The following is a 288,358-nucleotide window of genomic DNA, read 5'->3' on the forward strand; positions in this document are numbered from 1 at the left end:
TCCTGTTTCTCCTTGCATCACACCAGGCAAGACTTCCCCCGGATATATGCGTTCAATGTACCCTTTCCAGCCATCCGTTCTCTTCTCTGCATGTAACAGTGGAACCAGCGTTGCACTCTTAATTTCATCCCTCTTATTTTTAGTTTCACCAAAGGTTGTTTTGACTTTTCTATATGTTGAGTCACTCCTTCAGTCAGTAATTTCTTTTTAGACTTCTTCATATTTTTGATGCACCCATTTAGCCTTACCTTCCGTGGACTTTCTATTTATTTCGCTCGTAATTGACTTGTATTTCCGTAACTCTGAATTTCCCTGGACATGTTTGTTGTTCCTCCTTTGTTGGTCACCTTATTATCTCTGATACGCCCACCAACATACAACCAAAAAAACTGACAAATGCAGCAGGGAATGCAGCTAGACATATCTGATAACTTTTCCTTTTGAGAGTCGAGCAACAGGCAAGTAACCACGGCATGCGGCTAACGAAACATGGCCTGTGTACAGCTTTGTCACAACGTAATGGTCCAAATGGGCCCTGCAGACATCCGAAAGCAGTTATAGTTGGACGTTATTTTTACCTATCGGTTTACCACGTTTTTTGTGGAGGGAGTGTGTGCTGTCCAGCTGACATATATATCATCACAGTGACTGAGTACGATTCTGTATTGCGAAAAATAGAATTATGATCGAACACCGAATGTTATTGATGGTCTCAGGGTTCTCAGCAGAACCGTAAATACGTGATGAAGTAATGCTTCATTCAGTCTGCAGTTATAGTCGCACTGACTATGAGACAAAATTTGGACGAAGAAATTAACTGAAGATTTACGCTGAGGTAAAACTGAATGCAGTTGTCAACTTCGTTTGTAACTGGCCAAACTATTTCGATCCCACTAGACGACAGGCTACGGTGTAGTTGGACTAATAGAGCTCGTTAAAGTCGATAACGTTAATTACACGGAAGGCAAGAGAAAGGACTCGCAAGGTGTGGTGTTACGGGACGCGAATGCGCTAACTGTAAATTCTCAGCCTGTGTGCCAGCCCTTGTGGATCCGGCCACCGCACACCCGTTAGTGTCATGAGATGAGGCGCCCGCCCCAGTAGCTGAGTGGTCAGCGTGACGGATTGCCGTCCTCCGGGCCCGGGTTCGATTCCCGGCTGGGTCGGAGATTTTCTCCGCTCAGGGACTGGGTGTTGTGTTGTGTTCATCATCATTTCATCCCCATCCGGCGTGCAGGTCGCCCAATGTGGCGCCGAATGTAATGAGACCTGCGCCAAAGCGGCCGGACCTGCCCTGCGAGGGGCCTCCCGGCCAATGACGCCAAACGCTCATCATCATCATCATCATGAGATGAGGCGTCATCGGCCTCTTTCGTCAACTTCCGCCAAGCTACACAACGATTATTCGCACTCTCTCTCTCTCTCTCTCTCGTTCACTGCAGCCGCGCGCACGCCACTCGCATGGGCTGTGGTGCAACAACTCCCTGAATACAGGAAATTCAGTTGCCCCTACCGACGTCGTTTAATGCAACCCGCAACGTTATAACTGACGTTCAAACACTACGCGCGAGAGTTTCACAGTCCCTCTCTCACTAAGCGCAAACTACTAGCTCTACAGTAAAACCCGAAAGCATATTTTTTGTAGGAAATTTTATGTAGTAAAATTTTGTACCGGGATATGTTTTCGCTAGAGGCGTAGTTTTTTCGGGTTATTAAAGAAAAACGTACAAAAGTGACCTTCAAACGAGCCCCACTCCCACATTTAGCCCCCATCGATCAAGATTTCTGGTCTGTTGTCCATAGCACTCCCTCCTACCACTGCACAAAAATTTGCGACTGCACGATTTAGTTCTCACATTCGACGATTTTTGGTCTTCAATGACTGTCTTTATTACGCTACCGACTTTTTCCGGCACTTACAAATCGTAAAATTGACGTTTGTGTAAAATTTACCTAACAATATTGTAGATTTCAATAGAATAAAATAAACAATTCCACTGTTGAATTCCTCAGTCCCCCTGACTACCCAAAACTACTGCGATTGTAAGTGTTAAGTTTGGATCGAATTGTCAACGTAAATAATTTCAGCGTAACGTTTACAAAAATCGTTTTCCTTTCATTACCGCCATGGGTACGTACAAATTAATAATATTAATGAAATAGCTGACTGTGCTGGTGATCCAATAGCCCAATGCGTAGAGATCAAGAAAGGTCAAATGTCGGGAATAGTTCGTGTATCGGAAATGTTGGTACAGTGGTGGGAGGGTGTATCGCGAACAACATACTAGGAATCCTGACTGGTGAGCGATGTGTGTGGCCGTGAAGTTGCGCTTGAGAATCACCTTTCTATGCTTTTCTTCAATAACGCGAAAACCGTGTCCTCCCGCGAAATCCTGTCCTAGCACTAAACTTAATTACATTAATTTTCATACAAAAATACCCTACTCAGTTATTCTGTAGGAATTTGTGCATAGCGAGTCAGACAATATGGATATTTCACTAGTGGTTTTTCGCTGCCAGATACATTGCGAGACGCTTAAAACGACGTGGGTAGGGGCAGCCCTGTATATTTACCCTGTATATTCCACCACTTTCCGTGCTGTTATCCTCTCTAGAGTCACAGTGAATTTATCACTGTGAATTTATCATCTTAAAAAATGGCCTGTCATTCTGTCCGTTCACCTTACAAATTGTTTTCCACATATTCCTCGCCGGTTCTGCGTCATAATTTATTATCTTACTCGCTCAGAAACGCTGCATTGAAAGGTATTTATTTATAGCTGAGTCTGAGAATCTGTATGCTTGGTATTTATTTTTCACGTACGGTGCTTTTTTTGTATACAACGTCTGAAGAACATTGAAGCGCCAAAGAAACTGGTATAGGCATGCGTATTCTAATTCGGATATATGTAAACAGGCAGAATACGGCACTGCGGTCGGTAACGCCTATACAAGAGTGCGTCTGGCGCAGTTGTTAGATCGGTTAAAGCTACTACAATCGTAGGTATTCACGATTTAAATGTTGTTATATTTGGCGCATGAGCGATGGGCCACAGCATCTCCGAGATAGCGATGAAGTGGGGATTTTCGCGTACGACAGTTTCACGAGTGTACTGTGAACATCAGGAATCCAGTAAAACATCTAATCTCCGACATTGCTACGACCCGACGAAAATCGTACAAGAACGGGAACAACGACGGCTGAAGACAATCATTCAACGTGACAAAAGTCCAACAGTTCCGCAAATTGCTGTAGATTTCAATGCTGGGCCATCAACAAGTGTCAGTGTGCGAACCGTTCAACTAAACATCATCGATATGGACTTTTGGAGCCGAACGTCCACTCGTGTACCCTTGATAACTGTACGACACAAAGCTTTACGCCTCGCCTGGTCCCGTCAACACCGACATTGGACTGTTGATGACTGGAAACAGGTTGCCTGGTCGGACGAGTCTCGATTCAAACTGTATCCAGCGGATGGACCCGCGCGGGTATGGAGACAACCTCATGAATCCATCGACCCTATGGTGTCAGCAGGGGAATGTTCAAGCTGGTGGAGGCTCTAAAGTGGTGTGAGGCGTGTGCAGTGGGTGTGATATGGGACCCCTGATACGTTTAGATACGACTCTGACAGGTGACACGTACGTAAGCATTCTGTTTGAATACCTGCATCGATTCATGTCCATGTGCATTCCGACAGACTTAGGCAATTCCAGCAGAACAACGCGACACGCCTCACGTCCACAATTGCTACAGAGTGACTCCAGGAATACTCTTCTTAGTTTAAACACTTCCGCTGGCCACCAAACGCACCAGAAATGAACATTATTGAACATGTCAGGGATGCCTTGCCATGTGCTGTTCAGAAGAGATCTTCACTCCCTCGTATTCTTACGGATTTATGGACAGTCCTGCAGGATTCATCGTCAATTCCATCTCCACTTCAGACATTAGTTGAGTCCATGCCACGTCGTGTTGCGGCCCCCGTGCTCTCGGAGGCCCTCCACGATATTATGCAGGTGTACCAGTCTCTTTGCAAGTAGGCTGTTTATGTTTTCTTATTGGCAACGTTACGTAGCGCTCTGTATGAAAATCACTGGCTGTGCTGTGTGCAGTCTGTGGCCAGTTTGCAATGTTGTCAGCCATTGTAGTGTTGGGCAGCTGGATGTGAACAGCACGTAGCGTTGCGCAGTTGGAGGTGAGCCGCCAGCAGTGGTGGATGTGGGGAGAGAGATGGCGGAGTTTTGAAATTTGTCATGAACTGCTATATGTATTATGACTATTAAGGTAAATACATTGTTTGTTCTCTATTAAAATCTTTCATTTGCTAACTATGCCTATCAGTAGTTAGTGCCATCCGTAGTTTGAATCTTTTATTTAGCTGGCAGTAGTGGCGCTCGCTGTATTGCAGTAGTTCGAGTAACCAAGATTTTTGTGAGGTAAGCGATTTGTGAAACGTATAGGTTAATGTTAGTCAGGGCCATTTTTTTGTAGGGATTTTTGAAAGTCAGATTGCGTTGTGCTAAAAAATATTGTGTGTCAGTTTAAGCTCAGTCCTGTATAAATGTTCAAAGGGGACGTTTCATCTTTGGCTCTTCAGTGTAGTTTGCTTCACTGACACAGAAGATAGGCGTATGGAGCTGGCCGTGGAAAAAGCAATTGACATTGACGACAACGGTTGCAACACGCATCGTTTTTTGTGCGAATAGCACACACGTTGAAAGCTGAAATGGAAATTGTTGAGAATAAACAGGATTAGGGGCACAAAATTTCTCTATCCTGAGCAACTTCCCGTTAAATTTTCCGCTTGTTCAAAAATGGTTCAAATGGCTCTGAGCACTATGGGACTTAACATCTAAGGTCACCAGTCCCCTAGAACTTAGAACTGCTTAAACCTACCTAACCTAAAGACATCACACACATCCATGCCCAAGGCAGGATTCGAACCTGCGACCGTAGCGGTCGCGCGGTTCCAGACTGAAGCGCCTAGAACCGTTCGCCCACCAGGGGCCGGCTTTCGGCTTGTGTGTAGTTGCGTAGGAGAGAATTGACTCCGAGCCTCTGTGAGGTAAGGGATCTGAGGAGCGACGTAATGCACGATGCTCTCGGACAGAGTTACGTCGCATCTTCCAGAAGGTGTGTGCGAAGAGCGAGCTCAAGCCTGATGTTCTCGAGCCACAGCAAGTCTCGCCTTACGTTCCCCCTTGGACTCGTGAGCCCACATAGTTCTGAGTCTCAGCCGTTGCGGTATATTCAGGCAGACTCGGTCTTTTTCTAGGAACATTTATTCGTAAACAAAAAGAACGGCCTTGCCGCATTGGTAACACCGGTTCCCGTCAGATCACCGAAGTTAAGCACTGTCGGGCTGGGCTAGCACTTGGATGGGTGACCATCAGGTCTGCCGAGCGCTGTTGGCAAGCGGGACGCACTCAGACATTGTGAGGCAAACTTAGGAGCTACTTGATTCAATAGTAGCGGCTCCGATTCGGAAACTGACATACGGCCTGGAGAGCGGTGTGCTGACCACACGCCCCTTCATATCCGCATCCAGCGATGCTTGTGGACTGAGGATGACACGGCGGCCGGTCGGTACCGTTGGGTCTTCATGGCCCCTTCGGGCGGAGTTTAGTAAACAAAACGAAATCAAAATGTTATAAACAGGCACCAAAATCACAAACCAGACTTAATTAATTCGGTTTTCATAGCAAAGAATATAAATAAAACCTGTCGAAAGAAGCAAATTAATTTCGTTAAGTATTTAATTCACAAACCGAAATCAGTATATCCATACAACCTAATCAAGTACATTCGCTGCTAGTCTGTTTTCGTAAAGATGAGATTGTGGCACTTAATTCTGCTTGTGTAAACTTACGAAAATACATCTCTGTCACTGGGTTAAAAGAAATGACAGCGTCTTCTATCGGTTATTTGGCGTCTGTTATGGTTAAACATCCGAACTACTAACCTCAGCAGACGATTGTAAATAAAACTTTAAATTAATATATCTTTTTTTACCGTGTACTGATTTGCATGAAATAAGGCAAACATGTTGTCCTAAACAATGCTCAAGGTACCTGTGAAAATCCCACGAAAATTCGTCTAGTAGTTTCGAGGATTAAGGGTTAGCGTGTTCACACAGACAGACAAAAATGATGGTTTTTACATATTTGTTATTACTATAAGTCAGTCCATAACCAGAATCCTTCTGTAAACCGGAGCGTGTTTCTCCTTTTGCGATTATGCTGCAGGCAATTTATTCACTTCCGTACACAATTGTGCTCAAAACGCAGAATCTCAGACATTTTTGTCTGAAGTAACGACATGTGTTTGATACTAGTAGATGGCTTTTAACATGGAATTCGTTTTGGCCTGTCACAGTCTCTTTTTATTTCTCCCTTGCTTTATATCTCCCTGGTCCATCACGCTGTACAAGTGTAGCTCTAATGAGCCTATATAAATATTTTTTATTATTTTCTCTTAGTCGTCAATTTAGTAGTACATGCCAGTACACTCTAATAATACAAGCATCTGAGATAAATGTTTCAATGTACAAGTGGCAACCTAATCAAAGTGAGACAGATGAAAATTAAAGTAAGTAAACTGTTTACTGTTAAGTAATCGTCATAAATGTCAATTAATTTACACCCTTGTGGGACTAGGCGGTCAGTGTCTTCACGGAAAAATGTTTCTGGTTGCCTGTGGAAACATGCCACGAACCTCTTCATCCGAAGCGAATCGACGAATCTTGAGAGCTCCACAAATATGGAAATCAGGTGGGGAGAGATTGTGACTGTATGGAGGATGCGTAAGAGCATCCCAGCGAAAATTCTGCCGCGTATCGAAACAATCTGGCAACAAGACACCCGTCCGCATGTTACCAAGATTGTTTCTACTACGCTGTCCAGGTTTCGCTGGCAGTCAGTCACTTACACGTTCACCATACAGTCCCGATATCTTCCCACGGGATTTCCGTACTTTCGGGGCTCTGAAGGAACACATTCGTGGTCGTCGATTAGATTCCGACGAAGAGGTGCACGCCTCGGAACAAGTATAGTACCGCAGGCAATTGCTAACATTTTCTCATGAAAGTGTTTTAAGGGAGTTGGGACGTCAAACGGGCCGACTTGATGCAGCAGAGCCACCACAGGACATTTTAATTTCCACTGTCTATACTTTTGCCAATAAATTCATAGAACTTTGGCAGCAGGACTAGGAACGATTCAGGATTCACACTCCTAGCAATGGAAGTTCAAAATGCTAACGAAATAATTTTTTATACATGTGAAATTTCATCATTTTTTTCACTTACTATTGGCTGCAAATGGTTCACTATTTACGTGACCATTATGGCACTCCAAACCCAGTTCTCCATACCAGTAATATCGTACTACTTTTCTGCGAAGTAACAGACATATTTTTGTGACAATATTCACATTTGGTTTTATTAATGTATAGGTACTCCGATCTATCGGTATATTACAGTGATATGGTTCTTATGTGTATTCATTTCTGTGAAACTGTCATAGTCTTTGACTTACTTGTTACCGTTTTGGCGCGCATGCGCACAGGGCAGTCTTTGTTTCACTTTGCAGAAGTTAAATTGTTGTTTCGCTTTGTAAAAGAATAGTCAAGTCTTGTGTTTGGTTAAAGTGGAAATTAAATATATGAAGATTGATACAAAACTGTTTTCTTCACGATGTGACAATTAAGAAGAAGTATATGTGAATTTACAAGAAGTTTAATAAATATGTGGATCGTGAACACCAAGTCAAAAATTATTTCTGCCATACCATTGTTCTGATCTGGGATTGTTTGATCATTAAGAAATTCCTGAAAAACGCATTTGTTAGGTCTTCAAATATAGCTAAAATGCAGATCTGGACCTTCTAGCAGCCAGAGTGGAATCACCCTAGAATCAACAAGATGAGCCATAACAACTTCGACGAAATCTACGTGGGAATCCATTCAAGATCAGTGCCGAAATTAATGACTTTTCTTACAGTGACTTCAATATTTCCGTTCTGACGATAGCATCCACAGTGAATAACTTTGTTGTTGCCCGATAAAGCGAACATATGCTGCGTGAGCAACATTATTAATCTGATTTCTGGCCTACTTTGCAAGTGGTGGTATTGTTAGAAAGTGAATGAAAACCTAGAATTTATTTAATTTATGAAAAAGTGAATGAGCTGCTACGTTTTAAACTTCATGTTTAGAAAAAAACTTAAATTTTATAGTTTATTATCTCATTTTTTACCAGAATTTGGAAAATTCTAGAGCTTCATACACCTGTAACTATGGATTGTATGCTGTGCAAAATTAATCGAAGAATCTCTCTTACTTATCAAGAAAAGTGTACCTATAGCAACAAATACAGCCAATAGTAAATGAAAAAATGATGCAATTTCACATGTAAAACAATTTATTTTGTGAAGTTTTTGAACTTCCACTGCTATGAGTGTGAATCCTAAATCCTTACTGGTTATACAGATAGCGTTTTCAGAATTTATTTGTAAAATTTTAGACAGTGGAAATTAAAATGTCCTGTGGTGCCTCTCCTTCTCGAAGTCGGCCCGTTTGACATCCTAGTCTCCTTAAGTCATGTCTTACAGTGGGTTAAATGTGTTAACAGACATGCAGCTTACTTTTGGAATAATAAACAGTTTAATTACTTTATTTCCAGATGACTCGTTTTTATGTGACTGCATCTTGTAACGGCACATATCTTTCCCACGAAAGATCCTATTTTGAACTATCGAGACTAAACAGTCGAGTGGTGGGGTAGTGGGGTAGTCTCGAGTAAGAACCACTGACTGCCGACGTGACGACGCAGCTGTTGTGTGTGGTTGTCGGGTGTGAAGATACAGATACAACATTTAAATCAATACTTGAACCTAACAATATAAAATGAAAAAAGACAGTGATTAATATTGAGTAATTGTAACTGTATGCTACGGTCTTAGGCGAGGATGAACTATGCTTGTTTTCGCGAATACAATGGTCAAATTTCGGATTTTGTAGGTGCTATGGAGTGGAGCAAATGGTTCAAATGGTTCAAATGGCTCTGAACACTATGGGTCTTAACATCTGTGGTCATCAGTCCCCTAGAACTTAGAACTACTTAAACCTAACTAACCTAAGGACACCACACACGTCCACGCCCGAGGCAGGATTCGAACCTGCGACCGTAGCGGTCGTGCGGTTCCAGACTGAAGCGCCTGGAACCGCTCGGCCACATCGGCCGGCAAGCAAATGGTTCAAATGGTTCAAATGGCTCTAAGCACTATGGGACTTAACATTTGTGGTCATCAGTCCCCTAGAACTTAGAACTACCTAAACCTAACTAACCTAAGGACAGCACACATATCCATGCCCGAGGCAAGATACGAACCTGCGACCATAGCAATCGCGTGGTTCCAGACTGAGCGGGTGGAGCAATGTATGGCCGAATATACTTCGTAAATACGTCAGTGTCGCATATTCCTAACTGTGCACGCCCTCGAATTACAACTGCATGAACCAGTCTCAAGAAAACTGCTGTGACTGGACGGAAGTTTTATCATTCCTTGTAGAAGATATATATAGCATAACGGGTCTACAAACATTACATTCAAAGCAGAATGGTTGAGTACTAGCATAGCACGTCGTCGTCGTCTCCCTATCAGCTTTTAACTTGGCATCCCTTTTCCTTTGGGCGCTTTCGCGCCTGCCAGTATTCGCACTGTATTCAAATCTTCTACTTGGGCACCTCTCTCAGCTTGACACACCAAGCGGTACCTTCGTTCGCTTGGGCCTTAATCAGTCCCGCATACGATAGGTTGGAATTGCGAAAGAAATGTGGTATCTGTTTTCCCCCTAATGCTGTTCCGATCGTAATATTTCAGTTCGTCAAACTATGACAAAATCGTCATTGCAACGGTACCAATATATGAATGTAGTTTTTGCTCCTCATCCCTGCCTATAATTTTTGTCTTACTTACCAAAGTAATAGTTAAACATGTTCCCACTAAGTGGTGCATCTGCAATGATCCGCTGATTGTGACCTCTCACGTCGGAAGTAAGTAATTATCTGAAGTGCCAACCGCTATTGTACGGCGCGCACGCGAACCTATAACAAATGTGCTTTGTTCAGATTTATTGAGACCCGCATCCCGCGCAGTAGCCGAATTTGACAGCTGGGTGCGCACGTGTTTGGTGCTGGTTTGTTTACAAACATGGGCGACTTTCACGGGTTGTGAGTGTCGGTGCATGTCGAATAACTGAGAGCATTTCTGGGTGCCTGAGTCCTTATACATATAGCAACCGTGAGACTGCACACCTTTGGCAATTTTATTTAATAACAGTGAATGACATTATTCAATATTCTTGATCTAGCTTTCTCCATGTCTGAGTAAGAGTACAGGGCGTGTATATGAGTACACCCTTACTTTTTAGTTGCACAGTAAATTCAATTTCTTTTATCCACCTCTTTACTCCATCCGTGAAACAACTCACTGTTAAATAACGCACTTAAGTTCATTCAGTGTAACCGAACGAGATTAGGTTACCACTTGATTACACGGTGATTTGCACTATTTAAATTTAATTGTATCGTCCTAGTTGTGATATAATGCGTTAGTTTGTTTCGAAGATAGCGGGTTTCCTCAATTTCTTCGTGTATGTTGTCCCCAAGTTATATGTTAACTTTACGGTTACTCTCATTTCCAATACTTCTCATTACTTTCATATTTGTTTTGTTTACTCTGAGGCCACATTCTGTACGCGTTACTATGTTCACTCCGTTGTACAATTTCTGTAATTCTTCAACACTATCACTGAGGTTAGCAATGTAATCAGCCAATTTTATGATTTACGTTCTTTCACGCTGAGATGTAAGCCCATCCCGAATTTTTCTTTTACTTCCGTTATTGCCTCTTCAATGCACAAGTTCAAAAGGGAGAAAAACCGCATCCATGTTTCACACGTTTATTTATTTCGAAACCCAGTCTACCACCACCAATTGTAGCTCTAGTTTACGTTTCAGTAAAGAAAACATACTTGTGCCATTAAAAAAATAAGACACGTAACTTTGTGTTGAAACTGACGTTTATTTACATTTATGCATGGTAAATTCCTGCGCATTATGTGAGCCTCTGATAGATGAATCCCTGGCTTATAGCATGCTTCACATTTCGTTTCATGGAGAAAATAAATGAAGTGTCAAAGTGAGGTGCGATACCCTACATGAATACAGGTTGATTTTTCGCAACCGTGTACAAACTCTAGAGATTAAACTATGAGAAGATACGGAACACAAAAGGGCTAATGTGCTGAAAAGCATGGTTTCCATAGGAGAGATCATTTATTCAGTCATAGACTGTTACAGCGATTGCGGACTGATTCGTGCTGTACCAAGCAGCCGTAGTTATAGTATGCATGGTTTCCTCCTAGAGAACCTATGTCTGGTACTGCCACGGTAGTCGCCTCCCACGGTTGTTGTTGTTGTTGTGGTCTTCAGTCCTGAGACTGGTTTGATGCAGCTCTCCATGCTACTCTATCCTGTGCAAGCTTCTTCATCTCCCAGTACCTACTGCAACCTACATCTTTCTGAATCTGCTTAGTGTATTCATCTCTTGGTCTCCCCCTACGATTTTTACCCTCCACGCTGCCCTCCAATACTAAACTGATGATTCCTTGATGCCTCAGAACATGTCCTACCAACCGATCCCTTCTTCTGGTCAAGTTGTGCCACAAACTTCTCTTCTCCCCAATCCTATTCAATACTTCCTCATTAGTTATGTGATCTACCCATCTAATCTTCAGCATTCCTCTGTAGCACCACATTTCGTAACCTTCTATTCTCTTCTTGTCCAAACTATTTATCGTCCATGTTTCACTTCCATACATGGCTACACTCCATACAAATACTTTCAGAAATGACTTCCTGACACTTAAATCTATATTCGATGTTAACAAATTTCTCTTCTTCAGAAACACTTTCCTTGCCATTGGCAGTCTACATTTTGTATCCTCTCTACTTCGACCATCATCAGTTATTTTGCTCCCCAAATAGCAAAACTCCTTTACTACTTTATGTGTCTCATTTCCTAATCTAATACCCTCAACATCACCCGACTTAATTCGACTAAATTCCATTATCCTCGTTTTGCTTTTGTTGATGTTCATCTTATATCCTCCCTTCAAGACACTATCCATTCCGTTCAACTGCTCTTCCAAGTCCTTTGCTGTCTCTGACAGAATTACAATGTCATCGGCGAACCTCAACGTTTTTATTTCTTCTCCATGGATTTTAATACCTACTCCGAATTTTTCTTTTGTTTCCTTTAGTGCTTGCTCAATATACAGATTGAATAGCATCGGGGAGAGGCTACAACCCTGTCTTACTCCCTTCCCAACCACTGCTTCTCTTTCATGCCCCTCGATTCTGATAACTGCCATCTGGTTTCTATACAAATTGTAAATAGCCTTTCGCGCCCTGTATTTTACCCCTGCCACCTTCAGAATTTGAAAGAGAGTATTCCAGTCAACATTGTCAAAAGCTTTCTCCAAGTCTACAAATGCTAGGAACGTAGGTTTGCCTTTCCTTAATCTTTCTTCTAAGATAAGTCGTAAGGTCAGTATTGCCTCAAGTGTTCCAGTATTTCTACGGAATCCAAACTGATCTTCCCCGACGTCGGCTTCTACTAATTTTTCCATTCGTCTGTAAAGAATTCGTGTTAGTATTTTGCAGCTGTGGCTTATTAAACTGATTGTTCGGTAATTTTCGCATCTGTCCACACCTGCTTTCTTTGGGATTGGAATTATTATATTCTTCTTGAAGTCTGAGGGTATTTCGCCTGTTTCATACATCTTGCTCACCAGGTGGTAGAGTTTTGTCAGGACTGGCTCTCCCAAGGCCGTCAGTAGTTCCAATGGAATGTTGTCTACTCCCGGGGCCTTGTTTCGACTCAGGTCTTTCAGTGCTCTGTCAAACTCTTCACGCAGTATCGTATCTCCCATTTCATCTTCGTTTACATCCTCTTCCATTTCCATAATATTGTCCTCAAGTGCATCGCCCTTGTATAGACCCACTATATACTCCTTCCACCTTTCTGCTTTCCCTTCTTTGCTTAGAACTGGGTTTCCATCTGAGCTCTTGATGTTCATACAAGTGGTTCTCTTATTTCCAAAGGTCTCTTTAATTTTCCTGTAGTCAGTATCTATCTTACCCCTAGTGAGATAAGCCTCCACATCCTTACATTTGTCCTCTAGCCATGCCTGCTTAGCCATTTTGCACTTCCTGTCGATCTCATTTTTGAGACGTTTCTATTCCTTTTTGCCTGCTTCACTTACTGCACGGTGTTAGTCATATTTTCCTCCAAGTGTGAAGTCCGAACATTTCAGGTAGGTTCTTCGCGATTTTTCTGCTTCCTGAAACGACCCTGTCTCAGACAAACGGCGAAATTCTGTTGCAAACATTGAATGCCGCGGTTGTTGTCAGCAACGGTAAGTGTCCTGGTACAACGTTGCTGCCCGCCGCCCGTTGCCTTTTGCCTTTCCGTAAGTAAACACCACGTCCTCAAGCTCTGAATTCGAGTGTGGAACCACTGTGTACAACGCTGTATGACATCCACTACAAGGTGAGAGAGCAAGAGAAGTAAATGGGACACAACATTACTAATTACTATGCCAGGAGAGGATTCTAGAACATGGCGTATGATGTACAACACCACCGTCTTCGAGGAAACCACGCGTAGTGTTACCGTAGCTGCATGGTACAACGCGTATTAGACATCAGTCTCTGTAACAAAATACGATTGAATAAATGGTGTCTACCACGGAAACCATGCATTCCGGACGTAAGTCCATTAGACCTTTTTTGTTCCGTACCCTCTCATCGATCAATCCCTAGAGTCTGTACACGGTGGAAAAAAATCACCATGTACACCACTGGTCATTAAAATTCTTACACCAAGAAGATATGCAGGTGATAAACGGGTATTCGTTGGAAAAATATATTATACCAGTAGTGATATGTGATTACAGTTTCACGCAATTTGGATACCAAAAAAAAAAATGGTTCAAATGGCTGTGAGGACTATGGGACTTAACTGCTGAGGTCATCAGTCCCCTAGAACTTAGAACTACTTAAACCTAACTAACCTATGGACATCACACACATCCATGCCCCAGGCAGGATTCGAACCTGCGACCGTAGCGGTCGCGCGGTTCCAGACTGTAGCGCCTAGAACCGCTCGGCCACACAGGCCGGCCTTGGATACATAGATCCTGAGAAATCAGTACCCAGAACAACGACCTCTGGCCGTAATAACGGCTTTGATACGCCTGGGCATTGAGTCAAACAGAGCTTGGATGGCGTGTACAGGTACAGCTGCCCATACAGCTTCAACACAATGTCACAGTTCATCAAGAGTCACTGGCGCATTGTGACGAGCCAGTTGCTCGGCCACCAATAACGAGTCGTTTTCAATTGGTGAGAGATCTGGAGAATGTGTTGGCCGGCGCAGCTGTCGAACATTTTCTGTTTCCAGAAAGACCCGTACAGGATCCGCAACATGCGATCGTGCATTATCCTGCTGAAATGTAGGGTTTCGCAGGGATCGAATGAAGGGTAGGGCCACGGGTCGTAACACATCTGAAATGTAAAGCCCGGTGTTCAAAGTGCCGTCAATGCGAACAAGAGGTGACCGAGACGTGTAACCAATGGCACCCCATACTATCACGCCATGTGATACGCCAGTATGGCGATGACGAATACATGCCTGCAATGTGCGTTCACCGCGATGTCGCCAAACATGCGACCATCATGATGATGTAAACAGAACCTGGATTCATCCGAAAAAATGACGTTTTGCCATCCGTGCACCCATGTTCGTCGTTGAATACACCATCGCAGGCGCTCCTGTCTGTGATGCAGCGTCAAGGGTAACCGCAGCCACGGTCTCGGAGCTGATAGTCCATGCTGCTGCAAACGTCGTCGAACTCTGAGTGCAGATGGTTGTTGTCTTGCAAACATGCCCATCTGTTGACTCAGGGATCGAGACGTGGCTGCACGATCCGTTACAGCCATGCGGATAAGATGCCTGTCATCTCGACTTCTAGTGATACGAGGCCGTTGGGTTCCAGCACGGCGTTCCGTATTACCCTCCTGAACCCACAGATTCCATATTCTGGTGACAGTCATTGGATCTCGACCAACTCGAGCAGCAATGTCGCGATACGATAAACCGCAATGGCGATAGGCTGCAATCCCACCTTTATCATAGTAGGGAACGTGATGGTATTCATTTCTACTCCTTACACGAGGCATCAGACCACCGTTTCGGCCGGCCGCTGTGGTCTCGCGGTTGTAGGCGCTCCGTCTGGAACCGCGCGACTGCTACGGTCGCAGGTTCGAATCCTGCCTCGGGCATGGATGTGTGTGATGTCCTTAGGTTAGTTAGGTTTAAGTAGTTCTAAGTTCTAGGGGACTGATGACCACAGATGTTAAGTCCCATAGTGCTCAGAGCCATTTGAACCATTTTGTTTAACAATGTTTTAGCAGGCAACGGCGGTCAGCTCTGTTTGTGTATGAGAAATCGGTTGGAAACTTTCCTCATGTCAGCACATTGTAGGTGTCGCCACGGGCGCCAACCTTCTGTGACTGCTCTGAAAAGCTAATCATTTGCATATAAGAGCATCTTCTTCCTGTCGGTTAAATTTCGCGTCTGTAACAGGTCATCTTCGTGGTTGAGCAATTTTAATGGCGAGTAGTGTATATTAGGTGCAGAAGTTAGATCGGATACCCTTTATAATTACCATTGGCAACTAAAATTCGTAATTTTACGGGTGCCCTTTTGAGCCTATTTCACATCACTATTAATTACGAACTTTAGGGTTTGATTCATGCAAGGAGATCAGATAACAGAACCTGAATCGCCCTTTTGTCATACGCAGTTTCAACACTTCAACGCAGGGGCAACCACTGGTGCCTCATAGTACAACATTTTAAGTTCTTCTTCTTGTCCGCAGCTCGTGGTCGTGCGGTAGCGTTCTCGCTTCCCACGCCCGGGTTCCCGGATTCGATTCCCGGCGGGGTCAGGGATTTTCTCTGCCTCGTGATGACTGGGTGTTGTGTGATGTCCTTAGGTTAGTTAGGTTTAAGTAGTTCTAAATTCTAGGGGACTGATGACCATAGATGTTAAGTCCCATAGTGGTTAGAAGCATTTTAAGTTCTTCATTAAGACAATGTTCCGCCACTGCAGATTTTTCTGGTTGAAATAAACACGTGTGCCGATGAAGCTCCAGGCAACGATCCTGGACCGTACGAATCGTTTGTCCAATATCGGCTTTGACGCACTGACAGGTAATCTTGTAGACCCCTGGCTTCCTCAAACCTGAATCATCCTTCACTGTGCCCAGCAGACCTCTGGTCTTATCTGGCGAACGTAATACACTTTTAATATCAATGATGAAGATGATGGTGACAGACGCTCTGTCTGCACACGACGCTTTGAGTGATGCTACCAAATGCCACGGCGGCAGTGAGGTGCGCGTACACTAGAGATGGGCAAAACTGTTCATTTCAGAGATTGGATCAGAACTGTTCACTCCCTGAAATGAATTAGCTCTTTTTCATGACTCACCACTCATTTACAATAGAAAATAAATGGAAGGCACATTGCCCTTTAAACTTGGTTTATTCCAGTACTATACCTGTATTTTGATCTTATTTGATCCTATTTTGAAGTAACACAGATAATGAGTAAGAATTTTGTATTGTTTATTGAAATTTCCACGATATGACAAAGGTTTTGATTATTGATTTATTTTGCACTATCGTGGTTTTTTGGGTGACTGGAAAATGTTGTAACTTGATATTTACATTAACAATATATCTGGCTATAATGTATTAAAATTTCATTAACCTCATACAAATACATCGCAAGCCATATATTTTTAAAGTGAACGTTTCCTTTCGAAGACGCCTAAAATCGCAAAATCCGTACCAGAATAAGAAAAAAAATATAAATTTGACTGTAAAACGAAAGTGCTGCATATAGCCTTACGCAGAATAAAACAAGGAAAATATTGGTGTATCACATTTTGCGATACGTTTATCGGTTCGCTCGTAATTAAAGCGTAAACTCGAGTGTCCATAATAAAAATCCTATAGTAAGAGGAGTCATCAGGAACCTAATCTAATCAGTTTAAACAAATAAAAATAAAATAAAAACAATTGATGTATACATAACATAATAATGTAATATACATAGCGGTATTACTACGAAGAACAATATCCAGTGGGGACGAACTCCGATGCAGAGGCGCTGAGTCGAGCAGGTAGAGCCGCGAGCTGTATTACTGCGTGAGCTGAGACCGCGGAGACCAGAGTGACACCTGAGTCGCTTTGCTCGACGCTCTGGCTAGAGTCGAGAACGGTGGGGTGAGCGTCGAGCGGGCGAGTTCCGAGGGTGGGGGGGAGCGGTGAACTCACCCGCTCCGAGACAAATTGTCCGTTCCCTTGTGAGCAGGTTTTTGCAAGTAGTTTCTATGTTATCCGCTAGGTGGCTCTCTGTCCTGTTGCTCGCATCAACTGCCCAGAGGGCAGGACGTGCGACTGAAACGATCGCCGACAGAGTGCGATGCGAAGTTAAGCTGCGCCAGACACTGCACAGTGCACACGGCAGACGACGCACAGAGACGGCACGGCATATATGAAACACAAAATCCGATGGGGCACTGCACAATGCAGGCAGCCAAGGTAGAAGCAGGGCAGAGGCAGGCGCTGGCTGTGTTGTGTGGCGTGCACTGTGCTCTGACCAGCAGAGGCGCTGCTGATATGCTCTGTCTCTCTCTCTCTCTCTCTCTCTCTCTCTCTCTGCCGTGGGAAATGTTTGGAGCTACCGTTCTTTTTTTCTGAATCACTGATTGTTCACTCCTTTGAAAGATTGAACTCTATGAATTAGTTCAAGAGCGGATCCCCCATCTCTAGCGTACACACCACACACGGCAGGAAGCGACTAGCACCTACCTGCGGCACGGAGCAGGCGAAGGCGATGAGCCAGGCGAACACCAGCATGACCTTCCCCCGGCGGCGCGCGTCGTTCACCTTGAGCGGGTGCAGCACGGCGAAGTATCGGTCCAGCGAGACGCAGACGAGCACGTTGCTGGACAGGTACAGGCCGAAGGCGCGCAGCAGCAGGAACACCTTGCACGCCGCGTCGCCCGCCACCCACTGCGTCGTGAGGCGCCAGCCCACCTGCACACACGCGGGGCAACGCACTCCTGCCGTTAGCTGCCCACGCTCCACAGCCAAATGTCGTCTGCTTGATGACCCACAGCCTGTGAGAGTTTGAACAACATCACGACCGCAAGGCACTGGAGTCCGCAGAAATTTTTCCACGAGGGAGGAAAATTCTAAACGTGTCCTTTTTTATACTACTGATTCACTGAGTTAGGAAAAAGTCATACCGCCTCCCCAAGAACTAAATTTTACGAAGACTACATAAAACGTATTGCAATTCAAAAGATTTCTTGTTATCTGCTTAGCGCTTACAATGTGGATCACATTGTTACCTAAAAGTAAATATATATTTACTAATGTGTTTAATGGAAAAACTGGTAGAAGCCGACATCGGGGAAGATCAGTTTGGATTCCGTAGAAATACTGGAACACGTGAGGCAATACTGACCTTACGACTTATCTTAGAAGAAAGATTAAGGAAAGGCAAACCTACGTTTCTAACATTTGTAGACTTAGAGAAAGCTTTTGACAATGTTGACCGGAACACTCTCTTTCAAATACTGTAGGTGGCAGGGGTAAAATACAGGGAGCGGAAGGGTATTTACAAATTGTACAGAAATCAGATGGCTGTTATAAGACTCGAGGAGCATGAAGGGGAAGCTGTGGTTGGGAAGGGAGTGAGACACGGTTGTAGCCTCTCCCCAATGTTATTCAATCTGTATATTGAACAAGCAGTAAAGGAAACAAAAGAAAAATTCGGAGTAGTTATTAAAATCCATGGAGAAGAAATAAAAACCTTGAGGTTCGTGCATGACATTGTAATTCTGTCAGAGACAGCAAAAGACTTGGAACAGCAGTTGAACGGAATGGATAGCGTCTTGAAAGGAGGATATAAGATGAACATCAACAAGAGCAAAACGAGGATAATGGAATGTAGTCGAATTAAGTCGGGTGATGCTGAGGGAATTAGATTAGGAAATGAGACAAAGTAGTAAAGGAGTTTTGCTATTTGGGGAGCAAAACAACTGATGATGGTCGAAGTAGAGAAAATATAAAATGTAGACTGGCAATGGCAAGGAAAGCGTTTCTGAAGAAGAGAAATTTGTTAACATCGAGTATAGATTTAAGTGTCAGGAAGTCGTTTCTGAAAGTATATGTATGGAGTGAAGCCATGTACGGAAGTGAAACATGGACGATAAATAGTTTGGACAGGAAGAGAATACAAGCTTTCGAAATGTGGTGCTACAGAAGAATGCTGAAGATTAGATGGGTAGGTCACATAACTAATGAGGAGGCATTGAATAGAATTGGGGAGAACAGGAGTTTGTGGCACAACTTGACGAGAAGAAGAGACCGGTTGGTAGGACATGTTCTGAGTCATCAAGGGATCACAAATTTAGCATTGGAGGGCAGCGTGGAGGGTAAAAATCGTAGAGGGAGACCAAGAGATGAATACACTAAGGAGATTCAGAAGGATGTAGGTTCCAGTAGGTACTGGGAGATGAAGAAACTTGCACAGGATAGGGTAGCATGGAGAGCTGCATCAAACCAGTCTCAGGACTGAAGACCACAACAACAACAAACAATGTGTTTAATGTCTTGTCAGTATCACTGCACTGTCTTTTCCCAACTCCAGTGGATGGCTGCTTTAACACCGGTTACATTTGTATTGAGACCCATCTTGGACATGTTCTGTAGACCATTTTGAGGTTTGCCGGAGTGCACCTGTTGGCTAAACCAGGCAGCTAAAAAAAATTCTGACAACTTTGTTTTCACACTCTCTCCAATTCTGCTCCATTAACTGCAATACCAACTAGACATAATGGACAAGTATTAAAAAAGTGGAACACACAAATTAATCATGACAGCTACAGCTCAAGAAATAGTAAATCTGAGTTAGTCTGTAGGTAAGGGTCTCCACATCTACATAATTCTTAAAGAGCTAACGTCCAATATATTTACCACCACAACTTTTTATACATTTTACAACAGCAATTGATTTCGTCCACATTTGAGACCTATGTACTATTCACATATGAGGCCTATTTACTGGACGTCTGTGGTTTTTAGTTCCAGGTTTCTTGCTGCCCTCTGTCGCTGGAGTGGTGTATTGCATCGGAGAACAGTGAAAATGGCAAACCCATTGCGAAGTGCTCCTGTGAAATCGTATTTACTTAATTATTTAAGCAAGATACACACTTTCCAGTGCTCAAAAAATGTTGGGAAAGATGTATCTGTAAATATTATGTTTATGGTAACTTTTGACTTCTTATTTCGCATCCTCAACTACGTTCCAGAGCCGATGTCCAGTTTACAGGATTTTTTTTTTATCTTGGAACCAAAAAAAAATTAATTTTGTTACAACATGCAATAAATGGGATACATAATGCAAATAAAATTCAGGACTGAAGGGCTTAATGGATAGAAGGAAACATTAGGGTAGGAATATGCAGAAAAATTTTCTCTTTGTACCAAAATTTACGACCACACATGAGGCAAACAGCAGTTTTCGATGCGCTGACAGGCTTCTAGTAATTTGAGATTTCTTATAAATGCTTTTACTATGATCGCTGCAAAACTGTTCAGCTGTCAGTGAAATTTACCATGTCCAAGTAACATGATACATAAAAAAGGTCAAAGAATTTTAGCTAATAGTGAGCTGTTGATTGTCTACTGAGATAGTATCCAGTATGCCTGACATGAAAGGTAATCGAAGAACGAAGTTAAATATCCTCAGTTATTTCCAAGAGTTTAATAACTAAATAAAATCAACAACATTTTTCAGTCGCATTCCCATACATTCCGTAAAGACTGTACAGATCTACATCTACATCTACATCTACATGATTACTCTGCAATTCACATTTAAGTGCTTGGCAGAGGGTTCATCGAACCACAATCATACTATCTCTCTACCATTCCACTCCCGAACAGCGCGCGGGAAAAACGAACACCTAAACCTTTCTGTTCGAGCTCTGATTTCTCTTATTTTATTTTGATGATCATTCCTACCTATGTAGGTTGGGCTGAACAAAATATTTTCGCATTCGGAAGAGAAAGTTGGTGACTGAAATTTCGTAAATAGACCTCGCCGCGACGAATAACGTCTTTGTTTTAATGACTTCCATCCCAACTCGCGTATCATACCTGCCACACTCTCTCCCCTATTACGTGATAATACAAAACGAGCTGCCCTTTTTTGCACCCTTTCGATGTCCTCCGTCAATCCCACCTGGTAAGGATCCCACACCGCGCAGCAATATTCTAACAGTGGAGGAAGGAGTGTAGTGTAAGCTGTCTCTTTAGTGGACTTGTTGCATCTTCTAAGTATCCTGCCAATGAAACGCAACCTTTGGCTCGCCTTCCCAACAATATTATCTATGTGGTCTTTCAAACTGAAGTTGTTCGTAATTTTTACACCCAGGTACTTAGTCGAATTGGCAGCCTTGAGAATTGTACTATTTATCGAGTAATCGAATTCCAACGGATTTCTTTTGGAACTCATGTGGATCACCTCACACTTTTCGTTATTTAGCGTCAACTGCCACCTGCCACACCATACAGCAATCTTTTCTCAATCCCTTTGCAACTGATACTGGTCTTCGGATGACCTTACTAGACGGTAAATTACAGCATCATCTGCGAACAACCTAAGAGAACTGCTCAGATTGTCACCCAGGTCATTTATATAGATCAGGAACAGCAGAGGTCCCAGGACGCTTCCCTGGGGAACACCTGATATCACTTCAGTTTTACACGATGATTTGCCGTCTATTACTACGAACTGCGACCTTCCTGACAGGAAATCACGATTCCAGTCGCACAACTGAGACGATACCCCATAGGCACGCAGCTTGATTAGAAGTCGCTTGTGAGGAACGGTGTCAAAAAACTGATGAACCGAATCGTGCTATGATGACCTGCTTAAGAGCTTGTTTGTCTGTTTTTGGAACGAAATACATCACTTATTCAGCATATCAGGGATCCTACAGTTTGTTGGTAGGTTTGTGGAGGTATGTGGAATCAGATGTCTGCGTACAGGTAATGTAATTCGCTTAAATAACGGGCCGCTGATTTGCGTACGCGGCGATGGCTTCCGATAGGAGCCACATGGGTTCCACAGGTTTTACATCAGGCGAATTTGATCACCGAGACATCAACGCGAGTTCGCTATAATAATTCTTAACCCACGGTACCACGTTTCTGGCTCCGAGACTGCTGAAAGATGACATAGCCGTCGGGGAAGACATAAGCATGAGGGATGCAAGTCGTTCGCAGGCAGCTGTCAGCGTGTCTTTGATTACTACTACAGGACGTATGCAACCGCAGGAGAATGTCTCACATAATTTAATACTACTTCCACCAAGCTGCGTCAGTGGCGCGCTGCGTGTTTAGAGCCGCCGTTGACCTCGACACGTTCGTGGAGATGACCACCGACCTAGTGTAACAAAAAATGTATTTCATTCGACGAGCCAACACGTTTCCACTGATCGACGGTCGAATCCTGCTGGTCTCATGCTCACTGCAATCGTGACTGACATGTGAACAAGCAGGGATGACCTGCTGCGGAGATCCATGTTCAACAATGTGCGATGGACGGCGTGCTCCGAAACAGTTCTATGTGCGTACCAGCACTGTGCTCTTTCTGCACAGATGCATCAGATCACCATCCACCCTACTTTACAGTGCAGACAGGCCTCCGAACCTCACGCTGTGTGAAGAATCGTGGACGTCCAACCATTCAGCTCCTAGTGGCAGCTTCACTGCCCTTCTACCTCTTTCTGTAGATGCTCACAACAGCATCACTTGAACATTCCGCCAGCTTCTCCGTCTTAAAGATACTCGTTCACAGGCTCTGCGCAGTAACAATCAACTTGTCGAACTCGCTTACCCCAATGGATTTTTCCCATTTGCTTCCCTGGGGTGATCCCGCGTCCATGTCTGCTCCGCTTGTATTCTTTGTTACCCGCTATGTGCCTGCAACGGCACAAGACGGCATCCAGCGTCACTGTGGACAGTGGTCATACTGTTTTGGATCATCTGTGTAAATGGGAAGGCAAACAGCATGCACAGGCGCGTGCAAGTATTCATTTTTTTGGCGTTCCATACCTGCAACGGAGGGGACGAAAGCTTCGTATTCACTACAATAAAAAGTTTCTCTGCCACGTGCAGTTTAATAATTCATAGATAATATATAAACCTTTATATATCTAGTATCACTCCTCAGCTGCATTCTAACTGCTCTATAACACGCTGTCAGTTGTTTTTGAATTAACTTAATTACTGCTTTCGGCAAACCGCAAATTCTGATTAGGTGTAACTGATATAAAAAAGGACTGAGAATAGGATTTAATTAAACTGCCAGCAACATACATACGAAATCCGCCACCGTGGCCGTATTGAGACCAACTAGAAAAGTGCCACACACACAGCCACGAACACACTACTGTTTTGACTTTTATCCCACACACGCTTACTACTGTGGTCCCCAAGAAAGGGAGTGTCTGGAACCAGCAGTATATATCACTAGATGGTTCCCGAACATGGAGACAGAGATGTCAAAACAAATCTTCTCGCACGTTCTGCTACTATATGTACAATTTATGTTCAAAGGTATGCGGACACTCATTACTGGTCATTAGAATGGTGTGTATGCCCCCTATTCGCGTATATGATGGCCTGATATCTGCTGGGAACACTTTCAGTGAAGTATCTGAACGAGGAACGGCAGCCCGTTCTTCCTGAAAAGCCCAACCCAGAGAAGGTAGGGAGTGAAGTCAGGAGCGAATTCAACGTTCTGACTTGTTTAAAAAGTGTTCCCTTAGCTTCACGTCTGGACTCGGGGTAGTCCAGTACATTTCAAGAAAGTTGTCTCACTGATTCTGCTTTTACGAGTGCACTGTTATACAGGTTTCTTAACCGCAATATGTGTACCGTATTCTAACCATGAAAACCAATCCCATATCGCAAAGCCTCCACCAGCGTAATTCGGTGTTGGCACTACACACGATGGCGGTTTCATTTTTCGATGCATTCGCTAAATCGAAATTACACCAACGCATTCTCACAGGCTACAGAATGACCCACATCACTCGTCTCCAACCATCCACTGTAAAGTGGCGTGCTCTTTACACTACCTCAAGCGTCACTCGACCACTGTACTCCATACCTTTTTAAATCCGTACGCACAGTAACTGCGCCTACCGTACTGCTCGTAGCCCCTTGCACTTCACGAGTGTTTACTTCTGCCGATTTAATGCAATTATCTAGAACTCCTCCCCCTCCCCCGCAATGCTCCATGGTACCTGTCCGTCAATATACGAGGTATGTCTGGTTTGGTTTAGCTGTGATCGTCCCTTTTCGTTTCCACTGCACAATCAAATCACCAACAGTCGACACGGGGCAGATGTGATGTCACTCAGGTGATATGAAATGACAAATGGTTCAAATGGCTGTGAGCACTATGGGACTTAACTGCTGAGGTCATCAGTCCCCTAGACTTAGAACTACTTAAACCTAACTAACCTAAGGACATCACACACATCCATGCCCGAGGCAGGATTCGAACCTACGACCGCAGCAGCAGCGCGGTTCCGGACTAAAGCGCCTAGAACCGCTCGGCCACAGCTGCCGGCTGTCTGAAGTAGCACTGGACGGAACAGACACGAGTAATCCTGCAGGGCTGTCCATTAATCCGTAAGAGTACGAGAGGGTGAAGATCTCTTCTGAACAGCAACCTGCAAAGCATCCCAGATATGTTGAATAAAGTTCACGTCTGGGGAGTTTGGTGGCCAGTGGAAGTACTTAAATTGGGAAGAGTGTTCCTGGAGCCCCTCTGTAGATATTCTTGAGGCGTGGGGTTTCGCATTGACCTGCTGGAATTGTCCAAGTCCGTCGGAATCCACAATGGAAATGAACGGATGCATGTGATCAGACAGGATTCTTACGAATGTGGCATCTGTCGTACCTAGACGTATCAGGGGTCCCATAGCACTCTAACTGCACACACCCCATCCCATTACAGTGCCTCTACCAGCATGATCAGTTCCCTGCTGACATACAGGGTCCATGCACTCATGAGGTTGCCTCCACACCCGTACACGTCCATCCGCTCGATATTCTGAAACAAGAGTCGTCCGACCAGGCAACATGTTTCCAGTCATCAACAGTCCAGTGTCGGTGTTGACGGCCTAGGGAAGGCGTAAATCTTCGTAACCTGTAGTCATCAAGGGTACATTAATGGGGCTTAGGCTCCGAAAGCCCATATCGATGATGTTTCGTTGAACGGTTTGCACGCTGACATTTGCTCATGGACCAACACTGAAATCTGCTGCAATTTGCGGAAGGGTTGCACTCCTGTCTCGTTGAACGATTATCTTCAGTGGTCGCTAGTGCCGTTCTTGCAGGACCTTTTCCCGGTCGCAGCGATGTCGGAGATTTGATGTTTATTCCTGATATTTACAGTTCACTCGTGAAATGATCGTACGGAAAAATCCCCCCTTTATCGCTACCTCGGAGATGCTGTGTCCCATCGCTCGTGCGCCGACTGTAACACCACATCCAAACTCACTGGAATCTTGATATCCTGCCGTTGTAGCGGCTGTAACCGATCTAACAACTTTGCCAGACACTTGCTGTCTTATACGAGCTTTGCCGATCGCAACACCGTTTTCTGCCTGTTCACATATCTCTGTATTTGAATTCACATGCCTATACCAGTTTCTTTGGCGCTTCAGTGTAACTGTCTTTAATAATTCTGAGGAACGTATGTAATATTCTATCGGTTTTCGGTGCGCAGGACTTGAAGATTCGGTTGATTTAAGAGCGAATATGTACCATTCTGATGGTGCGAAAGCGTTGTCTGCAGTTGTGATTCATTGTCTGTGAAAATTAAGCTTGTGTTAGAATCCTGACGGGCGATGTACACTGAGGCGATAAAAGGGATGGAATAGCGATATGCACATACGCAGATGACGGTAATATCCCGTACACGAAGTATGAAACGGCAGTGGGTTGGCGGAGCTGTTGTTTCTACTCATATGGATCACGTGACGAGGTTTCCGACGTCTTTATGATCTCACGACGGGAGTTAACAGACACTGAATGCGGAATGGAAGTTGGGGCTAGACGCATAGGACATCCTATTTCAGACATCTGTGTTACACACTGTCAAGAATATGCCGAGAATGCCAAATTTGAGGCATTAGCTCTCACCACAGAAACACAGTGCCCAACAGTCCTCACTTAACGACCAAGGGCAGCGGAGTTGGTGCAGAGTTGTCAGTGCTAACAGACAAGTAACAATGCGTGACGTAACTGCATAAATCAACGTGAAACTAACGGCACTATACCGCAGCCGGACGCGGTAGCCGAGCGGTTCTAGGCGATTCAGTCCGGAACCGCGCGACTGCTACGGTCGATGTTTCGAATCCTGTCTCGGGCATGGATGTGTGTGATGTCCTTAGGTTAGTTAGGTTTAAGTAGTTCTAAGTTCTAGGGGACTGATGACCTCCGATGTTAAGTCCCATAGTGCTCAGGGCCATTTGAACAACAATACCGCCTGCAGCGCCTCGTGACCATATCGGTTGGGCCCTAGACGACTGGAAAACCGCGACCTGGTCACATGAGTCCCGTTTTCAGTTGGCAAGTCCTGATGATGGGTTTTCCATATTGCGCAAACTTCTAGAAGCCATGGACTGAGATTGTTAACACTCACTGTGCAAGATGGCAGTGGCTCCATAATGGTGCGATTTGTGTTTGCATAGAATGGATTTGGCGCTTTGGTCTAACTGAACCGATCAAAGGTGGAAATGGATATGTTCGGCTACTTGGAGACTATTTGCAGCCATGCATGTACTTCCAAAGATCTCATGTTATCAGACCACAATTGTTTGAGACCGGCCTGGAGAACATTCTGGAAAACTCGAGAGGAATGATGTGGCCACTCAGACTGGAAGACATCAGTTCCATGGGACATAACTGAGATGGCAGTTAGTGCGCGAAACCCTGCACCGCAACACTTCTGCAGTTGTGGACGGTTATACAGGCAGCGTGGCTCAGTACTGCTGTAGGAGTCTTCCAACGAACAGTCGATTTGCTGCACTATGGCGGGCAAATGAGGTCCGACACGATATTTCGTCACCTCAGTGCACGCTGTTAAGACTCACTCTGAAACGTCCCCTTTGAACATTTTATACAAGACTATGCTTAAACTGACACACAATATTTTTTAGCGCAACGCAGTCTGACTTTCAGAAATCCCTACAAAGGAATGGCCCTGACTAACATTAACCTATGCCTTTCACAAATCACTTACCTCACAAAATCTCCGTTACTCAAGCTACACCAATACAGCGAGCGCCACTACTGTCAGCTAAATAACAGATTCAAACTACAGAAGGCACTAACTACTAGTAGGCATAGTTAGCAAATGAAAGATTTTAATAGAGAACAAACAATGTATTTACCTTAATAGTCATCAAAAGTCATAATATATACAGCAGTTCATGACATCCATTTTTACAAATTTCAAAACTCCGCCATTTCTCTCCCCACATCCACCACTGCTGGCAGCTCACCTCCAACTGCGCAACCCTACACGCTGTTCACATCCAGCTGCCAAACACTACAATGTCAGACAACAATGCATAGTTATTACAGTTAATGCAACAAATGGGACAAAGGTTACAAAAGTTAGACACAACGCTTGAACAAAATGTTCAAAGGGGACGTTTCATATGGCGACCCTGCCAGGATACCTCACTGTAATCTTCTGATTTTTTCTTGTAGTTTGTGTCATTAGTGTAGATTTTGTTTATTGCTATTGCGTAATTGTAGAGAGAATCTCCTTTGTAGTTGCAGTCTTTCATTGTTGTACAGTAAAACAGTTGTGGCATGCATGTAGATTTGCACCAAGTATTTCGCAGCTGCACTTGCAATTAACTAGATATTATTTTCAGTGCTATGTTAATGTGTTCCCCTATTTTTGCTCTTCAAATTGTGTTCTTCTGTGTTGTCGTGTGAAATATTGTGCCAATAATGGCGTGTGAAAAACGTAATACTAGGCTCCAAAGTAAACTGAGAAATGACAGTGAAGACGAAAACAGTGTGTTAGCGCCACCGAGTAATGAATTAACTAATGTTCAGAGTAGTAATTTGGTAATTGTACATAGGGAAATGGAGCGGGCTGCAAACAATGGTGTAGACAGTGAAACAATTAGTGAACAGGGAAGCATTATCGATCGATTGGTCGGCAACAGCTTGCCTCAGGAATCCGAAATGACAGGACACAATCTTGCAAAAACTGTAGATTCAAATTTTGCGTCCTCACCCTTTTCTCAAATAAGTCAAGACACATTTTCTGCTTTTCAAACTGCGTATATTGCCGGTTCAAATGCACTGCCGAATAGCACTGAGGAACATGTTTCAGACACCAGTGCATTGTTATTACAGTTAATGCAACAAATGGGACAAAGGTTACAAAAGTTAGACACAATCCTTGAACAAAATGTTCAAAGGGGACGTTTCAACTCATGTTGTCTATCCGTGGTGTCACCGTCTCTCAACCAGTTTCTGCAGAGGCCCACGACAGCAGCACGCGAGCAGCCGACTAGCTTCGCGCTTTCGTGTCGCTCGTTGCCAGGTGCTGAGCCATATCATTCCTCTCGACTTGTCCAGAATGTTCTCCAGGCCGGTCGCGAACAATTGCGGTCTGATAACATGTGATCTTTGGAAGTATATGCATGGCTGCAAATAGTCTCCAAGTAGCCGAACATATCCATTTCCACCAATGATCGGTTCACCTAGACCAAAGCGCCAAATCCATTCTATGCAAACACAAATCGCACCATTATGGAGCCACTGCCATCTTGCACAGTGAGAGTTAACAATCTCAGTCCATGGCTTCTAGAAGTTTGCGCAACACGCAAAACCCATCATCAGGACTTGCCAACTGAAATCGGGACTCATCTGACGGGGTCGCGGTTTTCCAGTCGTCTAGGGCCCAACCGATATGGTCATGAGGCGCTGCAGGCGGTATTGTGGTTCAAATGACTCTTAGCGCTGTGGGACTTAACATGTGTGGTCATCAGTCCCCTAGAACTTGGAACTACTTAAACCTAACTAACCTAAGCACATCACACACACCCATGCCCGAGACGTTTGTCGACGTCACTATGTCAGTGGACTTCCCCATCTGCGGTCCGTATCGTCGCTTTAATGATTCCCCATTCGTCTCTGCTCCGGTTATGCAGTTTCCGAGACCCACGAGAAACACGTGGCGTGGCGCGTACGTCAGAGCACGTGACACTGCACGTCTCATGAGTGCCGGCAGTGTCGGGGTGCGACTAACACTTTGAGACGTGTTTCGTAATCCTTGACTGCGTGTTTAAATGAATACAAATGCTCGAAGGCACACGATAAAATTAAGACTGTTGGTGGCTACCTTTTAAATTAAATATCGATACCCCTGGGCCTTTTCACGGAGCCGAGCGTTTGCGTGTGGTGTACGACAAGTCCACTAGTGTGACGTCAAAAGTCCGTTGCAGAGATCGTATATCTCGTTGGTTCCGGTGCTTTCCTTGTTACGTCACTTGTTCGTAACGCCAACTGGTTTCACTCAGTCTAGCGGTGGCCAGTGGTTGTTACCTTTTCGGTTCATTAGTGTAAGTACCCTAACATCCTCCAGTACGAGTACGAAATTTTATATCTATTGATACAAGTTAGACCCTCGAAGACGCGCACGTGAGGACTCTCAATGAAAGAAAAGCGTGCATTCTTAACACTTCTGCATGTGACTGATTGCATCCAATGTCCAACGTCCAAGAACAAAAGCTGTGATTAGACAATTTGTCCGATATATCTAGACATATGCAAGCAGGCTACATAATAAACACGAAAGAAGATGGTGGGGCGAGCCAAGCACAATAACTGGTCCATCCGCATTCAGTGTCCAAACGACGTTCTCTTTTTGAATTTGGTACCGTAGAATTCGGAGTAGGTACTAAAATCCAAGGAGAAGAAATAAAAACTTTTACGTTTGCCGATGATATTGTAATTCTGTCAGAGACAGCAAAGGACTTGGCACAGCAGTTGAACGGAATGGAGAGTGTCTTGAAAGGAGGATATAAGATGAACATAAACAAAAGCAAAACGAGGATAATGGAATGTAGTCGAATTAAGTCGGGTGATGTTGAAGGAATTGGATTAGGAAATGAGACACTTAAAGTAGCAAAGGAGTTTTGCTATTTGGGGAGCAAAATAACTGATGATGGTCGAAGTAGAGAGGATATAAAATGTTGACTGGCAATGGCAAAGAAAGCGTTTCTGAAGAAGAGAAATTTGTTAACATGGAGTATAGATTTAACGTGTCAGGAAGTCGTTTCTGAAAGTATTTGTGTGGAGTGTAGCCATGTATGGTACTGATACATGGACGATAAATGGTTTGGACAGGAAGAGAATAGAAGCTTTCGAAATGTGGTGCTACAGAAGAATGCTGAAGATTAGATGGGTAGATCACATAACTAATGAGGGGGTATCGAATAGAATTGGGGAGAAGAGGAGTCTGTGGCACAACTTGACGAGAAGAAGAGACCGGTTGGTAGGACATGTTCTGAGGCATCAAGGGATCACAAATTTAGCATTTGAGGGCAGCGTGGAGGGTAAAAATCGTAGAGGGAGACCAAGAGATGAATACACTAAGCAGATTCAGAAGGATGTAGGTTGCAGTAAGTAGTGGGAGATTAAGAAACTTGCACAGGGTAGAGTAGCATGGAGAGCTGCATCAAACCAGTCTCAGGACTGAAGACCACAACAACAACAACCGTAGAATTCCTCGATCGGAAGACTTATTACACTGAAACCATTAAGGCACTGTTGTTCCAAATCAGCACAGAGGTTCTGAGTTCTCTATACGGGAACTGAGACTGTAGTGTCGCGCGGAGTGCCCGCGCGGTTCGAGGCACCATGTCACGGACTGCACGGCCCCTCCCACCGGAGGTTCGAGTCCTCCCTCGGACAACGAGTGTGTGTTGTCCTTAGCGTTAAGTTAGTTTAAGTAGTATATTAGTCTAGGGACCTATGACCTAAGCAGTTTGGTCCCTTAGGATGTCACACACACTCGAACAACATTCGAGATTGTAGTTTTCTCGTATCTAAGTGCAAGTATGTTAGATCAAGGTACGTTGACACATTACTTTTATACAGGGCATTCGGGAATTTCCGCTACAAACTTCTAGGACTTGCCGAGGGGAGTAAGTACATTATATTCTGAAAAGGAACCTACGCCCGGAAAAGTACCGTTTCCGTTCTACTACGGTTTCAATTATAGACGTTTAGCTTTTCCATTTGTGCTTGAGGAATTGATTTAATCGTGGCGCAGTAAATTATTAGGTAACAATTCGAAAGCAAACAAAACGAAACATCCATTCATAACTTAAGAAGGTTTATTTGTATTAACAGTTAACCACTACATGCTTACACTATTCTTAAACAAAAAAGAACCCAGCATTCTGTACTTACAGAAGAGACTGATGCTTTAAAACAGCGGCTCTACGTGGCTACCACCAACATTGTTGCAGATATTATGCCTACCAAGCAAGTTCTGGTACACACATTCCATTCCACCTGGTGGGTCTGCAGTTTCTGGTGCAGCGCCCAAAGCTCGTGCCACGAGATCTTCCTCTGTCGCTACACGAGTCTCGTAAATTAAACTTTGCACACGACCCCACAAGAAGTAGTCCGCAGTAGCTGAACACTAAGATCGCGGCTGCCACTCTCTTGGGCCATCCCAGCCTGTCCAGTTTTCATGGTATTGTCTGTTGAGATGTCCCCGAAACGGACGTGACAAGTGAGGTGGTTCGCCAGCATGCTGAAGCCACATTTCTTGACGGACATTCAGTGTCACAGCTTCCTAGTACTGGTTCAGTACGTTTGTAGGACCAGTTAGGTCGAGTGGAAGCAGGTATGGCCCAATCACATTACCGTCCAGACTACCTGCCCACACGTTAGTACGTTCAGTGACATCAGGTGAACGTCTGACGTAGTATACGCCACCCTGTCTATCCCACTGTGTACCAGTACAAGCAACTCTGACACTTTTCTCTGTCCTTTACCGGACGTGGACGCGTTAAACATCAGAACTGAAACCGTCGTAGAGCGGACACTTTAGGTTTCCGGACGTGGGTTCCTATTCTAAATATTGTGCACTCACGCCCCTCTAGGAGTCCTACAAGTTTGTAACGGGCATTTCCGAACACCGTTCACGCTTCTATTGTCTTTGTGACCACTCTGGAGCATTCATTTCTTCCTGTTCTGGTTATTTTAACAGTTTCTACTATATGAATATGCTTACCACGAGAAATAATCAAACAATGATAATCATTTCATTGCAGATAGTGCGTCGGCGTATTTTCATTGTGTTACGTTAATCTTATAATGGCATGTGAATCCAGGATTTAAATTGAATTTTATTTCATTTGCTAATGCCACGTGAATAAATTAATCAATTTATATACAATTACTCGTGCGGTTCTAAGCGCTTCAGTTTGTAACCACGTGACCGCTACGGTCGCAGGTTCGAATCCTGCCTCGGGCATGGATGTGTGTCATGTCCTTAGGTTAGTTAGGTTTAAGTAGTTCTAAGTTCTAGGGGACTGATGACCTTACTGATACTGACAAGAGGGAAATTGAGTTAATAATCAAATCACTAAAGACCAAGAACTCTCATGGATATGACGGGGTATCTAGCAGAATACTGAAGTATTGTTCCATGTATGTTAGCCCAGTACTTACCCATATCTGTAACTTTTCCTTTAGGAGTGGTCGGTTTCCTGACCGATTAAAGTACTCGGTAGTGAAGCCACTTTATAAAAAGGGAGACAGGGATAATGTTGGTAATTATAGACCTATTTCTATGCCATCGGTGTTTGCTAAAGTTATCGACAGGGTTGTATATACAAGGTTACTGCAGCATTTCAATTCACATAATTTGCTGTCAAATGTGCAGTTCGGTTTTAGAAATGGCTTAACAACTGAAAATGCTATAGTCTCTTTTCTCTGTGAGGTTTTGGACGGATTAAATAAAAAGTTGCGAACGTTAGGTGTTTTCTTTGATTTAACGAAGGCTTTTGACTGTGTTGACCACAAAATATTACTGCAGAAGTTGGAACATTATGGAGTAAGGGGAGTAGCTTACAATTGGTTCGCCTCTTACTTTAAGAACAGAAAGCAGAAGGTAATTCTCCGCAATATTGAGAGTGGTAATGATGTTCAGTCCCAATGGGGCACTGTTAAATGGGGCGTTCCCCAAGGATCGGTGCTGGGGCCACTTCTGTTTCTTATTTATATAAATGATATGTTTTCTAGTATTACAGGTGATTCAAAAATATTTCTGTTTGCTGATGACACCAGCTTGGTAGTGAAGGATCTTGTGTGTAATATTGAAACATTATCAAATAATGTAGTTCATGAAATAAGTTCGTGGCTTGTGGAAAATAATTTGATGCTAAATCACAGTAAGACTCAGTTTTTACAGTTTCTAACTCACAATTCAACAAGAACTGATATTTTAATCAGACAGAATGGGCATGTTATAAGTGAGACGGAACAGTTCAAGTTCCTAGGCGTACGGATAGATAGTAAGCTGTTGTGGAAAGCCCATTTTCAGGATCTTGTTCAGAAACTAAATGCCGCTTTATTTACCATTAGAACAGTATCTGAAATAAGTGACACTTCAACACGAAAAGTAGTCTACTTCGCAGATTTTCATTGGCTTATGTCATATGGTATTATTTTTTGGGGTAATTCTTCTGATTCAAAAAGGGTATTTTTGGCTCAAAAACGGGCTGTTCGAGCTATGTGTGGTGTAAGTTCGAGAACCTCTTGTCGACCCCTACTCAATAGTCTGGGAATTCTGACATTGCCCTCACCGTATATATTTTCTTTAATGTCGTTTGCTGTTAGCAATATTAGCTTATTCCCAAGAGTTAGCAGCTTTACTCAGTTAATACTAGGCAGAAATCAAATCTGCATGCGGAATGCACTTCCTTGACTCTTGTGCAGAAAGGAGTGCAGTATTCTGCTGCATCTATTTTCAATAAGCTACCACAAGAACTCAAAAATCTTAGCAGTAGCCCAAACTCTTTTAAGTCTAAACTGAAGAGTTTCCTCATGGATCACTCCTATTCTGTCGAGGAGCTCCTGGAAGAGCTAAAAAATTAAGCAAATTCCAGTGTTACATTCTTGATTTCTTTATTTAAACTAATGACGTGTCGCCTGAATATGTTTCTTATATTTCATTTTATGTGTTTCTACAATCGTGTTATAATTTCATGTATTGACTCGTTCCATGACCAATGTAGACTTCTCCTTAATTTGGTCCCACGGAACAATAAGTAAATAAATAAAAAAAAGGTTCGCAGGAGAGCTTCTGTAAGGTTTGGAAGGTAGGAGACGAGGTACTGGCAGAAGTAAAGCTGTGAGTACCGGGCGTGAGTCGTGCATCGGTAGCTCAGATGGTAGAGCACTTGCCCGCGAAAGGCAAAGGTCCCGAGTTAGAGTCTCGGTCGGGCACAAAGTTTTAATCTGCCAGCTGCAGAGAGAAAATCTCATTCTGGAAAAAAAAAAACAGTTAAGTGCCATAGTGCTCAGAGCCATTTGAACCATTTTATACAATTACCGATTTGACTGCATCCAATGAAAAATGAACAATTTTGCGATTACATTCAGCGCCAGCACAGTATTATGCATACATGTGTCAGTGGTTGGCGAATTTCACTTATCTTACTACTGTATTATCATTTACGCCTACACAGACCAGTATTCGCGTCAATTTCAGGTGTTGAAGACTATAGCGTCCCTTTTACTCCACGCTGCCACGAACAATAAGGACGAACGTACTGGTTCAAATGGTTCAAATGGCTCTGAGCACTATGGGACTTAACATCTATGGTCATCAGTCCCCTAGAACTTAGAACTACTTAAACCTAACTAACCTAAGGACAGCACACAACACCCAGCCATCACGAGGCAGAGAAAATCCCTGACCCCGCCGGGAATCGAACCCGGGAAGCCGTGTGTGGGAAACGAGAACGCTACCGCACGACCACGAGATGCGGGCTTGAACGTACTGGTGTAATATACCAGACAATATCAGTCAGTTTTTTAAAAAAAAGTGGAACACGTAAAATATTTCCATTCTTGTCGACACTATCGATAGGTTTGTCTATTTATTCGTGCATTTATGGCACTTGTTAGGAGTCGTCACTTTTCGCCCTCTCTTAAACCTAACCAGACTTTCTCTCACAGAGTTAATCTATACATACACTCCCGGAAATGGAAAAAAGAACACATTGACACCGGTGTGTCAGACCCACCATACTTGCTCCGGACACTGCGAGAGGGCTGTACAAGCAATGATCACACGCACGGCACAGCGGACACACCAGGAACCGCGGTGTTGGCCGTCGAATGGCGCTAGCTGCGCAGCATTTGTGCACCGCCGCCGTCAGTGTCAGCCAGTTTGCCGTGGCATACGGAGCTCCATCGCAGTCTTTAACACTGGTAGCATGCCGCGACAGCGTGGACGTGAACCGTATGTGCAGTTGACGGACTTTGAGCGAGGGCGTATAGTGGGCATGCGGGAGGCCGGGTGGACGTACCGCCGAATTGCTCAACACGTGGGGTGTGAGGTCTCCACAGTACATCGATGTTGTCGCCAGTGGTCGGCGGAAGGTGCACGTGCCCGTCGACCTGGGACCGGACCGCAGCGACGCACGGATGCACGCCAAGACCGTAGGATCCTACGCAGTGCCGTAGGGGACCGCACCGCCACTTCCCAGCAAATTAGGGACACTGTTGCTCCTGGGGTATCGGCGAGGACAATTCGCAACCGTCTCCATGAAGCTGGGCTACGGTCCCGCACACCGTTAGGCCGTCTTCCGCTCACGCCCCAACATCGTGCAGCCCGCCTCCAGTGGTGTCGCGACAGGCGTGAATGGAGGGACGAATGGAGACGTGTCGTCTTCAGCGATGAGAGTCGCTTCTGCCTCGGTGCCAATGATGGTCGTATGCGTGTTTGGCGCCGTGCAGGTGAGCGCCACAATCAGGACTGCATACGACCGAGGCACACAGGGCCAACACCCGGCATCATGGTGTGGGGAGCGATCTCCTACACTGGCCGTACACCACTGGTGATCGTCGAGGGGTCACTGAATAGTGCACGGTACATCCAAACCGTCATCGAACCCATCGTTCTACCATTCCTAGACCGGCAAGGGAACTTGCTGTTCCAACAGGACAATGCACGTCCGCATGTATCCCGTGCCACCCAACGTGCTCTAGAAGGTGTAAGTCAACTACCCTGGCCAGCAAGATCTCCGGATCTGTCCCCCATTGAGCATGTTTGGGACTGGATGAAGCGTCGTCTCACGCGGTCTGCACGTCCAGCACGAACGCTGGTCCAACTGAGGCGCCAGGTGGAAATGGCATGGCAAGCCGTTCCACAGGACTACATCCAGCATCTCTACGATCGTCTTCATGGGAGAATAGCAGCCTGCATTGCTGCGAAAGGTGGATATACACTGTACTAGTGCCGACATTGTGCATGCTCTGTTGCCTGTGTCTATGTGCCTGTGGTTCTGTCAGTGTGATCATGTGATGTATCTGACCCCAGGAATGTGTCAATAAAGTTTCCCCTTCCTGGGACAATGAATTCACGGTGTTCTTATTTCAATTTCCAGGAGTGTATTACAAAAGTGGAAGTAGACGGATCAGCCAGAACATTACGACCTACTACCTAATAGCCGATATCTCCACCTTTGGCACAGATAACAGCGGTGGCGCGTCGTGGCATGGAAGCAATGTGGCCTTGGTAGGCCGCCGGAGGGAGCAGGCGCCACATTTCCACACGCAAGTCAGATGATTCCCGTTAATTACGGGGAGGGGGCGATGAGCTCTGACGCCATGTTCAGTCACGTCCCAGATGCGTTCGATCGGGTTCAGATCTGGCGAGTTCGACGGCCAGCACACCAACTGCAGAAGGAGAGTAGCGTTTAACGTCTCGTCGACAACGGGGTCACTAGAGAAGCAGCACTTGCTCCGACTACGGAAGGATGGGGAAGGAAATCGGCCGTGTCTTTTCAGAGGAACTTTTGCGGCATTTGCCTGAAGGATTTAGGGAAATCACGGAAAACCTAAATCAAGATGGCCCGAGACGGGTCTGAACCGCTGTCCTCCCGAATGTGAGTCAAGTGTGCTAACCAATGCGCCACCTGGCTCGGTGCACATCAACCGGAACTCGCCACTGCGATCCTGGAACCACTCCATCACACTCCTCGATTTGTGACATGGCGCATTATTTCGCATTTTTCGAATCCAATTGATAAACACCGTCATTAGAGCAATTAACATTCCTAATTATGATATAACTTCAACGATCGGGGACGCTGTAATGTACACAATAATAAAAGATATAGTAATGAATATTTATAATGATATTTCAGTCTAATTAGCATCCCACGTTATGTCCTCGTCGAAAGTCACTAATGACATCTAACAGTGAAAGGCAGAAAAAGAGGAGGAATCAGATTTGAAAACGAAGGGCTGTATTCTAGATCTACACACATAGACTGAACCTTTCGTACGGGTAAGTTTTCCGATAGCTATCGCACAACTATAACTATAGTATTTCAAAGTAATTTTAGAATAACAAAGCAGCTTCCAACGTCTATTAGGCAATTTTCCGTTTACTTGCGTCCATTGACCTGTAGTATTTTATAAAAGAGTACATTTAACATGTAGACTACTGCAAATGCATTTATAGTCTTCTGAAAGAGTAGGAGATTGTACACGATATCAATTTAATTCATGACTAATTATTTGATGACATTCAAAATTTTATAACTTAAATCATTTAGATACTCAGACGGTCTACGAACTTCACTATGGACTATTACAGCTCTTAAAAAAGAAAATTGAAACTCATCTTCATTCAAAGATCAGTACTTCAAACTTTTTAAGATAAATCTCGTAGAGAAAAGCAATATGAAAAAAATTTAACGACCAAGTAAATTTTATTTTTATTTTGTTCAAACAACCTGCTTTAAAATGAGTTTTAATAGACTTTATTTGCAAAAGTTTCCTAAAGCCAACATGGCATAAGTACTTCTTTATTTAATAACAACCAGTTTCATCAGACTTTACTGTCATCTTCAGCTCCTCTGAAATTTATGTTATATAATGTATTCATTTCCAGTTGAACCTCACACCAATTTGCCATATAGATAATACGTAGCATGTGCTGTACGTGTTTGTCATTTTGTCAGCATGAGAAAATTCAGTAACCTTATTGCTTGATTTTTTTGCATAAACACTTCATATTAATGAAATTACTCACAGTATTTCCATTACTTACTTGCCTTAAAACTCCAGCTGGCAAAAACAAAAATTTCATTTTCAGTATTTCATGCAGTAATTGACATAATTTACAAATTTTAATACTGTCATAATCTAGTCATTCACAGGTATAATCTTACAGGCGCTGCAAGCCATGGGCTGTGCGGCTGGTCGCTGCGGAGGTTCTAGTACTCCCTCAGGCATGGATGTGTGTGTCTGTCCTTAGGATAATTTAGGTTAAGTAGTGTGTAAGCTTATGGACTGATGACCTTAGCAGTTAAGTCCCATAAGATTTCACACACATTTGAACATTTTTTTTGTAATCTTACATTAAAGGTTCAACACAGTAAGTCAGATATTAGAGTTAGAAACTTTGTGTAAGTCAAGGCAGCACAACTGACAGTGCACAATTTACCCAGATTATGTTCGCCTAGTATTTGAGAATGAGAGCGCTTGGCGACTTTCTACGATGTTCACACATAATTTCGCCCGTTTTCGAAACTTTTCTCCCTGATAACCCACATAAAATACAAAGGGAAACGTTTGCGCTGTTTCGCGGTCAGTTGGTGTGGAACTCACTGCGCACAGATATTTAGAAAATTCAAGTGTTGATGAATTGTGGTGTGAGCAGTGCCCACGCTAATATCCAGTAACAGATGGATCTCGTCCCCGGTGAGTCTGCGGTTGTCCAACACTATAGAGCATTCTGTTCCTCAACCATTTCCGGTGTGATGACTCGATGAGCTTGTCCAGGACAAACATTGTCTTCCAGTGACTCGCGTCTCTCAAGGAATCTTTTGCGCCATTTCACAATACTTGGACGACACAGACTGTACTCACCGTGATGATGTTTGGATTGTGGGGCGCTGAACTGTACGGGCATCAGCGCCCGTACAAAGTCCCAATTATTTTGCGTTTTTTTTTTGCGTTTTGCGGAAGGAAAGTTGTTTGGGGAAGGAGACCAGACAGTGAGGTCATCGGTCTCATGGGATTGGGGAAGGAAGTCGGCCGTGCCCTTTCAGAGGAACCATCCCGGCATTTGCCTGGAGTGATTTAGGGAAATCGCGGAAAACCTAAAACAGGATGGCCGAACGCGTGATTGAACCGTCGTCCTCCCGAATGCGAGTCCAATGTCTAACCACTGCGCCACCTCATTTGGTCCCAATTGTTTCATAGTCCAATTTTTATTAAGTCCAATCTAGTCACTGTCACGAACGATGATGACAACACAAACACCCAATCCGCGGGCAGAGAAAATCCTCAACCCGGCCTGGAATCGAACCCTGGACCCCGTGATCCAGAGGCAGCAACGCTAGCCACTAGACCACGAGCTACGGACAGACTGTACTCACCATACATAGCCTTCATCCATCGATACATTTCACGGCCTCCAACTCCCTCCGCCGCCAAAAATGTAATCACTCCTCGTCGTTCCTGTTTACTCGCCTGCGTGTTCGGTAGTGGACGATAACTTTTGTGACCACCTTCTCTTCGGCGTGAAACCGCACTGGCGCTATGCAACATCAAATGTCACTCCCTCTACTCATAGATGGCGCCACCACACCCGCAGTTACGTGGTGCCACCTTACGTGTAAGGCAAAGGTAAACACACTGACCAGGTTTCATTTGAATGAACCTCATGCATATTCAGTGCTGACGCAGTAAAACTCCAGCATCAGGTGTGCCGTTTTAACTTATCACTTCTTCACCTACAAAATTTATTCGCAACAAGTTTGACAGACAGCATCCACATATACAACTGAATATGGGTTGCTACATATAATCTGCCCTATCCTCTGCTACGCCCACCCTGCCTGGATCTCCGCCCCTCCTACCTTTTACAAATCCCTTCAAATCCTCGAACACCACGCTCTTCGCCTCGTCTATCGTATCCGTCTCCCCTCCCCCATGCGGATCCTGTACGACCTTATCCCGTTCCCCCAGCTCCTCCTTTTCCTCGAACGGATATGGATCCTCTACACCTCCCGTAAACTCGATCCTCCTCACCCGCTGGTCTCTCACATCCTCTCCCACCCCCGTCCACTGCCACGCCTGTATTTCCACATCCCACCTGCTCCCCATCTCTCCCCTCTCCTTACCCTCGCCCAAGGTGGCTTCCGCCAGCTCCCTGATGATGCCCTCCTCCCCTCCATCTACCACTCCTACCGACTTTGATACTCCCCTCCCACATCCTGTGGTTTTTTACCTTAGGGCACGCTCTCTCCCCTCCCTCCCTCCCCCTTCCTCCCCCCTCCGCCCCCGGAATTCCCCTACTCCCATACCTTTATTCCTCCCACCATCCCCCCTGCCATTGGCATCCCTGCTCTCCCCTCTGCCCCACCTCACCCTTCTTCCCATCCTGGAAGGTCCGCGGGCTCGCACACGTTCAGTGGACATTCGCGCGCCGGAGATCATCGCCATCAGTGTCTCGTGTGTGTGCCGTCGTGTTTGTGACTCTGTTTTTCGCCGTTACGCTCCTTCGTTCACGTGTGTCGTCTAAATCATCAGTGTTTGTCCACAGTGCCGACAGTTTTCTTGTTTTTCGTCGCGTGTGAACGGCTTCATGTTTTTCTTTATTATTGTATCTACTGTTTTTTTAACCACCATTATGGTACTTTTCTGTCTTCATTGGTTTTCTCTTTTATTGTACTGCTTGTGGCTGAAGATCGGAGTAACATTTTTCCGCTGCCAGCCCACCTTGTATGAGGTGCAAAATAACAATAAAGAAAAAAAAAGATTGCTACATAAGTTCGTAGTGTTTTTACTGAAGTTCAAAAACACAAAAGATACGCACAACAGAGACTTCAGACATCAATAATATATCGTCATTCTCTGTTTACAACAATTTGCCAACGCGGGCGTAACTTTTCGATACCGCGACTGTAGAAATCACGTGGTTTCGAGGCGAAGAACTCGGCTAGCCATGATCGGAGCGCAATTTCATCCGGGAAGGGAGTTCCTTGAAGGCTGGTCGACAGAGACTATATAAGGTGAAAATCTGAGGGCGCAAGATCAAGTGAACGAGATGCGTGCGGAGTGACATTCCACCCCAACCCCTGCATAGCTTTTCTTTGTGTCTAACAGGATGCGGGCTGACATAATACCGGATCAGCTTCACTTCAAGCAGTCTTACGGGTTGTCGTTCTTGGGCTGTGTGTGCAAGACGCCTCAGGTGCTGCCAATAAATGTCATCAGTGATGGTTAGACATCGAGGAATCTACAGTACCAACACTGTCACTGTTCCACCAGATGCATAACATTATTTTCTGTGAATGTACGTAAGCCTTTGTTCGGCAAGCTGACGCTCTGTTTAGGCTCTCAGTCATTCCTTTCTTTTCTTTATGTTAGCACAAGGGCAGCATTTCTCGTCACCAGTAACAGTGCAGGGTAGGAATGGTCGGTGTTGTACACGAGGCAATTCATGACGAGCACTCAGAGATGCCCATATGGCCACCCACTGATTTTTGTAGTTTTGGCTTAGAGCATGTGGTACCCACACACCAGATGTTTGAAACATCCCCATTACATGCAAATGTTGGACTACGGTTGAATGAACACAGTTCATCACATTTGTCGGTAGTCGAGTACAATGACTTGGATCATCGTGGACTAATGCGTTTAAGCGATCTCCATCAAACCCAAATAGTCTTTCAGAACGTGGAGACCCATTAATGTCAAAACGATCCTCCTTAAAACGAGAAAACCATTTTCTCTTACCTTGCTCTGTCCAATGGCATTATCCCCATACACTGCACAAATGTTTCTGGCTGCCTCAGCTACTGTCATCCTTCTACTGAACTCAAACTTCTCTTACCTTGCTCTGCCCAATGGCATTATCCCCATACACTGAACAAATGTTTCTGGCTGCCTCAGCTACTGTCATCCTTCTACTGAACTCAAACAGAAGAATATATCAGAAATGTTGAGACTTCTCCACTTGGCACTCAATTTTCTAGCACCCACAGTCCACTCACTGTCAAAATGTTAACTCAAATAGCAACAGCGAACTACAAATTAAAAAATGGCAGTCGATAAATAAGTCCATAGCAATCGGAATACCAACATGCAAAACCATAACGCTAAGAACTTATGCACCGATCTAATACCTACGACATTACATCATCCTAAAAGTTCAGGCGATGTAACGTAAACATTGGAATGCAAGAAAAACTACGTCTTCTTGAAACAGACTAAGTTAATATACTCATCCAGTGTGTGATAGTGAGAAAACTTAGCTACTTCTAATAAATTTTAAACATAATCTCACCTCCTTTCCGAACCACTTTCCATTACATGTGTAAAATAATCAGACGTTTGGTGCTATTTTATACAATGAAGTTGGATTCTTCGAAGAATTGTGGGTGAAGGAATTACTTGTTTCCCGCTAAGACGTGAAAAGCCGTCACGAGGCCTTGCTATGCCATGACGATTCAGTATCCTACCTGGGCATTTGATCCGAGGGCGCCACAGGGATATGAGAGGTAAATTCTGAAAGTCACTTCATTTGTCCACGGAGAACTTCATCCGACATAGCTCATACAAAACAACTACGTCTACGTCGGCAATTAATACACGGCTCCTCGTACAGCAGTACCAAGACAAAGCCGGTTTTCATTTTACATTTGTTTTGCTACGGGACCCTTTGTGGCAACAGCAAACTTTACTTCCGCGCAAGTGGTGCTCTGTGTAGGTCTGAACAAAGGGTATGTTAACACAGAAATCTGACAATTCGATTAAAATCTGAATAGAGTCTCAGAGAACTAATGCACGTCGGAACAGATATGCGATCAATAATCCAGCGAGAAAATTTTTAGTGGTACTTCGTGTGATGTATTGTGATTCACTGCGAAACTTTGTCGGACAAGTGAAAAAATAATGTAACGTTCGTTTCCTATAATATTAGATAAATTACTTTGGAAACTTCACTAACAATGTCGCCATGGAATAGTCATTCATTTGGCGTGGAAGATGGGAAGGAGGAATACAACATTTCTCGAGGAACTTTCACAGCTCGATGTCTGCTCTTAAGCTAAAATTCTTCTAATATAATATACGAGGGCAGTTCAATAAGTAATGCAACACATTTTTTTTCTGAAACAGGGGTTGTTTTATTCAGCATTGAAATACACCAGGTTATTCCCCAATCTTTTAGCTACACAACACTATTTTTCAACGTAATCTCCATTCAATGCTACGGCCTTACGCCAACTTGAAATGAGGGCTTGTATGCCTGCACGGTACCATTCCACTGGTCGATGTCGGAGCCAACGTCGTACTGCATCAATAACTTCTTCATCATCCGCGTAGTGCCTCCCACGGATTGCGTCCTTCATTGGGCCAAACATATGGAAATCCGACGGTGCGAGATCGGGGCTGTAGGGTGCATGAGGAAGAACAGTCCACTGAAGTTTTGTGAGCTCGTCTCGGGTGCGAAGACTTGTGTGAGGTCTTGCGTTGTCATGAAGAAGGAGAAGTTTGTTCAGATTTTTGTGCCTACGAACACGCTGAAGTCGTTTCTTCAATTTCTGAAGAGTAGCACAATACACTTCAGAGTTGATCGTTTGACCATGGGGAAGGACATCGAACAGAATAACCCCTTCAGCGTCCCAGAAGACTGTAACCGTGACTTTACCGGCTGAGGGTATGGCTTTAAACTTTTTCTTGGTAGGGGAGTGGGTGTGGCGCCACTCCATTGATTGCCGTTTTGTTTCAGGTTCGAAGTGATGAACCCATGTTTCATCGCCTGAAACAATCTTTGACAAGAAATTGTCACCCTCAGCCACATGACGAGCAAGCAATTCCGCACAGATGGTTCTCCTTTGCTCTTTATGGTGTTCGGTTAGACAACGAGGGACCCAGCGGGAACAAACCTTTGAATATCCCAACTGGTGAACAATTGTGACAGCACTACCAACAGAGATGTCAAGTTGAGCACTGAGTTGTTTGATGGTGATCCGTCGATCATCTCGAACGAGTGTGTTCGCACGCTCCGCCATTGCAGGAATCACAGCTGTGCACGGCCGGCCCGCACGCGGGAGATCACACAGTCTTGCTTGACCTTGCGGCGATGATGACACACGCTTTGCCCAACGACTCACCGTGCTTTTGTCCACTGCCAGATCACCGTAGACATTCTGCAAGCGCCTATGAATATCTGAGACGCCCTGGTTTTCCGCCAAAAGAAACTCGATCACTGCCTGTTGTTTGCAACGCACATCCGTTACAGACGCCATTTTAACAGCTCCGTACAGCGCTGCCACCTGTCGGAAGTCAATGAAACTATACGAGACGAAGCGGGAATATTTGAAAATATTCCACAAGAAATTTCAGGTTTTTTCAACCAAAATTGGTCGAGAAAAAAAAAGTGTTGCATTACTTATTGAACTGCCCTCGTATAACGTCACCAATCGTTATAAACTGTTTATAATGTTCTAGCTGTTAGAGACATGGAATGGGAAGTCAAGCATAATGTGTCTGCTATTGGATTTTTACGCTTTTTGATCGTTTGTGTGTTAGTATTTAAATATTTATTTGCGCTACGGATTTTTTGTATCTGTTCATAAGATGTAATCTTCGTGCAATCAAGTGTTAGTGACAGAACCCGCCACATGCAAACTTTAATATCTTGATACCTGAAATTCCCGAGTCCTTATCTTGAAATTGCGTCCTACGACACGTGCATAAAACCTTCCCCGTGTTACTTTCAAGATAATGGTGAGCTTAGCGTGAGTGCGTCAATCATTTCTTGACACTGATTTGTAGGTAAATGATTAAATGAAATAACAGACCTACCATTATTCCTTTTCAGTTCAATTACAGGTTACAGTTTGCTTTAGCCGTCAACTATTATCATATAACATTACCATTCATTGCACAACGTTATTTCACCACGTCTGACACACTGTTAAAATAAAACTTGCTTTATAATTGTCTTATTCGGAAGTCGCACTGGTCTTAGAAATCTGTCTAAATATTAATATCATCCGCTGTCTCACATGCTATGCTTTTCAGGGAATTGCACCACAAGGTATCATATGATTTGCCAACGGGTACAACATTATTCCTACAGGTGCTTTCTCTTATTAAACTTATAAATAAAAATGCGAATGAGTTCAGTCGTATATTTAGTTTTACTTATTAGTCAGATAATTAATATTTGAGGTTACATAAAAGATTTCCGGAGATACGATCTCCTTACAAATATTTTTTTACCAAATAATTGTTTTGATTTATCTCTTTTATCTGGTGAGACCGCATCCTACTGGTTTACCTTGTGTCTTATGGTGTCACCTACCTGCTATCTTCCAATGAGCGTTTTCCTCCCACTAAAACTAAATATGATATATGTGTTTTGAGCTTCTGTTCCAATGCCATTGTCTTAAGAATTCTTCAGATCCACTGTCTGTAATGTTATGTATTGTTATGGTATAGTAGAGATATTGTCCAGAAAGCAAGAAAACGTTCGACCTTTTCTTCGGTTCGCTTGCAATAAGCGGCTGATCTGTAATTATAGTAGTACAACGATTGTGCATTCGTCGCATTTCAGGCAATTGATTAGTGCTAAAATCGTGGACCTCCCCCATGGTTAACGAGGTATTTTAAACAGTAACTGCAAGGTGCTTCGAGTAATTTTCCGCTCTCTCTCTGTTGGTAAATTCCTTTCTTATGTACCCTTTTTCAACAACTCTATTTGAATTCAATCTAATTTATTCCTCTGTCGCTGCTAGGGTGAACCATTTCATACAAGAGCTGCTGTTTCAGTAATGCCTCCTACTTCTTTACAAGAAAGTTAAATAGATGGAGCAACATCATGTTTAATTTATAGTGGCACAAAACCACTCATTGGAAAACAACAGGTAGATGCCACCGAAGGACGCAATATTAACGAGTAGCGTGTGGGGTTACCAGGAATATGTAATTAATCAAATACATAGGGCAGCAGCTACAACATTCACGATTATTCTTCCACAGCCTTTTTCCATCTTGAAAAAAGATGCATGTATTCATGTGCGATAAAACCCATGGCCCTCCTTCATCAGCTACTGGAGCAGGGATTTTTTCAGAGTCTCCGCATCTTCGAAGAGATAACTTTGATGAGGGTCTTTGAGTGGGCAGAACAGGTGGACGTCTGATGGTGCAAAGTCAGGGCTGTATGGTGGGTGGGCTAAGACTTCACAGTCTAGCTCAGCAGTTTCGCCAGCGGCGATGTGGCTGGAGTGTGGTCTTGCACTGTGGAGCAAACGTCGAATATACGCTGTAACATCTGTTGAGCTAGTTACTGAAGATATGCTTTCAACTTCTTGAAGGTTTTCACGTATTGGGTAGAGTTCACCGTGCACCCTGTCTCCAAAAAATCAACCAGAACCGCACCCCCTGGATTCCGAAAGACTGTCAGCGCAAAATTTCCAGCAGAACACAATGTCATTAATTTTTTCCATGTCGGCGATGTTGTGTAATGCCATTACATCGATTGCCTGTTGGACTCAGGCTCAAAAACACGAAGCCAAGCCTCGTCTGCACGCACAATTTTCGCCTAAAACGATTCCCCCTTCGCAATGAAGCAACAAACTGGATGCCATTCATTCCCTTGTTACTTTATTTTGTTCGGTTAACATTCTCGGTACCTAGCGTACACAAATTTGTTCGCCCGTTCTTTAGAGCTCCTCTAACAAAACACTACAATTACTAACCGAAGACAGGCAGGAAACGTGGCGTTTTCACCTTTCCACAAAGGATAAGTTTGGCTGCCAAATGTCAGCAGATTTGTTATGAGGTACAAAATTTTACTGTTTGGCTTCTTATTTTCGAGCTGTGACAGTTCTGAAAATCTCAAGTGCGCCGATTTTGCTTGTAGTGAGTAATCTTACTTAGTGAATTAAACAACAAGCATGTTGTTAGTATTATCTCACTGATATGGCCGTAACGATGGCCACGCTGGTATCACGAAAGCCGACTACTTCCGTTCCTAATTAAGACTCATCGATACCTCCACTAAAATACCTGCCAGTAACATACCAAGTGTATTAATGATACAAAAGGAAAGAACATTACACAGTGCTTGAACATACAGTCAGTCCCAGAAGAAAGTGTACGCCGTTATCTGTATGCAGTAAGAGACACTATCCTAAACATATGTTAACATGAAAAAACGTGTTATTACTAATTGCACAATTAGCTAATAGTTAATCCAATCGTCGCCATTACCGATTATAGCTTGGCATCTAAGCCCCCTCTACATTAAATCATCCACGTTTCCTACCTCTAAATATCGTTCGACTCACTTTGTAACGAATGTCTTTGACTTTCTAGAAATTTCAGCAGCAGTTCCGTAGGAAAGCATTGGTAAGTTTGGTGTGATTTACAAGGACCATTGCAGCGTGACGGTTCAGATATTTTACACTCATTTTACACTGCAAACGACAAAACAAAGCTTTCACCTCTCACATTGTTTATCTAAACGGTGTACAAAAGCGCGTTGATTACAGATGGCGTACACTTTCTTGTGGAACTGACCGTAAATGTGCAATTATTCTCACTTAAAGAAACTCAGTACATGCTTCTCAGCAGACCGTGGGTAGTAGGTGGAAAGATAAAGAAGTAAGTGACAACAGAAGAACGTTGGAGAAAAGACGGATATTCCTTCACAAAAATGAAGTTATTCCTCCAGACTTTAAGCATTGCGACTTCATGTTTATATATATATATATGAGTCTCTTCTTCATTACAGATCGATAACACACTTCACAGTCATATTATACATGCTCTTAAAAATAATTTTACTTAAATAAGAAAGAAAATAAAAAAACTGCCAAGCCAACAAATGGAACAGAGACTTGAGTAGAATCTAACAAAACCAAAGGCAATAAATAGTAGATCTGGAGATATAATTTGGCCACTTGTTTCAGAGGGTAACAAGTCCTCACATGTGATCTGTATCACTCGTTTTGTTTGGCATCGTTATATGGAAAAGCTAGTCAAACATAGATAGACCTAGGAAAGAGACTGCTGCATATTGGCCTAAATAAATTTATATTACTTTTGTCGGGAGATTGATGTTCTATCATAGAAACTATGGAGGCAGGACGGATATTACTTTTATCAGACGACTGTGAAGGAGTGATGTACTTGCAAAGAAATTCTGGCACATCTATAGCTACATGAGTACTTTGCTATTCACAATGAAGTGCGTGGCAGAGAGTTCAATGAACATAGTCTTATAGAGTTGGTTGCTAAGGTAGAAACATTAGTGCCTTATATTCCATCAACTATGAGATCTTTAGAAACGGTGCGTAAAATGTTCAAATGTGTGTGAATTCCTAAGGGACCAAACTGCTGTGGTCATCGGTCCCTAGACTTACACACTACTTAAATTAGCTTATACTAAGGACAATACACACACCCATGCCCGAGAGAAGACTCGAACTTCCGGCGGGAGGAGGCGCGCAATTCGTGACTCCGCGCGGCTAAATGGTGCCTAAAGTAAGGTATCGGATGAACAGAAAAAAAACAGAACAAGTGCGACTAGTATCCGCGCTCTGAATGTTCTGTACAAATGTAATTGCTTATATACACAGAAGCACCAAAGAAACTGGTACAGGCATTCAAATACAAGGTTATGTAAACCAGGAGAATACGGCACTGCGGTCAGCAACGCCTATACAAGACAAGAAATGTCTGCCGCAGATGTTATACCAGTTGCTGCTGCTACAATGGAAAGTTATCAAGATTTAAGTGAGTCTGAATGTGTTTTTCGGCGCACGACTGGTGGCACACGGCATCTCCGACGTAGCGGTGAAGTGTGGATTTTCCCGTATGACCATTTCACGAGTGTACCGTGAATATCAGGAATCCGGTAAAACGTCAAATCTCTGACATCTCTACGGCCGAAAAAAGATCCTGCGAGTACAAGACCAACGACAACCGAAGAGAATTGTTTAACGAGACAGAAGTGCAACCCTTCCGCTAACTGCTGCAGACTTCAATGCTGGGCCATGAACAAGTGTCAGCGTGCGAATCATTCGACGAAACATCATCCGTGTGGGCGTTCGGAGCAGCAGATGACTGCACGACACAAAACTTCACGCCTCGCCTGTGCCCGTCGCACGGGCATTGGACGGTTTATGACTGGAAACATGTTGCCTTGTCGGACGAGTACCATTTCAAATTTTATCGCGCGGCTGGACGTGTACTAGTATGGAGACAATCTCTCGAATCCATGAACGCTGCATGTCAGCAGGAGACTGTTCAAGCTGGTGGAGGCTCTATAATGGTGTGCGGCGTTTGCAGTTGGACTGATATCGGACCCACAATACGTCTAGATACGATTCTGACAGGTGACACGTACGTAAGCATCCTGTCTGATCACCTGCACCCATTTATGTCTATTGTGCATTCCGATGGACACCGGCAATTCTAGCAGGACAATGTGACACCCCACACTTCCAGAATTGCTACAGAGTGGCTCCAGGAACACTCTCCTGAGTTTAAACACTTCCCTCGGCCACCAAACTCCACAGACATGAACATTATTGAGCATATATGCGATGCCTTGCAACGTGCTGTTCAGGAGGGAACTCCTCCCCCAGGTAGTCAGGCTTTATGGACAGCCATGTAGGATTCATGGTGTCAGTTCCCTCCTCCAGCACTGCTTCAGACATTAGTCGAGTCTACGCCACGTCGTGTTGCGGCACTCCTGCGTGCTCGCGGGGACCCTACACGATATCAGGCGGGTCTACCAGTTTCTTTGACTCTTCAGTGTAGATAAGAGTAATAATTTCATGTGGCTCAATGGCATTGCGCAGGTCTTTCTATAGGACGCCACTTCGTCAACCTGCTTGTCCCTAAGCTACCCCAGTCCTCCAACTGGGGAAAGGGGATGTGAAGTTAAATAAGGAATCCGAACCACGTGTTGTTTCTGGCGACTCCTCACATCGTTGAGAGGTGACGGCTTGGTTCAAATGAAGAATCCGTGGCGCAACCGATATTACATCCCTCGGTTCTCCAAGCCTGCTTTACTGCTAGACCAGCAGGCCTTGTACGTATGTAAATACATCATGTATATGAATTGATGAGCAAGTTTGCGGGTATCGAAGTATGTTACACAATGGCCGAATCTGTTGACTGCATTGACTTAGAAGCTCAGGTCTTTTACACCCGCAAGGGATGGCAGAACTTGGTACCGTGTAACGCCGGAAATACATATCCTCCTATTTCCATCTATTGTACTATTATTTTTTTCCTTGCTTTTTTACCTCAAGATATGACATTTCTGTCTCTTTGTATATTGTAATTGTTTTACTGTTTGTATATATAGATTTATACATTTATGTCGATGTATAATTGGTTTGTTTCGTAAATATTATTTGTATTTTTACGCTGGGTCTTGCCTAGGGAAAACTGCTATCGAACGATTACATCGATAGGTCGTGTGAAGAATCAAAGTGTGTAGGATCTTTGGTAGTGTTAACTCTGCCGCGTGGAGCGAGAGCAGAGGGAGTCTGGCTGGAGTAGCGAGTGGAGCAGGTGTGTTGTGTGAAGCTCCCGCGAGTTGCCGCGCTTTCGGGGTTTGGCAGCATGTAATTGCGCTCGACTTGCGATGATAGTTTCCGACATGGTGTCGCGGACGGGAAGCATTAGCTGGCGCACATCAAGAGCCCGTTTCGTCTGGTCACCGTGTCGAGAAGAAGGCGCGCCAACATCCAGCTTCTGCAACAGCGACGGCCGACAATGAGTGACTGTCGCCACCTCCTCGATCGACGGCTTCAAACCTTCAATAAACCAACAAGGAAGACTGGACGCACGTAAAGTTTTAGAACTGTATGGCAGACCTCAGCATTTCAAACTGTTCAAATCACAAAATTACAGCAACTATCATGAACCTTTGTTTCTCATTGTCCCAATTGCATTACCAAGCAGCGTCCCTTCCTTTTCCGGAATGAACCCGAGTGTCATTGAAATTCAAACGCCAGCATTAAAGTAATATTCTATTTCACTGATTTAATTTCAAATTTCAATTAAGGTATTCATAGCTTGCTACAATATTTAGATTACACTAGCACAAATTAAGAGTGCGAGTTTTGTTACCGTATTTTAGCTTACCTGTGACTGCAGCTCAGCTTGGTACGTACTAAATTTTACTATTGTTAATTGTTCAGAATCATTTAATTCAAGTTCAAAGTTAAATCTCTTATTTCTAAATTGCGTAGATTCAAGTAGCTTTTGAAATGAGTGTTGAGGTAGTCCAAGACTAACCGTGTTTTACTGAATTTCGATGTGCTTCGGAAAGAAAGCTCACTATTAACTTCAGTCACTAAATTAACTTTCGATTTTCCTGTTTTATTAATTCTTTTGCTAAATTAAGTCAGAGTGTAGCGAAATTTATTACTTCTGACAAACTTTCAGTTTTCACACTAGACGTGTCAACCTTCAGTTGCCACACTTCTAGTGCTAATTATATGTGTAATAACCTTTCTTTTTGAGTTACTATAGTAATTGTCCTTAGGACTGGCGACCGTAATTTCCCCCAAATCTCAAATATCTAATTACCGCTAGTTAATTGTTAACGTAACGACTGCACATTTACTTTCTTTATTAACTTTACCCCTTTTCAAAATTAATTTCCACCTGTTTCATTAGCATTTTTCTTTTCATTTAGATGTAACCCTTTCCTCCCTCTTTACCGACAGATTAACTTCGGTGACGATTGCTTTTCCAAAATTCCCATTAGGTACACGCGGTTTCATTTTTCACGGTCATTAAGGTCGATAAGTGAGGGGGAGGTTACAACCTGCCATAAATTACAACTTGATACCTTCACCCGTTCTTGAGAAAAAGAGGCTCTTAAAGTTCTGTTTTACCGATTGAGGTACAGAACCCAAAAAATCGGCCGTGTCCTTTCCTGAAGACCGGAGTTTTCTTGAAGCAATTAATCGAGAAGCCAAAAAATTTAAAACTGGACTGGACGGCCAAAAGAGGGTCTGAACCGCCACCAGGTTTGATCGTAATCAGGTAACAGTTGGACGACCGTCACGAGGAATTTCAAGACATGACAATTGAATACGCGAAGTCACCGGCTTTATTTAACAGTCCAAATGAAAATCCAGTATTTTAATGAAACACACCCCAAATACATGTAATCAATAAAACCCGGAAAACAGTAGTTGTGGGGTATATGAATTTCTGTTCCTTGCAGCTGGTTTTCCGAATTCCGTATCTCTGTGCTACTGCGGTTGCCATTAAGTACTGCGCATACAACTGTATTAAGCGATTAATTAAAATGTACATCACATAACAGTGTAGTCGTGACTGATAGATTGACTAATTACAGATCACAGCGTACCGCCGCATAATGTCGAGAGCAGGAAGCGCTATCTGATTCTGCGATGAGCATCTACCGGGGACCGTTGATGGGGACGGTTCACTGACGTCATACTTTGAGAGGACACGGAGTTGCTTTCTCGAGTGCACGAACAACCAGCCACTTGTTGTCGAAGCTTCACGTCAGTCCGCAGTTATGTCTCTCAAACTCTAGAGCTGCTAATGCATTACGTGTTGTTTGCCGAACGTCATAACTGAAATCCCTCTGTCTGTGTGCATTAGCGGCTCCGAGCGTCTCTGCCGAACTTCAGTAACTGCCCCATTCATCTCGAACGATCTGTGTCCATAGAGTAGCGCCACTCTCCAAACTTCCAGAGGTCTCTTTGCACCGAGTTACTGTAACGTGTAAAACTTGAATAATGGAATCGAAAAGTGCTGATGCAATTTCATTAGGAAATGAGGCATTGAAGGCAGTAAACGGACTATTTTATGAAACAAAATAATTGATCATAGAACAATAAAGAGGATATAAACAGCAAATTCGAAAACCAAAAAAATAGTTTCGTAAAATGACAGGTAATGTAACTCCTAATGTAAATTTGAGTGGTAGAAGTCATTTCTGAAGGTATTTGTCTGGAGTGAAACTGGGATGATATCCAGTACAAAAGAGCATGAGTTTTCAAAATGTAGTTCTACAGGAGAATTGTGAAAATTAGCTGGGAACTAAGAAAGAGGTTTTAATGTAGGGGTGTGGGATCGAAATCAGGATAAAAGAAAATGACGACACGACGTGACTAGAATAGGGATGAGATAATAGCACACGTCCTGCGGCATCAGGCACTGGTCACTTTAGGTATGGAGGGAAATATATGGGAGCAAAGTAATCTATGGGCTGGACTGTAATAAGCAGGTTCAAGTTGATACATGTTTCAATATTTATCAACAGATGAAGAGGCTTGCACAAAGTACATTTGCGTAGCGAAGTGCATTACCCTACAACAACAACAACAAGAATAGCAATAACAAATAAATGACTAAAATGATAATTACTGTGCGGTTCACCACAAGAAAATGGTATACGTTTCAGTATTTACGAAGAGATGAAGCTGCTTGCACAAAGTAAATTTGCGTAGAGGTATGCAGCAACCTGGAACAACAGCAACACAATCAAGTTCAAATGGCTCTGAGCACTATGGGACTTAACATCTGTGGTAATCAGTCCCCTAGAACTGAGAACTACTTAAACCTAACTATCCTAAGGACATCACACACATCCATGCCCGAAGCAGGATTCGAACCTGCGACCGTAGCAGTCGCGTGGTTTCGGTCTGAGCGCCTAGAACCGCTAGACCACCACGGACGGCCACAATCAAGTGGCTATGCAGATAATTATTGTGTCGTCCACCAGAAGATTTCATTGTGTGTGAATGGACGAAGCTCATAGGGGAGTGGGAGTAGCTCGCCGCCTGCTGCACTCTGTTTGTGTACACACAGCCCAGGTAGGAACGGTTTCTGACTCACCACATGACTGCTGACAACGGCCAGCAAGTCGTTCGTCCACTGTACGCGTAGGCGAGGCCTGCGGATTTTGCAGAATCTAGACACAAAGGAATTACAGACACTGGCTGCGAGCAGGCATTGGCTGAAATCAATGGGGAAGTTGAAAGTTTGTGGCGCCCTGGTATTGAAACCCTATTACTATGCAAATGCACTGAGCGCTGTGTCATCCGGGCACATTTGTCATCGCAGCTGCACAGATTACCCTAACACGCCCTCCATTAGACGCAATTTCTCAGTTTATCCCCACACAACTAATGTAGTGCCCTTTGTCCATTATCCTCATTACTCGCAGCATTTCGCCGATCACCTTAAGAGTTGGAGTCTGGTGTGCATCCTCACTGAAGAGATCACTGGCCTCCTCGCCTTAGTTATATTTCCGAAAGAACAGACAGCACACGTGCAGAGTGATTCAAAAATAACTGTACACACTTCGTGGGTGTAATACATGCATCAAAATAAGTGTAAAATGTCAAATAAGGTTTCGTTTGATGCTGCTTTCCGAGATATTCAGTATGGCAGTGATCACAAGTACAACACTAAACATTACTAAACTCCGCCCGTACAGGGCATGAAGACCCGACAGTACCGACCGACCGCCGTGTCATCCTCAGACCACAGGCGTCACTGGATGCGGATGTGGAGAGGCATGTGGTCAGTACATAGCTCTTCTAGCTGTATATAAGTTTAGGAGACTGGAGGCTCTACTTCTCAACCAAGCAGCTCCTCAGTTCGCCTCACGAGGGCTGAGTGCACTCCGCTTGTCAACAGCGCTCGGCAGACCGAATGGTCACCCGTCCAAGTGCTAGCCGAGCCCGAAAGCGCTTAACTTCGGTGATCTGACGGGAACCGGTGTTGCCGTTGGCACAAGTGCAACACTAAATTAATTCTTTTCAGAATGCAACGGCACGGATGGACCCGAAATTGGAGACACTTATGTACTGTACATTTTTGCAAATGGTTCAAATGGCTCTGAGCACTATGGGACTCAACATCTTAGGTCATAAGTCCCCTAGAACTTAGAACTACTTAAACCTAACTAACCTAAGGACATCACACACACCCATCCCCGAGGCAGGATTCGAACCTGCGACCGTAGCAGTCCCGCGGTTCCGGACTGCAGCGTCAGAACCGCTAGACCACCGCGGCCGGCTACATTTTTGCACAACGTGTTCAAAATGACGTCCATGTAGACGAAGACAGTGATATGCCCGACGTCTTACCGGTCTAGGAATTTTGCAGTCTCAGTTCAAAATGGTTCAAATGGCTCTGAGCACTATGGGACTTAACATCTTTGATCATCAGTCCCCTAGAACTTAGAACTACTTAAACCTAACTAACCTAAGGACATCACACAACACCCAGTCATCACGAGCCAGAGAAAATCCCTGACCCCGCCGGCAATCGAACCCGGGCGTGAGAAGCGAGAACGCTACCGCACGACCACGAGCTGCGGACACTCTCAGTTCATCTCATTCTGCACCGCTATTTCCAATTCGCCGCTGTAGTTGTGCTACATTCTCAATTGCAGCATCCATGAGCTCCATGAGACGGCGCCAAAGGTGAAAGCCCAGGGGGGTAAGGATCAGGCGTGCCAAGCAAACTGCTCCCGTTCGACCTGTCCACTTCCTGGGATAAACATCACGGAGGTACTCTCTCTTGCCTCCCAGCCTGAAATGTGTAGGGGCACCGTCTCATTTTCCAAAAACTATCGGTACACTCTGCCTGTCGCACTCTGTGGAATAACATGATGTCCGAGTAACTACTTGTCCACTATACTACACGGAACGTTTACAGGAAAACGATGTTTATATTGTCTTGCTGCAGTTGCGACAGGATTCTCATACACCCACACGTGCATGTTATGAGCGTCCACTACGCCTGTACGAGTAAAGATGCTCTCATCCGTAAACAGCACCCGATAAACAAACAGTGATTCGGTAGCATAGCGCTCGGCTAACCACTATCAGAAATTCTGACGTCCAGCGTCGTCTACAGGCGACACCTCCTGTACCTTCTGCAGGTGAAAAGGTGGAATTACTGTCTCCCTAGCAGGCGCCATAGAATTGATTGAGGAACTCCTATAGCGCCACTTACTTATACGGTGGGTAGTTAACCATCGGATCTTTGTCTGCCATTTCCAGGATCTTCTAAACACCTATGGTGTAACGCCTACGACAAATTACATTATGTATCATAACTCGAAAATAAATCAATTTCAGACAAAACTTTATTTCACTTTTTAGTCTTATTTTGATGCATACTTAATACCCACGAAATGTGTACTTACTGTACATTTGCAGAATCCGTTACTGTATACTTGCAGAATCCGTGAGCCGTCGCTAAAATCCGCTCGTTGTGTGGCCAGCTAATCTGCGGCGATCCGAGTCACCGAAGAACGGCCGATTGCACCGTATAGCTCCCCGGTGGTGACTTGACGTCCTTAAGGGGCTCCGGAAAGGCTCAAAATCATGAAAAGTTCAATTTTTACTTTCTTGCGTTTACTGAATCTGCAGACTATTACCTTTTAATAGATATATAATTTATTCAATTTCGAAGACTACAACTATTTTTAAAATTTTTTTGAAATGTGTTGTACATGGGCGTGACCCACTGTGGCGCTGTTAAACTGCTGTCAAATGGTGTTATTATTAACGTCCGTGTTCATCAGGTACATTTTAGTGATGTGAGATAAAGTATGTGTTGTGGCTAACCTGTGATGGTTCAATATATATCGCTGGTGTGATTGTCGATTGTTTCATGTTTATTTACTCTGTCGTTATCTCGAAAATATTCGTAATTAATTCTGTTTCTTGAGTCTCTGTTTTGTTGAAGTATAATAATGAGTAAAAGTAAAGTTATTAGAAATCCTCTGAAGGCTTTTAAGAAAAGGAGAAATGTTGGAAAGCCAAAGGTATGTGTTATTACTGTAAACAATAAAGACGATAACTAAGAAAGTATCGCCCATATGTAACGACGCAGAATGCCTTCGGGCTGCAGACAGGGCTGTAAAGAGTCTAGAAATACAAGCAAGAGTAAACAGGAGGAGGAACAAGAGGAAGCTTGAGGAGGAGTTTGCAGAGGATGAAGATAATCCATCCTATGGACATGGAATGCACTAAAAAGTTAATCCAATCTTTGTCGCTCGATTCCCAAAACTTTTATTTTCTTATACTAATTACATGTTTTCTAAGGATCTTCCAAACATATTTGTTTCAAACTTTCAGTAAATGTTACACAGCACCTTCTGCATAATTTAACACAGCCTTTTTCCAAAAAACTGTATATTTTTGAATATATAAATAAAAAATTACAAAAAAATGTTGTGAATTTTCATTACAATTGAAAAAAAATCATCTTTAATAACTGAACTAAAATTTTGTAAAATCCCTGTGTTAAGTTGTAGCCCATATTCCAATAAATAATCTGTAAAAAGTTCAACTTCCTACCTCAAATACTTTGTGAGGAAAGATGTAATTTATAAGCGTTATTTTAACATTGCAAGTATAGGGCGTTCCGGAGCCCCTTAAGTCGAATACTTGTCGCCTCCTATGCGTGTGAAAACTATGTCTTTACGATAGTGAAGACCCACACTAAACAGTGTCGACCACGGAGAGCCGAACTCTAGCGTAATCCCCAATATCCTACGGCGCATACGTAACGTGATCCCACGTCGAAAGCCTGTTAACTCGCGACGTGCTGTCATGTTCACAAGATACGTACAGGGTATGGACGAAAATCTAGTAGCACCGCGAGGAATGGATTCTTGGACATAAAGGCAGATGATAGCTAAGCCAGCAGACTGCGCTATTGTGTTTGACCACGAATGGCACCCTTGCAGTGTCCTCTATACCTTGCAAGTGACAGTCGAGATCAGAACAATGTTCTTTGTAGCTGTGAGTGTATTACGTAGGAGATAACTGAATTCGGACGTAGTGCTCGTATGGTGGTAACCGTGGTAGCCGATGTACGTGGTCCTACAGGAGGCACCATACTGAAGATTTATACGGGCATACAAGGAATGCATCATCCACACAATTCCGAAGACGGCAAGAGCTGACAAGTGCGAGAATTATCGCACAATCAGCTTAACAGCTCATGCATCGAAGCTGCTTACAAGAATAATACACAGAAGAATGGAAAAGAAAATTGAGAATGCGCTAGGTGACGATCAGTTTGGCTGTAGGAAAAGTAAAGGGACGAGAGAGGCAATTCTGACGTTACGGCTAATAATGGAAGCAAGGCTAAAGAAAAATCAAGACACTTTCATAGGATTTGGCGACCTGGAAAAAGCGTTCGACAATATAAAATGGTGCAAGCTGTTCGAGATTCTGAAAAAAGTAGGGGTAAGCTATAGGGAGAGACGGGTCATATACAATATGTACAACAACCAAGAGGGAATAATAAGAGTGGACGATCAAGAACGAAGTGCTCGTATTAAGAAGCGTGTAAGACAAGGCTGTAGCCTTTCGCCCCTACTCTTCAATCTGTACATCGAGGAAGCAATGGTGGAAATAAAAGAAAGGTTCAGGAGTGGAATTAAAATACAAGGTGAAAGGATATCAATGATACGATTCGCTGATGACATTGCTATCCTGAGTGAAAGTGAAGAAGAGTTAAATGATCTGCTCAACGGAATGAACAGTCTAATGGTTTGAGAGTAAATCGGAGAAAGACGAAGGTAATGAGAAGTAATAGAAATGAGAACAGCGAGAAACTTAACATCAAGATTGACGGTCACGAAGTCAAGTTAAGGAATTCTGCTACCTAGGCAGTAAAATAACCAATGACGGACGGAGCAAGGAGGACATCAAAAGCAGACTCGCTATGGCAAAAAAGGCATTTCTGGCCAAGAGAAGTCTACTAATATCAAATACCGGCCTTAATTCTGAGGAAGACATTTCTGAGGATGTACGTCTGGAGTACAGCATTGTATGGTAGTGAAACATGGACTGTGGGAAAACCGGAACAGAAGAGAATCGAAGCATTTGAGATGTGGTGCTATAGACGAATGTTGAAAATTAGGTGGACTGATAAGGTAAGGAATGAGGAGGTTCTACGCAGAATCGGAGAGGAAAGGAATATGTGGAAAACACTGATAAGGAGAAGAGACAGGATGATAGGACATCTGCTAAGACATGAGGGAATGACTTCCATGGTGCTAGAGGGAGCTGTAGAGGGCAAAAACTGTAGAGGAAGACAGAGATTGGAATACGTCAAGCAAATAATTGAAGACGTAGGTTGCAAGTGCTACTCTGAGATGAAGAGGTTAGCACAGGAAAGGAATTCGTGGCGGGCCGCATCAAACCAGTCAGTAGACTGAAGAAAAAAAAAACAAGGAATGCGGGAAAACATCATCCATTGAGTGAGAACGCAAACCAAAGTCTGTGTCGAGTGATCGTGACGCATATGCCATTAACAGGAGAACTTATCCGCGAACCCATAGAACCGCCACTACGAGGCAACGGCAGAAAATCATTTGGTCGGATGAGTCTCATTCCTCACTGTTTCCAATTTGTGACCGAACTTACACCCCAGAAGCGAAACACTGTGCAGCAGCCATAACGTGGTGTTCCATGGGCTCCATGATTATGCTGGAAGTTGACATAACTGCTTTGACCATTTTGGCTGACCGAGCGAGGTAGCGCAGTCGTTAGCACACTGGACTCGCATTCGAAGAGAACGACGGTTCAATCCCACGTCGGGCCATCCTGATTTAGGTTTTCCGTGATTTCCCTAAATCGCTGCAGGCAAATGCTTGGCTGGTTCTTTTCAAAGGGCACGGCCCACTTCCTCCCCCATCCTCTCCCAATCTGATGAGACCGATGACATCGCTGCCTGGTCTCCTCCCACAAAACAGCCCAACCCCTTTTCTCTGATCAGGCCCATCCCGTCTTGCAATGTTTGTTCCCCACCGGTGATGCCATGTTCCAAGACGACAAGACCTCTGTTCACGCAACTTGCATCAGGACTGGTTTTTGAGCACGAGTACGAATGGCCTCCACAGCCGCAAGAACCCAATATTATTCATCCTATGTGGTCAGCTTTGAAGAGAATGGTGCGTGGTCGCTATTCACCTCTATCGTCTTCTATCTGAACGCTACTATTTTGGAGAAAGAAGGATGTAAGATACCCTCGAAAACCTACTAGACCTGTATTTATCCATTCCGAGACGAATGGAAGCTGTTTTGAATTCCAAAACTTTTCCTACACCTTATCAAGCGTGGCAAAGTGTTATGTTTTTGGTGTTTCCATATTTTCGCCCAACCCCTGGTCTGTTACATAGTTGTCAGGTATTGTGATCATACTCCCGTCTTACCCTTCATAAAGCCGAAATATTCGAGTGACATACACGGGACATCTTCTAAGAGGAAAACCTGCTCCGCGAAATTTGGCCTTCCAGTTTAAAATGCAATTACTTTGTTCCAAATCTCTTTTAGAGCATACTACTCACGTACTCAGTTGACACCAAATTTGAGGAACATACGCAACATACCGTTATCTGTCCACAAGTTTGTTTCTATTTTTGACGGAGAAATTGTAAATTTTATGTACAAGTAAGTGTACGTGATGAAATACCCGAGTGATTCTATAACGACTACTCAAAGATCTTGATCACCTGCTACCAGTAGTTTATCATATGTCGCTTGACCAACGATGGAACCTAATGATTCGAAACGATCACAGATCGTAACAGTTTTCATGACAGATCGAAAAACAGATAGATATAATTTTCGGCCTACGCAGCACATTCTATCTTCGTACATTATGACTTTCCAGGAGAATGAAATGAATCTCCTCGGCTTTCTCTGTTCCTTCATCACACTCTAAGCAATGTAGGCAATAGCGTTCAGTTTTCTTTCCGGAAGCCACTCAAAACCATTTTGCATTTAAATTTGTGAACAGATAAGACCCTACCTACTATATGAACAGACTTGTGACTGAATTCAAGAAACTTTCAGAGGCGTGGAAGAATAATTTCAATGCATTAATTTCTGCTATAATTTATTGACTGTAATCTCTGTTAACGTGTGAACACATTTGCGTAACTAGTGTTGCATTTTTGACGAAGAAGAATGCCTCTGTCACCAAACTACCATGAATACTCAGCGACGATAAAGCATAAATACATATTCATTCCGTGAAAAACGTTATAAAGTTAAATAGCAATTCCGTCACAAGCTACTAACGTGGAGTTCTCCATTAACCGCAAGAGTGTAGGAAAAATGGCTGCGAACTAAAATATCGTAGAAAACGAATAGCAGAGTTACAATGCATTTAAATCGAGCAGTTCACACACGGGTTTATAGACTAGAACAAATTTGCAGAGACGACTATGTGACGAAACCGGCTTCTCTTTTATATGAAACAAAAAGAAATAACGTACTATTTACTCCACGGAGCATGCAAGAATGGACCGGAGTACGAGCAACATTTTCACACTACATTTCAAAGTATGCAATACACACAAGAAGTCGTAATCAGGAATAGATTGCAATACGGACTAGCTTCATGCCATGTCAGATCGTCCTGAAGTTTTGACATGTGGTAACGCGCAATTATTTCCACTTGATAATGGCCCCAATGCCGAAATTGTAATATTGGGTTTTACAAATAAATAATTTTACTGTCAAAAGGCGAACAAGGCGTCATTTTCATAATTGTACGTGACTGTGAACAGCAACTACGAGAAGTTAGTTTTTGATTGAGATTTCTAAAATACATTAGTTTGCACGGTCTGAAAAGCCTTTCAGTTTCCAAGCCCCCACTATACTGCTAGACTGCTAGGCTCGCCCGTAAAGTACAAATAAAAAATATTGCCATTTTTCAGTCGTGTATTTCGAATTAAAAATACGGATTTTCGTGCAGCATTCTGTTGTACTCGTATTCACAGTTCACAGAACGGCCATTTGGAGCGCTGGTATCGTTCTGTTTCGGTATCGCAACTCGGCCCTTGCGCTTCTGATACGGGTCTGCGACGGATAGCTTTACTGATGAAGAGGTGGACGATTTGCAACGCGGCTGGCTCCTCTGAATGCAGTGGCAGAGGGGTACAGCGACGCTGTTCTCAGTTAATCCGGCGCCGACGGCAACCACACCACAGTACGTTAGCGTCTGAGAGTGGTTGCATTACTCTATCCCTCTGCATGACAATGAGATCCGTCGCGACATTTGTCCTTCCTACCAGCTTTATCTCTTCCCCACCTATGCCACTCCACATTTGGGCCTCTCTCGCATTACCCTCTCCATCCATCCCCATCATTTTCCTCCTGCAACCACCGCTCTAACCACACCACACACTACACGTCACCCTCGGTCTTTCCCACCGACTGTGTTTCCCACTATCCACCTAAGCTGTTACTTCTCGTCTCCATAGTTTTCCTATCTAACTGTCCCCTACCTTTCTACCCACACCCCTCAACCCTTTCGAGCATACTCTCTGCTCCGTCATTACTCCTCAACCTAGTGCAGTTCTCTCGGACTGTAAGTGAATTTGCAGTGCTTCAGTGTTTTATCAGAAGTGTTTCACCTTCCTGCAATGTGTTTTTAAAATGTATTTATTTTCGTTTTTAATTGTGCATCTTTGCTTTTTAATTTAAAATAGAAATCAGCCACAAATTTTGTTTGTATTTCTCGTTAAAAATGTTTTAAATCGCTTAGCTGAAATGCGGAGAACTGTACCTCTGACAGTCGACCCAGCACCCATATGTCACGATGGGGATGAAATAACAATAAAGAGAAAAAAAGAAGTTCCATTACTCTGGTTTGTGCGTTACTGCATACTAAAGGCTTCTTCACAGTTGTGAGGGCGTTTTCACAGAAACGAGAGAGATTGCGGTAAAGAAATGAATAAATCGTAACTGCGTTATTATTCTGCAACCAAAAGGAGACAGTGGGTCCCTTACACCAAAATACTCGCACCGTTTTCCTAAACCAACTCTGGTTGTACACTACCTTGCACAAGGGACAACCGCAACTATAAGTAGAAAATATGAATAAATAACCGCTTGGCTGCTATTGTAAATAATTCAATTAACGACTTGTTTCGTTGCATAGATGCCACATCGTCAGATTAGATACGTTAAATTACAAAAGGCGTGAGCTATAATTGTAGTCCAACTATAATTACAATCAGTTGTGAGAAATAGAGCAAATTACTTACAAGTTAAGTCCTGACATTAAAACTGAAGCGTGGACGGGACAGGACACTCCTTGTCGATGAATAAATGGCGCAGTTAGCGAAATGTCAGGTAAGCAGAATGTGGGGTCCACGGTTCCTCAAGCGTGCCTGAAAAGACTTTAAAAAATAGAAGAACTGTCAAGAAATATTCACCCAACGTAACGCGATACAAGACCAGTAAGTGTCTGGAACACCCAGTCAAAAATTTAAAAAACACCTTCCATGAATACAGAAAGGACGACAAGAGGACGCACATATCCGTATAACCATTAGATTTAGGGTCACAATTCATCCGGAGAGGTAAAAAATTAATTAAAAAATGTGAGAAATATCGACAATAACCTTCTGATGGAGTAATATGTGTGAAAATGACACACCATAGATAGTAATATTTCAGGCACACTTCAGGAACTGTGGACCCGTACTTTCTGCTTACTTGGCGATTCAGTAATTGCGTCATTCACGGACAAGAAATGTTCCGTCTCGTTCATGTTGCAAAATGTCATGATGTAACATGTAAGTAATTTGCTATATTTCTAACAATTGATTGTATTTATAATTTCACCACAACTGCAGCGAACGTTTTTTTCCTTAACACATCTAACCTGATGACGTCGTTTCTTGGCTGCGAAACCCAAGTGGCTATTATTCAAGATGTTTCTGAACTTTGGCCAGTGCATTCTGGTTCACTATCTATAGCAACATAAAATAAAATCAAAATGTCATTTAAAACTATGTGTAACCAACGGCGTGGGCGTACCAAGGCAACAAGATGCGTGTATTAAATGTAAAGACAGTCAGTTCTGTTACAGCAGAACATCGAAAGTTTGTATCAATAGGAAATGCCACGTAGCGAGATACATTTGGTTGCGTATGATAAATACAATGTCCAGGAGATATAGCTCAATAAGAAAGTTATTGGAACGTAACAGGGCAACACTAACCGATAAGGTAGTTACGAACTATAAGGAACATACTGTCAAATATTCAGACAAATACGATCATCAAATGTTGAGAAAGCAAAAACAAATAAATGACAGAACTATCGAACGTTCATATACCTTATAACTGTACAGTTTTATCAAAACGTACAAAAGAATCGAGATAATGATTGGACAGTTTGTGTACTAGCATCAGAGAGGCTGTATTAAAAAATCAAAGCCTCAGATCTCATTAAAACTGCGATTCGTAAGCAGATGAAGAATCAAGCATTTGAAGTTACCCTTAGATATATACGTCTGTAATTAAAATTCGATTATATGAAATACAGAGACAGATGAGTAATCTGATTGACGTCTACAGACGTCAAATGGAAGTAATAATAGCGAAAATTCGAAATCAAAAATCGATTCCGATTATGGAAGTAAGCAGAGACTGCAGCTGTTTTGTTGCCCGTACGACGAAGGTGTAACGAAGAAAGTGAAACAGTGTTTCACATCACGAGCAACAATTATTAATGTATAAGTTGCCCATAAAATGGCAGTTGTGCCCTACAGTAAGGAACAAATAGAACTGTTGTCTGTATTACACCGAGTCCTACCACAGAATTTAGATCAAATGTAAACAAAGTGGAGACGCAAGTTGTAAAACTAGGGTCTCGGTTGACATTGAAACTTGAGGAGATGCAGTATGAAAGAGAAAGAATTGAGCTGTCTGTGAAGGAGTTTCAGTGAAGAACATGCTGCCGAGATAGGTGGCCTGTGGTTACGCGAAGGACTTTCATTTGAGTTTCGTGCTGTTCAAGCCTCGCCATCAAGATTAAGGTTTTCTGTAAGTTTTCAATCAACGTGAATACCGTATAGAACATGGATGATTTCCTTGCTCATCATACTCAGATACTACTTCTACACTGTTTCTGACTCTGTCCCATTCTGTACGGAACGTAGAACATTAATCTTTCCTTCTTATTTGAAAATTGGTAAAGCAACGGAAAGACAAAGCACATTTCCACAGTCGAAGAAAGATTTCTTTCACCTCAATGCCTTACTGGCGTCACACATTGGCGCGGATTCGATAAACAACATCGCGTATTGTTCTGACGTTGTAGCCTCTCTATAATGTTATTCAAGTTATGCACTGATCAAGCAGTACAAGAAGCCAAGAAAACATTTGGAAAAGGGAACAAAGTTCAGGGACAAAAAAGAGAAACTTTGAGATTAACCGATGACATTGCAACCCCCTCAGATACGGCAAAGGACTTGGAAGAACGGTTGAATGGAATCGATAGAGTCTTCGAATGTAATTGTAAGGTGAACAAGAAATATAAAACAAGAGCAAAGGAATGTAGTCGAATTTAATCATTCGATACTGATAGCAGAAAATTGGGAAATGAGACACTAAGTCGGCCGCGGTGGTCTAGCGGTTCTAGGCGCTCAGTCCGGAACCGCGCGACTGCTACGGTCGCAGGTTCGAATCCTGCCTCGGGCATGGATGTGTGTGATGTGCCTAGGTTAGTTAGGTTTAAGTAGTTCTAAGTTTTAGGGGACTGATGACCACACATGTTAAGTCCCATAGTGCTCAGAGCCATTTGAACCATTTTTGACACTAAAATCAGTTGATGGGGGTTCCTATTTGGTAAGGAAAATAAGTGGTGGTAGCCGAAAACGAGCGGATATAGAAAGTAGTTCGCCAAGAGTGAGATAACCATTTATAAATTTTATGAGTTAGGAAGTATTACCTGAATGAAATATATCATTTTACGCCAGTGAAACGTGGACGAGACAAGAACAGAAAATAAACTTTTAAAATCTGTTATTACAGAAGAATGCTGAGGATTAGATCGGTATCTGGACTAACTAGTGAGGAGGTAATTGACTAAACAAGGGAGAAAAGAAATTTATGGAACACCTTGACTGAAAAGGGGATCGGTTTGTAGAACACACTGTGAGAATTCAAAGCACTCTCAATTTGGTATCGAAACGAAGTTACCCGAATAGGACGGAAATCGGTAGATGTTATGTACATGTGCACACAAACAAATGATTACTGTTTCACAAAAATTGGATGATTTACTCAAAAAAAAAGAGCTTCAAAACGTGTGCAATAATGCGTTGGTACAACTCCGGCCCTGACACGAGAGGCTTTTCGCCTTGGCATTGGCTGAGTTCCCGGATGTCATCTGGAAGGATATCACGACAAATTTTGTGCCATTTGACGCGTTAGAACGTCAAACTCCCGAGCTGGTTAGAGGTCCGCACCTGTATTGTTGAAACGTTCTCAACTTGGGAGAGATCCGCCGACGTTACTGGCCAAGGTAGCGTTTAACAAGCAGGGAGACAAGCAGTAGAAACTCTCGCCATGTGCGGGCGGGTATTATCTTGCTGGTATGTAAGCCGAGGACGGCTTGCCGTGAAGGGCAACGAAACCGTTCTTAGAGTACTGTCGTCGTACCGGTGTGCTGTATGGGTGCCGTGGGCGACACCCAGAGGGGTCCAGACCAGCACTCCTGACTGTCTGACCGCATGTCGGGTGAATCAGGTTGGTAGCCCACCGCTGTCCAGGACGTTTCCGAACACGTGTTCGATCTGGAATCACACTGACTGTAGTACCACTGTCCTCACTTATGAGTTCCGCTTCGAAATGTGGTCCGCTGGCCAGCGAAGATGCGTCTGAAGAGGTCCGAAATAGCGAAGGGAGATCAACCTGATTGTCGTCCGTCATAACGCCCGATAACTATGCGCCGTGTATTGGGCTTTTCCCGCTGAAAAGAGAATATCAAGAGAATAGTTATCTCGTTTTAAGGCTGACTCTGCTGCTGTCACCCCTCCACTGAACTCAGTGTTCCGATTTCTCCACTTGGCACTCCACTATATAGCGCCCATAGCTCCAGCCACTATCTCCAAATGACAAAAGCACAATACGTAAACTCAGATAGCGACAGTGAACTACAAATAAAAAGAGACAATCGATAAATAAACTCACAGCTACCGGAATACCAACATCCAAAAGAAACACGCTACGAAATTATGCACCAACTATATAGCTACTAAAAATGATTATTTATTTTATCATACACGTTTCCTTTTATTCAACTCATAGATCATCAGTTAATTAGAATCAGATACATACACATAATTTTGATTTGCATTCTCAGCTACAAGGAATTCGTTGAAAGAGTTAATGAAGTGCGGTTTTTACTTGTTGCATTTTCATCTGATTTCTGCCTACATCTGGTAGCGTCGCCTGCATGCACATTTTTCAGGTATTCCAGTGCCAAACGAAGGGATGCGATTACGCTAAAAATATATTTCTAGTAGAGTAGTTACCAAGACGGATTTGAAGTACGTTAAGCAACTCGATAACACTGTCGTCAAACGTTTGCCCGTTTTGTAACTCAGAATATACATCAGTCTGCTACGCCTCACAGACACGACATATAGAGTAGATCACCGTTTATACTCGACAGCCTCCGTTGGCTAAGCGTTATTAAACGAGAACGAGAAGCGGATTTTCCACATCGATTATAAAGGAATATCGGCAGCTGTTCAAAACCGTGTTAGTGGAATATTTCAAAAAGGAAATACTGAACGGAAGTAATGGTGTGCGATAGTATGGTATTCTGTACCTTATAAAGTTATAATAGGCAACACGGTGGAGCAATAATAGCCTCTACGGACGACGTGTATGGAACAGATAATCATTATATACTTGTGAGCGAGACAAGAAGCAGATATGAAAATTAGTGAAAGGGAGGTCAGGTTGTATGACCTAGCAGCCGTGTCTGGAACTTCTCAACAGAGGCGACAGTGCAAATGGCACCGCAGCATGGAAAATGCTAAACAAGGTTAGCGATTACGATAAAGAAAAAAAGTCTCGGAAGCCCGAGGCCGTTCGTTGTCTTACCAGTTTTGATGAAATGTGACATACACACGGTGAAGGACACAGCAACGCAAAGTTTAAAATTTTTAGAACTGAAAACAGTTTCGATTGTAACAAGAAAGCTTTTTTATTTTAAGATAGCTTTCTAGAAAAAAAAAGAAATATGCGAAGTTTCACTTTCTCTCTGCCCGATTTCTTTCCATTTCTCTCCCCAAACACAGGCGATGTCGGTTTATTTTCTTTTCGTGTCTGGAGATTCCGAGCTTTATTTTCGTGCACTCTTTGTGTCTTTGATTCTTCCCATATTTGGCATGTTGTTTCTTTTTATTTATATACTAAGATGGTATCTGTTCTTTCGGACATGTCCGAAAGAACAGATACCATCTTAGTATATACATAGTGCAGGCTCACCGGCCACTTGATCATCTTCTTCTTCTGTGCGAATGCACAGTGTCCGAACTCCTACGGGAATCGGCAACGCTCCGCGAGTAATGAGTATAATGGGCGGGGGCACTACGAATGTAGTGCGGGACAATACGTTGGGAATGTGGGTTTCGCGGGAGGCGTGCCAGAAATAAATCTTATCCTCTGTGTCCTCGGTGGCTCAGATGGATAGAGCGTCTGCCACGTAAGCAGGAGATACCGGTTTCGAGTCCCCGTCGGAGCACACATTTTCATCTGTCCCCGTTGACGTATGTCAACGCCTGTAAGCAGCTAAGGGTGTTCATTTCATTGTAATTTCTTTTTATTTTATGTGATTTCAGTTCCCCACGAAAGGAACTGGCCAACCAGCGTATAAAACCGCTCTTCAGCCAAAGGTTATAGAACCTGAAAAGAATTTGAAATAAATCAGAACAGATGATATTAAATACTTTTTTAAAAGTAAACACGTCGGTGGATAATATTTATGCTGTTATAAAAAGTTTTAGATATTTTTATACTTCAGCTAATAGGACCGGTCCAATCACACTAATGTGACAGTGCCCAATGTTCATCAACATGGAATAACCACTCGTAGATGTCACGTGGCAGCAGTAGCAGTGGAGGGCATATAAAACTTGTTAGGGTGACGCGGAAAAATATTGCGGTAATTGTCGTAATCCGGAAACGGAGTGATTTATATGACGTCAAAAATGGAAAATTCCCTAACGCGGGTGTAGGTTGTTGGAGGGTTGGATGATGACGAGGAGAATAAACGCTCAGAAAAAAATGGTTCAAATGGCTCTGAGCACTACGGGACGTAACATCTGAGGTCATCAGTCCCCTAGAACTTAGAACTACTTAAACCTAACTAACCTAAGGACATCACACACATCCATGCCCGAGGCAGGATTTTTCTCAACGAGCAGGTGCAGTTGCGCGGAAGAAATCATTTCAATGGTATAAAGCCACTGCTTGACGAGATCTAACACTTTGATGTACCAACTACTTCTTGCAGATTCCGAGATAGCTTTTCATTCTACTTTTTACGGCTCATACACGTACGTTAAAAAAAAAAACTTTTTTCGTTTTTATAACGTATCCATTATAGCAAGCAGTAATGTCATTTAATGGATTATTTCACATATGTCTTCTTTATGCATTTATTTTGGAATGTTTGTACTACAGCCAGTCATTCATTAGTTGTATTTTATATCATGCAGTATTCCGCTATTGTAATTACTTCATGTACACCGTTCAGGCGTTCATTTATTTCCCTCTCAGCAGTTACGAGAGATGTTTACAAAATAGCTTGTTTTACCAATTAGCCATTAGATGGCGGTATTGCCTTGAAGTTGCCGTGGCGCACAAGTCACATGATGTTTCAGTTTTGTGTTGACTGTAGCGGAGGACACATGGCAGCTCCTAGTGGCTTGCACCTCTGTTGCATTTTATTTTAATTCTGACTATCTGACGCTGTCAAGTACGACCGCAGCTTTCGTATTTTTTGGTACGTTATGCTGCAACATTTAGTTTTAATTTCGTCCGAAGAAGGTTTCCCTTGTGACACGGAAACTTTGGTTATAAATCAATTGTGTTCGCTCGGTCACACCGGCCGGCAAAAGCTCAGAAAGTGCAAAGTTTATCCTGAGTGTTACGATCAGAGTGATCTTTGGGCCAAGAGCGGAAGCAGTTCCTAAACGGCCAAGTTCGTGAACTGTTCACCTGCTGCCCTGGTTGAGGTGCATAGTAGAGGGCAAAAAGGGCGCTATCCAAAACCGGGGCCGGGGCAAGCCATGAATGACAGGGGTAAACGAAGTCTGGGGGGATGTGTACCGGCAAATAGAAGTGCAGGTGTTCAGCAACAATGTACCATCACCGATCGTTCAGAAAACGTCGGTGCCTAAGGTCGTCGGCAGCAAGCGCTCAATCAAGCACTGACTGTTGTTCATCAGCGACCAAGGCTGGAATTTGCATGCCATTACCGCAACTTGACCTCGACTGAGAGGCGACTTGCGGTATTTTCAGAAAACTGACAGGGATGCTCAACCTGGCCACGGGACTGAAGTCGTCATGGCTCCACTTCCCCGTCGGTACCTCCCTGCGCTTCACAGCCTATCTCAGTCCTCTGCGCTGCAAAAGTTAGCTACTCAGGCTTTTGACAGGTGGTCATTTTAATGTGAGTGGGCAGTCTATAGCGGTAACGTCATGCATGAAAATAATTTTAGGCATGATGGAGGTCGAATGACGAGTACGATTTTGAGGCTGTGTGGAACTACAGGTGGCGTCTAAAACTCACTGAAGCTGAGGAAGGGGGTAGGGAGGAAATTGCGAGTATAGTTTGAGGTGGGCCGTTGTGACTGATGTTGCAAAGAGGAGTACAACTCGCCTCGAATTTCATCGTCGCGGACTGGCAGTTGGTTGAAATTCCGGCAGAAGAGCACGGAGAAGGCGCGCAGCAACGTGTTGAGTGGGTTGCACACTGGGTGCCGGGACTGGATTTTACGATTATTGGACTGGATCAGAATCTACATCTACATCTACATGACTACTGTGCAATTCACATGTAAGTGCTTGGCGGAGGGTTCATCAAACCACAATCATACTATCTCTCTACCATTCCACTCCCGAAGAGCGCGCGGGAAAAACGAACACCTAAACCTTTCTGTTCGAGTTCTGATTTCTATTATTTTATTTTGATGATCTTTCCTATCTATGTAGGTTGGGCTCAACAAAATATTTTCGCATTCGGAAGAGAAAGTTGGTGACTGAAATTTCGTAAATAGATCTCGCCGCGACGAAGAACGTCTTTGCTTTAATGACGTCCATCCCAACTCGCGTATCGTATCTGCCACACTCTCTCCCCTATTACGTGATAATACAAAACTAGCTGCCCTTTTTGCACCCTTTCGATGTCCTCCGTCAATCCCACCTGGTAAGGATCCCACACAGCGCAGCAATATTTTAACAGAGGACGAACGAGTGTAGTGTAAGCTGTCTCTTTAGAGGACTTACTTCTTCTAAGTGTCCTGCCAATGAAACGCAACCTTTGACTCCCCTTCCCCACAATATTATCTATGTGGTCTTTCCAACGGCAGTTGTTCGTAATTTTTACATCCAGGTACTTAGTTGAATTGACAGCCTTGAGAACTGTACTATTTATCGAGTAATCGATTTGCAACGGATTTCTTTTGGAACCCATGTGGATCACCTCACACTTTTCGTTACTGTACGAAGACAAGTAGGTGTGGGAAGTAGATCATTTTGTATAGGGCGTATTGTTATTTGGGGAGAGGAGGAGGGCTGGCAGCAGTATAATATTCCGCTCTTCAGGCAAAGGTCGTTACAACATAAGTAAGAGAGATGACAACGGGAAATTAGAGAAGCGAAGTTAAAAAGTTCTTAAAATCGACGAGAAAATGTTTTCTAACGTTATTTAAGCAAAAATATAAAGCTGACTTTCCTCGTTTCAAAATTAAAATCCCAAAAGACTAATAAGTAAAGACAAAATTAAAGGTAAATAGATGTTTCAAGCGTTGAAAAATGACGTCGACGTTCATTATAAAGGAGTACCGCACTTTAATTAAAAAGGTGATCTGCATGCACAAGATAAAAAAAGTTGGGAAAATTTGACCTCTAAGACGCAAGAATATGGGTAGAAATATAATGATCCGTTGGACAGGAACCAAACGAGACGAAGGTAGGCGTTGGAGTGGGTGTGAAGATAAAAGGTAGGAGGGGTCTCAGGATGGGCAGGGCCGTGGATCGATAGGGGATGTGTCGGGGGGAGAGTGGAGGTAGAAGGGAGCCCTGACATGGAGTGCTACAGGAGGGGAATTACAGGTTGTATAACGGATAAATATTGGCGGAGCGTGTTTATAGATGTAGTGTCGGGCTAGGATATGTAATGTGTGTAGGTACTGGGAAAGTAGAATGTGTATTTGAAGACGCTCCGGAATACAAGTATTGATGGCTCAAATGGCTCTGAGCACTATGGGCCTTAACTTCTGAGGTCATCAGTCAGGTATTGTTGATCGCAAGGGACACAATGTGGTGATTAGAATCTAGTGAGGGAAGATAAAAGGATGCGGAGAGCAAGACGGAGTGGATGCCGTGTCGCGCCGCTTCCTACTTTTTCTCTCTATTGTTGTTTGCCGGCCGCTGTGGCCTCGCCCTACAGGGGCGGGTGTGGGGGTGGCGGTCAGCGGTACATTCAAGCCGTAGTTCGGCCATGAGACAGATGAACAAATAGTGAAAAAGAAAAACACAAACGCAGTGGAGTTATTTATAAATCAATTCGAAAATGATGAAGGATATATTTTTGGAAGTTCTTATACAATATACAAGAGACGTGATTTTCTTCGCATTTTCTCAAAAATATTAATAATAGATAGAAAACTAAAAACATTAAGAGTACATTCTAAAAATATTTATAATTTATATTATGTACAGGAACCAAGATGGAACAAAAGGCTGAAAGACAACAACGAAGCACTCGCAAAAGGGTGTAAGACAGGGATGAAATCTTTCGCCTCACTGTTCCATCTATACATCAAAGAAGCAACGACGGAAATAAAAAGGAGGAGCACGGGTGGGATTGAAATTCAAAGTGAAAAGATATCAATTTAAGATTCGCTGATGAGATTGCTGTCCTCAGCGAATGTGAAGAATTTCTGTATTGCAGGATCCGTTGAATGAAATGAATAGTCTAATAAGCACAAAATTTGAACTGAGAGTAAATAGAAGAAAGACGAAAATTATCAGAAGCACCAAAAATGAGAACAGCTAGAAACATAACATCAGAATTGTGGACCACGAAGTCGAAGGAGATAAGGAATACTGCTACCTAGGCAGCAAAATAATCCATTATGGACGTAGCAAGGACAACAAGAAAAGCAGACTATCACCGGCAAAAAGGGCATTTCTGACCAGGAGAAATCTACTAGTGTCAAACATAGGCTTAATTTGAGGAAGACATTCTTGAGAATGTACGTTTGGAGCGCAGCACTGTATGGTAGTGACACATGTGCTATTGGAACACCGGAACAAGAGAGAACCGAAGCATTTGAGATGTGGTGCTACAGAAGAATGTTGGAAATTAGGTAGACTGATAGAGTAAGGAATGAGGAGGTACTCCACGGAATTGACGAGGAATAGAATACATAAGAAACACTGACAACATGAAGGAACGGTGTGATAGGACATGTGTTACGACACCAGGGAATAACTTCCATAGTATTAGATAGAGCTGTAGAGGGTGAAAACTTTAGAGGAAGTTAGAGACTGGGATACCGCCCCTCCCACCCCATCAAATGACTGAGGATGTAGGTTGGAGTTGGTACTCTGAGATGAAAATTTCGGCACGGGATAGGAATTCGTGGTGGGCCGCATTAAACCAGTCAGTAGTCTGATGATTCAGAAGAGGAGGAGATTAGTGTTTAACGTCGCGTCGACAACGAGGTCATTAGAGACGGAGCGCAAGCTCGGGCGAGGGAAGGAAATTGGCCGTACCCTTTCAAAGGAACCATCCCGGCATTTGCCTGAAGCGATTTAGGGAAACCACGGAAAACCTAAATCAGGATGGCCGGAGACGGGATTGAACCGTCGTCCTCCCGAATGCGAGTCCAGTGTGCTAACCACTGCGCCACCTCGCTCGGTGATTCAGAAGAAAATGGGTTCATGGTCTTCGAATGGAAGAAGGTTGAAATTTGTTTGGGAGAACACATGTAGGATTTGTAAGTATAAGGCTGCTGAGATATTCTGGTAGAAGCGTGAAAGTGAACTTGAATTGGAAAGTAGAGGGGAAAATGTACATTTGTTGGAGACTAGTTTTCCACTGGTGTAGATTGTCCCTCAGTGCTCGCAATGCGTGACGAGAGCCGGGAATTTGATAGTTTGCTAAAGAATACGTGTGGTGGAGGATAATCAGATGCGGAAAGTGAGGTGGATTGCATGGTGTTTAAAGATCTGGAGGGATGTACAAAACTTAGGTGGGACGGATATCCTTGCACCATTTGCACAGCAAAGCGTGGGTGGGTTTTGTAGGTGTTGTAAACTATGGAGGGGTGTAATCCCCAAGTTGGGCCAAGTAGTAATTTTAGTCTATTGTGGACTTCCTCTTGGATGGTTAGTAGGTGAGCTTCCCACGATAGTAGATACTTGGTCCAATATATTTTTGTGTATAACTTAATTGTATGGGACGTTCGTAAACGATAATGTACAGTGGTGGACAAAACGAGCGAGAACCCTCGCCTTTTCGTTATGGAGATCCGCGCACTACACAGCATAACAGGCAAGGCGACGAAGTGTTACCAACATACTACGCACAAGCGTGAAATTGGAAAACTATCCGAACTTTGTCAGACTGTTTTCAATCATGTGTAAGACTAGATTAATTCTGATTAAAGTGTTATACACAACACATAAATATAAGACATAATTAAAGAAGAAACGCTAATTAGTATGAACTGTACAAATAAAAATTAATTTCAGTTTACTGAGATAACATAACTGTTTTAGTAAGACAAAGTACCCCAGATCGTTACGAATTAGCAAAATATTGTGGGCATTCGGCCGCGAAACGGTCTGTGTCAACGTTCAGACCAGTCACACTGGATTACCGTTGCTGACCTACCATGACAGTGTGGAAATTTAGCAATGCGTGAAGATTCGTAACGATATTCAGCTAAAAATCATTCAGTGTCACACTTAAGTCAATTCAATTATTGAATGTAGCGGGAATTGTAGGCAGTAACAAGTATGAAATTCTACAAGAGTTTCATATTGACATCCGGAGGGCGCTGGTACAGAATAAAGGTAGCAATAAAACGTATTGGGGGCGCGAGAATTTCTTAAAATTGCTTTACTGATAGTCTATCTGCCTCCATCGAGTTTAGAACCGAAAACAAATCAGATCATTTAGCGTGTAAGGATTCAATTTAAGCGGTCGCTCAGCTGCTAAAAGGTATCTACACTACAGCAACTGCGCATTGAAAACTTTGACCGTCGTTTTCTCAGAAGCGGTCGAGTGTCTGCAGATTATCCGAGACACGTGTTCGCTTATTTTTGCCCCCTGTTTTACTGAGCGAAGCTTCAGCAACATCGGGGTATGACACTTGGCGGGTCCCCTCGTAAGTGGCGTGCGTTGCGATTCAGTAGACAGAATGCGTCCACTTTCCTCAACTACTCATTGACACGTTTGGGAACTTTCGTTCTAGTAGTGGCAGTTTGCATTATGAGGGCTGGTTTTCCTGATAACGATCAACTAATGGACTTTGCTCCTAATTTCCGTAACTGTCTAGTAGACCTACTGCAACGACTTGAACCGGAAATATTTGTTTATTGGGATAGTCTGCTTCTTAGTTGCCATATTTAGCTATAATATTTTACTTTGTTTCAAAACGGCAAGTTTTGATGACCACTGCAACTTGGTGACATTAATAACAATTTAATACTTTGAAACAGTTACGTGTGGTGTACGAGGAGTGTACTCTATTGAATGAGGAAAACATTAAACACAAAAGCTGCGTCCAGTAACAATAATTAACTTTCGGTTACAGGACAAAACACAAGTCGAAATACTGTCCATCTCAGTACCCAGTAAAGCTGAAACTGGAACAATCTCCAACATACTTTTGTGGGGTAGGCAAACGAAAGACTGCGTTTATTCGCCGCACGCTAAGAATACGCAACAGGTTTAGTAAAAACGCTGCCTACACTACGTTTGTCCGTCCACTGCTACGTTATTCAAGCGCGGTACGGGATCCTTGACACACGTTATTGACGATGCACGCCGAAAACGTCCTAGGAATGGTAGCACGATTTGCAATGTCACGAAATCGGGGAGAGAGAGTCCCAGATTTGACAAGCGAGTTGGGGTGACATTCATGAAAACAAAAGCGTCTTTCGCTGCCGCGAGATCTTTGCACGAAATTTAAATCACCAACATGTTTCTGCATGCCAGAACATTATTTCCTCGGGAACTTACACAGGAAGAAATGATCATAGTAATAATGTAATTCAGGGCTCGTAAGAAAAGATCTAAGCGGTCCTTTTTACCGCACGCAGTTACAGAGTGGGACGGTAGAGAAATAGTCCGAAGGTAGTTCGATGAACCATCTGCCAGGCACGTAAGTCTGGATTGCAAAGAAATCCTGTAGATGTAGCCATGTAGATGTAACAACGAAATTATGTTGTAATATGCTACATGTGAGTTACATTTGATTTCCACATCGAAGTTGTTTGTTGTTTATTTTTTTTTTTTGTTGATTATTTTCAGCCATATACAACACCTAGGTGCGTTAAATTGATACTGAAGTAAAGTGTCATGCATGGACCAATAACAATAAGTTAATTACTACTTGTTGTGGCACTGCATTATCTGCCAGTGTCTTTAGGAGTGGATACCGCATACGACGTTCCTAGGGTATTCGTAAGTGGATATTGCAGACAACTTCGAACAAAATTTGAATGTAGCTTCGTAAATGTTCTGTAATCAAACGAACTGAGTTGCTGGAGAATACAGTTTATCCTCACTAGACAGTATATATTATCATTATGCATGAGGTGAAAAGGGTTTCGCCGGGTGCGGTGGCCGAGCGGTTCTAGGCGCTTCAGTCACGAACCTCGTGGCTGCTTCAGTCGCAGGTTGGAATCCTACCTCGGGCATGGATGTGTGTGATGTCTTTAGGTTAGTTACGTTTAAGTAGTTCTGATCTAGGGGACTGATGACCCAAGCAGTTTGGTCGCATAGTTCTTAGAGCCATTTTTTGACCTTTCGCGTAAATTTTCTTTACATAAACGGCCGTATCTTTAGATTGCGTTGAAACAGAAGCTCACTTCTGTACACCACCAAGGGACCGTATACTGCAGGAAGTGCGAAACATTTTCGCTTATTATGCCAACCCGAACTCGAGGTAAACGGGTTTTAAGGGTTGGGTAGACAGATAGGCGGCCAAGAAAGTGAGAACTAGTAGGGTTCCATTTTTACCGATTTAGGTGACGAAATCCTAGCAACGAAAATAGCTACGACAGTTACTGAAGATGAGGGCCGCATAAGTAATTCCCCCGACTCTTCGTTCAAATGTTCTAGCTACAGTAGATAAATCAGCACATTAATCGTAGCTACGCTTTCGATCCAAATCACGTTTACAGGAATGCAAATAAAATCCATTTGCCTATACACGTGGTAATTCAGATCCCAGTATTAATGCCACCGCGTTTTAGAAGTACGATCATTCCCATTGCTAGCTAGCTAAAGAAACACTTCGGCTATCGAGCGTTTTCTGGTTGTGGCGAGTCTAATGCAGAATTCGAAACATTATAGAATACGTTTGACAGATATGTCGCCGTTTATTTCCTAGGGTGGTGCAGAATTATCCTACTAAATTTACTCGCTAATAGCAGTATTTTGTTATTTCGATAAACCTTCCGAATGATTGTCACATAAGCGGTGACATAAAGTCAGAAAATTCATGTTTTTGAGTCCAGGAAGCTCTATACAACAGAAACTGCAGATCATTTTGCCATTTTCATTGCGAAATTGCCGGCTTAATCATGTCTGGGGTAATAATAGAGGGATGTTTGCCTGGGTTGTCTGCTAGCGTAGTGAAAGATGTTTGCTACTGCAAGGGCGGTCTGGTTTCGGTTTTAATCTCGATGGAGGCAGATAGACTATCAGTAAAGGAATTTTAAGAAATTCCCGCGCCCCCAATACGTTTTATTGCCACCTTTATTCTGTACTGGCGCCCTGTGGACGTGAATATGAAATTCTTGTAGAATTTCATACTTGTTACTGCCTACTTTTTCCGCTTCAGTCAATAATTGAATTGACTTAACTGTGACACTGAATGATTTTTAGCTGAATTTCGTTATGAATCCACACGCATTGCTAAATTTCCACACTTTCATGGTAGGTCAGTAACGGTAATCCAGTATGACTGGTCTGAACGTTGACACAGACCGTTTGGCGGCAGAATGCGCATAATATTTTAATAATTCGTAACGATCTGGATTACTTTGTCTTACTAAAACAGTTATGTTATCTCGATAAGCTGAAATTAATTTGTACAGTTCATACTAATTAGCGTTTCTTCTTTCATTTATATCTTATATGTACGTATTGTGTTTAACACATTAATCGGCATTAATATATTCTTACACATGACTGAAAACAGTCTGACAAAGTTCGGATAGTTTTTCACTTTCACGCCCATGTGTAGTATGTTGGTAGCACTTTGTCGCCTTGCCTGTTATGCTGTGTAGCAGAGTTTAAAGCTGCGCGGATCAGCATAACGAAAAGGCGAGGGGTCTCGCTCGATTTGTCTACGACTGTACATATCGTGGAGATGAAAGTGGAGATTTTGCGTCCTAAAATAATTGCCAGTTTTTGTTGTGGTTGGTGTTGTGAAGACATTGGTCACACCACGAGGTAAACAGACCGAGGTGGATTGGAAGAGAACATTGGGATTTCTGGAGTGTAGGGTACAGGGCGAGGAAAGCTGTATCATCGGCATACTGAAGGAAGTGTGCTGGCGGAGGTGGTTTGGGCACATCGGTAGTGGATAGGAGATAAAGGAGAGGGGAGAGGACGGAGCCTTGGGGCGCTTCTGCAGTGAAATGGACGGTACGGGGATTTGTATAGTTAACAGTGGTGAAGAATGGGTGATTAGATAGGAAGGCTGCAGTAAGGCGGAAATAGTTAATTGAAAGTAAGTATGTTAGGAGTCTGAAATGGGGACTAGAATGCAGTACAATTTCATAGGGCTTTTGTAGGTCTAGGGAGCTGTTGAGCTGGTCGTATGGGAGATGGGTGAGGTGCAGAAACTGGTCGTCAGAGGAGAAGTCAGGACGAAAGTTCGTTAATGGGAAAGAGATGCTGATGGATGTGTCGTAAGAGGACGAAGACCTTGCCAACAGATTGGGCGATAGGAGGAGGTATCAGTAGGAGGTTTGTGCCTTTGAGGATAAGTAAGATTCACAGGCTTTGCTCAGTTGAGGAAGTAACCTGTGGAAAGTCTACTGGTGTAAAGGGCTGCCACGGTGACTACAAAGGAGAGAGGCACTCTTTGAGGTGTCGATAGAAGATGCATTCGTGACTGGGGGAAGTGTTAGGTGTTTTGGGTGTTTTTATCAGGTGCTGTGATCAGCGTGTTCAGTTCGGTTTGTGGTATGTTCTCCAAGTACTGGAAGGTAGGAGCCAGAGTTGGGACACCAAAAGGAACAGGGAGTAATCAAAGTGAGAAGCATCAGGAACGGAGAAGACGTCAGAGAAGTAGGATGCAAAGTGGTCAGCTTTGTTGACGTTGTGAGGTAAGGAGTAACTGTTGTGGAGGAGAGGGTAGTGAGGTATGGAGATAGGGACAACGAGCCAGTACTTGGAAGGGTTAACGAGAAGTGTTGAGTTTGCTGTATGTCTGGAGCCTATTCCGCCTTTTTTTTTTTCAATAACAAATTCCTGATTTGTCTTTGTATTAGCCAGTGGCGTGTGAATGTATCCCATTTACGAGTCTGGAAGAAAGAGCGTTACATGCTACGAGATTCGCAGAGTAGTAGTAGGGATTTTGGGGGTAGGGTGGGGTGGTGAGGCTATGTTGTCTTTGTAGGAATATATAGCGTCTGACAAGGTCTGCTGAAGGAGGTATGTGGCATGAGGGAAATCGTTAGGTTGCTGGAAGGTCAGGCGGTGACTTCCGACGTGGGTCTGCGTGGGTTCCCGATAGGTATTCCAGCTGGCGGACGAGTAGTCTTGGATGGATACTGGGATGAAGTTCAGGGGAATGAGGCTATATGTAGGAGATGGCGCATTGCTATCAAAACAGTTCATAGTGTACTACACAGGTCGTAAAAACATCTATGAGAGCTGACATTTTAAAACTGTAGCTAGTTTTTTTTACAATAGTCCTATTTATGTTGTTCGAACTTAATTTTTATGACTTTACGAACGTAATCTGTATTCGCATGGGAAGAGTTCTACTATCCGTGTCAATTCTTCTAAACTGCTCAATCGTCAACAGTGTCTGCGACACCTAGCAGTGAAATTTCTTCACATGTTTGCGCCGAGGCTATGGCCCAACACTAGGGCTCAATTGAGACTGCGTGTCGTATTCTGCTAACGGCGCCTGTCTTTGCTACAAGTTTTTTGCGTTAAGTATTAGTTTAGGAAGTCAAATGGTTCAAATGACTCTGAGCACTATGGGACTTAACACCTGAGCTCATCAATCCCCTAGAACTTAGAAACAGTTAAATCTAACTAACCTAAGGACATCACACACATCAATGCCCGAAGCAGGATACGAACCTGGGACCGTAGCGGTCGCGCGGTTCCAGACTGAAGCGCCTAGAACCGCTCGGTCACATCGGTCGGCCCTAGGAAGACAGTAAGACAGCTGTCAGCTACTTCTTGTGTCATCTACGTGAATTCTGCGTCCAGTACCGTTGTAAGCTACCGTAATGTTCCCACTGAAAAATTTGCATATTCGTTTTGTCTTTTCTAGACATATCTGACAATAATTATGTAGACTGAAATCGGTCAGAGAATGAAAGAAATATGTTTTTCCCTCAAAGGCTCTTTCAAATTGTACAAAATTTTGCAGTGATTTTGAAACATTAACACGTTTCTTGGTGATACGATTTCGTTTAATCAAGTTGTACACGTTGACGCCAGAGTAAGGCAGGGGTAATTTTCGAACTGCGGCCACGAGCAATTTGTCTGTTTAATAATTCGCAGATAACTAATTAAAATTTTTAACTCATTAAAATATATTTTAATATATTAATTATCCTAAACAAATTTTAAAAAAGTTTATTCATTAGTCAATGAATGATAATTAATTGAATAAATTTAAAACTGTGTCAACACTATATGGTAATAGCAATTCCACACGAGGGTGGGAGCATGCCTGATTTGAATCAATCCAGAGTATAGCGTGGCTATAATGAAGTTTGGCTGGTGCTATAAAGCGACCACTGGCACGCGCCGCTATACGCATACATGCCGACTGCCGCTTTTATGGTGATTTCCGCACACTGTTAGCGAGATGTCCAGCTGCTTCCAGTTTGTCGTGTCTTTGAAACAGAAGCGGAGACATATTGTTGTTGCTGTTTTCATTCCAAAGACTGGTCGGATGTAGTTCCTCACGCTGGCCTTCGTATCTGCATAACTACTGAAACCTACGTCCACTTCAGTCTCCTTACTGAGTCCGAGCCTTGGTCTCCCTAGACAACTTTTACCAACCAGACTGCCCTACATTACCGAAGCGGTCATTCCTTAACGTCTCAGGACGTGACCCATCAACTGAAGTAAATTGCGCAAATATAGTATAAAACAAAAAAATATTGGATGATTTATTCCAGAGAAAAAGCTTCGCAAACTGAGCAAGACAACAACGCGATGGTCCACCTCCGGCCCTTGTGGAAGTAGCTACTTCCCTTGGCACTGACAAAGTTTTCGAGTGTTCTCCTGAGGGATATCGTCCAAAATCCTGTTCAGTTGGTGTGTTATATCGTCAAAATCCAGAGCTGGTTGGGTAGGGTTTGGCAAGCGCGAAGATAAGCAGTAGAGACTGTCGCTGTGGGCGGGTGGGCATTGTCTTGCTGAAATGTAAGCCCACGAAGGGCGACGAAACAGGGCGTAGAATATCATCTTCGTACCGCTGTGCTGCAAGGGTGCCGTGGTTGGCAACCAAATGGGTCCTGCTATGAAATCAGGATCAGACTGCAAGGATAGTGGCCCCTCCTTCAGCGAGGTCCGGAGAGGCACGTGGGGGTAGGGGTTTGTTACTTATTCGCAGCTCCAATGTTAGGCGGGTGATGGAGCCCCTCAGGAACATAGCGGCTAGGGTGGAGAAGTCCAGCGTTCACTCGGTGTGCTTGCCGGGGGGCCTTGTCCGGGATGTGGAAGAGGCTCTTCCGGCGGCTATCGAGCTTGCGGGGTGCAGCCAGCTGCAGATTGTTGCACATGTCGGCACCAACGATGCCTGTCGTCGGGGTTCCGAGGAAATCCTCGGGTCCTTTCGACGGCTGGCTAAATTGGTGAAGGCGGCCTCCATCACTCGAAGAGTGGAAGCCGAGCTGACGATCTGCAGCATCGTACCCAGGGTGGACTGGGGTCCTCTGGTTTGGAGTCCAGTGGAGAGAGTAAACCAGAGGCTACGTCGACTCTGTGAAGAAAATGGTTGTAGATTCCTCGACCTACGCTGTGGGGTGGAAGGTTGTAGGACGCCCCTCAATAGGGCAGGGGTGCACTACACACAGGAAGCAGCTACATGGGTAGCACAGTACTTGTGGCGTGCACATGTTTTTTTTTTTTTTAGATTAGGTTCCTCCCCATGGGAAACAATCCGCTCGCCTGAAAAATTACTAGTTCATAAAACTGATGTGTGTATGCCAACTGTAAAAATTGTTAGTTCGCCTAAATAGGTCATTCCAAAGGATCTAAATATGCTGAATCTCATGTTAGTAAATTGTCGAAGTGTCTGTAGCAAGATCCTCGAGTTACTCTCGTAAATAAACAGTAGCAATGCCAATTTTGTATTAGGTACCGAAAGCTGGTTGAAACCAGACGTAAAAAGGAGTGACATTTTAAACTCTGATTGGACAATGTTTAGGAAGGATAGGACTGATGCTAAGGGATATGGTGTGTTCATTGCAGTTAAAAGCTGTTTACACGCAGTTGAGATCGATACTGGGTCGGACTGTGAAATAGTCTGGATAAAGCTGTCAGACAAGGTTCAAATGGCTCTGAGCACTATGGGACTCAACATCTGAGGTCATCAGTCCTCTAGAACTTAGAACTACTTAAACCTAACTAACCTAAGGCAGGATTCGAACCTGCGACCGTAACAGTAGCGTAGTTCCGGACTGAAACGCCTAGAACCGCTCGGCCACCGCGGCCGGCAATCAGACAAGGATTGACCATTGTATTAGGAAGTTTTTACAGACTACCAGCATCCCCAACAAACGTCGCAGAACGTTTCCGGTAAAGTCTTCAGTACCTAGCATGTAAATATCCAAATTATCCATTAGTTATAGGTGGAGACTTTAATCTAGCATCCATTGACTGGGAAAATTACACGTTTATCACAGGGGGCAGAAGCAAAGATTCGTGTGAAGCCATTCTAGGAGCGCTCTCTAGATACAACCTTGAGAAATTGGTTAGAAAACCAACTAGAGATAGGAACATGTTAGATACCTTGGCGACAAACAGACCTGGTCTTTTTGAGGAAGTTAATATAGATGAAGGTATTAGTGACCATAACCTCGTTGTGGTTTCTATATCAGTGGAAGTTCCAAAAAAACCAAAGAAACAACGTAAAGTTTTCTTGTTTGGGAAAGCAAATAAAAGTGTCATTAACGAATATCTTCATAGTCAGCTCCAAGCATTCACCACAGGACACAAAGATATTGAGCATTTTTGGTCGGAATTTAAAGGTATTGTCCACCATGTGCTAGAGAAGTATGTGCTTAGCAAAAGTATAGGGGAGGGAAAGGATCAACCTTCGTAAAACAAATATATTAGGAAGTTGCTGTGAAAACAGAGAATTTTGCACAGTCGTTTTAAACGTAGTCACTGCCTCACTGCCCCGCTGACAAACAGAAATTATGCGAAATGAAAGCAGCTGTCAGAAGGACAATCAGAGATTCTTTTAACGAATTTGAAAGCAATATTTTTATCTACATATTCTAAAAATTACCCCAAAAAATTTTGGTCGTACGTAAAAGCTATGAACCCTACTAATAATTCAATGCCTTGTCTTGCTGACAGTACGGGTAATGTAACTGATGATGATAAACAGAAGGCCGAAATTCGAAACCTAGCTTTCAAAAACTCGTTTACGATAGAGGACTGCAGCACCATTCCCCCTTTCAGTTATAGAACAAACGTAAGGATGGCTGACATAGTGTTTAGTGCATTTGGGATTGTAAAACAGTTAAGATCCTTAGGCGCCAGGAAGGCATCTGGCCGAGACGGTATCCCCGTAAGATTTAATGTTGACTATGCTACAAACATAGCACCATTCTTATCAGTCATCTATCAGAGATCATTGGAACGGCGGAAAGTTCCACGGGACTGGAAGAAGGCCCAGGTCATAGCAACCTATAAGAAGGGTAGAAAATCGGATGCACACAATTACTGGCCAATTTCACCGACATAGATTTTTGTAGAATCATGGAACATATTTAGTCTTCAGGCATAATGACCTTTCTGGACTCTGAGAAGCTCATCTGCAGAAACCAGCACGGTTTTAGGAAACAGCGGTCGTGCGAGACACAGCTGGCCCTCGCCCTCTTTGCGCATGATATACAACACGCTGTAGATACCGGCTCCCAGGTTGATGCCATATTTTTCGACTTTCGAAAGGCGTTCGACTCAGTTCCGCACAGTCGCTTGCTACAAAAAGTGCGGGCTTACGGTCTTTCCGATGACATATGCGGTTGGATAGAAAGTTTTCTAACAGACAGGGAGCAGTATGTCGTCCTGAACGGCCGACTTCAACAGAAACAAGTGTAATTTCAGGTGTGCCCCAGGGCAGCGTAATAGGTCCTCTGCTTTTTCCGATTTACATAAACGATCTGGTTGATGGTATTGACATCGGCCTTAGACTGTTTGCCGATGATGCTGTAGTTGTAAACAAATCAATGATGATTTGCAGAAAATAAATGCTTGGTGTAATGACTGGCAGTTATCTCTCAATATTAGTAAGTGTAACCTACTGCGTATAACAAGGCGAAAATCCCCATTAATGTACGAATACAAAATAAATGCCCAGTCTTTGGAAGCGGTAACGTCCGTCAAGTATCTGGGTGTGACTGTTCGAAATGATCTCAAATGGAATGATCAGATTACAAAATGGTTCAAATGGCTCTGAGCACTATGCGACTTAGCTTCTGAGGTCATCAGTCGCCTAGAACTTAGAACTAATTATACCTAACTAACCTAAGGGCATCACACACATCCATGCCCGAGGCAGGATTCGAACCTGCGACCGGAGCGGTCGCTCGGCTCCAGACTGTAGCGCCTAGAACCGCACGGCCACTCCGGCCGGCATCAGATTACGCAAGTAACGGGTAAGGCGAACTCTAGATTGCGGTTTATTGGTAGAATCCTGAAGCGATGCAGTCCTTCACCAAAGGAAATAGCTTACAATACGGTAGTTCGTCCAGTCTCGGAGTATTGTTCGTCTGTATGGGACCCTTATCAGTTGGGCCTGATTCAAGAGATTGAGAAGGTCCAAAGAAGAGCGGCAAGATTCGTGACTAGTACATTTAGCCATCGCGAGAGCGTTACAAATCTCATAGAAAGTTTGAAGTGGAACACACTTGCAGAGAGACGGGGCGCTGAACACAAGGGGCTGGTCACTAAATTCCGAAATCCCATCTTCACCGAGAATGTAGAGCATATATTATTACCACCAACTTTCAAATCGCGCAATGATTACGATTCAAAGATAAGGGAAATAAGAGCTCGCACTGAGGCTGTAACAACACTAACGTTATCCTACTGTATATGTAATAAATTTTTCCCCTGAATTTCATTAAATTAGCATAATCGACGTTCTGATTTCATTTCTTTTTTGTTTCATGCCATTATGTTGAAGAAGCTATAAACAATTTTCGATGTAAATTTTAATATTTATGTCAAATTTCAAGCAATGTTGTAATCGAAGGGAAGTGTACCTAATGTTGAAACTATTGTAAGATGTGAAAGTTGTATTTGTACGCCTGGTCCATACGTAGGCAATGTATTAGAATATGTGGAATGTAAAACCTTTGGTGAATACCCTGTCTGTAGGGGAGTGGTAAAAGGTGGAGGCAGGTGAGCGCGGGAAAATGCACACGGGCATGGTACGGAACAACGGGCTCAGCAGTAGTAGTCGGAGTTGGGCATCGATCTGAGAAACACGTGCTGGATCAAGGAGGCTCTCCTGGAAAAAGTGGTTTCGCTGAGCCTCGGATGCGCTGTTTCCGACGTCTATACAGCATGACAATATTCCATAGGCACTAAATGGAAAAGCATTGCGACGCCACATCGATACGAACAGGTTGAAACTTTCAGTACTGTATTTGTGTGGACCAGTGTCACTTTTGCTACATACTGTTCAATAATAACTTAAATTTTACCAGAACTGTCCTATCAATTAATGATCCTCACAACTAACCTAGACAGGGTCCTTTCCATATGTTGTGCAATCCGAGTATCCCAAGATGAAGATTTAAAGTTTATGTTAATAATAATTACCTGCAGACCTATCTATGTTAGAATGATGTTTAAAGAACTTTGTTGTTAATGAAATACTGGACGAATAATATAGGTCTGACCAAGTTGGAAGATAATATTGAAATTGGTTTAGTAATGAAGTTTATTTAAATTGAGACAAAAATAATGGTAGTTAAATGAGCAGGAAATAAGACAAAAAGAGTGGTAAATCATATATTGGAAATCTAGAATGCTTAAGGCTCTCAATTATCAAACTTTCACTACATTGATCATAACAGTTTCAGGGTCCCCCCCCCCCCTTCACCTTTCTTTCTTTTCTATTCATTTGAATCCTGAAGTGTGCTGAACTGCTTTGACCAGCAAAGTTAAAGTCAATATAAAACCTAAATTTATCAGTTTTTTACCCTTCTTAAAATTGACATTGTATGTGTGTTTCAAAAGTACTGTTTCTAGGGTAACCTATGCCCGATTTCAGTCGGATCAATAGACAAAACGCAGTTTGTAGTAATCATTATAGCGTAATGTTGTGTATTTATAGCTTGTCCAAATTAGTACAGAAAGTGAAAATATTAGTTCAGTAGATTTTTCTGGTTCAAAATTTACCATATAATGCAGTATTACTACGTGTTGTTATGCTTGCACGTACATCCACTTGTACAGGGAAAGAACTCAGTTAATGCCTAATTAGGCTGGCGACCGTATTATTAATAATTGGTAGCATCTGTTGTGTATGTTTCTTGCCCGTCCTAACGTGTAGTTGCACTTTAGACTTGCTTGACGTATCATTGTTGTTACTGAGTGGGTGTAAGTCTGATTTTGCCTCCATTCAGGTACACGCGGTCAACATATTTACTAAAATCCTTTCTTATAAGGTGAAGCCCGTCAACTTACCATAGTACAGGCTTTAAAGAGTTAACGTACGCCCGAGCGTAGACGTTACAAGGCGTTCAGGCAGTCTTTTTTCCCTCGCGCCATCCGCGAGTGGAACAGAGGTGGAAAATATGACTTTGGCGCGAATTGTGCCCTCCGCCACACACCGCTTGGTGGCTAGCGGAGTAATGTAGATGTAGATGAAATGAAATGGAGCCCCACACCATAACTCTTGGTTGTCGGGCCGCATGGAGAGCGATAGTCAAGTTGTTATCCCAGCGCTGTCCAGGGCGTCTCCAGACACGTGATCGACCTGGAATCTTACTGACCGGAGTAGAATTGTTTTCAATGATCAGTTCCGCTTCTAACTGTGCCGCGCTAACCAGCGAAGATGTCCCTGGAGATGTCCCGGATAGGGGTGGGATACGAACGTAATTGTCGTCTGCCATAGGCCCGACAAACAGGAGTGATTGTGTCGGGTGTCACCTCTTTGCGCCGTCTATTGAAATAACGCCATTTGACATCGCACGGCACGTTTTAAGTAGAATCGTCTTGGCATCAGTGACTATCCGCATTCAGGAATATTTTCGGCGTTTGATGAAGATCGCTTAAACGCATTAACCCACAATGATGGACTTCAACGTACTCAAGAACTGGCAAATGTGATGAACTGTGGTCATTCCACCATCGTACGACATTTGCACGTAATGAGGAAGTTTCAAAAGTCGGATGTATGTTTACCGCATGCTCTAACCGAGAATGACGAAGACCAGCGGGTGCCCATATGCACATCTCTGCTTTCTCGTCATCACTTGGCTTTTGAACAACACCGGCCGTTTCTACTGTGTATCGTTACTCGTGACGACAAATGATGCCTTTACGCTAACATAAGGAAATGAAAGGAATGGTTGAGCCAAAACAAAGCATCAGTTCCCGTACAAAGAACTGCGTGCAAGCTCAAAAGGTAATGTTATCCATCTGATGGAGCAGCGACAGTTTGGTGTACCACGAACTGCCTCCCCGAGGTGTTGACCACAACTGAAACGTCTTGCAGACGGGCTCCAAGAGCAATGACCAGGAATACTGCGTGCAGAGATGCTGCTCCACGATAACGCAGGCCTGCATTCCGCTAGACACAAAAAACAGTACTCAGGAGTTGGGTTTTGAAGTCATTCCGCACCCACCTTATTCACCTTATCTTGCGCCCTTTCATTTTCACCTTTTCCACTTTGTCGAATAGCCTTCAAGAAACTTTCTTTCAAGATGAAAATGCTCTCCGAAGATGGCTCGAAAAGTTCTTCGCCTTAAAACTAAGTGATTTCTACAGTCGTGGAATGGGAAAGTTAACGTAGGGTTCCACAACAGTTGTAAATAGAGAAGGAGAATATGTTACTGATGACTCAAGTAACTGGTATACATTTATTAAACTTATGAAAATACGCTACGAACTTAGGCTCTAAGCCAACGTTTCAAATATTTTATATAATTGTACAGGGACGATGGACACCAGGTCCACACAAATAACAAGCTAATACGCCCGTCCTCTTTAAAATTACGATATGTTGTCATTACCGCTACCCGTAGCTATCTCATTCACCTATGCATATAAAATCCTCAGTCCGATGAAACACTACATGGCGCAAAAAAATTCGTTCAGTATTACATGGGCAGATGTTTGGTGTCCTTATCATATGGCTATTCATTATATGTGCGTCCGACAAGTGTCTACGTACACACGTCAAAAAAAAAAGCTTTGCATCACCTCACTTCCGAGAGTTCCGGAACCCGCACAGAAAACTGGAACGGAGATCAACATAAACATCATTTCAACCCTTTCTATTGCTCATGAAAACCACACATTGCATGTTGTACCGCCATACAGCGAGACGTTCAGAGATGCTGGTCCACACTGCTTTACCCACCGGTACCTCTAGTACCCAATAGCACGTACTCACGCATTGATGCATGCCTTACTCGTCGTGGCATACTATCCACAAGTTCATCAAGGCATTATGTGGCTAGTTAGTTGCCTACCTCTTCTATACAGTATTTTCACAAACCTACCGAAATTGTAGAGTCTGTGTACAAGATGTAAATATACGTTTTGTCTCAGTCGCTTCCACTTAACCACGGAAACAGTGGCTTACGGTTAATAAAATGGAATGTATTAGCCTTTTTCAAATATTCTTTTGAAAGTGAAACATAGTTCTAACAGGACAATAAACTTTTTTCCAGTGCACTACACGTATTATCAGTTTCTAATTAGTTATTCGCTTAAGCAAAAGCTTTTCAGATGCAACGATGTCATATTTTATTTAAAATTTGCTTTGTTAGCTGTCAGATCACGGATTTTAAAGGGCAAATGAACAAATATTTTTGCAACAGTACTGTTTATTTTACTCGTTACTCGAGTTTCTGCAACCTACGCATTCTTCGTAAGTGATGAGCTACTTCCAAAAATATACCACAAGAAATCAGTGAGCATACGTCAAGTATGTTGGTACATTATTTTGTTACTTTACCAAACTAGCAATTCTGGCGAGAGGAGAAGTTGCTGTTCTTAGCTCTTTTAGCTCAATAACACAATACTGCGGTGTAGAGATCAAAGAATCTGCAGAAACTCCAAGTAAATTTCATGACAGTGAATACGAAAAGTCCCAATGGCCGCAATTACCACCCCTCTCCCCGCCCACCCACCCGGGCCCATTAGTTATTTGACATATCGTTCTTCGGAGAGGCACAAAGAAATAGAGAGTCCACCGCTCGTGGTCTCGCGATAGCGTTCTCGCTTCCCGAGCACAGGGTCCCGGGTTCGATTCCCGGCGGGGTCAGGGATTTTCACCTGCCTCGAGATGACTGGGTGTTTGTGTTGTCCTCATCATTTCATCATCATCCAGGAAAGTGGCGAAATTGGACTGAGCAATGATTGGGTAATTGTACGGGCGCTGATAACCACGCCGTTGAGCGCCCCACAAACCAAACATCATCATCATCATCATCATCGAAATAGAGAATAGTAACTAAATTTGAGTATATGCCATCTAAAAACATACAATTTCGATCCTGATGAGGACTCCTTCTTAGCCACCAGTCGTCACATATTAACGTGAGAAATTATGTTACAGCCAGTGCTGCAAATATATAATATACCAACTACAGTTTCAGCTTAATCCCCATACTGAAGGTGAGTATCCTACATGCTTTTTTAAAAAGAAACAATTCCGACGTTTTCTGCCCTTATACACGGAGGGTTTACTCAATATTATTCATATCTAACCGAAGTAAGTGTCTTGTACAACATTCCCTACACGAATAACTCGCAGTGAACATGGAACGAGGCTGCCTACGTGAGAATTTTAGAAAGAACAATAATCATCATCATCATCATTTAAGACTGATTATGCCTTTCAGCGTTCAGTCTGGAGCATAGCCCCCTTATAAAATTCCTCCATGATCCCCTATTCAGTGCTAACATTGGTGCCTCTTCTGATGTTAAACCTATTACTTCTAAATCATTCTTAACCGAATCCAGGTACCTTCTCCTTGGTCTGCCCAGACTCCTCCTACCCTCTACTGCTGAACCCACGAGTCTCTTGGGTAACCTTGCTTCTCTCATGCGTGTTCGCCCTGACTGCTACATTTATAGAGTTCATTCCCAGTTTTTCTTTGATTTCCTCATTGTGGACACCCTACTGCCATTGTTCCCATCTACTAGTACCTGCAATCATCCTAGCTACTTTTATATCCGTAACCTCAACCTTGTTGATAAGGTAACCTGAATCCATCCAGCTTTCGCACCAATACAACAAAGTTGGACGAAAGATTGAACGGTGCACAGATAACTTGGACTTGGTACTGACTTCCTTCTTGCAGAAGAGAGTGGATCGGAGCTGAGCGCTCACTGCATTAGCTTTGCTACACCTCGCTTCCAGTTCTTTCACTATGTTGTCAGCATGTGAGAATATGCATCCTAAGTACTTGAAACCGTCCACCTGTTCTAACTTTGTTCCTCCTATTTGGCACTCAATCCGTTTATATTTCTTTCCCACTGACATTACTTTCGTTTTGGAGATGCTAATCTTCATACCACAGTCCTTACATTTCTGATCTAGCTCTGAAATATTACTTTGCAAACTTTCAATCGAATCTGCCATCACAACTAAGTCATCTGCATATGCAAGACTGCTTATTTTGTGTTCACGTATCTTAATCTCACCCAGCCAGTCTATTGTTTTCAACATATGATCCATAAATAATATGAACAACAGCGGAGACTGCAGCCTTGTTTTACCCCTGAAACTACTCTGAACCATGAACTCAATTTACCGTCAACTCTAACTGCTGCCTGACTATCCATGTAAAGCCCTTTAATTGCTTGCAAAAGTTTACCTCCTATTCCATAATCTCGTAGAACAGACAATAACTTCCTCCTAGGAACCCGGTCATATGCCTTTTCTAGATCTATAAAGCATAGACACAATTCCCTGTTCCACTCGTAACACTTCTCCATTATTTGCCGTAAGCTAAAGATCTGGTCCTGACAACCTCTAAGAGGCCTAAACCCACACTGATTTTCATCCAATTGGTCCTCAACTAATACTCGCACTTTCCTTTCAACGATACCTGAGAAGATTTTACCCACAACGCTGATTAAAGAGATACCTCTGTAGTTGTTACGATCTTTTCTGTTTCAATGTTTAAAGATTGGTGTGATTACTGATTTTGTCCAGTCTGATGGAACCTGTCCCGATCCCCAGGCCATTTCAATTATCCTGTGTAGCCATTTAAGACCTGACATTCCACTGTATTTGATGAGTTCCGACTTAATTTCATCCACCCCAGCTGCTTTATTGCAGTGTAATCTATCGACCATTTTCTCCACTTCCTCAAATGTGATCCTATTTCCATCATCATTCCTATCCCATTCTACCTCGAAATCTAAAACATTATTGATCGTATTTTCGCCTACATTGAGCAACTCTTTAGAATATTCCCTTCATCTGCCCAAGGCATCCACAGGATTCACCAGCAGTTTTCCAGACCTGTCCAAAATACTTGTCATTTCCTACTTACCTCCCTTTCGAAGATTGCTAATTACACTCCAGAATGGTTTTCCAGCAGCTTGACCCATAGTCTCCAACCTGTTTCCAAAGTCTTCAAGATTTCTTCTTGGATGCTGCAAGAATAATAACCGTAACAGCGAAATCTTTGTCATCTGTATTTACCGAATATAGCGCGAAATGTCACTGTTTTCTCTCACAATTTTGCGAAATGTGCCTACGTATTTACATTCGGAACTCTGGTGGGCGTTAATCTGCGTCATCGAATTGTTCGTTCCTTAAACCAGTGCTTTCTCTTCCCACCGTAAAACATCTTTTGCGGACAACGACGACTCGTTTTAGCTGCCGTTAAAATTTAGGGATATGCGTTGGTAATCAAGGATTACATAGGTTTTACTAAAACATGTTGTTGTTTTCTACAGTCCTGAGACTGGTTTGATGCAGCTCTCCATGCTACTCTATTTTGTGCAAGCTTCTTCATCTCCAAGTTCTTACTGCAACCTACATCCTTCTGAATCTGCTTAGTGTATAAATCTCTTGGTCTCCCTCTACGAATTTTACCCTCCACGCTGCCCTCCAATGCTAAATTTGTGATCCCTTGACGCCTCAGAACATGTCCTACCAACCGGTCCCTTCTTCTTGTCAAGTTGTGCCACAAACTCCTCTTCTCCCCAATTCTATTCAGTACCTCCTCATTAGTTATGTGATCTACCCATCTAATCTTCAGCATTCTTCTGTAGCACCACATTTCGAAAGCTTCTATTCTCTTCTTGTCCAAACTATTTATCGTCCATGTTTCACTTCCATACATGGCTACATTCCATGCAAATACTTTCAGACACGACTTCCTGACACTTAATTCTATACTCGATGTTAACAAATTTCTCTTCTTCAGAAACGCTTTCCTTGCCATTGCCAGTCTACATTTTATATCCTCTCTACTTCGACCATCATCAGTTATTTTGCTCCCCAAATAGCAAAACTCCTTTACTACTTTAAGTGTTTCATTTCCTAATCTAATTCGTTCAGCATCACCCGACTTAATTCGACTACATTCCATTATCCTCGTTTTGCTTTTGTTGATGTTTATCTTATACCCTCCTTTCGAGACACTGTCCATTCCCTTCAACTGTTCTTCCAGGTCCTTTGCTGTCTCTGACAGAATTACAATGTCATCGGCGAACCTCAACGTTTTTATTTCTTCTCCATGGACTTTAATACCTACTCAGAATTTTTCTTTTGATTCCTTTACTACTTGCTCAATATACAGATTGAATAACATCGGGGAAAGGCTACAACCCTGTCTCACTCCCTTCCCAACCACTGCTTCCCTTTCATGTCCCTCGACTCTTATAACTGCCATCTGCTTTCTGTTCAAATTGTAAATAGCCTTTCGCTCCCTGTATTTTATCCCTGCCACCTTTAGAATTTGGAAGAGAGTATTCCAGTCAGCATTGTCAAAAGCTTTCTCTAAGTCTACAAAGGCTAGAAACGTAGGTTTGCCTTTCCTTAATCTAGCTTCTAAGATAAGTCGTAGGGTCAGTATTGCCTCACGTGTTCCAGCATTTCTACGGAATCCAAACTGATCTTCCCCGATGTCCGCTTCCACCAGTTTTTCCACTCGTCTGTAAAGAATTCGCGTTAGTATTTTGCAGCTGTAACTTATTAAACTGATAGTTCAGTAATTTTCACGTCTGTCAACACCTGCTCTCTTTCGGATTGTAATTATTATATTCTTCTTGATGTCTAAGGGTATTTCGCCTGTCTCATACATCTTGCTCACCAGATGGTAGAGTTTTGTCAGGACTGGCTCTCCCATGGCCATCAGTAGTTCTAATGGAATGTTGTCTACTCCCGGGGTCTTGTTTCGACTCAGGTCTTTCAGTGCTCTGTCAAACTCCTCACGCAGTATCGTATCTCCCATTTCATCTTCATCTATATCCTCTTCCATTTCCATAATATTGTCCTCAAGTACATCGCCCTTGTATAGACCCTCTACATACTCCTTCCACCTTTCTGCTTTCCCTTCTTTGCTCAGAACTGTGTTTCCATCTGAGCTCTTGATATTCATACAAGCGGCTCTCTTTCCTCCAAATGTCTCTTTAATTTTCCTGTAGGCAGTATCTATCTTACTCCTAGTGAGATAAGCCTCTACATCCTTACATTTGTCCTCTAGCCATCCCTGCTTAGCCATCTTGCACTTCCTGTCAATCTCATTTTTGAGACGTTTGTATTCCTTTTTGCCTGCTTGATTTACTGCGTTTTTATATTTTCTCCTTTCATCAATCAAATGCAATATTCCTTCTGTTACCCAAGGATTTCTACTAGCCCTCGCCTTTTTACCTATTTGATCATCTGCTGCTTCACTACTTCATCCCTCAGAGCTACCCATTACTCTTCTACTATATTTCTTTCCCCCATTCTCGTCAATTGTTCCCTTATGCTCTCCCTGAAACTCTGTACAACCTCTGGTTTAGTCAGCTTATCCAGGTCCCATCTCCTTAAATTCCCACCTTTTTGCAGTTTCTTCAGTTTTAATCTACAGTTCATAACCAAATAGATTGTGGTCAGTGTCCACATCTGCCCCTGGAAATGTCTTACAATTTAAAACCTGGTTCCTAAATCTCTGTCTTGCCATTATATAATATATCTGATACCTTCTAGTATCTCCAGGATTCTCCCATGTATACAATCTTATTTTATGATTCTTGAACCAAGTGTTAGCTATGATTAAGTTCTGCTCTGTGCAAAATTCTACCAGATGGCTTCCTCTTTCATTTCTCTCCCCCAATCCATATTCACCCACTATGTTTCCGTCTCTCCCTTTTCCTACTCTCGAATTCCAGTCACCCATGGCTATTAAATTTTCGTCTCCCTTCACTATCTGAATAATTTCTTTTATCTCATCATACATTTCATCAATTTCTTCATCATCTGCAGAGATAATTGGCATATAAACTTGTACTACTGTAGTAGGCATGGGCTTCCTGTCTATCTTGGGCACAATAATGCGTTCACTATGCTGTTGGTAGTAGCTTACAGGCACTCCTATTTTTTATTCATTATTAAACCTACTCCTGCATTACCAATATTTGATTTTGTATTTATAATCCTGTATTCACCTGACCAAAAGTCTTGTTCCTCCTGCCACCGAACTTCACTAATTTCCACTATATCTAACTTCAACCTACCCATTTCCCTTTTTAAATTTTCTAACCTACGTGCCCCATTAAAGGATCTGACATTCCACGCTCCGATCCGCAGAACGCCAGTTTTCTCTCTCCTGATAACGACGTCCTCTTGAGTAGTCCCCGCCCGGAGATCCGAATGGGGGACTATTTTACCTTCGGAATATTTTACCTAAGAGGACGCCATTATCATTTAACCATACAGTAAAGCTTCATACCCTCGGGAAAAATTACGGCTGTAGTTTCCCCTTGCTTTCAGCCGTTCGCAGTACCACAACAGCAAGGCCGTTTCGGTTAGTGTTGCAGGGCCAGATCAGTCAATCATCCAGACTGTTGCCCCTGCAACTACTGAAAAGGCTGCTGCCCCACTTCAGGAACCACACGTTTGTCTGGCCTCTCAACAGATACCCCTCCGTTGCGGTTGCACCTACGGTACGGTCATCTGTATCGCTGAGGCACGCAAGCCTCCCCACCAACGGCAAGGTCCATGGTTCATGGGGGAAATCATAGCTAAATCTTTTTCTGTGACAGCTAGCCTCAAAGTGTAATAGAAGACAAGTAATACACTCATGCTCATAAATTAAGGATAACGCTGGTACATGTTGAAACAACGCTCTGGTGCGCGGGTTGCGGGTTTAAATCACCTCGGGGTATGACCATGCGGTGCATTTGGCCTGTGGTCGTCGCACGGTGGCGCTGGCAGCAGTCCACATACGCAGAGGTGTGTTGGTGCATGTCAGAGCACGGTGTAGTGAGTAAGTGTGCAGACGTTTTCAGACGTGCTAATGGTGACTGTGTTGAAAATGGCTCAAAGAGCACTTATAGATGATGTTATGAGGGGTGGAATACTAGGGAGACTGGAGGCTGGTCAAACACAGCAGGTCGTAGCACGGGTCCTCTGTGCGCCACAAAGTGTGATCTCAACATTATGGCAATGATTCCAGCAGACAGGAAACGTGACCAAGCGCTACTGTACGGGACGTCCACAGTGTAAAACACCACAAGAATACCGATATCTCACCATCAGTGCCCGCAGACGGCCACGGAGTATTGCAGGTAGCCTTGCTTGGGACCTTACTGCAGCCACTGGAACAGTTGTCTCCAGACACACAGGTTACAGACGACTGAACGTACATGGATTATTCGCCCGGAGACCTGGAAGGTGCATTCCACTGACCCCTGGTTACAGGAGAGCCCGTAAAGCCTGCCGTCATGAACATAGTATATGGTCACTGGAACAGTGGTCCCAGGTTATGTTCACGGACGAGTCCAGATTTAGTCTGAATACTGATTCTAGCCGGGTTTTCATCTGGCGCGAACCAGGAACCAGATACCAACCCCTTAATGTCCTTGAAAGGGACCTGTATGGAGGTCGTCGTTTGATGGTGTGGGGTGGGATCATGATTGGTGCACGTACACCCCTGCATGTCTTTGACAGAGGAACTGTAACATGTCAGGTGTATCGGGACGTCATTTTGCACCAATATGTCGGCTTTTTCAGGGGTGCAGTGAGTCCCGCCTTACTCCTGATGGACGATAACGCAAGGCCAGCACCGAGTTGCCATCGTGGAGGAGTACCTTGAAAGAAAAGATATCAGGCGAATGGAGTAGCCTGCCTGTTCTCCAGACCTAAACCCCATCGAGCACGTCTGGGATGCTCTCGGTTGACGTATCGCTGCACGTCTTCAAACCCCTACGACTCTCCAGGAGCTCCGACAGGCACTGGTGCCAGAATTGGAGGCTATACACCAGCAGCTGCTCGACCACCTGATCCAGAGTATGCCACCCAGTTGTTCGGCCTGTGTACGTGTGCATGGTGATCACACCCCCATATTGATGTAGGGGTACATGCGCAGGATACAGTGCCGTTTTGTAGCACATGTGTTTGTTCCCTACGTGCCTATGCCTTGTGTAGTGCCACGTTGTGTGGCTCCACATTCTGCAATTATCATTAATTTATGAGCAGGAGTGTGATTACATTTCTGATGCGATTTAAGTACTTCCTGCAGATTGCTTATAACGAATGAAAATAAATATAACCCGAAAACATTCACTCTTGACGGATGCATGGGTCTCAGGGCAAGAGTTGTAAACTTCATAAATAAAAATAAAAAGGCCGAAAAAAACGTTTGTTTCTTGCAGGCGTTGTAACCTTTACAGGTTCCACATACTGCCGTTGGATGCTGCCAGTTGCAGAGCGCAGGCAGTCGTATCTTAGTACACATAGGATGTAGTCGTTCCTAGAAGGATGATTTAAATAAAGCAGTTCAATCGATGAGAAGTAAAAAGCATCAGTCACCACTTGGAGCAGAAAGCAGGTGACTCGAATGATTTTAGACGCTATTCACAAGCACAGTTTGTGAGAAAACGATTATTACGACCCGCATTCACCCACTGCCACCCACCGCAACCAAACTCCCTTCGATCAGCAGAATACCAAGGGCTGTCTGCTACCACAACCACGAGTCTGTGGCAGTGGGCGGTCACGGAGAAAAGTGTGTCTTCTCCTACACACATTTACCTTTTATATATATTTATGCCGATACCGATTTTCACCAGATACACTCTGGCCATTAAAATTGCTACACCACGAAGATGACGTGCTACAGACGCGAAATTTAACCTACAGGAAGAAGATGCTGTGATATGCAAATTATTAGCTTTTCAGAGCATTCACACAAGGTTGGCGCCGGTGGCGACACCTACAACGTGCTGACGTTAGGAAGGTTTCCAACTGATTTCTCATACACAAACAGCAGCTCACCGGTGTTCCCTGGTGAAACGTTGTTGTGATGCCTCGTGTAAGGAGGAGAAATGCGTACCATCACGTTTCCGACTTTGATAAAGGTCGGATTGTAGCCTATCGCGATTGCGGTTTATCGTATCGCGACATTGCTGCTCGCGTTGGTCGAGATCCAATGACTGTTAGCAGAATATGGAATCGGTGGGTTCAGGAGAGTTATACGGAACGCCGTGCTCGATCCCAGCGGCCTCGTATCACTAGCAGTGGAGATGACAGGCATCTTATCCGCATGACTGTAAAGATCGTTCAGCCACGTCTCGATCCCTGAGTCAACAGACGGAGACGTTTGCAAGACAACAACCATCTGCACGAACAGTTCTACGACGTTTGCAGCAGCACGGACTATCAGCTCGGAGACCGTGGCTGCGGTTACCCTTGAAGCTGTATCACAGACAGGAGCGCCTGCGATGGTGTACTCAACGACGAACCTGAATGCACGAATGGCAACACGTCATTTTTTCGGATGAATCCAGGTTCTGTTTACAGCATCATGATGGTTGCATCCATGTTTAGTGACATCGCGGTGAACGCACATTGGAAGCGTGTATTCGTCATCGCCATACTGGCGTATCACCCGGCGTGATGGTATGGGGTGCCATTGCTTACACGTCTCGGTCACCTCTTGTTCGCATTGACGGTACTATCAATAGTGGACGTTACATTTCAGATGTGTTACGACCCGTGGCTCTACCCATCATTCGATCCCTGCGAAACCCTACATTTCAGCAGGATAATTCACGACCGCATGTTGCAGGTCCTGTACGGGCCTTCCTGGCTACAGAAAATGCTCGACTGCTGCCATAGCCAGCACATTCTCCAGATCTCTCACCAACTGAAAACGTCTGGTCAGTGGCGGCCGAGCAACTGGCTCGTCACAATACGCCAGTCACTACTCTTGATGAACTGTGGTATCGTGTTGAAGCTGCATTGGCAGCTGTACCTGTACACGCCATCGAAGCTCTGTTTGACTCAATGCCCAGGCGTATCAAGGCCGTTATTACGGCCACAGGTGGTTGTTCTGGGTACTGATTTATCAGGATCTATGCATCCAAATTGTGTGAAAATGTATCACATGTCAGTTCTAGTATAAAATATTTGTCCAATGAATACCCGTTTATCATCTGCATTTCTTCTTGGTGTAGCAATTTTAATGGCCAATAGTGTATTTAAAGTTGTCTTGATATCGTTATTTTTCCTTTTTTTAAATTCAGAATGTGTTACTTTAATTGTTCATGTTACCTCTCTCTTTAGAAGGTATCTACAGCTGTCTGCTACAGTTCTAGTCTTTCCTTAGCATCGTATAACGTTTATCTTAATCTTACGAGAACGTCGGCAAAGCGGAATAACATATTGCTTCTTTCGACCTTCACTGGTTTGTGTAATTAGTAACTTCCTGTATTTTCCTTTCTAAGTAGAAGATTAATTTTATCATGCCCGCAATTGAGAAAGGAAATAAGATGCATATTTTCACGTCCAGACCATGTTTTGTGAAATGTGGTCCAGCATTGTATGGCAATCTTTTATGTTGGACATTCAGTGCGAATTCTCTTGTGGGTCTAACATTATTACAACCGACGGCTTAAATTATGGAAGAACGACACGTTGTCTAGAGCCTTTTTTAGAATTCAGCTGCCCTGTCTCGGAACTTCGTCACACACGGAACAGCTTCGCACAGTTGCAGGATTCAATTAGCAACCCGCTCGTACTAATATGTAATTCCTGGAATATGAAATTACTCGCAGACGTTCTTTGTCAGGGTCTCCCAAGGCGGAATCCCTCTTATCGCAGGGTGAGCTCGTTTCAAAGCCCCGACTTCAGACTGCATTTTTACATAACAAGAACAGTGTTCCAAGTTACCCGCTGCATAGTGTTTAAAGTATACTGTACACAAGCAGTAATGTATTGCTTGTCTTATTGAGTGCAGACAGAACTATATTCTCTTCTCTGTTCACAACTATAATCAATGAATTTTATATATCAGAAAATTATTACGTTATTTAAGGAGTAATGCATTCAAGCAGTAATGAACTATATCATATTTCAACTATCAAGTTACAAACATAAGTGTATTTCTCATGTGAAGCTAAAAGCCATGTATTCCATGTATGAAGTGCTCAGTCAGCATTTAATCTGTATAATCTGTGAAAACATAAAGCATAAACCATTTCAGATGAGAATAGATCGAGGTTGTACCGAGACCTTCTGATCTGAAATATGTAGAAATAGGCCATTATTAACCACCATGCTACTTAGACTGTATTACTCATCCAAATACAGCATATCACTTCCCTCTATATGCTACAAATTATTCTTAACCACGTTCATTGTGTTATATGTTTTTTTTTTATTTTTCTTTGACATTTGCATTATATAAATTATATTCTCGCCAACTAGGTAGTAACAAATTATATGGAACCACTTTAACGATTGTTAAGCATTCAATCCGCTGTAACCTGAGAGAAGTCTTTATATATTATGTTCTTTACGTTATTTAAAAAAGCATTAACAATAAGACTATAACAATGAGAAGTCTTTGCTATTAGATTCAGAAGCATCCGACCCACCGTGCATTTCAAGGTAGTGGGCTACTGTGTACTGTTAATGAAATAAATAAATATAATATCCGCTCGGAGGGCTTTGTCAAAGATTTAATGAGAACACGGCTGTACACTTGCTGAAGTACAATACAGAGAAATGACTTAAGATTATTCAATACTACAGATCTCTTACTAAACCCACTAAGTTTAACAGTGGCTGTGCAAATACCTGTCGATGAAGAAACATTCTCACCACAAAAGGGGATTTCTCGGAAATGTACTAAATATTGGAGTGAAAAAGTTCTTTTTCATTCGTCGCTCTTTTCATAAATAAAATATCGACTGTGAACACTGTTGCTGATTGTATGAGAAATAACGCCCTTCTTCACAGTAGCCTAAACCTTCGGGTAACAATGGTGGTTCTACTGTAACGTAACCAAACACTACTGGCTATTTCATAAAATTGCATTAAATTATCCGTCTTTTTCTTTAGTATCCGACAGTGATTCAGATTGCCGATATGGAAGACACGTCAGAGATACTCGCATTACTTATCTGGCCGCAGCCGTGCGAAGCTCTGCCGCTTACGCCAGCACGTCACGTAAAGTCGACCTGTGACAAGAGTGTGCCGGTAAATATGACGCCCGTCTGTTGCCAGCCAGGAAATGTAATCGCATTTGCGAAGATAAATCATCATAGTCTGTATATTGAAATGAAAACAGTAAAAATTAGTGCTGAATCGCGGCTCTAACCCAAATATCCCTCTTTATGTGAGCGGCTGCCTTGGTTGCATTTTCTCGGGGCGGATGTCTCATGACACCCGTTCAACTTCATCTGTAACAATAACAGCGCTATACTATTGTATATATAATAAATTTTTTCTTCTGAATTTCGATAAATTAGTATAATCGATGTTCTGATTTCATTTCTTTTTTGTTTCATGCCATTATGTTAAAGAAACTGTAGTTACTTGGAGACGAAAAAGCTTGCATAAGATAGAGTAGCATGGAGAGCTGCATCAGACCAGTCTCAGGACTGAAGATCACAACAACAACAGTTTCAATGTGAAAAAAAATAACGAACTTCACTTTCGGATCGTTCCTCGTATTTACGTCATCTGCTTTCTTCGTGTGATTCAAGTTTCCGTAATTGGTTTATCTTTCAATAATTAACCTGAACCTAATGTGTATTGGATATCATAACCCAGTGTTATTCGTAGTGACGTAATAGTATTGTGGGAGACACGCCTCATCCACTAATTCTGAGAATCCTGGCACGACAGCAGTGCTTAAGTTTCGTTTCGACACGTTCTTTGAAAATCATTCTGAAGCAAATGACGTATTACAGTCCAAGTACAAGGTAGGAATATCTGAATACAGGTAACTTGTTTCACTGAAATTGTAATTTTCTGATATTCCATCCAGTCAGCCTCCTATCAAATGAATATCGGGCATCTTTGCCAAGGGGTAAAAGGCGGTCGGGACTATTACTCCACCGCCCACCCCCTTCTTGTACCGCGGTGAAGAAAGACTGCATTCTGCTCGCTGTCAGGCCAAAATCCCGGTCAAGGTCTCGTGCCTTGTACTTTACTAGTTAGGGTCCCTGATTAACTTTCTGATTCACCGAAACGCGCTAGAACTGGCATTCAGGTGCCATTCGAAATTCAGGGACTGTTCATTTGCTTGATAAGACACTTTGTAATCTTAGCGTACGGCCTGCTTGACACCATAATAATGAGTTGAAAGTCACCACAATGAAAAAAGAATGTCGCATCAGTGTGAGGTGGACAGTTGTGGACAGTTCCGAGGGTTGCTCAGTCAGATAGGGTAGTTACTAGCAGAATGACGAGAGCAGTATTTTGAAATGTTCGCTTCTAAAATGTTGTACTGCAATTTGCAAGGAACCTTTTGAGCGTGAAGTCGCAAAAGATCAATGGAGATTAAGGCATTCAACGCCCCACATATTGTCCACCACGCTAGAATAACAGTGGCTGCTAATGCCAACACAGAGCGGGGCTGAAGGTATGCAATGGTGAGCACAGCATGAGTCTACGGAGCGTAGTTGAACTGCTCGGTCGACGAGTAACTTGCAACAGTGCTACAGTGCTAGTGGTGTTGATACAAAGCAGAGCAATTACACAATAAACAAAGCAAACATTGCGTTATATCTACAACAACAGTTGGCGAAGTTCACCTTCGTCGGAAAGGCATCCAAGGAACTAAGCGGAGTGAGAAAGAAGTTGCAAATGAAATATTGGCGTTTCTGCAAGATGAGAGAGGAGAATGTGTGGTGTTGTAGCCGCTCTAATACGCGGACAATGTACATGAGGAGTACAACGATGACGATACGTGCTTAAAAAGTGAAAGTGATGCTGAAACAGGTGTCAAGGCATGTAGTTCAACATCCTTGTCGGACAGAGAGCCACAAATCCTGCGAAACGCAGTTATGGGCAATCGTTGTCCAAGCAGGGTGTACTAAACATAATTACATACATGGAAGATGACCCGCAGCATAATAAAAGAACAATTATGAACAGATGTCGAATAAGTACGCAGCAATAAGAATGTGTAGTGCATAAGAAAACTAACCATATTGAACTGAGGACAAGGCATACTTTTTGCAGAAACTGGTGTTTGCTCGTTTCAACGATGTTCTAAACAATTGACAGGAAGTGGACGATACTGATCTGTTACGCTATGCACACGAAATTGAGCGAGACATGGATTACAGTGATTTCAAGGGAAGCAGTGGATGGTTGCGTAACTCCAAACAGTGCTACAGAATGGAAAGCCGTAAGGTAACGAAATTTTAAACAAAGCATCAATTTGACGATGCACAGCAAACTGCGGAATCGGCCCGAAAATTTGGAGATGAGATAAACAAACTTATCCCATCGTTCAGGAAGGAATTTGTTTTCAACTGCCACCAGTCGGGATTTGATGAGGAAATGCATATGAGAGGAACCCTGGACATTAGACATAACAGAGGAGTTGCATCAAAATCAACTAACATCAGTGTCTTAGCGCATTTTTATACAATTATTCTGACTCTTAACGTGAATTGTAAATCGCTTGGAAAGTTATTTATTTTGCCGCGAGAAGTTTGAGGTGCTTGTTCCCTACGATTTTTACTCTTATGCATGATCTTGCACGGGCAGTAGGGAATATTTACGTCACAGCAAGGAAGAGTGGGAAAATGGGCATAAGAGAACTACAGCTATGGTACGAGCACCACTTTTGGCCAACAGCTGATCAAAATAACTTGATTTTGCTTGGTTCCTGGAAATTCAGCATCTGGATGTTTGTTTTTTCCGTGTCTACAAAACACATTATAGAACTATCTAAAGCCAGCCTGAGTGCCGTGCGGTTCTAGGCGCTACAGTCTGGAGCCGCGAGACCTCTACGATCGCAGGTTCGAATCCTGCCTCGGGCATGGATGTGTGTGATGTCCCTAAGTCAGGTTTAAGTAGTGCTAAGTTCTAGGGGACTGATGACCTCAGATGGTAAGGTCCATAGTGCTCAGAGCCATTTGAACCTGAACTATCTACAGCTACCCCTTAAAGAATATGAAGTTTCACCATAAGCTCCACGACAGACTGTTTCGCATTCGGTTGCATGCCATCACATTCCAACAGTTCTCATCACCCCGTTACACCAATATGATACTGTACATATGCTTTAAGAGCAGATAACCTAGATCAGGGCTTAACAACTCGCCGGTTTTGAGCGCGAGTAGTCGCGTCTGCTCAGGCACGTGCTCGCGAGCAGGTGCAAGGTCGCGGAATAGGAAGGGAGGGGAGGGAGAGGAAATGCGCGCGCACGTTTGAATGTGATCTCGCGTTCTTAGCAGATTTAACTAGCCATCTGAATGCTTTGAACATTTTACTACAAGGTAAAGATCTGCTAATTACTCATTTCATAGATCGAATACGAGCTTTTAAAATGAAATTGACACTTTGGGTGAGTCAGCTGGAAACAGGAAACCTAGCTCATTTTCCTAAATTATCATCCATGCAAGATGTTCACAAAGACTGTGAACGTTATTCACACAGTTTAGTTGATCAGCGCTTTCAAGATCTGACAGCACTAGACAGTGATTTTGATCTGTTCTCTCCATATTCAGCGAATATTTAAGAGATTCGTCCTGAGCTGCAGCAAGAAATTATTGACCTGCAGTGTGACAGAGAATACAGAGACAAATTTCAGAACAAGAAAAACATTTTAGAATTCTACAGACACTTCCCTCAGGATAGATTTCCTCGTTTGCACAAACTGGCGGCTACAATAATATCAATGTTCGGTTCCACGTATGTTTGTGAACAACTGTTCTCTGCAATGAAATGTAACAAGACGAGCCTGAGAAACGCATTGTCTGATCGAAATTTAAACTGCACGCTGCGCCTAAAATGCACAAGAACAATTACTCCGAACATAGACGCAATTGTAAAGGGCAAAAAGTACAAGATAACCGAGAATCCCACACTTCAGTGACACCTTTTATTGTGTAACAGTTCACAAATTAATGTGAATGTAGAGGCATACACTAAGCTAATAAAATTATGTGGCATGTGTACATTCTCCTTTATTTGTTTCATTTGCCGCAGTAATAATTCGTGAGTGATATCCCTGCAGGTGGCCGCGGATTTACATTGACTGGCGGCAACTGTTGTGTGCCCCACGTGACTTTCCCCACTCTCCGCTCTGGTCCGGTAGTGGGGGTAGCGTGCTCGCGCTGCTCCGTGCTCGCGCCTTGCTGCTCACAGCTTGCTCCGCGAGCACGTATGTTGTGAAGCCCTGACGTAGATGAACGTGCCGCACGGTTTGGAACTCCCAAGGAGTTCGCTTTTGATCTTGATGGTGTGAACCATTATGATCATTGTGGCGCGCCATTTTTCATTCGCTGTTCACGGAGTAAGGTCATGGTTTGGTTTGAAAGTTTCTTGAATGTCGATGATGTCCATTTTGTGAAAGGTAACACTTACGTCACGGAGAAGGTTGATCTCTGCATCTCCTGGGCACCCATTTTCTGTCGGCCTCCTGATGCACATGGTGAGTCATTAGCAGCTAATATTTTTCCTGTCATAATTGTTGACACAACACTTTCAGAGGAGCCTTACTGAAGACTGAACTTGCGACGTCGCACACAACGGCTTCCTTGTGAAACGACGCCATAATTAAATAGTGGATGCTTTTTTGTTTTGTACTGCATGAAAATAGACGACCATCACGCAAACAGTGTCACTATACATGACGTCACTACAGCCTACGACTGGAGAGCGTTATCGTAGAAACGAGCACGTGCTGCGCCCTGGCTTACACTTCGGGTGGACTACTACCTTCTTAGATATCATAGCACCTTTTGGCATCCTTTAAGATCATAGTTTATGTCAACACAAGCCAAACCACTTCAGAACTGATTGTACGCCGAAATTGATTGTAAAATCGCGACGAAAATAGTACGCTTAACGTCATCTAGCGAAAGCCTTATTACTCTGTAAACACTATGCGACTGTGGTGGCAACCAAAACGGCAAAAAAAAGTACTTTGAACCAATTTGTTGATGTTATCAAGTAGCTCAGTCACTGTTTTATTTATGCAAAGAAATTGTAATTTTTCTCTTATTCCTGTACTTACCTCTGTCAGTGAGTGGTTAAAACAAACTGGTAAGTGAAATACTATAATTCCAAAGATCCAGAGTTGCATCTTCCTTAAATCTTAGTATTTTTATCTGTCGTTTATGAGTACTTTCCCCTCTGAAATTTTTGTCAACCTGAAAAGCGAGAAGTAACCTCATGGTTCAGAGTCAACGTTGAATACTAGGTCTCTGTATGACTTACTGGGTAAGTTAATGCGAAGGCATGCAAAGACGTACCATAGCCACGCCTAGTGAAGCACTGTGGGCTTCAAACTAACCTTCGGTCGATTACAGCTTTACACCTTTCTCTCCTTGACTAATATTGTTTCCAAATAGTACCAAATTAGCACCCTCTTATTACACTTTTATTTCTAGAAAAAAAATGTAGCCTCCATTATCAATAACGTAATCTTACACTTGCACAGGAAGGAGAAAAGTATGCCAGCAGAAATGTATTTAACCATCTCCCTCGTAAATTAAAGATGCTGGTGTATAATGAACGTTTGAAAAACAAAATGAAATCATTTCTACCAGCCAACTATTTCTGTCCCATACATAACATGTATTAGTTGTGTTTTATTTACCAAATTTTTCTGTAGATTGAGATCAAATAATCAATCCAGTCAGTAATGCCAATGGACAGCATGTGGACATGCTGAAAAACCAGTCTTACTTGTGAACCTACTGACACGCTACACACCATTGCGAGTTGCCACAAATATGATCAGAACATGGACAAACTACACTGAACTGACAATATCTTCCCGGTCGCTGTGCTAGTCAAGAAAGTAAGCGCCTGGTTTAGCTGTACCACTCCACTACACAAAACCGTCACGTTTCTGGTCCACAGGAAACAAACATGTACACTGTTCAGGCTATGAGGGAAGCTGGGCTCACGAACAGGGAATTGTTTTTGAGGATCATGTCACTCACATCAACAAAAGACGTTAGTCACCATCTCAAATACCAACGAATACAAGTGAAGTCGGCAAATGAAGCTGTCTGACACTAGGTTTACAGTAATCTATTAAACACGTGACACCTCATTGCCCCAGACTAACTTCCACGACATCATCTCATTGACTGCACATCAGAATATGGAGCTCATCATGAATCAGTAAAGCGATTAACCAATGCTGGGCACGTACGTTAGGTAGATTAATGCTTCTGGAGGACAGTAAAATAAGATGAAAAAATGTAGCCTTTCTCCTAGTCATTGCACATATTATGATGCCTAGCGTACACGTACAATAATAGAACTTAACATCGCAGCTTCTTAATTAATATACAGTGCGTTAACGAAAACTTCGTGGAACATCAGAAATTACTATTAGTCTGTTTACAACACAGAATCTACACGTACGTCACAGAAGCAATTACAATGAGGCCTGGAAATGCCGTATGTAGTGCTGTTCTGAACAAGTGACGACGAGAACATTACAACAATGGACAATGGAAGTCGCACGCCCTCATTTATCAAAAAAAATTTAGTTTACTGTCAGTCCTGCCTTTGTACAAACGGTCAAACGTAAACATTGAATAATACAGAAAAAAACCACCAAACTGTTCAGTAAAGATGATGTTGCCATTTTTAAGAAACGGTGGAAGCAGCTGTGAGTTACCGAACATTACGCTCTCATTTAAGTATATAGCCGAAAGAGTCAGCTTTTAGGAATTGTGAAACGAATCCTGTCGTCCAGGACTGGATGCCACATAGGGCGCAGATTCACAACGAGGTTGTGAAACTCACAGGCGTCTATTGTCTATTCAAGCCCAAGCGCTGTAGCGTGGGAGTGAGACAGACGACAACCAAATCATAAGGAAACCCAGTAGAAGGCTTTTGTGGCCAAGGAGAAAAAATGGTTCAAATGGCTCTGAGCACTATGGGACTTAACATCTGAGGTCATCAGTCCCCTAGACTTAGAACTACTTAAATCTAACTAACCTAAGGACATCACACACATCCATGCCCGAGGCAGGATTCGAACATGCGACCGTAGCGGTCGCGCGGTTCCAGACTGAAGCGCCTAGAACCGCTCGGCCACTTCGGCCGGCGCCAAGGAGACATAACAGTGTTAAATAAGGCAGACCTAAGATCGGCCATAAAGGGAAAAATTTGTGAAAAGTATTTAATTATGTAGCAATTCAGGGAATCAACCCACAGTAATTTTAATCTGTCATCCACCGTAAAGTTTCGTGGTGATCGCAATAGAACTTGAATATTGATCGTATCTATAATAGTTTAGGATTTAATGTTAAAGTGAAATTAACACGTTTTGTAGCAAAGACTTGAATGCTAAACTCTGACCGCTTCATTTAGAAGCGCATCACTAAAATGACAAATGTTGTAAATATCAACTCTGTAACTTTATTTGTTTAAAAGATATAGTAAACTTAAACTACCAGTATTTACAGTTAAGCATCAGATCATCGTTTCCTCCACACAAAACACGTTGAACGATGACAGCATGTCACCTTATTGAATCATTAAGTAATAGAATATTAGTTGTAAAATTTAGTGCATAATAGTTACTTTTGTTCTTTATTTATTTATCAGAAAGCACATTGGTGCAAGGCTACTGGCCGTGAAATTCAAAGTTAAGAAGGAAATTGTACTGGTCTTATGTAAAATAATTTAACGTTTAGTATGTTCAAATGTGTGTCAAATCTTATGGGACTTCACTGCTAAGGTCATCAGTCCCTAAGTTTACACTCTACTTAACCTAAATTATCCTAAGGACAAACACACACACCCATGCCCGAGGGAGGATTCGAACCTCCGACGGGACCAGCCGCACAGTACACGACTGCAGCGCCTGAGACCGCTCGGTTAATCCCGCGCGGCGTTTACTATGTAATGGATATTATTGTTACTTTATTTAGAACGTGAAAGTAGTCAAGCTTTGATTATTTAAATGTGTTAAAGTGTAAAGTAATGGAGAATAAGCTGTAGCCAATCAGATGGACGGCTTCAGGAAAGGGAACTGCGCTAGGCAGTTGAGCGAAGATGTTCGGCGAGCGGGAAACGCGGCGGGGGATGGGCAGAGGACAGTTCTGGTCGAGACACGAAAGGGGACTGTTCGCATAGAGACGCGAAAACGACACTTCGGCTGGAGACACCAAAGGGTACAGCTCAGATGCACACACGAAAGCGGACAGTCGGTCTTCAGGTAGTTAGGAAGTGAAACGACTTAGAAAATTTCGCGTTGTGTGGTACCGCGGGACTTAGTCTCTCACAGGTGAGCAGCTCTAACTTTTCGCGATGAGATTGTGAATGATCGAACTGTGTCAAATGGATATGCGCTCGAGCGTAACAGTAATTCTAAATACGACCACTTTCGCTATTCGTTTGCTTTCTGAATAAACATTATTCTAGCCAAATTGCAACTGTGTGGCCTGCACCATTTATGGGCCGTAAATTTAGTTCTCGATACTACTAATACTGTTAGTATATGTAATGTTAAATTTGTATTTGGCAAACTTGCCTTCAGCCAGACAGTTTAACCAAAGGGACACAAGTGTCCAATTTAGGACCGTGTAATGCGACACGTGCGGTTCAACCCCTAGACGAGTTTGAGCCAAGACATTTGGACGAATAGAAACCGCATGTGAGCCCGAACATCTTTGGGATGTTAGCTCGCACAGCAGAGAAGTCTTGTATACAGACGAGACATATAATTCGTTACTTCAATCTTGAATATGAAACTAACAATGACTTTAAACTAGACGCCAGTATGCATCAACGTACAACAGCACAGTGGATTACAAGGGTGCGAAGAATATTATGGTAAAAAAAACCTCAGTCTCTCCAAACGACCCACTCTTATACGTTGTAGTACAGTTTAACCTGTTCATCTAACCTCTTACTCCTTGGGTTTATGTGTGAGAGCCCGGCTGTAAACATGGTCCTTCAGTTACTGGTACCGTGAAGACATTAGAAGGAAAATATAAGAGAAAACTAATAAAAGATCTTCATTGAAAATTATGTTGTTAACAACAAAAACCTTCTACTGGTAGGTTCGCGAGGAGGTCATGCATATTTAACAATGTATGCGGTGACACTTAGCAATGGGGATGGCGAAGTAACGTGTACTGTGAAGATAATTCCACACAGCTCTACTCCTCTTGCTCAAGGGTGTAGTGTATCTTTTTATCGTCAGCCCAAAAATCTGATTAAAAGGTTATAAAACGGCCCTGATTTGCTACAACAGCGATAATTAACGTCAATGTAAAATGCAATTAAAACACGTTCTATCGGTGCGGCATCAATTTAGTGCTCCTGCCCACACCATAATGATTCAGTATGCTTGCTATGCAACAGAACTGACAGGGGAAAGACCTTCATTTAAAAAATGTGAATGAGGTATGTTTTCCACTGAAGCGTATTTCGAAAAAATATTCTTACTCAAAAAAATCATTTCTAAAATGTGCAAGGTGGTGAACAATATTGATGTTTCATGGGTTTCTTTGACGATTACCACCCAAAAAAATGTAATGCATCTCCCTGTAGGAAACTGAAAGCAGGTAATTCGTTGCTAGAATTTTCAGAAATATTATTTTCATTAATAACTTCACCCAGTTATGAAAATAAACTGTTTAACTATATTCATTATTCAAATTAATCGTAACTATCTGAAAACTGTAAATTAATTTTACGTATGTAAATCTACCTGTTAAAATGTATTTAAATTTTATAACTGATAGTTCAGTGATGTGGGGAATGAAATACAATGTGGGATTCTGCCGACTCGTGTAATACAATGTCCCTAGGAAGCAGTTTTCTCGGATAGACAAATAACATACGAGGTGCATTCAAGTTCTAAGGCCTCCGATTTTTTTTCTAATTAACTACTCACCCGAAATCGATGAAACTGGCGTTACTTCTCGACGTAATCGCCCTGCAGACGTACACATTTTTCACAACGCTGACGCCATGATTCCATGGCAGCGGCGAAGGCTTCTTTAGGAATCTGTTTTGACCACTGGAAAATCGCTGAGGCAATAGCAGCACGGCTGGTGAATGTCCGGCCACGGAGAGTGTCTTTCATTGTTGGAAAAAGCCAAAAGTCACTAGGAGCCATGTCAGGTGAGTAGGGAGCATGAGGAATCACTTCAAAGTTGTCATCACGAAAAAACTGTTGCGTAACGTTAGCTCGATGTGCGGGTGCGTTGTCTTGGTGAAACAGCACACGCGCAGCCCTTCCCGGACGTTTTTGTTGCAGTGCAGGAAGCAATTTGTTCTTCAAAACATTTTCGTAGGATGCACCTGTTACCGTAGTGCCCTCTGGAACGCAATGGGTAAGAATTACGCCCTCGCTGTCCCAGAACATGGACACCATCATTTTTTCAGCACTGGCGGTTACCCGAAATTTTTTTGGTGGCGGTGAATCTGTGTGCTTCCATTGAGCTGACTGGCGCTTTGTTTCTGGATTGAAAAATGGCGTCCACGTCTCATCCATTGTCACAACCGACGAAAAGAAAGTCCCATTCCTGCTGTCGTTGCGCGTCAACATTGCTTGGCAACATGCCACACGGGCAGCCATGTTGTCGTCCGTCAGCATTCGTGGCACCCACCTGGATGACACTTTTCGCATTTTCAGGTCGTCATGCAGGATTGTGTGCACAGAACCCGCAGAAATGCCAACTCTGGAGGCAATCTGTTCAACAGTCATTCGGCGATCGCCCAAAACAATTCTCTCCACTTTCTCGATCATGTCGTCAGACCGGCTTGTGCATGCCCGAGGTTGTTTCGGTTTGTTGTCACACGATGTCCTGCCTTCATCAAACTGTCGCACCCACGAACGCACTTTCGACACATCCATAACTCCATCACCACATGTCTCCTTCAACTGTCGATGAATTTCAATTGGTTTCACACCACGCAAGTTCAGAAAACGAATGATTGCACGCTATTCAAGTAAGGAAAACGTCGCCATTTTAAGTATTTAAAACAGTTCTCATTCTCGCCGCTGGCGGTAAAATTCCATCTGCCGTACGATGCTGCCATCTCTGGGACGTATTGACAAAGAACGCGGCCTCATTTTAAAACAATGCGCATGTTTCTATCTCTTTCCAGTCCGGAGAAAAAAAATCAGAGGCCTTAGAACTTGAATGCACCTCGTACAAGCAAATATTATTAATGGATTTTATTAAAATAAACTGAACTGACAATACTTAACTTTGAAGCAATTGGCGACATGCACGTAATCAATGTCCTTTGATATACAATTTCCACGCAAGCAACTGACATGGATCACAAGTCTCAGCTAAACAGTTAGGATGACCGCTCGTCTTCTATCGCGGCTCTTCTAGTGCCCAAGGCTGCCAGGGGCGGCGCTTGTATTCCCTTTGGATAGAGGCCGCTCCTGCCGTGCTGAGGTCCTAGTCAGCGTACTATTGGCTGACGTCGTTTCACAGCCTTCTCTGCGGTTACGTTCCATGCCGACGTCCAGGCGCTTGATGTTACGCCGGAACATACAATGAAATTAAAAAAAAAAATGGATAACTGCGGGAACCGAACCCAAGCCACCGAATTAGGACCCCCAACGCTCATCAACTGTGCCACGCCCCTAACAACACAAGCGTTCTTCAAACATTGTTCACAAAATAATCAAAACAACAATCCAGGTGGTTTTCTGTTTTCCTACGGCCCACTCAGACGAAGTATTTTAGGACCTTCAAAAGGGCATACACTTGCTTCTACACACAGAGTTTGAGCCAAATCGCGGAAATCCCCTTGTTAACAGCTACACGAAAAATTAAATATAAATGTCGCCCTCCCTGAAAATGTTGTAGTAGCGACATGTACAATCGAGCAAGCATCGAGGAATTGATAAACCACTGTTATTTTGGTGTACTACCGTAAATGTTAAAGTCAACAGATAGAAATGATTACTCATCCTTTTCACGATCGTCATCTTATAAAACCCCCCACGTTAGTAAAAGAAAATAGTTAACACTCTCCGAACATCATGTCCTGACACTGCCAACGACCTTTAGTGTTCCTGCACACTGGAGGAGTCCAACACCAAGTGAGACGTCGCTGTCATCTCATGCCATATCTCTTGCAATGCTGTTCTGCATCAGTTTACAGGGGGAGAACCAATGGAGCATGCATGTAGCACGGCATGCAGCCTCACATGCGTTGAATAGCACTGAACTGCGTTGAATCTTAAGTTAATTCAACACAATGGGAATCTGTATTCAATAAGATAAAGTAGTTCAGTGATTTTTCATCTTTTACGTGTCATCGTTCTTTGGAAATGTGGAACAGTGAAAGCTGCGCTCACAACCACTAGTCAGAAATAACGGTACTGCAAGTACCAGTCTTGTACTTCACATTCAGACCGTTGGAGAGGGGATGAGGGTAGCCGAGAGCGCTAACGCGCTGCTTCCTGGACTCGGGTGGGCGCGCCGGCACCGGATCGAAGCCGGCCGGCGGAGTAGCGACGAGGGCCGGTGTGCCGGCCAGCCTGCATGTGGTTTTTAGGCGGTTTTCCGCATCCCGCTAGGTGAATACCGGGCTGGTCCCCACGTTCCGCCTCAGTAACACGCGTCGCAGGCAATTGAAACAAGTCCGCACTATTTCACGATTTACACTAGACGCAGACAGTTGGGGTACACTAACTCCGTCCCAGGGGGTTACAGTGTGGCGGCAGGAAGGGCATCCGGCCATCCCTAACACTAACCTTGTCAAATCCATTGTAACCACGCCGACCCTGCGATCGCTGCGGGACTATAGCGTAAGCCAAAGAAAGAAACCGTTGAAGAGGCGATGAGCCATGAACCGTTCACAAGTCTCTCTCACATTTGAGTGTTAAACAGCTCAAAGCTTTACTTCGAATTAGGAATGGGCGATATTTAACGCTACGTTTAAGTTAACCCCGTTACAGGGTAGTACCAGTTAACAACGTAATGCATCTCATGCTCGAGGTTATCAAAGTTTTTATAATGTAAGCTTCATCATAAGATTTACGACGTTTTTTGATAGCAATGAGAAAACCATTCCGTTCTTCTTACAATGGTTTTCTTCTTGCTCTTAATTTTTCAGTAATTTTAATCAGATCAGTACCATTCAGGCCGTGTTTCCATATTAGACAACCTCAGAGTTCCGCCACGGAACATAAAAAATGGTTCAAATGGCTCTGAGCGCTATGGGACTTAACTGCTGAGGTCATCAGTCCCCTAGAACTTAGAACTACTTAAACCTAACTAACCTAAGGACATCACACACATCCATGCCCGAGACAGGATTCGAACCTGCGACCGTAGCGGTCGCGCGGTTTCAGACTGAAGCTCCTAGAACCACTCGGACAGCCCGGCCAGCCCACGGAACATAGTTCTTGACTGAGAGTAACATTATCCATGCGTTTGTGAAATAGTTATTAGTTGTGAGATTGCAACCAGAAATCACTTCATGTTCACAGATCCTCAGAACAGCAATACTTAATGCAACCCTTTGGATCATACTAAGGACAGATACGCATCGAAAACAAATTAAGTCAGTTTTGATGTGGCTATTGATGGTTGTTTGAGGGAAGAGATTGCACATGCTGCTTCGTGCGAACTGCGGAAGGTCAGCATTGTGCACAGGCAAAGCAGGAAAGTGGCGGAAGGGCAGAAGACGGGCTGTGGTCGATCTCCGAGACTATCGATGTGTCGCTCTCACTGAACGGAAGGTCCTATGTTCTACAAACCCCAAAAGCACAGTCGATTGTGAGATAATCTAATGAATCTAGCACGTCACCGAGAGCACGTTTCGCAACACTGGTAAATCCTTCTGTTTCGGCACTGTGTTCCAACAGCCACTACTTTGCGAATGATAAGTTCTATAAAAAGTGATTATTGATGGTATCTTAAATTTGTCCTTGTAGTTACAAGAAAAATAGTATTTTTGTCATAAAACGAGTTTCGTTTTGTTGAAATAAGACATCGTCAGTGATCTGTAATGAAACGTGTCAGCAACGTGGCTTGCTTTCTACATCGAAGAAGAGCTTGCTACAAAACGTGTTGCCTGCCGTGCAAGTAAAACAACAGCAATGAAAAACATAAAAAACCACATAAACCACAGCAAGTAATCATAAGATATAAATAAGCTGCTTTTGGTGACATTAACCTGGGCCGCGCGGGATTAGCCGAGCGGTCGAAGGCGCTGCAGTCATGGACTGTGCGGCTGGTCCCGGCGGTTGTTCGAGTCCTCCCTCGGGCATGGGTGTGTGTGTTTGTCCTTAGGATAATTTAGGTTAAGTAGTGTGTAAGCTTAGGGCTGATGACCTTAGCATTTAAGTCCCATAAGATTTCACAAACATTTGAACATTTGAACATTAACCTGGGCATTCATCAGCATACCAGAGCTGATGGAAAGCTTTACAACATTTCTCTACTCATATCCAAGCGAATTCTAGAAGATTTGCGTGTAAATAGCCTGTTATTTGCTGACCATGTTGCATTTGTAGCGTATATTCGAGACGATCTGCAAGAGCTTGTTGACAAATTCTCTGCCGCCTGCAAACTCTTCTCCATAACTATAAACGTAAAGAAGTCGGTTGTCATGGCGCAAGGATACACAGACCCGCCTGTCATTTAACTGGACGGCTCCTTGTTCAAGGTAGTCGGTAAATTTCGTTGTCTTGGATCAATAATGACAGAAGATGTCTCCCTGAATGACGAGATAAATGCACGAATAGGAAAGGCTGACAGCACGTCCGGACAGTTCCGCACGCGAACATGGGACGATAAACAGCTTACATTTTCGACAAAAGTACTTGTGTATCAATCATGTGGGCTGACTACTCACCTGTGTGTAGCTGAGACTTCGACGTCGTATGCCAAACAGGAACGAAAGCTCAACGCCTTTCACCTGCTGTGCTTACGGAGCATCTGGGGAATATCATGGAAGCGTCGTGTGACAGATGATATGTTTCTAAAAACTGCAAAACGATTATCACTGTCACGCTCAAGCAGTGCGGTGGTTGGGACATCTACATCGTATGGACCAGTCCCGTCTGCGCCGCTGCACATTACTCAGTGGAATAGCAGGAACGAAGAGACCTCGCGGAAGACCTCCACTACGCTTTAGGCATTGCGTCAAGCGAGATACGTGCGCATTTAATATTGACAGTGACAAATGGGAGTAACTCGCTGGCGATCGCAGCAAATGGAGGAAACTGACTCCAGATGGAAATAAGATGTACGACCAAGCATGGCTCAACAGCTTATCTGCAAAACGATCGCGCAGACATGAACTTATGACTAACCGTCCTTGTCGGGCGACTCATGTTTGCCTCGCTTGTGGGCTCAAAGTCGGCTCTCGCATCGGACTACTCAGCCACCACCGAAATTGTCTCCTGGCTGCCACTTTGATCTTCCGATAGGAAGCACCAGACCATTATATATAAGAGAGGGAGAGAGAGAGAGAGATACGAGGGTGAGTCAAATGAAAACCTTAAATTTGTAATAACAAATCGAAATTTCGCGCCGTCGTCCTGTAAGTTGGTAAGCGTGCTACAAACAGAGTGCAGAATGCCCTGTAGGTGGCAGCATAGTGCAGCTGCACGCATACCGTCGCAGTATCAGTATACAGATGGCCGCCCCACTTGCAACTTGCAATATGGAAGAACAGTGTAGTGAAGGTGTTGTAACGCCGGAAATGCATATCCTTCTATTTCCATCTATTGTACTATAGATTTTTCCTTATTTTGTTACCTGAAGATATGACATTTCTGTGTCTCTATATATTGTAATTGTTTTATTATTTGTATATATATATATATATATATATATATATATATATATATATATATATATATATATATATATATGCATTTATGTCGATGTATACTTGGTTTGTTTTGTAAATACTCTTTGTATTTTTACGCTGGGTCTTGCCTAGGGAAAACTATGCTATCGAACGAATACATCGATAGGACGTGTGGAGAACCAAAATGTTTAGGATCTTTGGCAGTGTGAACTCGGCCGCGTGGAGCGCGGGCAGAGCAGAGTCTGGCTGGAGAAGGGCAGTGGAGCAGGTGTGTTGTGTAAAGCTCCCGCGAGTTGCCGCGCTTCCGGGGTTTAGCAGCATGTAATTGCGCTCGACTTGCTATGTTAGTTTGTGACGGTGTCGCGGACGGGAAGCGTTAGCTGGCACACATCAAGAGCCCGTTTCGGCTGGAGACCGCGTCGGGAAGAAGGCGCGCCAACATCCGGCTTCTGCAACGGCGACGGCCGACAATGAGTGACTGTCGCCACCTCCTCGATCGACGACTTCAAACCTTCAATTAACCAACAAGGAAGGCTGGTAGCACGTAAAGGTTTAGAACTGTATGGCAGACCTCAGCTTTTCAAACTGTTAAATTTTTCTCACTAAATTACAGCAACGTAGCATGAACATTTGTTGCACATTGTCCCAATAGCATTACCAAGCAGGGTCCCTTCCTTTTCCGGAATGAACCCGAGTGTCGTTGAAATTCAAACGCCAGCATCATTATATTTCACCACTTTAATTTCAAATTTCGATTAAGGTATTCATAGCTGGCTACAATATTTAGATTACACTAGCACAAATTAAGAGTGCAAGTTTTGTTACCGTATTTTAGCTTACCTGTGACAGCAGCTCAGCTTGGAACATACTAAATTTTACTATTGTTAATTGTTCAGAATCATTTAATTCAAGTACAAAGTTAAATCTCTTATTTCTAAATTCCGTAGATTCAAGTAGCTTTTCAAATGATTGTTGAGGTAACCCAAGACTAACCTTATTTTACTGAATTTCGATGTACTTCAGAAATAAAGCTCACTATTAATTTCAGTCACTAAATTAGCTTTGAGTTTTCCGGTTTTATTAATTCTTTTGCTAAATTAAGTCAGAGTGTAGCGAAATTTATTACTTCTGACAAACTTTCAGTTTTCACACTACACGTGTCAACCTTCATTTGCCACGCTTCTAGTGCTAATTATATGTGTAATAACCTTTCTTTTTCAGTTACTACAGTAATTACACCCGGGTTCCCGGGTTAGATTCTCGGCGGGGTCAGGGATTTTCTCTGCCTCGTGATGACTGGGCGTTGTGTGATGTCCTTAGGTTAGTTAGGTTTAAGTAGTTCTAAGTTCTAGGGGACTGATGACCATAGATGTTAAGTCCTATAGTGCTCAGAGCCATTTGAACTACAGTAATTGTCGATAGGACTGGCGACCGTAATTTCCCCCAAATCTCAAATATCTAATTACCGCTAGTTAATTGTTAACGTAACGGCCGCACATTTACTTTCTTTATTAACTTTACCCCTTTAAAAAATTAATTTCCACCAGTTTCATTTGCATTTTACCTTTCATTTAGATGTAACCCTTTCCTCCCTCTTTACCGACAGAGTAACTTCGGTGACGATTGCTTTTCCCAAATTTGCATTAGGTACACGCGGTTTAATTTTTTCACTGTCATGAAGGTCGATAAGTGAGGGGAGGTTACAGTGTTAAAGATTGAAATTCATCGACGAATGAAGGTTCAGTACGGTGATGCATGTTTGTCACAGCAGCAAGTCTACGAATGGAGCTGGAAGTTCGCAAATGGTGTGACGTCAGTGGAAGATGCTCCTGGTCCAGGTCAGGCACAACGAGTTGAAACTCCACAGAACATTGCAGCAGTGGTAGCCATAGTGAAGGAAAACCGCCGAGTGACGCTGAATGACAATGCAGTATGTTTACAGATTAGTCATGGGTCAGTACACCACATTGTGCATGATGTGCTCCAGTTTCACGAAGTGTCTGCAAGATGGGTGCCACGGCAGCTGACTCCTGAAATGAGAGAACGACGTGTTGATGCTTGTGAAGGACTTCTACGGGGCTTTGAACGACAAGGTGATGGCTTCCTTGCAAGAATCGTTACTGGGGACGAAACCTGGGTTCACTTCCATTTTGAGTGTCTTCCTCATGCACCATACTATCCAGACCTTGCCCCAAGTGATTTCCATACGTTTGGACCATTTAAAGACGCAATGGGGTGAAAGAAGTTCCGTTCTGATGAAGAGGTACGCCACGCGGTGCATGAGTGGTTGCGCGGACTACCAAAAGAATTTTTTTCTAAAGGAATTTATGCACGTTGTAAGAGCTGGAGGACTTGAATTGATCGTGGTACAGCTGTGAACCAGTTCTGCACAATAAATAATAATTTAAAAAATATTTAAGGGTTTCATTTGACTCGCCCTCGTATATATATACTCTTGTTTCTTCTTCAGTTTGTGAATACTGTCTAAGGCACTCGAATTTATATGTGTACAAGCAGAGAAGAGAGTTTTTTCAGTTTAATAGAAATAAAATAAATACTGAGTCACTACGCTGTAACTTTAGGGTAAAGTATCTGAAGAAATAAATGTGTTTTGCTCAAGGCAGATCCTGTCGAAAAACAGATCTATCTTTTTAACTTGGGTTTTCTCTATCAGTTTTTAATTATCTGATTCAGGTTTCCACGTTTAGTTCTTTTCAGAAATTATCCGTTACGATACTAATATTTATCGCACGTCAGAACCACCTTTTACTGACAATGACATAACAGGTATGTGTTGGGGGCGGTTATGAACTGATCCATGGAAACTTCACACATAGTGTTCAGTTTATATCAGACATCTTTACAGCGATTTTCGTTTTCGTATGCTTTTAGTCGTTCTGTCCCCATGTCAGCCAGGTTCCCGAATACTATTTTCATTCAATGAATCTTGTTTAAAATTGGCAGGCACTATATACACTACTGGCCATTAACGGCACTTTGAACAGTGGACGTTACATTTCAGATGTGTTACGACCCGTGGCGCTACCCTTCATTCGATCGCTGCGAAACTCTAAATTTCAGCAGGATAATGCACGACTGCATGTTGCAGGTCCTGTACGGGCCTTTCTGGATACAGAAAATGCTCGACTGCTGCCCTGGCCAGCTCATTCTCTAGATCTCTCAACAATTGAAAACGTCTGGTCAACGGTGGCCGAGCAACTGGCTCGTCACAATACGCCAGTCATTGCTCTTGATGAACTGTGGTATCGTGTTGAAGCTGCATGGGCAACTGTACCTGTACACGCCATACAAGCTCTGTTTGACTCAATGCCCAGGCGTATCTAGGCCGTTATTGCGGTCAGAGTTGGTTGTTCTGGGTACTGATTTCTCAGGATCTATGCAGCCAAATTGTTTGAAAATGTAATCACATGTCAGTTCTAGTATAATATATTTGTCCAGTGAATACCCGTTTATCATGTGCATTTCTTCTTGGTGTGGCAATTGTAATGGCCAGTAGTGTAATTTCAGTTTCAGTTTCAACAAAGCTGCAACATGTAATGGCTATCTGCTAGCACCAGGTTTACTAAGAGTCATTAATCATGAAATCCGAAAAGTATTTTATTATCGCCCCAGCCTCTGCCATCCCCCTCCTGCTAAGATCTAAGGTATGCTCTTGGATGACGGCATTACAAAGACGTCACAAGCTGCGCCAGCTGGAGGGGAGGCAGAGTTTTTCAGTGAGTGGAGTCCGCACAGGATACAGTGACAACTGCCCAGTGACCAGTTTTAGTCCAAACTGCTGGCCGAGTTCATTCGTGTGCTTGGAACCTTCAAGCTGGTCGGCGATGAAAGGACCGAGGCACAAGCTCTGCAGTCTTTCTCAAACGATTTTTCAGAAACTATTAGCTATAAAATATTCATTTTTGCTTGTACCTTTTTATGTGAGTTTCATGATGATGTGCCCATCATTTCGTTAATGGTCATAGTTATTGTGATATTTACTTGGAAGTAAGACATTGCGCGAAATTAGGAGAAGTTTGCAATGAAAAATAGAGACCACTATGATTTTGCGGTTGGTGTATATTACATAGTACGTTGGTGTGTATGAAATTTAGCTAACATATTGAAATTTTCCTTAGACTTGAGTGGAGGTCTCTATCTCTTACCAATATCGAAAAAATTGATCCTATGTAGCACACTCATTTGCGATCGCGCAGCGCCAGTGATAAACCCAGAGTGAAAAATACACAGCACTCCTCATATCGAAATAAGAGATTGTAAAGTGACAGGCCGGCCGCTGTGGCCGAGCGGTTCTGGGCGCTTCAGTCCGGCACTGCGCGACTGCTGCTGTCGCAGGTTCGAATCCTGCCTCGGGCACGGATGTGTGTGATGTCCTTAGGTTAGTTATGTTTAAGTAGTTCTAGGTTCTACGGGACTGATGACCTCAGATGTTAAGTCCCATAGTGCTCAGAACCATTTGAAAATGACAGTATGCAAAGACGAGTGTATTTTGTCACGTGGTTATTACACAAAACTTCATTATCCACCGTGTTATTTCACTAGCTTCAGGCTTTTCCGATGTAAGGATGTAATTTTTAAGGGCCATCATAGCTGGTGAAACGAGAAATACTGTGGGCTACGGAACAATGTAAGTGAAGAAATTACCCGATTATTTTGTGACAAGGATGTGCTTTTTCATAAGATACTTACCTTGTAAGTAGACTGTTTAGGTTCTTGTATTGGTAACGCCACGCAGCGCTCTGTATGAAAATTACTGGCTGTTCTGTATGCAGTCTGTGGCTGGTTGGCATTGTTGGAATATTCGTTATTGTAGTGTTGGGCAGTTGGCTGTTAACAGCGCGTAGCTTTGCGGAGTTGGAGGTGAGCCGCCAGCAGTGGTGGATGTGGGGAGAGAGATGGAGTTTTGAGAGCGGATGATCTGGACGTGTGTCCATCAGAGACATTAAATTTGTGAGACTGAGTGTCATGAATATATATATATATATGACCTTTGAACTCTATTAAGGTAAATACATTGTTTGTTTTTTATCAAAATCTTTCATTTGCTAACTATGCCTATCAGTAGTTAGTGACTTCAGTAGAATCTTTTATTTAGCTGGCAGTATTGGCGCTCGCTGTATTGCAGTAGTTCAAGTAATGAAGATTTTTGTGAGGTAAGTGATTCATGAAAGGTATAGGTTATTGTTAGTCAGGGCCATTCTTTTGTAGGGATTATTCGAAGTCAGATTGCGTTGCGCTAAAAATATTGTGTGTTAGTTTAGTGATGATCAGAGTAAGTAAAGAGAGAAATGTCTGAGTACGTTCAGTTTTGCTCAGCTGTTTGAAAATCAAATAATGTAAGAGGTTTATCAGCACAGTAATTTATTAATTTTTCTAAGGGGACGTTTCAGCCTTACTTTTCCGCCGCTCCTCACTTAATAAACTTAACGAACCACTGTTTGAAACTTGTCTCACAATCGTGTGTGCACAATATGTTAGTGAGGTGAGAATGTGTAAATTTGCTGTGTTTTGGCAAAAGAAGCAAATTTTAACACAGAAAACAAGAAAGATGTGTAGGTTTTATCCAAATGCGCCACTCGTGACACTTCTCTGAAAGTTACAAATGATTAACAAGCGAGGCCAAAACAAATCGCTCCTATTTCGGCGAAATTCTTTTCAGATGCTAACCAAAGCAGAGGTGACAGACACGCAAGTGTGGGCGTGGTGGGGCCCCGCTTAATACGTACAAAAAATGTGTGCATAAGCTTCAATTTGGAACGGCACCTCCCCTGCAGCGCTGTGTATTTCCCCCTCCCGCTCTCCTCCCCCCCTCCTCCCCCCGCGTGCCCTGACGTGGTACTAGTTGAATTGTCGGTGAGCTTCAGATGACACTGTGTATTTTCGTTTCTGAGTAACGTACGGGCTACAACACTGATGGTGGCCATATACAAGAACAAGAAATAATTGTTTTTATTTTGTAATGGAAGCTTTATGCATGTGGAGTTTACGTCCGCAAACATAAAAGAATGTGTGTAATTATTACTGCTAATTTGTACTCAACAGAACATTCTTCATCATGGTCAAAGGTAAATTATTGACAAGTGCGAAAGTTGTCTATGAATAATAATAGTTAACAAACAGTATGTAATGTTTTTGTTTATCCTTCAGTCCTCAGTATAATCTTAAACAGAAGTCTTGGAACGATAACTATGTACAAAACAAAGACCACAAGACAAGTATACCAACTGGAGCTGTAAATTTTAAAAACTAGAGTGCGGACAGGATGAAATTAGAATATATTTGATGCACCTTAAGAAGGGAACCAGTGGAACACAACGTAAGCTCTGTTGTCTGTCGTAAGGAGCATGAAATATTATCTGTGTCAATTTTATTTTGCCCATGTAAGTGGGGATCCAATTCTACGTAAAGAACTATATATTTTTTGTATTGTTTTCATTATGTGCTGTGTTCGATACTAATTGTAATTTAATATATCTGGTGAACAACACGACTGACTATCGCGCGACTTCAGATTTCTCACTTAATGTTATGTCTAAAGATTCTGTGTGTGTGTATTAATAGTATCTTTGTTTCTAAGGTTTGGTTGCCTGTACATTCGTGTCTCTTATGTACGTTTGTCACTTCTTTCTTGGTGTAGGGCCAAGAAGCCGAAAACCCGTTCAAAATAAACAAGCGTTAGCAGAACAAAAATGCTGTTAATTGCTTTCTATATCTTAAACCTGAAACTGTTTTCTCATGAAGTGTCAGAAGCCTCCGCAAACAGACAGGGAGAGGTCAACGGCATGAGCACCGGCGACCTTCTGCGCACTGAACCACGGAGGAACGTCGGTTCACTGACCCTCAGTGGCCAAAGTGCCAAATAAGGGGCGTTGTGCACACCAATTTACAGCCGTTTAATCGGCCTGACGTGAGAGGTATTGTTGACTAAGTGTCCAAGTAATTTCGTCCTTTGAACTTTACACGAGGCATAGTGTGCACGGGCAAGTGAATTTCGGCCCGCTCGTTCCACACACGGCTCCCACGCCGGGCGGCTCTCCGCCGCCCCCGGCCTTCCGCCCCCGCGCTGCGGCTTAGCCTCATCCGATTACGTTGTGCCGGCGGCAGGCAGCCTCCGGCGAGGCGGCGGCCGGCCGTGGCCACCCTGCAGTGGGCATCCTGCAGGCCAAACACGGCGACCGGGCACGCCCCCCCCCCCCCCGCCCCCCACGTGCCGAGCCTCTTAATTACGCGTCCGCTACGTCGCCGCTGGACCGGGCAGCCGCGGCCGCACTGAAGGTGCCATACCGGACACAGCGAGAGCGGCCCACAACAAACGCAGAAGGCGGTGACAGACAAAGTAATGAAGTCGCTCGTAAGAACTACGCGCGGCGACAAGTCCGGTGGCTACAGTTCAGCTCTACCAAACTCGGCAGCTTTAGTACAGTACATAAATAGCGTAGTAAATAATAGGGCTGTCCGTAATATTGGTATCACTGGTAGCGAAACAAACATAAACGAATGTGTGAGAAAGAAACAGGAATCCGACTACTTTTCTGTGTTCTTTTGATTGCTGTCTCTTGAAAGGTCTCTCTTGGATTCCTTTCATGTTAATTTCTTAAATCTGTTGTCATTTACGGCATACATTCCACTTCTAAATTTACTGTGGTGTTTCTGACTATCTGGGAGGAGACTGAGCAGTGGAAGGTGTTTCTTTTACACATAATTAAGAACGATCTGTCACACTACTACGCTTTAAAACACAGCTTATATGTAATACGTGTCACACAGTCTCATACGGAACGTACATCCGCCTTCTTTTATATACTGTATATGATAAGATACTGTCATCCCCCTTCCCTTCTGTGTGAAAGGATGAATGAACAAATGTATTTCTAGTTGCATGCTTGATTACCAGCCTGTGTGCTAGAGAACAGTAGGACCAACGTCGGAACAGGTAGCTATGCTTTCTAAAGCAAAGAGGTTTCTATTCTTGGTATGGTCCTGTCCGTCCCTTGTCATGTTGGTATAGGAAGCTGCCCCTCTGGTCACTTCCGTTTGTATCTGTTAGGCACCCTCAGAAGGGGCCCAGGCCAGTCTGTCCGTGCAGAGCGTCTGAAGTGGTAAGATCTCCGGCTAAGCGCGACTCTGCCAAGTCCTTAGCACAATGGATTTCCTAAGTTCAGCCTAACTGAAAATTTAATCACCTTAGTTTCAGGTTTAGATCTAAAATATCTTATGTTATCTTAAACTGCAACGCAGTTCATTGAGAGTCTGAAGTTCAGAATATCTTCCAGTAGTTGCTTCGTCACTACTTTGTGAACAAATTGGAACCACGTGTTGATGATCCGTAACTGTAACTAAGATCATCAATCTTAAATGCGAATATGCGTGAGATTATAATGTCTCGTCTTGACAATATTTTTCACTATACCAACATTTCTTAATGTTCAACCCACGTGGGGTGTACTTTGTGAGACCAGTACCACATGCTTATACACTCCTGGAAATTGAAATAACAACACCGTGAATTCATTGTCCCAGGAAGGGGAAACTTTATTGACACATTCCTGGGGTCAGATACATCACATGATCACACTGACAGAACCACAGGCACATAGACACAGGCAACAGAGCATGCACAATGTCGGCACTAGTACAGTGTATATCCACCTTTCGCAGCAATGCAGGCTGCTATTCTCCCATGGAGACGATCGTAGAGATGCTGGATGTGGTCCTGTGGAACGGCTTGCCATGCCATTTCCACCTGGCGCCTCAGTTGGACCAGCGTTCGTGCTGGACGTGCAGACCGCGTGAGACGACGCTTCATCCAGTCCCAAACATGCTCAATGGGGGACAGATCCGGAGATCTTGCTGGCCAGGGTAGTTGACTTATACCTTCTAAAGCACGTTGAGTGGCACGGGATACATGCGGACGTGCATTGTCCTGTTGGAACAGCAAGTTCCCTTGCCGGTCTAGGAATGGTAGAACGATGGGTTCGATGACGGTTTGGATGTACCGTGCACTATTCAGTGTCCCCTCGACGATCACCAGTGGTGTACGGCCAGTGTAGGAGATCGCTCCCCACACCATGATGCCGGCTGTTGGCCCTGTGTGTCTCGGTCGTATGCAGTCCTGATTGTGGCGCTCACCTGCACGGCGCCAAACACGCATACGACTATCATTGGCACCAAGGCAGAAGCGACTCTCATCGCTGAAGACGACACGTCTCCATTCGTCCCTCCATTCACGCCTGTCGCGACACCACTGGAGGCAGGCTGCACGATGTTGGGGCGTGAGCGGAAGACGGCCTAACGGTGTGCGGGACCGTAGCCCAGCTTCATGGAGACGGTTGCGAATGGTCCTCGCCGATACCCCAGGAGCAACAGTGTCCCTAATTCGCTGGGAAGTGTCGGTGCGGTCCCCTACGGCACTGCGTAGGATCCTACGGTCTTGGCGTGCATCCGTGCGTCGCTGCGGTCCGGTCCCAGGTCGACGGGCATGTGCACCTTCCGCCGACCACTGGCGACAACATCGATGTACTGTGGAGACCTCACGCCCCACGTGTTGAGCAATTCGGCGGTACGTCCACCCGGCCTCCCGCATGCCCACTATACGCCCTCGCTCAAAGTCCGTCAAATGCACATGCGGTTCACGTCCACGCTGTCGCGGCATGCTACCAGTGTTAAAGACTGCGATGGAGCTCCGTATGCCACGGCAAACTGGCTGACACTGACGGCGGCGGTGCACAAATGCTGCGCAGCTAGCGCCATTCGACGGCCAACACCGCGGTTCCTGGTGTGTCCGCTGTGCCGTGCGTGTGATCATTGCTTGTACAGCCCTCTCGCAGTGTCCGGAGCAAGTATGGTGGGTCTGACACACCGGTGTCAATGTGTTCTTTTTTCCATTTCCAGGAGTGTATGTTAGTGAGGTGAGAATGTGTAAATTTGCTTTGGCAAAAGAAGCAAATTTTAACACAGAAAACAAGAAAGATGTGTAGGTTTTATCCAAATGCGCCACTCGTGACGCTTCTCTGAAAGTTACAAATGATTAACAATCGAGGCCGAAAATAAATCGCTGCTATTTCGGCGAAATTCTTTTTAGATACTAACCAAAGCAGAGGTGACAGACTCGCAAGTGTGGGCGTGGTGGGGCCCCGCTTAATACATACAAAAAATGTGTGCATAAGCTTCAATTTGGAACGGCACCTCCCGTCCAGCGCTGTGTATTTCCCCTTGCAGTGACCGCCCGTAGCCCCCAGCACTACCGCCCCCCCCCCCCCCCCCCCCACTACGTGCCCTGCCGTGGCACTGGTTGAATTGTCGGTGAGCTTCAGATGACACTGTGTATTTTCGTTTCTGAGTAACGTACGGGCTACAACACTGATGGTGGCCATATTCAAGAACAAGAAGTAATTGTTTTTACTTTGTGATGGAAGTTTTATGCAAGTGGAGTTTACGTCCGCAAACATAAAAGAATGTGTGTAATTATTACTGCTATTTTGTACTCAACAGAACATTCTTAATCATGGTCAAAGCTAAAAGTTTTGTCTTATTATTGACAAGTGCGAATGTTGTCTATGAATAATAATAGTTAACAAACAGTATGTAATGTTTTTGTCTATCCTTCAGTCCTCAATATAATCTTAAATAGAAGTATTGGAACTTCTAACAACCCTACCACAACAAAGGTCAAAATTTAATAATGATTATGGTGTTGCTCACGCTGCTAAATACTGCATTTTCGGGCAACAACAAAGTTATTAAGTGGCAGGTGTCATTAGAGCACAGTTAATAAAGTAATTTCATGTAATAATGAATAAACTAGGCACTCATCTTTTCGCGTTTCCCACGATGGTCTCATTGTATAATCATGGCTCAATCGTCGAAAATCTAGGTGTTGATGATTCCAAGCTCCGATGCAAACGGGCCTAGGTTTTATTCTGCGATATTCAAAAGTTTTATAGATGTGTTTCACAAAGCATTCTTGAAGATTAAACCTTTGAAAGTTAGCACAATGGTGATGTAAAAAAATAATCAGCACTCCGAATTTAAGTTACACTTCCTTTTTATTGCTCTTGTTGCAATATCGTGTAACACACAAAACATCACTTCACAATACAAAACATACTTGAAAACATCTTCCTCACTGTTAAAGTTCACATTTTATAAGCTGACTACAATATGCGTCTTTCCAACACGACGTACAAGACTTGACTTTTTCATGGTCCGACCCTCTAACAACTAATCGCTTACGCGCCCAAAAATCAAAAGTTACAAGTACATCGAAGATCACAGTGACAAAAGAAAGAATACACACAAGAATAATGTCATTGCAATATAAACACACCGATGAATCAAAGTACTTCTACATTAATGAAATCAAATCTAAATGTTGTCTCAGAAATATGTCAACTACTTTACAGAAACACAGTAGAATATTACTGGTTTGACCCATCAGGTTAATAGTATGAAGGCAGTAAGAAGCTTGAGGTTTTTCTTTTTTAAATTGCATTTCGATGTAATTTATTTTAATTATCAAAATTATTGTGGAGTTACACTCTTTGTGTAAACCAAGTTGACCACGTGAAGCATGTGGTGTAATCATCAAAGTAAGCCCTCAGCTATTCTTTTCGAGAATATTTCATAGACAATTAGTATGAATTTAGTATACCAGAGTGTGGTAATTTCATGACGGACAGGATTCCGCTACTTTGGATGAAAATTGAATCGGTTGGTTGTGGTTAATTTCCTCTTGCATATGTTTCAACATTCTTCGTGTGTTATTTTATGAATGCAGTGTTGTATGCAGTCTCCCAATCTTGGCCCCATATTTGATGTGTTCCGTAAGAATACAAACGCACATTTTCACAATCCTAAATAAGGCACCAGTTTGGTTATAAATCAAGTGTAATATGCTGAAATTTTAACCGAACAATGATCAATGTTAAAATGTCCAAATAAAAACTGATTTATTTCTTTTTATTTAAATTCTATACTCTGCAGGGGCCCAAACAGCTGCAACATACATCGCGTTTCTACAGAATGATCTGCCAACGTTGCTCGAAAATGTCCCACTGGAAACGCGTCGACGTATGTGGTATCAGCATGATGGTGCACCTGCACATTCCGCAATTAACACTAGGCTGACCCTTGACAGGATGTTCGACGGGCGTTTCATAGGACGAGGAGGACGCATAATTTGGCCAGCCCGTTCTCCTGATCTTACACCTGTGGACTTCTTTCTGTGGGGTACTTTAATGGAGAATGTGTACCGTGATGTGCCTACAGCCCCAAAGGATATGAAACAACGTATTGTGGCAGCCTGCGGCGACATTACACCAAATGTACTGCGGCGTGTACGACATTCATTACGCTAGAGATTGAAATTATGTGCAGCAAATGGTGGCCACCACATTGAACATCTATTGGCCTGAGATGTCGGGACACACTCTATTCCACTCCGTAATTGAAAACGGAAACCACGTGTGTACGTGTACCTCACCCCTCATGGTAATGTAAATGTGCGTCAGTGAAAAAGACCAATAAAAAGATGTTAGCATGTGGACGTAATGTGCTGTTCCAGTCTCTTCTGTACCTAAGATCCATCACCGCTTCCTTTGGATCCCTACGTAATTCAGTGCTCTCCGATACACACGATCGAACAGCGGAGGAGTGGTACTGAAGCGTCAACTTTAGGTTACAATATCTCCGGATGTAATTAACATTTTACATTGCAACAAACGGCACTGATTACGTATTTGTTTATACGTTCAGATGTGCTAACAAAACTAACGGGGTTCCATTTAAAAAAACGTAAGGTTGTGTTAAAAAACATACTTCCGTGCATTTTTGTATGGTTTGTATTAACCAATTACACTAGCCCCTCTCCTCACGTTCGGTCTGTGGAATCGATTCGTCAGTATTTGATGTGGTTTACGAAATATATCCAGCGGTAATGTTAGGTGACTCACCCTGTATATCACCGGTTGTCGTAAGATGACTATTAAAAGATTATAATTAATTTAATCTGGTTGGCAATTTGGTAAACTAGACTGGATACCTGGCGAAACGGTTGCTCAGTAATGCAAGGATAACGTCCCCAGATAGCTCACAGCTTTTAACCCGCTTTTATTATCTTGAATATCAGCACCGCTTTCAGAATAACTTAATGCATCAACTTTACAGTGTGTTTTGCTTATAAATTGAACCGCTTTCCGTACATTGATAGCACACTGATTAAAAAAATTCAATTGAATTTCGTTCGCAATAAAAATTAGCCGCAATTTTCATGCTGTGAGACGAATCTGCCATTTGGACGCACGTTAGTACTACTTTTCATTTCTTGAACACACTTTTTGTTACATCCAAAATCACCTTGTCGCGAATGATAGAAAATAGAGTTAAAAATAAAATAAAATGTAGGCTTGAAAAATCTTGTTACGAGCGAGACAGACGTGACCTGACGTAGCTTATGTGTAGTGTTCACTCTGCTAACAAGAGCGGACTATGCGGCTTCACGAAGCTCAAGAGCCGTCGCAAGACGCAACCCTCGGACAGCGGCGTACGGCCTGTTCGTCACGCAGGCCTCACTGCTGCCGCGTGACACACACGCAATGTTCAGAGGTACTGGAAACTTGTAGAACAAGTGGTGCCGGCTGCACTGCCGCTATAAAAAGGCTAGCCGCCGTATTGTTGGGAGAGTGATGGCAGTGATGGAGCAGCAGGTCGGTCGGTCAGATATGGTTTAGCTGGAATTGTGATGCTGTGAGATAACAGTGCAGTGCAGTGCAGTAACTACGAGGAGACTTGGAGTTATTTCCATGTAGTCAACACTTAGTGCGGCGCCCCCACCTCTTCTATATTGGTGTAACGCCGGAAATGCATATCCTCCTATTTCCATCTATTCTAATTAAATTTTTTTCCTTATTTTGTTACCTGAAGATATGACGTTTCTGTGTAATTGCTTTACTATTTGTATATATATATATGCATATATGTCGATGTATAATTTGGTTTGTTGTGTAAAGATTATATGTATTTTTACGCTGGGTCTGGCCTAGGGAAAACCATGCTATCGAGCGAATACATCGATAGATGGTGTGGAGAACAGAAGTGTTTAGCATCTTTGGTAGTGTTAACTCTGTCGTGTGGAGCGCGGGCAGAGGGAGAGTCTGGCTGGGGTGGTGCAGTGGAGCAGGTGTGTTGTGTTACACTCCCGCGAGTTGCCGCGCTTTCGGGGTTGGGCAGCATGTAATTGCGCTCGACTTGCTATGATAGTTTCTGACACGGTGTCGCGGACGGGAAGCATTAGCTGGCGCACATCAAGAACCCGTTTCGCCTGGAGACCGTGTCGAGAAGAAGGCGCGCCAACATCCAGCTTCTGCAACAGCGACGGCCGACAATGAGTGACTGTCGCCACCTCCTCGATCGACGGCTTCAAACCTTCAATCAACCAACAAGGAAGACTGGAAGCACGTAAAGTTTTAGAACTGTATGGCAGACCTCAGCTTTTCAAACTGTTAAATTTTTCTCACTAAATTACAGGAACGTAGCATGAACCTTTGTTGCTCATTGTCCCAATTGCATTACCAAGCAGGGTCCCTTCCTTTTCCGGAATGAACCCGAGTGTCGTTGAAATTCAAACGCCAGCATTAAAGCAATATTATTCTATTTCACTGCTTTAATTTCAAAGTTCAGTTAAGGTATTCATAGCTGGCTACAATATTTAGATTACACAAGCACAAATTAAGAGTGCGAGTTTTGTTACCGTATTTTAGCTTACCTGTGACTGCAGCTCAGCTTGGTACGTACTAAATTTTACTATTGTTAATTGTTCAGAATCATTTAATTCAAGTTCAAAGTTAAATCTCTTATTTCTAAATTGCGTAGATTCAAGTAGCTTTTGAAATGATTGTTGAGGTAGTCCAAGACTAACCGTATTTTACTCAATTTCGATGTGCTTCAGAAAGAAAGCTCACTATTAACTTCAGCCACTAAATTAATTTTCGATTTTCCGGTTTTATTAATTCTTTTGCTAAATTAAGTCAGAGTGTAGCGAAATTTATTACTTCTGACAAACTTTCAGTTTTCACAGTGCACGTGTCAGCCTTCAGTTGCCACGCTTCTAGTGCTAATTATATGTGCAATAACCTTTCTTTTTCAGTTACTACAGCAATTGTCCTTAGGACTGGCGACCGTAACTTCCCCCAAATTTCAAATATCTAATTAGCGTCAATTAATTGTTAACGTGACGACCGCACATTTACTTTCTTTATTAACTTTACCCCTTTTCAAAATAATTTCCACCAGTTTCATTTCCATTTTTCCTTTCATTTAGATGTAACCCTTTCCTCCCTCTTTACCGACAGATTAACTTCGGTGACGATTGCTTTTCGCAAATTTCCATTAGGTACACGCGGTTTAATTTTTTCACTGTCATTAAGGTCGATAAGTGAAGGGAAGGTTACATTGGGACTTAAACTCGGGGAACTATGAGAAGTTACACTACTAAGAAATCTATACAGACTTATTTATAGAACGGATGTGCCAGGGTGCTTCCAGTGTGTATATCCTCATGCACTGATTCATGATTGCATCCAGTGTACCCTGAGATCCCAGCCGAGTTCCGTGTTCTAACTCACCCTACAGCCCTCTTTTCAAGGTGCACAGCAGGCAGCCCGCGACCACGAGACCTCCTGTCAAGTACGTTCTTTGTCGCGCAATCTTGCAGTTCTTCTACTCCTCCTCAGGACTCGTTAGTGGGACACTACAACCTTACGCATTTCGGCATTCCATCATTTTCAAAGGCAACCATATAAAACTGTTCACTACATACATTTTATCTGACCGTCATTAGACCATCGTGTAATTTCTGAGCTTTTATATAACCAAAACAATTACTTTTGATGCAAGTGCAGTTTACATCCGCAAACGTAAAAGAATCTGCGTAATTAGTATTGTTGTTTTGTACCCAACAGAACATTCTTCATCATGATCAAACGCGAATGTTTTCTCTTAATATTGAAAAGTCTAAACGTTGTCTCTGAATAACAGTAAGAAGCTTTATGTAAGCTCCACGAAGTATTCGACCGATGTTTGATATGTATTTTCTTTGAGGTTCTCCCTTTATTTTAGGAAATTGCGTTTTCTAGCCATATATATTCCTTTGAATACAACATCCCTCTTTTGCACGTTACAAATCAACAATTTTCGAATAATACAAGAACTACAAACTGACAATGTGAATTTTGCTACAGATAGTGTTTATTTGTACGTAACAAAAAGGAGGATAACTATATAGAACAAAAATGTCCCTTACGCTACGTGCCGGCCAGTGTGGCCGAGCTGTTCTAGGCGCTTCAATCTGGAACCGCACGACGGCTACTGTCGCAGATTCGAATCCTGCCTCGGGCATGGATGTGTGTGATGTCCTTAGGTTAGTTAGGTTTAAGTAGTTCTAAGTTCTAGGCGACTGATGACCTCAGAGGTTAAGTCCCTTAGTGCTCAGAGTCATTTGAATCATTGAACCATTTGAACCTTAAGTCTGTACCCTCTCTCAGTTGATAAATGTTCACCACTGCCGTTTTCTAGGGTAGTGACATTTCTAAGTGGTGCAGACACAGGCAACATGCTTTACATGTTCAGAAATGTAAATTTTTACAGTTCACGAACGAGAAGTTGTTGTATCCTAAACTGAGACGACAAAAAAAAACTGGTATACACATGTGTATTAAAATACAGAGATGCGTAAGCAAGCAGAATACTGCACTGCAGTCGGCAACGCCTATGTAAGACAACAAATGTCTGGTCCAGTTGTTAGATCGGTCACTGCTGCTACAATGGCAGGTTATCAAGATTTAGGTAAGTTTGGTTCAAATGGTTCAAATGGCTCTGAGCACTATGGGACTTAACATCCTAGGTCATCAGTCCCCTACAACTTAGAACTACTTAAACCTAACTAACCTAAGGACATCACACAACACCCAGCCATCACGAGGCAGGGAAAATCCCTGACCCCGCCGGGAATCGAACCCGGGAACCCGGGCGTTGGAAGCGAGAACGCTACCGCACGACCACGAGATGTGGGCAGGTAAGTTTGAACGTGGTGTTACAGTCGGCGCACGAGGGCTGGGACACAGTATCTCCGAGTTAGCCCGGAAAAGATCCTGTAAGAACGGGACCAATGAAGACAGAAGAGAATTGTTCAACGTGACAGAAGTGCAACCCTCTCGCAAATTGCTGCAATTTTCAATGCTGAGCCATCAGCAATCGACAGCGTGCAGGCCATTCAACGAAAGATCATCGATGTGGGCTTTCGGAGGCGAAGACCCACTCGTCTACCCATAACGACTGCACGACACGCAGCCTTACGCATCGCCTTGGGCCGTCGACACGGTCACTAGAATGCTGATGACTGGAAACATGTTGATTGGTCGAACAAGTCCCGTTTCAAATTGCATCGTGCGGATAGACGTGTACGGCTATGGACTCATCCTCATGAACCCATGGACCCTGCATGTCAGCAGGGGGACTGTTCACGCTGGTACAGGCTCTGTAATGGTCTGGGGCGTGTGCAGTTGGAGTGAAATGGGACAACCGATACTATGACACCTGACAAGTACGTAAGCATCCTGTCTGATCACCTGCATCCATTCATGTCCACTGTGCGTACCGACGGACTTAGGAAATTCCAGCAGGAGAATGCGACACCCCACACGTCCAGAATTGGTACAGAGTGGCTCGAGACCCACTCTTCTCAGTTTATACCATTGCGCTGGTCAGCAATCTTCCCATATATCAACATTATTGAGCATATATGGAATGCGTTGCAACGTGCTGTTCAGAAGAGATCTCAACCCCATCGTATTCTTACGGATTTATGGACAGCCATGTAGGATTCATTGCGTCAATTCCAGCACTAGTTCAGACACTAGTTCAGTCCCTGCGACGTCGTGTTGCGGCACTTCTGAGTGGTCGCCGGGGCCCCACACGATATTAGGCAGGTGTACCAGTTTCTTTGGCTCTTCAGTGTATGACTATACTATCAGTGGGTCACTGTTGGAATAAGCAAACTCATGCAAAAACCTGGGTGTAACACTTTGTAGGGATATGAAGTGGAATGACTACATATTCAGTTGTGGGTAAAGCAGGTGGTAGACTTCGGTTTATTGGTAGAACACTTATGAAGTACAATCAATTTACAAAGGAGATTCCTTACAAATCCTCGTATGACCTGTTCTAGAATATCGCTGAAGTGTGTGGGACTTGCACAGCACAGGAGTGACAGGGGATGTTGAACGTGTACAGAGATGGGCAGCACACATGGTCACAGATTTATTTCATCCGTGGGAGAGTTTCACGGAGATACTGAAGAAACTGGACTGGAAGACTTGAAGGCAGATGTAAACTATCCCAAGAAAGTCTATTAACAAAGTTACAAAAAAATGGCTCTGAGCACTATGGGACTGAACAGCTATGGTCATCAGTCCCCTAGAACTGAGAACTGCTTAAACCTAACTAACCTAAGGACACATCACAAAACACCCAGTCATCACGAGGCAGAGAAAATCCCTGGCCCCGCCGTAACAAAGTTACAAGAATGGGCTTTAAATGATTACTCTAGGAATATAGTACAAACCCCTTCGTATCGGTCAAATAGGGATCGTGAGGAGAAAATTAGAATAATTACTGCACTCACAGAGGCAGTCATCAAACTGTGATTCTTCCCACGGTCCATACGTGAGTGGAAGAGGAGGAAACTCCAGTAAGTTTTACAATGGAACGTAACATCTGCCATGCGCCTCACGGTGGGTTGCAGAGTACAGAGTTAGATACAGAACAGAGTGATCGCATATGAAAAGAAGACAATCGAAATGAAGTACCGCCCGTTAGGTCTGCAACACACCTGATGTGCAGGTAACGAGGTTGCGATCTTAACTGACAAAAGCTGTTAGGAAAACTACGGTAGTCTGCGCTGACTCACGGTCTAGGTAGTCTACAGCAGTTCCACAACTCGGCCACGACAGCAGTTATTGCGCTGTTATTAGAAGAGGAGGAGGATGTTTTATTTTTAAATAACAAGCAAAAACTAAAGCTCGCAATACATGTACATAAAAGGACAACAGTAAAAGGAAGTTACACAGCGTTGATTAAAATACATTTGTTAACGTAATTAGGAGTTATTGCCGTTTAAATAAAAGACAATTTGATTTCGTGCCCACTTTTATGAAAGAGGCCACAGCAGAACAAAAATTACTTTTGACACTCAGGTGAGAGTACGTAATTTCATACGTTATTACAGTGTGCCGCAATTCCACGTCCTGGTGAATTGTGTTACTTTCTAATACCGAACACTCTGCCAGAGGTGTGAAGGTTGAAGGACTGTTGATACCAGCTGACGACAGATTTTGTTCCCCTCTGTCAACTTCGTACAACATCGTTGATATGACGGAGAAATAAGTCAATGACGTCATCAGTTTTGTTTCCATATATGTTTTTAATATCTTTTGCTTGCTTTCGGCCGTTTCTTCGCACATTTTCAATCTCATATCATCATTACTACCAACCATACTGCGTTTTCTTTTCTGTAATAGTACTCAAAGATCATCGTTTGATTCAAATGTTTCACCAATATTTCCTGTTCGCCAGAGAGCCGGTTGGCCTCTGAAATAAAAAACTGAGTGGAAGGATCAACCACCGAACTTCAACAGGATGTATTCCGACGTCCGCAACGACCGAACACAACGATGATCAATGAACAAAAAAAAGGGGGGGTAGCGTCTTTGATTCATAATCAAAACGTCTTCGGTCCCGGGTTCGATCCCCGCCACTGCCCAAATTTTGATAAATAATCAGCATTGGCGGCCGAAGACTTCCGGCATAAGAAGTCAGCCTCATTCTGCCAACGGCCTTGTCAAAGAGGGCGGAGGAGCGGATAGAGGTTCAGGGCACTCTCCTGTCCTAGGGGTGGGAAGGCGGAAGAATCAGCAATGATCAACGACATGAGGATGCAAAAGGCAATGGAAACCACTGCATTAAAGACGCGTAACATGTATCCACAGGACATGTGGCCTGTAATTGAAGAAGTGTCATGATTATCTCTCCATTGGCAAAAGATTCCGGAATAGTCCCCCATTCGGATCTCCGGGAGGGGACTGCCAAGGGGGTGGTTACCATGAGAAAAAGACTGAATAATCTACGAAAGAATAACGTTCTACGAGTCGGGGCGTGGAATGTCAGAAGCTTGAACGTGGTAGGGAAACTAGAAAATCTGAAAAGGGAAATGCAAAGGCTCAATCTAGATATAGTAGGGGCCACTGAAGTGAAGTGGAAGGAAGACAAGGATTTCCGGTCAGATGAGTATCGGGTAATATCAACAGCAGCAGAAAATGGTATAACAGGTGTAGGATTCGTTATGAATAGGAAGGTAGGGCAGAGGGTGTGTTACTGTGAACAGTTCAGTGACCGGGTTGTTCTAATCAGAATCGACAGCAGACCAACACCGACAACGATAGTTCAGGTATACATGCCGACGTCGCAAGCTGAAGGTGAACAGATAGCGAAAGTGTATGAGGATATTGAAAGGGTAATGCAGTATGTAAAGGGGGACGAAAATCTAATAGTCATGGGCGACTGGAATGCAGTTGTAGGGGAAGGAGTATAAGAAAAGGTTACAGGAGAATATGGGCTTGGGACAAGGAATGAAAGAGCAGAAAGACTCATTGAGTTCTGTAACAATTTTCAGCTAGTAATAGCGAATACCCTGTTCAAGAATCACAAGAGGAGGAGGTATACTTGGAAAAGGCCGGGAGATACGGGAAGATTTCAATTAGATTACATCATGGTTAGACAGAGATTCCGAAATCAGATAGTGGATTGTAAGGCGTACGCAGGAGCAGATATAGACTCAGATCACAATATAGTAGTGATGAAGAGTAGGCTGAAGTTCAAGACATTAGTCAGGAAGAATCAATACGCAAAGAAATGGGATACGGAAGTACTAAGAAATGACGAGATACGTTTGAAGTTCTCTAACGCTATAGATACAGCAATAAGGAATAGCGCAGTAGGCAGTACAGTTGAAGAGGAATGGACATCTCGAAAAAGGGCCATCACAGAAGTTGGGAAAGAAAATATAGGTACAAAGAAGGTAGCTGCGAAGAAACCCTGGGTAACAGAAGAAATACTTCAGTTGATTGATGAAAGGAGGAAGTACAAACATGTTCCGGGAAAATCAGGAATACAGAAATACAAGTCGCTGAGGAATGAAATAAATAGGAAGTGCAGGGAAGCTAAGACGAAATGGCTGCAGGAAAAATGTGAAGACATCGAAAAAGATATGATTGTCGGAAGGACAGACTCAGCATACAGGAAACTCAAAACAACCTTTGGTGACATTAAAAGCAACAGTGGTAACATTAAGAGTGCAACGGGAATTCCACTGTTAAATGCAGAGGAGAGAGCAGATAGATGGAAAGAATACACTGAAAGCCTCTATGAGGGTGAAGATTTGTCTGATGTGATAGAAGAAGAAACAGGAGTCGATTTAGAAGAGATAGGGGATCCAGTATTAGAATCGGAATTTAAAAGAGCTTTGGAGGGCTTACGGTCAAATAAGGCAGAAGGGATAGATAACATTCCATCAGAATTTCTAAAGTATTTGGGGGAAGTGGCAACAAATCGACTATTCATGTTGGTGTGTAGAATATATGAGTCTGGCGATATACCATCTGACTTTCGGAAAAGCATCATCCACACAATTCCGAAGAAGGCAAGAGCTGACAAGTGCGAGAATTATCGCACAATCAGTTTAACAGCTCATGCATCGAAGCTGCTTACAAGAATAATATACAGAAGAATGGAAAAGAAAATTGAGAATGCGCTAGGTGACAATCAGTTTGGCTTTAGGAAAAGTAAAGGGACGAGAGAGGCAATTCTGACGTTACGGCTAAAAATGGAAGCAAGGCTAAAGAAATATCAAGACGCTTTCATAGGATTTGTCGACCTGGAAAAAGCGTTCGACAATATAAAATGGTGCAAGATGTTCGAGATTCTGAAAAAAAGTAGGGGTAAGCTATAGGGAGAGACGGGTCATATACAATATGTACAACAACCAAGAGGGAATAATAAGAGTGGACGATCAAGAGCGAAGTGCTCGTATTAAGAAGGGTGTAAGACAAGGCTGTAGCCTTTCGCCCATACTCTTCAATCTGTACATCGAGGAAGCAATGATGGAAATAAAAGAAAGGTTCAGGAGTGGAATTAAAATAGAAGGTGAAAGGATATCAATGATACGATTCGCTGATGACATTGCTATCCTGAGTGAAAGTGAAGAAGAATTAAATGATCTGCTGAACGAAATGAACAGTCTAATGAGTACACAGTATGGTCTGAGAGTAAATCGGAGAAAGACGAAGGTAATGAGAAGTAGTAGAAATGAGAACAGCGAGAAACTTAACATCAGGATTGATGGTCACGAAGTCAATGAAGTTAAGGAATTCTGCTACCTAGGCAGTAAAATAACCAATGACGGATTGAGCAAGGAAGACATCAAAAGCAGACACGCTAGGGCAAAAAAGGCCTTTCTGACCAAGAGAAGTCTACTAATATCAAATACTGGCCTTAATTTGAGGAAGAAAATTATGAGGATGTACGTCTGGAGTACACCATTGTATGGTAGTGAAACATGGACTGTGGGAAAACCGGAACAGAAGAGAATCGAAGCATTTGAGATGTGGTGCTACAGACGAATGTTGAAAATTAGGTGGACTGATAAGGTAAGGAATGAGGAGGTTCTACGCAGAATCGGAGAGGAAAGGAATATGTGGAAAACACTGATAAGGAGAAGGGACAGGATGATAGGACATCTGCTAAGACATGAGGGAATGACTTCCATGGTACTAGAGGGAGCTGTAGAGGGCAAAAAGTATAGAGGAAGACAGAGATTGGAATACGTCAAGCAAATAATTTAGGACATAGGTTGCAAGTCCTACTCTGAGATGAAGAGGTTAGCACAGGAAAGGAATTCGTGGCGGGCCGCATCAAACCAGTCAGTAGACTGATGACAAAAAAAAAAAAATTGTTTGACCTCTGGCAACTCTCCTTTAACAACTTTAACTTCTTACAGTCATCGTACTTAAATGGAATCTGTATTAGTTACACGTCTCCATTTGTTTCGGATTCTTGGCTACAGGCCAAAGCTACCGGTCTTTCTCATTTGCATATAGAGTATCAGCATCTTAGATATCATGAATGGTGCAACATATACCAAAGATTTTAACAGTAAAAGACTATGTAACAGATGCCATCTCCAACTGAATCAGATTTTAGACGTATTGAACCATAACTATCGCATAAATGTAACACACCTAATTGAGTTGGCTGTATAATGTTTGCATAAGAGCACGGCCGCATAAGAACACCAGAGAAGAATGAATCACTGCTCCTTTTTTTTTTTTTTTAGTAAGACAGATTTCTTTTAAAAGTTACGGTCGCCTTTTGTGATTGCACATTGAAAATAGTTCAAATGGCTCTGAGCACTATGGGACTTAACATCTGAGGTCATCAGTCCCCTAGAACGTAGAACTACTTAAACCTAACTAACCTAAGGACATCAGACACATCCATGCCCGAGGCAGGATTCGAACCTGCGACTGTAGCGGTCGCGCGGTTCCAGACTGAAGTGTGTAGAACCGCTTGGCCACTGAAACCTGCCATTGAAAATTCATTGGCGTTGATATCGGCGCTTACGCAAAATAATCTGACAACGGGATATTTCAGAAATCGGATAGGGGGAAGAAAATGGCAGAAAAGAAGTTTAATACCCCCGCATCCTGGTCTGTTGATTCGACCGGTTGTGCTGCCATTCATGAACTGCATTCAACGGGGTGTCTGCCAACACGATAACTCTCGCCTACATACCGCTGTTCGCCGACCGTTGTGGCCGAGCGGTTCTAGGCGCTTCAGTCTGGAACCGCGTGACCGCTACGGTCGCAGGTTCGAATCCTGCCTCGGGCATGGATGTGCGTGATGTCCTTAGGTTAGTTAGGTTTAAGTGCTTCTGAGTTCTAGGGTACTGATGACCACAGATGTTAAGTGCCATAGTGCTCAGAGCCATTTTTGAACCATACCGTTGTTCGATTGTCGACATGTGGCCTTGGCCTGTTTGATCAATCTGTGTCCAATCGATCTCATACTAGGACATGACTGGACGAAAAATCCAGCGTCATAACTACCACATTGACGTTACTGGTATTGACCGATCAAGATCCCCGAACTCCATTCCACAAAATGACATCCGGCATCTGTACAACACAAAGCATGAACGTTTGCGTCCTTGCATTCAACATTCTAGAGGTTACACCGATTATTGACGTACCAGCATATCACATTTGTAATGGCTTACATTAGCCTGTGATCACAAAAATTTGTTACCTAAACAACAGTATTCCAGAAATTTCATTACTGTACATTATTATTTTTGGGTTTTCCCTCTTTTTTCATCAGTGTACTAAGCGTTTGACGTTTTGGGCTCAAAATGGCTCTGAGCACAATGCGACTTAACATCTATTGTCATCAGTCCCCTAGAACTTAGAAGTACTTAAACCTAACTAACCTAAGGACATAAAACAACACCCAGTCCTCACGAGGCAGAGAAAATCCCTGACCCCGCCGGGAATCGAACCCGGGAAGCCGGGCGCGGGAAGCGAGAACGCTACCGCACGACCACGAGCTGCGGACAACGTTTTGGGGCATTTGTTAACAATAATGGATTTGAATTTAGAGACGAAGTTTTAGATTTCTTCTGGCGCTGTGGCGTAGCAAGAGCCTGGTGTTACCAATGGATTGTGAATAATGCTTCATATAAGACATACATCATCTGTCTTTTTAACAAACTCTTAGGATAATTGCCATAAACAATGCACTCATGAATCTATTCGTTAGTAAATAACTGCTTTAATACACCTCCTTATTTTATTTCATTCCTCGGCTACAGCTTTCCAGTCGTTATCTTTCACTTAAACATTTCTGTATTCTTCATGCCCAGCGTCAGAAATTACAGATCATTTTGCCACACTGATCCCGAACTCTTCTTCATCGGTGTGAAAAACTCATTTCCGCAGATGTGTTGGGTACGTTTGTCCAGTGGAAGCAGTTTCCGGCAGCTACGCAGTTGGGCGCCAGTTGCACCCCTGGTTCCTGAGCGGCTGTGCGGTCCGTCGCCGAAGCAGGTGTTTACGTCGGCAGAAGGCGCCGACGCCGCGTCCCGCGTGCCTCACATTGTAAACACTGGATTCCAGTGCTGCCGCCTGCGGCCGCGTTCGAAACCGCACCTTGAGCGTTCAGCTACCCGACGATACTGCGTCAGCAAAAGCGAGCATTTCTCCACCTGCACTGTTATTAACACACGAGCGCGCGAGCCGGTCTTCATTACACGAGCGGGCGCGCTGCGTACTTTGTACACGTGTACGGGGTGTTCAAAAAGTCTCTCCGCAGTGCCGTGCGTGCTGTGTGCCGCAGTGAATATACCGTACCGAAAAGAAACTCAGTGAAATATAAGTTATTCATTTACTGAATATTCATTTTTACTTACAAATTTTCCAATTAAATGTTGAAAGTGTCCCCCCTGTTGTAGAATACACAATTCAATTCGTCTAATCATGTTTCCAAAGACAAGCTGTAACATTTCTTCTGTAACAGAAGCAGTGAAAGTGGATACTACAGTTTTTAATTCATCGATGGATTTTGACGGTTTTTATAGACAGTTGCTTTCGCTGCACCCCAGAAGAAAAAGTCAGGTGGTGTTAGGTCAGGTGATCGTGGAGACAAAAATTGCTGTGAAATTATGCGATCACCAAAAAGATCAGCAAACAGTGACATTGAAACGCGAGCTATATGCGCGGTTGCACCATCTTGTTGAAAATAACCTTTCAGTATTTCATTTGACGCAAGTTCTCCTATGGATGTCGTTGTCCGTTTATTGTTTCGTTGAAAAATATGGGACCCACAATCAGACGTCTAGAAATTGGAATCCAAACTCCTGTTTTCACAGAATGAAGTGGCTCCTCGTGGATACACAATGGATTTGCAGTACTCCACGTACGAGAATTTTGCGAGTTCATGCACGGGGTAAATGAAACCAACAGTGACAAACGTTTTATTTTGTTGAACGAAATTTTTGAACCATTGACAATAATGCACTCTCTCGCCATGATCAGTATTTTTCAGTTCTTGCGTGACTGTCACTTTGTATGGGAAAAGTACTAATTTTTTGAAACTTCCTGGCAGATTAAAACTGTGTGCCCGACCGAGACTCGAACTCGGGACCTTTGCCTTTCGCGGGCAAGTGCTCTACCATCTGAGCTACCGAAGCACGACTCACGCCCGGTCTCACAGCTTTACTTCTGCCAGTATCTCGTCTCCTACCTTCCAAACTTTACAGAAGCTCTCCTGCGAATCTTGCAGTACTAGCACTCCTGAAAGAAAGGATATTGCGGAGACATGGCTTAGCCACAGCCTGGGGGATGTTTCCAGAATGAGATTTTCACTCTGCAGCGGAGTGTGCGCTGATATGAAACTTCCTGGCAGGTTAAAACTGTGTGCCCGACCGAGACTCGAACTCGGGACCTTTGCCTTTCGCGGGCAAGTGCTCTACCATCTGAGCTACCGAAGCACGACTCACGCCCGGTCTCACAGCTTTACTTCTGCCAGTATCTCGTCTCCTACCTTCCAAACTTTACAGAAGCTCTCCTGCGAACCTTGCAGAACTAGCACTCCTGAAAGAAAGGATATTGCGGAGACATGGCTGAGCCACAGCCTGGGGGATGTTTCCAGAATGAGATTTTCACTCTGCAGCGGAGTGTGCGCTGATATGAAACTTCCTGGCAGATTAAAACTGTGTGCCCGACCGGTCGGGCACACAGTTTTAATCTGCCAGGAAGTTTCATATTAGCGCACACTCCGCTGCAGAGTGAAAATCTCATTCTACTAATTTTTTCATTATAGCTGTCTGGGCCGCTCCGATACTAATATCGATTTCCTGGGCGAGTTTTCTTACTGACTTGTTCGGACTCATGGACATTTTATCGGAAATATCGAGTAGTTTATCCTAAGACAAAACACTATGACGACCACTGCTCGGTATCTGTCACTGAACCCGTACTTCGAAATTTGTTAAGCAAATCTCGCACAGTATCGCGACGTGGGAGTGTTATCTCCGGGAAAACTGAATTAAATGTTTGACGAACTGAAACTGTGTATTTACCGCCAGCTTCGAACACTCGTTCGACTAAAAACACACGTTCTTCAATTGTTAACATTTTAACAGTGACAAAAACGAAACAAACGAACAAAGGAATTAATCTTAAACGTTCACCTCAACACGTAACCACACACACCAACGATACAACTGACTCTGGATGAGATAAACGAAACAGTGGAATGTTGGGAGAGTCCACTTGAAGGGAAGAAACCCAGGCAGGCCAACAGTCATACGGCACTGCGGACAGACTTCTTGCATGCTGTCTTTATGTTACCATGGTAAGGGTGTAGGTACAAAATCATAGTTTAATCTTATTTTCATTAAGCAACGATAAAATAAACTTTCACGATATTCCTGAAGCACCGTTTATTTAAACAATAATGAAACGAACATTCATTACATCACTCTGTTGCCATGTACAGTTGATACCCTACTGTAATGAGCCACATGAGTCAGTAAACAGCACAGCTGCATCAGATGCCAACCAACCGCTTATGCGTTTAGTCATTACCACGTAGACAAATGTCTATTTCTGGGATTGTGCTGCTAGCTCGTAATGTGGGTCATTTTTTTGCATGGTCGTAATTTTTTTTTCTCACCCAGCTCGCAGTTTATTTTATATTACTGCTGTTCACTGGGACGTATGATAACGCATTTTACCACTGTGTTAGCTGACGCAATAAGGAAGGAATAGGTATAAGGCGGCAATTGTAAAACAACATTGGAACGACGTAGAAGAATTTTGTTTGTGTTTGGCACAGATTATACTTAGACTCACTTGCTCGATGTCTAAATTAATTTATACGCAGTTGCGTTTTCGGTTTATCGTGCCATTCTCAAGAGACAGGTATAACAACACAAATTATTAATAAAACCTGGAGAAGTACGAATAGGACCTGGACACTCGGGGTTTCGTACATACTTCATTATGTACACTCCTGGAAATGGAAAAAAGAACACATTGACACCGGTGTGTCAGACCCACCCTACTTGCTCCGGACACAGCGAGAGGGCTGTACAAGCAATGATCACACGCACGGCGCAGCAGACACACCAGGAACCGCGGTGTTGGCCGTCGAATGGCGCTAGCTGCGCAGCATTTGTGCACCGCCGCCGTCAGTGTCAGCCAGTTTGTCGTGGCATACGGAGCTCCATCGCAGTCTTTAACACTGGTAGCATGCCGCGACAGCGTGGACGTGAACCGTATGTGCAGTTGACGGACTTTGAGCGAGGGCGTATAGTGGGCATGCGGGAGGCCGGGTGGACGTACCGCCGAATTGCTCAACACGTGGGGCGTGAGGTCTCCATAGTACATCGATGTTGTCGCCAGTGGTCGGCGGAAGGTGCACGTGCCCGTCCACCTGGGACCGGACCGCAGCGACGCCCGGATGCACGCCAAGACCGTAGGATCCTACGCAGTGCCGTAGGGGACCGCACCGCCACTTCCCAGCAAATTAGGGACACTGTTGCTCCTGGGGTATCGGCGAGGACCATTCGCAACCGTCTCCATGAAGCTGGGCTACGGTCCCGCACACCGTTAGGCCGTCTTCCGCTCACGCCCCAACATCGTGCAGCCCGACTCCAGTGGTGTCGCGACAGGCGTTAATGGAGGGACGAATGGAGACGTGTCGTCTTCAGCGATGAGAGTCGCTTCTGCCTTGGTGCCAATGATGGTCGTATGCGTGTTTGGCGCCGTGCAGGTGAGCGCCACAATCAGGACTGCATACGACCGAGGCACACAGGGCCAACACCCGGCATCATGGTGTTGGGAGCGATCTCCTACACTGGCCGTACACCACTGGTGATCGTCGAGGGGACACTGAATAGTGCACGGTACATCCAAACCGTCATCGAACCCATCGTTCTACCATTCCTAGACCGGCAAGGGAACTTGCTGTTCCAACAGGACAATGCACGTCCGCATGTATCCCGTGCCACCCAACGTGCTCTAGAAGGTGTAAGTCAACTACCCTGGCCAGCAAGATCTCCGGATCTGTCCCCCATTGAGCATGTTTGGGACTGGATGAAGCGTCGTCTCACGCGGTCTGCACGTCCAGCACGAACGCTGGTCCAACTGAGGCGCCATGTGGAAATGGCATGGCAAGCCGTTCCACAGGACTACATCCAGCATCTCTACGATCGTCTCCATGGGAGAATAGCAGCCTGCATTGCTGCGAAAGGTGGATATACACTGTACTAGTGCCGACATTGTGCATGCTCTGTTGCCTGTGTCTATGTGCCTGTGGTTCTGTCAGTGTGATCATGTGATGTATCTGACCCCAGGAATGTGTCAATAAAGTTTCCCCTTCCTGGGACAATGAATTCACGGTGTTCTTATTTCAATTTCCAGGAGTGTATGTATAGCACGGTACATCCACCCTGGCAGTCGAGAATCTCAACATTTTTCCTTGTTATCGATATCGATACTGACAAGATGCAGGTGCCGGAATTCCAAGACGGTATCAAAGTCTCCAGACTGGCCCGGACTCACAAAACAAGAAGAAGCGACCAGGGGAATTCATTAGGGAAAATATAATAAAATACATTTTATTTATTTACTGAACCATGACTGTAGCTTACATTTTATGTTTGCATGCAGTTGTGTTCGTCTCTTATGCTATCGATGGATTACGAATGCAAAGTATGTTCAAATGACAAAAGATATTTTTTATGTGATATTATTACAATTTAACACCGTTAAGAATTTTTACTTTACTTGTAGTGTGGAACATGATTCTAGATCAACGGGAAATATAAGTTCTGATGAGAGAGTTTGCAAGTATGAAAATATGACACCTAAATGACCGAATCTTTTGACTGCATTGACACAGAACTTTAAATTTTTTACACCGCCAAGGGACGATACACTTTATTATGAAATATAAATTTGAAGTTGATACATCAACCTATTTCTGGCAAGAATAGCTTTGAAAAGACAGACAGACAGACACGCGGATAACAATTAACCAACAAAACATTTTTTCGTGTAAAATAATTACAAATTAACAATTATCGGTTTTTTCATTTACTTGTACTACAAAATCTTGATTATGTTAAATTCCATGTTTCTATGTCAACGTGCAGTGAGTGATTTTTCGAATATCAGACTGCGTGTCAAAATTGGTTCAAAATTGTTCAAATGGCTCTGAGCACTATGCGACTCAACTTCTGAGGTCATCAGTCCCCTAGAACTTAGGACTACTTAAACCTAACTAACCTAAGGACATCATATACATCCATACCCGAGGTAGGATTCGAACCAGCGACCGTAGCGGTCGCGCGGTTCCAGACTGTAGCGCCTAGAACCGCTCGGTCACCCCGGCCGGCTTGTGTGTCATAAATGGCCATATCTTTTGAGTGCACTGAAGTTTACAATTTTTACACCGCCCAGGGATCATACACCTGAGTATGCGATGTAAATGTGAACTTAAGTCGTCAAACTTTTCCAAAGATTTTAATACACGGTTGGTTGGTTGTCTCGGGGTAAGTGGACCAAACAGCGATGTCATCGGTCCCCATCGGATTGAGGAAAGATGGGAAGGAATTCGGGTGTGCCCTTTCAAAGGAACCATCCCTGTAAATGGTTGAAGTAATTTAGCAAAATCGCTGAAAACCTAAGTCATGTTGGCTGGCCGTGGGTTTGAACCGTCGTTCTCCTGAATGCGAGTCCAGTATACTAACCACTGCGCCATCTCGCTTGGGTTACCAGACGGACAAACAAACAGACAGACGGATAAAAAATGCTTTTTCCTATCATAAGTACAAGTCATGGTTGCGAAATACTAGCACGAATGGAAAAACTGGTAGAAGCCTACCTCGAGGATTGGATTCCATAGAAATGTTGGAACATGTGAGGCGATGCAGACCCTACGAGTTATCTTAGAAGATAGGTTACGGAAAGGCAAACCTACGTCCCTAGCAACTGTAGACTTAGAAAAAGCTTTCGGCAATGTTGACTGGAATATTCTCTTTCAAATTCTGAAGGTGGCCGGTGTAAAGTCAGGGAGTGAAAGGCTACTTACAATTTGTACAGAAAGCTGATGGCAGTTATAAAAGTCGAGGGGCATGAAAGGGAAGCAGTGTATGAGAATGGAGCGAGAAAGGTATTATTCAATCTATATTTTCAGCATGCAGTAAAGAAAACAAAAGAAAGATTTGGAGTAGGAATTAAAATCCTTGGAGAAGAAATAAAAACTTTAAGGTTTGCCGATGACACTGTAATTCTGTCAGAGACAGCAAAGGACCAGGAAGAGCAGTTGAGCGGAATGGGCAGTGTCATGAAAGGAGGATATAAGATGAACATCAACATGGGACATTCCATTTCTGAAATCGTTACGTAATTCAGCATTCCGAGATCCACAGAGTCAAGAACGTGGCGGGAATATCGCATTTCAAGCATTAACTCTCACCACGGACCACTTAATGACCAAGAACAGCGGAGTTCGCGTGGAGCTGTCAGCGGTAACAGAAGACAAGCAGCACTGCGTGAAATAACTGCAGAAATCAATGTATCTGTTAGGACAGTGCGGCGTAATTTGGGGTTAATGAATGGGCTATGGCAGCAGAAGACCGACGCGAGAGCCTTTTCTAAAAGCACATCCCCTGCAGCGGCTCTCCTGCTCTCGTGACCATATCGGATGGCTCCTGGATGGCGTACAAACCGTGGCCTGGTCAGACGACTCCACATTTGAGTTGGTAAGAGCTGACGCCAGGGTTCGAGGGTCGCGCAGACCCAACGAACAAGGCATTGTTCAAGCTGGTGGTTGCTCCATAATGCTGTGGGCTGTGTTTACATGGAATGGACTGGGTCGTCTAGTCCAACTGAATCAATCATTGACTGGAAATGGTTCTTTTCGGCCACTCCCACACCTTTTGTAACCATTCATTGACTTCATGTTCCCAAACAACGATGGTGGGCCACAATTCATCGCGATTGGCTTGAAGAACATACTGGACAGTTAGAGCGAATGGTTTCGCCACCCAGACTGCCCGATATGAGTCCTACCGAACATTTATGGGACATAAACGACAGCTCAGTTCGTGTATAAAATCTTGAGCCGGCAACAGTTTCGCATTTGTGGACGGCTGTAGAGGCAGCATGGCTCAACTTGTTGCGTCCATATCACGTCGATTTGCTGCACTACGATGAGGAAAAGGAGGTCCGACACGATATTACGAGGATTCCCACGACGTTTGTCACGTCAGTGTAGGACCACATTTATGCCTCGTGTAATCTTAGCAACAGTGCTTGACATGTTCAGACTCTCACCTTCCCCTCAATATACACGCAACAGAGTAATGGCCGTGCTGGTATTGTGACATTAGCCGCTTCTTCCCTACCCCCTCGCCAACCACTACCCCTTAGCATTGATTTATGTATGGGCGTTAATATATCTTTCTTAATAATAATTCTTTACGATGTTATATGATTAGATATTGAGTTTTCGATGCATGGCATGATTGTGTACTACATGTGTATATATATGGTATTCCAAAAAACACTGACAATGCTTAGTATGGGAAGCTGTACTGAGGGGTTTTCAAGAGGAAGCCGTATCCAGCATCATACGGCTTGGGCGCTGAAGAGCGTCGAAGTCTGAGATGTATTGATTGGCGACTCGATGTTGTCTTGTGCACTACGACCAGATAACAGGTATACTTGAAAAAAGAGACAGCATTGGTCGTATAATGCTGTCTCTTTTTTCAAGTCTGAGATGTGTGTGCATTCCACATTGTGTTAACAAACCCAGAATGTAGCACATAGCGCTGTCTACTCTAGAAACTTGATTCGAACTGCGTACCTCCTACGTCAATGCAGATCCCACATCGGGCCATTCTGATTTAGATTTTCCGTGATTTCCCTAAATCTCTCCAGGCAAATGTCGGGATGGTTCCTTTGAAAGAGCACGACCGACTTCCTTCCCCGTCCTTCCCTAATCCGATGAGACCGTTGACCTCGCTGTTCGGTCTCTTCCCCCAAACAGTCCAATCCAATCCCACATCGGGATTGCTGAACCTCGTGCTTATTAGGCAATACGTGGGGTTGCCTTTGAGGTATCTCAATCGCTCCGTGGACTCGAGCAATAAGGTCCTCCGCTGGTTGTACATGTGTGTCATATACCATATTATTTCTACCATCCCACACGAACCGTCGAGAGCTGTTCGATCTGACGACTGTGACGGACATGGAACTGGTCCGTCTCTACCAATACATCGATTGGAGTATGCGACGTTCACATGATTCCAACACATCCACATCAAAGTGTACTGGAGCGCCATCGTGCTGCAGCCACATGTCCATCCAACACTTTAGTGTCGCTACATCCATTACGGTAGGCATTTGTAATAAATGTGAAGTAGATAGGTCCTGATACTCTATTCGGCACTAGATACAGCTCAATGATATTGTCACCTATTACCCCAGTCCAGAAGTTAATACCGACCCAGAGTTGGTGATTCTGTACCACCTGCGCATGAGGATTTTCGTCTACCCAAACATGTACGTTGTGCTAGTTTAATACGCCCTCTTTGGTAAACATGCATTCATCCGTGAACAGCACCAGGCTCGGGAACGGTGGCTGGAATACTTATTATTGCAAATACCACTACGCGAACTGTATCTGTCGTTGGCAGTCCTTGGCTCCTAATACCTGGAGCTGGTGTTCACGGACAACACGCCACACGGCACTTTCACCCGTGTGCAGCGTCTGTGCCATCTCCAGAGTGCGCGTGGCTGGGTCTTCTCCGAACATCGTCAGCACGTTCCCCTCCAACCGCAGTGTTTGAGGCGAGCTTGGAAGACGCGCGTCACGTTTCGGCACCTACCAGAGGACGAACAGTCGACTACGGATAGTGTTCACAAGTACCAAGCACAAAGTGCTTCTACTATACTGTACAATGCACACACCTCGGGCAGAAAATGCCTACATGCAACATTCAGGCTACTCAGAGGCATCTCTCGATGGTCGCGAACATGGAACCGTGTGGTGAACGGCTGTTTGGAACACGTTTTCACAAATAACATTACAGGAGCTCTCCAAGTGTATATACAGCCTAGTCCATTGATAGTGATAGTAAGCATCAAAGGAAAAAACTACAAAGAACGGAACTCGTCTAGCTTGAAGGGGGAAACCAGATGGCGCTATGGTTGGCCCGCTAGATGGTGCTGCCTTAGGTCAAATGGATACCAACTGCGTTCTTTTTAAATAGGAACACCCATTTTTATTACATATTCGTGTAGTACGTAAAGAAATATGAATGTTCTAGCTGGACCACTTTTCTCGCTTTGTGATAGATGGCGCTGTAATAGTCACAAACGTATAAGTAAGTGGTATCACGTAACATTCCACCAGTGCGAACGGTATTTGCTTCATGATACACTACCCGTAATAAAATGGACCGTTTACCAATTGCTGAAAAGGTCGGTATCATGTTTATGTATGGCTATTGTGATCAAAATGCCCAACGGGCGTGTGCTATGTATGCTGCTCAGTATCCTGAACGACATCATCCAAGTGTCCGGACCGTTCGCCGGATAGTTACGTTATTTAAGGAAACAGGAAGTGTTCAGCCGCATGGGAAACGTTAAGCACGACTTGCAACAAATGATGATGCCCAAGTAGCTGTTTTAGCTGCTGTCGCGGCTAATCCGCACATCAGTAGCAGGCAAATTGCGCGGCAGTCGGGAATCTCAAAAACGTCGGTGTTCACGATGCCACATCAACATCGATTGCACCCGTACCATATTTCTATGTACCAGGAATTGCATGGCGACGAGTTTGAACGTCGTGTACAGTTCTGCCACTGGGCACAAGAGAAATTACGGGGCGATGACAGATTTTTTGCACGCGTTCTATTTAGCGAGGAAGCGTCATTCACCAACAGCGGTAACGTAAACCGGCATAATATGCACAACTGGGCAACGGAAAATCGACGTCGGCTGCGACAAGTGGAACATCAGCGACGTTGGCAGGTTAATGTATGGTACGGCATTATGGGAGCAAGGACAATTCGCCCCCATTTTATCGATGGCAATCTAAATGGTGCAATGTATGCTGATTTCCTACGTAATGTCCAACCGATGTTACTACAAGATGTTTCACTGCATGACAGAATGGCGATGTACTTCCAACATGATGGGTGTCCGGCACATAGCTCGCGTGCGATTGAAACGGTATTGAATAGCATATTTCATGACAGGTGGATTGGTCGTCGAAGCACCATACCATAGCCCGCACGTTCACCGCATCTGACGTCCGCGGATTTTTTTCTGTGGTGGAAGTTGAAGGATATTTGCTATCGTGATCCACCGACAATGCCTGACGACATGCGTCAGCGCGTTGTCAATGCATGTGTGAACATTACGGAAGGCGAACTACTCGCTGTTGAGAGGAATGTCGTTACACGTATTGCCAAATGCATTGAGGTTGACGGACATCATTTTGAGCATTTATTGCATTAATGTGGTATTTACAGGTAATCACGCTGTAACAGCAAGCGTTCTCAGAAATGATAAGTTCACAAAGGTACATGAAAACCTACCTGTTACCAACTGTTCGTCTAAAATTGTGAGCCATATGTTTGTCACTATTACAGCGCCATCTATCACAAAGCGAAAAAAGTGGTCCAACCGAAATATTCACATTTGTTTACGTACTACAAGAATATGTAATAAGAAAATGGGTGTTCCTATTTAAGAAAACGCAGTTGATATACGTTTGACCTATGGCAGCGCCATCTAGCGGGCCAACCATAGCGCCATCTGGTTTCCCCCTACAAGCTAGACAAGTTTCGTTCTTTGTAGTTTTTTCGTTTGACGCTTATTTCCTGAGATATTTGGCCCGGTCACGATCAATGGACCACCCTGTATATAAATATGCCGAAGAGCCAAAGAAACTGGCACACCTGCGTAACATCGTGTAGGGTCCCAGTGAGCCCGCAGAAGTGCCGCAACACGACGTGGCGTGGACTCGACTCATGTCTGAAGTAGTGCTGGAGGGAAGTGACACCATGAATTCTGCAGGGTTGTACATAAATCCGTAAGAGTACATGAGGAGGTTCGGTTATTTTCTGAAAAGCACGTTGCAAGATATGCTCAATAATTTTCATGTCTGGGGAGTCTTGTGGCCAGCGGAAGTGTTTAAATTCAGAAGAGTGTGCCTGGAGCCCCCTGTAGCAGTTCTGGACGTGTGGCGTGTCGCATTGTCCTGCTAGAATTGTCCTAGTCCGTCGGAATGAACAATAGAGATGAATGGATGCAGGTGATCAGTCAGGATGCTTATGTACGTGTCATCTGTCATAGTCGTATCTAGGCGCATTAGGAATCCCATATCTCTCCAACTGCACATGCCCCCATGCGCCACACCATTGCAGCGCCTCCACCAGCCTGAACAGTTCACTGCTGTCATGCAAGATCCACGCATTCATGACGTTGTCTCAATACCCCATACCTGTATGCGTCCATCGGCTCGACAAAGTTTGAAACGAGATTCGTCCGACCGGGCAATATGTTTCTAGGCATCAACAGTCCAATGGTGTTGACGGGCCCAGATGAGATGTAAAACTTTGTATCGTTGAGTCATCCAGGGTACACTTGTGGCTCTTCGGCTCTGAAAGCCCAAATCAATTATGTTTCGTTGAATGGTTCGCACGCTGACACTAGTTGATGTCCCAGCAATGAAAACAGCAGCAATTTGCGAAAAGGGTTGCACTTCTGTCACGTTGAACGATTCTCTTCAGTCGTCGTTAGTCCCGTTCTTGCAGGATCTTTTTCCGGCGATGTCGGAGATTTGATGTTTTACCGAATTCCTGATATTCACGGCACACTCACTCATGAAATTGTCGTACGGGAAAATCCCCACTTCGTCGCTACCTCGGTGATGCTGTGTCCCACCGCTCTGCGCCGACTATAACACCACGATCAAAACTCACTTAAATCTTGATAACCTGGCATTTTGTAGCCGGAGTAACCGATGTAATAACTGCGCCAGACACTTCTTCTCTTATATATACACTGCCGACCGCAGCGCCATATTCTGTCTGTTTACATCTCTCTGTATTTGAATACGCATTGTTTCTGTGTCTCTTCAGTGTGTGTGTGTGTAATGCTGCAAACTGGAGGGGAATATCGAACAACCAATGAAGAGCTACTGTCGAATTGCGGAGAAAAGACCTTTATGGCATAACCTGACTTAAAAAAAGATGGTTTGACTGGAAAATACCGAAGATACCTAGCAATAGACAGGTTGGTCCTGGATCTAAGTTTGGGGACAAAAATTGTGAAAGAAGGCCAAGACTTGAGTAAAGTAATCAGATACAGTGAATTGGAACAGTAACGAGAAACGAAGAAAATGGCACAGGGCAGAATAGCACTGACAGCTTCACGAAAACAGTTTTCACCTGACAGCTTTGTTGTTCTACAGATTTTTTTTATTTTTTTTTTATTTGGCCTTTGAGTGTGTACCCAATTTAGCCATCGGCAACACATAGTGACAACGTACACATAATTGAATAAACAAATACAGAAAGGCATATTTACAAGAATAAAAAGCTTAATTGTTACAGTTTTGTACATAATGTTTTAAAAATTGAATTGAATTGGAAAATAATTAAAAGTGTCTTGGCTTACAATTCACACCAATTCTGAAATACCTTCATCAGCAAGACATATTTATAATTTATGGTTCAAATGGTTCTGAGCACTATGTGACTTAACTTCTGAGGTCATCAGTCGCCTAGAACGCAGAACTAATTAAACCTAACTAACCTAAGAACATCACACACATCCATGCCCGAGGCAGGATTCGAACCTGCGACTGTAGCGGTCACGCGGTTCCAGACTGAAGCGCCTTTAACCGCACGGCCACACCGGCCGGCTTATAATTTATGTACACCATTAAAACCTACAGATTGTAACCAGTACTCTTGATGAAGTTAACTATCACTTTATATAGACGAACGTCTTTAGTACACAAAAGAGAAGAAGCTGATTGAGGAATATGGTAGCCCATACTCAGCAACGTCTTCAGAAAGACCAACCGTTCACGGTCAAATGTGGGGCACATAAATAAGATGTGGTTGACATTAGCTTCCGACTCAGGATCACACTCACATGCTGGTGAACAGTAAACGTTGATCCGATGTAGATGTTGTGGGAAAGAGGCATGATTGAAGCGGAGTGTTATGATGGTAGAAATCATGGATCGGTCCAGATGTGTCCTCATGAACCACGGCTGTGAAGGAATCCGAGGTTGTAGCACTGCGTAATAACCGCCTTTTGTCTGTTGAGAAACGTTCCACATTTCCTGCCATTGTCGTCTTGCGTGATCCTTGACTTCGCGTAAGTAGTCTGTATAAGGAAGGTGCAGATCCAGGACGGTGCCTAAGGTTGCCGCTTGTTTGGCTAATGCATCAACTTCATCGTTATAGGGGATACCAGAGTGGGAAGGTACCCACAACAAATGGATCGTCCGGCCCTTGCGTGTGCTCCGAATATATTCAGATATCACATCCAAGATATAACTGTTGGTTGTTTTGTTCAATCGACTGTACTGAATATTTTTAAGAACGCTTTGCGAGTCAGATACTATCAATATCTTGGTGAAGGAAGTGCTGGAGGCAAACTTAAGTGCTTCCAAAACTGCCACTGTCTCCGCCGTAAAAATAGAAGTGCTCGTAGGCAGTTTGAAGGTTTTGCGAATCTGGATCTGAGGGCAGAAAAAAGCGCATCCTGTACACTCTTCTTGCGGAATTTTGGAGCCATCGGTATATACACAGAGAAAACTCGGCCATTTTGCTTGAACTAGACGATTGAAGCCAACGTTGACATTAGTACTGTCCAGGCAGGTCGTACTTAAATAATGGACTGGGATCTGGGAGCAGAGCATTTGAAAATCATATTCAAAAACAGGTAGATGCGCTGAACGCCGTATAGAATGTATGACAGGTCACCAAGTGTCAAAGCTGGCACAAACGGCTGGAACTTTATTCCTTCTGTGGGATGCAATCCACAGTCGATAAATGCAGTCTCTACTTTGATAGACGGAACTGTCCATAATGGCCATGCCTTGAATGTAGAATTTGTCCGATAACATTTGGCGCCTAATGCTCAAGGGCATCTCCCCTGCTTCTATTAAAAGGGCATTGGTGGGCGTCGATCGCATGGCTCCATGACAGGTACGAATGCCTCTATATTGAAGAGTATCTAATTTGGAGAGATGAATCTTTGACGCAGTGTGGTAGAATTGACTGCCATAGTCTAATCGAGATCGAATTATCCCTCGGTACATGGTGAGTAAAACACTCTGGTGAGTGATCTGATTACATTTAAACCTTCTTCACACTTGGTAACGGTGGACCGGATGTGGGGCGCCCAGCTTATCCGAGAGTCAAAAATCATCCCCAGAAATCGAGCGTGAGATCTTATTTAGAAGGTGATCTTCCCACAGGTATTGTGATCTTCAGTGCGAGCTGTCGTCGACTCGGAGAAAGGAACGACTGCTGATTTCTCAGTCCAGATCTCCAGCCCATTTATAGAGAGCCACTCATCGATGTGTGCGATGGTTGTGGTTAATGCCGTTTTCGCCCGAAGATATGAAGCAGCAGTAGAATAAACACATGTATCATCAGCATACTGTAGGATTTTTGTGGGGGGAGTAAGTATGCGTTCTAGGTCGTGCGTATGTAGAGTATACAGGAGAGGACTTAAAATTGCACCTTGCGGCAAGCCCTGGGAGACATAAAAAGGTCCGATCATGTAACCTTTGAAACGGACGTAGATCGCTCTTTGAGTAATCAGGGTACTGATACCGTAGATCATCCGTGAAGGAATTCCGAATCCTGCCAGCTTGTCCAAGAGTATCGGTATTTGTACGTGATCATATGCACCCTTAACGTCAAGAAAAGCTGCCACTACTGTCTCTTTCGTTTGAAAGGCTGACGTGATATCCATATTAAGCAAAAAACAGGTTATCCACGGTCCCTTTGCCTTTTCTGAAGCAGTATTGACTCCGAGGCAACAAATTACCTTTTTCAAGCCACCATTCTAGTCTCCTTTTTACCATTCGTTCCAGTGTTTTTGCAACACACGACGACAAGGCAATAGGTCTATAATTAGTACCGACATTTGGATCTTTACCACGTTTGAGAATTGGAATTATTACTTGCGTCTTCCATGTTGATATCAGGTCTGTCTTCATCCAGTACTGATTAAAAATGTTCAACAGAAAGTCTTTCGCTTCTATAGCCAGGTGTGCAAGCATAGAGTAGTGTATACGATCAATGCCAGGGCAACTGTCGCTCGAGACTTTAATAGCTTCGTTGAGTTCTTCTTTAGAGAAAGGACGAAGGAGAACATGATAGCGGTCTCCCTCAGCAAGGAACCGATGGTTTAAAAATGGCACCGTGGGAGGAGCGATTGTAGCTATGAATTCCTCTAACCAGGCCGTGGTAGCAGGAGGGGAGGAAGACAGTCTTCTTGTTCTAAAAGCTTTTATTTTATTATTTTATGCCAGATGCTTGCCATACTGGTTTCATTATTTAGGGCCAGGCAAAATTGTTTCCAACTGTCCTCCTTGGTTTTCTTCAGGAATTTGTTAACTCGCGCATTCGCATTTTGCACAGCTAAGAAGTTGTGCAATGAAGGATTCTGACGATAGGTTTTCAAGGCGAGCCGTCGCTTCGCAACTTCCCGAGAGCATTCTGAATTCCACCAAGGAGGAGAACGGTGCTTCATTACTGTAAACTCTTTTTTCTTAGGGATGCTGATGCCGGCTGCGATGTTCATAGCATTGACTAAAACTGGGTGGCATCTTCGTCCCGTAAGTCACGTCACGTATTTGCGAGTGCCCGCCGAACCGTTTCCTTATAAGAGGCCCAATTAGCTTCCTTGATTTTCCACTTACTATTAGAGTAACAGATGTGCGTAGTATACACATTGATGTTAATGTGAAACCCTATCGGTAGATGATCGGATCCCATTGAATCCTTTTAAACGCACCAATTAGATATTTCAGTAAAGCAGGGGATGCAAAGAGTTACATCAACTGCGGAGGGTCTACGGAGAGGTGAAGTTATCATAGTAGGAGAGCCATCGTTGAGTATCACTAGGATATTATCTTCGATAGCGCTTATCAAGGTCCTGCCGTTCCTGTCTGTCACGTCTCCTGCCCACGCTACATGGCGGGCATTCACGTCTCTAGCTACGATAAAGGGAGGACGAAGCTGACTTATTAATTGTCTCCAGTCATCTTCCACGATACTGTGGTGGGGAGCGTTATACAACGAGACAACTGTAAAGGTTTTGTGGGCAGTTCGTATCTCCACAGCGACTAATTCAAGGTTGGTGACAGGTGCGTGTGACGGGTGTGGTCGATGCGGCAGCGAAGTTTTTACCAGCATAGCTACGCCGCCCCACCCATCGAGACGGTCTTCCCTTACTATAGAATAATTTTGAAAGCGAACAGTTCGTTCGAATTTGAACCAAATTTGACATAACAGAACGATATCAGGCTTACCTACGAACAGTTCTCGTTGCAAGCTTTCTCTATTAGAATTAGCCGATCTCGCATTCCACTGCAATACTTTTAAAGCCGCCATAATTTAGGGAGAGAGAGAGATTGAAATATGCCCGTAACGAGGTGACGGATATCGGAATTGTTCATAGCACTATTTTGTCTCATGTTTTGTTCCGTGAATAGACACGGCTTCCGGTAAGGTTTGAGAGTCGAAGGTTAACAAACAGGTCTGCAATTTAACGATTTGGTCTTTACCATATCTCTTCGTAAACCTCCGAACGCCTACAACAGGGAAGGGAGATTGTACGACTTCCAAAATCTCCGCTTCTTCAAGGTTGGTGTCTACTTTCCTGTTTACTCCCAGCTTATGGACAACAAAGGAAGGAATGTAAACTATATTTTTTGACTTTAATACCTCACTGGTAACTAGGAAATTAGCCTTGTCTGGGGTTTTCAGTTCCACCTTAACTTTTGTTTTTCCTGCTGAAGAGATGTTAAGTACACAATTCTTCAGTACTGACAAGTAAATATGCAATTCCAACTGCGTTCTGAAAACGGATTGCCTGTGTAAGTCCGGAATATGCCCCGAATTTAAATAATGCCCTCTTACATACAACGCTTAGATGAACGAAAGAATGTAGATCCATGAACGCAATCTGGCTGCAAAATGTTACCTAGACTGGGACCTATTACTTTGTGGAACGATTTACAGTGGGCAAACCAAACGAAAATTGAATTTACGTGAACCTGGTAGGCATAACAGACATCTCACGTTGCATGAAAACACATAAGCAAGGCTGTTTACACGGCCGTGCAGTGCAATCTTTATGCGGGCACAGACTATTACCATAGCTGGCCAATACGAAACATAAATTATTAACATTTTATATGAAATGATTAATTTCACCTCCTCATCTGCTGCGTCACTCATTTTCCGTACTGAGAGTCAGTGCACAGAAAGGCGATTAATGCTCACCGTGATAGGGGGACAGCTTGGAATTGTACGTAGAAAATTTTTTAAGATAGAAATTATTGTCTTTGCTGACAGAAAGTTCCACTCCATATCGAGCGCAATGCGAAGTGCAGCTTCATGTAAATCAGGCTAGCTAGAAAAGTTATGGCAAGGGAATTTAATTGATTAAGGAAATATATGAGTAGAAACGTACTGCATGGTTCAAGCTGGAAAATGGGCTGCGACAGGGAAGTGCACTTTCGCCTTTATTGTTTACTATTGTTATGGATGAAATCCTACAGCAAGTATCAGATGCAATTGGAGATCTTAAAATGAAAGCAGTCCTTTTTGCCTGTGACCTGATGTTATGGGGAAATTGCGAGAAGGAGGTGCAAGAGCAGTTAGATGCATGGGAGGCAACGGCAGCACAATATGGAATGCATTTCTCTGCAAAGAAAAGTGAAATAATCGTCACAACAAGGAAGAAGAATAGGCCAAATGTGGGTATAACTTGTGGAGAGGAAGAATTACAAGTGGTAGAGAACTTCAAGTACCTGGGAAGCGTGATTGAAAGTAAGGGGGGAAACGCAATGGAAATAAATAAAAGGTGCAGAAAAGCAGGGCAGTTCTACAAATGCATTAGGGGGCTTATTTGGAGCAAGGAGGTGCCACAGAAATCCAAGGGAATTATATACCGAACCTACTTTGTCCCCATATTGGCATACGGAAGTGAGACATGGGTAATCCACGAAAGCGACAAAAGTAGAATACAGGCTAGTGAAATGAAGTTCCAGAGGAGCAGGTTGGGTGTAACAAGACGAGACAGATTGCGAAATGTGTATGTGAGGGAAAGACTAAAGGAGGAACCAGTACAGGACAGGATAGAAAAATCAAGACTGCAGTGGTATGGACACATGAAGAGAATGGATGAGGGAAGAATCCCAAAGAGGATGTTTGATCTGCAACTGGAGGGGAAGAGGCCCAGAGGAAGACCAAGGGATAGATGGGTGAAGGGAGTGAAGGAATGTGTGATGAGAAGAGGAGAGAACTGGACGAAGGTGGAAGAGGGGGAATGGTGGAAAGACAGAACACGATGGAGAGGTTTGTGTTCCCGACAGACCCAGCCAGTGGCTGGAAACTGTCCAAGATGATGATGATGATGAGTAGAAATGCATATAGGTAGTACCAAAATGTAATTAAGTCGCGCCTGCACACACAACATTGGTAATCACAGAACGTGGTACAAGAGGTTACAAGACATGAAAACTTGGAACAAAAGTAAGATAGCAAACCGATTCTATACCTGACATCGAAGACTCTCTCTTCATAAAGGCAGCAAGTAAGATTTCCACAAGTAAGACACGCACTGAAACCACAGAACAATCAGAAGATCCTCCAACTTAAACATCGTAATGCAATCCAGAAAAATAGGTGCACATTAAACAAAAAATTTCCGTGCATGAGTGCTGACCTCTGACTGCAAAGTCGCTCAATCTCTGCTCAGCCACGTAGCACCTTACCAAGACCATAGCGGCGCATCCAAGGGCCAAGGCAAGCAGCACACAACAGTAGACTGGGCTCCACGCTAGTGTGTCTTTCAAAAACGCTACCCGCTGTTCGCCACGAGGCGCGGACTGGAAGCTGATTGGCCCGTGGGACCGGAACTATGGCGGGTCCTTCCGACCACCTGACATATGTGCCAAGGACAACTACATTTGTATATACAGATAGCTTGGTAACGAATGTATCATCGCAGGGAACCTGCACGTTAACACGACGTTAAAATTTAGTAGCGAAAGTTGCACATGTTACTGACGACTTTCAGTTTCGATATCAAACCCCACAGGCACGACGTGATTCTATCATGAGGCAGTACTGAATAAAAAGTGTAGCAACATCCCGTAAGACATTAACAAAATGACAAATGCAAAATAATATACCAGCTCTTACGTAACTTCTACGTTAAGCTAAAGTTAAAAGTTTCAATCTTGGTTTTTGTCTACAGAATTAATACACAAGAAACGCCAGGCCCGTAACGAACTTGAGACGTCACACTAGTTGCTTTGCAAGACATACACTGCAAAGCCTCGCCTCTGTTCCGGACTCACAGGTGGTCAGTATGTCAATGAAAAGGCACTTGCTAAAAGTCTTTGTCATGTGTTACGGAGAGTTCGCTTGTATTTAAACGAACAGTTAGGGATTATTAAACTGGTCCGAAATTTTAAAGCACTCCCTGCCGCAGAGGGCCGCTGGTACTCATAAGAACTGCTATGTCACGTTCTTTTATAAACACTACAGAGCGCGCATATCTTGTTGGCTCTGGTGGCATATTTTTCATGTTTGTGGAATTAACGTCAAATAAGAATAGTGGAGAACATCGAACGTATGCGAAAAACAAGGCTGCTCCAGATCAGTTTCGTTGGCGCCTGTGATGAATTTTAAATGACACACTCTCTAAAAAATTACGCTATAGAGCTCGCGAAAATTCCAATAACGTATTGGCAGGTCGCAATCTATATACGAAAAAAAAATCTACCTTTAATGGGTTACACTTAGAATTAAGGTCACGATAGCTAAATCAGGCAATGAGGCACACAAATGGTCGTTCTTTCTACGCCTCATCTGAGAAGGGAATACAATTATCCTTAGCGAAAGGCATCCTAACTATTTTTTAGGAACTTGTAGATTATAAATCCAGGAACACGATACAATGCTGTCGTTTCACAATAGTTATAACATCTCCGTACTTATTTTCGACTACAGCTGGACGGTTCTCTTTTCAGTGATGCTTCAGGCGTCCTAATATAAGAACAGAAGTTTTGCTCATTTTCTGACAGCAGTTCTCTTCTTCTATCTCTCTCTTCAAGTCAACTTTTGTAATTAGCTTTGGGATCGGATTTCTACACCAGTGGCTTGAAGGCAGACGCCAATATTTTCAGAATGGCGTACCCGGAATATTTATTTCCTTTGTTGCTTTCTTAAGTAAGAAATGAAAGAATCCAGCACTTCGTTAAATATAGGTCAACAAAATGCGTTCCTGTTTGAAAATTAAATATCTCGAAAATTGAGATCGATAGAAGAGTGCAACCAAAGGTATGTCTATTGTGAAAGCTGTAAGAATTTTATACAAAAGTTATACAGAAGATTAGAAATAGTTCGAAAGGCTGCTAACAGACGAGGCTGAACGCTTTGCAGGTCGTACACTGTCAACGTGCATAGTTAAACTTGTCCTTTGCAAGTAGTCTTTGCAACTACGTCACAGTCTCTTCGCAATGCCGATCATTCGCAGTACGGAGGAGGTGCAAACGAACACTGATGCTTACCATTACATCCTACAATGTTTCAACGGTAATGGATTGAGATGCCACACAAGTCGCCGATTCAAGCTCGTCCAGAGTGATAAGATGGTTCCGGTACACACTGTCGTTCAATGTGTCCCGCTGAAAGTAGTCAGAAACAGCTAACATGGAGGCCAATCCATCCACTCACCTGTGACTTTGCAATAATCCAACGAAGTGATCCTATTCCCGAAGTTCAAAATGGCTCTGAGCACTATAGGACTTAACATCTATGGTCATTAGTCCCCTAGAACTTAGAACTACTTAAACCTAACTAACCTTAGGACATCACACGACACCCAGTCATCAGGTGGCAGAGAAAATCCCTGACCCCACTGGGAATCGAACCCGTGAACCCGGGCGCGGGAAGCGAGAGCGCTACCGCACGACCACGAGCTGCGGAAATTCCCGAAGTATTCGTCAAGAAAGCGGAACACCCGTTCGGTGCGTTGTGGTTACTGGTGATCGTTCATCGAATGGAGAAAGGGCCAACATTCGTCTGCTGCATCCGCAGCCCAAACAATAGCTTTGGGAGATTTCAGTGCTATCGCTTGACACAAATGGGAATTTCGGTATCCCAAATGGGGATTTCGGAATCCCAAAATCGCAAGGTTTGTTTATTGACGACTCCATTTAGGTAGAAGTGTGCTTCATCTGCGAACCAGATGTTGCCAAATAAAATCCTCCATTATTATTCATCGTGCGATTCTGATTCGCAAAGTCAGTCTGTCACAGATCCTGGTAGCTATGGATTTTGAATGGAAATATGTGTAAGCTCCGTCTCACTATTTTTTGCTTGCTTGATTTCTTCCAACCAGTCTCTACTACAATTGTTCAAAAGGATTTCCTTCCATTTTGCAGAATAACTCCAGAAACCATGGCGACATTTTGTCTACTACAGTACGCCTGGAGCCCAACATTCCCCGCTAGATAATCAGCTACGTTGCCTCACGGTTGGAATTTGACGAAGAGTTTCCGAGTGATTTGCTCACTCGTTCTATTCGGAATATTAAATAGCGTTTGAAAACTGTGCCTTGTCGTCGGAGGACTGTTTTCTAATCCCTGGTATTCCAGTACCACAAAAGCACGTTCTTCAACGGAATATATGATGTCACCGTCTTTCTTCAGTAACCTCTTTTCCCAGGATGAAGCAACGTGAGGACGGTATCACGAGGGAAATCAGCAATCATAAAGCGGTTTCAGCATCCGTGATTTCACCCGTAAACCGAAACATTGAAAAAAGGTAGGAAGATATTTCTGTTTAGCAAAAGTGACAAAAAGCAGATTTCAGAGTACTTGATGGCTAAACACAAAATTTTTATCTCAAGTACAGATAGTGTTGAGAATCAATGGACAAAAAGTTCAAAACCATCGTGCAATATGCATTAGATGAGTATGTGCCAAGCAAGATCGTAAGATATGGAAAAGAGCCACCGTGGTACAACAACCGAGTTAGAAAACTGCTACGGAAGCAAAGCGAACTTCACAGCAATCAAAACATAGCCAAAGCCTTGCAGACAAACAAAAATTACACGAAGCGAAATGTAGTGTGAGGAGGGCTCTGCGAGAGGCGTTCAACGAATTGGAAAGTAAAGTTCTATTACTGACTTGGCAGAAAATCCTAAGAAATTTTGGTCTTATGTCAAAATGATACTGAAAAAGAGGATGACAGACTAAAGGCCGAAATACTAAATGTCTTTTTCCAAACCTGTTTCACAGAGGAAGACTGCACTGTAGTTCCTTCTCTAGATTGTCGCACAGATGACAAAATGGTAGATATCGAAATAGATGACAGAGGGATAGAAAAACAATTAAAATCGCTCAAAAGAGGAAAGGCCGCTTGACCTGATAGGATACCAGTTAGATTTTACACAGAGTACGCGAAGGAATTTGCCGCCCCCCCCCCCTTCTTCGTCCAGCGGTGTACCGTAGGTCTCTAGAAGATCGTAGCGTTCCAAAGGATTGGAAAACACAGGTCATCCCATTTTCAAGAAGGGACGTCGAACAGAAGTGCAGAACTATAGACCTATATCTCTAACGTCGATCAGTTGTAGAATGTTTATGTTCGAGTTTAATGACTTTTCTGGGGACTGGAAATCTACTCCGTAGGAATCAGCATGGATTTCGAAAGAGACGGTCGTGTGAAGCCCAGCTCGCGCTATTCAGAGGGCCATAGACACGGGTTCCCAGGTAGATGCCATGTTTCTTGACTTCCGAAACGTATTTGATACTGTTCCTGACAGTCATTTAATGAAAAAAGTAAGAGCATGTAGACTATGAGACCAATTGTGTGATTGGATTGATGAGTTCCTAAATAACAGAACGCAGCACGTCATTCTCAATGGAGAGAAGTCTTCCGAAGTAAGAGTGGTTTCAGGTGTGCCGCAGGGGAGTGTCGCAGGACCGTTGCTATTCACGATATACTCGTATATAAATGACCTTGTGGATAACATCGGAAGTTCACTGAGGCGTTTTGCGGATGATGCTGTAGTACATCGAGAGGTTGGAAAATTGTACTGACATGCAGGAGGATCTGCAACGAATTGACATATGGTGCAGGGAAAGGCAATTGAATCTCAGTGTAGACAAGAGTAATGTGCTGCGAATACACAGAAAGAAAGATCTTTTATCATTTAGCTACAATATAGCACGTCAGCAAATGGAAGCAGCTAATTCCATAAATTATCTGGGCGTAGGCATTAGGAGTGATTTAAAATGGAATGACGATATAAAATTAACCGTCAGTAAAGCAGATGCCAGACTGAGATTCATTGGAAGAAACCTAAGGAAACGCAGTCCAAAAACAAAGGAATTAGGTTACAGTATACTTGTTCGCCCACTGCTTGACTACTGTTCACTGGTGTGGGATCCGTATCAGATAGGGTTGATAGAAGAGAGAGAGAGATCCAACGGAGAGCATCATCATTTAGTAATCGCGAAAGCGTTACGGAGATAATAGATAAACTCTGTAAGTAGGCTGTTTAGGCTTTTATATTGGTAACGCCACATAGCGCTCTGTTTGAAAATCACTGGCTTTCCTTTGTGCAGTCTGAGGCTGGTTTCCACTGTTGTTTGCTATTGTAGTGTTGGGAAGCTGGATGGAATAGCGCGTGGCGTTGCGCAGTTGGAGGTGAGCCGCCAGCAGTGGTGGATGTGGGCCACAAGCATGGCTTCATCAATTCTATCATTGTTTTCCTCCCAAATAGTCATTAGAGCACAGATTAGAATTTATGTGTGGCTATTTAGAGAATGAACCAGTTGTAAGAATGCGATTGGTCCTTCACGATTGCCACAGTGAAGGAGATTTTTATCACGCCTTCCTCTCAGCACATTGGTCTCAAGCTACACAAGACCGAGTAAAACATAGCATCAAAATAACGAAACATTTCGAAGAATCTGAATTCTCCTGTCTTGTGAAATATTTTGAAGACATGTTGCACAAGAATCAGTACCTGCCAAACCCATACAACCCCTCAGAACAAATCCGCATTTGCTTAATCGAACTACCTGAACATTTACGACATATTATTTTGGCAGGACGTTGGAAAGACGACATTGAAGCTTTTCAGGGACTCTTACAAGAATTAGAAATTGACAGTGACAATCGCGGAACGCGAAAACAGGAACACAACAATTACAGGTCACATCCGTTACAATTCTGCGATGTAAGAAATAATAACTGGACACGACAAAGCTATTCTTACAACGTAAATCGTGACCAAAACAGACACCACCCTTATGACAACTGTTGGCAGAATAATAGTTACAGAGAAAGATCGCACTTCCGTAGTAATGAATATGACAGAGATAACCATAGAAACAGACAATATGGGAACCAAAACAATTATTATCGAGGGAGACAGAATAACTTTAGACGCAATGGTCCACCGTGCAGTGATAATTCAGGGAGAAATTCTCCACCACTTAACCGACAAGAAAGAAACTACAGGAACTACCGACGTGACGACAGACGATATAATCTTAACGACAGACCTGAATTTCATCAGAACTGGTGGGATTCAAACAGGGCAGAGCCTTTTCGACAAGGTGAATTTGTAGAAATTAGGTCTCCTAATCCTAATAACGACGCATGCCAACAAAGAGATAACAGACAATGACTCGCACTGCAGGTAGCAACATGCGCCGGCTGGCTCCGAGAGAAATAACAGACACTAACCTTGAGCAAATTTTAGCATTCCTTACCGACATATACAACATGATAATTGCTTTGAAGTTGAAACTCTGCGCACTAGAAAGGGTAAAAAATTGCACCACATTTCACATGTAAAACCGTTTATTGAAAGATAACCTGTTTTTTAACTTAGTCTTTGCCATAAAACTTTTCACTTCACACTACTAGTACAGCTTGTCACACTGAGAAACTGTTAACATGCAACAATGTTTTGAAGTTAACTATCCAGTCTAGAACCCAGGGAACATTTTTTGACAGTATTTATGAGTACATTGTTATAGTGAACAGACGACACAGTGTTATTGTGAGTGTATATTCTTGCTTGTTACTTGCACGATTACATAACGACTATAAGGCTCACATACTTAGAACATCTACCGGTACTGCTAATGAGTTTTAATGCAACATTTTGGTTTACTTGAGAATACATTCTGGATTTAAACTACTTTCTGTGAGATTAAAGATGACTTAGCATTTGGTTTCTTTGACAGCTATACAATTATATCAGAACGCTACTAATGTGTGACACAATTTGCATTGCTGCTTTTGCGGTGTGTCTATTTTATATTTGCACAACTTTTCTGTATTCTTCTGGAAAGCAAAACATGTTTTAGTAGTAACTTTTGTGGTATAGCTACAATGAGACAGCCTTTTCCGTAGCACAAAAATACGTTACAGCACAGTACTTTCTTCATCACGGCAATAAGCATAATAACTACGATATTTATACACAAAGCATTTCACTTTTGTTTATGATGAGGTGAGTACACTGACTTCAGCAGAACTTTGCTTACAGAGGACGATAACTACGACACTTCCACAGAGACTATCTTACAGCAAGACGCACATTTAGCGCTACACGACATGCATTTGAGTGATTAATTTTGTACTTAAACCATTTATTTTTCAAGATTTTTGAATTACAAAGATAGTTTTCTGTGATACATTTCATTCCATTGCTGTAATCTGAAACACCTGAGGGAATAATTACATTAATCCTCAGAGTGGTACATGTTTACTTTGTGTACCATGTGTCTGGCAAGAACAAGGAGCCCTAGCTACTATGATATTTGCTTGTACAACTTTACACATCGGTACCATATTTCTCTAACACACATTTACACAGCTATCTGATTATTTAACAGAGAAACAAACATTTTTTTACTACGTCAGTGACATATGTTTATGCAATTACACAGTTGGATAACTTCACACTTATGAGACTGTATTTTGTCTGCACTTTGTGAATTGTTCATATTTTTTCGGAACCACTGTGATACTATGAGAGCTTTGAATGATGAATTTGGTAAGGGATCATGATTTTTGAAGTACGTTTGAGGTAGATGACTTTATTGAAGACCTTGAAATTATTGAAAGAAGCTGCGACGATTCTGAGATGTGATTGATCTGTTATGATGTTGTTATTACAATGAAGATGTGTATTTTGCTGTTGAGGTACGTTTATGATCAATAAGCTGAGAATCGAGTTATGAAATGTGTGTAAATGCGTGAATGTATCACAACACTGACAAAAATATTTTGGACACTGTTATATTTATAGGATTTTGTTTCTACACATTTGTAACACAAAATCTCGACCTGTGAAATTTTTTATATGAGACTGTCACTGTAGTGCAAACTGGTCTCGTAAATATTTCGGTAAGGAAGTTAAGTAACCTCCATGTAATGCATCGTGGGCACCCAGCTGCGTGACAGTCGCCTGGAAAAAAGCCATTAGTGTGTGCCTTTCAGAGGCACAGGTGAAAAAAAAGGAGGCCATTGTCCTCGCTATTGACATTTCTTTGTAGAAAGCATCGCAAATACGACACACTCAAACTTGAAAACATATGATTATACTGTGGAGCTCTTAATTTACGATATTTACTAAAATGCCTAATGAAATGAAGAGAAACATTTTACATCTATTGTCTTTCTAGTTGAGAGATTGCTCATTTTGTTTAATATCTGGTTTCCAGCTGTGTTGCAGCATTGCTTTTATAAAATAAAATTAAATTCATTTGCTAATGTGAACCCTTTCTGTTACCAGATCTATTAAATACTAATTTTATGATCCACATTCTTCGAAAAAGGAGCACTTGGGAAGGAACGAACAATAAGAAGGGATTAATAACAGTAACCGCATACATAATTTTCTTTTCAACTACTTGGTAATTTTTTTGTTCGGTTAACTTCTGGTGCACCACATTAATGACATAGACATTAAGACGTGAATAGACATTTCCCTTATCTGCATTGTTGTCTTTAGTGTACTATTTTTTCTGCTTGTCATGTTTAGATATAAGTTATTGCATTTGCTGCTGCTGTTTGCCAGGCATAGTGCTACTGAATTTCACTTTGTATTACTCTGTTAAGCCAGTTTTACTACTGATTTATTTTTCTTGTTGCTGCACATTGCCTTATATTAGTTGTAATATTGCAATTGCTTTGCTAATTTATATATACTTCTCCTTGCTTTCCCAATTTGCATTTTTTTTATCATTGCTGTTTGTGTTAATCTGTTATGTGCTGCTGCATTGCCTCATCCCTTAGTTTAGCATCTGAGCTCAGTAGATTTAAGTTAGCTTAAGATGGGGTAGGCTATATGGGAGACCGAGTTGTGATGAATTGGATGAAGTGCATTGAGAAGCTATAAGAAAATGGTTTGGCCAAAAAAGGATTTTGAAAGAGGATATGAACAAAAACAGTAGGGTTTAGGGACAACAGGTTTAGGTAGGATTTTCTTGGAGGAGGAGGAGGAAGTTAGTGTTTAACGTCCCGTCGACAACGAGGTCATTGGAGACGGAGCGCAAGCTCGGGTTAGGGAAGGATGGGGAAGGAAATTGGCCATGCCCTTTCAAAGGAACCATCCTGGCATTTGCCTGAAACGATTTAGTACTGAATCATCAAGTAAATATAATAGTCGTAATGATGGGAGTGCAATAAAAACTAGCGTAATTGCTGGTAATGCTGTTCAGATTGTTTCATTTAAGTGTCCGTGAAGTATGTTTCGGTTTATATAGGCAATAAATAATATATAACTTAGGGCATAACCGAAATCATGGAAAACCTAAACCAGGATGGCTGGAGACGGGATTGAACCGTCGTTCTCCCGAAAGCGAGTCCAGTGTGCTAACCACTTCGCCACCTCGCTCAGCAGATTTTCTTGGAAATAAATGATAAGGTAAGATACTGGAAAATAGGTAATGAGGTAAGAAATATGTGAACATATAAATACAGAAAGCATGCTTGGATATGATTCTTTTGGTGGAAACAAATGTTGAAATAAGAGGAAAGATCTACTGTTTTGGGTTGGACTGCAGTACCAAATGTTACACTGAAAACAAACCCTGTCCTTTCCTCCTGTGTTATTCTGCTATGTGTTTGTGTACTCTTGTGTATTTGTGTTTTTCCTGTCTTTATGTGTTTAGCTAATAAGATTTATGTTGTACAAATTTTCTAGTACTGAGCTACATTCACTATGATGAGGAATACTGTTATCCTCAAATATAATTTGCATTAATACTATGTTATTTACTTGGTAAAGATGTTTAGAATTATTTATCCGTTCTGTGTTGTTGCTCATGTGTGAAGTTGATTTTTCAAAAGTTATTCTGATCTTTTATATATTTACTTATGTCATAATTCCTGTAACACTGATGTATATTTTTATTTCTATTCTTTTGTAAAGCCTGTATTACTACAAATGTTATCTATATTATTATGTTTTAATGATGTTTTCTGTATCTTTGTAATTGTATTTTCATGTTATAAAATTGTAATGGACACCAGTTCAGCAAATTAAGTAACTTGTAACCATTCATTTCAGTGTATATGTTTCTGTTGGCCATAGTAATGCACAATTTAAGAGATGTTGGCACTGTTAATGTTTGCACGTGTGTTAATAATTCAGCAAGGGACTGGATAACAGCATTGCTGGTTCTAAGGACAACTTTCTGAGTTCACAAGTGGTGGTTTATGGACTTGCTATATTCTCCTCAAGACTCTTCGATGGTGATTGTGCACCTGCACAGTCGCAACAGATGGCTGCTGGCTGTCTCTACAAGGTCTGAAGTGGGTCTGCACCCTCAATGGCCCACCAGTACTATTATTTCTACAAGGACTGCAGTGAGTCTGCACCTCTGGTGGCCCACCAATACCATAATCTCTACTAGGACTACAGTGGGTCTGCTCTGTGATGACCTACCTACCAATATTCTTCAAAACTGCGACTGACTCTGCTGTGGGTTTGCTCTGTTGTGGCCTATTACTTGTCTGCATGTCAAGAGTCAGCACTGTCTTTCCGTTGGAAGGACAACACTACTTCTGAGGGCAATTTCTTTTACTAATGAGACTTTGTGAAAAAAACTGTAATTACTATTATGATGAATGATCAGGAGTGTCTTTATGGACTGTGAGAAAATTTTAGCTTTTGACCAACATTGTATCAATAAGTGTGTGCATTTGATTTCTTTGTTATTGTAATCATGATTATGATATTTTTTGCCAAATCCGTATTGGCCACTGCCCAAAACAATTTGTAAAATTTTTTTGTGGGGAGCATGGGGGCTATGTAAGTAGGCTGTTTAGGCTTTTATATTCGTAACACCACGTAGCGCTCTGTATGAAAATCACTGACTGTGCTGTGTGCAGTCTGTGGCTGGTTTGCATTGTTGTTTGCTATTGTAGTGTTGGGCAGCTGGATGTTAACAGCGCATAGCGTTGCGCAGTTGGAGGTGAGCCGCCAGCAGTGGTGGATGTAGGGGGAGAGAAATGGCGGAGTTTTGAGAGCGGATGATCTGGACATGTGAACATCAGAAACAGTACATTTGTAAGATTGGATGTCATGAACTGCCTTATATACACTCCTGGAAATGGAAAAAAGAACACATTGACATCGGTGTGTCAGACCCACCATACTTGCTCCGAACACTGCGAGAGGGCTGTACAAGCAATGATCACACGCACGGCACAGCGGACACACCAGTAACCGCGGTGTTGGCCGTCGAATGGCGCTAGCTGCGCAGCATTTGTGCACCGCCGCCGTCAGTGTCAGCCAGTTTGCCGTGGCATACGGAGCTCCATCGCAGTCTTTAACACTGGTAGCATGCCGCGACAGCGTGGACGTGAACCGTATGTGCAGTTGACGGACTTTGAGCGAGGGTGTATAGTGGGCATGCGGGAGGCCGGGTGGACGTACCGCCGAATTGCTCAACACGTGGGGCGTGAGGTCTCCACAGTACATCGATGTTGTCGCCAGTGGTCGGCGGAAGGTGCACGTGCCCGTCGACCTGGGACCGGACCGCAGCGACGCACGGATGCACGCAAAGACCGTAGGATCCTACGCAGTGCCGTAGGGGACCGCACCGCCACTTCCCAGCAAATTAGGGACACTGTTGCTCCTGGGGTATCGGCGAGGACCATTCGCAACCGTCTCCATGAAGCTGGGCTACGGTCCCGCACACCGTTAGGCCGTCTTCCGCTCACGCCCCAACATCGTGCAGCCCGCCTCCAGTGGTGTCGCGACAGGCGTGAATGGAGGGACGAATGGAGACGTGTCGTCTTCAGCGATGAGAGTCGCTTCTGCCTTGGTGCCAATGATGGTCGTATGCGTGTTTGGCGCCGTGCAGGTGAGCGCCACAATCAGGACTGCATACGACCGAGGCACACAGGGCCAACACCCGGCATCATGGTGTGGGGAGCGATCTCCTACACTGGCCGTACACCACTGGTGATCGTCGAGGGGACACTGAATAGTGCACGGTACATCCAAACCGTCATCGAACCCATCGTTCTACCATTCCTAGACCGGCAAGGGAACTTGCTGTTCCAACAGGACAATGCACGTCCGCATGTATCCCGTGCCACCCAACGTGCTCTAGAAGGTGTAAGTCAACTACCCTGGCCAGCAAGATCTCCGGATCTGTCCCCCATTGAGCATGTTTGGGACTGGATGAAGCGTCGTCTCACGCGGTCTGCACGTCCAGCACGAACGCTGGTCCAACTGAGGCGCCAGGTGGAAATGGCATGGCAAGCCGTTCCACAGGACTACATCCAGCATCTCTACGATCGTCTCCATGGGAGAATAGCAGCCTGCATTGCTGCGAAAGGTGGATATACACTGTACTAGTGCCGACATTGTGCATGCTCTGTTGCCTGTGTCTATGTGCCTGTGGTTCTGTCAGTGTGATCATGTGATGTATCTGACCCCAAGAATGTGCCAATAAAGTTTCCCCTTCCTGGGACAATGAATTCACGGTGTTCTTATTTCAATTTCCAGGAGTGTATTATGACATTTGAACACTATTAAGGTAAATACATTGATTGTTCTGTATCAAAATCTTTCATTTGCTAACTTTACCTATCAGTAGTTAGTGCCTTCAGTAGTTTGAATCTTTTATTTAGCTGGCAGTAGTGGCGCTCGCTGTATTGCAGTTGTTAAAGTAACAAAGATTTTTTTGAGGAAAGTGATTTGTGAAAGGTATAGGTTAATGTTAGTCAGGGCCATTCTTTTGTAGGGATTATTGAAAGTCAGACTGCGTTGCGCTAAAAAAATATTGTGTGTCAATTTAGTGATGATCAGAAAAAGTAAAGTGAGAAATGTCTGAGTACGTTCAGTTCTGCTCAGCTGTTTAAAAAGAAAATAATGTAAGAGGTTTATCAGCACAGTCATTCATTAATATTTCTAAGGAGACGTTTCAACTCCAGTGGAAGACTCTGCAAGAGAGACGCTCAGTAACTCGGTACAGGCTCTTGTTGAATTTTCGAGAACATACCTTCACCGAGGAGTCAAGCAGTATATTGCTCCCTCCTACGTATATCTCGCGAAGAGACCATGAGGATAACATAAGAGAGATTAGAGCCCACACAGAGGCATACCGACTATCTTTCTATCCACGAACAATACGAGAATGGAATAGAAGGGAGAACCGATAGAGGTACTCAAGGTACCCTCCACCACACACCGTCAGGTGGCTTGCGGAGTATGGATGTAGATGTAGATTGGTACATATTTATGTCTGTACAGGTAAATTTTTAAAGTTTTACACACAGATGTTTCGATGGCACTGAAGGTGTTGCTGAACTCATCTAGATCTACATCGGTGATACATCTATACCATACTCCGCAAGCTACCTCACAGTGTGTGAGAGAGGGTACTTCTAATAATACTAACTGAACCTCCCTACCCTGCTGGACACTCTAATTTCTCGAATTTTATTCTCGTGGTCATTGCGTATGTCGGAGGAAACAACATGTTGCACAATTCGTCTCAGTAACCGCCCTCGAAATGTCAATAGAAAACCTCTCTGTGATGCATAATGCCTATCTTGTAACTTCAGCCTGTGGAGTTTGTTATATCTGTAACTCCCTCGCGTCGAATAAACAATGCCTTGATGAAACGTGCATTTCCTCGTCGAATCTTTTCTAGCTCTACTACCAGTCCTATCTGGTAAGGATCCAAGATTTACGAAATTCACTCAATAATCAGTCAAATAAGCGACTTAGAAGCTCTTTCCTTCACGGGTGAGCTACATTTCCTGCAGATTCTTCCTACGAACTGTGGAGTCTTAGCGTGACTTTGCAATTTTATTCGCTTCCCCCGTTTTCCCGCCATCATGCTACAACACGGCACGAAGCAGGAGGACTGAAAAAGCGTAAACATCATTTTCTGCATTGCATCACATTCAAATTTGTCGAATGGTTTTCAACTGTCCCTAATTGTTCTACACTGCATGACGGAGCAAAAATTTCAGTCGCACTAGCCACCACTTTCAATGGGGTTGCAGCCCCATAGTATCCTTGGAGAATGATTGAGCCGTCTGTAGTGTTTCAGCAGTGTCAAAGGTTGTCAAGAACGTCCATCTTTTGCGTATCACACTGCAGAGTTTTCGATCACGAAATCGATGTAAATAGACGCCTCTATGGAAGGGCTGATTTCAATTACGACCTTTTGATGCTTTAGCGTTTATTCTGAGAGTGGTGTGTGTTAGAAACGTTCTCCTCCGCCACCTTAAGGAGAATAGTGCGCGATTTGAAGGCAGGGCGTCGTGGTTCTGACCTCCACTGCCGACTCGTCAAGAGACGTGGTAACATTGAAATGTCCCCTTTTCACAATTATACATGACTGTGCTTAAACTGACACACAATATTTTTTTGGCGCAACGCAATCTGACTTTCAATAATCCCTTCAAAACAATGGCCCTGATTAACATTAACCTATACCTTTCACAAATCACTTACCTTCCAAAAATCTTCGTTACTCGAACAACTGCAATACAGCGAGCGCCACTACTGCCAGCTAAATAAAAGATTCAAACTGCTGAAGGCACTAACTACTGATACGTATAGTTAGCAAATGAAAGATTTTGATACAGAACAAACAATGTATTTACCTCAATAGTGTTCAAAAGTCATTATATATATATATATATATATATATATATATATATATATATATATATATATATATATATATATATATATCAGTTCATGGCATTCAGTCTTACAAATTTAGTGTCTCTGTCCAAAACTCCGCTATCTCACTCCCCACATCCACCACTGCTGGCGGTTCACCTCCAACTGTGCAACGCTATGCGCTGTTAACAGCCAACCGCCCAACACTACAATGGCAGACAACAATGCAAACTAGCCACAGACTGCACACAGCACAGCCAGTGATTTTCATACAGAGCGCTACGTGGCGTTACCAATATAAAAACCTAAACAGCCTACTTACATAGCCCCCATGCTCCCCACAAAAAATTTTACAAATTGTTTTGGGCAGTGGCCAATACGGATTTGGCAAAAAATATCATAATCATGATTACAATAACAAAGAAATCAAATGCACACACTTATTGATACAATGTTGGTCAAAAGCTAAAATTTTCTCACAGTCCATAAAGACCATCCTGATCATTCATCACAGTAAAATTGCAGTGGTTTTTTTTTCTCAAAGTCTGAACAGTAAAAGAAAATGCACACGGAAGTAGTAGATTTCCATGCAGTCTTGAAGAAGTAGTGTTGTCCTTCCAACGGAAAGACAGTGCTGACTCTTGACATACAGACAGGTAATGGGCCACAACAGAGCAAACCCACAGCAGGATCAGTCGAAGTTTTGAAGAATATTGGTAGGTAGGTCATCACAGAGCAGACCCACTGTAGTCCTGGTAGAGAGTATGGTATTGGTGGGCCACCAGAGGTGCAGACCCACTGCAGTCCTTGTAGAAATAATGGTACTGGTGGGCCATCAAAGATGGAGACCCACCGTAGTCCTTGCAGCCATCTGTTGCGACTGTGTAGGTGCACATTCACCATCGAAGAGTCTTGCGGAGAATATAGCACGTCCATAAACCATCACTTATGGACGCACAGAGTTTCTGGAATTGTCCTTAGAAGTCTTGCAGACAATATAGTAAGTCCATAAACCACCAATTGTGCACTCACCAAGTTTTTGGAATTGTCCTTAAAACCAGCAATGCTGTTAATCAGTCCCTTACTGAATTACTAACACACGTCCAAACACTAACTGTCCTCTTTTTTTCACATCTTGTGCATATACTGTGACCAACAGAAATATGTGCAGTGAAATGAATGCTTACAAGTTACTTAATTTGATGAACTGGTGTCAATTACAATTTTATAACATAAGAATACAATAACAAAGGTACAAAATACATCATTAAATAACATAACAATACAGGTAACATTTGTAGTAATATAGGCTTTACAAAAGAATAGAAATAAACATGTACATCAGTGTTACAGGAATTATGACATAAGTAAATATATAAAATAATGAGAATAGTTCTCGAAACATTAATTTCACACTTGAGCATTGAAACAGAACAGAATTATTAATGTCTAAACATCTTTACAAAGTGAATAACATATTATTAATGCAAATTATATTTGATGATAACAGTATTCCTCATCATAGTGAATGTACCTTAGTACTAGAAAAATTCTACAACATAAATCGTATTAGCTAAACACATAAGGACAGGAAGAACATAAATATACAAGAGTACACGAACACATAGCGGAATAACAGAAAGGGAAAGGACAGGGTTTGTTTTACTGCAGTATCTTGCAAACAAAACTTTCGTTATTTCTTGGAGATCTCCCTTCATTCTTCATTATTTCAAAAAGTGGTATCTATACCTGCTTTCTGTACTTTTTTCTTAAAACTTCTCAATGCGTTTCTTCCAATTCATCGCAACTCATTCTCTTATATAGTGTACCCCTCTTAAGCTCACACCCAGCCGGTGTGGCCATGCAGTTAAAGGCGCTTCAGTCTGGAACTGCGTGACCGCTCCGGTCGCAGGTTCGAATACTGCCTCGGGCATGGATGTGTGTGATGTCCTCAGGTTAGTTGGGTTTAAGTAGTTCTAATTTCTAGGGGACTGATGACCACAGATGTTAAGTCCCATAGTGCTCAGAGCCATTTGAACCATTTTTTTCTTAAACTAACTTAAATCTACTGAGCTCAGATGCTAAACTAAGGGATGAGGCAATGCAGCAGCGAAAAACAATTAATACAAACAGCAATGAAAAAATGCAAATTGGCAAAGCTAGCAGCAGTAAATGTAATAACTTATATCTAAAGATGACAAACCCACAAGAAGAAAAAATAGTACACTAAAGACAACAATGCAGAAAAGGGAACTGTCTATTCACATCTTAATATCTATGTCATTAAAGTGGTGCACCACAACTTATTCTACCATAAAAATTACCAAGTACTTGAAAAGTAAATTATATATGCAGTTACTGTTATTAGTCCCTTCTTACTGTTTTTTCCTTTCCAAGTGCTCATTTTTCGAAGAATGTGGATCATAAAATTATTATCTAACAGATCTGTTGACAGAAAGTGTTCACATTAGCAAATGCATTTAATTTTATTTTATAAAAGCAATGATGCAACACACCTGGAAAACATATCAAATAAAATAAGCAACTATGTACAAAGTAAAGCATAAAATAATCATTCAGTAGTCATGAGGCATTTCATATGTTAGTAGAAATTCTCTCAATTCTCGTAGAAAGACACTTGTCATAACCAGGTGTGCAGATGTACGAATATTTCTCATCAATTCATAAGCATTTCAGTAAGTAGCACATAGTACAAGTAATCATATGTTTTCAAGTAATGAACGTGTCATATTTGCGATGCTTTCTACAAAGGAAAGTCAATAGCGAGGTTAATGGTCTCTTTTTTCCTCCACCTGTGCCTCTGAAAGGCACGCACTAATGGCTTTTTCCCAGGCAACTATCGCGCAGCTGGGTGCCCACCATGCATTACGTGAAGGTCACTTAACTTTCCAACCGAAATATTTACGACAGCAGTTTGCACTACAGTGACAGTCTCATATAAAAAATTTCACAGGTCGGAAATTTGCGTTACAAATGTGTAGAAACAAAATCCTGTAAATACAACTGTGTCCAAAAAATTTTCAGTGGCATTGTGATACATTCACACATGTACACACATTTCATAATTCTTAAGTACAATTCTTGGTTTCCAACATCCTTTTCCACAAATATGAGTCCCTAACCACTACTCATTATTCCTTACCTTATTATACATATACATATTAGACACTTCTTCAATATTTCATCATAAGAAATACATAGCATAATCCAATTCCTCATATATGGTAGCATCATCTTCTTGATCATAAACATACCTCAACAGCATAATACATATTGTCGTTGTAATAATATCATCATAACACCCCAGTCAAATCTCAAAATCGTCGTAGCTTTCTGCAATGATTTCGAAACCTAAAAAAAATTCTCTGCTTATATCAATATTGTCATCTACCTCAAACGTACTTTAAAAATCATGATCCCATACCAAATACATCATTCAAAGCTCTCATAGTATCACAATGGTTCCTAAAAAATATGAACAGTTCACACAGTAAAGACAAAATACTGTTTCATAAGTGTGAAGTTATTCAACTGTGTAATTGTGTAAACATGTGTCACTGATGTAGTAAAAAGAATGTTTATCTCTCAGTTAAATGATCAGATAGCTGTGTAATTATGTGTTAGAGAAATATGGTACCGATGTGTAAAGTTGTAAAAGCAAATACCATATTAGCTAGGGCTCCTTATGCTTGCCAGACACATGGTACACAAAATAAGCGTGTACCCCCTGAGGATTAATGGAATTATACCCCAAGGTGTTACAGATTACAGCAATGGAATGAAATGTATCATAGAAAACTTTCTTTGTAATTCAAAAATCTTGAAAAATAAATGGTTTAAGTACAAAATTAATCGCTCAAATGCGTGTCCTGTAGCGCTAAATGTGCGCCTTGCTGCAAGATGATTCTGTAGAAGTGTCGTAGTTATCGTCCTCTGTAAGCAAAGTTCTGCTGAAGTCAATGTAGTTACCTCATGATAAACAAAAGTGAAATGCTTTGCGTATATATATCATAGTTATTACGTACCTTACCGTGATCAAGAAAGTACTATAATGTGACGTATTGTTGTGCTACGAAAAAGGCTGTCTCATTGTAGCTATACCACAAAAGTTAATACTAAAACATGTTTTACTTTTCAGAATAATACAGAAAAACTGTGCAGATATAAAACAGATGGTCACTCATTACTAGCGTCGTGATAAAATCGTGTAGCTGTCACATAAACTAACCACTGTGTCATCTGGTATCTCACAGAAAGTACTTTAAATCCAGAATGTATTTTCAAGTAAACCAAAATGTTGCATTAAAATCTCATTAGCAGTGCCAGTATATGTTCTAAGTATGTAAGCCTGATAGTTGTTACGCAATCGTGCAACTAACAAGCAAGAATGTACAAATAACAACACTGTGTCGTCTGTTCACTATAACAATGCATTCGTAATTTCTGTTTAAAAATGTTCCTAGTTAACTTCAAAACATTGTTGCATATTAACAGTTTCTCAGTGTGACAAATTGTACAAGTAGTGTGAAGTGAAACGTTTTATGGCAAAGACTAAGTTAAAAAACAGATTATCTTCCAATAAACTGTTTTACATGTGAAATGTGGTGTAATCTTTTACCCTTTCTAGTGCGCAGAGATTCATCTTCAAAGCAATTATCATGTTGTATACTTCGGTATGGAATGCTAAAATTTTTCTGAAGGTTAACGTCTATGTTATTTTTCTCTGAGCCAGCCGGCGCACGTGGCTGCCCGCGGTGCGAGTCATTGTCTCTCTCTTTGTTGGCGCGCGTCGTTATTGGGATCTGGAGGTCTAACTTCTACAAATTCACCTTGCCGAGAGGGTCCTTCCCTGTTTGAATCCCACCAGTTCTGATGAAATTCAGGTCTGTCGTTAAGATTATATCGTCTGTCGTCATGTCGGTAGAATCCATAGTTTCTTTCTAGTGGGTCATGTGGTGGAGAATTTCTCCCAGAATCGTAACTGCGCGCTGAACTGTTGCGTCTGAAGTTATTCTGTCTGCCTTGATAATAATTGTTTTGGTTCACATATTGTCTGTTTCTATGATTGTCTCTGTTATATTCATTACTATGGAAATGCGATCTTTCACTGTAATTATTACTACTCTGCCAACGGTTGTCATAAGGGTGGTGTCTGTTTTGGTCACGATTTACGTTGTAAGAATAGCTTTGTCGTGTCCAGTTATTATTTCTGTCATCACGGAATTGTGACGGATGTGACCTCTAATTGTTGTGTTCCTGTTTTCGCGTTCTGCGATTGTCAGTGTCAATTTCTAATTCTTGTAAGAGTCCCTGAAAAGCTTCAATGTCGTCTTTGCAACGTCCTGCCAAATAATGTGTCGTAAATGTTCAGGCAATTTGATTAAGCAAATGCGGATGAGTTCTGAGCGGCTGTATGGGTTTGAAAGATACTGATTCTTATGTAACATGTCTTCGAAACATTTGACAAGACTAGAAAATTCCGATTGTTCGAAATGTTTCATCATTATGATGCTATATTTTACTCGGTCTTGTGTGGCTTGAGACCAATATGCTGAGAGGAAGGCGTGATAAAATTCTCCTTCACTGTGGTAATCGTGAATGACCGATCGCATTCTTACAGCTGCTTCATTCTCTAAATAGCCACACATAAACTGTATTCTGTGCTCTAATGACCAGTTGGGAGGAAAACAATGAGAGAATGATGGAGCCTTGCTTGTGGATGAATGCCAGAATTCTTAAATGTTTTGAATTTACGTGTAGTAATGAACAGCTTATAGTCAAAATCATCATGTCGGCGAGTCGCATGTCGGTCATTGTTACGTCGTTTCGGCGGTTCCATCTCAAAATTCGGTGCACCTTGCCAATTTCTTTCATAATTTCCGAAGTGCCCTGTGTTATTATTTTGTGGCTGTTCCGTGTTTCTATGTCCCTCTTCCCGTATTGGAGCGCGAGTGTCCTCTAAAATATGTAATTCCTGTATTACCTGTGTCAACTGATCTTGTACTTCTCGGATATCTCTTTGGTGTTGCGTATTAATTTGATTCTGATTTTGTTTGAATTTCCTAATTTGTTCGCACTCTTCTGTGTCATTAAAGACTACCAGTTTTGTGTCATTCAGATTATCATCTACCTTCGTAGATAAATTATTTAGCTGATCCGAAAGTTCAGCTACCTTCTCTGATAGTGAACTAATTTCCTCCATGTGTCTTTCTGAACCAATTTTCAGAGTATCTACTGTGTCCTTTAAGTTTTCCTGAGTTTTTGCAAGTTGCGTAACCGAATCGGTAGATGCAACTGAGTCAATTTTAGCTTACAAGGTGTCGTGATTTTCATGAACAATGGTTTGCAGTTCCTTTATGGCTGCTTCGTGATTCTGTAATGCATTTTCATGACGCGAAAAAGTAGGTTGCAAATGCTCACAAATTTGTGTTTTTACGTCATTACAGACTTTTTGACATTTCGTTTCAATGTTATGTAACTCAGTAGTTAAATCTTCACGTGTTTGTTCAAGCGTGGTGTGAAGATTTTGTTCCATTGTGTCTAACTTTTGAAGCTTTTGCTGTGTTTGTCCCATTTGTTGTATTACTTGTAATAACAATGCACTGGTGTCTGAAACATGTTCCTCAGTGCTTTTCCGCAGTGAATTTGCACCGGCAACATTCCACATTTTGACAAGCAGAAAATGTGTCTTGACTTATTTGAGAAAACGGTGAGGACCCAAAACCTGAATCTGCAGTATTTGCAATATTGTGTCCTGTCATTCCAGATTGCTGAGGCGGGCTGTTGCCGACCGATCGATCGATATTGCTTCCCTGTTCACTAATTGTTTCACTGTCTACACCATTGTTTGCCGCCCGCTCCATTTCCCTATGCACAATTACCAAATTACTATGTTGAACATTCGTTAATTCAATTACACGGTGGCGCTAACACACTGCTTTCGTCTTCATTGTCATTTCTCAGATTACTTGGGAGCCTAGTATTACGTTTTTCACACGACATAATTGCCACAATATTTCACACGATAACACAGAAAAGCACAATTTGAAGAGCAAAATAAGAAAACACATTAACATAGCACCGAAAATAATATCTAGTTAATTGCAAGCGCAGCTGCGAAATACTTGGTGCAAATCTACATGCATGCCACAACTGTTTTACTGTACAACAATGAAAGACAGCAACTACAAAGGAGATTCTCTCTACAATTACGCACTAGCAATAAACAAAAGCTACACTAATTACACAAACTACAAGAAAAAATTAGAAGATTCCAGTGAGGTATCCTCGGCTAAGGGTCGACATATGAAACGTCCTCTTTTAACAATTATACATGACTGCTTAAACTGACACACAATATTTTTTTGGCGCAACGCAATCTGACTTTCAAAAATCCCTACAAAAGAATGGCCCTGACTAACAATAACCTATACCTTTGACAAATCACTTCACTCACAAAAATCTTCGTTTCTCGAACTACTGCAATACAGCGAGCGCTACTACTGCCAGCTAAATAAAAGATTCAAACTACTGAAGGCACTACATCTACATCTACAGCCATACTCCGCAAGCCACCTGACGGTGTGTGGCGGAGGGTACCGTGAGTACCTCTATCGGTTCTCCCTTCCATTCCATTCTCGTATTGTTCGTGGAAAGGAGGATTGTCGGTATGCCTCTGTGTGGGCTCTAATCTCTCTTATGTTATCCTCATGGTCTCTTCGCGAGATATACGTAGGAGGGAGCGATATACTGCTCGACTCTTCGGTGAAGGTATGTTCTCGAAACTTTGACAAAAGCCCGTACCGAGCTACTGAGCGTCTCTCCTGCAGAGTCTTCCACTGGAATTTATCTATCATCTCCGTAACGCTTTCGCGATTACTAAATGATCCTGTAACGAAGCGCGCTGCTCTCCGTTGGATCTTCTCTATCTCTTCTATCAACCCTATCTGGTACGGATCCCACACTGCTGAGCAGTATTCAAGCAGTGGACGAACAAGTGTACTGTAACCTACTTCCTTTGTTTTCGAATTGCATTTCCTTAGGATTCTTCCAATGAATCTCAGTCTGGCATCTGCTTTACCGACGATCAACATTATTTGATCATTCCATTTTAAATCACTCCTAATGCGTACTCCCAGATAATTTATGGTATTAACTGCTTCCAGTTGCTGACCTGATATTTTGTAGCTAAATGATAAAGGATCTATCTTTCTGTGTATTCGCAGCACATTACACTTGTCTACATTGAGATTCAATTGCCATTCCCTGCACCATGCGTCAATTCGCTGCAGATCCTCCTGCATTTCAGTACAATTTTCCATTGTTACAACCTCTCGATACACCACAGCATCATCTGCAAAAAGCCTCAGTGAACTTCCGATGTCATCCACCAGGTCATTTATGTATATTGTGAATAGCAACGGTCCCATGACACTCCCCTGCGGCACACCTGAAATCACTCTTACTTCGGAAGACTTCTCTCCATTGAGAATAACATGCTGCGTCCTGTTATCTAGGAACTCCTCAATCCAATCACACAATTGGTCAGATAGTCCATATGCTCTTACTTTGTTCATTAAACGACTGTGGGGAACTGTATCGAACGCCTTGCGGAAGTCAAGAAACACGGCATCTACCTGTGAACCCGTGTCTATGGCCCTCTGAGTCTCGTGGACGAACAGCGCGAGCTGGGTTTCTCAGGACCGTCTTTTTCGAAACCCATGCTGATTCCTACAGAGTAGATTTCTAGTCTCCAGAAAAGTCATTATACACGAACACAATACGTGTTCCAAAATTCTACAACTGATCGTCGTTAGAGATATAGGTCTATAGTTCTGCACATCTGTTCGTCGTCCCTTCTTGAAAACGGGGATGACTTGTGCCCTTTTCCAATCTTTTGGAACGCTATGCTCTTCTAGAAACCTACGGTACACCGCTGCAAGAAGGGGGGCAAGTTCCTTTGCGTACTCTCTGTGAAATTGAACTGGTATCCCATCAGGTCCAGAGGCCTTTCCTCTTTTGAGCGATTTTAATTGTTTCTCTGTCCCTCTGTCGTCTATTTGGATATCTACCATTTTGACATCTGTGCGACAATCTAGAGAAGGAACTACAGTGCAATCTTCCTCTGTGAAACAACTTTGGAAAAAGACATTTAGTATTTCGGCCTACTGATAGGTATAGTTAGCAAATGAAAGATTTTGATAGAGAACAAACAATGTATTTACCTCAATAGTGTTCAAAAGTCATGATATATATATCAGTTCATGGCATCCAGTCTTACAAATTTAGTGTCTCTGTCCAAAACTTCGCCATCTCACTCCCCACATCCACCACTGCTGGTGGCTCACCTCCAACTGCGCAACGCTACGCGCTGTTAACAGCCTACTGCCCAACACTACAATGGCAGACAACAATGCAAACTAGCCACAGACTGCACACAGCACAGCCAGTGATTTTCATACAGAGCGCTACGTGGCGCTACCAATAAGAAAACCTAAATAGCCTACTTACAACATATGGGTGATTGGGGTGGGGGTGGTGACGATCTTCTTATCTTGTGACACGTCCGCAGTGCTTTCGGGTAGAACTGTGGTGAAATTTGGCGCCTATGTGACATCAAAGACCTACCTTACAGCTCACATAAACTTCTGGGCTCTGGCCTTTCTTTCGCTTATGTCGGCACCTTTCTGTTTGAAGCTTCGCCGAGCTCGAGGGTGACGTCACAGGGCGCACATTACTGAGGAAGTTTGTAGGCACCTTTGAGCCAAATTTCACACTGCCGCGTTGCTGCTGGGGAAACAAAGTGACCCTGTAATTTTTTTGTGCAGCGGCCTCTCTTCTCTAATGATCTCATCAGCTCTTTCCTTGTTTCGTTCCACGGGAGAGTTCGAGTGCGAAAACAACAAGGTTCATCTTGGATACTCCAGTTTCCGTCTCTAAAATTTTACAGCTATCTGCTAACACTGTCGGCGCCTATGCAGACGTTTCCATAGGCATGCTGAAGTCTGAGGTGAGTTTCAGCAGCACATTTTCCTACTTTAACACGTAATTCAATGACAGCACGCTGTCGAAACAAAGCATTGATGTCGGTCATTTTGCAAGTACTCTCTGCGGTCACGGGATGTGCGCTAATGGCGCCACACGTAGTGTAAGCGGTCACATAGGCGCCAGCGTTGCCGTAGACGACCTGGTGATAAGTCACACCAAGCAGTCCATCTCGACATAGGTACGTCTCGAACTTCTAGAATCACAGCGAGTGGAGCTACTGGATATGGGAGCAGGACTGATTTGGTGAGAGTTGTATGTAAACTGTAGTATCGTCTTGCGCTCGAACATTGATATGAATGTTCTATGTCTAGTAGCGGCCAAGGACAATATTAATATTGAAACGTCCCCTTCGAAAAATTTATGAATTATTGTGCTGATAAAACTCTTACGCTATTTGATTTTCAAAAAGTTGAGCAAAACTGAACGTACTCAGACATTTCGCTCTTTACCTATTCTGATCAACACTAAGCTGACACACAATATTTTTAGCGCAACGCAATCTGACTTTCAATAATCCCTACAAAAGAATGGCCCTGAATAACAATAACCTATACCTTTCATGAATCAGTTACCTCACAAAAATCTTCGTTACTCGAACTACTGCAATACAGCGAGCGCCACTACTGCCAGCTAAATAAAAGATTCAAACTACTGAAGAGACTAACTACTCATAGGCATAGTTAGAAAGATTTTAATAGAGAACAAACAATGTATTTACCTTAATAGTGTTGAAAAGTCATAATATATATAGCAGTTCATGACATCCAGCCTTACAAATTTACTCTCTCTGATGGACACACGTCCAGATCATCCGCTCTCAAAACTCCGCCATTTCTCTCCTCACATCCACCACTGTTGGCGGCTCACCTCCAACTGTGCAACGCTACGCGCTGTTCACATCTAACTGCCCAACACTACAATAGCGACTGTCTCAACAATGCAAACCAGCCACAGACTGCACACAAAACAGTCAGTGATTTTCACATAGAGCGCTACATGGCGTTACCAACATAAAAACCTGAACAGCCTACTTACAATATGTCACAAGTAAAGAGATACAATCGTTTATCGCTGCCTTGTTTCAACTATTTTCGACGTTCATCTAATTTTCGTCTCTGCAGCACACAGCGAGTTATGTAGTTTCGCCCTCTCTCTCTCTCTTTCTGCATAGACGTGGCCGTCCTTAGCTATGTCTTAAATAATATTTTTTACTGAAAGATATTTTTCAGTTTCCCACTTATCTGTTTATCACTAACCCTTAGTGAATATAATTTCGGCCTTACAGGGATTCATCTAGCGCGAAAAATTTCACAACGAAACCAGAACAATGGCTGAACAAGTAGCTGAACCTGACGCGATCGTTGCCACAAATCAGGAAATGATTTCCGACAGACATACCAAGAAGCAAAGTCTGTAACACAGGCAGTAGTCGAAAGATTAAACGGGGAAACGAAAACGGTTTTACAGCAAACGTCGAAGCCTCCCATAAGCAACTGTCTGAAAGAATTAAACACGTAGCAGGTGAGCAGCACCAATCCATCGTTCAACAAACACCTGCATACACTACAGTCACCGGAAATATACAGCAGATAACTATTGAAAAAGAATATAGAATCCTCAGGAGCACAGAGGGTGAATTCCCCTCTTACCATGAACAGCCTGATAGATTTATTGGTGAAACGACGACCAACAAACTCCAAGACTGATGCCAAGAACATGACGACTGTACTAAGCACGTAGAAAATATATAATCAGATGCCCAGAAATCCGTAAAGAAAGATAGGAAGACATGGCAAAGTCCGGAAGTGCAAGAAATTACTGCGCTTAAGGAAGACGTGCATAAAATCAATGATCAATTGCAATCTCTTCATTCGTCATCATTTGACGTGTACAGCTTCAGTAACGGCGCGAGTTGTGCAACAATAAACCAAGCCAGACCGGGTAGAGAGACAGAAAATATGTCTGCCACCACCAATAATGCAATGTAAGGTCTTAGTACGCAGTCCGTACTACCAAACTCGTTACTTCCATGGTGAAGACAGTTTAATGTATTCCCACATGGAATAAAAAATGGATCCAACGCGTTGTTTTCACAAGGTCTTTTCGTCGTGTACTACCAGCATTGTCGAATAAACAATAACGGATTCATTTCGACAGCAGAAATATCCAGGGAGTAGTGAGATTATGAGCGACAGAAGCTGTGTAACAGTGAACTTTTCTGGCCAACTGCTGGTCATGAGGCTTAGAAAACAAGTTTTCAATCCTGACACATACAGCGAAGAGATGGCGATCTCAGGAAGTACACTATGTGATCAAAAGTGTCCAGACACACCCAAAAACATACTTTTTTCATATTAGGTGCATTGTGCTTCCACATACCGCCAGATGCTCCATATCAGCGACCCCAGTAGTCATTAGACATCGTGAGGGATCAGAATGGGGCGCTCCGCGAAGTCCACGGACTTCGAACGAGATCAGGTGATCGTGTGTCACTAGTGTCTTACGTCTGTACGCGAGATTTCCACACTCCTAATCACCCCTAGGTCCACTGTTCCCGATGTGATAGTGAAGTGGAAACGTGAAAGGTTACGTACAGCACAAAAGCGTATAGGCCGTTCTCGACTGTTCACTGACAGAGGCCGCCGATAGTTGAAGAGCGTACTAAACTGTAATAGGCAGGCATCTATTCATACCATCACACAGGAACTCCAGAATGCATCAGGACCCACTGCAAATACACTCCTGGAAATGGAAAAAAGAACACATTGACACCGGTGTGTCAGACCCACCATACTTGCTCCGGACACTGCGAGAGGGCTGTACAAGCAATGATCACACGCACGGCACGGCGGACACACCAGGAACCGCGGTGTTGGCCGTCGAATGGCGCTAGCTGCGCAGCATTTGTGCACCGCCGCCGTCAGTGTCAGCCAGTTTGCCGTGGCATACGGAGCTCCATCGCAGTCTTTAACACTGGTAGCATGCCGCGACAGCGTGGACGTGAACCGTATGTGCAGTTGACGGACTTTGAGCGAGGGCGTATAGTGGGCATGCGGCAGGCCGGGTGGACGTACCGCCGAATTGCTCAACACGTGGGGCGTGAGGTCTCCACAGTACATCGATGTTGTCGCCAGTGGTCGGCGGAAGGTGCACGTGCCCGTCGACCTGGGACTGGACCGCAGCGACGCACGGATGCACGCCAAGACCGTAGGATCCTACGCAGTGCCGTAGGGGACCGCACCGCCACTTCCCAGCAAATTAGGGACACTGTTGCTCCTGGGGTATCGGCGAGGACCATTCGCAACCGTCTCCATGACGCTGGGCTACGGTCCCGCACACCGTTAGGCCGTCTTCCGCTCACGCCCCAACATCGTGCAGCCCGCCTCCAGTGGTGTCGCGACAGGCGTGAATGGAGGGACGAATGGAGACGTGTCGTCTTCAGCGATGAGAGTCGCTTCTGCCTTGGTGCCAATGATCGTCGTATGCGTGTTTGGCGCCGTGCAGGTGAGCGCCACAATCAGGACTGCATACGACCGAGGCACACAGGGCCAACACCCGGTATCATGGTGTGGGGAGCGATCTCCTACACTGGCCGTACACCACTGGTGATCGTCGAGGGGACACTGAATAGTGCACGGTACATCCAAACCGTCATCGAACCCATCGTTCTACCATTCCTAGACCGGCAAGGGAACTTGCTGATCCAGCAGGACAATGCACGTCCGCATGTATCCCGTGCCACCCAACGTGCTCTACAAGGTGTAAGTCAACTACCCTGGCCAGCAAGATCTCCGGATCTGTCCCCCATTGAGCATGTTTGGGACTGGATGAAGCGTCGTCTCACGCGGTCTGCACGTCCAGCACGAACGCTGGTCCAACTGAGCGCCAGGTGGAAATGGCATGGCAAGCCGTTCCACAGGACTACATCCAGCATCTCTACGATCGTCTCCATGGGAGAATAGCAGCCTGCATTGCTGCGAAAGGTGGATATACACTGTACTAGTGCCGACATTGTGCATGCTCTGTTGCCTGTGTCTATGTGCCTGTGGTTCTGTCAGTGTGATCATGTGATGTATCTGACCCCAGGAATGTGTCAATAAAGTTTCCCCTTCCTGGGACAATGAATTCACGGTGTTCTTATTTCAATTTCCAGGAGTGTACTATAACAGTTAGGTGGGAGATGAGAAAACTTGGATTTCATGGTCGAGCGGCTGCTCAGAAGCCACACATCACGCCGGTAAATGGAAAACGACGTCTCGCTTGCCGGCCGGAGTGGCCGAGCGGTTCTAGTCACTACAGTCTGGAACCGCGCGACCGCTACGGAATCAGGTTCGAATCCTGCCTCGGGCATGGATGTGTGTGATGTCCTTAGGTTAGTTAGGTTTAAGTAGTTCTAAGTTGTAGGTGACTGATGACCTCAGAAGTTAAGTCCCATAGTGCTCAGAACCTGCTACCGTAGCGGTCACGCGGTTCCAGACTGTAGCGCCTAGAACCGCTCGGCCACCCCGGCCGGCAAGGTGGGCCAACACCACATTTAATTTCAGCATTACTGATGGAGGGCTCCACGAACTTGTAGGTCATTTTCAGCCAGGTGTGCGGATACTTTTGATCATATATTGTATTTCGCAAATGCTTATATGAAGCAAAATACTGGGATGAGGCAATATGACAGAGGTGTCATAAAAATACTCAACCCACAGTTTCCCGTACAAACAAAATGGAAATTTCTTAATGTACAAGAAGACGACACGATAGCGTCTTGTCTGACATTGATAATAATGATATAACTCAGAGGATGTACGCAGCACTGTAAGTTTTTTTGTTGTTGTTGTTGTTGTGGTTTTAGGGCGCAAAACTGCTATGGTCATTAGCGCCCGGAGCACTGTAAGTGCATGCCCGCAACACAATAATGATTCTGATTACAGCGAGGGATTACATCTCAGTGACTGGGAACGCCGTAACAGATCAGACAATCATAGTCGCCGTGATCCTACTCACAGTCTAAAAGCCAGCACAGGTCTTGCATACCAGTGACACTGTTGCCACCTATAAGATGATAAACCATCCTCCTAGACTGACAATCGTCCTCGAGAAAGTAGACGTAATGGTCATTACTCACCCAATTATTAAGATCATCCCGATAGTAACAGAAACCGAAAACAGACACTGATCAAATGACTGGAATCACGATACAACAATAGAAGAAGTGTATCCAGGACATAAAAACAGATCGGAAAACTTGATGTGACCAGATCTAGCAATGACATCCTGGTTGTAGAGCATGACAGAGTCATGACTGGCAGAATATTCAGTTCAGTGCAGGATGACCACGGGTCAGATATACAAGATGATGTGTGTGACGAGGACAACAACTGTACAAATAAATCCAAATCTGAAGTACTATATGCTGTACATGCAGTGATTGCCATATTACCTGTGACTATGATCCCTGGAACTAGCGGTCAATTAAGTGCCGTGTCAGTCGGTTTATTTAGAAGAATTTGGGAGCATGCGAAGTTACCAACACTCACTGCGAATGGATGTCGGATCTCGGGTGCCATTGAATCAGATGCAAACAAGCGAGGAGACTGGAGCTGTTTCTAATCTAAATACGGGAAATGAAATTAGAACACTCGTTCTCGGCAGTCGACGGTTTGACAATCAGATGTTTAGTAGAAATGGACCCATTAATCGAACTCTGTGCTGGACATCTAAATTTGAGAGAAGGTCGTCATTAAATAATGATTTGCAATGTTGTCGGCCACTCGCACATCTGCCAAACAGTAAAAATATAATACGTTTGTGAGCTTACTGATAATAAACCACTGGATGCCTGGGAAGCACTTTCCGTGTGCCAAGCCATTTTACACGAAGCTAATGAATCTAATTACCCCAAATACACTAAGAAAAATGAGTTGATCTACGTTTTGGAAGAAATCGAACTAGTATTTGACGAACAAGCTGGAGTTATACATGGATAGGAGTTGAAATTGAACGTCTATTTTAACAAAGTTTATGGCTGAGGTTTCTACAGCGTAGCAAAGCTGCGGGAGTTAATCTCTCTCTCTCTCTCTCTCTCTCTCTCGCTCTCTCTCGCTCTCTCCATGTTTTAGCCGTGATAGAGTTCGCACATGCCTACGTGGACACCCTTGGTTATATGTGTTAAATAATATTTTTATTGTATTGCATTGTAAAATCGACCACGGTTAGCAGCTTCTGTATACACACTGGTATGCACAATAAAAGAGTTTACAATTTCGGTTACAAAATGAAAAGGTAAAATTCAACTCCTAAGCCGTCTTATTATAATCATTGTTGAACATCCTTTACTTAACAGCTTTGTACTGTTTCTGTTGTAAGTTCCTACAACTAATAAATGCTAAAATTTGAATCTGTACTCGCGATACGATGTGCGTGCTCATTCCGGGTATGGGCAGAGCGTTCAGTTACTTGAAAGCATTCATATAACTGTTGTAACAAGTTAATAGACTAAATTTCCAGCAAGTACAATGTGTAGTAAGAACAGTTGTCATACACTTCATCAGCAGTGAACCCAATGCCATATTCGAAGTGGATAATGCAAGACACTATACTGAAAATCTCGCTGCCGACACCTGATGAATTTCCGGATCCTTGGCTGGCGTGCACAGTGGCCCAACTGATAACTCCTGCAAATAAGTAATGTCTCCAGATGACGTTCGGAAGCGGTTTGTTTCCTTGAAAGTTTAATCACGTGACTCCCACAGTGTGATGAACACAGCCACGTAGTATCTAACTGACACTTCATTTGATAGCACTTGCCACTTACGTCGTGTGTTACTTATACCAACTTACATTTCGCAAAATTACTAGCACAAGAAAATCAGAGAAATTAGAGGTTAGAGGGAGGTTTACCAACAAGCTTTCTACCCACTCCATCTTTCTGATCGGAACACTGAAGTTGGGTGGGGAGGAAGTGGGGGGATTGTGACACCCTGGGCAAGATACCCAAACGTGCCTTGCTGGGTTTAGACGATTGCAATGGCCTTCTGTAAACTGTACACTGAATGGTATGATATTTGTTCAAAGCATGAAAAACTGACATGGCTACATGAACTGGCTAGTGGTTGCTCAGACATAGACATGACAACCCATCCGCACTGTATCCACCTCCATGTAGTAGTATTATCCACTGGCGAACTAACAGCAAGTGTCTGAGTCAGTAAAGAAACAAATAGCAGTGTCAGGACTCGTTAAACCATTAATTACAAAGACTGGAAGAGTATGCGTTACAGCTGCAATATTAATGCCAGTATTTGAACGTAACTGATATTTGCACATGATTTAGTGGCACACAAGTGCAGTTTCACTAAAACGGATCATGAACTTGTCGGAGGTGTTGTGCATATTCTTGTTGCACACATCACCGGAATATGCACTGCAACTTCGACATGTTTGTTCTGTAAAGCTATACTCTAGGCCCGATCCCGTTTCGTTTAATTAGTACAAACTGCATCTATGCGCTGGAATATTTTATGTTCTGTGTCCCATGTACCCATCGCTACCAAATATCTGCCAATCCGAAGAAGCCTAAATACAGTTTGAGCGCATCATTGAGATGTAATAAAAAATTTTAACACTGCAACCAAGACTGCTTGTTTCTTCATATCAAGCATACTTGTTGCTGTACCAACACCATTATAGACTGGAAAAAGTTTTATTTTATAAGGTTAGCCGGTCAGCCGAGAGCAAGAAAACTATGTAAAGGTCGAGTTAAGTACTTATTTTTATCGACCGCTCCTGTATTAATTTTAAATATAAGAGAGTAAAAATATTAATTCCAAATGGTTGCTGAGTGGTAGGAGAAGAGCGGCCAGTGGGGAGAAATCCTTTTGTTAATATGTGAGGAAAAATTCTGATGTTCTCGTCAGTTAAGAACGTCCGAGCCGCTAACCACCTTCGAAACCCAAGGGGATAGAGTGGGCTAACAGGGAGATCAATGTGGACGCGACCGAGTGCGCAAGAATTGTCATGGAACAAGAGACACGGCGACAGCAAAGACGAAAAAACTGAGTGTTCTCATTCATTGTATTTCATACATTCTGAAAGTCAGTTACAGGTGCAGTAGTACGAGACGCACTGCCTGTGGCTTTAATCAAGAACGTAGATCATTTTGTTATCTACAGACACTTGTCTTTTACCGAATGAGTATATGAGGAAACGTGTGTCTCATTTTTAATCAGTTACGTGATACAAGGTTGTTAATTCCAATGAGTGAGTGTGTGAGAACCAACAATTCTTTGTTTTATGACAAATATCCTCTGGATCTTTACAGTAATGGAACATCATTCACCTAGTCTGAGGTGTAATCTCAGGCCCCACTTAGAATTTTTGTGTTCATTAATTAATACTTTCATGGGATTTTCATTTTAAGCACAGGTTAAGCACGGGTTCACCCGAGACAAACCATATAAAAAATTCAGCCTTGATATTTCAGCGCGAGTTATGTAATTGAAAAATGGAGTCGCAGTAACTAACAGTGACTGCTAAGTGCAAAAGTACAGTTTGTGTAGCGACTCACTGGGGAAGATCCGGACGGTTATTTCCCAAACTTAACTCCTTCATTTGCCACTATATCAACCAAGTAACGCCTGGTTAGCACTGGTCAAGCAGGAAGGGACTTGCGATGCTATGGCAAAATTCTGTTTTAAACACAGAGCAACTGAAGTATACTATTTTATTACAGAAGAAAAGCTGATCCTCTAGCAGACTAGCTCCTTAATGCTAGCTGTGCGTTGTAATCGTCTTAGCTAACTGCTGAGTAATTTACGCAATGTCATTATATGCCTATAATACTCTACCTATGAGACATGCAGCTTTTTTCTTTCTGAAAATGACACTGATTGCCCCTCTGAATTAAACTTACATTCGTAGTGAATCGGTAATGCGTCTCCGACACTTGTAGGTTCATAGTTACACCTGACTTACAAGGGTATTATATACGCTACGCTGATACATTACACTGCAAGTGCCTACCCCCCCCCCACCCCCCACCCCCCACCCATTCCTTTGACGATTTTCATGGTTCTGACTGCATTTGCTGAATAAACGGTATAAGTGAGCTCTTGTCTGTATTTCTATAGGAGAACGTTTACCAAGTGACTTCACCAGTACCATGCCCCTACAACGCTGGTCCCAGGTTCGATAAGAGATTTTCTACGCCTGGGGAATGGTTGTTTGTGCTGTCCTGATCATTTCATCTCATCGACGCGGATGTCGCCAAAGTTGTGTCAGATACAAAAAACATGCACCAGACAGCCGAACAGCCACAGACACGACTCCCAATCAATAACGCCGTATGATCACTTAATGTTTGCCAGTAGCAGATGGCTGATAACCCGGTGAAGTGTAGCGACAGCCCTGAAGATTTTAATGGTCTCTCGAAATGGGCGAACATAGCAGAAACCCAGGTTTCGTTGCTGCAGAGGCATAGAGAGATGTCCAATGATGATTTCAGTAGTTACTCAGATCATATCAGGGACATACATGTACCATGGTAAAATCCTTCTGGCATACTGTTGCAGTCTGAGTGCTGCGGTCATGCTGTGGTCAGTAGGTTGAGTACAGAGTGAGGGTGAGTGGTCCCTTGCATGGCCGGAGGGGTAGGTGATATAGTGATATCTTCAGAAACATTTATTGGTCGAGCAGAGTTTACAAAGGTATAACAGTCTTCAGAGCTACAGTTCGCGGATGCGTGCATGCGCACATGCAGCGAAGGAGTGCTTACTCCCCGTCAGCGAGTCACGATGTTGCCACCGCTGGTCAGTGCCGCGGCCGCATGCTGTGGGGGAGGAGGAGGGGGGGGGGGCAATGGAAGGGTGAGGAAGGCGCGGCCCCCCCAGAAGTTTTACGATGACCCAGTATGCCTAAAACCTCAACGTTCTCGAAGACAGCCCGTTGTGTGCTCAGGCGGAGACGACGCACTACGGTCCAGGACGCAGGTTGTCATGAAGACTAGGCCCTGGATCGACGAAGGCTGCAACATATGCTCACGAGTCGTCCAGGAGGTTGTGTGGACGCAATTCGCCTGGTTGGCGCGAAGATTATGGCAGCTTGTACATCACCTGCGATGACCCGGTTCGGGTACAACATCAGTGCTCGCAAAGACATTCCGTTGTGTGCCCAGGCGGGGACGACCCACTACAACCCAGGACGCAGGCTGTCGTGAAGACTAGCCCCAGGTAAACCATCACGGATCGACCAAGGCTGCAGCAGATGCTCACTGACTGACCAGCAATCTGCACGGACGCACCTCCTCTGGCTAGTGCGACGATGGCAGCTTGCCGATCATCCACGATGACCCAGTAGTTGAGGAGGGCTGGTAGCTCAGCAGTCTTCTCATATGTGATGATCCAGTACACAGGAACGGCAGACCATCGCTGTGGCACGGCTCAAAAAATGGTTCAAATAGCTCTGAGCACTATGGGACTTGACTTCTGAGGTCATCAGTCCCCTAGGACTTAGAACTAGTTAAACCTAACTAACCTAAGGACATCACACACAGCCAAGCCCGAGGCAGGATTGGAACCTGCGACCGCAGCGGTCGCGCGGTTCCAGACTGTAGCGCCTAGAACCACTCGGCCACTCCGGCCGGCGGCGCGGGTCACGTTGGCTGTCTGTCCGTGTTCAAGCCAGTAAATAATTAGCAGGCTTTCCATCATATGTCAGCATGTTGTGGTTTCACTGAAGCTCAACAGCAGTTATTGTATCTGGTTCTAGCTGCACAGGCAGAATGGCAGCGCTACAGAATGTGTTCTTGGGCTCCAAAGGCCTCTCTTTTTAATGGGTCGAGCTTCCACTTATGACGTAGTAGCTCTGGATGTACGAGTCCATTTTTCCTCATTTATCAGTCTCATCAGCGGCCCTTCCCTCGCTGTGGACATATCAATAAAGATTATGGGTCACTGACCTCTGGTCTTCGTGCCTACGTTTGATTGTGTAGCGGCGTTCGGGCAGTGGAGTTACACTGTATTACCTCACAATGTCTTGCTCAGCGGCACAGCAATGTTGCCATTTCTGCCTGTCCCCATATAAGGTTCGCTGCATTTGCAGCCCGCCTTTCTGACATAACGATTGGCACACCAGTCCAGTGCTAACCGATTTTGTTCCGTGGTCGCCAGTAGAACTTCAACCAAATTTTACACCAGCTTAAAAAATTTTTTTTCTTACGCAACAGTATTGATCTCTGCCTCAAAACTGATTATATTTAAGTATCAAGGAGTCACGTCCTACAGCAACTTCAGTACTTATGCGTTTGGAAAACTTCATACAAAGCTGCAGAGGTGCTTCGTCTATAGGAGACTGTAACTGCTTCGCTGGTCACAAACTGAATCATGCTTCTACTGGGGCAGCTCAAGAACATTGGCACGGTCTCGTTTCACACAAAAACTAACAACCCACACATCTTAATAGCGCCAATAAATGACATTCAGAACACCAAGAGATCTTTCCAACAATGGAGATGGGAAGCAGAAGACATAAACACAATCAACTCAACGACTTGTCGACTTAGAGTTCCCAATATGGTGAAAAGCTCCCAATATTGAAGACGAATTGGGGCCGGGGGCAGCTTCTTTTTAAATATGCTGTTGACTATCGATGTTTCCATGACAACAGCTCTGGCAGAGTGCGACACTACCTACATCTTTTTCTGTAACGAACGTCGGGACTGACTAAGCGACAAACACCAGCTGAAAACGACGAAATGAAAATAACGTCACGTTTTGTGGCCACCGGAGACAATGAAAGAATCTCCTTGGCGTAAGACTTCTAATTTATCATTACATGAAGGAAAGATCTGAGAGCTCTGTGTATGCACGTCGGGCAATCAATTCTTGATACTGTTCATGGGAAGAATTTGTCTGAAAATATTCCTAACCAGTTCCCAAGCAGGCGCCAAACTCACATTTGACAATACACCCCGCCTTCCTCCACTCCGTCCCCAAACCCAACCGGACCCCCAAACTGGTGCTGCCCCAAATTTGGTGACTGCTCCAGCAGACACGAGTAAATCATTCTGCTGTGTCCCAAAAGAATTTCTCAGAGCCAGGCGAAATTAATATTAAGTTATAGTACTATGGGGGATTTAACCGCAGAATATTTCATTTTGAATGTAACAGAACCTACCTGGAACTTCCTTAACACTCACGCTTTCATAATTGTTGTGTACCATTACGTCCCGATGTTTGTCAATGAATAATCGTTGCAGGCGGAACATTTAATCGCAGGGTGTATTTTCAGTACTGTCTACTCGCAAATCGAACTTCGCATTGCAGTTAATTCACTATCGTGAAAATGGAGCCCCTACAGGTTGCTTTAATTTACAGTAGTGGCGGAATTGCCTCGCCTGGGGCAGAAATAGGTCAATTAACGTTGCGATGGGAAGTTTAAATCCTGATGACAAAGCGCTACAGGAAAATCAACACGTTTAGTGAACGCATTGTAATGCAAATTTTACGAAATGGGATTCGGGCTTTGTTTCAGTTGAAATTTTTGATCTGCAAATTTGCCACAACAACCGTCCCTTCAATTATCGCGTTGTTTCTCGACGCTCAGTTAATCGTTTGACGCACCGCTGTTTCCAAACGACCACCCGTGGTTTTCGTGGCAATTACGTTTTCACGACTGCACAGTAAGTGAAGCACAACTTCTCTGGCATGTGGAGGATCACCTGAATGCCGGCGAATAAAAATTCGTTCATCAGTTTACAGTGTTTTCTTAATTATTTTTAAAAAAATGTAGTAGAACAATCTAGATGATAGATAGTGGTTATACTTAAAGTGCAGCACTTCGTGGAGTTCCAGTGTGAGGTGTAATTATCGTATGGCATCGAAAATTGGCAGATATGTTCATTCGTTATTGCGGAACCGATTTATGCTAGGAAAAATTAGTATCAATTTTGGCCACCAGCTGCAAATCTGGCGCTGTATAACATCTCGTCGATTTCTCCTGTGCAGATATTGAACAAGCTTTGTAAGCAGCGATTAATAGTAAAACCATCATTATGGCTCTCTCACTTATATGACGTTTTCTGCCTATGTCGCTTTCCTAATCCATTACAAACGGAAACATTTCTATACGTCTTTCTTGTATTCACAGCGCCATATTTGCAGCTGGTGGCCTTAATTGGAACTAAGTTTCTTCCAGCACACATTGGTTCCACTTTAAGGCATTAGAAAATCTACCAAGTTTCGCTGCCATAATTACACCGCACACTCACTCTCTGTGAAGAGCTACACTTAAACTATAACCACCCGGTACATTATACAAGACTAACATAAATAAATACGTTTAAAGATTAAATTCGCAGCTGTTCAGGGTGCTTCTATGAGAGCGTGCAATAATGTAGCAGGACGTAGAGGATGCTCCACTGAATGATTTGAGATAAGGAACCTAGGGTCAGAGGAACCAGCTTAAGGAGATATGGAAGTAAACTTCTTTACCGCTTTGTGCAGCATTACTGTTTTCCACCTTGTTTACAACTAACATGTGCACATGTTTAAACATACTGTGTGTGCTGTTTACATTCTTTATTTCCAGCACTCAAACGGGGAGGACGAGCCTGATTACTAGGAAGCATTTCCTGGTGGCTGGACTGGAAAGGGAGGTCCAGTTCCACGGCCTGCGAGGTCACCTGACCTGACTGCCTTTCCTACGGCCATATCTGGAATCACTTGTGTATGCGATCCCAGTGGATACGGAGATGGAATTAGTTGCCAGAACTGTAGCTGTTGTAACGTTCTCTGGCAGCACGCATCCAAAGTGAAAGTTAAAAGAACATTTCGATGTATAATGCTCACTGTAACAAATAATTTATATGTGTATCTGTTAATTGAATTTCAAAAGAAGAATTAATTTTGCGAGGAAAATTATAATTACGAATTTTGCTACTATAAATGACTATTGGAAGAGTGTGAAATACTATCTGTGGCGGAGGATGTGAAACCGCCACAGCAGAAACGATATGTAATGAGAAATGACAAAGACTGTAGAAGAATTAGTTAAGATATACATAAGGAAATATATTGTAATAGAATTGCTTGTCTTCTGCACGGACTGAATGCGGGAGGAACCCGTGACGTTGCATTACGCTCTTACGTAGTCTTCATTTGTCGTAAGTCGATGATCGACGCCATTTGTAGCTGGGATTGTAAAAGGTGTGTAAAGATTTTAATCGTTTCTATTATAATATATTTATCTAGTAAAATTTGTTTGTAACAATTACTGTAAAGTTCGCACCGGACGTTACCCATTTTATTTAAGAAATTTCAGCATTTTATTGGATATCGCTGGCGGTGCGGAGCTGCGCCGCGAGCGAGCAGTCTGCAGCAGCGGCAGATTTAAATACACGATCGCAATAACGACCACATCCTAATGGTTCAAATGGCTCTGAGCACTATGCGACTTAACTTCTGAGGTCATCAGTCGCCTAGAACTTAGAACTAATTAAACCTAACTAACCTAAGGACATCACACACATCCATGCCCGAGGCAGGATTCGAACCTGCGACCATAGCAGTCCCGCGGTTCCGGACTGAGCGCCTAGAACCGCTAGACCACCGCGGCCGGCGACCACATCCTAGAAAGGGTACAAGTAGAGGTGAACTAAAATAATAAAGTGTTTCTTTTCACAGCATTCCAGACACAGGATGAAAGGAGACAGTAGATTTTATCTTGTACATTCGCAGGTGGATACAAGCTGCAGCTTTTGTAAATTTTCATTCAAAAAGTGATAAATTCTGAAGATATCGTAAAGTGTATTTAAAAGTGGATAAATTTTCAGGAGAGCTTAGCAATATAAACTATACATATACCTACAGTAAAGATAGTCTTATTCTTCAAAGCTAGTCGGGCTATATCTAGTAAACAAAAATCCACTGCAACGTGAAAATGTTTGCTACGTTCAATGGACAATAATATTTCCATTCTTCCACAAACAGCTTTAGTACTTGAATAAAAGTAAAACTTGAATCATTATTTTGGGAATATTCAAAGAAATTCAGTTTTATTAATCTGCAACAGACTATTTCAAACGTAAAGTAATAATCACAGATGAAAAATTTATCGTAACCTTTCATTTCTCATGTCCATCCATGTATATGTTAAGTTCAATCTCAACGGTTTCCCAATCAAATTAAACGCAAAAAGCAAGAAAGTTTAAAACAAGACGGTCAACTCCCGAATAATTAAAACAGACAGAATCGCATTAAGCTGCCTGTGCTGTGATTCGAAACGCGCCAGGGGTGTTTGTCATGGTGCGTCAGGGTCGCCGATGTCATGGTTGCACTTAGGTTGATGGCCGTCATTTTTCGCAAATTTTGTAACGTACAGTACAAACAGTACGTTCACTGTGTCGCTGATGGTATTTGGTGTTAATTGTAACTAATGTAAATAAAAACGTAAGCAGTAACATGACTTTTCTTCTGTTACCTCCTTAAGTTGGTTTCCCCGACCCCACGTTCCCACCTCAAACTGTTCAGTGGAGCATCCTTTATGCCCTGTTAAAATTTCACGCGCTGTTGCGGAAACCCCCTGTATAAGTACACCGGACAAAATTTCAGTGACCCTCTTGCAAGAGAACACTAGTCGCTTTGGAGTCGGTAAGTGCTGTAGATGAGTCGCTTCTATGGACTCATTACAGTAATATGGGTCGACACCGAGACGTGAGACAATGGTAGAACGGAGGTATAGCGTCTGGACGTGCCGTTGGTCACACCGCTAATTAAGTTGTCCGATTTGCTGATATATATATACGTGAATTGGTGTACCACGCTAATCCGCGTATCACGACGTAAGAACAGTGCTCGATAAGGTGATTCTAAACGGCAGGTCCCGGAGACGAGCGTAACACCTTATCTAAGACAATCGGTTACAAATCCGACAATAATTTGCTGCTGTCAGTGAAGTAGGTCTATTTCGGAGAATTTCTGAGTGAACTTTGCAGAGGGACATGAACTATTAAGAGTCAGATACCTTACAAAAGGGCCACTTGTGACACCGGCTCAGAAAGCTGAACGTCTTTAGTGACTCGAACAACACAGGAGAGTTACTGACTGGAAAAATTTCGAAATTTGTGGTAAGATCCTATGGTACCACACTGCTGAGGTCATCGGTCCCTAAGCTTACACATTACTTAATCTAACATGAACTAACTTAAGCTAAGGACAACACACACCCATGCCCGAGGGCTGATTCGAATCTTCAAGGGGATGGCGGGGGGGGGGGGGGGGGAGGAAGGAGCCGTGCGAACCGTGATAAGGCGACCAAGGCCGCGCGGCTGCCCCACAGGGCATACTAACTGGAGGGTGGTAGTATGGTTTGATGAATCGTAATCATCGCACAATGACATTAATGCTTCTTGCATCCAAGTTCCTGATAAGATCAATATACAGAAAAAGGGATAATAAGGTAGAGGATCTGTTAAGATGACTATCAAGTTGCCATAAGGAAGGTAAAGGCACCGTAGAGGCAGTTCTCACGTTGCGGTTAGTAATGGAAGCAAGACTAACGAAAAATCAAGACACCTTCATAGGATATGTCGACCTGTAAAAATGTTGCAAGATGTTTGAAATTCTCAGAAAAATAGGGGGAAGCTATAAGGAAAGACGGATAATACACAGTATGAACAGGAACCAAGAGGGATCAATTAGGCTGGAAGACCAAAAACTAAGAGCTCGGATTAAAAGGGTGTAAGACAGGAATGTAGTCTTTCGCCCCTACTGTTGAATCTATACATGGAAGAAGAAATGACGGAAATAAAAGGAAGGTTCAAGAGTGGGATTAAAATTCAGGATGAAAGGATATCAATGATAAGATTCGCTCATGACTTTCCCAACATCAGTGAAAGTCAAGAAGAAGTACATGATCTTCTGCATGGAGTGAACAGTTTAATGAGTACAAAATGTGGATTGAGAGTAAATAGAAGAAAGACGGAAGTTGTGAAAAGTAGCAGAAATGAGAACAGCGAGAAACTTAACATCAAGCAGGCCGATGTGACAGAGCGGTTCTAGGCGCAAAAGTCTGGAAGCGCGCGACCGCTACGGTCGCACGTTCGAATCCTGCCTCGGGCATGGATGTGTGTGATGTCCTTAGGTTAGTTACGTTTAAGCAGTTCTAAGTCTAGGGGACTGATGACCTCAGAAGTTAAGTCCCGTAGTGCTCAGAGCCATTTGAACTTAACATCAGAATTGGGGATGAAGGACAACACAGGAAGTTAATAACCTAGGCACCAAAGTTACCCATGATGGAAGTAGTAAGTACGACATAAACAGCAGACTGTTCTGGATAAAAGGGCATTGCTGCTTGCGACCGATCCGCTGAATCTTTCCATCAGTAAATGGGGTATGTTCTCCACTGACTCGGTTGTTTTAACCCCCTCCACTGACGGAATGACCCACTTCCCAATTCCGTATGTATAAAACCAATACGGATTTGTAGCTGTCACGCCTTTGCACTTACTGCTACGTATTTTAACTGTAAATAGCTCAGTCCCAGTGGTAAGAGGCAGTAGTGAATTCACGTAGTTAATATTTGAATCCAGCACAGCTGCCACAAGCTCAGCTCACTTTTACTCCACTCCTACCCTCGCCATTGCACCACATTAACTAGGTGCTACGTGGACCTTGCTAAATTCACTTGCGTATACATTTTTGACCGTTACTCGCCAGTATTTACCTAATGATTAGTACACTCCTAACCGGACTATTTCCCTAAGAGCTGTGATGATTGAACGGGTTCGATCCACGGCCTACAGTGCCCTACAGTTCACACGGTAACACTGCCTACCTGACCCACTTAACTTGGTAGTGAGCTTATGTATCCAATCACCACTGCTAGCAGCAGTGGATAATCCTATCAGCACGACGAGAGCAGCAGACTTACCGTCGAATCCTCCTGAAAATACTTATAACTACGGTCGCCAGCTCTGAAGGAGCAAAAGAATAAATCAATTTTTGGGCTCGTTTAAAAGTGAAATGGCTTGAGTTGAATTTAAACTTAATTCTGAATATCACTATTTCTGATCATTCTAGATGATTCTACAAAGGAAATACTCTCTCAATTTCTGTGAGTTGGCTTGGTAATTACTACCAAGACAGTTTATGCAACTTGGGTTAACAAAATTCTATCCTTCAACTTATTTAATGATTTTGGATATTACTCTTTGGACCATTGATACAGAATTAGTTAAGTGACTTTACTTGAAAGGTTGCTCAGAAAAATTTAAGTAACTGTAAATAGGCGACTCATTCTGGTGTGACCATTGCTCTTTTCAACATTCTTATACGCTAAAGTATTCTACAACCAAAAGAATTGTAAATGAAAGAGGCGATGGTGGCCTCAGTCTGATTTCACTATACTATGTTTGAGGTTACTACACTTTACAATGAACAACATGCGTCGTAATTTTACTCATTACTATATTCTGTCCTCTGCACTTGCATAAAAGAAAACTGGTATTCTCCTTTTACATGTATACAAAGTTCGACTTAACAATTGCAAGCAGTCTTGCCTTGGGTAGACGTGTCGGTGCTGGTGGTGAGATGCATGTGGCTAACGCAGCTCTTCACGCCTCATGCCCTTAATGGCGGCTGGAACTGTGAGCTGTAGCACTCGTATAAGCTACTGCACGTCCGCCATAAAATCTGGGCACAGGAACTCTTACAATCAGCCCCAGTGGCATAGAGGCGGCTTCAACAACCATTCGTCGCGTTTTACTCCAAAAACGGCGACGATATTTGCCTCTTCGCTGTTGCACAATCACTTTTGCGTGAGCACAGTTACGCATGTCCGATCACGTCAACACTCCCCAGGCCATTCCATTGTTCAGTCCCTGTGTCTCCAGCTACCCCTAGCTACGCTCGTATCACCAAGAGTGGGGGCGTTCCCCTACCACCTTTTTACCGAAATCATTTAGTATTTAAGAATATTTATATTTACTACCCTGGAGTCCATACCAGTCATAATAATTTACTACTAGCGCTTTACAACATTAAATTATACAGTAATAACTTATAATTACCAAGAAAAAGAATACATTTGACTCTGAGAGCTTAGTGCATTGTCTGACAGGCAGCGCTAATTCCCAGTTTCGCCAATAGATGGCATCAGGGTGCACTCCCTGGCAGTCTCACACAAGCGCGCCCGTTTCCGACGCGCGGGCTCCAAATTACTGTCGGCCCACCATCATTTCAGTTCCCTTACACAAGCCCCACTTCTTATTGAAGTATCTTACAGTGATAATTCAATAAGAAGTCTCTCCTATAATGAATCTGAAATGTTCGATAAGCTTTTTACCAAGGGTTTTCCCTTTCTTACTGATACACCTCGATACTTATATTACATATTTAAAATGAAACACCAATTCTTTCTCTCTTTCCTGCTAAACAGTACATAAATGATTTACATATATTCTTTCCAATTTTCTTACTTCTAAACAGAGTACACTTTAAACGTCTTTTTTTTTTTTTTACAAAGTTTTAAATACACTTTTTTTATCTCAGGCAAGTAAAACACACGTTATGCGCCTATTACTTTGTAGCCCGTCCTTTTCACTTTACCTCCTCACTTTTCTACCTCTTCCACAACACTTATTTACACATCTATTAAGGCTTTCTTAGAAGCTCAGTCTTTCCCAGTCCGTTTAGTCTCTACTTAAAGTAGAAGTTTCATTAGAATACTGCAATATATTTTAGTGAGCATTTACCTTTCACATAGAACAAAAGAAACACAACTATTTACATATTGGTTTACTTTAATATTTATTTATATATTTATTTTCAATCTGGTAGAATTCGTGGTTCATACCTTTTGAGATCCACTATGTTTCTTACTCCCAGGCGTTTGCCTGTTAATGGGTACTCTAAATAATAAGCATTCACATTGGGTATGGACACTATTTTAAATGGTCCATTATATATATATTTAAATTTGCTGATCTCGTTATTAATTTCACTTGACTTTTCATGTGTTTTTACAAGAACGAGATCACCTATTTTGAATTTGGGATTCCTTACTTTTTCGTCGTGACGACGAATTCTCGCATTTGTTTGTTTTCTCATCTTGTCCTTTACTAAGTTCTTTTTACTATCATAATCTAATTCAACTCTATTTGGAAATTCTAGTAGGTCTTCTACTAGACTTTTACTTCTTGTCTTTTTCAGGATTTCTTCTGGAGTAAATCCAGTGCTCTCGTTTGTTAATGAATTCATGATTTCTTCGAATTCACTCACATACATGCCCCACTTCTTGTGGTTACTATGGCAGTACGTCCTAAATAACCGACCTATCTCACGCATATATCTTTCTGCTGGATTGCTTGATGGGTGATAAGCTGAGATATGTACCACTTCTACCTGTTTCTCAGTTATCCCATCCTTCCACATTTTTGAGCAAAACTGAACACCATTATCTGATAGTATTCTCTTTGGCTTCCCTACTTTCACAAAATAATCACACACCATTTTATCATACACAGCTCTGGCAGTAGCTTTCCTCAAGGGATAAAGCTTTATATACTTTGAGTTCAACTGCTACAAATATGTACACAAAAACCCCCCATGGTTTTCGGTAATGGTCCAAAGATATCTACTGCAACTATTTCTAATACTTCATCAGGTTTTATTGATTGCATGGGCCCTTGTTTAGTTGCATTTGTTACTTTCGCCTTTTGGCATAGATCACAAGATCTTATCCTCTGTGCTACCCTTCGTGCCATGTTGTTAAAGGTAATGCATTCATCTAACTTATCGGTACACTTCCGTGCACCACAATGGCCATATGCCAAGTGAACATAATCTATCAGCACTTCAGTGTGTTGTTCCGGCCAACATACTCTCCACTTCCCTGGATTATTTAATCTTTGAAGATACAGTACACCTTTATGTATTTTATATGAAGCCCTTATGTTAGTTGCGTCCGGATTGTCAAACTTGACCTTTACCGACTTGAGTGCATCATCATCACTTTGATATCTTCGCATATTCCGACATATTTCCCTATTTTTTTCTCTTCCTTCCGCTTTTTTGAAGTAATTCACCTCAAAAACATCTTCCCTATTCTTTATACTTTCTAGTGTCTCACATCCTTCCAGTAATCTCGACAAAGCATCCGGTACTGCATGTTCTTTCCCTTTAACATACTTGATCTCTATGTCAAATTGTTGTAAAAACAGCGCCCATCTGGTCAACCTGTTATGTAACAATCTGCAGTCCTTCAAAAATATTAAAGCTTTGTGGTCTGTATGGACCACAGTCTTATGTCCCCATAAGAAAAGTTGAAATTTCCTAAAACCCCCATACTATAGCTAAAGCCTCCTTCTCTGAAACTGTATAGTTTCTTTCGTACTTAGACATGGTTCTACTCGCAAATGCTATTTGTCTATGAGTTTTTTCCCCATCTATCGTTACCTCCTGAAATATGGATACTCCCAATCCATAATCTGAACTATCTGTTGCCATGTGGAATGGTTCACACAGGTCAGGATGCCATAACTTTATGTTTTTAGCCAAATTGTCTTTTAGCCGGTTTGAATGCTGTTTCACATTCCTCAGTCCCATATATACACACTGTTTTTCTTAAGTAGGTTGTTCAGATGTGGGCTATTGAACACCTGATCATCCACATACTTACGATAAAAGGAACAAAGTCCTATAAACGACTTTAGTTGTTTTTTATTCTTGGGAGCCGGGACAATTTCTTATTGCTTTGACTTTGTTGGGATCCTTTTCAATTCCCTCTGGTGTTACTATGTGACCTAAAAACTTTATTTCTTTCTTCACAAACTCGCATTTTTTCAGGTTCAGGGTCATTCCTCCTTTAATTAAAGCTTTGAACACCCCTGTCGCATAACTCCATGTGCTCTTCCCATGTCCTTGTAGCAATTAACAGATCATCTACATAAACCGTGATTAGCGAACTAAGTTCACTCCCTAAAATTTTGTCTAAAGCCCGAATGAACACTGAAACGGAAGTATTTAGGCCAAATGGTACCACTGTGTAATGGTAGCATTTGCCATTGAATAAAAATGCCGTGTACTTCCTAGACTCCTCACTTAATGGGATTTGCCAGTATCCTGCCGTTAGGTCTAAACTAGTCATGTACTTTACACTATTAAACTTCTGCAATAAATTATCTATGTTCTCTGGACGATCCACCTCCCTCTTCACTACTTTATTCAGAGTACGAGCATCTATCACTATTCGTACACTTCCATCCTTCTTACCTACTATCACCAATTGGTTATTATATGGGCTAGAACTCCGTTCCATGACCCCACATGAAACCATTTTATCTATTTCTTTTTGAACTGCTTCTTTCTTAGACAAGGGTACATTAATGGTGGTTTAAAGAAAGGTTCATGCTCCTCTACCTCCATGCAGTACTCATAATTTATCACTCGTCCCGGTTTGTCCGAAAATACTTCCTGATTTTCTTTCAGAATTTGCCATAGATCCTCCCTTTGGGCATCAGATAGTCCTTCCGTTTTATCCACTACATTTCGAAGGAGTGTCTCCTTATTTCCATCTTCAACTATCTGCCTCACCAGAAACCAATCGAAATTTTTGACCTATTCCTGAATCATGATCATCTCTAAATTCTACCCATCTCAGCTGGTTCTCTTCCATTACTCTAGATGATTCAAATGGTATTTCTAATACCGCACTATCAACTTTACAAACTATTATCCCTTTGTCACAATCTATAATTACTTTTTGTTTTTATTAACCAGTCAATGCTTAAAATGATCTCGGCACTGAGCTCTGGAACTACTAAAAATGCATTAGAAAATAGCTTGTTTTTTATCTTAAATTCCATCATCACTTGATGTTTAACAGGTTTACTACATTTCCCTGTCGCCCCTATCACTTTAACACCTGTTACTGGCATCATTACTACTCCTCGTTGCTCTTTGATCATCTCAAAAAATGCGTGCGAAATAGCACTTATTTGAGCACCCGTATCCAACAATACATATAAATCGTACCCACATACATTAATAGGTAGGATTGTTTGCATCCTATTGTCCTCTTTCTTACTTTCTTTATCTTCCCATAATAAATCCTTTTCCACCGCCAAGTCTTGCCATATTATTTTTCCGGTTTTTATACTGACCATTCCATCTGGTGGTTCTTTCTCCTTTTCATCCTAAATTCTTTCACCACTTTTTCCAATAGTCCTTCGTCTAGGCTCTTTAATGCCATCGCGTTGTCATTCGAATCTGTCATGCCTGAACTCTCGGTTGCGGAATCGGAAACTTCCTCTATTTCTTTTTCTCCCTGGATGCTTTCTGATGATTCTGGACGATAATTCCTCCTCCTTAGAAATATGACCTTTTTATTGAAGATGACCTTCTTCGGGTTCAAATAATTCTCGCAATTATAATCCATTTCAATACTTTCCTTTGTTGGATAGTGCATTCGCCACTCTTACTTTCATTATTTTCCCTTACTAATGGAATTCCAGTCTCACTCAACTCATTTGCTTCAGTACTACAGGGATCACAACACTCTTTCTCTTGGTTAGATACACATTCTCTAATTTCTTTAAAAGAATCTTCATCACAGTCATGTACTCTTGCTGTCACTAGGTACACATCATAATCGGTATGGCTCTCTAACACTGTCATATTCGGGTCCAAATTAATCACTTGAGTGGAAGATCTTTCTAATTGTGCTGGCTGGCTTTCGAGCTGATGTATATATTCTGCATACGAGGCAATTTCTGAATCGGCATGGCGTCTCTGCACTATGCCCCTTTTTCTTATCCACCCTTTCCTCTTTAATTACTTCTCGATGCGATTCGTCGACTATTCGTGCGAACCTTTTACCATAAGTCACATCACTCCTCCCTTGCCCCTGCCTCTCTGCACAGTTGCCATCCCTACCGACAAACAACGCCTTCTCTGACTCTTCCTTCATCAATTCGTCACTCTGACCGCGAATTGTACTTATTTCATTCACGTGAGCCTTCCACATCCGACCGATATTCTTTTTCCTACTTCATTTTCCTTAATAATTCCTCCTGCTCTCTCTCCCTCTGTTTGTATCCCTGCATTATACTTCGCAAAGTTTCGTTTATGTAACTGCTCTTCAGGCGAACGACGCACTATCCTACTATAGTACTGCCTACTCCGATCTTCCCTATATTTGGGCCATTTCTTTCTTTCCGCGCGCGTTAGGCCCTTGACCTGCGCGGTATTTAGTTTTCCTGATTTTGATAATGCATCCTGTTTTCCCTGATAGTGTCCTCTCCCTCGCTGGAGAGTTACCTTCTTGACCTCTTCCTCTCATCATGTTAATTTGCGGTTCATTCCTACCACCTTTTACTATTCCATTCTGATTTCTGAAACCTCTAAACTCTCTAGTTTCACGCCACCTATCTTCATTCTCGATTTTTTCTAAAAATTCATCGAATGTTCGATGAGTGCCTCCTACATAACGCTTTGAATCGTCAGGTAGCTTTTTCCACAACTCCCACACTATCTCCGATTCTGATCTACGATCTTTAAGATACTCCTAACGCTTGAACCATCCTTCACAGTATTCTTTCATGAGCCCCACGCCCATGTTCTGGCATTCTGGCGACAACGAATTCTCTCCACAACCTATCTCTCTGTTGTGTGCTCCAGAATTCCTCAAGGAACTTTTCTTTGAAGTCTGTAAACTTCAAATTGTCGATATCCAAATTCAATCCCCAACGTTTAGCATGACCTGCTAAAGCGTCTATTACTAATTATTTTTTTCTTTATCCGACATGTCTGTTGGTAAGGACACGTTCACAATTTTTTATAAAATCCATTTGGATGCCATCCACCTTGTTTCTTTTGAGGATCGTATTTTTCCTCCCTACTCAGTATTTCCGATTTTTGCATTACCAATGGGATACCACTACAGTTAAGAAACGTCTGATTCTGAACTTGCTGACTTAATAATTTTATCTCATTACGCAGTGTATTTTCCTGCTCCTGCACACATGCATCAAATCTCAACATGGTATTGCGCAGTGTTTCAATATCAGCAGCCGTTTATTTAACAATCTCTTTCTTTACAACTGGTACTATTAACTGTAATTTACTTTCAATTATCGGTTCTAATTTTTCACTAACCAAAGGTTCCACTGATTTCTCTATTCTCTGAATTTCGGTATCAAATCTTTTCTCTATTTCTGTGACTTTTCTCTGAACATTTGTTATTTCAGCCCTAATGCTATTTACTGATTTGTTTACCTCTGTGATACGTTGGCTTTGCGTATTCAAAATATCTAAATTGGCTTTTATTTTACCAGATAGGTTTTCATCCAATTGGGATATATGACTAGCCATTTCTGCTTTCAAACTAGCATTCCCTTCTCGAATTTGCGCCATCATCCTATTTAACAAACTTGTTAATTCCATATCCTCTCCCTTGTGACTTGCATCCACAGATACATTGGGTTCACTTTTCACTACCTTTGGTTCACTTCCCGTTCCTCCTGTCTTATGGGTGTGGATTCATCTATAAGATTTTCCAACCCTACAACAGTATCTATGGTCCCTAATTCTGGGTCTGACCTTGTAATGTTTTCGTCTTGCTTGTTACTATTCGACTCCATCTTATGCTGCTGTATTTCGTGCCTAATAGAAATGTTTATTAAACCAAGTATTACTTGTTTAACTCCCTTCTATTGGACTTTCTTTTGCTGCTTTGCAGGTTGTCGTCTTGAACTTACCAATTGTGGTATATTTGTCTACAACAGAATTTTAAATTTAAAATTTTCATGAAACTACAAGTTTATATAAAATACTTTTATTGCAGCCATTATTCTACAAACTTGGTTAGTCCTGTCACGGTCGCCACATGCGACCGATCCGCTGAATCTTTCCATCAGTAAATGGGGTATGTTCTCCACTGACTCGGTTGTTTTAACCCCCTCCACTGACGGAATGACCCACTTCCCAATTCCGTATGTATAAAAACCAATACGGATTTGTAGCTGTCACGCCTTTGCACTTACTGCTACGTATTTTAACTGTAAATAGCTCAGTCCCAGTGGTAAGAGGCAGTAGTGAATTCACGTAGTTAATATTTGAATCCAGCACAGCTGCCACAAGCTCAGCTCACTTTTACTCCACTCCTACCCTCGCCATTGCACCACATTAACTAGGTGCTACGTGGACCTTGCTAAATTCACTTGCGTATACATTTTTGACCGTTACTCGCCAGTATTTACCTAATGATTAGTACACTCCTAACCGGACTATTTCCCTAAGAGCTGTGATGATTGAACGGGTTCGATCCATGGCCTACAGTGCCCTACAGTTCACACGGTAACACTGCCTACCTGACCCACTTAACTTGGTAGTGAGCTTATGTATCCAATCACCACTGCTAGCAGCAGTGGATAATCCTATCAGCACGACGAGAGCAGGCAGACTTACCGTCGAATCCTCCTGAAAATACTTATAACTACGGTCGCCAGCTCTGAAGGAGCAAAAGAATAAATCAATTTTTGGGCTCGTTTAAAAGTGAAATGGCTTGAGTTGAATTTAAACTTAATTCTGAATATCACTATTTCTGATCATTCTAGATGATTCTACGAAGGAAATACTCTCTCAATTTCTGTGAGTTGGCTTGGTAATTACTACCAAGACAGTTTATGCAACTTGGGTTAACAAAATTCTATCCTTCAACTTATTTAATGATTTTGGATATTACTCTTTGGACCATTGATACAGAATTAGTTAAGTGACTTTACTTGAAAGGTTGCTCAGAAAAATTTAAGTAACTGTAAATAGGCGACTCATTCTGGTGTGACCATTGCTCTTTTCAACATTCTTATACGCTAAAGTATTCTACAACCAAAAGAATTGTAAATGAAAGAGGCGATGGTGGCCTCAGTCTGATTTCACTATACTATGTTTGAGGTTACTACACTTTACAATGAACAACATGCGTCGTAATTTTACTCATTACTATATTCTGTCCTCTGCACTTGCATAAAAGAAAACTGGTATTCTCCTTTTACATGTATACAAAGTTCGACTTAACAATTGCAAGCAGTCTTGCCTTGGGTAGACGTGTCGGTGCTGGTGGTGAGATGCATGTGGCTAACGCAGCTCTTCACGCCTCATGCCCTTAATGGCGGCTGGAACTGTGAGCTGTAGCACTCGTATAAGCTACTGCACGTCCGCCATAAAATCTGGGCACAGGAACTCTTACAATCAGCCCCAGTGGCATAGAGGCGGCTTCAACAACCATTCGTCGCGTTTTACTCCAAAAACGGCGACGATATTCGCCTCTTCGCTGTTGCACAATCACTTTTGCGTGAGCACAGTTACGCACGTCCGATCACGTCAACACTCCCCAGGCCATTCCATTGTTCAGTCCCTGTGTCTCCAGCTACCCCTAGCTACGCTCATATCACCAAGAGTGGGGGCGTTCCCCTACCACCTTTTTACCGAAATCATTTAGTATTTAAGAATATTTATATTTACTACCCTGGAGTCCATACCAGTCATAATAATTTACTACTAGCGCTTTACAACATTAAATTATACAGTAATAACTTATAATTACCAAGAAAAAGAATACATTTGACTCTGAGAGCTTAGCGCATTGTCTGACAGGCAGCGCTAATTCCCAGTTTCGCCAATAGATGGCATCAGGGTGCACTCCCTGGGAGTCTCACACAAGCGCGCCCGTTTCCGACGCGCGGGCTCCAAATTACTGTCGGCCCACCATCATTTCAGTTCCATTACATGCTCTAATGATGTCTATTAGTATCAAACATAGACCTTAATTACTTGAGGAAGATATTTCTGAGAATGTACGTTTGGATCACAGAAATGTATGATGGTGAAACATCGACTGCGGTAAAACTGGCACAGAAGACAGTCGAAGAATTTGAGATGCAGTGCTACAGAAGAATATTTAAAATTACGTGGACTGGTAAGCTAAGGTAGTGGAGGTTCTGCACTGAATCGGCGACGAAAGGAATGTATGGGAAATACTAAAGAGAAGAAGGAGCGGGATGATAGGACATACAGTAAGATGCCAGGCAATAACTTTGTGGTAGTAGATGTAGTTGTAGAGGATAAAAGTTCAGAGGAAGATAGTGATTGAATACAGACAGCAAGTAATTCAGGATGTACGCTGCAATCGCTGCTCTGGAATACCTCGGCACAGGAGAGGAACTCGTGGCGAGCTGCATCAAACCGTCCAGATGACTCAAAAAAAAAAAAAAATTTAGGCTTGATTACAATTACTAGCGTGCGTGGCCGAGAACAAGAAGTCGCCTCACCACGAAGCGGACCTGCGGCTGCTGAGCGGCTGCTACTGCGTCGCCAGCCCCCCGTGTTCCCTGGCCGTGCTGAGTGTGGCTGGCAGCGGCGACTACAGGGGACGTCGGGCTGCGTTGCGCTCCTGGGATCGGCACGTAGTGGTCGTTTGTTGGAATCCTGCTGCGGGCAGAGATGACTGGAATCTTCCGTCGCCCTCCCGGAATGGCGGCCAAGTTCAGAGGTGCTTCTGGTGTCCTGAGGCTTACGCGGCAGACAGTCGCTTATGTCCCAGCTGAGACAGAAGCGCGTCTGGTTCATCGGCGCTACGCGGAGTGGCAAAGTGTTGTGTAAAAATTTTTTGTTCATTTATAGATGCAGTCACATGTTTATGACACAGTCATAGACGGTTTCGATCATACGATGACCATCTTCAGATTCTAAGACAATACATAATCAAATTTATATTAAAACCCAAAAGTAAGTGCAATATTTAACCAGGCTTATTAGTAATCTAACTGAATTTATGCGAAATATATATATCCTCAGACTTAAAGAAAAATGTAATAATTCATATCCCAAAGAAAGCAGGTGTTGACAGATGTGAAAATTACCGAACTATCACTTTAATAAGTCACGGCTACAAAATACTAACACGAGTTCTTTACAGACGAATGGAAAAACTGGTAGAAGCCTGTAAGTAGGCTGTTTATGTTTTCTTATTGGCAACGTTATGTAGCGCTCTATATGAAAATCACTGGCTGTGCTGTGTGCAGTCTGTGGCTAGTTTGCATTGTTGTCTGTCATTGTAGTGTTGGGCAGCGGCAGCTGGATGTGAACAGCGCGTAGCGTTGCGCAGTTGGAGGTGAGCCGCCAGCAGTGGTGGATGTGGGGAGAGAGATGGCGGAGTTTTGAAATTGAACTGTTATATATATATAATGATTATTAAGGTAAATACAGTGTTTGTTCTCTATTAAAATCTTTCATTTGCTAACTATCCCTATCAGTAGTTAGTGACTTCCGTAGTTTGAGTTTGTTATTTAGCTGGCAGTAGTGGCGCTCGCTGTATTGCAGTAGTTCGAGTAACGAAGATTTTTGTGAGGTAAGTGATTTGTGAAAGGTATAGTTTAATGTTAGTCAGGGCCATTCTTTTGTAGCGATTTTTGAAAGTCAGATTGCATTGCGCTAAAAGTCAGTTAAAGCACAGTCGTGTATAAATGTTCAAAGGGGACGTTTCATATGGCGACCCTGACAGGATACCTCACTGGAATCTTCTGATTTTTTCTTGTAGTTTGTGTATTTAGTGTAGCTTTTGTTTATTGCTAGCGCGTAATTATAGAGAGAATTTCCTTTGTAGTTGCAGTCTTTCATTGTTGTACAGTAAAACAGTTGTGGCATGCATGTAGATTTGCACCAAGTATTTCGCAGCTGCAATTAACTAGATATTATTTTCAGTGCTATGTTAACGTGTTCTCCTATTTTTGCTCTTCAAATTGTGTTTTTCTGTGTTGTCGTGTGAAATATTGTGACAATAATGGCGTGTGAAAAACGTAACACTAGGCTCCAAAGTAAACTGAGAAATGACAGTGAAGACGAAAGCAGTGTGTTAACGCCAGCATGTAATGAATTAACTAATATTCAAAGTAGTAATTTAGTAACTGTGCATAGGGAAATGGAGCGGGCATCAAATAATGGTGTAGACAGTGAAACAGGTAGTAAACAGGGAAGCATTATAGATCGATCGGTCGGCAACAGCTCGCCTCAGGAATTAGGAATGACAGAACACAATATTGCAAATACTGTAGACTGAGGTTTTGGGTTCTCACCGTTTTCTCAAATGAGTCAAGACACATTTTCTGCTTGTCAAAATGTGAATGTTGCTGGTGCAAATGCACTGCCGAAAAGCGTAGAGGAACAGATTCCAGACACTAATGCATTGTTATTACAATTAATGCAACAAATGGGACAAAATCTTCAGAAGTTAGACACAATGGAACAACACCAGAGACAAACACAGCAACAGTTAGACACAATGGAACAACACCAGAGACAAACACATCAACAGTTAGACACAATGGAACAAAAGCTTCAAAAGTTAGACTCAGTGGAACATAAGCTTGAACAAACACGTGAAGATTTAACTACTGAGTTACATAACATTGAACCGAAATGTCAAAAAGTCTGTAATGACGTAAAAACACAAATTTGTGAGCATTTTCAACCTATTTTTTCGCGGCATGAAAATGCATTACAGAATCACGAAGCAGCCATAAAAGAACTGCAAACTATTGTTCATGAAAATCATGAGACCTTGCAAGCTAAAATTGACTCAGTTGCATCTACCGATTTGGTTACGCAACTTTCAAAAACTCAAGAAAACTTAAAGAACACAGTAGATACTCTGAAAATTGGTTCAGAAAGACACATGGAGGAATTTAGTTCATTATCAGAGAAAGTAGTTGAACTTTCGGATCAGCTAAATAATTTATCTACGAAGGTAGATGACAATCTGAATGACACAAAACCAGTAGTCTTTAATGACACAGAACAGTGCGAACAAATTAGTAAATTCAAACAAAATCAGAATCAAATTAATACGCAACACCAAAGAGAAATCCGGGAAGTACAAGATCAGCTGACACTGGTAATACAAGAATTACATATTTCAGAGGACACTCGCGCCCCAGTATGGGAAGAGGGACATAGAAATACGGAACAGCCACAAAATAATAACACAGGGAATTTCGGAAGTTATGAAAGAAATTGGCAATGTGCACCGAATTTTGTGATTGAACCGCCGACACGACGTAACAATGACAGACATGCGACTCGCCGACATGATGATTTTGACTATAAGCTGTTCATTACTACACGTAAATTCAAAACGTTTAAGAATTCTGCCAACGATTTTCGTCCACAAGCGTGGCTCCATCAATTCTCTCATTGTTTTCCTCCCAACTGGTCATTAGAACACAGATTAGAATTTATGTGTGGCTACTTGGAGAATGAACCAGCTGTAAGAATGCGATCGGTCATTCACGATTGTCACAGTGAAGGAGAATTTTATCATGCCTTCCTCTCAGCGTATTGGTCTCAAGCTACACAAGACCAAGTAAAACATAGCATCATAATGATGAAACGTTTCGAACAATCTGAATTTTCCAGTCTTGTGAAATATTTTGAAGACATGTTGCGTAAGAATCAATATCTTTCAAACCCATACAGCCCTTCAGAACTCATCCGCATTTGCTTAATGAAATTGCCTGAACATTCAAGAAATATTATTTTGGCAGGCCGTTGCAAAGACGATATTGAAGCTTTTCAGGGACTCCTACAAGAATTACAAATTGACACAGACAGTCGCGGGATGCGAAAACAGGAAAACAATCACTACAGGTCACATACGTCACAATTCCATGACGACAGAAACAATAACTGGACACGACAAGGCTATTCTTACAACGTAAATCGTGACCAAAACAGACACCACCCGTATGACAACCGTTGGCAGAGTAGTAATAATTACAGGGAAAGATCACCTCTCCGCGGTAATGACTATCACAGAGACAATCAGAGAAACAGACAATATGGGAACCAAAATAATTATTATTACGGGAGACAGAATAACTTCAGACGCAACGGTCCACCGTGCAGTGATAATTCAGGGAGAAATTCTCCACCACTTAACCGACAAGAAAGAAACTATGGAATCTACCGACATGACGATAGACGATATAATCGTAACGACAGACGTGAATTTCATCAGAACTGGCGGGATTTAAACAGAGCAGGGCACTCTCGACAACATGAATTTGTGGAAGTTAGGTCTCCAAATCCCAATAACCACGCTCGCCAGCAAAGAAACAAACAATGACTCACACTACAGGCAGCCACTTGCGCCCGCTGGCTCAGGGAAAAATAACATTGACGCTAACCTTGAGAAAATTATTAGCATTCCTTAACGACGTGTACAACATGATAATTGCTTTGAAGCTGAAACTCTGCGTACTAGGAAGAGTAAAGGTTTACACCACATTTCACATATAAAACCATTTATTGAGAGATAATCTGCTTTTTAACTTAGTCTTTGCAATTTGCACTTCACATTTCTAGTATGCATTGTCACACTTAGAAACTGTTATCATGCAACAATGTATGAAGTTAAACATCCAGTCAAGAACCAAGAGAACTTATTCAGACAGTAATTACCACTGCATTGTGATAGTGAACAGAGGACACAGTGTTACTGTGTGTGTACATTCTTGCTTGTTAGTTGCACGATCGCGTAACAACTATGAGGCTCACATACTTAGAACATATACTGGTACTGCTAATGAGATTCTAATGCAACATTTTGGTTTACTTGAAAATACATTCTGGAATTAAAGTACTTTCTGAGAGATACCAGATGACACAGTGGTTAGTTTATGTGACAGCTACAGGATTTTATCACGACGCTACTAATGAGTGACAATTTACAATATTGCTTTTGCGGTGTTTCTGTTTTATATCTGCACAGTTTTTCTGTATTATTCTGGAAAGTAAAACGTGTTTTAGTAGTAACTTTTGTGGTATAGCTACAATGAGACAGCCTTTTCCGTAGCACAACAATACGTTACAGCACAGTAATTTCTTCATCACATTAATAAGCGTAATAACTAAGATACCTCTACGCAAAGCATTTCACTTTTGTGTATCGTGAGGTAAGTACATTGATTTATGCAGAACTTAGCTTTCAGAGGAAAATAACTACGACACTTCCACAGAGATTATCTTACAACAAGATGCACATTTAGCGCTACAGGACACGCACTTCAGTGATTAATTTTGTACTTAAACATTTATTTTTCAAGATTTTTGAAATACAAAGAAAGTTTTCTGTGATACATTTCATTCCATTCCTGTAATCTGTAACACCTGAGGGTATAATTACATTAATCCTCAGGGGGGTACACGCCTACTTTGTGTACCATGTGTGTGGCAAGCACAAGGAGCCCTAGCTAATATGGTATTTGCTTACACAACTTTACACATCGGTACCATATTTCTCCAACACAGAATTACACAGCTATCTGATCATTTAACTGAGAGAGACAAACTTTTTTACTACGGCAGTGACAGATGTTTACCTAATTACACCGTTGGATAACTTCACACTTATGAAATTGTATTTTGTCTGTACTTTGTGAATTGTTCATATTTTTTCAGAACCATTGTGATACTATGAGAGCTTTGAATGATGTATTTGGTAAGGGAGAATGATTTTAAAGTACGTTTGAGGTAGATGACACTACTGAAATGAGCAGAGAATTTTCTTTAGATTTTGAAATTATTACAGAAAGATACGACGTTTTTGAGATTTGACTGAGGTGTTATGATGTTATTTTACGACGACGATGTGTATTATGCTGTTGAGGTACGTTTATGATCAATAAGTTGATGCTACCGTATATGAGGAATGTGATTATGTGTTTATATGTATATGAATAATGAGTAGTGGTTAGGGACTCTGGTTTGATAAGGATGTTGGAAACCAAGAATCGTACTTTAAGAGTTATGAAATGTGTGTAAATGCGGGAATGTATTACAATGCCGACGAAAATTTTTTGGACACTGTTATATTCATAAGATTTTGTTTCTACACATTTGCAACGCAAACTCTCGACCCGTGAAATTTTGTATATGAGACTGTCACTGTAGCGGAAACTGCTGTCGTAAATATTTCCGTAAGAAAATTAAGTGACCACCTGCACGTAATGCGTCATGGGCACCTAGCTGTGTCAGACGCCTGGAGAACAAGCCTCTAGGGTGTGCCTTTTCGGAAGCACAGGTAGAAAAAAAAAAGGCCATTATCCTCGCTATTGACATTTCCTTGTTGAAAGCATACTGTGGAGCTTGTAATTTATGATATTTACTAAAATGCCTAATGAAATGATTAGAAACATTTTACATCTATTGTCTTTGTAGTAGAGAGATTGCTCATTTTGTTTAATATCTGGTTTCCAGCTGTTATTGCAGCATTAGTTTTATAAAATAAACTTAGATGCATTTGCTAATGTGAACACTTTCTGTCAACAGATCTATTAAATAACTATTTTATGATCCACATTCTTCAAAAAAGGAGCACTTGGAAAGGAAAGAACAATAAGAAGGGACTAGTAACAGTAACTGCATACATAATATTCTTTTCAAACACATGGTAATATTTTTTTTACAATATGTTGTTGTGGTGCACCACTTTAATTACATAGACATTAAGATGTGAATATACATTTCCCTTATCTGCATTGTTGTTTTTACTGTAATATTTTTCTGCTTGAGCTATGTCATGTTTAGGTATAAGTTACTGCTGTTTGCCAGGCATAGTGCTACTGAATTTCACTTTGTATTACTCTGTTAAGCTGGTTTTACTACTGATTTATTTTTCTTGTTGCTGCACATTTGCTCATATTAGTTGTAATGTTGCATTGTTTGGCAATTTAGATTTACTGTAGCTTGCTTTGCAATTTTCAATTCTTTTTGTCATTGCTGTTTGCGTTAATTGTTTTGTGCTGCTGCATTGCGTCGTCCCTTAGTTTATGCATCTGAGCTCAGTAGATTTAAGTTAGCTTAAGAGGGGGTAGCCTCTAAGAGAATGAGTTGCAATGAATTTGAAGACATGCACTGAGAGGTTATACGAGAAAAATACGGAAAGCATGATTGGTTAGATTTTTTTTTTGGTGGAAGCAAAGGTTGAAATAAGACGAAAGATCTATGGAATGAAGTTTTGGGTTGGACTGCAGTACCAAATGTTACACTGAAAACAAACCCTGTCCTTTCCTTTTGTGTTATCCCACTATGTGTTTGTGTACCCTTGTGTATTTGTTTTCTTCCTGTATCTGTGTAGTTTCATAGAATTTTTTCTTCTTTTAATATTAAGCTACATTCACTATGATGAGGAATACTGTTATCCTCAAATATAATTGGCATTAATAATATGTTATTTACCCTGTAAAGATGTTTAGACATTATTTATTCTGTTTTGTTTTAATGCTCATGTGTAAAGTTGATGTTTCAAAAGTTATTCTGATCGTTTATGTATCTACTTATCTCATAATTCCTGTAACATTGATGTATATGTTTATTTCTATTCTGTTGTAAAGCCTGTACTACAAATGTTAACTGTATTGTTATGTTCTTTAATGATGTATTTTGTACCTTTGTAATTGTATTCTAATGTTATAATATTGTAATTGACACCAGTTCATCAATTTAAATCACTTGTAAGTTACATTTCACTGCACACGTTTCTGTTGGTCACAGTAATGCACAATATGTGAGAAGTTGGGACTGTTGTGTTTGCATGTGTGTTAATAATTCAGCAAGGGACTGAATAACAGCATTGCTGATTCTAAGGACAATTCCAAAAACTTTGAGAGTGCACAAGTGGTGATTATGGACTTGCTATATTATCTGCAAGAATCTTCAATGGTGATTGTGTACCCGCACAGTCACCACAGATGGCTGCTGGCCATCTCTACAAGGACTGCAGTGGGTCTGCACCTCTGGTGGCCCACCAATACCATACTCTCTACCAGGACTACAGTGAGTCTGCTCTGTGATGACCTACCTACCAATATTCATCAACGTCGACTGACTCTGCTGTGGGTTTGCTCTGTTGTGGCTCATTACCTGTCTGCATGTCAAGAGTCAGCACTGTCTTTCTGTTGGAAGGACAACACTACTTCTTCAAGACTGCATGGACATCCACTACGTCCGTGTGCATTCTCTTTTACTGCTCAGACTTTGATAAAAGAAACGGCAGTTTTACTGTGATGAATGATCAGTACTGTCTTTATGGACTGTGAGAAAATTTTAACTTTTGACCACCATTGTATTAATAAGTGTGTGCATTTGATATCTTTCTTATTGTAATTATGAAAAATTTTATCAAATCATTATTGGCCACTGGCCAAAACAATTTGTAAAATTTTTTGTGGGGAGCATGGGGGCTATGTAAGTAGGCTGTTTATGTTTTCTTATTGGCAACGTTACGTAGCGCTCTGTATGAAAATCAGTGGCTGTGCTGTGTGCAGCCTGTGGCTAGTTTGCATTGTTGTCTGCCATTGTAGTGTTGGGCAGCGGCAGCTGGATGTGAACAGCGCTCAGCATTGCGCAGTTGGAGGTGAGCCGCCAGCAGTGTTGGATATGGGGAGAGAGATGGCGGAGTTTTGAAATTGAACTACTATATGTATTATGATTATTAAGGTAAATACAGTGTTTGTTCTCTATTAAAATCTTTCATTTGCTAACTATCCCTATCAGTAGTTAGTGACTTCCGTAGTTTGAGTCTGTTATTTAGCTGGCAGTAGTGGCGCTCGCTGTATTGCAGTAGTTCGAGTAACGAAGATTTTTGTGAGGTAAGTGATTTGTGAAAGGTCTAGGTTAATGTTAGTCAGGGCCATTCTTTTGTAGCGATTTTTGAAAGTCAGATTGCGTTGCGCTAAAAATATTGTGTCAGTTTAAGCACAGTCGCGTATAAATGTTCAAAGGGGACGTTTCAAGCCGACCACGGAAAGATCAGTTTGGATTCCGTAGAAATAATAGAACTCGTGAGACAATACTGACCCTACGACTTATCTTAGAAAATAGATTAAGGAAAGGGAAACTTACGTTTCTAGCATTTGTAGATTTAGAGAAAGCTTTTGACAATGTTGATTGGAATACTCTCTTTCAAATTCTGAACGTGGCACGGGTAAAATACAGGGAGCGAATGGCTATTTACAATTTGTACAGAAACCAGATGGCAGTTATAAGAATTGAGGGGTATGAAAGGAAAGTAGTGGTTGGGAAGGGAGTGAGACAGGGTTGTAGCCTCTCCCCGATGTTATTCAATCTGTATATTGAGCAAGCAGTAAAGGAAACAAAAGAAACGTTCGGAGTAGGTGTTAAAATCCATGGAGAAGAAATTAAAACTTTGAGGTTCGCCGATGACATTGTAATTTTGTCAGACAGCAAAGGACTTGGATGAGCAGTTGCACGGAATGGACAGTGTCTTGAAAGGAGGTTATAAGATGAACATCAACAAAAGCAAAACGAGGATAATTTAATGTAGTCGAATTAAATCGGGTGATGCTGAGGGAATTAGATTAGAAAATGAGACACTTAAAGTAGTAAAGAAGTTTTGCTATTTAGGGAGTAAAATAACCGATGATGGTCGAAGTAGAGAGGATATAAAATGTAGACTGGTAATGGCAAGGAAAGCGTTTCTGAAGAAGAAAAATTTATTAACATCGAGTTCAGATTTAAATGTCAGGAAGTCGTTTCTGAAAGTATTTGTGTGGAGTGTAGCCATGTATGGAAGTGAAACGTGGACGATAAATAGTTTAGACAAGAAGAGAATACAAGCTTTCGAAATGTGGTGCTACAGAAGAATGCTGAAGATTAGATGGGTAGATCACATAACTAATGAGGAGATATTGAATAGAATTGGGGAGAAGAGGAGCTTGTGGCACAACTTGACTAGATGAAGGGATCGGTTGGTAGGGCATGTTGTGAGACATCGAGGGATGACCAATTTAGTATTGGAGGGCAGCGTGGAGGGTAAAAATCGAAGAGGGAGACCAAGAGATGAATACACTGAGCAGATTCAGAAGGATGTAGGTTGCAGTAGCTACTGGGAGATGAAGAAGCTTGCACAGGATAGAGTAGCATGGAGAGCTGCTTCAAACCAGTCTCATGACTGAAGACCACAACAACAAGTCATATAGTTCATATCTAAAGGCAGTATACACTGAACACAGGTTCATGCGTTGTCAAACTAGCTATAAAATGTAAAACACCGGTCTTATATAGGTATAGTTTATTGAATGTTACACAGAATAGTAAAATTTCCATTATGTCAAACTGAAGTGAAAACAGAACTTGACATATTAAGACAGGTCGCCCCTGCAAATGGCTCAAATGGCTCTGAGCACTATGGGACTTAACTTCTGAGGTCATCAGTCCCCTAGAACTAAGACCTACTTAAACCTAACTAACCTAAGGATATCACACACATCGATGCCCGAGGCAGGATTCGAACCTGCGACCGTAGCGGTCGCGCGGTTCCAGACTGTAGCGCCTATAACCGCTCGGGCACCACGGCCAGCTCGCCCTTGCAAATGATTATAACCCAGATATAATTAACTCCATACATAGCAACATTAAAAATTACATAAAAAGGAGCAAGAAACGGTAGGTAACACCGACATCCGAAAAGTATAAGCACGCCACTATGAAATATATAAGCAAAACATCAGGTAAAATCGAACATATATTCCGAAGAAACGGGGTTAAAATTGCATTTATGAGTTCCGATAATTTAAAAAGACTAGTGCGTCATAACTTCCCCGGATATGTAACAAATATAGTAAATCGCGGGTCTACAAACCATCATGTCATGAATGCGAAAAAAGCTATATCGGACAGACAGGCAGGTCCTCTGATGTAAAGTTTAAAGAACACACGTATCCCAGTGATAAGACAGCGCTAGGCTTACATATGCAAGAGGAGGGTCATAATACTGGTAACATCGACGAACACCTTCAAATTGTTCATGAAGTTACAAAAAGTAAACGACTAGACATTTTAGAACAGCTGGAGATTTATGTTACGATACGCAGAGAACCTGACAAACCCGTCAATGAACAGAATGAATTTGCAACAGACGCATACTTCAACATCGACGACGACGAGCTGCTCACCTGAGCGAGTCGTGTTTACTATGCACGTGCTTCAGCTCAGGATGGAGCCTTCCGGCGGTCGAGTATTGCACTGTCCAGTGCGGACCGCAGCGGACGTCAACGACCTCTAACGCGGAGGAGCGCGCCATCCACCTGCAGCACACCACTGCACTCTCTCGTCCTGCCCGCGTCGTCCCTGTAGTTCTAATAGCCAACGGCATAAACAGGCAATAGCCTGAAATACAGCGCCATCGGGCGTCAGAAATCCCCCCTACCCTCCATCTCTACACTCTACATCTCCTTTCCCAAGGTGGCTTCCACCAACTCCTCCTCCCAGACGATGCCCTCTCTCCCTCCATTTATCCCTCCTATCAACTCTGATCCTCACTCCCCCTCCTTTCCTCTGTCCTTTCCCTGGGCTCCCTCTTCCCCCCTTCCGTCCTGTTTTCTCCCCACTAAACTCCTCCCTACCTCCCTTCTCCCCCCCCCCAAGTCCTTTGGTATTCCCCTCCTCTGCCTACCCCACTCCCTGTCGCGTCTGCCCCCCACCCCTTTTATGGGTCCTCATCCTCCATCAGCTCCTTTCCCGGTTCCCCCCTTCGCTTTTACTCTCCTTCCCCCCCCCCCTTTTTGTTTTCCCATCATCTGTCCAGTTTCCCCCCACCTGCTCTCGGCTGTGGTATGTCACATTTGCCAACTTTTTAGTGCAGTGTTCCAGTGACTATTCAGTGTTGTTCGTCTTTCTCGTGTTGTGAACAGAAACCATGCTGTCGCTAGGTGTGAATTTTATGTCTTTTGCGAACAGAATCCAGACTGCCGCCGTGTTTTTTAATTGTCTGTCTATTGTTTTACCTGTCTGCTTCGTATGTATTTTATTCGCATCATCATCCCTCTGTTCTTTGTTTTAAGTTCCACGATTTCTTTTCGCCATGTTACTCTTTAAGTCTCCGATTTTATCGCCTGTTTTAATTATTTATTCTCTTCATCTTTCTCACAAAGTCTGTAGGCTGAAGAGCGGCATACTAAGCTGCTGCCAGCCCGCCCCCTTCGGGGGGAATTGAAATTCAATAAAGAAAAAAAAAAGCGTCAGAAATACACTCAGCAAGCGCTACTACTATTTTCCTCTACAGCAATGTTTAATCCTTGTTCTGAAATGTTATTTCACTGATTTAACGATCTGTTCTGTAATTTTAAATTTTATGTACATTTGACCTACATATATATTGTAAATTTGTCATATTTTAGGCTTTTGAAAAATTAAGACTATCTTATAGGGGACGCGCGCATCTAACGCAAAATCTAACAAATTTTTATATCTATATAAGAGCGGTGTTTTACATTTTATAGCTAGTTTGACAACGCATGAACCTGTGTTCAGTATATGCCGCCTTTAGGTATGAACTATATGTTGTGTACATAGTTCCGCGTAGTCAGCGCGTACACAACTTTCCCACTAGAGCGCGCCCCGCTAAGCACAACAGCGCAGGCGCAGAGCTCGTCCGTCTCCGCACTACGAGATGGCGCTGCCATAAAGACGGACCAAATTCTGCTTCCGCAGATCCGCGTATTAATATGTCACGCAGCCAATGAGATCGCTGCTAACGTAGAACCTTTTCTCCTTGCGGATCACACTCGCGCAGTGATACCTGAACGCGCGAGGTATTATAACGAGTGTACAGACCTCCGATTAGTCAGTCTTCATTAGTCTGTACCAGTCTGCATTAGTCTGTGCCTAATAAGATTACCATATTCCTGTACATAGCCATGAAGATAAATGTATAGACATTTTGTCAAGTATCAGAGATATGTGAGAATAAGATTAACGTACCAAGACCAAAGGAACTTCAGATTGTCAATTGTAAATAGCATCCAGAATCAAGTTAAGTAATTTTATGCTTGTTATTATTTCAATAAATGTGTGTGAAAATTAATCAAGTTCTGTTTAAAGTTGGTCACCGTCAATCTGCTACTCTAAGCGTGCAAGTGGCATTTCTATCGTCTGACCTAACGGCAGAAGATAAACACGCCACGATAAGACCACGAGACATATTGGTGACACTCGCATACTTTGTTAGAGCGACAAGTCAAATAATCAGATGGTGTGTGTACCGAAGGTCTTACAGTACGCGCACGACACTAAATGTATTTTGCATAAATTCAGTTACATTACTTATAAGCCTTGTTAAATATTGCACTTGTTTTTAATGTAAGTAGGCTGTTTATGTTTTCTTATTGGCAACATTACGTAGCGCTGTGTATGAAAATCACTGGCTGTGCTGTGTGCAGTCTGTGGCCAGTTTGCATTGTTGTCAGCCATTGTAGCGTTGGGCAGCTGGATGTGAACAGCGCGTAGCGTTGCGCAGTTGGAGGTGAGCCGCCAGCAGTGGTGGATGTGGGGAGAGAGATGGCTGAGTGTTGAAATTTGTTATACTGGATATTATGAACTGCTATATATATTATGACTATTAAGGTAAATACATTGTTTGTTCTCTATTAAAATCTTTCATTTGCTAACTATCCCTACTAGTAGTCAGTGCCTTCCGCGTCTTTGCAACGTCCTGCTAAAATAATATGTCGTAAATGTTCAGGTAATTTGATTAAGCAAATGTGGATGAGTTCTGAGGGGCTGTGTGGGTTTGACAGGTACTGATTCTTGTGCAACATGTCTTCAAAATATTTCACAAGACTGAAAAATTCAGATTGTTCGAAATGTTTCATCATTATGATGCCATGTTTTACTCGGTCTTGTGTGGCTTGAGACCAATATGCTGAGAGGAAGGCATGGTAAAATTCTCCTTCACTCTGGCAATCGTGAATGACCGATCGCATTCTTACAGCTGATTCCTTCTCTAAGTAGCCACACATAAATTCTAACCTGTGCTCCAATGACCAGTTGGGAGGAAAACAATGAGAGAATTGATGGAGCCACGCTTGTGGATGAATGTCGTTGGCAGAATTCTTAAACGTTTTGAATTTAATTTTGTATTGTCTTAGAATCTGAAGATGGTCATTCTATGGCCGAAACCGGTTATGACTGTGTCATAAACACGTGACTGCGTCTATAAATAAAGAAAAAATTTTTACAAAATAATCAATAACGCACTCCATAGGCAGAATGTTTTTTCCAAAGTGTTATGTCCATGAGTGAAGCCAAGTGTGAACTGCATTGATAATAACAAAACGGGGAACTAATAAAGCACTGTTAATAAAAAATGGGTGAATTTAATATTAAAAGAGGCGACAGTAATGTATTTAGGCGAGGTGAGAGGAGCCACAGACCCGGAGGAGGGCTGGATGGCCGGCGCCAGACCTGTGGGCAGCCGCGTTTGATAACGAGCTAAAGGCTGTAAGCTATAAAGGCACAAAGAGGGCTCCGTGTACTTCTCACAAAGGGCTCCTTGATAACGATTAGGGCTAAAGTTAATAGGCGAACAGCACTTCTGGTTAGAGAGAGAGCGCGTGGGACGAGAGGGAGAAAGAGAGAGGACCTTCTGGTGGGGACAGCACTGCGTCGCGAGAAGCCGATACAGGGCTGAGGACACAGTGCGTGACCACATTAAGAGAGGCACCTCCACCCCTCCACCCAGCCTCTGAGGAACCACTGAAGAACAGTGCAGAATGACAGCGAATAAGGAGGCAAGTAGCCATCGACATTACATCATGTCAGTAGCCGGCGGGGTCGTAGGGGGAAAAGCAAGCAACTCTGCAGCAAGACGCTCCGAGGGGGAGATCGGTAGGGAGAAGTATTATGTAATGTACTGCGAATACATAGAAAGAAGGATCCTTTATTGTATAATTGTATGATAGCGGAACAAACACTGGTAGCAGTTACTTCTGTAAAATATCTGGGAGTATACGTGTGGAACGATTTGAAGTGGAATGATCATGTAAAATTAATTGTTGGTAAGGCGGGTGCCAGGTTGAGATTCATTGGGAGAGTCCTTAGAAAATGTAGTCCATCAACAAAGGAGGTGCTTTAACACTCGTTCGACCTATACTTGAGTGTTGGTCATCAGTGTGGGATCCATACCAGATCGGGTTGACGGAGGAGATAGAGAAGATCCAAAGAAGAGCGGCGCGTTTCGTCACAGGGTTATTTGGTAAGTGTGATAGCGTTACGGAGATGTTTAGCAAACTCAAGTGGCAGACTCTGCAAGAGAGGCGCTCTGCATCGCGGTGTAGCTTGCTCGACAGGTTTCGAGAGGGTGCGTTTCTGGATGAGGTATCGAATATATTGCTTCCCCCTACTTATACCTCCCGAGGAGATCACGAATGTAAAATTAGAGAGATTCGAGCGCGTACGGAGGCTTTCAGACAGTCGTTCTTCCCGCGAACCATACGCGACTGGAACAGAAAAGGAGGTAATGACTGTGGCACGTAAATTGCCCTCCGCCACACACCGTTGGGTGGCTTGCGGAGTACAGATGTAGATGTAGATGTCTCCAGGCTCGTCGTCAAAAATTACGTCTAGTCTTGTCGTCAAATATCGGATGTCTAGGAATTCTTCGTATTCGGTTCGCTAGGCAATCAAATCAAACAAATCGTATTAATGAGGTTTATTACAAAAGGAAAAGATTACAATACTTAACTTTGTCACTTGCACAAATGTGTCGCAAGCAAATGGCGACATACGAATTAATAAATCTTCTTCGGTATAAACAAGTCTGTCCTACATAGAGTGTACAAGCGAAGTAATGAGCGTTGACACTTCTGTCCAAATCGCTAGCCTTGAAGCCGCTATTCAACTGAGGCGTCACCAGTAGGTCGCGGCTTTTATGTTCTCTTCACATATCTACATCTGTACCTATATGGATATCCGGAAAAGCACACCTGAGTGTCTCGAAAAGGGTTCATCGAACAACCTTCACTATTTTCAATTATTCCAGCTCGTATTGCGTGTGGTAGGAACGAACACCTATATCTTTCAGTACGAGCGTCAACAAAATATTTTCGCATTTGGAAAAGAAATCTGGTGATTGGAATTTCTAGACAAGATTCCGCCGCAACAAAAAACGCCTATGTTTTAATGATGTGCATCCCAAATTCTGTATCATTTCTCTTCCCTATTTCGCGATAATACAAAACGTGCTGCCCTTCTTTGAACTTTTTCGATGTACTCCGTCAGTCCTATCTGGTAAGCATCCCACACCACGCAGAGGACGAACAAGCGCAGTGCAGGCAGTCTTCTTAGTAGATCTGTTAACATTTTCTAAGTGGCCTACCAATAAAACGCAGTCTTTGGTTAACATTCCCCACAACATTTTCTGTGCATTCCCTCCAATTTAAATTTTTCGTAATTCCAAGGTATTTAGTTCAATTTACAGCCTTTCGATTTGACTGATTTATCACGCAACCGACGTTTAACGGATCCCTTTTAGCACTCATGTGGATGACCTAACACTTTTCGATATTTACAGTCAATTGCCCGCTTTCGCACCATAAAGATATCTTTTCTAAGACCCGCCAGGGTAGCCGAGAGCGCTAAAGCGCCGGTCTCGGATCGAATCCGCCCGGCGGATTAACGACGAAGGGCAGGTGTGCCGGCCAGCCTGGATATAGTTTTTAGGCGGTTTTCCACATCCACCTAGGTGAATACCGGGCTGGTCCCCACGTTCCGCCTCAGTTACACGACTCGCAGACATTTGCAACACATTCGCACTATTCCATGGCTTACATTACACACAGACAGCTGGGGTACACTAATTCCTTCCCAGAGGGGTACACGGTGGCCACAGGAAGGGCACCCCTTAAACTTACCATGCCCCATCCGGTTAACCATGGCCGACCCTGCGTAACTGCGGGATAAGGATCAGGCAAAGGAAGAAAGATATCTTTTCTTAATCGTTTTGCAATTTGTTTTGATTTTCTGAGTACTTTATTAGGCGATAAACGACAGCATCCACAAACAACCTAAGACGACTGCTCAGATTGTCCACCACATCGTTCATATAGATAAGGGACAGCAAAGGGCCTGTAACACTACCTTGGCGAACGCCAGAAATCACTTGTGTTTTACTCGATGACTTCACGTCAGTTACTACAAACTGTGACACCTCTTCATAACATGTAAGCTTTCATAGCCGGCGTCTTCATTAATTAAAACTTCCGGGCTGAATTGCCGTGGTCCATTTATGAAACTTCTTCTCCTTCCTGACGTTTCGTTGCCTACTATGGGCAACATCTTTTGAGGTGACGTCTCAAACAGGAAATCACGAATCCAGTCACATAATATGACACAGGGGCCGCTGCTGTCGCGTTGTCGTCCTGGAGAGGGGTCGGTCAGCGTGTGATTGGTTGACGCTTTCTCCACAGCCCTCTCTGCTCTGTCGTTACCGACTGGTGTGCCGGCGCTTGACTGTACGCCGGAACAAGGAGATCGGTAGACGAGTGCTGGACAGAGGTCTGAGGCGAGCTGCTGCAGGGAGAGCCAGGGCTCGTCGCGGAGTTAGCACCCGCAGCTGAGGGTCAGGTAAGCAGCAGTTGTGAGGCTCTGACGCAGTTGTGTGGGTCGCACTTGAAGAGCAGAGGAGACGGAACGGCGATTCTCATTCGCCGTCTCTGTTTCAGATTTGGCCGCTCATTGGAAACGTCTCAACCAGAGCAGTGAGGATTTCATTCTGTGTATTTCGAAGAAACTTCAGATTGTTAAAGGCTTCTGGATAGTTACTTCGGTTATCTCCGAGCCTTTCTACCTCTACACCAGCGATTGTAACTACCTAGCTATGTCAAAAGATTCTCTCTCACTACGGCCAACCAGCTAATCTTCTTGATGCAATAATTTACCAACAGCTGTATGTATTGTAGAAATTTATTTTATTTTATGAACTTCTATGTGCAACCAGTTTCGGCATAACATTGATGCCATCTTCAGGCCTCTGTACAATGAGTAGAAGAAATGTACTTTTTATAAAAATTATAATAAACATAGAACATACGTTAATTGACAGGTATTATGTTCACTATGTAAGTGGCTCAAAGAGATATATTGTATAACATAAACCTATATGTAACATTAAGGCACATATGCTTCTGCCTGTGTCATGCTGTTGTTAGTAGTTTACACTGTTTTACTCAAATAAAGCATGATATATATGAGCATACGTATACGCTATTTTTCATACAAATATAACACGCAGTTGTAATAGGTCATGCAACATATCCGATGTACTGCATACTTTCGTATGACCAATGCAACATTGGAAGAACTTTTCTTAAATATTAATTAACTAATATAAATATCAATAAAATAAATTAAAATACGAGAAAATGTGAGAACCATGTCAGAATACATAGTTACTTATGTGTGGTCCAGGTCGTATTGTGTGTGGTACGACAAACAGCTGCCGCAATATTAACGATAAAAAGCAGAAAAGACTTTGTCTTAAAACCCAATTGTATTCACGAAGTAAACTAATGCATCGTACTATAAAATCATCAGACATCTGGTCATGGTAAACACTTCATTAGGACCGTAATGTAGGACCACCCCACATTGTGCTCAGTGGATTAACGCAATGCCAGTAGCTGGCTCATATAGTCATGGTTACAAAGAAGATTCTCAATCTCCGTATATCAAAAGACATCTCCCTACATATAAGTCCTATACAATTATACAGAATTATACCAAGTGGAATCGGTAGAATAAAAAGGAAAGGAAGAAAAAGAGAAATCTAAGAGGCCGGCTATATGTCTGAACATAAATCTCAAAATTAAATGTATATCATCCCTAAGAGTAAGGGTATCACTTATAACCATGTCAAATCATTCTCAGGTTGCATTAAGGCCGGGTGTAGCAGCGTATGAGATGACTATCCGGATTCTTAGTACATCATCCAGTGTCATCGTATTCGGTCTAACGACCTTAATGAGTCGGAAATTATCCGCACGGGTCAGAATGTCATGGTACCTAAAAACTGGTCAAAATACTTGACTAGTTAAAGTCATACAATAAAGGACTTATACCCATTAGCTGAATGGCCTTAAGATAAAAATTGTAAGTAAATATGCTCCTACCGTCATTGGGCAAGTAAAGGCGTAAGGGACCTGAAACCGAGAATAAGATGCCGAACTTTAACTACATGAGCTACCAGGAAAAAAGAACTATGGCAAACCAAGAAAAATATTTAAAAGAGCTTACGTAATACGGAGCCAACTGCGTTGCGGCGCATACAACAACCGTAATACACAACCGTAATAAAAACGTTACTTGTACATGGCGTTAGTTGACCAATGTACTTAAGAAATCCGGCTGCACAGGTAAATTACATATCCGGAAAGCAATAAATTAGGTTAACAGTAAAATTATTAAAATTAAATTAGTGCAGGTATAGTGATAAAATTAGAGAAAAGACACAAACTGCGTACGGGTAAAACGAATCCTATAAAGCATGAAACTGTTCAAAACTGCCTAACGATAAAACTTATATTCTGACTTGTTATGTTTTACTCTCATTTAAAGTTTTATTTTTAGGCAGGTTTTAACAGTTTCATACTTTATAGAAGTCACGTTACCCCTACACAGTTTGTGTCATTGCACTTATTTTGTCACTATACCTGGGCTAATTTAATTTTAATAATATTACTCTTTAACTAATTTACTGTTCTCTGATTACGTCATTTACATGTGCAACCAGTTTTCTTAAGTACACTGGTTAACGAACGCCGTCTACCTGACGGTAGGGCGATGGTTCCTTATAATTCTTTATGTCAATGCCATATGCTGGCATTAACGGCATTACTTCTTACGTTAATCTGAAGATGCCACAGAAGGGCGAAACGCCTCATTACCAATAAATAGATAAAACAATTTGCAACCAAGGCTGTCTTATTTCAACAGTTAGCAACTATTTCCTTTACACACCTCCCCGCCACGAAGAAAATCTGCCCTCGAATATTACTGAAATTAAAACAGTAGTTTATTTACATTTGTTTGAACTTCAATCATTTGTTCCTCTGCACTCACGGTATCACATTGTACATTATTAATCTGACGTCACAACCACTTAACTCTCAACAGAGATCTTTGTTCATGGTGCACTTTGTCGCTCGTCACATTGCCTCTGCTTTGTGCCATTGTTGCTAGTTTGGAAACGTAGGTTGAAAGTTGGCAGGGAAAGGATTTGGGCTACTTTCCGTTTGAGTTGGTAGAATACGACTCCGATTACTGCAAAAATTATAGAGGCTTGTGAGACTGAAGATCCTCTAACTACCAGCCACTGCTGACACGTTCGTTGTGGTACTTTTTAAGTGCTCTAACAGCTGTTCCGCTGGCACGTGGCCACACTGTGTGTATAACATTGGGTCGAAGGAGGCAAGCAGTGCCGCGTCGAACTTTTTGTGTAGGACGGCTAGTATTTCGGTGGGTAAAATCTAAATGGATAGATCAGGTACGTACATTAGTATGTGGTTATATTCAGGGAGGAACTGTCAGATATACCCTTCTTCTTACATGAATAAACTAAGAGACAAAAAAATACCCATAAAGCTAAAGATCTATGAGGTGCATTCAAGTTGTAAGGCCTCCAATTTTTTTTCTCCGGACTGGAAAGAGATAGAAACATGCGCATTGTTTTAAAATGAGGGCGCGTTCATTGTCAATACGTCCCAGAGATGGCAGCACCGTACGGCACATGGAATTTTTCCACCAGCGGCGAGAATGAGAACTGTTTTAAATACTTAAAACGGCGACGTTTTCCTTACTTGAACAGCGTGCAATCATTCGTTTTCTAAATTTTCGTGGTGTGAAACCAATTGAAATTCATCGACAGTTGAGTTATGGATGTGTCGAAAGTGCGTTCGTGGGTGCGACATTTTAATGAAGGCAGAACATCGTGTGACAACAAACCGAAACAAACTCGGGCTCGCACAAGCTGGTCTGACGACATGATCGAGAAAGTGGAGAGAATTTTTGGGGGATCGCCGAATGACTGTTGAACAGATCGCCTCCAGAGTTGGCATTTCTGTGGGTTCTGTGCACAAAATCCTGCATGACGACCTGAAAATGCGAAAAGTGTCATCCAGGTGGGTGCCACGAATGCTGACGGACGACCACACGGCTGCCCGTGTGGCATGTTGCCAAGCAATGTTGACGCGCAACGACAGCATGAATGCGACTTTCTTTTCGTCGGTTGTGTCAATGGATGAGACGTGGATGCCATTTTTCAATCCAGAAACAAAGCGCCAGTCAGCTCAATGGAAGCACACAGATTCACCGAAACCAAAAAAATTTCGGGTAACCGCCAGTGCTGAAAAAATGATGATGTCCACGTTCTGGGACAGCGAGGGCGTAATCCTTACCCATTGCGTTCCAAAGGGCACTACGGTAACAGGTGCATCCTACGAAAATGTTTTGAAGAACAAATTCCTTCCTGCACTGCAACAAAAACGTCCGGGAAAGGCTGCGCGTGTGCTGTTTCACCAAGACAATGCACCCGCACATCGAGCTGAAGTGATTCCTCATGCTCCCTACTCACCTGACCTGGCTCCTAGTGACTTCTGGCTTTTTCCAACAATGAAAGACACTCTCCGTGGCCGCACATTCACCAGACGTGCTGCTATTGCCTCAGCGATTTTCCAGTGGTCAAAACAGACTCCTAAAGAAGCCTTCGCCGCTGCCATGGAATCATGGCGTCAGCGTTGTGAAAAATGTGTACGTCTGCAGGGCGATTACGTCGAGAAGTAACGCCAGTTTCATCGATTTCGGGTGAGTAGTTAATTAGAAAAAAAATCGGAGGCCTTAGAACTTGAATGCACCTCGTACAACTAACGCGTATGCTGCCCAAACTTAGTGAGATTAAACAACTGCCTCCTCGTCAACTAAACGTGCACTCTTCACAAAGTACTCTTATCGTACTATGTATATCGTTGTTTTTCCTGTCAACCTAAGCACTAAAGTTTAATTGCCATTTGTAATATTTCAAATACAGTTTCACCCAAAATTCAGCCTAAAACTTACAACAAACTTTTTCTTTGTTTTCAGTTGTGTGCCTCTTCCACAAAAAATTGCATCCTGTATAATCCAGTCTTTCCTAAAGCGTAAATATAAAAAATACACACAAACAACCCAAATAATTAGTAAGAAAACCAACACAATCCGAAAACGTATTGCTTCCGCCATTACCCTGACAGTCCCTAGTTACCTTATTCCTGCTCGTGGTGTAAGTACGTAGTGATGTGTCGGGACAGATATGGAATTGTCTCACTGTTTATGTCTAACTTCTCCCTTTCTGCCCTTTTCCCCAGGCCCTTCCCTGCCATCTTTGCAAGATGCTACTGACACTGTCCCCAGGATGAATGCGACTGACATGGACTGTCACGGGACGAGTTCCGGGTTGTAGCATATCGTCAAAGGGCGACGACATTTCTGTATCCTGAAAGGGGCGTGACGAAGTGTCACAACCTTATTAGGTTTTCCCTTTTGGTACATGCAGTATGGTCGTCATAGCCCAGTGACCTACTGATGCTTACGTAACAATGCTTTCTTATTATGTGTCCTGTCTCGCTATTCCAAGGCTTTAGCGTTCATCTTTTTCACCTGTCGACAAACAGTTTCTAACATTTTAGAGACACTTTCTAGTGCCGAAATAACACTTCCTGAGGAAGGCGTGCAAAACTAAAAAGGAGACGGTGTCTTCTGACCAAAAACAACCTCGTACGAGGACAACCCTCTATTATCGTGGATCTTTGAATTGTACAATCTACGCAAGAGAGTCCCAGCTATTGCGCTCTAGGTTAACGTAGTCGTTTAGGATATCCAGAATCGTCCGATGAATCCACTGCGTTCAACCGTTTGCATGTGGAATGTAAAACAGTAGTCTGAAGTTTCTTAATGTATATGGTATCCCAAAATAATGTATACACTCTTTGAAACAGAATATCCCTTTAATTAAAGGAGACAGAAATACATTTTTTATGGTTGATAATTTAGAAGGCGGTGAAAAACATAACAATACTTTCTTTTGTTTCGGGATTGTCAGCGAACATGGCGTTATCGTTTGAACGACGGACATGGATGCTAAAGTGTTACATCTACATTTATCTACATCTACATTTATACTCCGCAAGCCACCCAACGGTGTGTGGTGGAAAACAGAGAGTGTGAGTGCGGTACGCCGACGTTGAAGAGTTGAATTTGGAAAACCGCCACCGACAAGAGTAACAATTACAAGAATCAGGGATAAGTTTTAAGTCGAAGGAACGGTGCACGATATCAATAACGGACATAGCGGACGAAAAAGAGAAATTCAACACACAATGAAAGTGTTGATGCACTAGTCCAGGCATATACACGATCCCCGAATAAATCTCTGAGGCAATGCTCTCGTGATATTGTGACCTGCAGAAGCGGGGTTCATAGAATTTTGCGGTCTCAGAACTTTAAGCCTTACATCCAAAACTTCTCCATGCTATTAACGAGGATGATCCTGGTAGTCGAAGCGAATTTTGTGAGTGGTTCATTAACAGATGTGAAGAAGAGCAACGTTTCGAAGATCGAATTCTTCGGTCTGATGAAGCGACGTTTAAACTTGATGGAACAATTAACCGCCATAATTGCGTGTACTGCACCAGGGAGAATCCATACGTAACCGAGCAAAGGCGTGTTAACCTACCAGGAGTAACAGTCCGGTGTGGCCTGTCTTGTAGAGAGTTAATCGTGCCGGACTTCTTTGACAACACTGCCACGGGCGACTCGTCCTTGGAAACGTTGGAAATGATAACTCCTGGTCGTAGTGTTTTGTTTGGAAATGAAGATTATTACTTTCAACAGGAAGGGACGTTACCTGACTTTTCACCTGGATGTGAGGGCATTTCTCAATCGTACATTCCCTGCCAGATGGATAGGACGGAGTGTGGAGTATCCCGCTCGATCTCCAGATTTAGCTCCTCTACACTTCTTTCTGTGGAGTACTATCGCCGGCCGTTGTGACCGAGCGGTTCTAGGTGCTTCAGTCCGGAACCGCGCTGCTGCTACGGTCGCAGGTTCGTATTCTGCCTCGGGCATGGATGTGTGTGATGTCCTTAGGTTAGTTAGGTTTAAGTAGTTCTAAGTCTAGGGGACTGATGACGTCAGATGTTAAGTCCCGTAGTGCTTAGAGCCATTTGAACCCTTAGTACTATCAAACACACAGTTTACGCTCCGAGACCACACATACTGGATGATCTTAGAGAGCAAATTAAACAAGCTTGTGATTCTATTCCGTTAGAAACAATAAAGTTGGCACGTCACTCAGTCATAAGTCGTTGTCGACGCTGTATTGCGATGGACGGACACCTCTTTGAACATTTACCACATTAAGTCGAATCATGAGACACTAGCACCACTAAAATTGTATTTCTAATTCCTTTCATTAAAGAGATGTTCAGTTTCAAAGAGTGTATACATGATCTTGGGACAACCTGTACAATAAGTGCTTCACTAAAAAGGACATAATATGTCTCCCTTTTTTAGTTGCTATTACCTCAATGGTTCAGAACTTGAGAATAAACTGGTTTATCATTGCATGTGTCACAGTTTCCGCCTGTTGATTTGGTACGCATATCATAGAAACGAAACATGAAAAATGATCGATTATCGTCAAAACATACTGCTTTCCCGCTGTTTGTGCAAGAGATACGTGAATATCCATCCCAAGCATCTGAATTGATTTATCTGCCTTGGATAGCCTTTCTAACATAATCCTTTGAGCTCTACCCTTTGTGAGTTTGGCATAGTATTATTTATGTAAAGACCGATGTTCTCTCTCTCTCTCTCTCTCTCTCTCTCTCTCTCTCTCTCTGTGTGTGTGTGTGTGTGTGTGTGTGTGTGTGTGTGTATGTGTGTGTGCGTGTGTGTGTGTGTGTGAGTGAGTTACCCAGCAGTAATTTTGAGCTACTCTGCATTCCGTTGTTCTGCGACCAGCGTGTCCTCCTGACATCGAATTGTGAGCCTGGCTTAACACCTCGTTTAGTAACCTCTCTGGAATTACGATGCACAGCCCACATCTCATCTTCCCGTACAATACTCCGTCCCCCATGCAGAATTTCAGTTGCCTGGCGAACCGCTGGCAACCTGGGTCACTGCTTTGCACTTCGATCCATACACGCTCGTCTATGCCATTGCATTCTACGGCACGTACTTTGCGACTTGGCCGTCTGCACTTGCGCGTAACATTCTCGGAGAATGTAGTACTTCGAAATAAAATGCTTATGTAGTTAATCTACTACTAGTTTCTTTAACTTGTAACAGTCGTCTCAGTGCTGCGTGATCGATTTTTAGCTCAGAACGACCTCCTTATAAATAACTTATTCTGAATATTAATACCAGCATTTCTTTCTCCGTTGTCGAATAATTCATTTGTGCTAAATTAAGGTGTCTAGATGCTTATGTTATGGGGTGTTCCCATTCATCTACTTCGACGCTCAAGGCACACCCGAAGACAAAATTCCTGCAGCCGAACAATATGAACTGGTTCATGATATCTTGGAAGGTAGGAAACGGAACAGACGTTTAAAAATTTTATAGTTTTACCATTGTTGTTTCGCAGTATTGTGACCAATGAAACTTTAACCCTTTCCGTAACAACTGTGTGAAGAATTACGCAATTACAGCGAATTTTGAAATTTATACTCTACGACAAAGAAACGACGGACCACGGAGGAATTATCCGGACAGAATTGGTAGATGTCATTTACATGTACAGAAAAACAAATGACTCCAATTTCAGAAAAATAGAAGATTTTTTTGAAGAGAAGGAGCTCCGTGAACTGAGCAAGTCAGAAACGCGCTGGTCCACCTCCAGCCCTGATACAAGCAATTAATCGGCTTGGCACCGACTGACAGAGTTGTTTCGTGTTCTCCTGATATATATCGTGCAAGGTCTTCCAATTGGTGCGTTAGAGTGTCAAAATTCCGAGCAGGTTGGAGGGTCTTGCCCACTGCGCTCCAACCATTCTCAACTGGGAATGGATCTGACGATCGTGGTGGCCAAGGCAGGGTTTGGAAAGCACGAAGACAAGCAGTGGAAATTAGCGCCGCGTGCTGCGGAGTATTACGCTGGTGAAATTGTTGAAATACAAGCCTAGGATGGCTTGCTATAGAGGACAACAACATTCGCAGAATATCGCCGACATACCACTGTACTGTAATAGCGCCGCGAACGATAACCAGAGGGGTCCTACTCTGAAATTAAATGGCACGGCGCCCCAGACCATCACTCCCACCTGTCACTCCGTATCGTAGATGGCTGAGCTTGGTATCCCACATAGTCTGGAGCAGACAGTCCCTAGTTACCTTATTCCTGCTCGTTGTGTAAGTACGTAGTGATGTGTCGGGACAGATACAGAATTGTCCCACTGTTTATGTCTAACCGCTCCCTTTCTGCCCTTTTCCCCAGGCCCTTCCCCGCCATCTTTGCAAGATGCTGCTGACACAGTCCCCAGGATGAATGCGACTGACATGGACTGTCACGGGACGAGTTCCGGCTTGTAGCATATCGTCAAAGGGCGACGACATTTCTGTATCCTGAAAGGGGCATGATGAAGTGTCACAACCTTATTAGCTTTTCCCTTTTGGTACACGCAGGATGGTCGTCATAGCCCAGTGCCCTACTCCTTCTCCACTGCATGGTGAGTCCCACTTCGAATTGATCCCCTATGACCAGTGAAGATGTGTCTGGGGACCTCCCGGACGGAGCTGGGAATTCAGCATCTCTGTCGCACGCCATACGGCCCGCAATCAACGATGATTGAGTGTCCAGTGTGCCTTTTCTTTGCATAAAAGAGCCCCTTTTTGTCGTCCGCGGCACTCTTACAGAATAGCGGTACATCGACTATATCCTACGCCTTTGATGGCAAGGCATCCGGGGCATACATTTCAGCAAGAAAATGGCAGCCCACACTCGGTGAGAGTTCCTATCTTTGGGCTTGCCAAACCCTACCTTGACCAGGAAGGTCTCCAAATCTCTCCCCAATTGAGAACGTTCGGAGGTTTATGAGCAGGTCCCTCCAAACAGCTCGGGATTTATTGGAAGAATCCTAAGGAAATGCAATCCGAAAACAAAGGAAGTAGGTCACAGTACGCTTGTTCGCCCACTGCTTGAATACTGCTCAGCAGTGTGGGATCCGTACCAGATAGGGTTGATACAAGTCATAGAGAAGATCCAACGGAGAGCAGCGCGCTTCGTTACAGGATCATTTAGTAATCGCGAAAGCGTTACGGAGATGATAGATAAACTCCAGTGGAAGACTCTGCAGGAGAGACGCTCAGTAGCTCGGTACGGGCTTTTGTCAAAGTTTCGAGAACATACCTTCACCGAAGAGTCAAGCAGTATATTGCTCCCTCCTACGTATATCTCGCGAAGAGACCATGAGGATAAAATCAGAGAGATTAGAGCCCACACAGAAGCATACCGACAATCCTTCTTTCCACGAACAATACGAGACTGGAATAGAAGGGTGAACCGATAGAGGTACTGAAGCTACCCTCCGCCACACACCGTCAGGTGGCTTGCGGAGTATGGATGTAGATAGGTAGATAGATAGATTTTGACGACCTCACCGCGCTGACTGGACACAGTTTAGCACGATATCCCTCGGGAGGATATTCAACAACTAAATCAATGCCGATCCGAATAACTGCTTTCATAAGGACCAGAGGTGGCCCAATGCGTTGCTGACTTGCTCAATTTGTGAAGCTTTATCTCTTGATTAAATTATTCAAATTTTCCGAAGCCGTAATCATTTGTCTGTCTGTACATGTAGAGCACATCTACCGCTTTTGCTGCCATTTGGCGATTTTTTTCAGTACTACGACTGATTGGGGGCTATTACACTACTGGCCATTAAAATTGCTACACCACGAAGATGACGTGCTACAGACGCGAAATTTAACCGACAGGAAGAACATGCTGTGATATGCAAATGACTAGCTTTTCAGAGCATTCACACACGGTTGGCGCCGGTGGCGACACCCACAACGTGCTGACAAGAGGAAAGTTTCCAACCGATTTCTCATACACAAACAGCAGCTGAACGGCGTTGCCTGGTGAAACGTTGTTTTCATGCCTCGTGCAAGGAGGAGAAATGCGTACCATCCCGTTTCCGACTTTGATAAAGGTAGGATTGTGGTCTATCGCCATTGCGGTTTATCGTATCGCGACATTGCTTCTCGCGCTGGTCGAGATCCAATGAGTGTTAGCAGAATATGGAATCGGTGGGTTCAGGACGGTAATACGGAACGCTGTGTTGGATCTCAAAGGCCTCGCATCACTAGCAGTCGAGATGTCAGGCATCTTATCCGCATGGCTGTAACGGATCGTGCAGCCACGTCTCTATCCCTGAGTCAACAGATGGCGACGTTTGCAAGACAACAACCATCTGCACGAACAGTTCGACGACGTTTGCAGCAGCATGGACTATCAGCTCGGAGGCCATGGCTGCGGTTCCCATTGACGCTGCATCTCAGACAGGAGCGCCTGCGATGGTGTACTCGACGACGAACCTGGGTGCACGAATGGCAAAACGCCATTTTTTTGGATGAATCCAGGTTCTGTTTACAGCATCATTATGGTTGCATCCGTGTTTGGCGACATCGCTGTGAACACACACTGGAAGCGTGTATTCGTCATCGCCATACTGGCGTATCACCCGGCGTTATGGTATGGGGTGCCATTTGTTACACGTCTCGGTCACCTCTTGTTCGCATTGACGGTACTTTGAACAGTTCACGATATATTTCAGACGTGCTACGACCCGTGGCTCTACCCTTCATTCGATACCTGCGAAACCCTACATTTCACCAGGATAATGCACGACCACATGTTGCAGGTCCTGTACGGGCCTTTCTGGATACAGAAAATGTTCGACTGCTGCCCTGGCCTGCACATTCTCCAGATCTCTCACCAACTGAAACATTTGGTCAATGGTGGCCGAGCAACGGGCTCGTCACAATACGCCAGTCACTACTCTTGATGAACTGTGGGATCGTGTTGAAGTTGCATGGGCCATGGCAGTAACTGTACACGCCATCCAAGCACTGTTTGACTCAATGCCTAGGCGCATCAAAGCCGTTATTACGGCCAGAGGTGGTTGTTCTGTGTACTGATTTCTCTGGATCTAAGCACGCAAATTGCGCGAAAATGTAATCACATCTCAGTTCTAGTGTAATATAATTGTCCAATGAATACCCGTTTATCATCTGCCTTTATTCTGGGTGTAGCAATTGTAATGGCCAGTAATGTACTTTGTGATCCCGTCTTCAAGCTGTTAAATTAGAAAACCTTCCTTGACAGGCTGTGAGGTTTGAGAACCATAATGTGGTTTCTTATAAGCAGTCACTTTATTTGCCGTGGGAATGTGATGTTGAGTTAGTGGCGTCGCAGGCAATGTACTATGAGGATCAAACAACCCAATGCTTTTTTCTGTAAGTCTATCCGTGTCAACCTTGCGTCATCGCTCAAGATGTGCTGCTTTCCTTATCAAAGTGTCAAGCTGATATACTATCCTCGTGTTGTGTAATGTAGTGCGAAAGTCCACCTAATTAGTCTTCATCTAGTAGTTCTAAATCTGCTATCACATTAAGGCGTGACAGCTGTATCTCCTCAGAGCTAAAATTTTCAATACTTAGCGACAATACTTCGTTTCCTCTATTTTTTCATAACACTTATCGTTGTCCAATGCTTCAATTATCGATAAAAGTTCAACACTGCAGAAAGATTTCATGGACAGATAAGCTCCTACACCAACTCAGATTATCTTTCCAGTACCTTTCGGGATGATATCTCGCGGTTTGATTTTAAGGGACCATGTACACAGTTCAGATGGCCACACCTGGTCTAGTGGTGAACCTGTATTCAGGCTGTAGAGCAACGATGAAACAATCCTCCGTCCAGTTCTACTATTCGCCGTTCCAAGTCAACTCGGGCGTGATGTGCAACCAGGAAATCTAGACCGACAATGACTTTGCAGCCACTGTCAACCACGGAATGCTATTACCACTCAACCGAATAAAACTACACGTCCTTGAGCTACGACACGTAATACCCAGAGTGACGGATTTAGTTCAACTGTACCAAGTGTTCCCTTACTTGTCACAGATATCTGATTCGGTACCTAATAAAAATGTACACAACGTTTCTTTTACATAACCGTCCTAAGAAAAAATCTGACACTGGTTTCGCATTTGGGCTAACTCTTACTGGGAAACGAGTGTCCAGAGCAAAACATGCATTTCAGTTGCATGCTACCAACTTAACAATTTACTTACACTGCAGTTACCGAACGCATGTCCGTACATATGGAGAAAGAGACATACCGCCTCCTTGCACTGCCTTCCACTACTCTGCGAGTTACTGGCCACCCAGTTCTGCTCTGAAGTAACAGATCATCATATATACTTGTTCATATAGGTTACAGAAGTGGATTTATCAGCAGAGCCCATTTCCCACGAATTTTTCCTTTGACACAGATGTTCTTGCATGCTTGTTATTTGTGGCATCAGGATAAAAGGCGACAAAAATATGAAACGAATGCAAAGGAATTTCATTGTAAACAAGAAATAGATGAGAAAGCTCCACTGATCACCATGTTATAACAGAATAAGACGAAACGGGTTTCCAGAAGAAAACATGGATTTCAGTAGCTGCATGCACACTACCGGAATTGTGTTACACGAATTCTCTGAAAATTATTTCGAGCAGTTAGTTCAAGAGCCCACGCGAATAGTAAACGGTTGTGAAAACACACTTGACCTCTTAGCTACAAATAATCCTGAGTTAATAACGAGCATCAAAACCGATTCAGGGATTAGTGAACACAGAGTTGTCGTAGCGAGATTGAATATTGTAATCCCCAAATCCTCGAAAAATAAGCGAAAAATATACCTATTCAACAAAGCAGATAAAAATTCAACTGATGCCTTCCTAAGAGACAACCTCCACTCATTCAAAATTAAAACTATAAGTGTAGACCAGATGTGGCTTAAATTCAAAGAAATAGTATCGGCAGCAATTGAGAGATTTATACCAAATAAATTAACAAACGACGGAGCTGATACTCCTTGGTACACAAAACGGGTTAGAACACTGTTGCGGAAACAACGAAACAAACTTGCCAAATTTCAACAGACGCAAAATCCTCAAGATTGGCGATCTTTCACAGAAGCTCGAAATTTAGCAAGGACTCCAATGCGAGATGCCTATAACAGTTTTCACAACTAAACTTTGTCTCGAAACCTGGCAGAAAATACAAAGAGGTTCTGGTCGTATGTGAAGTATGATAGCGGCAAGAAACGATCAATGCCTTCTCTGCGCGGTAGCAATGGAGATACTATCGAAGACAGGGCTGTCAAAGCAGAGTTACTAAACACACCCTTCCGAAACGCCTACACAAAAGAAGACGAAGTAAATATTTCAGAATTCGAATCGAGAACAGCTGCCAACATGAGTAACGTAGAAGTAAATATCCTCGGAGTAGTGAAGCAACTTAAATCACTTAATAAAAGCAATTCTTCTGGTCCAGACTGTATACCAATTAGGTTCCTTTCGGAGTATGCTGATGCATTAACTCCATACTTAACAGTCATATACAACCGTTCGCTCGACGAAAGATCCGTACCCGAAGGATGGAAAGTTGCACAGGTCACACCAGTATTCAAGAAAGGTAGTAGGAGTAATCCACTAAATTACAGGCCCATATCATTAACGTCGATATGCAGCATGATTTTAAAACATATATTGTGTTCGAACATTATGAATTACCTCGAAGAAAACTGTCTATTGACACACAGCCAACATGGGTTTGGAAAACATCGTTCCTGTGAAACACAACTAGCTCTTCATTCACATGAAGTGTTGAGTGCTATTGACAAGGGATTTCAGATCGATTGCGTATTTCTGGATTTCCGGAAGGCTTTTGACACAAAGAGCTCGGTGTGAAATTGCGTGCTTATGGAATATCGTCTCAGTTATGTGATTGGATTTGTCATTTCCTGTCAGAGAGTCACAGTTCGTAGTAATTGACGGAAAGTCATCGAGTAAAACAGAGGTGATTTCTAGCGTTCCCCAAGGTAGTGTTATAGGCCCTTTGCTGTTCCTTATCTATATAAACGATTTTGGAGACAATCTGATCAGACGTCTTCAGCTGTTTGCAGATGACGCTGTCGTCTGTCGACTAATAAAGTCATCAGAAGATCAAAACAAACTGCAAAACGATTTAGTAAAGATATCTGAATGCTGTGAAAAGTGGCAGTTGACCCTAAATATAGAGAAGTTGAGGTCATCTACATGAGTGCTAAAAGGAGCACGTTAAACTTCGGCTACACGATAAATCAGTCTAATTAAAAGCCGTAAATTCAACTAAATACCTAGGTATTACAATTACGAACAACTTAAATTGGAAGGAAAACATAGAAAATGTTGTGTGGAAGGCTAACCAAAGACTCCGTTTTAGTGGCAGGACACTTAGAAAATGTAACAGGCCTCCTAAGGAGACTGCCTACACAACGCTTGTCCGTCCTGTTTTACTGCTGCGCCGTGTGGGATCCTTAACAGATAGGACTAACGGAGTGCATCGAAAAAGTTCAAAGAAAGGCAGCACGTTTTGTATTATCGCGAAGTATGGGAGAGAGTGTCACAGAAATGATACAAGATTTCGGCTGGAAATCGTTAAAAGAAAGGCGTTTTTTTGCGGCGGAATCTTCTCATGAAATTCCAATCACCAACTTTCTCCTCCGAATGCGAAAATATTTTGTTGACACCGACCTACATAGGGACGAACGATCACCACGATAGAATAAGGGAAATCAGAGCTCGTACGGAAAGATACAGGTGTTCATCCTTTCCGCACGATATACAAGATTGGAAAAATAGAGAATTGTGAAGGTGGTTTGATGAACCCTCTGCCAGGCACTTGAATGTGATTTGCAGAGTATCCATGTAAATGTAGATGTACCAACTTAATAAATTACTTATGCTGTACTTTTCGAACGCACGGCCACACAAATGAAGAATTTGACCGTTCTTATTGTGCAAGTATCTGTACTCTAAAAAGTGTCATGATTTACGCTTGTATGTAAGGAAGTCAATTCCACAGTTACGTTGACGATAGTTTTAGAACGCGGCTTAATATTCTGCTGCAGACTGTGTCACGACCTGCATTGGTATCCCTCTTGCAGCATTCTTCGCAGGTGCGGAGAATACAGTACTTCAGTTTCCTTCTATATTCACCACGAATCGTTAACCCAGGTAACACGATAAAACTGCACATGAAGGAAAGCAGTATTCTTCATTGGTATAAGGTCAGATAAATCCACGTCCAACTTTATTAGTACTAGAATTATGAAAACTGTACCTAAGTCTAGTGGGGAAGTAATTTCATGTAAAAGCGGCAGTTGTGATATGATCTCTTGTCACGTGCTCGGAATATACGAAGTTCTTCATAATCGGATTTACTTGCGAGGAGTATTACGCAGTCGGAAAACCTAGTTTACACGCTTCCACTGTGCGACGTACAAACTTGCTTAATTAATGTTTACCTCCACTGAAGCGGCATCTGTGGACGGGGAATGCTAATTCATTCGCGGCTTTGTTCGCCCGTGTACCCTTAGCACACATTCCTGCAGAATACATAAAAGCTGCAACCCCGCCGCCGGCTCTGCATCCTGGGCAGCAGTTCCATCGTATGTAAGGCTTTCACTGTCACCGTCTATGAAGCAGTGTGTACGGAGAGTTTTTGAAGGTGACTGGAATTTTTTAAGCGTTAACGAGTGTTCTAAACTAATACATTTGTAAAATGATAAGCTTCCTCTGAATTTCAACGTGAGTCATGGGCGCCTGCAGCAACTTCTCCAAGAGGGGCGTGATCTCAGTACTTGCCAGTTTCGATACAACTGATTCGGCGAGTTAGACAACGTGTTCAGCTCCAGGAAATAAATTTGACATTAAGTACACAGAACTTACCGTATCTTAAAATATTGATATTTACACTACTGGCCATTAAAATTGCTACACCCCGAAGATGACGTGCTACAAACGCGAAATTTAACCGACGGGAAGAAGATGCTGTGATATGCAAATGATTAGCTTTTCAGAGCATTCAGACAAGGTTGGCGCCGGTGGTGACACCTACAATGTGCTAACATGAGAAAAGTTTCGAACCGATTTCTCAGACACAAACAGCAGTTGACCGGCGTTGCCTGGTGAAACGTTGTTGTGATGCCTCGTGTAAAGAGGAGAAACGCGTACCATCGCGTTTCCGACTTTGATAAGGGTCGGACTGAAGCCTATCGCGATTGCGGTTTATCGTATCGCAACATTGCTGCTCGCGTTGGTCGAGATCCAATGACTGTTAGCAGAATATGGAATCGGTGGGTTCAGGAGGGTAATACGGAACGCCGTGCTGGATCCCAACGGCCTCGTATCACTAGCAGTCGAGATGACAGGCATCTTATCCGCATGGCTGTAACGGATCGTGCAGCCACGTCTCGATCCCTGAGTCAACAGAGGGGGACATTTGCAAGACAACAACCATCTGCACGAACAGTTCGACGACGTTTGCAGCAGCATGGACTATCAGCTCGGAGACCATGGCTGCGGTTACCCTTGACGCTGCATCACAGACAGGGGCGCCTGCGATGGTGTACACGCCGACGAACCTGGGTGCACGAATGGCAAAACGTCATTTTTTCGGATGAATCGAGGTCCTGTTTACAGCATCATGATGGTCCCATCCGAGTTTGGCGACATCGCGGTGAATGCACGTTGGAAGCGTGTATTCGTCATCGTCATACTGGCGTGTCACCCGGCGTGATGGTATGGCGTGGCATTGGTTACACGTCTCGGTCACTTCTTTTTCGCATTGACGGCACTTTGAACAGTGGACGTTACATTTCAGATGTGATACGACCCGTGGCTCTACCCTTCATTCGATACCTGCGAAACCCTACATTTCAGCAGGATAATACACGACCACATGTTGCAGGTCCTGTAAGGGCCTTTCTGCACACAGAAAATGTTCGATTGCTGCCCTGGCCAGCACATTCTCCAGATCTCTCACCAACTGAAAACGTCTGGTCAATGGTGGCCGAGCAACTGGCTCGTCACAATACGCCAGTCACTACTCTTGATGAACAGTGGAATCGTGTTGAAGCTGCATGGGCAGCTGTACCTGTACATGCCATCCAAGCTCTGTTTGACTCAATGCCCAGGCGTATCAAGGCAGTTACTACGGCCAGAGGCGGTTGTTCTGGGTACTGATTTCTCAGGATCTATGCACCCAAAATGCGTGAAAATGTTATCACATGACAGTTCTAGTATAATGTATTTGTGCAACGAATACCCGTTTATCATCTACATTTGTTGTTGGGGTAGCAATTTTAATAGCCAGTAGTGCATGTACCCAGTAATTTTAAGTAAGATTACTTTGGTAACCAAGCTGTAAGCATATTTCAGTAGTACATGCGAAGTACACCTTCCTATTATCATCACTTTATCTATGTTACAGAGAATGTTTCGAGGGATGCAACTGTGTTCAAAAATTTATAAAATTATTTCTACTGCTTCAGTCTACTTTCACTGATATTTAATTAGCACATCTCGTTTCGGCAGCATGCTGTCATGGTCAGGCGCATATACTTGTAACTCTATTGTAGACAGGGTTTTCCTTTAGAAATTACTGTATTAGTTGCTTTCTTTGATCCTTATGATCACTCGAGGAGTCTACTGTTACAGATATGTTTCATCGATAAATATGATGGATCTACCGTCCTTACGGCAATCTCTCACGTTATTCTGTAAGTCGACACGTTTATTTCGTACATCTAACGAACATTTAAAGATATACGTAAGATAGAAACAAAAAACAGAAACTGATGTACCTTCAGTCTAACGTGTGTATTAAGGTTCTTAAAGTTTAATGCCTCCTTTAAACGATGTATTTTCTTTGATTAATGGAACGACTTTAATATCGGACACTGCTGTGTCGTGGGGAACCTGCGTATTAGTCAGCTGACAACCTGTCATCTAAATTATCTAAATGTGTATTTTCTACTGCTTCTCCCGTGTCTCTCACAGAGTAGAGGAAACGTTGCGATGTGCGGCACAAAGGATTTTCAGACACTGAGTGCGAGTCGGCGTTGGCTGAAATCAATGGGGAAAGTTGAAAATTTGTGCTGGACTGGGATTCAAACCCAGGTCTCCTGCTTACCACATCGCCATCCGGACACATTGGCCATCGCAGATGCATGGACTAACACACCTCCAATCAGACGCAAATTCTTAACTTATCCACGCAACACTAGTGTAGTACCCCTTCTCCACTATGCTCACTATTCGCGGCATTTCGCTGAGCCCCACAACAGTTCGTGTGTGGTGTTTAACTACACTGAAGAGATCACTTGCTGTCCCAGCCTTAATATATATGTAGCGTCTGTCTTTTCGGTCTGGTCCAAAACAACAGACATCATTTTGGTTCAGCAACTACTACGAATTACGACACAAAAGAATTACAGACATTGTCTGTGAGTGAGCATTGGCTGAAATCAGTGTGGGAAGTTGAAAATTTGTGCCAGACTAGGATTCGAACCTTAGCCTCCTGATTACTAATCAGGGGCACTAGCAGTGCGTGGATAAGTTGAGAAGTTGTGTCTGACTGGAGGCGTACTATGCAGTCGTGATCGCACTGTCTCTGGATGATATAGCTGTCAGCACATATGCCTAGTAAACGGGAGAACTCAATTTCGAATGCTAGTCTGGCAGAAATTTTCAAGTTCCCCATTGATTTCAGTTAATGCCCACTCGCAGTCAGTGTTGTAATTCCCTTGTGTCTTAATTTATAGGGCTGCTGGACAAAAATAATGTCTGTTCTTTCGGACATGTCTGGAAGAACACACTCTACATACTTATTATGGCTCTGGAAGTACCTACAGGTACGGCTCTCTTCTGGCTTTTTTTTCTATTTATTGTGCGCTGGGAAACGCCAGTGGCTGCCGCAAACCTCCGTACCACACTTTTTAATGGGATTTTTGATCCCTCGTCTGCCTCTTCCAACATAAATTTTATGACACTGCATACAATCTCCCATGCGTGAGAGTTCCGGACTCACTCACCGGTCAGGACTAGAATGGATGAAAGTCCAAAGGAACTTTCGATCGTATTCAGAACAACACAGGCATTGCAATATCGTATTATCTGCTGATACCGGGCAAGCGACTTTCAAGTACAACGTCTGACATGTACGGGAATATACAGAGTGTTTATAAACGAATATGGGGGATTTAACCCTTCAGAATATTTATTACATTAAACTTACAGTTATGATTGATATGTCAAATGAAAGAACAACTCAAACAGGTTTACCAAGAACCTTATAAATGTTCAATGTGAGCACCATTTGTCACACGGCACACATCAAGTCTATAGTCGAGTTCTTCCCAAACGTTGGTAAGTGTGTCTTCAGTGATTGTAGCAACAGCTGCTTCAATCCGGTTTCTTAATTCAGGGAGGTCTGCTGGTAGCGGAGGCACGTACACACGATCCTTGATGAGGCCCCAAAGGAAAACATCACATGGCGTTAGGTCGGGTGAACGTGGAGGCCATGCAAAGCAAGCCCTGTCAGTGGGCCCTTGCGGCCAATCCAACGCTTGGGCTATAAACTTGTTGTGTGCCGTGTGACAAATGGTGCTCACACTGAACATTTATAAGGTTCTTGGAGAAACTGAGTTGCTCTTTCATTTGACATATGATTTATAACTGTAAATATAAAGTAATAAATATTATAAAGCGTTAAAACCCCGATATTCATTTACAAACACCCTGTACATAATGAATGTACGGGTTCAGCTCATACGCGCATGGTTGATGACATACGGAAGTTTGGATGTGGCCGAGAGTCGTGCATGGATAGCCAAATGGTAAGACAACCACTCACGGTAAGCAGGAAGTCCGAGTTCGACAACCGGTCCGGCACAATATTCCATTGTTGTCATTCCATTCTACAGCTGATGGTTGTCCTTATTCGCAATTGCGAATACATTTAATGTATTTGATGTTGTGGTAGGTCGGGTACACCAGCAATAATATTGTGAAGCTGTCCAAGTGTAGGTTGTCAGCAGTGCGAAAGTGTGTCCGATGTCTGTTGTTACTGCGGAATCCTTGTTTACTGTGTTTACGAAAATATTGAATTATCAAGGTTTAGTTTGAGTTATCAACATTTGCAAGATTCAAAGCAAATCCTGATAGCACAAGTGAGTTCTCGAACCAGAAACCTGTTATTGCCTGCAGCCTGTTTAATTCGTCCCATAACACAGATGGAAACCCTCGTGTTGGATTTGTAGTATTGCGGAATGAGGCCTCAGAGTTCAACTTTTATCGACCCAAGTTACAAGTTACAAGTTACAAATGGAGTTTCCTATATTTCCTAAATGGATTATGTTTGTAAAAGCACCCAGTCGTTTCCAGTGGGTGATACATGTGCTCAGTACATTTTGCTGATTCTGTCACCCAAAAGAATTTTACAACTATTCACTCTTCCTCTAAAAGCCAATCTGAAGACTGTTCCAGCTCTGTATCTTCCACCCACCAAAGTTGATTTATGTGGTATTATTGAGCCCAATAATGAGAGAAAAAAATTGGTGCACAAAGCGAAGTTATCAAAATACGTAAAACAGATTTTACAGCTCAACATATTATCAACTAATGAAAAAACTACTAATAGAGAAAACATTGAGTGTTTAAAATAACAATACTATCTAAACAAACAAGGGTCCTAATGCGACACTGGACATACGTGGCAACAATTGGAAATTATGGTAAAATAAATAAAAGAACTACAGTAAAAGAGTGCAGGTTTACTTGGTCTCCATGTAACACTGAGTCACTACCAATAAAATATTCTGGAGAAGTGTTCAAGAAGAGAGTAAGTTGTTTTTGACAGTTAACAAGTACCCGAGAAAGGAAGATGTACTAAGTAGTAATCCTACAATATTGCAATAGTAGCGTCTTTATAGTGCGTGTCCTATAAAGCGCCATGCTTAGTCAGAGATCTATAGAAATATCCTCTTCCTAATGCAGTTCTATTAAAACAAGAGTTACGTAGTTCAGCATTCCACCACGCTATATACATCATTTCACGAACCAAACAACAATAACCGAGGTAAATTTGATAAAAGTACCAGTTGCTTAGGTACCTCTTGAACAGCTTTCAAATACAGTCAAATTTCTTTCTTTCATTAACAAATAAATTAGTTAATATCAACGACAATAGTAGTAGTAACAAACTCTACATATATAAGGCACTGTCCTGACTGACTCACTTACTCACTGAATCATCATCGCTCAATTCCACCCCTAAGCAAGGTGAAATAGGGGTTGAAATTTTTTTTTTTTAGGGTCTTTGGTCGAGGCGTGTGTTGGCTTTTGGCGGGCCCTGGTACGGAGAGTTAGCTGCAGGGCACGTGGTTGGTAAGTTGTTGGTTTTGGGGGACTGCTGGTGTCCCGTACAGGAATTGAGAAGCCGCGAGTGGCTGAATCGGTTGGAGGCAAGCCTTGCCGGCTGGATTAAGCACTGAGAGCGGCGAGTTGCATGAAGAGGTGGGTTGGGTTGGGTTGTTTGGGAGAAGAGACCAAACAGCGAAGTCATCGGTCTCATCGGATTAGGGAAGGAAGTCGGCCGTGCCCTTTCAAAGAAACCATCCCGGCATTCGCCTGCAGCGATTTATGGAAATCACGGAAAACCTAAATGAACGGGATTGAACCGTCGTCCTCCCGAATGCGGGTCCACTGTGCTAACCATTGCGCCACCTCGCTCGGTATTGCAGGAAGAGCAATGGGCGCCTCGTGCAACACAGTCGGCAAATTCCCGACCGACTCCGCAAGCTTAAATTGTACGGCACCTAAAGACCGCCTGTACGGATTGGAAGCAATAACACACCGACTTGGAATCCTGGAAGTCACGGTTCCTTGACAACTGAGTGGAGTTAAGTGTTGTGCTTTTTCATTGGTACCCGTTATCGTCCGGCCACGTTTGTGTTAATGTGAGATTTGACGAGTCATATTGACGTGCCGCCAGGTGATTGTGTGCGTGGTCATCGGTCAGTATAAGTGATACTTTTTTGTTCCAGGCCATATTCCGTGCAAGTACGTTGTGAGATATCGATTAGCATTTCGTTTCTCAGTTATAAATAAAGAAATACCTCTTTCAGCATTTTTGGAAATTGAAGCCCTATGGGGGTGAAATGGTGAGTGAAATACTTTTGAGAATAATTCGCTATTTAAGATCTACTAAAGAACTTATAAAGCTTCATCTATGAAAATTAGTGTTTGACTTTTTGGTTACAAATAAAAGAATGCGTATTTCAGTATTTACGGAAATTCAGCCCCTAAGAAGGTGGAATAGAAGATGAGATGTTTTACGAAATATTTCATTATTAACCCCTTTTTCAAAGCTAAATCTAAGACAATTTGCATTCGGCTTCTCGGTTAGACATAAAAAATACTTGTGTCACTGTTTTTGCAAATTTAACCCCTGCGGGGGTGAAACACGGGATGAAATTCTTTGTGTAAATATTTCATTATGCAAGGATTTTTGAAGCTATATCTACGAAAATTGGTGTTTAGTTTTTCGGTCAGACATGTGTTTCACTGATTTTGGAAATTCAGCCCGTAAAGGGTTGAACAGGACCACACTGATTCACCGACTCACCATCGCGCCGAAACCGCTAATGACAAAAATCTAAAATTTGGAGAGGGTGTGTATCTTATACTGTAGATATCGTTTAAGAAGGAATTGTTCCAAATTCGACTCCTGAAGTGGGTAAAATAAGCGATGAAGAGCTTTTTGAAAATATGTCGCTATTAAGGCAATTTTGAAGATACATCTACGAATGTTGGTATTTGATTTCTCGGTCAGAAATAAAGAAATGCGTGTTTTAGCATATTTGGAAATTTAATCCCTATGGGGGTGAAATATGGCGGAAAGTTTTTTTGGAAGTAATTAGTTATGAAAGAAGTACTAAAGCATTTTTACTGCTACATCTATGAAAACTGGTATTTGACTTCTGAGTTAGAAACAAAAATACATGTTTATTAGTGTTTTGGGAATTTCAGCACACTAAGGGAGTGAACGAGAGGGTGAAAGTTTAAGGAAATTATTTCATTATGAAAACATTACCTAAGTTAAATCTATAGACATTCGTACTTGACTTCTCTGTTGGAAATTAAAAAATTCGTGTTTCACATTTTCGAAAATTCAACCACATGGAGGGTGAAAATTTTTAAGAAAATATTTCCTTACATTAAAAATTTTTTAAAGCTACATCTATGAAAGTGGTATTTCACTTCTCGGTTAGATACAAAGGTCACATGTAAGGGGATGAAAGTTCCTATGGAAAATATTAAAATTTTACTAAAGAAAAACAAAATCTGTGTAGACCGAACAGACTGCACGACGGAAGTAGTGGGCGCCAAACTAGTAACCTGCAACATGAAAATCCCCCACTGTATGCACGGTCGTATACGAGAAACATGTGAGCGCGCATTCTGCCCTTAAGTTCATACGCAGTGCGAAGGGCAAGAGGGAGAGTGGTTGCGTCATCGTTGACGTAACATCTGCGCGCGTTGCCTGCCGTTCATTCTAGTAACTGGTGAGAGCAACGTTTCTTCGCCCGTGGCCTGCTCTGCTTTTAGCTGACGACCCTTTGTTCCCGCCGTCACTCTCCCACAAGTATCGTTGCGAACAGCTGCCAAGACGCCATTACAGAACGGCGAATTGCGACGGTTCTAACTATCGCTATTGCCGACGGTGCCCCAATGCGAAACCCACCCGTCGTGCTTCCAGCGACTTCTAGTGGGAAAAACAAGGGTTTCCTCCTCCCTCCCTCCTCCGCCCTAAGAAAGCAGAGCACTGACTGTGGGCGCACAGTAATTATTTCCTTCCCCTTGGCTCTGTGTACCTCGTCTTCTGATTTTCGAGAGGACTCTCAAAGTGCTCTGAAATCCGCGTACTTTGACACGCAGACGTATAGCTTACAGCCAAAATCTGCCTAGAGGTTCTACATCCAAATCTACACTTATACTCCGCAAAACAATCCTGCGGTGTGAGGAGGCAGGAGTACTTTGTGTTCCACTACTGCCTGACCCTCCCACTTTCCTGTTCCCGCCGCGAACTGCGGCGCGAAGAATGATCGTAGGTAAATTTCTGTGTTGTGTCGGATCTCTCTACTTCCACCTACATGGCCTTTTCGTGGGGTACGGTACACGTCGGATGAGGCAATATATTGACTCGTATAGAAACGTACGCTGTTGGAATTGTAACAGTAAATCGCACCGTGATACGCTTCACACCTCTTGGAGTATCTGTCACTAGGGGCGTATGGGCTAATCCGCGACGCTTTCGGACCAAGTAAATGAACCTGAGACGGAATGAACTGCTATCAGTTCTTTTTTTTTCCTCTATCAATGCTAAAATATAATCGCCCCAGAATGACGCATACTTAATTACTGACGAACAGGAATTTTTTTCCAATTAATGTCAACCAGGTGTCAAGCAGGTGCTGACAGATGTTAAAACTACCGAACTCTCAATTTAATAAGTCACGGCTGCAAAATACTAACGCAAATTCTTTACAGACGAATGGAAAAACTGGTAGAAGCCGACCTCGGGAAAGATCAGTTTGGATTCCGTAGAAATATTGGAACACGTGAGGCTATACTGACTCTACGACTTATCTCGGAAGATAGATTAAGGAAAGGCTAACCTACGTTTCTAGCATTTGTAGACTTAGAGAAAGCTTTTGACAATGTTGACTGGAATACTCTCTTTCAAATTCTAAAGGTGGCAGGGGTAAAATACAGGGAGCGAAAGGCTATTTACAGTTTGTACAGAAACGAGATGGCAGTTATAAGAGTCGAGGGGCATGAAAGGGAAGCAGTGGTTGGGAAGGGAGTGAGACAAGGTTGTTGGCCTCTGCCCGATGTTATTCAATCTGTATATTGAGCAAGCAGTAAAGGAAACAAAAGAAAAATTCGGAGTAGGAATTAAAATCCATCGAGAAGAAATAAAAACTTTGAGGTTCGCCGATGACATTGTAATTCTGTCAGAGACAGCAAAGGACTTGGAAGAGCAGTTGAACGGAATGGGCAGTGTCTTGAAAGAAGGATATAAGATGAACACCAAAAAAAGCAAATCGAGGATAATGGAATGTAGTCGAATTAAGTCGGGTAATATTGAGGGAATTAGATTGGTAAATGACACACTTAACACACTAAATGAGTTTTGCTATTTGGGGAGCAAAATAACTGATGATGGTCCAAGTAGAGAGGATATAAAATGTAGAGTGGTAATGGAAAGGAAAGCGTTTCTGAAGAAGAGAAATTTGTTAACATCGAGTATAAATTTAAATGTCAGGAAGTCGTTTCTGAAAGTATTTGTATGGAGTGTAGCCATGTATGGAAGTGAAACATGGACGATAAATAGTTTGGACAAGAAGAGAATAGAAGCTTTCGAAATGTGGTGCTACAGAAGAATGCTGAAGATTAGATGGGTAGATCGCACAACTAATGTGGAGGTATTGAATAGGACTGGGGAGAAGAGGAGTTTGTGGCACAATTTGGCTAGAAGACGGGATCGGTTGGCAGGACATGTTCTGAGGCATCAAGGGATCACCAGTTTTTGTATTGGAGGGCAGCGTGGAGGGTAAAAACCATAGATGGAGACCAAGAAATGAATACACTAAGCAGATTCAGAAGGATGTAGGTTGCAGTAGGTACTGGGAGATGAAGAAGCTTGCACAGGATAGAGTAGCATGGAGAGCCGCATCAAACCAGTCTCAGGACTGAAGACCACAACAACAACAACAATGTCAACCAGGCATATGTCTTTCCTAGGATTAGTTTTATGTGGTTGTTGTACTATCAACCTCTCCGCACGCATACCCTCACATATGTGATGGATGTACGTGTTACCCGTAACTATTAGTCAACCATATAGTCAAAAACAATGACAGATATTTCCGCCTAATTATGTACGGCGCGTTACATTTGTATACGTTGAGCGTTAACTGCGAATCCCCTTACTAAGCGCTGATTCCGTCCAGATTTTCCGGCATTTCACTATTAGTGTCTGTCTTCTAGCGTTGCGACTTCTCTACGGACAGCATCATCATCAACAAATATACTTGTATGTGTACCGGATATACTAAATACGAGTAGCCAGGCATATTTTCTCTAGCGTTTCAGCAGATATTTGCAATTTCGTTCCCTCAATGCGTAGCTTGAGTCAGCCCCAAAAAACACTGCTGATTACGTTCGTCATACGACGTCCAGTGTCGGCGGAAAACGTCCGTTTATTCCCGTTACAAACGAAGTGAATTTTACATTGGAATTTTCCGTGCGCGTTCGACAGAGCGTTCTGGCATTAGTCTATGCGGTATTTCGTTTTATCAACATGTATTAACAGGGGCAGTAAAACACGAATAATAACCTAGTACTTTGTCCACCTCGGTAGCATTACGTTCTACTTGAAGACCAATTTCATGAATTATTGATGGAGAAAAAAGTTTTTTTTCCGGTCGAGTGAAATTTTTAGTATCAGTTCACATACATATCTCAAGAAATGATACTGAATATTGACTTCTCTGAATTATTGGAATTACGCTACTGCGTTTGAGGTGACTATGTTTCACGATATTTGAGTAAAATGTTATACAGAAATTTTTTTCTATGTTAGAGTCATTTTATTCCCATTCCGGAATGGAAGAATGTTAATTTAATTGTGAAAAAGCATTCAAGTGACAGTTCCTTAAGAAACACTGAGATTATGTTTGCGACTAAAGCGAAGCTTAAACAAGGAACGTCCGCAGCTCGTGGTCGTGCGGTAGCGTTCTGGCTTCCCGCGCCCGGGTTCCCGTGTTCGATTCCCGGTGGGGTCAGGGATTTTCTCTGCCTCGTGATGACTGGGAGTTATGTGATGTCCTTAGGTTAGTTAGGTTTAAGTAGTTGTAAGTTCTAGGGGACTGATGGCCATAGCTGTTAAGTCCCATAGTGCTCAGAGCCATAAACAAGGAACAATACTGTTGTCACTGAACGCTACACATTACGACACATGCAGATTGATGGAGAGTATCGTTCTATCTAGAAATAACTACGATAAAAAAATCTTCAAGCCAAAAACTTTTCTTTTGATTGTTTGTGTGACTTTCCTGGTTTTGTATTTCGTGTTGTCGGCTCCAGAGAATTTCAAAACTGAGTATGGACGGAACGGGGATAATAAACTGCGACGAGCTCGCACGAAGTGAATATGTGGGAGTTGCTGTATCTTCGAATAAACAAGAGTGTGATAATACAATTTCCGAACCTTGAACATTACAACTTCTTTAATGATCAAAAACTAAAGCCGTCGACGATCGGCCACCTAACCAGAACCTGCGACGTAATTACTTCTATCTTTGACACTAGACACTGGTATCGGCCTCTTGTACGAGTTAGGCATTACAGCTGAAGCAGTTCGTAAGGGACAGGGCAGCACATCCCGACACGGTGTACGAAGACCTATCTTTCGTCTTTCCCAAGACAAAGGTTTTTTAGGAGGAACAGTAAATATTTAACAATTGATGATATATATAGACTATCTCCAATAAAACAGTCAATATAACATGTGCCTAATTTTCATTAATCATAGAGATAAAGCTGTTACAATGCAACCCAAACAAATATTCACAAAAGGACTTAAACAAAGGCAACTGTTTAAGTCCAAATCTTATTTTCATTAATTTCTCCTTCAACTTCAATGTACTTTCTAATTCTACCGACAACAACGCGTGTAGCTCTACTAATGTCAATTTGTCTTTTGTAGTTACTTTTCCTTTGCAGACTTCGCCTTTAGACCATACTGTGAGTTAAGCATTTCGATCTCATTTAAATATACGGCCGAAAGAGTCAGACTACAGCAATTGTGAAACAAAACCTGTCGTCCAGGACCGTGTGCCACAAAGGGCGCAGATTCCCACGAGATGGGGAAACTCACAGGCGTCTATTGTCTATTGAGGCCTAAGCGCTGTAGTGTGCGAGTGAGACAGACGAGAACCTACGTCATAGGGAAACCGAGTTGAAGGCGTATATGGCCAGGGAGACTTAGCAGTGTTAAATATGACGGACCTAAAACCGGTCATGAAGGGAAACATTTATGGAAACTGCTTACGAGGTGCATTCAAGTTCTAAGGCCTCCGATTTATTTTCTCCGCACTGGAAAGAGATAGAAACATTCGCATTGTTTTAAAATGCGTCCCAGTGATGGCAGCACCGTACGGCAGATGGAATTTTACCGCCAGCGACGAGAATGAGAACTGTTTTAAATACTTAAAATGGCGACGTTTTCCTTACTTGAACAGCGTGCAATCATTCGTTTTCTGAATTTGCGTGGTGTGAAACCAATTGAAATTCATCGACAGTTGAAGGAGACATGTGGTGATGGAGTTATGGATGTGTCGAAAGTGTGTTCGTGGGTGCGACAGTTTAATGAAGGCAGAACATCGTGTGACAACAAACCGAAACAACCTCGGGCTCGATGAAGCTGGTCTGACGACACGATCGAGAAAGTGGAGAGAATTGTTTTGGGGGATCGCCGAATGACTGTTGAACAGATTGGCTCCAGAGTTGGCATTTCTGTGGGTTCTGTGCACACAATCCTGCATGACGACCTGAAAATGCGAAAAGCGTCATCCAAGTGGGTGCCACGAATGCTGACGGACGACCACATGGCAGCCCGTGTGGCATGTTGCCAAGCAATGTTGACGCGCAACGACAGCGTGAATGAGACTTGCTTTTCGTCGGTTGTGACAATGGATGAGACGTGGATGCCATTTTTCAATCCAGAAAAAAAGCGCCAGTCAGCTCAATGGAAGCACACAGATTCACCGCCACCAAAAAAATTTCGGGTAACCGCCAGTGCTGAAAAAATGATGGTGTCCATGTTCTGGGACAGCGAGGGCGTAATCCTTCCCATTGCGTTCCAAAGGGCACTACGGTAACAGGTGCATCCTACGAAAATGTTTTGAAGAACAAATTCCTTCCTGCACTGCAACAAAAACGTCCGGGAAGGGCTGTGCGTGTGCTGTTTCACCAAGACAACGCACCCGCACATCGAGCTAACGTTACGCAACAGTTTCTTCGTGACAACAACTTTGAAGTGATTCTTCATGCTCCCTACTACCAGACCTGGCTCCTAGTGACTTCTGGCTTTTTCCAACAATGAAAGACGCTCTCCGTGGCCGCACATTCGCCAGCCGTGGTGCTATTGCCTCAGCGATTTTCCAGTGGTCAAAACAGACTCCTAAAGAAGCCTTCGCCGCTGCCATGGAATCATGGCGCCAGCGTTGTGAAAAATGTGTACGTCTGCAGGGCGATTACGTCGAGAAGTAACGCCAGTTTCATCGATTTCGGGTGAGTAGTTAATTAGAAAAAAAATCGGAGGCCTTAGAACTTGAATGCACCTCGTAATTCTGTAGTAATTCAGGGAATTAATCCACAGTAATTTTAATCTGCCATCCTCCATAAATTTTCATGGTGATCCCAATAAATCTTGAATATTGACCATATCTGTAATAGTTTAGGATTTACTCTTATAGGGAAATTAAGAAGTTTTGTAACAAAGGCCTGAATGCAAAAATCTGAACGCTTTGGGCGATCTTAACGATCGAAATTTCATATAGAAGCGCATAATTAAAATGGCAAACGTTGTGAATGTCAACTCTGTAACCTCATTTGTTTAAAAGATATAGTAAATTTCAATTATCATTATTTTCAATTAAGCATCAGATCATCATTTGCACCACACAAAACACATTGAAAGATGACAGCATGACACCTTATTCAATCATTAGGTAATATAATATTTGTTGTAAAGTATAGTGCATAATAGTTATTTTTGGTCTTTATTTATCAGAAAGCACATTGGTACAAGGCTACTGGCCGTGGCATTCAAAGCTAAGAAGGAAATTGTATTGGTTTTATTTAAAAGAATTTAATATTTATTATGTAAGGCACAGTATTGTTACTTTAATTAGAATGTAAAAGTTGTCAATCTCTGATTATTTAAACATGTTAAAATGTAAAATAACATAGAATAAGCTGTAGCCAATCAGGTGGACGGATTCAGGAAAGGGAACTGCCCTAGTCAGTTGAGCGAGGACCTTCTGCGTGCGGGAAACGCGTCCGGGGACGGGCAGAGGGACAGCGCTGGTGCAGGTGCGAAAGCGGACATTTCGGCTGCAGACACCGAAGGGATTGAGACGCGAAGGCGGACAGTCGGTCTTTAGGCAGCGGTGAACAGCCGCGCGTCTCGTGTGAACTCTGACTTTTTCGTGTATATGACGAGGTGGATTATGTGACTTGCGTTTCGCGACGAGATTGTGAGTGATCGAACTGCGTCAAATGGATATGCGCTCGAGTGTAACAGTAACTCTAAATACAACCACTTTCAATCTTAGTTTGCTTTCTGAATAAACGTTATTCTAACCAAATCGCTACTGCGTGGCCTACATCATTTACGGGTCGTTCATTTAGTTCCCGACGTTATTATTACTGAAATTATATGTTAACTTTGTATTTCGCAAATTTGCCATCAGCCAGACAATTTAACCAAAGGCTCACAAGTATCTAATTTAGGGCGTATAATGCGACACGAGCGGTTCAACCCCTGGACGAGTTTTAGCCAAGACATATCGACGATGAGGAACCGCTTACGATCCTGAACATCTTTTGGATGTTGGCTCACAATACTCACAGGCAAAAATCTAATGGTGTAAGGTTCGAGGATCTTGGTGGCTGAAACACGTGACCATGTCTAACGACTCATCTTCCGGGTACCGTTGAGTTTATATGGTGTATCACCTGATGACAAGAATGTGATGCCGCCCCTGATGCTGGATGAACGTAGCGATCCTTGTTCTCAAAGTAACCTCTTCTAACAACGCTGGAACCTCCTTTTCAAGAAACTCTAGTTAACGGAGCTCTGTAAGACGACACTGTAATACAAGAAAATAATAATTTTTTGGCTCATCGGTGTACGTGGAATAAGGAAACTACATTACTGGCCATTAACATTGCTACACCAAGAAGAAATGCAGATGATAGACGGGTATTCATTGGCCAAATATATTATACTAGAACTGACATGTGATTACATTCTCACGCAATTTGGGTCATAGATCCTGAGAAATCAGTACCCACAACAACCACCTTTGGCCGTAATAACGGCCTTGATACGCCTGGGTATTGAGTCAAACAGAGGTTCGATGGCGTGTACAGGTACAGCTGCCCATGCAGGTTCAGCACGATACCACAGTTCATCAAGAGTAGAGACTGGCGTACTGGGACGAGACAGTTGCTCGGCCACCATTCACCAGACGTTTTCAGTTGGTGAGATATCGGGAGAATGTGCTGGTCAGGGTAGCAGTCGAACATTTTCTGTATCCAGAAAGGCCCGTACAGGACCTGCAACATACGGTCGTCCATTATCCTGCTGAAATGTAGGGTTTCGCAGGGATCGAATGAAGGGTAGAGCCACGTGTCGTAATACATCTGAAATGTAACGTCCACTGTTCAAAATGCCGTCAATGCTAACAAGAGGTGACCCAGACGTGTAACCAATGGCATCCCATACCATCACGCCGGGTGATACGCCAGTATGGCGATGACAAATACATGCCTCCAATGTGCGTTCACCGCGATGTCGCCAAACACGGATGCGACCATCATGATGCCATTCGTGCACCAAGGTTCGTCGTTGAGTACACCATCGCAGGCGCCCCTGTCTGTGATGCAGCGTCAACGGTACTCGCACCCATGGTCTCCGAGCTGATAGTCCGCTGCTGCAAACGTCGTCGAACTGTTCGTGCAGATGGTTGTTGTCTTGCAAACGTCCCCATCTGTTGACTCAGGGATCGAGACGTGACTGCACGATCCGTTATAGCCATGCGGATAAGATGCCTGTCATCTCGACTGCTTTTGATACGAGGCCGTTGGGATCCAGCACGGCGTTCCGTATTACCCTCCTGAACCCACCGATTCCATATTCTGCTAACAGTCATTGGATCTCGACCAACGCGAGCAGCAGTGTCGCGTTACGATAAACCGCAATCGCGATAGGCTACAATCCGACCTTTATCAAAGTCGGAAACGGGATGGTACGCATTTCTCCTCCTTACTCGAGGCATCACAACAAAGTTGCACCATGCCACTGCTGTTTGTGTAGGAGAATTCGGTTGGAAACTTTCCTCATGTCAGCACGTTGTAGGCGTCTCCACCGCCGCCAACCTTTTGTGATTGCTCTGAAAGGCTAATCATTTCCATATCACAGCATCGTCTTCCTGTCGGTTAAATTTAGCGTCTGTAGCACGTTCGTGGCCAGTAGTGTAAATAACAGGTACGTTTACTCCAACAGTGATTCGTAATGCCACACCATCTGAAGAGAATAACATAAAAGCTTGGCAGACACAGCTCCGTCGTTCTGCAGCGTGGCTTACCGTACATTTTCACAACAAGTCCTGTTACATAATAGTCACGACTCATAGACACATTACTTACGTAGAAACAAACAAGAAAAACGTACCAAGATTAATCACATAGTTTTTATTTATTGTTATTTCTGAAAAGCATGAGATGAGAACATCAGTCTGACTATGGTAACGAAATGGAGATTTCAAATAAATTTCTGATTTATTTGAATAATTACTATCATAAACCCTCACAGATTAATACGTCACGAATTATTTGCTGTATTGAACAGTCACATTCTGCTCGATCCCTGAATCGGCAATATTGAAAAAAAGGAAAACACAAATATTACCAAAATGTTTGACGAATAAAACAACGACTTACTATATCCTGATTCTGGGGTATCATACGCTTACCGTAGTTAATTCAAAAAATATAACTGGCTTTCTCGAGTTATAATAGTGTAGCCACTCCCAATACCAGTTCCAACATTGTGCACTTCCTCTCTTCAACTGAGGAGCAGCAGATTTATCAGACGACAGCCTGTATGATAAAAACAACTTACAAACGGCATCTTTTGGCTCACCAGTGCATGTCGCGCGAATTCACAATTAACAGGCACTTCAAGCGTAAATCTGCACAGCGCCGACCAACTCAAAATAACATACACCGCTTTACATGGCGAGACCACATAGGACTGCCCACGTCTGACCATAAGAGACTGACTGACTCCGTACAACTGCCTCTCCTTCCTCCTTTTAAATTCTACCCCCTCACGTGGCACAAGTCGATGGCGGAGCTACCCACTTCAAAGCCCACAATTAAATATTGGTATCGATTAACGTGCGATCGGAAAATAAACGCAAAAAGCTCTCCCGTAATTGGTGCGAAAAATATGTGATCCAAATGAAGGGTGTCTCAGTGATCCAAAAGAAGGGCGTCTGGACCAACAAACATATTTCATGATAGAAGTTATGGAAAATCTAAGTATAGATGGCCATGCACGGATTTGAACCGTAGTGCTGGCGAATGCAAGTCCAGTGTGCTGACCGCTCGGCTGCTGGCAACAGTGTTGTGACCACAAAACCCTCACAAACAGTTCTTTATTACAACTCATTACAAGAGGTGCAGCGACGGTGACGGAGCGCCACAATTTTACAGCCCCGTGAGAGCATTGACGGAAGAATGTCAGAGCATGCAAAATCCGGGAGAACGCAGTGACAATGATAGAAAATCACGGCAAACAGTGGTAATCTGTAACTGGTGCCTTCACTGACAAACGGAAGGCCCGACACGGCCAATCGATTGCGCTCATATTTGTTGGTCGCATGTGTATAATCCCCCCCATGAACCATGGACCTTGCCGTTGGTGGGGAGGCTTATGTGCCTCAACGATACAGACAGCCGTACCGTAGGTGCAACCACAACGGAGGGGTATCTGTTGAGAGGCCAGACAAACGTGTGGTTCCTGAAGAGGGGCAGCAGCCTTTTCAGTAGTTGCAGGGGCAACAGTCTGGATGATTGACTGATCTGGCCTTGTCACACCAACCAAAATGGCCTTACTGTTCTGGTACTGCGAACGGCTGAAAGCAAGGGGAAACTACGGCCGTAATTTTTCCCGAGGGCATGCAGCTTTACTGTATGATTAAATGATGATGGCGTCCTCTTGGGTAAAATATTCCGGAGGTAAAATAGTCTCCGGGCGGGGACTCCTCAAGAGGATGTCGTTATCAGGAGAAAGAAAACTGGCGTTCTACGGATCGGAGCGTGGAATGCCAGATCCCTTAATCGGGCAGGTAGGTTAGCAAATTTAAAAAGGGAAAGGAATAGGTTAAAGTTAGATAGAGTAGGAATTAGTGAAGTCCGGTGGCAGGAGGAACAAGACATTTGATCAGGTAAATACAGGGTTATAAATACAAAATCAATTAGGGGTAATGCAGGATTAGGTTTAATAATGAATAAAAAAATAGCAGTACCGGTAAGCTACTACAAACAGCATGTGTTGTTGTTGTGGTCTTCAGTCCTGAGACTGGTTTGATGCAGCTCTCCATGCTACTCTATCCTGTGCAAGCTTCTTCATCTTCCAGTACCTACTGCAACCTACATCCTTCTGAATCTGCTTAGTGTATTCATCTCTTGGTCTCCCCCTACGATTTTTCCCCTCCACGCTGCCCTCCAATACTAAATTGGTGATCCCTTGATGCCTCAGAACATGTCCTACCAACCGATCCCTTCTTCTGGTCAAGTTGTGCCACAAACTTCTCTTCTCCCCAATCCTATTCAATACTTCCTCATTAGTTACGTGATCTACCCATCTAATCTTCAGCATTCTTCTGTAGCACCACATTTCAAAAGCTTCTATTCTCTTCTTGTCCAAACTATTTACCGTCCATGTTTCACTTCCATACATGGCTACACTCCATACAAATACTTTCAGAAATGACTTCCTGACACTTAAATCTATACTCGATGTTAACAAATTTCTCTTCTTCAGAAACGCTTTCCTTGCCATTGCCAGTCTACATTTTATATCCTCTCTACTTCGACCATCATCAGTTATTTTGCTCCCCAAATAGCAAAACTCCTTTACTTCTTTAAGTGTCTCATTTTCTAATGTAATTCCCTCAGCATCACCCGACTTAAGTCGACTACATTCCATTATCCTTGTTTTGCTTTTGTTGATGTTCATCTTATATCCTCCTTTCAAGACACCATCCATTCCGTTCAACTGCTCTTCCAAGTCCTTTGCTGTCTCTGACAGAATTACAATGTCATCGGCGAACCTCAAAGTTTTTATTTCTTCTCCATGGATTTTAATACCTACTCCAAATTTTTCTTTTGTTTCCTTTACTGCTTGCTCAATATACAGATTGAATAACATCGGGGAAAGGCTACAACCCTGTCTTACTCCCTTCCCAACCGCTGCTTCCCTTTCATGTCCCTCGACTCTTATAACTGCCATCTGGTTTCTGTACAAATTGTATATAGCCTTTCGCTCCCTGTATTTTACCGCTGCCACCTTTAGAATTTGAAATAGGGTATTCCAGTCAACATTGTCAAAAGCTTTCTCTAAGTCCACAAATGCTAGAAACGTAGGTTTGCCTTTCCTTAATCTTTCTTCTAAGATAAGTCGTAAGGTCAGTATTGCCTCACGTGTTCCAGTATTTCTACGGAATCCAAACTGATCTTCCCCGAGGTCGGCTTCTACTAGTTTTTCCATTCGTCTGTAAAGAATTCGTGTTAGTACTTTGCAGCTGTGGCTTATTAAGCTGCTTGTTCGGTAATTTTCACATCTGTCAACACCTGCTTTCTTTGGGATTGGAATTATTATATTCTTCTTGAAGTCGGAGGCTATTTCGCCTGTTTCATACATCTTGCTCACCACATGGTAGAGTTTTGTCAGGACTGGCTCTCCCAAGGCCGTCAGTAGTTCCAATGGAATGTTGTCTACTCCGGGGGCCTTGTTTCGACTCAGGTCTTTCAGTGCTCTGTCAAACTCTTCACGCAGTATCGTATCTCCCATTTCATCTTCATCTACATCCTCTTCCATTTCCATAATATTGTCCTCAAGTGCATCGCCCTTGTATAGACCCTCTATATACTCCTTCCACCTTTCTGCTTTCCCTTCTTTGCTTAGAACTGGGTTTCCATCTGAGCTCTTGATGTTCATACAAGCGGTTCTCTTATCTCCAAAGGTCTCTTTAATTTTCCTGTAGGCAGTATCTATCTTACCCCTAGTGAGATAAGCCTCTACATCCTTACATTTGTCCTCTAGCCATCCCTGCTTAGCCATTTTGCACTTCCTGTCGATCTCATTTTTGAGACGTTTGTATTCTTTTTTGCCTGCTTCATTTACTGCATTTTTATATTTTCTCCTTTCATCAATTAAATTCAATATTTCTTCTGTTACCCAAGGATTTCTACTAACCCTCGTCTTTTTACCTACTTGATCCTCTGCTGCCTTCACTACTTCATCCCTCAAAGCTACCCATTCTTCTTCTACTGTATTTCTTTCCCCCATTCCTGTCAATTGTTCCCTTATGCTCTCCCTGAAACTCTGTACAACCTCTGGTTCTTTCAGTTTATCCAGGTCCCATCTCCTTAAATTCCCACCTGTTTGCAGTTTCTTCAGTTTTAATCTACAGGTCATAACCAATAGATTGTGGTCAGAGTCCACATCTGCCCCTGGAAATGTCTTACAATTTAAAACCTGGTTCCTAAATCTCTGTCTTACCATTATATAATCTATCTGATACCTTTTAGTATCTCCAGGGTTCTTCCGTGTATACAGCCTTCTATCATGATTCTTAAACCAAGTGTTAGCTATGATTAAGTTGTGCTCTGTGCAAAATTCTACCAGGCGGCTTCGTCTTTCATTTCTTAGCCCCAATCCATACTCACCTACTATGTTACCTTCTCTCCCATTTCCTACACTCGAATTCCAGTCACCCATGATTATTAAATTTTCGTCTCCCTTCACTATCTGAATAATTTCTTTTATTTCATCATACATTTCTTCAATTTCTTCGTCATCTGCAGAGCCAGTTGGCATATAAACTTGTACTACTGTAGTAGGTGTGGGCTTCGTATCTATCTTGGCCACAATAATGCGTTCACTATGCTGTTTGTAGTAGCTTACCCGCATTCCTATTTTCCTATTCATTATTAAACCTACTCCTGCATTAGCCCTATTTGACTTTGTGTTTATAACCCTGTAGTCACCTGACCAGAAGTCTTGTTCCTCCTGCCACCGAACTTCACTAATGCCCACTATATCTAACTTTAACCTATCCATTTCCCTTTTTAAATTTTCTAACCTACCTGCCCGATTAAGGGATCTGACATTCCACACTCCGATCCGTAGAACGCCAGTTTTCTTTCTCCTGATAACGACATCCTCTTGAGTAGTCCCCGCCCGGAGATCCGAATGGGGGACTATTTTACCTCCGGAATATTTTACCCAAGAGGACGCCATCATCATTTAATCATACAGTAAAGCTGCATGCCCTCGGGAAAAATTACGGCCGTAGTTTCCCCTTGCTTTCAGCCGTTCGCAGTACCAGCACAGCAAGGCCGTTTTGGTTATTGTTACAAGGCCAGATCAGTCAACCATCCAGACTGTTGCCCTTGCAACTACTGAAAAGGCTGCTGCCCCTCTTCAGGAACCACACGTTTGTCTGGCCTCTCAACAGATACCCCTCCGTTGTGGTTGTACCTACGGTACGGCTATCTGTATCGCTGAGACACGCAAGCCTCCCCACCAACGGCAAGGTCCATGGTTCATGGTGGAACAAACAGCATAGTGAACGCATTATTGTGGCCAAAATAGACACGAAGCCCACGCCTACTACAGTAGTACATGTTTATATGCCAACCGGCTCTGCAGATGACGAAGAAATTGATGAAATGTATGATGAGATAAAATAAATTATTCAGGTAGTGAAGGGAGACGAAAATTTAATAGTCATGGGTGATTGGAATTCGACAATAGGAAAAGGGAGAGAAGGAAACATAGTAGGTGAATATGGACTGGGGCTAAGAAATGAAAGAGGAACCCACCTGGTAGAATTTTGTGCACAGCATAACTTAATCATAGCTAACACTTGGCTCAAGAATCATGAAAGAAGGTTGTATACATGGATGAACCCTGGATATACTAAAAGGTATCAGATAGATTAAAGAATGGTAAGACAGAGATTTAGGAAACAGGTTTTAAATTGTAAGACATTTCCAGGGGCAGATGTGGACTCTGACCACAATCTATTGGTTATGAACTGTAGATTAAAACTGAAGAAACTGCAAAAAGGTGGGAATTTATGGAGATGGGACCTGGATAAACTGAAAGAACCAGAGGTTGTACAGAGTTTCAGGGAGAGTATAAGGGAACGATTGACAGGAATGGGGGAAAGAAATACAGTAGAAGAAGAACAGGTAGCTTTGAGGGATGAAATAGTGAAGTCAGCAGAGGATCAAATAGGTGAAAAGACGAGGGTTAGTAGAAACCCTTGGGTAACAGAAGAAATATTAAATTGAATTGATGAAAGGAGAAAATACAAAAATGCAGTAAATGAAGCAGGCAAAAAGGAATAGAAACATCTCAAAAATGAGATCGACAGGAAGTGCGAAATGGCTAAGCAGGGATGGCTAGAGGATAAATGTAAGGATGTAGAGGCTTATCTCACTAGGGGTACTGCTTACAGGAAAATTAAAGAGACCTTTGGAGAAAGGAGAACCACTTGAGTGAATATCAAGAGCTTTGATGGAAACCCAGTTCTAAGCAAAGAAGGGAAAGAAGAAAGGTGGAAGGAGTATATAGAGGGTCCATACAAGGGCGATGTACTTGAGGACAATATTATGGAAATGGAAGAGGATGTAGATGAAGATGAAATGGAAGATATGATACTGCGTGAAGAGTTTGACAGAGCACTGAAAGACCTGAGTCAAAACAAGGCCCCCGGAGTGGACAACATTCCATTAGAACTGCTGACAGCCTTGGGAGAGCCAGTTCTGCCACAACTCTACCATCTGGTGAGCAAGATGTATGAGACAGGCAAAATACCCTCAGACTTCAATAAGAATATAATAATTCCAATGCCAAAGAAAGCAGGTGTTGACAGATGTGAAAATTACCGAACTATTGGTTTAAAAAGTTACAGCTGCAAAATACTAACACGAATTCTTTACAGAGGAATGGAAAAACTGGTAGAAGCCGACCTCGGTGAATATCAGTTTGGATTCCGTAGAAATGTTCGAACACGTGAGGCAATACTGACCCTACGACTAATCTTAGAAAACAGATTAAGGCAAGGCAAAACTACGTTTCTATCATTTGTAGACTTAGAGAAAGCTTTTCACAATGTTGACTGGAATACTCTCTTTCAAATTCTAAAGGTGGCAGGGGTAAAATACCATGAGCGCAAGGCTATTTACAATTTGTACAGAAACCAGATGGCGATTAGATTAGATTAGATTAGATGAATACTAGTTCCATGGATCATGAATACGATATTTCGTAATGATGTGGAACCAGTTATAAGAGTCGCGGAGTATGAAAAGGAAGCAGTAGTTGGGAAGGGAGTGAGACAGGGTTGTAGCATATCGCCGATGTTATTCAATCTGTATATTGAGCAAGCAGTAAAGGAAACAAAAGAAAAATTCGGAGTAGGTATTAAAATCCATGGAGAAGAAATAAAAACTTTGAGGTTCGCCGATGACACTGTAATTCTGTCAGTTACAGCAAAGGACTTGGAAGAGCAGTTGAACGCAATGGACAGTGTCTTGAAAGGAGGGTATTAGATCAACATCAACAAAAGCAAAACGAGGATAATGGAATGCAGTCGAATTAAGTCGGGTGATACTGAGGGAATTAGATTAGGAAATCAGACACTTCAAGTAGTAAAGGAGTTTTGCTATTTGGGGAGCAAAATAACTGTTGATAGTCGAAGTAGAGAGGATATAAAATGTAGACTGGCAATGGCAAGGAAAGCGTTTCTGAAGAAGAAAAATTTATTAACATCGAGTATAGGTTTAAATGTCAGGAAGTCATTTTTGAAAGTATTTGTATGGAGGTAGCCACGTATGAAAGTGAAACGTGGACGATAAATAGTTTAGACAAGAAGAGAATAGAAGCTTTCGAAATGTGGTGCTACAGAAGAATGCTGAAGATTAGATGGGTAGATCACGTAACTAATGAGGAGCTATTGAATAAAATTGGGGAGAAGAGGAACTTGTGGCACAACTTGACTAGAAGAAGGGATCGGTTGGTAGGACATGTTCTGAGGCATCGAGGGATCACCAATTTGGTATTGGAGGGCAGCGTGGAGGGTAAAAATCGTAGAGGGAGACCAAGAGATGAATACACTAAGCAGATTCAGAAGGATGTAAGCTGCAGTAGGTACTGGGAGATGAAGAAGCTTGCACAGGATAGAGTAGAATGGAGAGCTGCATCAAACCAGTCTCAGGACTGAAGAGCACAACAACAACATGTGTATAATCTAAAATGAAAGGACCTCTGATATTTTGGCTCAACACCCCACTGTTTCTACCACCACTGAAGTTAAAGACGTGAATTCGACTAAAAATTGATGGAATCGTGGGATTTTTTTTATCGCCATGTAGAGGGGGGATACAGCTGCTCCTGCCGATGTCGTTTTGTGCAACCCGCACTACGTCTGTATCAGAAATCGTATCAAGATAGGCAACAGCCTCATAATCGATGTTACTTCCCACTTAGAACTTTGGTCGACTGTTAGCAAGTGCATGAAATAAAAGTGAGGAATGGAGAGTAGTTAAAATGGTTCAAAGGGCTCTGAGCACTATGGGGTTTAACATCTGAGGTCATCAGTCCGCCAGAGCTTAGAACTACTTAAACCTAACTAACCTAAGGACATCACACACATTCATGCCCGAGACAGGATTCGAACCTGCGATCGTAGCAGTCGGGCGATTCCGGACTGAAGCGCCTGGAACCGCTCGGCCACAGCGGCCGGCGGTCACAGTTACATAATATTTTTCGACGAATATATATCTTACTTCTTCCATACTTATCCAAATGCCTACAATCTTTTTTTTCTTTTTTAATGTGTGTGAAATCTTATGGGACTTAGCTGCTGAGGTCATCAGTCCCTAAGCTTACACACTACTTAATCTAAATTATCCTAAGGACAGACACACACACCCATGCCCGAGGGAGGACTCGAACCTCCACCGGGACCAGTCGCACAGTCCGTGACTTCAGTGCCTTAAACCGCTAGGCTAATCCCGGGCGGCCTACAATCTTTCTTTGTATCATTAGCGGTGAAGTTATACAGGTGTTGGTAGTATCTGTACGTTTATTCCGTTTGTAGCAGTCAATCCTTCGTAAATGGTACAGAAACGTTACCCGAGATAGTGTGTCCCATCATCAAAAAGAACGAAATAAGCTGGAGATTCCAAAGTGGGAAGAGTGAAAGTAACTACTTGCTGGCATACAGCACAAAGAAAAGATTAATATAGGAATCGTTCTGTTAATGGGTTAAAGTATTTACACAAACAAAGTTTGTGCAGTAGGTCTGAGATGTCTTCACAAACATCACCAGTTTTTTTGGAATTTTTTTGACAATGTGCTTGACATCTCCAGAGCGAAATGGCCAACAACATTGTCCTGTTATGTAAGGTTGTATAAAACGTCATCGGTAGGGTGAGCTGAATCACCATGGCTGGCGTCAACAAACCTATATTCTCATAGAAATCGGTAGAAGAAAGTATTACGGCTGACGTTTATGTAGCTATGAGGTGTATGCTGTCCGACGAAAGCGCCGTTGCATAGGGACCAAGGCATATAGCTGCGAAGCAGGCAACCTGTGTTCGACTACCAGATGTATGGAGCCGTCTCTGTTTTCATTTACATGTTTTGCGCATCGACATTGGTAGTGTTAAGAGGGTTAACAAAGTAAGTTAATAGACAAGAAATGATAACAAAGTAGACAAATAAATTACTCAAACGACTTTGATTAGAAAAGATAAAATTTTTGAGTCTCTTGGTTTGTAAACAGTTCCGACTAAGACTGCTGTGAAGACGAGCCTTCTCTGCACGTTATCGCATAAGGGAGGAAAAACGAACCCTTGTCACAGTTGGCAGTATACATAAAATAACGCTGATCTGGTGCGTTTTCTGGCGCCAGTTTCCATCGATCGTCATTTTGATCTTTGACTCGACTTCGATGCTTATTTGTCTTCTGGTCATCTTTGGCGGCGCGGATTTAACGGCAGCGCGCGCGCTCTGCTGGAGAGGTGTGTCGGGGTCGCCGGTGAGCGAGAGTCACGTGGGACTGTGTACGTAGGCAGGACGGCAAGAGGACGAGTCGGACAACGAAGGAGCGGGGCCAGCGGCTACGGCGTGTTGAGTCGTGAGGGCAGAGCCACCGCCCATGGTGATTTGGCAGGGGCAACAGTCCCGATGATTGACTGATCTGGCCTTGTAACCCTAACCAAAACGGCCTTGCTATGCTGGTACTGCGAACGGCTGAAAGCAAGGGGAAACTACAGCCGTAATTTTTCACGAGGGCATGCAGCTTTACTGACCTTACGACTTATCTTACGAGAGAGATTAAGGAAAGGCAAACCTACGTTTCTAGCATTTGTAGACTTAGAGAAAGCTTTTGACAACGTTGACTGGAATACTCTCTTTCAAATTCTAAAGGTGGCAGCGGTAAAATACAGGGAGCGAAAGGCTATTCACAATTAGTACAGAAACCAGACGGCAGTTATAAGAGTCGAGGGACATGAAAGGGAAGCAGCGGTTGGGAAGGAAGTGAGACAGGGTTGTACCCTCTCCCCGATGTTATTCAATCTCTATGTTGAGCAAGCAGTAAAAGAAACAAAAGAAAAATTCGGAGTAGGTATTAAAATCCATGGAGAAGAAATAAAAACTTTGAGGTTCGCTGATGACATTGTAATTCTGTCAGAGACAGCAAAGGACTTGGAAGAGCAGTTGAACGGAATCGACAGTGTCTTGAAAGGAGGGTATCAGATGAACATCAACAAAGGCAAAACGAGGATAATGGAATGTAGTCGAATTAAGTCGGGTGATGGTGAGGGAATTAGATTAGGACACGAGACACTTAAAGCAGTAAGCGAGATTTGCTATTTGGGGAGCAAAATAACTGATGATGGTCGACGCAGATAGGATATAATATGTAGACTGGCAATGGCAAGGAAAGCGTTTCTGAAGAAGAGAAATTTGTTAACATCGAGTATAGATTTAAGTGTCAGGAAGTCGTTTCTGATAGTATTTGTATGGAGTGTAGCCAAGTATGGAAGTGAAACATGGACGATAAATAGTTTGGGCAGTAAGAGATTAGAAGCTTTCGAAATGTGGTGCTACAGAAGAATGCTGAAGATTAGATGGGTGGATCACATAACTAATGAGGAGGTATTGAACAGAAGTGGGGAGAAGAAGAGTTTGTGGCACAACTTGACAAGAAGAAGGGACCTGTTGGGGACATGTTCTGAGGCATCAAGGGATCATAAATTTAGCATTGGAGCGTAGTGTGGACGGTAAAAACCATAGATGGAGACCAAGAAATGAATACACTAAGCAGATTCAGAAGGATGTAGGTTGCAGTAGGTACTGGGAGATGAAGAGGCTTGCACAGGATAGAGTAGCATGGAGAGCAGCATCAAACCAGTCTCAGGACTGAAGACCACAACAACAACAAGAGGTCGGAAGGACAAGCTCCTTCGAGTTTGTTGCAAGCTAGGCCGGCCAATTGAATTGGAGTCGCCGAGTTACTTCGGTGGGTTGCGTGCGGCTTAATTGAATATGCCAATGTACTAAAAATCCTTAGGAATTGTTTTAATTGTTTATCACCTACCTCGGTGCCGTGACTAGCTATCTTGGCGGCAGTTGATGAAGTGTGGCTACGCCCAACCAACCGACATGAAGTGTCGTTAAAGACGTAGCTAGAAGTGCAACGAGTAGTGCGTAAGTCCGGCTCTGGCGTTTCAAGACACGCCGACATACGTCCTCTATTCTACCTTGTAGTTCATTTGGTAGTTTGGCGTGTAAATGTGCGCCGACATAATTCTTGTCATCTTAACCTTAGGGCATGATTTTTAGGGAACTTATTAATCGAAGTTTAAGGGCTGGCACTGGCCAAGTAACTCGCGGAGGCTAATTTGTTTCTATTCAGTTGTATTGATCACCTGTTCTCTAGATAAGATTGTGCAGTTTATGTCTCAGATTATTGCCTGCCGTTGATGTGTGTTGTGTTACAAGTAACTGGCAGAGGTCGACGGGCGCAGAGAGATATTTAAGGCCCTGTCCTCTCCGTTACATCTTGGGCTATGTTATCACTGTTGCGTAAGTCCATCTTTCCGGTGGAGAATTATAGCATCCGAAGTTCAATTGCAGTGCAAAGTTGAGTACATTTCTATGTAATTTCCTGTCTCGTGGATCTCTCGTATTGATTTGAATCCTTGGTCTGCTTGCGTCTATCGCTAATTCACACGCAATATTGAAGCGATCTCATTTTAGGGGTATTGTCATATGGTCATGTTCTAGTTCTAATCATTCTAAGAATATTGTTGATTAATCAACTAAGTAAATTTTATGATTGGCTTGGTCAAAATTAAAGCACCTCCTTAATTGCTTTAGTCATTTGTATACAGTTTTATTTAGGAAAGTTGGCTAGCCAAACCTTAAAATATCTGTGTTCTTACCCTTAATCTGTTCCTCAGCTGATTGGAAGTAATGAGAGTTCTGATGGGAATTGTATGGACGTTTGTACTATTTAAGTAAGGCTTTACCTGAGTATATTTACCTAGTCATATTTAAATTTCAAGTTTTATGAGTCTTGTTACGGTTAAAGAAATTTATTTGTTATTTGTCCACGTGATCTGGCCTTGTAAGGCAGTCTCCTGCATTACTGTGATTGTGATTTTATAATGCTTTTGTTTGTAATAAAATGTGTAGCAACTACAACGAATTACTATCGTGATTTTGGTGTGTCATTACCATTACCACACTTCAAACGCATTCGTACACGACGCAATATTTCATCACAGCGACTAAAAAATATTTACCTAAATTTGATACTCGACTTATAGCTGAGGTCAGTCGTATAACCGACTCGTTGGAAAAACGTTTCTGACGTGCATAAACATATACCGCCATGTATGTAAATGTTCATAGATGACGATGTTAAAGCTATTTGCACGGCAGCAGTAATAATGTTATACCGACACCTGTGTATCAGCCGTCTGAAGTTTATTTTTATAGCCAAACTAAAATCGTCATTTGGAGGTTCTAAATTGCAATCTGGTTCTGAAAACACAGCGGGAATCGTACAACCAAAGAGATTTCATAACGATATACAGCATAATTCATGACAAATTTTCGGCAACTACTTGTCTTACAATGTTATCGTTGCGATTGGTATGCATCAAAATGAATTCTCGGAAAACAGATCTTCGTATATAACGATACAGTTGCGGGAAGACTTCATTCATGTAATGTTCTCCGTGCTGCGAGTCTATTTCCAATGTTTATATGACAAATACCATCATTGTGGTTAATCGAAGGAAACTGAGGACATCCAAAGCACTGGTTCAAAGAGTCACTGTAAAGCGATCGGATTTACACTTCTGGCCATTAAAATTGCTACACCCCGAAGATGACGTGCTACAGACGCGAAATTTAACCGACAAGAAGAAGATGTTGTGATATGCAAATGATTAGCTTTTCAGAGCAATCACACAAGGTTGGCGCCGGTGGCGACACCTACAACGTGCTGACATGAGGAAAGTTTCCAACCGATTTCTCATACACAAACAGCAGTTGACCGGCGTTGCCTGGTGAAACGTTGTTGTGATGCCTCGTGCAAGGAAGAGAAATGCGTACCATCACGTTTCCGACTTTGATAAAGGTCGGATTGTAGCCTATGGCGATTGCGGTTTATCGTATCACGGCATTGCTGTTCGTGTTGGTCGAGATCCAATGACTGTCAGCAGAACATGGAATCGGTGGATTCAGGAGGGTAATACGGAAATCCATTCTGGGTCCCAACGGCCTCGTATCACTAGCAGTCCAGAACACAGTCATCTTATCCGCATGGCTGTAACGGATCGTGCAGCCACGTCTCGATCCCTGGGTCAACAGATGGGGACGTTTGCAAGACAACAATCATCTGCACGAACAGTTCGACGACGTTTGCAGCAGCATGGACTATCAGCTCAGAGACCATAGCTGCGGTTACCCTTGACGCTGCATCACAGACAAGAGCGCCTGCGATGGTGTACTGAGCGACTAACCTGCGTGCACGAATGGCAAAACGTCATTTTCTCGGATTAATCGAGGTCCTGTTTACAGCATCACGATGGTCACATCCGTGTTTGGCGACATCGCGATGAACCCACATTGGAAGCGTGTATTCGTCATCGCCATACTGGCGTATCCGCCGGCGTGATGGTTTGGGGTGCCATTGGTTACACGTCTCGGTCACCTCTTGTTCGCATTGGCGGCACTTTGAACAGTGGACGTTACATTTCAGATGTGTTACGACCCGTGGCTCTACCCTTCATTCGATACCTGCGAAACTCTACATTTCAGCAGGATAATGCACGACACCATGTTGCAGGTCCTGTACGGGCCTTTCTGGATACAGAAAATGTTCGACTGCTGCACTGGCCAGCGTATTCTCCAGATCTATCACCAATTGAAAACGTCTGGTCAATAGTGACCGAGCAACGGGCTCGTCACAATACGCCAGTCACTACTCTTGATGAACTGTGGTATCGTGTTGAAGCTGCATGGGCAGCTGTACCTGTACACGCCCTAGAAGCCCTGTTTGACTGAATGCCCAGGCGTATCATGTCCGTTATTATGGCCAGAGGTGGCTTTTCTGGGTACTGATTTCTCAGGATCTATGCACCCAAACTTCGTAAAAATGTAATCACATGTCAGTTCTTGTATAATATATTTGTCCAATGAATACCCGTTTCTCATCTGCATTTCTTCTTGGTCAGTCGTGTACTTTTCAATTCTTGACCAATGGAAGTCGTTTGAGAGGCTTATTTTCCTACCTTCTTTTGATTTACTTACCTTATTAACCCTGCGACTACTACCAGCCTAAACGGAAAAACATACAGATGACAATAAAACTGCAGAATTCATATGAGAATCGAACTTGAGTTTTTTGCTCCGCAGCCAGATGTCTTGGTCGCTAAGCAAACGCCGCTCATGTTGAATGGTGCTAGCCTTACACGTGCATACGATGTTACAAAGGTCACAGGACACCTCCCAATATCGTGCGGGTCACCTTCCGTCCGGCGTACTGCAGCAACTCGACGTAGCACGGACTTAACACGTCGCTGGGAGTCCCCTGGAGGAACACTAGGCCAAGCTGCCTCTGCCGCCGTCCGTCCGTAACTGCGAAATTTTCGCCGGTGCAAGATTTTGTGCACGAAATCACCTCTCGATTATGTCCCATAAATCTTAGATGGAATTCATGTCGGGCGATGTGGGTGGTCAAATGATTCACTTGATTGGTCTAGAATGTTCTTCAAACCAGTCGCGAAAAATTGTGGTCAGGTTGCGCAGAGTCGTCCATAAAAATCCCATCGTTCTTTGGTAACATTAACTCCGGCAGAAGTTCTTCAAGTATGCTACCATAGCGATTTCCAGTCAGTAATCGGTTCAATTCGACCAGAAGATCCAGTCCACAGCATATAAATAAATCGCACACCTTTATGGAGCCACCACCAGTTTTCACTGTGCCTTGTTGACGTTTCGGGACCATGTCTTCGTATGGTCTGCGCCACACTCGAGACCTGCCATCAGGTCTTACCAACTGAAATCGGGACTCACCTGACCAGGTCATGGTTTTCCGGTCGTCTAGGGTCCAGTCGATACGGCCACGAGCCCAGCAGAGGCACTGCAGGCGATGTCGTCCTTTTCGCAAAGGCACTTGAGAAGGCCATCTACTGCCATAGCCGATTAACGCCAAATTTCGTCGCACTGTCCTAGCGCATACTTTCCTTGTACGTCCCACATCGATTTCTGCATTCATTTTACGGAGTGTTTCAAATGGCTCTGAGCACTATGGGACTTAACTTCTGAGGTCATCAGTCCCCTAGAACTTAGAACTACTTAAACCTAACTAACCTAAGGACATCACACACATCCATGCCCAAGGCAGGATTCGAACCTGCGACCGTAGCGGTCGCGCGGTTCCAGACTCTAGCGCCCAGAAACGCTCGGTCACCCCGGCCGGCTTTTTACGGAGTGTTGCTTGTCTGTTAGCACTGACAACTCTACACAAACGCCGCAGCTCTCGGTCGTTAAGTGAAGGCCGTCGGCCATTGCGTTGTCAGTGGCTGAAAAGTAGTATTCTCGGGACGCTCTTGACACTTAGGTTTAGAATATTGCATTCGTCAACGATTTCCGATTCAGAGCCTGTTAATTAGCGTCGTGTGACCATAATCACGTGGAAATGTTTTCACGTGAACCATTGTAATACAAATGACACTTCTATCGATGCACTGCCCTTTTATAGCTTGTGTACGCGATACCACCACCATCTGTATATGTGCATATCGCTATCCCACGACTTTTGTATCTCAGTGTAAGGAGCAGTCGTAATACACTCCTGGAAATGGAAAAAAGAACACATTGACACCGGTGTGTCAGACCCACCATACTTGCTCCTGACACTGCGAGAGGGTTGTACAAGCAATGATCACACGCACGGCACAGCGGACACACTAGGAACCGCGGTGTTGGCCGTCGAATGGCGCTAGCTGCGCAGCATTTGTGCACCGCCGCCGTCAGTGTCAGCCAGTTTGCCGTGGCATACGGAGCTCCATCGCAGTCTTTAACACTGGTAGCATGCCGCGACAGCGTGGACGTGAACCGTATGTGCAGTTGACGGACTTTGAGCGAGGGCGTATAGTGGGCATGCGGGAGGCCGGGTGGACGTACCGCCGAATTGCTCAACACGTGGGGCGTGAGGTCTCCACAGTACATCGATGTTGTCGCCAGTGGTCGGCGGAAGGTGCACGTGCCCGTCGACCTGGGACCGGACCGCAGCGACGCACGGATGCACGCCAAGACCGTAGGATCCTACGCAGTGCCGTAGGGGACCGCACCGCCACTTCCCAGCAAATTAGGGACACTGTTGCTCCTGGGGTATCGGCGAGGACCATTCGCAACCGTCTCCACGAAGCTGGGCTACGGTCCCGCACACCGTTAGGCCGTCTTCCGCTCACGCCCCAACATCGTGCAGCCCGCCTCCAGTGGTGTCGCGACAGGCGTGAATGGAGGGACGAATGGTGACGTGTCGTCTTCAGCGATGAGAGTCGCTTCTGCCTTGGTGCAAATGATGGTCGTATGCGTGTTTGGCGCCGTGCAGGTGAGCGCCACAATCAGGACTGCATACGACCGAGGCACACAGGGCCAACACCCGGCATCATGGTGTGGGGAGCGATCTCCTACACTGGCCGTACACCACTGGTGATCGTCGAGGGGACACTGAATATTGCACGGTACATCCAAACCGTCGTCGAACCCATCGTTCTACCATTCCTAGACCGGCATGGGAACTTGCTGTTCCAACAGGACAATGCACGTCCGCATGTATCCCGTGCCACCCAACGTGCTCTAGAAGGTGTAAGTCAACTACCCTGGCCAGCAAGATCTCCGGATCTGTCTCCTATTGAGCATGTTTGGGACTGGATGAAGCGTCGTCTCACGCGGTCTGCACGTCCAGCACGAACGCCGGTCCAACTGAGGCGCCAGGTGGAAATGGCATGGCAAGCCGTTCCACAGAACTACATCCAGCATCTCTACGATCGTCTCCATGGGAGAATAGCAGCCTGCATTGCTGCGAAAGGTGGATATACACTGTACTAGTGCCGACATTGTGCATGCTCTGTTGCCTGTGTCTATGTGCCTGTGGTTCTGTCAGTGTGATTATGTGATGTATCTGACCCCAGGAATGTGTCAATAAAGTTTCCCCTTCCTGGGACAATGAATTCACGGTGTTCTTATTTCAATTTCCAGCAGTGTAGTTTCTTACTAGATTTCTAGGAGAATAGGTATTTGTGGCCCCCGTATGTAATGATATCCTATATTTTGATTTTTCTCCTCGCACGCGTCCATGGCATCACGCATGGAACAAGTTATCACGGACCATGACGGACCCTGTGCCTACTAGGCGCCAGCGGGAGTGGCCGAGCGGTTCTAGGCGCTTCAGTCTGGAACCGCGCACCGCTACGGTCGCAGGTTAGAATCCTGCCTCGGGCATGGATGTGTGTGATGTCCTTAGGTTAGTTAGGTTTAAGTAGTTCTAAGTTCTAGCGGACTGATGACCTCAAAATTTAAGTCCCATAGTGCTCAGAGCCATTTGAACCATTTTTATTTTGATTTTGCTATCGATTCTGTCAGTTTCGAGTCGACTGCGCGTCATGAACTTTGAGGGTTGTTTTGCTGAAAAATGGCGTTGTTGAGCCAGAATACCTTAAAGCGTTAAACTTGAGGCTGCACGCAAGCGACCTGCCAAACATGAGCCGGACTGGCTGATCGTATCTGAGGTCGTCCCATCGTAAGCACGGCTGGGGCTAGAGAAGGCGTGTCGCCGGAATCACTCGGCCGGTGGTCGCCGATGGCGAGTGAAGCGGGCGCTCTTTTTACGACCTCCCGCCGGCGGTGCCGGATAGAAGTTCTGCGGTCGTGGTTGCGGCTTACGTAGGCGCGCGGCCACAGCGGTAATACCATACCGGCATGCAGAGAATTAGTAAGTACAGGGCTATTACAAATGATTGAAGCGATTTCATAAATTCACTGTAGCTTCATTCATTGACATATGGTCACGACACACTACAGATACGTAGAAAAACTCATAAAGTTTTGTTCGGCTGACGCCGCACTTCAGGTTTCTGCCGCCAGAGCGCTCGAGAGCGCAGTGAGACAAAATGGCGACAGGAGCCGAGAAAGCGTATGTCGTGCTTGAAATGGACTCACATCAGTCAGTCATAACAGTGCAACGACACTTCAGGACGAAGTTCAACAAAGATCCACCAACTGCTAACTCCATTCGGCGATGGTATGCGCAGTTCTGGATGCCTCTGTAAGGGGAAATCAACGGGTCGGCCTGCAGTGAGCGAAGAAACGGTTGAACGCGTGCGGGCAAGTTTCACGCGTAGCCCGTGGAAGTCGACGAATAAAGCAAGCAGGGAGCTAAACGTACCACAGCCGACGGTTTGGAAAATCTTACGGAAAAGGCTAAAGCAGAAGCCTTAGCGTTTCGAACTCATTGATGGGGACATGCTGCGCCGAGTGTGGGAGGAACTTGATTATCGGCTTGATGTCTGCCGAATCACTAAAGGGGCACATATCGAACATTTGTGAATGCCTAAAACAACTTTTTGAGTTTTTGTATGTGTGTGCAAAGCATTGTGAAAATATCTCAAATAATAAAGTTATTGTAGAGCTGTGAAATCGCTTCAATCGTTTGTAATAACCCTGTACTTGTGGCACACTTTTTAAACGACACAGCAGAAGCGACCAACAAATCGCAGTCACAGCCACAGTTGAATAATTCAATTATGTAGGCCCAGGCACAACTTTACGACTTTGGAAAACAACGATGACAATCGATCGAAGAAAATAAGTCAATCTTATGGCATCATGGGCTAGCAACAGTTCTACCGCCTGGTGTAAATCTTCCTACATGACACCACTTCGGAGATTTGTGAGTTCATGAATATGAGATCAAATGATTCGTGCAACACAAACTATCAGTCTTCGAGTGAAAAAAAATCTCCGACCCGACGGCCCTAAGTCTGGGATCACTAGGCTGTAAATGGTTGAATGTCCACGATTCTTCACAGAACGTAGATTCAAATGGTTCAAATGGCTCTAAGCACTACGGGACTTAACATCTGAGGTCATCAGTCCCCTAGACTTAGACCTACTTAAACCTAATTAACCTAAGGGCATCACACACATCCATGCCCGAGGCAGGATTCGAACAGTAGCGGTCAAGCAGTTCCGGACTGAAGCGCCTAGAACCGCTCGGCCACGCCCCCCGGCCAGAATGTAGGGTTCGGTGACTTGTCTGCTCGGTAAAGTAGGATAGATGGTGATCTGTGGCATCTCTGCCGAAATAGCATGATGCTGAGCCGGCCGCTGTGGCCGAGCGTTTCTAGGCGCTTCAGTCTGGAACCGTGTCACCGCTACGGTCGCAGGTTAGAATACTGCTTTGGGCATGGATGTGTGTGATGTCCTTAGATTAATTAGGTTTAAGTAGTTCAAAGTCTAGGGGACTCATGCCCTCAGATATTACGTCCCATAGTGCTTAGATCCATAATGCTGGTGCACGCACAAGTGTTTCGGAGTCCACAGTTCGTCGTACACTATTGAACATGGAGCTTCGCAGCTGACCACCCCTATGTGTTGACGTGTTCAAATGGTTCAAATGGCTGCCCGAGGCAGGATTCGAACCTACGACCGTAGCTGTCGCGCGGTTCCGGACTGAAGCGCCTAGAACCGCTCGGCCACTGAGGCCGGTTTGTTGACGTGTTAACCCAACGACATCGTCAATTACGATTGCAGAGGGTACGGAACCATCGGGATTCGACCGCGTGTCACCCGAAACGTGTCGGATCTTCAGGTGAATGACATTTTTACTACAGTAAGTACAGGATGTACATCTTGACGTGTTGACCCAACGATATCGTCAATTACTATTGCAGTAGGTACGGAACCATCGGGATTCGACCGTGTGTCACACGAAACGTGTCGGATCTCTGCTACAGCAGGTACAGGATGTGCATGTTTACAAACACCGCCATCGACGCAGGCGGGTGGGAACTATTATTCTATGCGATACGTTCTCCTGCGCTTGCACGGAAGCTGTGGTAATAATCGAAGACACACTGACAGCGCCCGAACCACGTGTATCTCTTCCTTCTTCATTACTTCCCAGATGGCGATGTCATCTTTCAGTACTACAATTATCCGCCCACATCTCGTGGTCGTGCGGTAGCGTTCTCGCTTCCCAAGCCCGGGTTCCCGGGTTCGATTCCCGGCGGGATCAGGGATTTTCTCTGCCTCGTGATGGCTGGGTGTTGTGTGCTGTCCTTAGGTTAGTTAGGTTTAAGTAGTTCTAAGTTCTAGGGGACTTATGACCACAGCAGTTGAGTCCCATAGTGCTCAGAGCCATTTGAACCAATTATCCGTATCTAGGAGCCAGAATCGTGCTACTGTGGTTTGAGGAGCTTTATGGTGATCTAACATTGACGTCTCAGCGACCATATCACCATATTCGACGGATTTAGGTGCTACGGAACCCATCTGGGTCGCTATAGGGCGTCGTCACCGCGTACGCAAATCAGCGGCCCGTTTTTTACGCGAATTACATGACCTGTGGGTAGACATCTAATTCGACATACGACCACAGATCTACAAACAAAGTGTCAAGTCCCTGACACGCAGAATCAGCGACGTATTTCGTTGCACAGATGGACAAACAAATTACTGAGAAGATGCTCATAATATTTTGGCTCATCACTGTACTGCCGTGTCACAAACTTGAGCGTAGTTTGGGACTGGTAGACAGCGTTCGGAGAGACAGGGTGATAATCGGTTGGCCTAAGAGAGAGAGAGCGTTTTGACCTGACTATGTTGTTGAAATCCCTCTGAAATTTCTCATGTTAACGTATCTCACGTTGACGTATTTGTTTTACTTGGCAAGAACTTCCTAAAACCAAGAGCGCATAAATATTCTTTATTTACAACAACCGGTTTCGACAGAGTTTGTAGCCATCATCAGATCTTGAAAACGTTTTGTTATAAAACGTGTATCATTTTGAGATCGAACTTGACAACTCGACGTGAGGTACCAATTCGTTGTATAAAATATATTTTTGAAGACCTCAAGAAGACAATAAGTGTGTCGAAACCTGTTGTTGTAAATAAAGAAATATTTATGCGATATTGGTGCTAGAAAGCTTTCACCGTGTTAAAATTCTCTTATTAGACAAAGAAAGGATTGGAATTAGTACTGAATGACGACCACTGTTTTACAACTTTTGACTTTATTCAGAAAATACCCTCAACCTAGTATACATTTACTCTAAATGAGATGTATCTTTACACAACACACACTGACTAGCTAGCACCGTTCCGTCCTTTGAGAGAATATGTCAGTGCTAATTGGGTCTGCACCCGTGACACAGCACGCAGCGAGTCCCTAGCTACCCAACTAGAATTCCATCTACTGTTCCGAACTACTGCAGATACCTCTGCTCAGCCCTCCTCTGCTAATAATTTCGGCTGTTTCTGCCAATACTAGTATCTCTCCATTTCCACTGGGACCTTCCTGTCCCGTCTATTATCTACTCCCGTCTGCTCCAACTGCCGCAACTGCGTCTGAGTTTTAATCATCTTCCCCTTCGTCCCCGCCAGTCCCCGTCTTGGCGTAATGTTGTAGGGAGCTCGACATTTCGTTAGCTGCTATTATGCACTGTTTTACTGAAGCCGAGTGCAGGCTCGGAGAAGTATGTCGTAAATTCATGTCCTGGACCAGCATATAGGTTCTTCATGACGTATATGTGCTCCATCCGGAGACTCCTTCACTTACAATCACGCTGAAAGATATTTATGATATGCAGTGATTTTTCTTATGGGGGTAGGACGTGAAACTGACCGAATTGGAGCAGGAGAGGTACCACAGGACATTTTAGTTTCCACTGTCTATACTTTTACAAATAAATTCATAAAACTTTGTCAGCATGACCAGGAAGGATTCAGGATTCACACTCATAGCAATGCAAGTTCAAAATCATAATATAATAATTTTTTTGCATGCGAAATTTCATCATTTTTTCACTTACTACTGGCTGCATTTGTTGCTATAGGTACACTTTTCTTCATAAGTAAGAGAGATTCTTCGATGAATTTTGCACCGCATACAAACCATACTTACAGGTGTATGAAAATCGAAAATTTATTTAATTTATGAACAAATGAATGATCTGTTACATTTTGAACTTCATGATAAGAAAGAACTTAAATTTTATAGTTAACTATCTCAACTTCTACCAAAGCTTTTAACAGATTTAGAAAATTCTTGAGTTTTGCATTAAGGAATTTATGTGTAATAAGCATACCAACTTTGAAAGTAATAGGATAGTCATTTTGGAAGTTACATGTACTGAAGTACAGAAATTTGTGTTTTGGTGAAAATGGCCGCTAAAGTTTCTCCTTGTATTTGGCATTCCTTTAGAACTGTCCAACACCGTAACCAGGTTTTTTTTTTTCATTTTATAAACCAATTTTCTTGTTATCACATTCCTAAGATGCACTCTTTCTGATTTTATCACTTCCAAAAATGATTTATCTGCTTTCACTACACGCTCTCTGCCTGTCGCATACAAAGCTTCGATGCAGTTCATTCCGGTTTTAATTTCCATTTTCTCTCAAACATGTTTCCTGCTTTGCATACCATCATTAAAACAAGAACATGAATCATAAACACCAATTTCTTCTCACAAAAATGGTTTTCGGCAATCTTTCCTATACACATTGGCTAAACCTTTCATTTGGGTTTTGGGTACCGCCATGAAGACAATTCTTCAATAAGTTTTCATTTGCAATGTCCCTTATACACGTTTGATGGCTTCCATTACAGCAGTTTGTAGAGAATTCGAAT

The 288,358-nt window shown here is 43.1% G+C and overlaps 1 protein-coding gene across 1 annotated transcript; it reads right to left on the minus strand.

Moving 5' to 3' along the window:
- Positions 1–10,085: 10,085 nt before the first annotated feature.
- LOC126095709 (adipokinetic hormone/corazonin-related peptide receptor variant I-like) lies at positions 10,086–151,989 on the minus strand. Its single transcript, XM_049910460.1, has 3 exons — positions 151,888–151,989; positions 18,015–18,242; positions 10,086–10,109 (listed from the first exon to the last, which is right to left on the minus strand). Exons 1-3 carry the CDS (start codon positions 151,987–151,989, stop codon positions 10,086–10,088), a joined length of 354 nt encoding a protein of 117 aa, XP_049766417.1.
- Between the last annotated feature and the right edge of the window lie 136,369 nt (positions 151,990–288,358).

The sequence above is a fragment of the Schistocerca cancellata genome, chromosome 8 (genome assembly GCF_023864275.1).
Source record: "Schistocerca cancellata isolate TAMUIC-IGC-003103 chromosome 8, iqSchCanc2.1, whole genome shotgun sequence".
Lineage (NCBI taxonomy): Eukaryota > Metazoa > Arthropoda > Insecta > Orthoptera > Acrididae > Schistocerca > Schistocerca cancellata.

Coding starts and splice junctions, on each gene's coding strand:
- LOC126095709 (XM_049910460.1), bottom strand. CDS start 151,989: ATGTTCGGAGAAGACCCAGCCACGCGCACTCTGGAGATGGCACAGACG. Junction 18,243..151,887: donor TCCGTGAACACCAGCTCCAG/GTATTAGGAGCC, acceptor GCGTGTGTGCAG/GTGGGCTGGCGCCTCACGAC. Junction 10,110..18,014: donor TCGCCTGCTCCGTGCCGCAG/GTAGGTGCTAGT, acceptor CATTTGTTATAG/GTTCGCGTGCGCGCCGTACA.